The following is a 288,358-nucleotide window of genomic DNA, read 5'->3' as shown; positions in this document are numbered from 1 at the left end:
CATAATTGTTTTAGAATGCTCTTCCAAATACTTCCAAACAAGAAATATCACAACCTGAGGTTTCTCTCCTCAGCAATTTTCTAAATTTTTTTTTTTTTTTTTGCTTTTTTGTTTTTTCTCTAAACTAGAATTAATCTGTCCTAACCATAATGATATCAGGTGACACCATGTCAAATCCTTTCCCACTGTATCTGAGGTGACATGACAGTACCTTACACAGTGAAGTACAAGGTGCCAGCAATGTGACCTGATGAAACCTAAAAAGAGTATTTGGATAGTGTAGATAAAAGTAGAAAACTTTGATCCAGTATTTTCATTTGTTGCTATCCAGAGAATAATAGAGACAAAGTACTCTCTAGGACATTTGTATAATCCCAACAGACAAAGATATAAAAACATACTTTGTAGACATTGTAATGTACAAGACTATTATAGCAGGATTTAAATACCTACAATAGTAGAAGTATTTACAGTTGAATTTCTGAATAAATTGATCATAACTAGGACAAGAAGGGGCTTTGTTTTCAACCATAAACATATAACTATGTATTTTAATCTAATACAGATATTTTTTTTCTAAAACAGTTGAAACTCTTATCAGTTGAAGGCTGAGCCTCAGTGAGCAGTTTGGAACTAGCTTTAAGGTCCCTTCCAACCCAAGCCACCTTATGAGCCTAAAGACTTTAGTGGGCTGTTTGAATAAGGTGACTATTTCAAGGTGAACAGTGGTTAAAGAAAGGATCAGGCCTCATGTATACACAATAAAGCTGAGGTGCACAAACAGTAGAAAAGCTATAGAATAATTTTGCCTTCCTAAAATGCATGATTATAAAAACTGCTTATGTTACCTGAAAAAATAAATAAATAAATAAAAAACTAACTTTGCTTTTAACAACAGAGTTGCACCAGAAAATACATTTCAATCTTTTTTTTTTTTTTCTGACCTCATTCACACAGATTTCACACCACTCTAATTTCATATACTTTAATTGTATTGCTTTTGTTTTTCCTCACTGCAGACTTTCAAATGTAAACCCTTATTATCCTTCAAAATAAATTGTTCATTATTTTAACAGCTTCCTGCAGTCTGAGCCTCTCAGCATGTACCATTTCTGTTTCTTAAGTTAGAAATGTAAAGCAGTTGGGGGTATCGCTGTTTTAACGTCCAGATTTGCTTAGGGGAAGTAAAGATGATTTTACGTTTCTTTGTTCATTTATAATATGCAATCTTTTAGCTTGTTCAGCTATGTTTGGAAGGACTTATCAGGCACCATTAGTAAGAAGAATGGCAAAAACTAAGGCCAATACTCAAGCAAAATTCCAGTTTGGCTCCTTTGCAGAACTGAAGTCATCATTCCTCTAAGAAGCCAGATATCAGTCCTCTTCAATGAAGGCTTGGATCTTAGAGGAATGAGCACAGTCCTAATCCCTGAGAACATTTATGTGCATACTTAATTTCAGCACAAGTAATCTGGTTGAACTATCAAATGCTTGGAAAGATGTTAAAAAATTGTAATGCTTTAGAAAGTTGAAGGCTGAATGATTAACTGCTCAATAAATTTAGTATTTTATCCCCTTATTAGATAATTTCACCACTATCTTATTTCAAGTGTGAAGACAGATTCGTAAAGTAAAAAAGTACAGGGGAAAAAGCAGGCAAAGATATTTTGGGGAAAGCTGTAAAAGTTAGAAACCTCTGTTCCTAACTATTTTTCTGGGAAACCTGAAAATAAAAAGCAAATACTTATGCATAAAATTTCAAAATTTAAATTTATATTTTACACATTCTTTGCAAAACACAGCAATTTAGCTAATTAAATTTGGCATTTCTGTTGTATAGTAGCAAAGACTTCCTGAAGAAAAAAAAAATCAGAATGATTCTGAATTTCATAATAAATTCCTGTGTGAACACTTCTAGAAGATTACATTCATATTTCTAGGTCAACTAATTCTGGGATTAAATGAGACTGAAGGACTCCCTATCTACAATTAGAAGTCTATATTCCTCCCCTTGTTTAAAGTTACACCTTCACATGGGCTCAACTATCTTTCCAGTTTCCTATCAGCAGGGACTAAAGCAGAAGCCTTGTCATCCTAAATTCCCTCTAAGCCATTAGTGAAAGATAAGCAATTCCTCAGGGTGACCCAGGCGTTAAGTGATTACAGAAGGAATCTAAAGCAGTGAGATTTTTAATGTAGGTACCTGCAGCTGCGTAGGATTAATCTAGGCCAGATATCCCACAAGAGGATGTATTATGAAATAATGATGCTAGAACATATCCATAAATTCCAGCTACTACCAAACCTTTATGTAAAGCTCTTTCAGTAACAAATGAACTTTTAACAGAATAAATAATGAATAATGGTTTCAGGACTTGACTTTATGTAACATTGACTATTTGAAGCTAGAGAAAAGCATGTAACAACAACAAATAAAATTCTGCTCCTTGTCTGCCTCAGCAATTCAGTCAGTCTGAGCAGCTGCAGAGCTGACCTAAACACTGTAGCAAATGTTCCTAAAAGATCTCTAGATATTGAATAAATGTAAAAAATGAGAAAGTGTCTGTTGAAGTAATATAGCCTATTATATACACAGCTCTTGAAACATGTATATGACCTTTTTTTTGTACCACCTGCAGGTGCTCCACCAGAATTGGTATACAGTATGGAAGAGAATGTAATAAGGCTAACAAAGAAATAAGATTACTATGTCTTAATTGTTTTTAAGGGATGTTAAGAGCTCCTTCTTCTGAGCACTTAATACTTTAGATTTAGTCTCAGATGTATCTCCGTCAGCCAAAGGTAGGATGAGGAAGGGCCTCAGTGTTTAATTCCATTTGGGTTTCCTTGTTCCACCTGAGTGCAGGATAAGTGCTGTTTTGCTTTGTGTAAGCTGCATCTGTATCTTGGCAAAAGTGCCCAACAATGATGCTCCAGTAAATATGACCATGTGTATATAATGGATATACCCATAATAAAGAAAGTTAAGGGAGCAATCTCATATACTAGACTCAAAATCAACCCTACCGCCCAGTGGTTAGTTTGCTGCCTTCTGCTAGTATTCTGTAACTAGCTCTCACCAGAGAAGTTTGCTTTAGAGACTGCTAGAAAAGGTCTGTAGGAGTGTCACAGCATGAGTTTAGGCTCCCTCTGTAGTACACAGCAATTATCACAATTTCTACCTCATACAGCAGAATGTCTTAAACTCTAACAACCATACTCTTAAAAAGCCAAGACAAAGGCTTTTCTCAAAGTCACTTGAATCAGTGTAAAGTCTTAGATTTCAGTCATCTCTGAAACTGTCTACACAGAATACAAGCAAGCTTGTGTCTGTCAAATCCAAGCCTTCCCTAACTTCTGAAATGGATCTGCATGAGTGGCATAAACTAAAGGGTAAGTCATATATACTTGTGCAGACTATGGGAGGGTACTAGAATAAAATAGGAAACTGGTGGCTTTCCCAGAAGGCTTATCTATCTGCTGTTCTCCCAGTTGAGTGTGATGTATTTGATTCCAGCATTGAGCAGAGAGAATGGTTACTCTGAAGCCAAAATGAACTGGGCAGATATTCCCAATGGCCTGATCTTACACACAGATAGGTTTTGCCAGGCAAACCAAGTAAAGCAAACAAATGAACTCAAACTGACAACCCTCATGACAGTAACTACTAAGTTTTGAGAGTTAATCATGCTGTATTTTGACAGATCACTGATGAACCCTTTCAGATTTGGCTTGTCAGTCATTTATTAGGGACATTTAATGGATAGCATATGAAATAGACTTCTTAAGTATAGCTCCTGCTGACAGTTCCATTTAAAAGTGAAGCGTTTATCAAATTCACTCCAGAGCAAGTGTCAGCTTTTCCACAGGAAAAAGCCTGCTTTGTGTTAACAGTCTCCACGGGTCTTGTAGGGGAGTTCCCCATCTGTGTGACTGTGGCTGCCACAAGGATACCAGCACAGTTAACAAGAAAGAGGTTAAGCACTCAGGGGAGAGACAGGCAAATACCACCAGACTGATGACATTATCATATTAATTTCCTCACTTAGAAAAGATAATTGAAAGATACACCCAGAGGCATTTATATTTGAAGCTTCTTTTGCTGTGAGGGTTTATTTTATTTTATTTATGAATAAGATTGTTGATAGGAACTATTATCCCTATTAATTTATGGTTTTTCCCAACATAATATAGCATGCAAATCATAAAATTTAACATAAAAAATATAGCATGGAATGCCCTTATACAAAATGTTTACTAGTGTCTTTGGAAATGAGTCCTAACAAAACCCTTTCTAAATGGTCAAAATCTTAAGAGAAAAGATTAAAACAAATTCAGGAAAGTGTTCACTGTTATTTTATATAAGAATTTATATCTTTAGCACAGATAAAAATACAACATTTCTAAAAGAGAACAATAAACCAAAATAATTAAACTGCATGAAGAACCCGTATGAGAAACAGGTGACCAGGGATAACATATTACATTATATATATTCTGAAGCAAAAAAAAAAAAAAAAAAAAAAAAGAGAGAGAGAGAGAGAGAGAGAGAGAGGAAAGAGAGGAGGAAGAGGAAACTAGATTTTACAAATATACTGCTCAAAGAGAATTTGTCTTGAATGGAAATGTAACATTCAGGGACAGTTGTGGCTAAGACCAGACTGAGTGTTTGCTGATGAATTAACTACCACTAGGATCCCTTCATATAGTCTTTTCATACCTTTTGGTCACTTTTTATTTGAGAGATTTATTGTGGTTATGAATTCAGATTTATTGGTGTAGTTCATTATACCCTAAGACCATGGTGTGACAACAGATAGGTGATAGAAGACTGAAAATAGAATAAGAGCATTACATAAGAAATATGTAATAATGTAAATATATGTAAATATATGAAAAATACATTTCAGCACAGCTTCAGCTTTCCAGAAATGTAAGAAACCATACAGAGACACTCATAAAAAAAAAAAAAAACAGGTTATCATAAAAGCACAATGATGGTATCCACCATTTTATTTGTTTGTTTTTGAATATTCAGCTTTATAACTAGTTATATAGTCTATATATAACTATATATATAGTTATATATATATATAGTTATAGATATATCTATCTATCTATCTATCTATATCTCTCTCTCTCTTTATATATATATATACATATATATATACATATCTATAGTTATATATATAGATATATATGTATATATAGTTAAATAGTCTGAAGTGTTCTCCTAATAAGAGCTGCATAGTTTTCAGATTGTGATAGGTAGATTTGAAGAATACTACTCTCCCAAATTTATTTTATCTAAAGGAATCTATTTCATATGAAGAAGGAATAAAAATTCTGAAGCTTTAATGGATTTGAATTCAAATGTTGTGCTGGTGGGCTGAGTACGGGGAGAGAGTCCTTCATTCCAGCAGTGATTCTAATGGTAGTTAGAAATCAAATAACTTTTTTTGTTTCTTTTCTCTAATGTTAACCTTGATTTTTAAAAAGTTTAATGGTTTAATGAGTGTTAGAAGATTCAGTATTAAATAAAAGAGTCATCAGAGTCTGATGCTGTGCATATAGAGGTACTCAGATAAATGCAAATCCATATTTGGCAGATTTTCTCATATTAAAAACAGAAAAAGTATATATTTGATTCCACATTATTATTCCCATTGCCCAGAAATACCGTCATTAGAGGAGAACAGTTAATTCCATGTATGCAATCATTATTTCCCAGGGCATTTTTGTCAGGTGTCTCAAAATAATTTTATTTTTTTTATTATCATTCTTTGAGTGAAACCACTGGGATGACTCAGAAGCCTGAAAACCTTCCTAGTGGCCTAGTATCCATTCCTGAAGCATAGTATGCTTAGAAATACTATATTACTGGTTACACTCTGGTACAAGTAATATTTTCAATATTGCTAGAATTTTTGTATTTAACAAGTGTTAAAAGCAAGAGTGGGAAAAGATGTTTTATGTAAGCTTAGTTATAAAGTTATCATATCTGAAATTTTAATGAAGATTATTTCACTGCAGACAGAAGGATATCTCACCTGAAAAACAGACACTGAACAGTAGAGCAGTAAATACTATCCTACTATCCTGCTCCAAAGCAGTTTCAGCTGTTTCCATACCTACAGCAGAATAAAAATTATAGACATTAGTATTCCACAACTTTGCAACCTTTATAGTCATTCACACCATGTAGACTGCTGCCAAATTACACTTCCACATTAAAATTAAGGTTGGCATTTTACATCCATTAGGAAAGATATGACTGACCCCTAGGAGTGCAACATAATGGAAATTTCAAGCTCTTTGGATCTAAATATCTTTGTTATATCTCAGGCAGAATAAAATCATTGGAGAAGTGAGACTACAGTTATTTATTCGTAAAGGACTTACTGTGCTTCTGAGAATTAGCAACTAGTAATTCAGATCCTGAAGCTGATCTTTTTTATTTCCACTCAATCTTTACTCATATAAGGGGAAAAATGATCTTTCTTCTTAACTCTACAAGAAATAAATATGGATGAATTCATAATTGTGTCAAGACTTCAATAAATGTTCCTATGAAATATGAATTACATTTAGGAAGTAACTGAGCACAGAAACTCATTCATTTGATAAAGAAATTTGATGAGAAAAAAAAAAAAAAAAAAAAAAAAGGAATGTTACAAAAAACTCTCCTACAAAAGGAAGGAAGACATTGACTCTTACTCTCTCTTTGATTCAAAGGAATCCTAATACACAACAGCTGTGCCACAAAAAAATTCACAATGAATGTTGGCCATAGTAAGGCTTTCTGTGAAAAACAGCCAAAAGATTGTTCAGTGACATCTATTTGATGGTTGCACACATCTGTGTGCTCTGAAAAACTGCCACCTCTGCTTACTGTCAGAAAGGAAACAGGTGAAGCCCACTAAAGTCAGTTATTTCCTTAGAGTTAGATCTGCTTTGAAAAAATGTTCCAAAATCTAAGCTAAATGAAGTAAGTTTTCCTGCATTTCAACTGCGTGTGTGTATATATATATATACATATATACATGTATATATATATATATACACACACGTATATGTCTCCTATCCACATTAAGAGTTTATATAGAGGTAAATACTGTATTCTTTGGAAACCCTTAGATAAACAGAATATTGTAAAAAATAAGCATTTAGGAGGGACATGTTCTTGAGGGAAAAATGATTGATAAAGAAGAATTTATATCAACTTAGTTGTGCACAGAATTACTTGGATTGTTTTAGGAATTGCAATATTAAGCATTCACAGATAGCAAATGCTAGAATACCATCTACCTCCTGGATTTTTTCTTGTTAAAAATTAACATATCTTTACCATTGTTTCTTTTTTTTTTTTTTTTCTTTTTACAAAACTATATACAACAAATTACCCAAGAGGTGTATTTGCAATGTCTGATTTTGCTAGGTAGGACATAGCATTGTTTCAGGAGCTTTCATCAACATGGGATAGAATGAATGTGCTGAACTCATTTTCAACAATATTGGCTTGGTTGAATGCAAGACTAAGTGACATGAATGCGGTCTTCCACCCCCATATTCACAAGACAAATGTCAAATATTTCCAGAAAGAAGGTCATCTGAAGAGCTGTTGATCTTGAAATGGGTTGGAAGCATACAGAAACCCAAGCAATGGCTACATAATTTCCTCAAAAATGAGAAGAAAAAAAAAAAAAAGCCAAACAAAAAATTCAATAGAAATTACCATGCTCACAGAAAGATTAAAATAATAATAATAATAAAAATAATAAAAAAAGAATGGACATCAGCAACCAGTCTTGAAAGTATCCAAGTGGTAATTTAAAAATCTGCCAACTTCACTGCCTAAGGATGATGCCAAGGCACAAATTCATTTGTTAAAACAAATAAATACTTTAGACAGTTTGATAGCCAGATCTGTGACAGCTGTGACAGTCCGATGACTGAAACATGAAGGAATGAGAGAGATATTATATAGCACTTAAGCAAACTTACCAGGAGTAAAACATACTTCCCCCCTTTGTTATGTAAGAGGACTGCAAAACCCCCCAGATTTTTCTACAGCAAAGAGTGTGTTTCTTGTCCTGAATTTTATCATTCTGAGGGCCAGAACCTCTGCCAAAGCTTTTTGTCTGCAAATACATGTCACAATAGAAAGTAAGACCAGCCTGATAGTATTGGTTGCTGATGTGTTTCTGAAAAACTAACCACATGAAGTAGTTGGGGCGAGTTGGAGCTTTGGCCCATCTCATCTGAACCAACAGCAGATTTGAGATTTCTAGAGAGCCCAGACTGGTGGGATAATAACACTATTCACTGCTACTGAGACGTGGATACTTTGTTAGACACTCAGCTGCTGTACCTTGATCACAATGTTAGGAATGAAGGTGAATGCCAGATTTGGTATGAGAGAGTTTATTCTGCTTTTTCCCCCACCTCAGACATGTAGGAACCCTGGGACCAACAAAGGGGAGGGAGAGATCTTCTTCCTAACCTGTTTCCCAGGTCTCTGACACAGAAAGCACTGCAGTCTCCTGTACTGAGACTGCAGCACCCTTCAGTTTAGTCTTCTGCAGGCTGAATGTTTTAGGTCAGCTGAAGGTACTCACTTGTCTACAATGAAGATAAACCATATTTCACAAAGAGTGAGTGTGAAATGGCGTGATATGTATGAAAATGATGTCTATCACCCCAGCCTTCAGGAAATTCAGCAGTCCTGGCATTACTAACGTAGACAGATAAAGAAAAGAAGCATAAAACACACAACCTTAAGAGGGTTAAAAGACTCAGAGGATTGAAACTCTTACTCCTGGCTACTTTATGCACATTTTTATTTCCAGTTCTTAATGGAGAATAATTATTGACGTGAAAAAAAAAAAAAAAGTGCAGAGTGAAACTTGAAAAATACATATTCCGTTCCTCAGCTTCATTCTGGAAAGGACTTTATCATTGCTGTCACCACCAAGTGGGCTATAAACAGTAAATCCAGTTAACAGGAGAGTAGAAGAAGTCAGAACACTAAAAAAAATGTTTTGTTTTTATACTTACCTCCAAACTCAGACCCAGGAGTAATTTCAGGTTTAACATCTTATGATTATCATAGAAAAAAAGGCCAAATTAATATTTATAGTGTTTCAATTGTTCAAATAAATATTTAGATACAGATTTAGTGGACTGAGAGAAAAGTATTCTTTTCTTCCTTTCAGCATGCAATGCCCATTGTTCTCAATAATGGTGGTTACTGGGTATTTTTCAAGACTTGACCCAACAGTTTAAAATGCAGGTGCATCTGGCACTCAGAGACAACACTTCCCCTTCCATCTTTGTGCTCTGTAAATTCTCCTCTTTACAGCTCTATCCTACCCTGTCTTTAGTCACATTATTATAACACCAACTCTACCACATATCTGGATTATTTAAGGAAAAGCATACTATAGTGTGTACTTTTTTTGCTTAAATTTGTAATCCAGATTTATTTTTTTAGATTAAATATACCAGCATGTAATTCCCCATTCAACAGCTTCAGTCATTTACAGCCAACTGATTTGCATATGGATTACATCAAACCATTCAAATAAACACAGCTTTATAGTTTAAATGATTTTGTGCAAATGTTGCCAAGCAGATAGATAAACACAACACATTGTATCTGTTTCTAAACCTGTCCCTGTCACCTTTCTGGTGTATATGTTATCTTTTCAATAGCAAAGTCCAGCTACTTATTTACTATGCTAGGTGTCACTCATATGTGGTTAACCAAAATGACAAATATCACTATTCTATCTCTCTTTAAGTTTTCTAGGTTGGTTTTGTAACAACATCATCAACAACAAAAAAGTTTCTACAACTAGTGGAAGCTGGTCAGCCTTTGTCTGCAGAAAGATGAAAGAAAATACAGCTCTCTTTGAGTAACAAGTAAGAAGGGAAAGAATCTATCTCTTAGAAGTAAAATGTTACCTAAAATATGGATTAGCCTTGGACAAGAGCTTGAATAGGGATTTCAAGATGCTGTGTGGTAGGAATTTGATAGATTTCACATCATTGGCCAAACGATTTATTTTCTGCCAGCCAAAATAGTGTTTGTAAACTGTACTGCCTGGTGACTGATGATGCCAAGGACAAACAATGAACAGAGAATAAGAGAAGAGATGAAAAGAAGCTCTGCTGGCATAATGAGGGGAAATGGTCCTTTATCATCCTATCAGGGCTACTGCCCTGTGAGTTATAAATCACTGTCGTCTGCCTCACAGCCTGGGATAAACACCACACAATAAATTCATTAAAATAAATTATTCAGAGTGCTGTAAGTATTTTTATGTGGTAACAGGTTTGTTTTTCTGACAGTTTTACAGAAATGCCCATCTTTGTTTTGTTGAATGGAGTGTATCCATTCAGATATAAACTGAGCTGTGTTCATGATATACGTTAATATCTAAGCAACAATAAATGAGAAGCACACTTTATTTGATAGCATAAATCAGTTTCAAGACCATTTTAAACTAAACAGTGCTTTTTCATTGCCTTTATGCTAGACTCAGAAGACAGGTGCACTCTATTGGGTCTCATTTTCTTTTGAATAATTTAAACAAATGAAGATTGTTTTATGATTTGCTGCAGTTTGAACCTATGAAACTGAGTTTAATAAAAAAAAGTTAGTGACTTCAACTGTCTGTTTGGCAATCAGGAAACTATTATGTTATTTTTTTAATAACATAACAAAAATGTAAAAAAAATATGATTTTTTTTTTTTATTTAGGAAAGAATTAACCTTTGATGGGGTACATATTACACCATTACTTTTTTTTTTTTTTTATATATATATTTACACTTGCTAATGAATTGGATTCCTTAATGAAAATGACTGTCTGTTCATCAAATACAGTTACATACCTTTCTGTCTTTGTGTAAAGCCACAAGTATTACGGACCAGATCTTCTAATCTAGTAATCTTAATAGGTAAAATTTCTATAGATTTCAGCACTGAATGTGATTTACAGATTTGGACTTATGTTGTTATGAAGAAAACCACTTCACTAAATGTAAATGTTTAGAGTACAAAAGAAAACTCAGTTGGAGACTTTTAATTTTAGCAACAATTTTTAACCTAACCTACCTTTGTGGTAACCTGAACTTTTCAAAGATATTCTGTTGCACCAGTGTCACTCACTTGATCAGGAGAGCTGTCTTTAGTCAAACCAGAACACACATAATGAAGGCTTAACTGCTTTTGCATCCAATTTTAAAAATTAGTTTGCGCATATATTTTTTTTTCCTAAATCTTTCTGAAAAGTGAATACAACAGAAGGTAGACTGTAAAAGGTAGATTAATTTTGAACATTTATTTCATCCTCTTTCTAGTGTAAGGTATTCTAGATGCTGGGTTCTCACAACCCAAAGATTCATATTTTTCCTTTATTATTCTACATTATTCTTATATTTGTAGTGCTACATGCTTCAAATTTAATATCTCAGAGTTGCTTTAGATTTTCCCCTCACTAGAGAGCTACAAGAGACTCCTGATACTATTTTTTTTTCTTTCTGTTGTCTTGTAACTCTTCCTTTACAGAATACACAAATTTTGTTTTTGAATTTACAGAATACACAAATTTTTACTACACCCACAAATTGTTAGTTAATCCATTTGTTAACTATTGCAAAGGCCCTACCATTTTAAAACGTACAGTATGTCAATGTTACTACATGAAGGAAAATGATTATCTCTTCATACTTGTATGAATCCCTTAGGATTTTCTAAACCTGAAAAGCAAATCTGGCCTGTTAAGAAAATATCATGAGCAGACTACTTTTTGTATTGTACACATATGTTTTAAGGCAGAAGTCAATTATTTCACTGGTGATGTACTTTATGCATTCAGAATCCCAGTCTATAGATAAAAATGTATTTGAAGGAAAACTGTCTTGACATTAATTGATTTTTTTTTTTATTTATTTATTTTTTTTTTACAGTGTGATTTATATATCCCCCAAACAAACCTAAAATTAACATCTTTGGCAAAATTTTTCAGGCATTTACTCCTACCATGTTTGAATGTATGTATTATATTTACCATTTCTTATTTCATATATGCAGGAAAGAATTAAACACTATTCTAAGGATTTTTATTTTTTTTCATACTGTAACTTCCTGGTTATATTTGATTTAATTTGAAACACAAAACACAAGAAACTCAGTGGGCTGTGTCATAAATCATAAACATTAATTAATAAAACTCAGCATTTTCCTCTGCCATATTACCTCTGCCATGGTAATAATTCAGTTTAAATAAAAAAGTTTGACAATTTAATTAGTGCTTTCATAAGAAAATGAATAACTAAATTACTTATAAAGGAAGAATTGAGAGAAAGCTGAAATTAAGCTTAAAAAGTCTGTTACCATAGCCCCAAAGCAAATGGCAACTGTATTTTATTCTGTTTGGAATATGTTTCACCAATATTACCACTTTATACTGTGGACATCCTATAAAGTCCCATTCTAAAAATTTCTGCAATTCCACATTGAAACATTCAGTATCTTAGGCTCCAAGAGCACACTAGACAAATACTAATCTTTTAGAAAACTGCCAAATCATCTAAAGCTTTAGGAGAATATATGGAAAAAAATCAATCTCTCATAACAATGATTTTTTTTTTTTTTTACTGCCTACTTGTCCTTCAGGTAATTAATTTTTATTTAGTTACTTCCTTTTCATTTTCCTTTAATTGCTTTAATTGAAATGGAAACATTTTTGCTAATAAGCTACTAATTCTAGGCATCAGATTATCTATGGTCCCAGACTTAAAAGTTCAAACACAGTCACATGCACTGACTGCACAGGTTTGTGATATGAAATATGCATCAAGGTCCCGAGCCATGAGTCATACCTTTTCCCTCCAGGCCTGAGAACAGCTGAGGGCAAGCTTCCTTGTGTGAAACATCTGAGGCTTTTACAGTCATTGTACTCCGACTCCCAAGGGAAGCCAGAGCCACTGGTATCCTGTGCCTCGTTTGCCTCCCATGGCAGCTGATTTCTCAGCAAACCCTTCCCCTCCTCACAGCTCCACTTCCATGTTGGCCACACAACAGAGCCCAGCATTGAGATTGCCCTTACTTGCAGTGCAAGAGGTGCAGTCCATTTTCTGGGCAGGAGACTTCTGCTGTCACACACAATCAATAGGGCACAGAGATGTTTCAAGTATGGTCAACTGCAGTTTACTCCCTCTGCCATCCTCTTTCCATGGCTGGAAAATAAGGAAGTGGTCACATGGCAGAAAGAAAAGGGGCTGCTTTGCAGTCAGTGAATGCATTTATTTTTGATCATATTTCTGGTGTGCTTTCATAACAGGAGAAAAAGAACACTTTAAGCACCATTCTTATTTTATTAAGATGTTTACATAAGTATTGAAATAACCCACTAAAACCAATGGTCCTGTATCAGAATAAAACTAGTGTGAGCAAAAAATTATATTAATGGCATGGAGATGTCTGCTTAAAGAGTTGGCATTATAGAAATTATTTATTTATATAGCAAATACATGAGACTGGAGAATGTATTTGAAATACCTTGAAATTAGACAGACTGTTTTCTATTTGCATGAGTGGAATCTTAAACTAGTCAGCCATCTAGTTGGTCTTTAGGCTATTGTAAACATCAAGACAGAGTAATTCTATTGCTCTTTAGTAAAAGCAAAAATAGTAACAGTAGTAGCAGTAGTAAAATAAATCTAGTAGGCTAGGACTCCCATTACCTTGTCTGGATTGATTACAAACTTTGTATAGTATTGTCACTCTTCTCATCTGGAAAGCATGTAAGGGGAGTGAAATATAATACCTCATTATTCTACCAGGTCTGATACTTTGGAACATTCAAGTGTGTTTTCTTTAAGAATTACCCACATATTTCTTCTTCTTATAAACAAAAGTCTGTATGAAGAAAGCCATTTTCTGATTCTTATCACCATGGGTGAGTTCATTCAGAAAAATTACAGTTAATTTTCAGACTTATACCCTGCTTCCCAATTGTATTTCTGACCCTACCCAGAAAGGAATGACCTCTTTACTGTATGGAGAACACAGAATTGATGTGATATAAATACCTTAGTGTTGTCCGCACAGCAATCGCCTTTCTGTCCCCACAACACTATCCATCCCAGACCTAAATTCCACCTACTTAAAAGTTGAACATATCCATCTTTCTCATTTGATTATGAAATCAGAAGGGAAAAAAAGATGTATAGACCAAGCAGAAATCATAAAGAACACATTCTCAAGTGCAAGGAACACTCATTTTGCACATTCAGAAATAGTTGAAGATATTTGACTTTAGAGTACTTACAGCACATTCTCACCTGCATTTTATTCAACTTTCCTCACCTTTAAGTGCATTTTGTGAATATTTCTGACCTCACAAAGAGGATAATCACCAAATAAACTATAAGTACACCTTTGTTTGAAACATTTTCACTACATTTATTCAAGTAACAACTGGAATACTAAAAGAATAGAAATGGCCTTTCTCCCAATCTTTTGTGTATTTTAAATGTTTTAATGTTGAGTTCTGTCAGTGTAAAAAGTGCTATAAAAACTATGAAGACAGATTTCTAATTCCATCAGAAAGAAAACACCAAGGCTCAGGTTGGAATCCTGTATTCGGGGGTTTTCACAGTCATAAAGCTATATGACTGAAGTTAACAGCAATTATAGCATTATGAATCAATATTAATTACAGTGAAAATTAAACACCTATCACATAAGACAAGGCTGGTAGTACAACAAAAATTGGAAGGTAAGTTGTTATGCAACAGGAAAAGAAAGAAAATTACTTTTTTAAAAGGGCTTTAAATATATTTTAAAGTAAATTAATACAATTTGAAATCCCATCAAACTGTAGAGATTATTTTAAATTAATCTTTTAAAATCCACTTTTTGAAATCCTTCCAAATCTAATCTGTGGCTGAGATAAAACCCAATTCCATTTACTTTTTTTTATTTGTTTATTTTTCTGGTAAAACAAGCTATTGTATTTTAGATCACACAAGCTGCTATTAAAGTCAATGAATAATGATATTTCTTATGCAGTAGGGGCTTAGTCAGTCCCCATCATCCATGGTTTATCCAAGGGGATTAACCATTTCTAATCAAATCCAGGTGGATTAATTGTGCCCTGAATAGGAAGACTCAGAACTGGCTCAGTGCAGAACCAGTTCAGATCAGCTGGGCTTCTTATAGCAGGTGTGGTGCAAGAAATGTGCTCTGCTGTGAAATAGAAGTATTGAAAAATAGGATGCAGAGACTCAAGTGATGGTACACAGTTAGCTTGGTACAGTTGGATTTGCTAGTCCCCAGTTAGACATCTCTGCACAGTGCTTAGTCCAAGGCAACTGCACATGCCAGACAGAAGCCAACTCAGTTCTCACACTTGCTCACAAACCTGAGTAGCTCCCCAGGATTTGAAGCATGGGACACTAAAAAAGTTCGAGTGGACCAATGAGAGCAGACCCTGTCTGCACTGAGGGAACTGGCACAGAGCTGAAGCAAACTGCACACAAGCTGCCTGTGAGCAGTGCCACACTACAGTCATCTTTGCATTTAAGGTGTTTATGTAGCCTTTCTCTTCTTTGAATACTTCAGTCTCGGATCCTGTGTTTGAAGTGGACCATGTCTTAGAAAGTCAGCGTTAGTGGCTTCTCTTGTGAAGGGACACGGCCAGATTTGTGAACTACTATGCTCAGCCAAAACTTTGATGCTACATGAGCTGAGCACTGCAGGCTTTACAACTTCCTGTAGTGCAATGGTAGGGTTGTGTGCCTCTGTAACAGCACTGTGTTACAGATATAGACATAGCATGTATGGTGGAGAGAAAGACAGAAGTCTTCCCAAGTTGTTGTCTTTCCCTCAGAACAGGCTATTTACAAAATCTGCCTCCAAGACAGACCCCTGCTTTCATTTTCTGCACTAGTTTTCATATAATGGTTTGGAAAAGAAGGAAAAGGAGAACATGTGTTAAGACAGAAGTCAAGAGCAAAAGCTCATTTACCTGATTGCTTTGTGTAGAACAAGTCAATTTTCTTCTTGCCTTACAGCAAATATTTTTTCATCATTTTCTTTATGTGCAAAATCTCTTTTTTTGGCTACAATATCTAGACAGCAGCTGAAAAGGAAGCATGAGTTTTAAGATTAGGTTTTTAAAATCACTTGAACTCCACACAACAAAGATACACTGTTTGCTAACAGATCACAAACAGACATAGGAAATGTGTTTTAATTTCTTGTCAAGAGTAAGCCAATTACATGGCTGCATGTAGTAAGAATTAATTGTTCTTATAATTTCAATGTCATCCCCAACATAAGGTGTAACTCTGTGGGATACATAATGAAATAAAATGCCTAAATAATATTAATTGTTGATTGAGAAAATGTTACTACTCTGCCTTTTTTTTTTTTTTTCTACTTCTACTTCTTTGGAATTATTAATGATTTTTAAAAGTCTAACACTGAAAATAAAGTAAAATAAAGTAAAAATCAGTTAATATCAAGTATATCAAGTATCTCATACCCAGCTCTTTGTAATAAGTAATTTTTTTAAGTACATAGCTTTGAAGGCATTATTCATTATGAAAAATAAATTATAAAATGTAGATTTTTGGAAACCATATTACTCACTTATAAAGCTTTACTGACTATTCTGAAATCACTTATGATTCAGACATAAAAGTGTTCTTAGTAGCTGTAATTGCATATTTTACAACAGTCTAATTGTTAATTATAGAGCACATCTATTATATATATTGTCTTGTTGACAGTGAATAGACATAAATTAGCTTAAGGAAAAGAAGACATCTCTCCCTACCTGCTTATTCTTCAGCCAGCAGCCTGAGAAAAAGTCTCACAAGGCAGAGGAATGATAAATCATTTAACTTCTAATTTCTGCACTTTTAGGCTAGACCAATATTGTCTCAGAGGTCCATGTAGCTCTCCACAGAAGACTGCTATGTATACTAATAAGGGTTGCACTGACGTAATACATGGATATACATGCAATCATCTAGACTGGGTCCTGTGTAATCAACTGGTAATTAACAATTTGCTCTACAGACGAGAACAAGGAAGAGTTGGCTACTCAGAGCTTCATCTCTCTCATGTCTGGGAAAAAGAGACATCATATTACCTCTTTTTTGAAAGCAGTCTATTGCCTGTACTTTAATATTCCAGTTACCTGTGCACTGGATGAAAACAGTGGCTTGGCTGCTCATGGACAGACATATGGACATGATATATACCAGTATGTCTGGTTACTGAAAGTCAGCTCTGACCCTGGAGCTGCAAGAGAGCAAAGGGAGACCTGTGCCTGTGTTAATCCCTGACCACCTGACCAAAAAAAAAATTAAAAAAAAAATAAAGAGTTGGGCTCTGTCCAGACATCTAGGAGTCCAGGCAAAGACAATCACTCTGCTTGCTTAGAGCATCAGGAAAGAATCAGGAAAGATGCATTCACCTCTACCTGCTCTGCACCCAGTTATTTTTAGACACAAAGAAATTGTAGTAGTCCTCCTGCATGTTAACAAAAGTGTGCTGGAGCTCTGCCTCTGATTCTTCAAGCAACCTCAGTGCTACAAAATAAAAAGCATGATGTTCAATATCACAACCAGGCACATCACATAAAAAGAAAAAATATATATTTTTTTGATTATATAAACGGATACTTTCCAAGTATTGGCAGACCAAATTCACCAGGACCAAAGATGAAAAATTGCTCAAGCGTTGTTTTAGATCCCATGTGGCAAAATTGTAAGTGAAAGCAAGCTCTGACCCTTTTCTGAATACTAAGAATGTGCTATTACTCCAACTCTTGCTGGAGCTATGTGCAGAGGATATACTTAATATATCCATGTCTTTCTTTCCTTAACAGTATGTTAAATTGAATTAATGAGCTATGATATTCAATAACATACCTGCTTATTGACAGCCTAGGGAAGTATGGAAGCTGAAAAGATTACATTAAACATCATCTTAGCTTGCCACAAAGGGTAAGGATCAAAAAATTTGCTGCTAGAATATTCAATGAAATGATTTTGAAAAAATACAGAAGAGTTTGGAGAAAAATTACTGCATGGTGAAAGACAAGTGCATAGTCATGCTTTTGAAGGTCAGATGAGTTTATATAACTTGTTACCTCTGAATCACCTTTACCCTGTATGAAAAATTAAAGGTATTGAGTTTAAAAGGGGGTGGTGATTTAAAAATACGGTCATATAATTTGCTTTGTATATGAACTAAGTAATACTGAGACTTAACAAAATTATCTAAATTTGGAGGAAAGTGGCCACTGAGTGATTTTCATGTCTCAATTAAAATCATAACGGAATTTGAGAGCACATCCAAAAAAAGGTTTAGGACATTCTGCCATCATGTTTAATTCTTTTGTTTACATGCTCCTATCCATAGTGGAGTTTCATTCATGGTAAAAAAGTGATAGAAAATGAAAGAGAGAAAGAGAGACAGAGACAAAGGGAGAAAGAGACAAAGAGAGAAGGGAGAGGGAGAGAAAAGAAAAAGAAAAGTGAGAAAAGTGATAGAAAAAGAGACATAGAATGTCAAGGCAATTTTGTATAATTCTGAGCTACCTTAGGTGATGAAAAGAATATAAAAACAAGTTCTGTTCTTCTCTTCAAAGTTCCAGACAAATAATCTGACCTCATAGAAAGTAGTTAAATTGGCATGTATTAGTAAGAAAGTTAAAGAATGTAAATTAGGTCATTATCAGCAGAACTGTGAATATACAATGCTAAAAACAAAAACAAAACAAACAAACAAAAAAAAAAACAAACTGGCATTTCTTACCAAGTAAGAAATCACAAGGGGGAGTGGAGGGGCAAGCACTGGTTTCTTCTCTCTGGTAACCAATGACAGGACCTGAGGAAACGTCTTGAAGCTGTGACAGGGGTGGTTCAGGCTGTATAATCTTCACTGAGAGGGTGAAAAATGTAAGCAAACCCCATGTCATGCATACTTTTGTATACATCTGACTGTAGGAATAAAAGTATACATCATTAAATATTCACAGTTGAACAGTTCCCTTTTTGGGGGGTGAATGTCCTGGTGGTTTCTCTGTTCTCCCTGAGCTGTGTCAGATTTTATGGCACTGATAATTCCCTGCAATCACATGGGCACTTCTTGGTTCTCTGAAAACTCAGGGGAGAGATATGCACTACAATGCATATTTTTACATCTACAGAAAATGGAAGATCTTCCTTTTTTCATTCTCTGCTGACTTTATGAATTTAAAGAACACATATACATGTAGCTATAGAAATGTGTGATACCCAGCACAGGAAAGATTAGCTACATTAAACACCATTTAAATAGTTGTTAAAAGAATATACAGCTGACAACAAAGAGAGATGGTAAATCCCAAAGCATTCAAACACAGTTTGACCAGTGACAGCTCCCCAAACCCTTCATGCAACATTCACATTTCCAAAATGTGAATGTCTAAATAATGAAATATTTTGACAGCAATGAGAAGAAAAAGTAAATATGAAATATATTTATGTGGACATTTTAGAACTGATTAAGTAGTTAGGGATCAGTAAAAAGTTTTACTCTGTTCCATAAACAAGAAAATAGTATTCCTGAGGGTCATTTTATTTCACAAATTACCTTTCTTTACTGAAAATTGTATCTGAGGAATCTCTCTCACTGTCTGTCTGTTGCTGTTCTGAATTAGCTACCTGTATTTAGTCCACTGTATGATTGGGGGCTAAAAGTAGAAAGAAATAAAAATTAGGCTGTGGGATTTTTTTTATGTTTGATTTTGGAGTGTGGCATGCAGGGTTTTCCTGTTAGAAGCTGCAGTAGCACCAGCTAAGAACATCCTAGAATCAGAGGCACAGATTCATCTGGAACTGAGCATTATTACACCCTGCAACACTTCCAACAAATTCTCTTCCAGTCCTTTTTTTCTAGTGACATGAGGTATTTATTTGTATCAGAGAAATGTAGTTCAGGAAGATTCATCATCTTAGTCAAAATGACTATGATGATGGTCTCAATGGTCTTAACAATATATAAGGTTATCTCAAAAGAGAGAAAACAAAAACAACAACAAACAAATTATCAGTAATGCACTGCACTTTTCCTTTCCCATAAAATATCTGGCTCATGGCTTTCAGCTGCAACTAAATGTGGGCAAAGGAGTGGTATCTGAGTTTAAAGTGCCTTAAGAAAAAGAAAAATATCATTTCTTCTTGTCTTTTTTACAGCCTTAAATCACAGATAAAATGTTTGGTGGTGGGAAGGATGTTCGTATATTATAATAAATATAAATACCTTCTGACAAATAAGAACCCAAAGTACGAAATATGGACCCCAGGCTCCCAGAAAAGCTACTGGGGCTCCTCGCTGTCACCTGGATTGGACCCAGAGCAGCATTAGTAGCATTATTTTAGGTGGTCTGACTTGACCAATTGTGCAAAAAATTAGGTATCTTAAAAGAGAATCTGCAGAAAATAGCTGACTGAGAAGTGGATTGAACTAATTAGGAATTAACTGCAAAGTTAGGATAATTAAGGGATGTCTCTAAAGACCTTTCTGATCCAGCTGTTCAACTGATAATAACTTTGGTCATGTAAAGGTAAACAAACAAACAAAACACACACACACACACAAAGAAATTGATTCCAAGGACGCTGTGGACATAAGATTCAATGGGATATGGGAGCCCCTGATTCACTTCTCTACTTGGACAGAACATGGATAATTCTCATAATCTGTGTAAGTGCTTTCAATGTTAGAGTAACTGTCATAGAATAGTTTAGGCTGGTACAGACGCCTTAACATCATCCAGTCCAATAGTCTGCTTAGAAATACTAACTTCAAAGGTTGCTTCAGACAGTCAAGTTCTGAAAATTTTGAGATTGAGATTCTGCAGCCTCCCAGGGCAAGCTTAACCACTTCACCGTGAAGTATTTTTTCTTACGTCTAATCTGATTTTTCTTTTTTGCAAATTGCAAATATTGTATCTTCTTATTCTTTCATTGTTTACCAAGACATGGAAAGAACAAACAAACAAACAAAACTATCCTTTTTGTTCAGGTAAGCAGGGATCTGGTCTCCTTATGTTCATGATCAGACACACCATCAAGCTAAAGTCAATCTTAAGGTGTCCTATAATTAAAAATTTGCTTTTGAATTTCATTTTAGATGGCAACTTGTCAATATGAATTAGCTATTGAGTATAGATGGTGGAGTTTGCTATGCCTTTAATACATGACTTGTAATATTGTATGAATTGAAGCTTTAGACTATGATGTGTCAGATCTCTCTTTTATTTATCAGAAATCTTGCTTGTCACTGCATGAAAAGAAAGCAGTGAAAATTAAGACTTCTCTATTTCTGTACCTTCATTCTAAGATAGCATAGCACAGGTGTCACTATGTGGAAAATTTAAGGCATACTATACTCCACTGCTAAAAACAGTTCAAGGAAAGGAAACTTTCATGGTGATTTCAAAGTTAAAGTGCTCAATACACGAATATTATGTTAACACATCTATGAAAACTAAAATAAAATAAATAAATTTTGCAGTTCCAAAAAAAAAAAAAAAGAAATGTCATTCTCTTTTCTTCCATTTAAAGATTGTTCTTGACTTTTGAAGACACTTGAAGTTCATTGAAAAGGAACACTTACTAGTTGCAACTTGTACTAAGCTAAAGAAAAATAAAGCCACTCCAGTACAAGAAGTCTAATTCAATGTATGATCTTCAAGGATTTTTGGTGCCACTTGCCACATATTTGTATGTCTTATATTTAAAAAGTAATAAACAAAGTATTCTTTTCATAATAATAATTAAAAAAGTCTTATAGTCTTATACGCTGCAAACAAACCCAAGATACATAGTTGCAGCTGCAGTTCAGGATTAAAGAAAATGTGAAAAACTTGCCTTTGGTTCCTTGCAAAATTAAGACCGATTTCTGATATGAAAAAAAATTCAAATGGTGATGGTTTTCTGTAGTAACTGAGCAGTAATTGTGTAACATAAATAAGGGTGAATATAATACATGTTAATTTAACATTAACAAATTTAACATTAATTTAATTTAATGTTAATTTAACATTAACATTAACAAATTTAAAACATGTTTATTTAACTGTAGAAATGAGAAATTGGCTTATACTCTTACCTGTGCTACTTCATTTTGAAAAGTGGGTTGTCACATAATAGTTTTGTTGTCACTGACACTCAATAAAATCTGCCATCAGGAAATAACTGTTTCTCAGCTTAGACTGAAAGAAAACACCATTTCTGTGTGTGTTTTGTTTGTTTATTTTTTTTGTTTTCTTTTTGGTTTTGGTGGTAGAGAGCTTCTGGTGGTTTGTTTTCCATTTATAGTTTATGTATAGTCCAGTATCCAAAAATCCTTGATATTTATTAAGTAATGACTACTTTTGAACGGTATTTGGAAAACAACAATGAAGCTTTCCTGATCTCTTTTTGTATCTCTCAGACTTTTTGGTAAACTGTTAGTCTTTTGGGAATGTCTTTTTGGCCTCTGTTGTATGGGAATATATGAAATGTATGTCAATGACTCTAGTGTTCTTGATAAAATACCTACTGTTTGTGATTGCAGAAAATGTTCATTTCCATTGTTCCTAAAACTGAAAAAGAATTGACAGTAGTAACATTCAGCTGGATCTACACATAGAAAGCACTGGATGAAGTTGCTTAACTTTTCCTGGTATGCTAAACTAACACTAAAATGCCAGTACTCTTGAAGAACTCTCATCCTCTCCCACAAAGGTAAAAGAAGTTCGCAGAGCATCCTCAGCCTGGAGAAAGGGGAAACATATTCCTGGTACATCATGCGTGGATAACAGAAAATTAGTGTGAGATGTTTTAACTGAATAATGTGGAAATGAGGTGGAGAGAATATAAGAGGTACTAAATGCAGAGAAAATAGAGAAATAAAGGAGGAGAAGAAATATATGAGAGGAAATGAAGAATGCGAAAGAAGACTGAAAGAAATACATGAGCAGGAAAAATAGTGAAGAACAGAGTTAGAAGGTAAAGTGTAAAAGGCATGAAGAGGAAGAAGCAATAAGTAATAGGAAGACATATGTTATGAAATGAACTGAACAGAGAAATAAAAAGCAAAAATGGGAAGGTAAATTGGAGACAGATCAAGTGCTCAAATTTGAAGATGTTACTTGCCTACAAGCAAAATGGTAATTCTTGCTTCATGTTAAGAAGAGATTTGACTGTATCCTCAGTTAAATTTAGTACCAGAGTCTTTATTTTTCATGTAAAAATTCTGCAAACTCAAGAAAAAAATATTTAAATCAAATTGATTTTAAAATGATGTTCTGAGGCAGTCCAAAGACATTATCTATGCTCTTGCAGAACTTCAGCATTCAGGTTTTTATATTCTGGCATCCATCAAGTTCAGTCAAAAACCTTAATCAGTAGATAAGAGAAATCAAGCAAAATATATTAAAGCAACTGTTTTTGTTGTTGTTGTTGTCATTGTTTTTGTGCCTTTTTTTTTTTTTTTTTTTTTTTTTTCTTCTCCAACCTCAGACTTTCATGAGGTGTGTTTTGTAATATGGAAGAAACTTCAAGAATGAGAGAAAAAATAATATTTTAATATCAAGGACACAGATTAAGAAAATTACATTCATTACCATCTGATAAATTTGAGATTAACAGAAAAAGTCTTCAGTTCCTGTGGTTCCAAAAAGTACTTAAAGAGCAGTACTGAGAAAAGCTGGTGCCAATGGGTTATTCAGTGAGGTAATGAAGAATGTAAAGTAGGGAAACATAAACTGAGCTGAGAAACAACTAGGCATGAAAGGCATTGAGGAAATAAATTGGCACAGATGGTGATTAGTATGTGAAATGGACCGCCAAAGACAGCCACAAAAGCTGTAATAATAAACAAATTCCAAAACAATTATACAAGCACTTAGAAGAAAAAGAATATTACTGGGTACAAAGTCTAGATATTAACAGTGGGACATGGGTCACCTGCATGTCTTCTTACCATGGCGAGGTGTTACTTTGTTGTTGTCAGGATATACAGTGTGCCACCAAATGTATTTAATGTTCTGGGGGAAGGAGTTCTCCCCACTGCACACTGCTCACAGCCATTATTCTGCTGCCTGTTTCACAGACTTGTTGCACACACATTCAACAAATAGGTGTGAAAGTTAATTACTCCCTGGAGAATGAGACATTCTGAAAGATTTATGAAGAACGACATCTTAAAGGGAAATTCACAGTGCATGAAAGAGATTTATAACAAACAAATCAAACTAAAACCAAACAAGCAAGCAAACAAACAAAAAACTGATATAACCCATCTCCCAGTCTCTCCAGAAAAGCTGTGTCCTCCAAGGAGAAGAAAAATAAAAAAAGAAAAAAGAAAAGAAAAAAGGTATAACAATGAATTAATTAAAATACTTGAAATATTTCTTCCCTTATATTGATTGAGGAGATTGATTATATAGGCTGAACAGTTGTGTTTACTTGTTTCTAAATTAATCCTAATTCGCATTCCTATTAAATACAAAAGTGCATGTGTTTGCATATAGATATGTATACTAGAACTTTTAGTGAGTGCATATAAAAGGGTGCATGGAAATATATTTGCTTTAAAAAAAAATAAGTTACATAAGTTTATTCAGGCATATGTAATCTAATTCTGAGGTTTAACTGCACAATTTTCCTGTTATCCTCTGAAGCAGGTTGTTAGACAAAAAAGCTGTTGCTACCTGTGCTGCTCCAGGAAAAGGAAGTCAAGCTGCTACCTCCAAAATGATGCGCATCTTCTGGCCCCAGAGTACAGACTGAAAGGCAGAAATCCAAAGCCTACTGTCACAAGAGCAAAAGACTTGGAAAGAGCTGGAAAACTGTGAGGGATAAGGAAACCTGGAGTGGAAAGGGTTCTCGGTGTCTTGGCTAATTTGATGTCCTTAGAAACACACAAAATCTGACCTGCATGATCATTATTTCTCAATCAATCCTTTGGAACAATTGTCTGACCCATTTATTATTGTTATTGTTTATTTTATAAAAGCAGCAAGCAAGAATCAGCAGTGTTTAGTAGGTCACGATAATCTACACAAGCAGAGGTCACCAGGAAGAAATGGAAATGAGTGGCATTAAAGTACCAACCCACAGTCATTACACATTAGGAAAGGAAACCAGCCAGAAACAGTGCCAAATTATTTCATCCTGTTTTTTATGAGCTTTTTGAAATAAGGAGGATTATGCAATTACTATTTATCCAGCAATATTGATAATTATTATTATTATTATAATAATAATAATAATAATAATTATTATTATTATTCCTTCTATTAACATTGTTTCAACAGTCTACATAGAAACAGTAACTGTTTTCATAGTGTGTATGCAATCAGTGTGTTAGGTGCCTGGCAAGCTGGTAAGGAAAGAATAAGGTAACAAGGATTAAATAGAGGTATTCTGGCAAGAGCAAAATGTCATTTGTAAGCAAGAACAATTGGAGCCACTATAGAGATACTGACCTTCTTTTAAGCAAAACAAACAAACAAAAAAAAACAAAAACCCTGTAATGTTGTTGTTTGTGTACGCTAACCTCATCTTTAAAGACTTGAACATCTATACTTCATACAGACAATTTTTCTCACTACATATTGATCCGTTTTTACCACTATCTGTTTCCTGAAACCTTGTCAATTGATCCTTAGATTTGGAATGTCTTTTCATAGGCTAGATCTTTTACCGAATTTTTGGCAAACATCTAGGACAACATAGATGATGACAAATGAACAACAATGGCTATTCAAACAAAATACTTTCCTGCTTTTCACTCTACCTTTGTGGGAAAGGTGTGAAAGATGAAAACTTTCCTGTTTTAATGGCAACAATTCATGAAGTCAAGACTGAAAATAAAGAAGTAGAGGGAAAATATATTTGCTGTGCTTAAAGAAAATGTTTTCATGGAACTATTCATACTGATGAGCATGTACTTGCCTGGTTAGTTACAGCTAAAAGTTTTTACGTCCAGTGTGTATCTAATCTGCATGAAATTTACCGTCCTCTGTCAAGTTGACTGGGTTTGCTTTTCAAATTTTTTCAAATCTTTTCAAATTCCCTAAAAATCCTGTTCAATTTGAGTTCATTTTTAATAATTGGATGACATCTGAAAATAATTTATCATTTCCTTTTTCACTAAATGCATCAAGTTTTTTATTAAATACATGAAGCCATGGCCTAATATGAGTTTTGGAAGAATCTACTACACAGCTGTGAAGTCGAGGGTTTCATTTTACAATAAAACATACAAAAACATAAATTTTTACAATAACACTATCTTAATTTATAGTCAATGTGAAACAGGCCAACTGAAATCAAGTAACTGTGATAATTCCACACAACTAGTTGCACACAATCAAAAGAAATGAAATTGTATAGAACAGTTACTGCTTAGTAACAGTAATGTAGCAGTTTCTATCAGTTTCTAGATTGACTTATATTTTGAAGGTTATATTTCTGGAAAGGCAACTGAGAGTCACTTTTTTTTTTTTTCTTCTCTTCATGCATAGCTCTATTTTAGAGTGAAACAAGAACAAAACCTTGACACAGAAGTAAGATTAATACAATGTAGTCATTGTAGACCTTGAAGTATTAAGAACCACAGTTTTTAGTACTAAGAACAGATGGAAAAATAGAAGATTAGAGATGAAACTGCTTAAAGCTACAATCCTGTTGAACAATTTTGGACAGAAGTATTCTTCATGCACTACTTTCATGCACTGGAATTTCTTAGTATTTCTCTGTTGTCCTGCACTGATGAACAAATTCTTTCTGCATAAAATCTTCAAAATAATGGTGTAAAACATTTCAGCCTAAGTATATTTATCCTCATCTGTTTAGACCATGATAAGGAACAAATAAAGAAGGGAGAGAACAATTGACTCATAATGCGTTCTGGGGCTACAAATCCATCTAATTCATCCAACTTTTCAGAAGCAAAAAATATATCCCTAAAGCCAAATACAGATTTTCAGGTCCCTGTTCCAAAACATCCCAGCCTACAAAAGATTTAGGATATTTATTAGGCTAATACATTTAAGAAAAAGGTATCAAGAAATATTAATACCTATTTTTTGTGGTTGACCTCATTTATCAGCTAAGCCTTCACATATTCTCTTGCTTAATTCATAGACTGGGTGATAATTCATTGACTGGCTGACCAGAAGAGCCAAGTTCAAAACCCATTGGTTAGGATACATACAGTTTAATGGGTGAAGCAAACTGCATGTGCAAGCAAAGCAAATTAATGAATTCACTCACTATTTCTCATTAGCTGGTAGGTGTCCTGGAGAGCAGGACTTCAGTGCATGTAACTGTTACCTGGGAGGTCAAATGCCATAATCACAAATGTCTCCTCTTTCCTACTCCTTTCCCAGAGATTTTCTGGCTGAGCAAAAGGTCATATAGTAAAGCATATCCATTTGGTCAGTTTGTGTCTGCTGTCCTGGTCGGGTCCTTTCCCATGTTTTTGTGCACTCCAGTGTACTCACTGGAGCAAAAAGAGAGAGAGAAAGGGAGAGAGGGAGAGAGAGAGGGAGAGAGAAAAAGAACAAACAAATGAATCTCAAAAACCTCGAAGTTGTGCAAGCACTGCTCAGCGCCAGCCAAAACACTGATGAGTTAGTTATCAACACTATTTTAGGCACAACCCCAAAGCACAACTCTATATGGGCTGCTATGATAAAATTAACTCCATCCCAGCCAGACCCAGTACATGAGCTGCAGTCCAGATTCCAGTTTTCCTGTGCCTGAAAACAACCAGCTCCTTCATCCATGCAATGACCAGAATCAATGAGATGTGAGTAATTTATGTTTCAGCTTTTGCAGTGATTCAGTCAGCAGATGTTTTAAAGGCTTCTCCAGTTATTGGGTTGCTTCTGTACCAGAGTTTACAAAACACCAGCATTACGCTGGTTCAAAATAGCTAGAATCTGCTTAAGAGACATGATCTTCTAATAATATAAGACCCCTCTTACAGGGGCTCAGAAGAGCCCTCTTAAAGGCTCAGAAGAAAATATGTTCAGTGGATATGATTTGCATCTAGAAGCTTGAGCTCCAAGTGCAATGCACCACTTCAGTACAGTGGTAATTACAAGTAAGCTTGCTCAAAAAAATAAATAAATAAAAATAATCTAGTATCCTACTTAGTACATAAAGACAGTGTCACTGTGAACTGTTGCCATCTGTAGCTTCATTAAATCTACTGATGCAGTGTCATAGCTAAGATCATAAAAGAGGAAGCAGTTCTGTGAGTAATGAAATACTATTTATTACAGTGCGGTCTCATTTTGTAAGGAAGATTCATGGAAAAGATGAATGACTTAACTGTGACTCATAGTTAAAGAGATCATGGCTGGAATTACATGTAATTATCATTTCCGAGAAACAGAGGTTTCTCACCTCTAAGTTTGGACAAAGCGTCAAGGATTCTTGATTAGAAATCTGTCACCTTTACAATGCTGTGGAAAGCACAGGAAGTAAAGAGGGCAGTCAAATCAGCCTTCATTAATTTTGTATGCTTTAAGGTTACAGCTCTTATATAAATAGGATATTAAGATAAATTACTATGAGTCAGTGTTCTGCCAGAAAAACAGTCTCAAAGTCTTTTGCTGGCATACAGCTTTGCCTGTTTTAAGCCATATAAACGAACTGTGTTATATAGTAAGTTTATGTCCCTCAAGCAGATGGCACTCTGATTACTCATATTTGTAATAGACTTTTTCTACCCCCACCCCCACCCTTAAGAGAAAGCTAATGATGTGAGATAAATTTTAAGCATCAAAGCAATATTTTAAAATTGCCTTTGGCTGATGAACTAACTGTGGAGGGTTTCTTAGCCCCCACTAGTCCCATAAAATCTGGAAACTGAAAGAAGCTCTTTAGGTCCATTTTCATTGTATAGTATTTCCTCATTATATCATCAGCTGTGTTTTCATTAAGTCTGAGACAGATACATTCAGCTGCACAAATCACAGTCTCCCTCAAATACAATTAGATTTAGAGCAGAAGAAAAAGAAGGAAGATAATGTAATTCAAAATGTCTTTCCAGATTGGGATAAGTGTCTTAGAAAATATCCAGCCTTCAGAGTCTAAACTTGTTTAAAATGTATTTCTTTAGCATCCTAAATGCTTACAGAGAATAGTACCAGAAAATGTTTTAGATCCAGCATCATGCTGCATTTGAGGATAATTTGCATCTATAAATACTCTGAAGAAAGGGAAGTGTCGTTGACTTTTGAGGGAAAGGTATCCATATGGACCCTGTAATACTCTATATGTTGGTCTCTTGTGGACATCAACATATATTTGAATTGTATCAGGGCAGCTGAACCAAGGACAATAGTGTCCAATTCCAGTAACAGTTTCTGTTAGCTCTAAAAGTGAGCAAAAATAGTTTTGCGTTAGAAGTATTAAAACCCTATAGTCCTCTGTGATGAAGATGTTATATAAGGTATACTGAAACAACGTTTAGATTTAGGTCAATGAGATAGAGTCTCCATTACTCCAGGTAGAACTTATTTAGATCCAGGCAATTCTTCACCTATTCCACCTATTCTTCAGGTACAGGATATTGTCAAAAAAGTTTTGGTTTCCAAGTTTCTAGCCAATTTTTTTGACATTAAAAATAATGTCTAGCAAATGCACTTGATATTTGTGATTAAGAAGATTAACCCACCTGATGCATCAATTTGTGGAACTTCACCACAGAGACAGCCTTAACAAGAGGTAAGAAGGTTTGGTGGTGGGTTTAAAACTCTGTAGTAATCTGCTCACAGAGCAAAATTATAGCCAAGCAAAAGTCAGTGTTCAAATTTTGATTAAAAAATAAATAAATAAAATAATACAAAATATAAAAGGTATTTGATTAAATCTGAAAGGAAATGAAATCCTAAGGACCATAACCTTAGCAAATACAAATAAGGGTATGAAAGCATACACAATCAGACTCTTACTGCTAAATTTTGGCACCAGCACTGGAATTACTTAAGCAGTGTTTGTCATTGAAAATATTGCCACAGTATTACATTTATTAAGAATACCAAGAACAATCAATCATTCAATTAGTCACTTTTCTTTCTAACATAATAAGGAGTCCAATATGTTTAAGTGCAGAAAAAGTAATTTAACCAACTGCATGAAGTATATTCACTGAGTCAGACTGGATCCACCAGTCTTATCATGTATGTTTTTCATTGTCATTTCTTTGGTTGTTTTAATGTACATGTTCTTCTAATGTTTGTACTAAGATGCATACCAAATTAACTTGGTATCTATCTAAGCCTTTATAGTCTTACATACAACCTCAGTAGTTTAACATGTTATCTTTAACATGTTAATTTTATTTATTTATTTATTTACTTAGGCCATTTCATGAGAGTTTACAATTTCCTAAGAAATTGACTTTGGTTGATCAAGCACACACACTGGGAAAGACAGAGAACAACAACAAAAAGCAAACAAACAAGCAAACCAAAAAAAAAATAACTGTCCCAGTTTTCATTGCAACTATGAAACCATACTTTTCAGAATTCAAACCCTCCATGCAATGATCACTCAGAAAAACAAAACAAAACAAAACAAAGCTTAAAATTCCAGAGTATATCAGCTGGATAGTGTTTTGTTTTGTTTTCAAAACAGCAGAGATGCCATTTTGGATACAAAGTCTGTTCTCTTCCATTACTTACAGCAAGAAAACATGTTCTATATGTTTCCAGTAGGTTCAAATTTAGTATATGCTTCAGAATTGTTTCTTAATTTCCAAAATAAATTTTCCAGCTAGACAGGTTTTTTTGTTGTTTTGTTTTTTCCCAAATCAAAACATTTTGGAAATATTTTTCCCAAGGAGAACATATATATTATTACAGAATATAATATAAAATAAGTTATGGAACTATATCATGTTGCATTTTGTCTAATGGTAGAGAATAATTAAGCTATAAATACATGTTTAGATTATATTAAGTGGCTTATTTTCCAGTTGATGCACAGTAAATTAGCTGTGAAAGTTGTATTAGTGTTAAGTGGAAGCCACATTACTAAATCTGTTTGCATCACTCCAAGGTTTACCACTTAAGTTCGCAGTAGGCAGGAAATTCAATGAGAGGAATTGTACTTCTCCCTATATATACATTTCTGAGTTTAAAAAGAAACAAAACAAAACAAAACAAAAATCCCTCAGTATATGCCAATACTCATTATTTTCAAGCATGATGTTTAACACCTGTTACATATGTATTGTTCTGTCAAATATGACATAGCTCAAACTTTAAATTCAAGTTAGCAGGTAAACTGTAGATTGAAACATACCATCAGCTTCATAATGAAACTCCTGGAGGAGGCAGTTTCAGGACCCAAGTCTGCTTGTTATCCCAATTTCTTTTACAAGATAGATATGTGCAACCAGACACGACTTCTGTTTACCTATTACCCTGTCAGACGTTATCATAAGTTTTGCAAAAACAGCACCTGTGTAGAACAAAGATGATATAATTGCCCAAAGCAGAACTAAATCACAAGTTTGTGCCACTTCCACAAGTCTTAAAGAGTGTTTTTGCATTTCGTGTAAACCATGGTAAAAGTCTTCACTTCTAAGTCTGTAGGCAAGTCTCATCATCAAATCTGGTAGGAATCCAAGTTTTAAGAACTCTTGCAATAGGTACTTGGAAATAATATATCCATGTCAAGCTTCATACCAAACCTGAGAACAGTATGTACATGTGTAAAGTCAATGTGCATAGATAAAATAGCCAGCTGGAGAACTGGTAGCACTGTAACTACAGCTATAGTGAACTCAGTATCAGCAAATTTACATTGCTTCCATGACTACTGTACTGGGTGTTTTTCTAGGGGATTATTTTAAAGGAATAATCATCATGGTTCCATTAAAATAAGGAAGCTTAGTACAAAGACTTTGTCATCTTGGTGATTTACTCAAAAACAACAGATCCAGAATTTTTAAGTATTTTTAATAAGACTTTAAAATTTCAATGAGAATTTTTTCATTAGAAAATTCTGATTTAATTAGCTTTATCTAATATCTAATAGCACATCTGTTGGTTCAACCATAAAATTTTAGGAATCTCCATTCACTAGTCGTACCACAGAGACAATAAAGTCTTCAAAATTTTCAATGTATAGAACAGACTCTGCACTTAAATTAGAATCTATTATCAATTTCAGCCACATCAAGACTGACATCAGTAATTAACCATACTTTAAAAAGACACAACAACTCAAGTTCTTTTCCCTTTCTGCTTTTTTTTTTTTTTTTTTTTTTTTTTTTTTTTTTTAATGAGATATTAGCTAGGAAAACTTTAACACCCTTCCAAAATAGATGCAAATATCTTAATTGCCAAACAGCACGTCCAGTAAATTATTGTGACAGAAAAGCATTTTCATTATGTGCTTATGTTGTATAAAATATGTAAATACTTCATTTGTTAAGGAGGCTAAAGACTATGTCCCCAGTTCATTACTAGCCATGGAGTGTACTTGAATAAAAATACATAAATTATGTGTGACAAGAACTTGTTGAAGGAAATGCTTGTCATCTTTTTGATCTTGGTCCTGAACTCCATGGACATACCTTAAAAACTACAATAAGAATAATAAAAAAAAATAATAAAGAAAGTGTGAAGTAAAAGGAACAATGAACCAGGCTGCGTTACCATTGTTGTGGCACCACATAGGAACAGAAATGCTGAGAGTTATGACACCACAGCCAGGGTCTCGTACACATAGCAGTGCAGAATAAAAAGTAGTTGAAGCTTATGAACTTTCACAATTCTGGTCCTATTTCTTCATATGCAAAGCTCTGGACTTTGGTTGATCTTGTAGGAAAATACGGTTGTGTTTTAGTAGCATTGTGAGCAACTTCAACTTCTGAAATAACTTCGTAGATAGTAATCTCAGGTCATACATTTTCATCAAATTTGTATCCATACAGGCTGTGATATGATTCTGAGATTTCAAAAACAGAATTACTGGAAAATGGCAAAAGAATATGAGTATTTACATGCGTGCGCACAGAACTAAAGCAAATAAATATAATGTGAGGAAATGCACATCTATATCTTTCAAGCCCATAATTGCTTCATTATCTTAAAGCAGGACATCAAAGAAATATAGGTCCCAAACATGACAAGTCAAAAGCAATTATATTAATATATCACAACGTTCATGCGAATGAAGCAGAAAAGGTGTATTTTTTGTTTCCATTTAAATACTTATATAAATAACCCTTTTATAAAGTAATATCTAAAATGCAAAAATTAAAAACTAAAAGTCAGAGACACACAACATTATATACAACATTGATATAATGAAATAACCAGCCACGGCCATGTTATACTTTGCAAACCTAGTACAAAAAATAGTCTTATACTAGTGTCCAAAGTTTAGATTTTTATTTTTAGAAAGATTGAACTGACAGGTCTATAATAAATTCCTAACATGGAAGCTTGCTTTTAGTTCACTTAAGGGCAGTCTATTGTAAACTTGTAAGTCAACAGAAACACAAGTAGATGTCTGGGGAGGAAGATGCATTAATATTTTCTTTAAAGAATACTGGAGATTTGTCACAAGAAGATGTACAGAATCTATTTCAAATAATATTTATATTTCTCTTTGTCTATTCAGATTTTGTCTGGAAAATTTGAAGTCGCTAGCACTCCACAAGTCTGTGGAGTCTGCCTGAGAGACATTAAGTCTGAATTTCACCTTGTTATCTTTTTGTTCTTTTGAGAAATAATGATCAGGTTCTTCCAACCACTACATCATTTGCTATTCAAATACCTTGAAGTATTTTTCTGCAGACTAGCAACTGCAGTAATGAAGACACCTGGAACTGACTTTCATTTACTGGAACAGACAGGCAGGTCTTCCTCCCCAGACGTATCTATTCAGCTATATATGCTAACTAGAGGCATCTCCTGTGCCTCCCATGACACAACTACTCCAAGCTTCATACCAGAGCTGTAACCAAGTCCTTTTTGATACACATTGATTAGTGCTGCTTGTCAGCATCTTTGATGAATATACCCTTGGAGGGAAATGTAGACATATGGCAAGAGCATAGATGAGGATTGAAATCACCTGCAACATATCATTGCTAGGTTATGAACCAGTGAACATTAGACCACTAAAGAAACTGCCCTGACATACTGACTCAAAGCACAGTGCTCACAGGGATGTCACTCTGCATTCTTTAAAAATAAACAATGTTCACATATATGTAGTTATCAATTAAAAAGTACATGCAAAAAATATTATATACAGTGGGATAAACTTTTTCAGATGGGACTATCTTCTGAGAAAACAAGCAATGATAATTTTAGCCCTTTGTAGACAAGCATATATTTTTATTGCATGTAAATACAGAAGACTTAAACCTGATGATTAATACTGATATTTACTAATGAAAAATCACAATTTACATGGAGCATGCTTAAAACAGGCACGTTTCTTAGTTTGTTATCTTACCATAAAATTCATCCTTTCCAGGTTCTGCAACACAGGGGAATTTCAAGCTTCAAGCTATATGTGGTATACAGGAACTTTAAAATTCCATCTCCTAAAACACTCTGGAGAAGTGTTTCTAGTGATAAGCTGCACTCATTAATGTTTCTTATGATTGTCTTTAATAATGTAAATGTTTGTCTCCCTTTTAAGTAAAATGTTGTCCTGTGAAAAGGTATTTTACCATTTCCATTATAGCATTTCAGGGGTTCTACAGTCCAAGCTTTTAAAAATAAAACTTAGTTTTGTGTTTCCATTGCCAAATTTCCTAATGGACTGAAGAAAATATTTATTCTTGAATGATTATTCTGCTTACAAGCTTGCTGTACATTCTTCTATATGAAGAACTACTCAGACAAGGCAGGCATACAAACTGCCAGAATAAATGTCATGTACTTTTGTAAGAACAATAAGTTGAACAGTAAGTACACTTCACTCTTTTTAAAACTAAGGGGAACTTTACATTTAATGAGTAAATATGAAGTCTATAATACTTCAGATTAGAAAACAGATGGAGAACAGCATTTTTGGACTTTACACTGGGAGTTTAAACTTATCACATTGTTAAAAATGAGACTGTACACAGCAACAGGAACAATACTATTTTTCTTTTTCTCTTTCTGTAGCATCTAGTATCGCTTGTAGGTCAAGGGAGGTGATTGTCCCGCTCTACTCTGCGCTGGTACGGCCTCACCTCGAGTACTGTGTGCAGTTCTGGGCACCACAGTATAAAAAGGACATGAAACTGTTGGAGAGTGTCCAGAGGAGGGCTACGAAGATGGTGAAAGGCCTTGAGGGGAAGACGTACGAGGAACGGCTGAGGTCACTGGGCCTGTTCAGCCTGGAGAAGAGGAGGCTGAGGGGGGACCTCATCACAGTCTACAACTTCCTCGCAAGGGGTTGTCAAGAGGCAGGAGACCTTTTCTCCATTAACACTAGTGACAGGACCCGCGGGAACGGGGTTAAGCTGAGGCAGGGGAAATTTAGGCTGGACGTCAGGAGGGGGTTCTTCACAGAGAGGGTGGTTGCACACTGGAACAGGCTCCCCAGGGAAGTGGTCACTGCACCGAGCCTGTCTGAATTTAAGAAAAGATTGGACTGTGAACTTAGGCACATGGTCTGAACTTTTGGGTAGACCTGTGCGGTGTCAAGAGTTGGACTTGATGATCCTTAAGGGTCCCTTCCAACTCAGGATATTCTATGATTCTATGATTCTATGATTCTATGATCTGTAGTGTGTAATCGCATAAACAATGCTGCATTGCTGGTGATTTCTCATTCAAGAAAGCATTCCCTGTGCAAAGCTGACTGAGAAAGACTAAAACTCTTTGCACAATGGAAAAGTTATAGTTTGTATATTATACAGTGTTTTACCAATAGTGAATGTTTTTTGTTTTTTTTATTCCCCTGTGATTTTGGCAATTGAGAAATGCACCACAATCTAACATTTATCTACATCATGGATACATGGATACATCATACAGAGCACAAACTTTTTCATTCCGCCCTCTTTCATGTCTGCCTCACACTGCCTTCAATAAAAATGAATTTCAGCTGTAGAACAGCTCTCTCTGATGAGGTAGCTCCATCTCCAAGTTTTAACACTAAAAATGACAGAAAAAGCTATAATACCATTTTCATGTTTAAAGAAACCATTCACAAATGTTTGTAGATTGAAGGCAATTCTTCCACTGACAGCAAAGAACCATTCCTCTAAAAAAGATGTTGGTCAGACATCAGGTGGGAACAACTTCATAGCATTACCAATAGTCTGCATAGTTAAAGGGCTTTAAGAAAATTCTGATTTTTAGTGTCATTCAAGTACCTACTATTTCTGAGCCTTCAATATGTCTCCAAACCTCTACTCACTGAAAAAAAAAAAAAAGATTATGATTATTCATGATTATTTAAAAATATGTAAAAAATGATTATGATTATTCATGATTATTTACAGCAAATTTTTAATATAATTATTTTAAAGTAAGTTATACACATAGATTACATAAATTAGATATGCTATTAGATAAACTTTTTCTATTTGATTAAGACATTTGACACTTTCTCAGTAAATTTACTGGGATCGTTTTCTTAAGAATCTCACCCTTCACATGTTCTGAGTTGCCTAGATCTGAATTCTTTCTAATTTAATATGCATGAAGTTTTTCTGTTTGTTTGCGACATTTTTGCCTTCAAAGCTGTCCAAATAGCTTTTTGTTCCATGTTTCCATTTTATGACAAATTGAGAAGCATAGAAAGCTATATCTAGCCTTTGTCTGATCCCTGCTGCAAATAATGCATCTCAATTACATATCCACTGTGCATATTTCAGCAGTTTCCACGCTCAATACTATAAAGAAAGTCCAGTTCACATAGCTGTGACGGAAGAAGTGCTCGAGCTAATGCTTTATGTGCTGTATTTGTACTCAAAGAATCTGTTAAACTGTAGCAGGCAACAGAACATCAAAATACAAGCTAACTGAGGGAGCTACTTAATTCAGTCCCGTTATCACAGCTGACTGCATCATGCAGTCTTGACATAATCATTACTTCTCAGTTCTAAATACTATGAAACAATAGAGTGTCTAAAGATATACCCATAAACACCTAGCAGCCTGGCAATTCTGTGGGTAGTTAAAAAAAAAATAAAGGAATACATTTGGTTTCCTAATGAGGTATAACATACTCATTTCTTGGACTAGAAATGCTTTAAGGTTCATGAGAGTATTTTGATATTGTACAAGAATGATAATTTAAGAAGTGGTTTGTCACACTGATTAATTTTGTAAAATACTTGTAAGATAACTGGGATCATAATAACATTGCAAGTGCAACTGTAATTGATATTTAATCAGGAGTATAAAGCATAATGTCTTGGGAAATATTCATTAGCTGCTTTGGGTTACAAAAGGCAAATTTAAGAAAGAGTTTTATGCAGCTTTTTTTTTTTTTTTTTTTTTTCTGTATCAAGAAAGTTGTGAGTATTCAAGAGAGTACAGATAATTATCTGACTTTTGCTTCTTTGGTCTTAATGGGAAACTATGACACTTCAGTCCTGGTCTTTGCTTAAGTCAACCATAGGTCAACTGAACAAAGATATTAAATCTAAACTAATCTCAGTCTAATTTGATGGTCAACACTGTTATACATGAAGTCATTATACTTGCATATGCATCAGTTCTAAGAAAAGGATGGCAGCTTTAATTCTGCTGCATATTAATGATGGTAAAATGTAAGGACTGGGAATAAGAAGAGAATAAGCATAGTGGAGCTGCCTTTACAAACGCATTCAGCTCTGATACAGAATAAAACGTCTATTTGCATGAAATATCTATTGCTTCTGATATATGTTGAGAAGCAAAAGCTGTTACGTTGCTGTACTGCTTACCAAAACCGAAACATAAAACAAACAAACAAACAAAACAAAACAAAACAACAAAAAACCTGTCATCTGGCATATAGTGAGTAAGGAACTTCCTCTCACACAGTTACAGATATTTTTACTAAACTTAATTGATACTCCCTGACAGTTATACTGCTTCTCCCTTGTACCTGGCAATAGAATAATATTTTTGTAATGCATTGAGCACTTTGTCAATAATTAACTCTTGACTGAAATTGTCAACTAGTAAAAACCAAACCAAGCCATTTTTTAGATTTGCTAACATTTTTTTCCTACAATTTTCAGTAAAGTCACTTTTAATTAAGAATGTGCAGGTATTTTAGCTAGCTTTACAAATGAAAAGGAAGTGTCACAGCCTTTTTCAACATCCTCACCTCTGCAATAAAGAGAGAAACAGACCCTCGTACCAAAGTCCCAGGTTAATTCAGAGTAGCAGTTCAACAACACATTAATATGGTTGCTGGATTTAGATCTGTGATTCCCAAGCTATGACTCATAGCCAGTTGTTTGCTCACAGGACCCTCTGATGTTGCTTGCATCTTCTTCTTTTCAGATGTATGTGATCCCTTAGGCTGACTGGAAAAGCAACATGAAATGCTGCTCAGAGCATCCTATTAGCATGGAAAAGTTGGAGATCACTTCTTGAAGTATCAGAATTCATCCAAGCTAGGAAAGAAGAAAAAACATGATAATGCTAAGTCAAGATTTTTCCATTATCCAGTAAATCTTGCAGCAGCAGGTTAAATTATGTTGGCGAAGTATGTTTTTTAATGTCTTGGAGAATATATTGATGTCTGGCCTTTGTTACTATCACACCTGAAAATTTTGTTGCAAACAAAAATAGAAAGCAAAAAATCAAATTTCAGTTGATTCCTGTACATATGTATTTCCAGCAATTACTGTTACATTAGTAATGCATTAAAAATTCTCCACGAGTATTATCAGTTGCTGAACTGATTTTTGATATCCCCAAAATTCTCCCCAAAATTTTATGTCCTTCAGGTTGTTATAAAGACCTGTGCCATCTTATGCAATTGCTCACTTTCCTTCATGGCTTCCCTGGGACAAATGTCATGAGAAGTTAATATTTTTGTGTCCTCACCTTCTCCTCCTTGTGACCTCACCTCCATTTCCAAGAGCTGAAGCATGCTGCTATAAGAAATTTATCTTTACTCAACTGTCTGGTAAGAAAATCTCAGTGTTTTACAGTGTTAATCATTTAGTCAGTAAATGTTTGAATGAAGATTAATGATCCTGTATAAAGCTAAAACAATAAGTGCAAACGCTAACACTTCACTTCATTTCTTGTTGCACTGATGATTGAACCATAGATAGAACTATACAAAGTTTCAGATTAATGTCTTTTCAGAATTATTGTTTAACACTTTCTGCATTTTCTCCATTATCCAGCCAAGCCCAGGTGGTGGTGAGTCCTGCCTGCCAAGGTTGACACCAGCTGCCACTCCTACACTTGCAGGCTACCACTTGTGCAGCCTGGTGGCATAAGAGACCAGGTCAGTCTGGGGTTTGGACCACTCAATGAAGAGAACCCTCTACAACTGCTTTGTGATATGACATCACGCGTGCAGCTGCACTTGGGTAATCTACAAAAATAGTGGTTGTACAAAGTTGTGGTTCATTCAGAAACTGGGTGAAAACAGCAACATTTGTTGCTTCAGTTTAACTGTGAAGAATAATATCAAAACTTTATCATGACAAATGTCCTCTAAGTAACAGTGAATAGTTTTCTGAATATGCATTATTTTGGCTTACCTGGTTGACTTAGTAAAATAACTATTACTGGAATAATAAATCAGAACTTCTACTTCCCATATAAAGCTCTTTTTGATTTTGACATTTATGTTACTTGGAAATAGTTGAAATAAAGTTATTTAATTTCCTCCAACTTTTTTTTTTTTTTTTTTTTTTTAATGTCAAGCATTAAAAAGATATAAATATGCTTGCTTAATTTTGTAGAATGATCAGTAGAGAAGAAAGATCTGCCAGTTAAGCAAAATCTCATTCCCTATCAAGGCAAAACAAAATAACATGGTAAACGTAAATATATATGTTTCTTTTTCTAAGTGGAATTTAGGTATTATAGACAGACAGACTCTCTTTTGAAAGATTTCCAACAGAAAAATGCCCAGTCCTCAATATTGCATGGAAAACAAGGGATCCAAATATTGTAATTTTTTTTTTTTTTTTTTTTTTTTTGAGTAAAGACTTACTGTAGAAACTGGGAAACATATCAGAATTTTGTATCTGCACCTCATCTAATTTCTGCCATTTAGAAAGGATAATGATGTCTCAGCAGAAAAAAACTGAGGATCAAAATACTTTAATATATTAATTACTTTAAAAACCAGTTCAGCCAAATTATTTGTGTCTAAGCATATTATAAGCAAAGTGGCTATGAACACACACAATGGAATACATTATCATTATGACAAAAATTCCCCAGTGTTTCCCTGCTTATGTTATTAACAGTGAAAGCTTATCTCTGCTTTCCAACAATGAAGTCCCATCAGGGACCAATCTCTTCCTCATGTAACAGGCAATAAAATGATCAGGTAAAAAAATCTAGTAAAAAAAAAAAAAAAAGAGAGAGAGAGAGTTTTTGCAGCCACAAAAATAGGACGGAGGAAAAAAAAATCAATTATTGAGAATTAACTTTAATGTATTAAAAAATGTAAAGTTCTCCTGCTTTCCTGCATCAACGGAATCATAGTCTCCTGGAGTCAAAGCACATATCATGTAGAAATCTGTTAATATTTCAGGGCCAGAGGGAAGAAACACAGCATGTGTTCATCAGAACATCTGGAAAGTACAGAGCATGGAGAAACAGAGGTAGTTAGTAGCAAACAGGTATTAAGTATTACTGCTACTAGGGAGAGAGAATTTGAGGCTGTCAGCTTTTAATTTGCTTGATCTTAAACTCACTGAAGTCAGTGAAAACCTCTCCACTGGTTTCCTGTGGGATCTGGAGTAGCTTTCAATAACTTACAGCAAGACATGGTTGCCCAAACTATAATTTCATCATTCCTTCTAGACAGAATTTTCTGTATGATCTTTAGAGGCACTTAATGTTTCTTAAGTTTGAAAGTTATCACTGAAGAAACACATGCTTGCTAAATGTACTGCCTTGGAATATAGTCACTGAGCATCAAACAAAAATTAAAGGATTTGGAAAAAAAAAAAAAAAAAAAAAAAAGGAGAAGGAAAGCATACAGGTTATTTTTCCATTCTAATAACTGAAAGATATGTCATTACAATATTTATATTGTGTTATTTATGTAAAGTGTATACAGGGTTACATTAGTTAGAAAGACATGGGAATATCACTAGTTATAACCACAGCACTTTGCCTATCAGTATTAAACCCTTGCTCATGAATCAATACCTTTTTTACTTTTTTTATTATATGCTTTGTGTAGGTGTTGCACAGAAAATCTGTACAGAGATGTATCAAGCACATTCCTAGCCTCCAAACATTTCAAAGCCTCCAATACCTTCAAAGTATTTGTATCTGAGAATCAGTTCTCCTTTGAGAGATATTTTCTCCATCACTATTTTGAAGACGTGTTACTTAAATACTATAGAAGGAAGATATACTGGAGGGAGCACAGAGGAAGTGCCTAGAAAAATCTCTGTGGTGAGATCAAGAAAATGATTGCACAAGCTTAACAGTAATCCTTGTCATTCTTATTTTAATTAGGCATTTCTTCAACAATATGCATATACATGTAATATTTCTCTATTTTTGCCATCTGTCATTTTACACATGTAAAATCATGCTCAATATGCAAACCTGCGGTTTACTTGTTATTGTTGTTGCTTTTAAAGCTAATTTTTTAGAGCTCTGCAGAGCATCTGGGATCACTGTTTACATCTCACTTAACACAAGTCACACAAAGTTTGGCTATTTCCTTGGCTTAGGCTATTGTGTTTTACTAAGACAATAGAGAGCATCCTGTGTTTTATTCATTCTGGGGCAAATCTTCCTCTTTATTTAGCCAAAGCTAAAAACATCCTCAAACAACATACAAAGTTATATATGATAGTTCTCTTCTCCTGCCTGGATGCTTTTTCTATGGCCTTTGCAAAATTTAAAGTCTTCCTCTGCGTAGCACTTACTAATTTTTGTTAGTAGTATTTTTTACTACACAAGGAATCTTTTGCCCTCACCTGGCTACAACCTCATTTTAAATCTCTCCTTTCAGTATCAAGGTTTTCCTGACATTTATCTGTATAGTTCTTTATTGTGCAAGAGAAAGCACAGAAACTTCAGTAGAGGCCAATGTCATTTCAGCTGATAAATCCATTATTTCAGAGCTAAGCTTCCAAGTAATGACAAAGACATGCTGTAGAGAATAATTTGAAGGTGACAGATGTTCACATACAAAAATGAATGAGGTCTGCACCTGAAAACTAATAAATCTATTGGATGAAAAGTCTAACTATTTATATGCATAGGGCAGAAGCTCTGAGGACATAAAGAAGAGAGAAAATGTGTACAGATACATAAGGTGACTTGCTGGTATATACAGTAAAAGTCACTTGTGTTATTTAGAATTGCCTTTTCTTAAATATGCTTTGAGACTCTTAAAGAAAAATCTGCAGAGAGAAGTTCTGAACGGAAGATCTGTATTGTTTGCAGAAAGTGAGAAAAAGGATGGTCCAAACAACATGACGTTTCATAGAGAGCTTATAAAGAATTCATCTGAAATATCCTAATTCTTAAATCAGTATGGCAAAAACCTATTCCTTAACTTTGAAAAGAAGATATACAACAATGTGAATGTTATACATATATAAGTGGAATTTTTTCCTTTATCTTTAGCCTCAGTTATGACTCTGGTTCAGGCAATATCTCTGTGTCCCATATTATAATAACAAGATGTTTAAAGCCAGAAGCCCGCCCCATCTTTTTTCATGGTTTTTTACATTCACACGTATATGTGTGCACACATGCACATACACACTTACACAGAGTGTAATAAAATGGCACCATCAATTTCTTGGTCATGCTCCAAGTACAGAAGAAACTGCAGATTTCAAGACAGAAAGGCAATATCTGAAGAATATAATGACCAAGAGTGTTGACAGAGCTAACAGCAAGAAAATGCGTAAAAATGAATGACTGTAGATGTACATATGAAACTTAAGACCTTTCTTGGGCCTGAAAGGTTTAGAAGCTTTTTCATTCAGTAGTCTGGTAAGCAATTATTGATAAAAAAAAATAAAATAATAATTAAAATTCCTCTTTGGCATTTGAACCACAGAGAAAAGAGAATTCTGACATCTTGTACAAAGAGAAGATTGAGTCCAAGGCCTAGTTTTGCCAATTGTCCAAAGTAGTAACTACTTTTCCTATGTAAGAGACCTTTTTTCTTTCACTTTTCTTTCCTAAACTTTAAAAAATAAAGATTAAAAATAAAATAAAATGTTGACACAGCCCTACCAGAAATTAATGATGAAGAACAGAAAGACAAATTTTGTCATTAAGCATTGATGCTTAATGCTCAGATGAAGTTATTACTGACCTTTTGTTTTCTGTCTCGTGTTGGTTTACATGGTTTACAAGGGAAATAATCCCACATATCAGAAGACTGGTCTTCCATGTGCTACTTGTAACTTCTTGAAGGTTTTAACTTTTCCTCCAGTATAGTTAGAAATGAGAACTAATGCCAGGTCTCCTTTGCTCTGAAGAAGGCCGTTTTCCACTCATGCATATTTTAGTCATTAAGAAAATGGTGGGGTTCATTTAGCTGCTGAAAATGTCAGCAAAGCCATTTAAATGTTTTACAATTGTGCATTATTGAAGATGGCAGCAGGGCGAGACTACTGGATTGTCAGAAAATCTCCCACTTCTGCTCTTGGTCTAGCTCTTCTGATTAGCACAAGTATCTTTTTGCAGTTCAGTCAAGAACACCTCAAGAACTCTTGCAATCACAAAATAATTTTAAACACTCAATTCAACACATCATTCAACAGCTTTAAATTAAATATTTTTGGAATAAATTCTATTACAGAACTCAAAGAGGACCTGGTGCTGATTTTTAGATATATCAAGGGGTTTCAGATGTGTAAGGTAGTGGAACCATAAGGTATCAGGTAGCGTTTGAAGAACTACACTATTACTTTTTCCTGTCACTGTCTTGTCACCATTCAGGGAGATTACTGAATGCTGCAGTCACTGTCAAAGGCTATCTTTGACTACCTTCAAAATCATCTGAAGTAGGCATTAGTCTTCTAAGAGTCCTGACACAGCTTTACAGAAAAGTATTTTTTTCTTCAATAAAGACATGAGTTGTCCAGCATTAGTACAATCAATTGATGTATCAGATACTGTAGTTCAGTATTTTCAGCTTCTGAGATTTGATTCTACTGATCCAAAATTCTAACAATGATGGAGCAGACAATAACATCTTTTGATAAAGGCTCTATTTTCCCACCCGCAACAGACTGAAATGCTTTTAACTTTACAAATGTTTCTATGGTCAGAGACAATTAAGAGTATTTTTTTTTTCACTTTGTGTTTTGAACCCCATTATGTCATATCAAATAAGATGATGTCCCATGGGTGTTTATCACACTGAATAATCAGGTCTTGCTGATTTTTGGATGCTCTCTGTTGTCTTGGGAAAAAAAATCCTCAAGTTTGTCTTACAGTGACAGATGGTTTGGTTAATAAATGTGGCAACAACTCTAATGTTGTCACAGTCCTGACAGCTGGTACTTCAGGGCACACTGTATGTAACAACATTGAGTCAATCAGCACAGAATTATACATCTACCTGTAACCATCTTTTCTTCATTCTTTCTGAGTTGTCATAGGAACCAATTGCCATGCTCCATTTCACAATAGGTCTGTTTTCTGAAACCCCTTGGTCTGAAGAAATTTCCTTCTCTTCAGTGACACCACAGAACAAAATAATTAGTAACTTATTTAAAGGAGTTCTATTATAAGCTTGGAGGAAGAGTAAAGGATAGAAGCATTTCTTTCTCTCTCTCTCCCCTAGTATAATTACAGTGATCCTCCATGGTCTCTTCACTTGTTCTTTGCAAACGTCTTCCTCAGCCTTAATGTTAAGACATTTCCTCAGAGCAACAGCCTCTTCCTGAGATATTTCTACAAAATGAGGAAAGCACAACAATTGGATAAAGAGCAGAAAATAGAAACAAATGATTCACAAGTAGACTAGGCTTAACAGAAAGAGCCAGGAGAAAACTTCAGGAAGCAAATGGCTAAAAGAAGAAAGAAAAAAGGCTAAAGAAAAAAGAATGTGTCAAAGTCTGAGTTTGGGGATAAGCAGATGGGCAATTATAATGAATTAATTACCAAACATGGAGTTGGAAGACTTCAGATAACAGATCAGAGTTGCCCTTAGCCATTTCCAAAAAAAATTAAATACATTTTTCTTAATAGAAGGGAAAATGTGTCTGTAATGCAGAAGACAAGGTTTTTTAGTTTACATTTCTAAAGCCAGCTTTAGAAAAGCTCTGTTTCTTCCTCTGTCATTTTAAAGCAATAACAGTGGACTCTACTTTTCTACAAGTAAAATGGGACAAAATGTACACATGGTCTGATAGCATGTGGCAACAACCTAGACACTATATCCTTGAACAAATGCAGACAATTAATCTAAAGGATGCATTGTAAAGAATACTTTGCCAAATATGCTCCCAATTCTGTCAAGTTCAAAGAGAAAGTGAGCAGGAAAAGAATTTGGTAGATTAGGAGCTGGGTTCCACACCAGTAAAGAAAAATACCAGAAACTCAAGGAGGCTTTAAATATTTAAATACCAGTCTCTCAGAAACAACAAATCACTTCTAAAACTGAATGGATTAATCCTCTCCTTGCCTTGCCTCTTTTCATCATGTCTTTAATTTTGCTTTTTAAGCCATAGCCTCACCAACTGATAAATAAAAACCCTGAAGTAGCCCTTATATAAATAAAATTGTCACCATTTCTCTTCAGGATTCCAATGCCTGCCCACTGAGTCATGACTCCACACATTATACTACAACATAATCAGAAACTTGTATAAGGAAAAAAAACAACCAAACAAAAAACAACCAATGCTATCTACTGCCAGGGGATGGACCAGATGACTTCTAGAGGCCCCTTCCAACCTCAGCCATTATCTAAAGCTTTAAAAGAAGCTGTTACTCTTCTACCACTATTATCTCTTACATTACAAACATTAAATAAATTATATACCAACACTAAGAAACTCATGAAAAGAATACTTGCACTCATTCACATTTCATGTTCTCATTATATTTCCCAAATCCACAATGAGAAACTATTGCCATGGAAGATGAAAAAATAAATAAATAAAAAATAGGTGTTTGGATATGGAACTGCCTGCTGTTTTCTGAACTGTACCTGTCATTATACTATCTGTCTGAAGGAGGAGTGGTTACCTGATAATCCTTCCTGTAGTTGAAAGTGGTCAAAGTTCAAAATGTGCATTGCACCATCACAGGGAGAAATAGTTATCTCTGCTTATTGTACTTCATCTTTCCATTAAAAGTGAAAAATCTGCAAATGCTATAAATGAAAATTTGATACACTACGATACACTGAAGCCATTTGCTAAGATTAAACTGGAATCTAAATCTACCATTGTTCACGGAAAACTACAGGGAAATATCTCATAAACATAGTCCATATCTTACTTGTTCAAGTAATTGAGACACTCTGTAAACCAGCCTCTGTAGCTACTCTGACTCAAAGCAACAACAAATCAGAGGTGCAACACTTTTAGTAGGTTTACAGAGACTAAGTAAACCTGGTACATTAGTGGCTGATCCACCTCAATCAAGTTCTGTCAGCTCCCTCCCTCTTTTCCAAGCCTTGCTGTAGGATTCTTCACTTCCTTTTCCCCCTCCAAACAGTCTTCCTTTGCTCTTCAGGATACAAAAATCACTGAGATGAATCCTGAAATATGATTTTAAATTACAGGGAAGCATTTACAACAGATGAAATGGGAAGAGATAAGGGTTGAGCCTGAAATGAGACACTGGTTAATATAATCTATTGCTCACCTCACAGGAACTGCATATCTTGGCCAAAGACATAGCAGGCTCTGCTGCAATTGCTTTCATTCAATCATACTCAAGGAACAGGAAGTATCATAGCATATTTACAGCTCACTTCTTCATGCAGGGGATCACATAGTAAAATATGCAAGGAGATAGCCTGTATTATTTGTTAAAAGCTGCAGTTCAGAAAGTATTTTCTACTTTGATTCCTAAAACTAGTCTGTGTAACACTACCTACCTACCTAAAAGGACGCTGATTGTCCTCTTTGCTTTCCACTGTTAAGTCACATTAAAAGATGCTAAATAATGTAGAGGGTTTTCATAATATTATCCTTCAAATTGCTGTCATTGTTGCAGAAATTCATTTGGTGGTAAATAACAAAGGATCTCTCAGGAGAATGACATTTTAGTCTGTCTGGATGAATGTCTGTTGTTCCTCATCCCTCCTACCTGATACAACACTGAACTGTAAGTACTCAATTTACAAATGCACCTTCCAAAACATTCAGGTGTTAACTGTTTAAGTTTTTCTGAAATAAATTTGCATAAATTACTAGAAATACACTTCCCACTCTCCACTCTTCCACCCCCATCTCTTTCAGTGCTATTATTTGATTTAGGAACATTTTTTTTTTCAAAGATCTGTTAGTTTTAATACATATTTCATGTTGGAGAAAATGTGGTTTTGTTCTCTTAAAAAAAAAAAAAAAAAAAAAAAAAAAAAGAGAGAGAGCAGGGAAATCACATTTTGTCATTCATGAGTTAGGGGTCATGGAAGGGCTCTGAAAAGACCAGGCAAAAGTCTCCTTCTCGGAGATCTATGATTTTTTATTTTTTTTCTTGCATCCAGAAAAGCATGGAAAACTCCACTGCAGAGAAAAGCCAAAGCTTTATAACCACATATTGGCAGGTGAAAAGGCAGGGGCTTTTTCTTGCCTGTTAGTCTTGGCAAAGAAATGAAGTGGCTATCTAAGAAGGATCACAGCAGTGTATTGAACCTTTCACACTTAACAGAGCCATGAGTTTACTGACTGAAGCCACTTCTTTCTTTGCAATACACCTGACTTACTTTGACAAAGATAATGAAAGATTAGCAGCTGGAACAGGATTGAAAAAAATAACAGCTATACATTTTGCTTTATGTTTTTGTTTTGTAACATTCAACTCTAAGGAATGTATTCCTTTTGTGGTACACAGCTGGCAGATGGGTTCTCAGAAGATTTTTTTCTCACTAAATATCTGAATTAAATAGTAAATAATGTCATTACCATTATGCAAAGTCATGCAATGCGTTCAGGTACTTGAAAGTAAAACAACATAGCACTTTAAAAAACCTTTTAGAGAGTTCACTTTCATCTATACAACATGAAAACAAAATCAATTCTGCTTAGGAATAACATAAGTGATCTAGTAATTGAAGCAATCTTTACAATACAGCTTGTGCAGTGACAGGAGAAAATGCAAGATATTTTTTATGTTCGAGAAAACAGCTTAAAGTGAGCATAGCCCTTTGAGACCTGCAATAACCTACAACGAGGGCAATAGCCATCACACTGAAAATATAACAGATGGCAGCATGGTTGCCTTACTCTCAGATACAGGTTACTGAGCAGATGCCTTTAGGGCTTAATATTAGACTTTTTTCCCCCTTCTTGGGAAGCTATGGCATAGCTTTGTGCATATGCTGTTTATAAAACAAATGTAACACACTATAGGGAAATGAATAAAGTTACAAATGGCAAAACGTCAACAGAATTTCAAATTTATAGAGGATAATGTAATTATCAATGTTGCTAGTATAGATTGAAACATAACCTTACCCTTTGCAGTACACTGCATCTATCACACATTATTTTGAGCTATGGTACCATAGTTCAAAAAACAGACATAAAGTCTGTTACAAACCCTCCCTTTGCATTGCCAGAAAGGTCAGCTACCTGACAGGCAAAAAGTCACCTCTCTTGCTTACCACCTTTAAACACCCAAAAGCAGCAAGTGTAGAATAGGGAGGAAAAATGTCATACAGATTTAACAAATAGGGAAAAAAGTTGTGATACGCAGCTAATACAAGGATTTCTACAAATATTTGAAACATTAAATCAAACAGATAAATAGATCATCCATTAGTGGAAGAGAAAACAGCAGAGATAGATTATTTCCATCTTCTCAGGCACTACAGAATTCACAAATGAACCAAGAAATCAGAAGTATATGATCAATGTGTCAACTTGCTTATTCAGATCAGTCTCCTAGCATGGATTCAGTCTTGATGGATTGCTGTAATACAATATAGGGACCCTAAGGCCATATCAGGTTTTTCAGGTCCTGAGTCTTTTCTCCAGGTGTCAAGATAAAACTTCTGTCGTCTGTAAGACCAGAATTTCCTCCTATGTATGTATACAAAAACATATTTGAGCACAGACATACATTTTTCCTGAGCTTCTTTTGAGACAAATGGTAACCATGTACAGAACATAAAAGAATCACCTCAAGATAAAACCAATTTCACTTTCACAATGGGATGTTTCAATATTAAAAATAGTGCATTCTTCAGATAGGTCGTTTTAGTAAATGTTTCTTAACTAGAACTGCATTTCTTCTACCACAACTTCATTCCTTAACCAAGAAAGAACAATGTTTAACAAAGAAATGAGCTTCCTGGTTTTAGAATGAAGGCACATTGCTTGCAGTAAAGAAGTATTCAGGTGGAAAGCATAGTAAGATGTGGATATTGCTATCACTGTCACTGTGTTCCCTGTAGAAAAGGAAACTATGTTCTTATTGGCCTAATTAAACAAACTGAAGGAAAGACAAGGGGATAGTGAAATATCTGAAAGCAGATATTGTGTGTCAGAATACTTGCTGTAGCTTACACTGCTTTGTTGGAAAAGTGGTGTTAGAAAAAATCACAGGGAACTTTTCTTAAGTTTCACAGAAATTATGACATGATACACATTACTAGTGAAACTAGGAAGACCTTCAGCTGAGGCTGAACAGAAAATGTTTGCTTTTATTTTGCTTTGAAATCTTTTGACTTTATATAAACTATTTTCTCTGACTGGATTCTCCTTCAGCAGTATGGGTACTTTCCAGCACTTTATGAAGTGCTTGGACAGTGTGGTATTCAAGGTTGGTGGAAATCCATAAGAAAGACAGATTTCAAAGGCTGTCTGAAAAAAACCTTCAAGCTGTCTAGGGGTAAGGAAATACTATTAGCAACAGATCATAATAATTAGTATACGAATCAGCAAAAACAGAATTTTCTACTCCAGTAGAAACCACTCTAGTCAGTTGTTCATCAAGTTTGATTTACCAAAACATTAGCTGCTGCCAAAAGCTGATTTCTTTTCCTGGAAACAAATGATGGACACATCATTATCCTGGTCATCATAGTGGATTTATTAAAACAAAATATTACACGAATGAACTGTAATAACAGAAATTAACTGAATTAGAGAAAACCTATCCAACTGCAGGAAGAGTGTTACCTAGCTACAGATTATGCTTCCTTCTTCTTTTTCTCTTCCACCATCTCCAAATACTCTATTTCCATATTAAGCAGACTGAAAATAACAGACTGAGGTGTTAATAAAAGGCTTTGACTTTAACAAAAGTCTTTCAGATAGATACCCTAGCAGAAAGGCTGCATCATCAGTTGGTTAATATAGATAGGAAAAGAGGATAGTTCACAGAAATCAATATGGTTTTGTGTTCCTCTCCATCTTCATTAATCATTGCAATAATGTAATAAACAGCACACAGTGATATAGAAAGATTAAGTTGAAGTAGAAAGATACAAAACAAACAAACAAATAAAAATGAAACAAAAAAACTGATCTGTGGCCAATCACATATTAAAAACAAAACAAAACAAAACAAAAACAATCCACAACACATGCACACACAGCAGTAAATCAATTTGTGAAAAATGCAGGCTACTTAATCTTTAGATAAATCAGGAATACATATTCCAAGGAAATAGCTTAGAAGTAACTGAATGCAAACAATTAAAAATATCTGACAGCTGAAAGAATTTTAGTCTGAAGTTGGAAAAGTCCTGTTCAGATTGGCCAAAAGAAAGAAATTTTAATGGTAACAAAATACCATGTTTCATTTCCAGGCATAAAAATGCATTAAAAAACAAACAAAAAACCTAACTAACTAACTAACTAAAAACAACACAGTCATTGGAAGGTATTTAGAGAAGAGAGAGGAGTAACCTGCATGATTATTAAGAAAGAAGGAGAAGGACAAAAGTGGAAAAAGCTGACACTTAAGTTGCCAAGTTAGAACTTGATAATGCTCTCAAGAGTTCCAGTTGTGATACTGTAAATATTTGGAAGGTACAAATACTACAGCAGTGTAGCAGACCTAGTGGTATGAAGAAAAGCCTGTAAAGGGAGTTGAGTTTCCTATGCAGCTGGATTTACTTTGAATGAGTAGATCCATAACCAGATTGCTCACAATCCAGACACAGAAGACAGCTTCCTTCTGCCTCCTTTTGAGTCAGAGGTGTTTTTCATTTGCGCAGCAAATATTCCAAAAGATCTAAAGCTTCCTAAGCATCCCTGTTCTTTCTATGTTTGCTTACAGAGAGTTAAAAAAAAAAAGGTGCCAGCTACTGTAGAAAATTCCTTGATTTGACATTCAGACACTATCCTGCCTTGATTCAGCAATATAAATAAAATTTGGGGTGTATTCTCAAATGAACAAGTTCCATGGTTTGTGCTAAAACCCATCACCAATTACTTGCCTCATCTAGTTGAAGAAAGGTAGACTGAATTTTCTGGAGAAGTGCAGTAGTTGACTTCAGCCTGCAGGGACAACTGATTCTACATTTAAAGTATGACAGGAGGCACATCATAAACTGCAACACAAATTTAAGATGTTTACAAATGATTTTCTCCCACCTACTCACCATCTCCTATCCAAAGCATGTAGCAGATTGCAGATTGCAAATTACTGGAGGGGAGGAGGGGCACACAACATCTGGCTAAAAATTATTGCTTCTTTTCTGTTTCCATTTAAATCCACTCATTTATTTGTTACCAAACTGTTTTAGTGATCTGCTTCTAAAGGAAATAATCTAGTTGTCTTCTGAATCCATTTCAGCTTTTCAGTGTTAATTGCCTCTTTTCCATATGTTCATTATACTGTGTGTCACAGGCTTTAGTTTACTCTGTTTCTCTAGATTTAGGTTGTGTTTACTTAGTTTCTTCATTCATTACTAGCATATAGAAAGTAACATTTTCAACAGTCAGCCCTTCACATAATCAATGTAGGGGAGTATTGTTTTGAAAATCATAAGGTAAATAATAAATGTTTTATAAAACTACATATTGGACCAATCTTCTATTGGGAACAATAGTAAAGTGGAAAGGGCGTTGCATTTATCTTTGAATTTACAGCGTCCCCATAGTGAAAACTGCACTTGCTATTGCAGCCTGGGTCCTTATGCTTGCTCCTATCTGGCACTCCTTATCTACTGGGTAGGAGTCATGGCACAGAAACCCCCCAAATGAATTTTACAGGTATATTCCAGTAGTAACCATATGAATTTTACCTACTTCATCAAGATTATGCTCAATTGGTCTCATCACTACATATTTTGTAGGCCACACTACATTTTAGAGGCTATCACTTAAACTGAAAAGTGATGACTATACAAAAATATTTGTGCTTATATTGTGTAGGAAAGAATGTAGATTAAGACAATCCACATGCATTCATACAGTCTGGTTTTCTCAGTTTATTATTGCTTAAATGCATTGTTCCACCCCACCTATTATTATTATTGTTGTTATTGTTGTTATTATTATAAACTAACAGCATGAATAAAACAAAACTTCCTCAAACTTTTACCTCTAGTCTAAATCATCTAGTTGAACTGAGCTTCTCCTGAAGTGCAGCAGCTATGTAGAAGGACACTTACATGGCCCCTGGCTACTGGTTCCAACAGCTACATCTTTTCACTATTAAAATTCTACAACATTAAACAGGTTGGAGTTTGTATTGTTTTAGTCTCTCGTCATCAGTTCTTATAACTAAGTAGTTACAGAACTCAATACTAGTGTTCCCCTGGGTAAACTCGTGAACAGTAATCCTTCTTAATCTGTCATTTGCTGCAAGTGCTGATGGCACATATCCAGATTCCTTCATCCTACAGATCACAGTATACTCAGGCTGACAGAACACCAAGGCCTTAACAGTGTTCTGAAGCTTGTGGCTGAATGCACTACAGACATGTTATAATAGTCATCTTACTCAATACTTATTTGTACATCCATATTTGCATTTATGGGGTGTTTGGCCAAAATGTCACTCTGACTCATGAATAATTTGCAGACTTTCTGCACTCTTGGCAAAAGAATAACCAATTACACACACACACACACACAAAATCTTTATCGCACAAAGATTTGGTAAGAAGACTGCCTACAGTTTACAAGTCCATTCTTTTAAACTTCTGCATAAAGTGACTCATGTGTGTCATGTGTGGGGGAGTGCAGATAAATATTCTCCTTAGCTATTACTGTATTATCACCATTTGCATCATTGCTCCTTAAGAATAAAAACCCTGACTTTTCCCTAAAAATGCATAACAAAATAAAAGTGTTGAAGGAAGGTGTCTGACTTTTTGCAGTAACTGTGGACAGCTCTACTCTTTATGACAAAATCTGCACTATTGTAAGGGTTTAGGTTTCACCAAAAGTATTTTATGTAACCTTATTACATTTTCCATTCCATTCCATTTTTTTTTTTTTTATATATATACGTTTACATATAAAAAGTGTTTGATACAACAATTCCTTTCAATTCTCCTATAAGGCAGTGTATTTTTATTTTAATATGATACTGATTTTTTTAATGATACTGAGGCCTTGTATAGTTCATTATATACTATATATTAGGCCTTGTGTAGCTACATTTCCCTTTGACTCTTGAATCCTTTAAAAATGTACTTCTTGTCTCTCAGGGTTCAAGAAAACAGAATATTTAATATCTTTTGTACAAATAAATAAGTGAGCCACAGAGAACTGAATGACCAGATCCATACAGAGAACACTGTCTGGGAAAGAGGGAAGATTACTTACATTACTTATATGATTGCTTATATGATATGGCAACTTCAGAAACAAAACCCTCAGCTGACTTTACACCCTGTATGACCACAGGGACTACCTTCACTGATTTTCCTAAAGCTGTATTTATGCTGCTGAGAAAAACAAACAAACAAACAAAAACACACACACACACAAAAAAAAAAAAAAAAAAAAAAAAAAAAAAAACCACTTTCTGTAGTTTGATAAGATCCATCATTGAAACACATTTTCAGGGCAGCAACTAATCTGACAGAGGAGAATTTTGCTCATTGACTACAGTGGCTTAAGTTAATATTTGGTCCTAAAGCATTATCTTACATTCTTTAGATGAAAGCAGGAAAAGCTTTATGGTACACCAGTACGTAGAAACAAGTATCAGACAATTCACCTTTTTTGATACCCAAAAAAAAAAAAAAAAGGAGTGCTTTCAATAAATTAGAAATAACTAGAAATAACTCTTACTTTTGAGTATATCTCTGAGAGTCTACCTACAGGTATGAGCACAAATATATCTTTTTATTTATTTTTTTTTAATTTATTTATTCTGGGTTCTATGTAAACTCTAACCTTTTTCACTTCAGGCTGCACACAGATAAATCATTTTCTGCAGTGGAGGATTTTTCAGACTGGTCTTATTTAAGTGATGGTCTTAACTGAGAAAAGCCATAATTCAGACTACTACAGGTTATATTTTCTCACTACACCTGGAATTATATGTGCAAAATCAGCCACGCACTATACTCAGTGGTCCCAGAAACAAACAAACAAACTAAAACAAACAAACAAAAAGGAAACACGTCCCTGGACTTTGGTAAGAATCTACTTTTTTTCTTCATAGATAAACCCATAAACCTTTTACTTATTATCCTCTGTTGGAGACTAAGCACAAGTAGGGCTGCTATAATCTGGCACAAGTATGACAGTTTTTATTTTTTTGGTTTTACTGTTAGTGTTGGAGAAGGAGCAGGTCTGCCTGCCTTCTTGCTAGCTTGGTGTGTTTACAGGGAGGCTTATCAAGATCCCTTAGCAAGAGCTCATTGAGACGAGCACAGGTTAACATTATCAGTGGCTACACACAGGACTACAAACCAGTCTTGAAGGCTTCATGCACGTTTAATGTTATGGACAGATACCTTAATCATATCTATGTTTATTCTTCTTTCCTTTAATATGTTTAGACTAGAAGATTAGTAAAATAATCTGCTAGTGGCATCACAGGTGGACATTGTCTAAATGTGTTGTTGTTTTTTTTTTCTTCTTAAGTGAGACACTAAAGCTGTTGAAAAAAGATTTGTTAAAGGTTCATCATTCCCCCTTGAGTTGGCATCTGAAGCTTCTCACAAAGTTAACGTCAGCCTTGCAATTAGTCATATGTTATGTTTCTCTATAACAGTTTTAAAGAATTTACATCATCAGTACAGTAATCTGCAATGTTAGGTAGCATGGTAAGTGTGTTTTTCTTTATGCTGTCCAGGTAAGTACTTCTCACGTATACATCAGGAAAAAGTATAGTTTGAGCTAAGCCAAAGCCCCTGAGAATTGGGACAATCAATAGTAAATAATTCTGATAAGTAATAAATCAATTACTTAAAATATGGATCCAGGGAAAACAACTTCTGAATACTAGTACAGAATTCTCTTGGTGAAACTCATTTTTATCTCCGTCAGACCCATTCAGATTGATGCCATCTTTCCTGTTACTAAAAGGATCCATATATTCTTCTGACCACCAGCTCTGACAATTCTGCTGAGAGCTATTTTTCCCAGTACGTCATTATAAGTTTGCCTTTAAAATGAGTTATAAGTATCTAAGCCTGAAATATGCCAGAAGGGCAGTTAAGGAAGTTCAGAGGAAGAGAAAAAGGTGCTAAGCCTGTCAAACTGAGACAGCAGAGTATTATGAATGCAGCTACCTAGCAAATCAGTCACAGGAAGAAGCTAAGCAGAAAGCAGCACTCTTCTTGAATGCCACAGTAAATCTGAGTGGGGAGTATTGACTGTCCACTAGAAAAAAAGTTTAGAAACTTTTTACTGAGACCATCAAAGAAATTATTACATGGTAAGCCCAAAAATACCAAGGTCAGATAATTCTTTTTAAAAAGTTCCAGTAAAGTAGTCCCCACACATTTATAAATTTTCTGTAATAGCACAAAATTTAAAGCTGCACAGCGACTCCATTTTGAAAACTAACTGAGAAACAAGGGATTCAGGTACATACAAGTATTTAGTACCAAAGTTCAGGTCTGAGTAACTGAAAAAACAATGCATAAAACTGACATGATTTTTCTATCTTCAGAACATGTATATCTGAATACACAATCTCTTTTCAGATAATACATCACCTCTGGTTGGAAATGGAAGTCTGATTAACTAATAATTTTTTATTGTGGGCTTAACACTTGTATAAAATGGGTTGATGACTTCACACCAAGTTAATGTAAATAGATGACCATGGAAAATCTTTCAACAATTTCAAGCAATGCCTTTGCTTACGACCTCAGTAAACCTGCAAAAATCATCATAAAAATAAAAAATAGAAAACTCTTTTACTCTGATAGTGTTTTTCCAGATAAACACATTTATAAATAACAGCAAATTTGGGAAAGTAAGCCTTAGCCTTAGATTAATCTCTTCATCTCCTTAGACTTCCCCAATGGGGAAAGGTCTGGTAGATGTTCAGACATAACCCATTCCAGAGCTCCCATAGTCAGACTTTCTCATTAGATTACATAGTCAGATTTCCTCATTAGAGAAAGTCAGTTAACCAGTCTTCAGAGTTCAGCTATGCATCAAGATTGACCTGCTGAGGCTTTCTCCTTCATCTGTCTTAAAAGGGAAAACCAAAGTGGTCAGGACCATTGTAGCGCCCACAGCAATTTTAGGTTATGGGCAGGAAAAAAAAAAAAAAAAAAAAAAAAGTACAAAGCTACATGCTTTAGAAAGAGCAGCTAAGGAGATTTGGCTTGCCTACTGATTTTTGTCTACTGCTTCTGTAGCACTAGAAAAGCATAAGTAGAAAGCATACCCTGATTATTGCTATAACAGCAAGATGCTGGTGTTTTCTTTGTGGTTAAGTCCCCACTTCATACATCCAGATTGAAGAATTCTGAGTTTGAAATATACTGCCCTCCCACCTTTCTATAGACCTGAATGTGATAAAATGGTGCATTAGACCCTTTCAAAAATTTCAAATCAAAGTGCTCTAAATGAGAGATGAATTAGACCATCTGGCTTAGGGAATTTAAATGACTACCCGCTCACATTTGGTATTTAACTATAATTAGACCAATATATCTGAAACTTTTTACTAGATCAACAAACATGTCATTACCCTCTTCATCTGCATTTTTGTCCTTGTACATCAGTGTTCAGTCCCAGCTCTGCCATTCCCTTACAGTTGAAAGTATAGTTTCCCAGTAAGAATTTATAAATCTGAAAAGTATTTTCTAAACCTCCTTTTGGCTGCAAAGAGGAATAGGATCAAGCTTCCCATACAGTGCTACTCCATCATCCTGCAGCAGAGCAGCATGGGGGATAAAAAGACCACTGATTCCTGTTCACTATGGACAGCTGAGGACAACCGTGGTGTTGATTTATAGCTGAAGGGTCATGGGGTGCCCGTGGACTCCAGAAGTGGCATCTGATAGCAGATGTGGATCACATATATTAATGTCCATTTTTTATTTGATTTTACTGCACAGACACCTTGTCACAGTGGGAATGAATATAAACCTTCCTGTAATGGACACACATTGCTTCTCTGTTTATATTTCAGACCCCTTTGTCAGTAACTTATTAGATAGCATTTTCAAAATAACAGAAAGAAAAAAAAAAAAAAAAAGATGTAAAAATGTGAGAACTTCCTAATTCTTGTGTATTTAGGCTTAGCTACAATTCTCTTTCTTACAGTGAACTTGCAAATGAGCTCCTCAAGCCTGTGAAGTGTTTAGTGATAAAATGCTTGTGTTTTCATTAATTTGTTTTTTGTTTGTTTGGTTGGTTGGTTTGGTTTTGACTGCAAATCATATGAAAGTGCCTTAGACCCAGTAGGGGATTTTTTTTCAGGGTGGTAAAAGAATTAAGAAATTTGCTCTACTATCTGTCCAATGGCTACTCATCAAGCTCCTATGAAGGAGATTTAGGTTTTGACTATCATTAAAAAATCTCAAGGTGAAGGATTCTGAACTTGGAGCAAACATGAACTTGAGCACTTACCTTACAAGTAAAGTTATTGGAATTAAAGTTCCTGTAATACTGAGGCAATAAGTGAAGGCTACCTTTCACACAGGACGGATTCTTCAGCTCTTTCTCACAAAAGAATGCCATTTACCAGATGACTAAGAATTATTCACAAATTGTGTAAAGGCTTCTGCATTTCACTTCTGAATCACAACCAATTGTGGAAAATAGGTAATTAATAATAATAATAATAATAACAACAACAACAACAACAACATTATTATTATTATTAATAATAATAATAATAAATCTGTACGGTAGCCTGTAAATCATTCTTCATATTGGAAATAACACTGAAAGAGTTTCTTCTTTCATCCTTGAGCTACAACATCTCATTTTAACTATAGAAATAATCAGAGATCCCGGATGCTGCCAATACATTTCAGTCTCTGACATCACTATCAAACGTTTCTGTCAGACAAGTGAAGCTACTCAAATCCTGATTCCCTTTATTGCTTAGCCACAATTACTTTTTTTTGTTGACATTTAGCATACAATAAGTATTTGGGGTACTGCAAACAAGAATCATTCAAGAGTTTCGCTAATGCTTTCCTCAATACTAGTTAAGAAGCTGCTGTAAAGGGTCCAAGTCTAAGAACTGAACTGTAGAGAGGTTTGTTCTCTCTTGTCACTGCATTTCCCAGTGACATTTGCTTCAATATTTCTGGGTGAAATCGAAATTTCTTTTCTAAGTAGCACAACCCTACAATTGTCTGCTCCTGGGTAAATGAAATAAAATGAAGCTTTTCATCTCAGAATTATTTTAAGGTCAAATCTGTATTGAAATAATTCAAGTATAAGGAAAAAGAAGGTAATTACTAAAACCACTAGCAGGTGGGATGCAAAGGCAAAAAACACAGTGGCACAGAAGACTTAGCAGTAAACTCGTGTGTCACAAAGATGGAGATATATGTCTTCTAAAAGAGAAACAGCCACCTCAGCAGGAATTATCAATATAGGAACAATCACGATTTTAAGTAAAGTTCTGTTGGACAATAGTGATACATGAACTGTAGTAGCACTCTACAAATGTAGCAGTTTGCTTATATTTTTTGAGTTAAAATTCATAAATGGCATATGCTATATAGACCAGTAGTTAAAACCCAAGAAAGGGATAGAAATTCTGTTTTGTGGGGAGGGAAGTCCATAGGTCCATAACCTGAGTGTCCGCTGATGATGACTCCTCAAGCCGATATTATCTCCCCCATCGCTCTGTACTTTCTCTGATCCCATCTACCTACATGGTCCATCCTCACTGACATGACCCTTTCCTCACCTCCGAGGCATCTTACACCATGTCTTGCCATGTCTTGTTCCCACCTCCCTGACCTCCAGCACCCACTCTGGCTGGAGGCTCACTACCTACCACTTGGCCATCATTACTAGGTACCCTCAGTTTTGAGGGTGACTCAAAGTACAACCACTAAAATAGATGTATGATCTTACATACACCCTCAGCTGCACTAAATGCCATTCAAATAGTTTGTCTGGAATTAATACAACCAATATTCCTCATAAACATAGATGGATGCAGGAACGGGTCTTATGCATTTCTCAGGAGCACAGTAACTGTATTCTCATAGCATATAAAATGTGTCTTCTCTTAATACCACTTATGTAAAAGTGACAACACAGTACTGAGCTTATGATCCCATCCAAATTAAATAGTTTTTAAGCTAATTAGACAACTTTTATTTTTTGCTGGGACACCACTGTTCTTTTCAAAAATGCAAAACCATTAAATTATAATTTACAGCTCAGCTTTCAAAAATCTATGTCTGAATAATGCATATCATTTTCTAATACTCTCATGATATAGATGGGGAAGAAGGGTTGGCATGTGATAAAATCTATCTAACAGATCAATGCCAAAGCAGTGAATAGAAAATAGCATTCTCATTACGGTGTCACAGACTCACAGAATGGTGGAGGTAGAAGGGGACCTCTGGAGGCCTCTTGGTCCAACCCTCTTGCTCATGGAAGGCCACCTAAAGCAGCTTTCCCTGGACCATGTCCAGATGGCTTTGAATGTCTCCAAGGAAGGAGATGCTGCCACCTCTGGGAATCATATCAGAGCTCTGCTGTCCAGACACATTACAAACCTCGTTAAAAAAAAAAAAAAAAAGTAAAATATTAACAAATTCTAAAATGTTTCCCAAATAATTTAACTATTACTATTTAACTATTACTATTATTGGTAAACATAACTATTTACCAAACTATCTGATAACTTATTTTGCTATGTTTATTGTTGTCATTTTTTTTGTTTGTTTGTTTTCAATGCATTCACTAACTTGTTTCTCAGGCTCAAGATTTTAACAAGATCATTGGTCAATACAATCAGGAGTAGAACCCACATAAAAGAGACTACTGACAGGTTTTTCCAAGCTATCAGACAGTGCATATTATACATTAATAAGCTTACACTTATACAGTATTTTGTTAAAAGCAAAATGAGCAGTTATGCAACTACTTAATTTCACCAAAATCTAGAACTTATGCTATAAAATAAAAGCTTTTTTTTACCAAAATATCACTTATTATTTCTTTGTGTATAAACAGGGCCTCTTTATTCATGCACTAAAAAGGAGAAATCATCTCTTTCTTAAGGAAAAGAATCTAAAACTCATCTTCTGACCAGCAAACACATGCAACATTCTATTTGTTTTGTCATCTAGTGTTTTGTTGAGAGTAGTCACTACCACAGCCATTCTAGAATCACCTCTTCATAGAATTATTTACCTTCTGAAGTCATGGCATTTTCTTGCTCTATTGAAAATGTTCATTACTCACTGTCTTCACAGATAATTTTAATTAGCTGAGAAAGAATAAAACAATGCAAAACATCACTGTCACTATGTAAAATGTCTATGGTCATTCCTCTCAAAGAAAGCAAGCAGATCAGAAACGGGAACTTAATTTGAAGTGCAGACAGATGTGAAGACTTTGAGGTTTGCCTCGAAGAAGTAAAGAAGTTTGGCTGCTACTGAAAACTTTTAGATCTGGAAATTATACGAGAAGGATTCCCAGATGAAATTTGCAGTACTTCCTACTGTTGGCAAGGTAAACAATAAACTGAAGATATTTCTAACATTGCCAGCAGAGTCACTGTAGCATTATACTACTTCCATTATGGGAAAGTATAATGCATCTGGCAGATGATGGTAAGTATGGTTACTCACAGACATTTCAAAAATAATAAAGTATTAAAGATACATTTTTGGATGTATGTATTTTACCCTGTGGAAAAAAAAAAAAAATGGCAAAAAGAAAAAGTCATAAATTTTTTTTAAATTAGTTAAAAAGACTTTTTTTTTTTTTTTTTTTTCCCCCAGAAATAAAAAAGTCAAATAATGAGTTTCAAAGAAACTTGTAAAATTTAACTGAGACTGTAATAAAAATCCATGCTTTAAAAGGAGTGGGATATTAAATGATTTCTCATGAAAAAAATAATATTACATTAGAACAACTATAAAGGTCTTTTTCTTCACAAGCATGGTAGAGTAAATTATCAGTGACCCCTTTATGCCTGTCAAATGCTATTAATGTCATATAGCTTGGTGAGAGGAAAACTTACTTTTTTTTACATCTGTTTTTTAATACCACTGTATGCAATCCAGTAAGATGTAATATGTAACATGTAGCATGTAACATCTGTGTAAGATGTTATACAGAATACAAATTCCAGCCAATAGGTCTTTTTTTTTTTTTTTTCTTGATTCAGTTGTCTTTGTCAGTTCTAATATTCAGCCAATAAAAGGGCACTAAGTCTTCCAAGAGATCTTGCCTAACTCTAGGTTTAACTTCCAAGAATTTGTAATGAAGGTCAACAATGGCAAGACCTGATTAATTTGGACTTTATAAAGAATCTGACAAAGTTCCACTCAACAAGACTTCTTTCAAGAAATAAGCCAGAGGACTAAGTATGAGAGCAAAGAAAATGTGATGTAAGAGGGAAAAAAATATCGTGTGAAGTACTTGTAAGAACATTTACTTTCTGAGTTAACTGCAAGTTTCTAGGGAGTATGAAGATGGCCATCTGCTTCTGTGAAGGATCATATGGAAAGGATCTTATGGAAACTGCAGAAAAAGATCTGTTGAGCTTATGATACTGGAAATAAGGAGCTTTCTGACTTCTTGACAGTAATCCTTCAAAAACAGAAAGTATTTAGTGGAAAAATAGATGTAATATGGGTGATGAATAGATCCAAATATATGGAAAATTCACTTGTGCAGTAGACAGTTATTAGATATGAGGGTTTTCAATAGATAATACCAAAGAGAGCAGAAGCACTATGTCTTCCCAATGAAAAAGAAGTCTCCCCAGTAAAGTCACATTCAGAAGAGGGAACAACTTGTTACAGTTTCATGTAGTAAGAAGAGGCATAACTGAAAATCATGCTTGCTCCCTCTGTAATCAAGACTATTTGTTCAGAGGACGTGTTCATCACTTCCTAAGTCTGCTGAGAAGATGCCACTTGAAGGGTGACTCTTAGAAATGGTGTATAGGGGCTCTCTTTTGGTTCTTTCAGACAGCTTCTAGGGGGACAGTCAGGATCTGCTATATGCTTGCATAGCTCGGTATAGATTGGGAGCCATTTACTGGTGCAGGACACATGACTGATGGCTAGAAGCATTTCTGCATAAAAGCAGAAATGTTAATGTCATTAATGGACTTTTTTTTAATTTATTTTGGTTTGGTTTTTGTGTGTGGTGGTGGTGTTTTTTTGTTTTGTTTTTTTTTAATGTGTACATTTTGTACAACTCTATTCTGATTATCCATTTCTGAACCACTAATATTTAATGTAGACCTTGCCATGTATGTGAAATTAGAGTCTTAAAAAAAAAATAATTGTATATTTTAGAGATGGAAAAAAATTCAGGTCACACTTTCCAAGCATGCATTTTTTAGTGAAAATTTTTAAAGTTACAAGCAGTCTATGAGGTGGATTATTAAAACCTGGAGAGGACTTGGGCCCTTAAGAATAACTAAGGCCCACCTGGAATCACACAGATTCACATATCTCTGTGTAACTGTAGCTGATGTTTTTTTTTTACTAAACACCACTTAAATTTCAGTTGGGATGATTTCAAATTTAAATTTGCCTTGAAACTACATCTTAGCTCATTTCTTAGCAACATAGCTATGAAGAAATTCGGAGCGCTCTGGAAGGTTCACTGCAGCAATCATTTCAAGATCAATATTTTAGCTGCTGGAACCAAGTAAAAGATGTTACTGGAAGTCGTAGCTTTCTAAGGGAAGTACCTGACAAGCTCTAATATCAGCATTCTTAATGAGAAAAAAAAAAATACTAAGTTTAAGATGGTGATTAGACATGTGATGTTTTATTTATTTATTTATTTATTTTAGTGCTTTTATCACAAGAAGGTGTTCTGAAGAAGCAAAGCAACATTTTTTGACATTTTTGTGTAAACACGCTGCGGTATTGTTTCTTCCATCCCAAGAGATGGTGACTGGAACCTCTTCCTATGTGAAAAATGCAGCTTTGGCAATTGACACAGATCATAGGTGGTTTGCTCCCTGAGCAAAATGTAGTCCCAGAAATACGGGATAAAGTGATGGCTGTTGACTGATGCAGAAACAGATCAGAAGACTAACAGAGCCTTTAGAAATCTTGTGGAGGTTTCTTACCCTCAGTAGATGACAAGGCTTCTGCCTTATTTTTTCTTCCTTTTGCTGTCATTTCTATATTTTTTCTAACAGCTGGGCCAAGAATATTTGAAAAGTGAAGAAGCAAAATTAGAAGTAAACCTCACAAGCAAAACATTTATTTCTTTTTGAGACAGACAAAGTGAAAATATGTCTATTCTGTGTTTACAGTCCAGCCAGCAGAAATTTTAAGTTGGCATGCCTGACATAGCAAATGCTTTTTATGAAGATAAAGTAGAGAACCCACAGAGGCCACAGTTGTGGGACTATCCAGTTTGACTATGCAAAATGAGAAAAAATCTCTTCCTTTTTCTCATAAGATCCAGGGAAGCAGCAGCAGCATTACCATAAAGCCCTTAGGCTTGTGCAATTCCCCTTAAGCAAATCTTTACTCTGTGACAGAACTGATCCCTTCATAGTCAGGTGTCAACACAGCTAAGTCAGTTGCAGGGACATGCTGTGGAGGATGGCACAGAGATGGGACGTGCTGCTCAGCAGAGGCTTCTGAAAGTCTGCACTGCTCGCGATACTGGCATTTGCATTGCTGTGTCCTGCATGCCAGAGGAGATGTGGGATGCATGGCAAGGCTTCTGTCTGCACATAAAAAGAGAAAAGGCCTATCCCTGTAGAGCAGCAAATAATAGGAATTTTATGCAATTTTGTTCCTGCTGCTGAAGATTAATAGGCCTTTTTTTCCCCATTGTTATGTAGTGGTATTCAAAGAGCAGTGGAGTGGGAGAGAACTTAAGATAAAGACCTCTAATTAACAGGAAAAGGCATGTATTACAGACATGAACAGGGTTGGGGGGAGAGAAGGGGAAAGAGCTTCTTTCACTCACTTTCTCATAATAACTGAAATCTAAATATGGGCAGAGAACAGTTAACCAGGCAGCTAGTGCTTGTGGTGTAAGTCAGATTTGTGAATCACAGGAGTGAACTGTAAATTGCAGTCTACTTATTAGCTGCTTGGTCTTAAGACATACCTTGTACCACCACTGACACTTCTTTTATCTTTTCAAAACTGATACAGGAAACTTACTTAGATGGCAATGCTTTTTCTGCTATTGGTGATTGAAATGAAAATTACTATGCAAAGAGATAAAGTCCTAATGTAATTTCAACTACATAATAATCAAGCTATCTTAATGGACAAGATATACAATTTTCAATGACATTATTCCAGTTTTACTTCAGAATTTAAGTAAACTACCATTTACATGAACAACAGCTCTGGACCATTTCCTGCACTCAAGCAAGTATTTGTAATGAATGTACCAGAATACATCTGGGCAAATATCTGCTATAATTTTTTTCTTCTAAGGAACCCTTTAAAGTGTAACATTCTCAGCTTCTAGGCTGCTCAATGGTGTTATTGTCCACAGATGCTTTCTGCTATGATGCTACAATAGGAGCTGCACAGCTCTCAGCACACAGAAGTAATTTCCGCTGTGAATGATATGCTACAGAGCCTAACAAAAATGTGCAAGGGCACTTAGTGGAAAGAGCAGCACAAGCAATGAACTTAGAATTCTCAGTGCCTTGTTTTGTTCTCAGTGATAGAATCAGTCAGCTGCTCAGATACATAGATGTTGCCAACACCATCTTATTCTAGTTTTCTCTTGAGCTTCTTTCTGCCTCATTCCTTTGAATTTGCCTTACTTACAGCATTACTTCTCACCAACTCCCTCCCTTCGTTTTTTTGTTTGTTTGTTCATGTGTTTGCTTGCTTACTTTTAACTAATAAAATAAATTTCCCATGAGCAAAGTTTATATTCAGGTACATTTTAAACAAATAAATTAAAACTGTAGGTAGCTTTTATTTGCAAAATATTCCAAGATGATCAGTCTTATTTAAACAGTGCATTTAAAGCTGCTGTGCTTTAAAGGAGTCTCCTTTCTTTATGCTAGCAAGATTTCTATGAGCAGACCCTAGAGCTCTTACTAATGAAGGAAGCAGCCTTACTCAACACTTAATTCCCTCTTTTCATTGGAAACTAGTCTACACTTCTGAGTGTTTTGGGAAATTGTGGGAAACACGGCTAACTAGATTGAATGACTCAGGTGTTTTGGCCTGTATTCATGATGGTAGCATAGGTAGCATAGGTAGAAATTGGTACTAAATAAAATGCTGATCATAAGCTATGGCTTCACGTTTGAATAGAAAGGATGAAAAGACCAATCCATGAATGTTTTTTGGGACACAGCCTTAGCAAAACACCAAAACACGCAAATCCACATTTGATGAGAGCCTTCAGAGACACAGGCTCTTCAGAGAGAAAGAAAACAAACCTTGCCACAAACCCCAGTTGGATCCCCAAGTTTTCTATTCCTGATTAGTACACACAGTGCAAAGTGAGGCTAAGCTAGACAGATCAACCTCCAGCAACTCTTAAGCTGTCGTCTTTCCACATTTCGGAGGCCATGCATCCACACAAGTCCTTATCTGGTTATGTGAGATAGGCCATGTGTAATGTTTTCAAGCTGTATGCTTAACAGTCATGAACTTATTTTTTCAGTACAGAATAATACCATTTGAACCCCCATACCTACTCACTTGGCTTTTTAGTGCTTTTTCACTTGAGTTCACCTGCACATCAGGAAACTAGTATTATCAGTGTCACTTTGCATAGTCCATCGTCTCATTTGAATTTACACTAACATATAAACTTGTAGCATCCATTTGGTCAATTAATTGCAATGAAGGCAAAGCCCAGTGCCATTAACTTTGTACAAATTTTTTCATCATGCTGAACAAACATGAAAACTGCCCAACCCAAAACAAATACATACACTTACATATATGTACAACTCTACTTGCCAAGTAGTTGCCACAGAACAATAAGTATTCTTAGTTTTTAACTATTTCATCCTTGGTGACTGGAAAAAAAAAAAAGCATACCTCATATGATCCAACAGTGTTTTTATAATCATGTTTTGCTTTGGGAGATTTGGCTTGAATTTATATTTGTGACAACTTCAACATCATCTGTGGGTTTTGTTCTCATCAAGAATTAATATTTACACTAGCAAACAGATAAAGAACTTCAACAAAATACAGATTTTTTTCTTAAAGCTTGTTTCAGTTGCTTATCACCAGGGCAGCACTAAGGAACATAGAGAAGTGAAGTAAAACTAACTGAACCCCAAAGATGTTTTGTATGCTATTCCAAAACAATCAATTATTAATTATCACATGCTGTTAGATAACTGCATTATTCTCTACCAATAACAAAAAAAAATGTAGCATCATGGCTGCAAAAATAGACTCTTACTAAAGAGCTATTTTTTTATTTTTTTATTTTTTTTGAAAGAAAGCATCAGTAATCTTTGCTACCTTTGAAAAAAAATATGTCAATTATTCTTTTAATCAGTACTTCACCACCTCAAACCACATAAATTTTAGCATGGCCCTCCAGCCCCCTCAGGCACATGGACACACAGTAACAGAAGTGTTACTGTACAGTAGAAGAGATCCAGTTTCCTCTGCTTCATCAGGACTAAGTCCAACAGGCAATGCAACCTCACCAAAAACTGTCATCAGATAAGTGTGTTATGTAAACAAACTATGAAATGGGAAAGGAATTTGAGGGTACTGATCTGATGCTAATCTGATGCTAAAAAGACCTATGGAACACCTTCAATGACAAATCTTTTTAAAAATGTTTAGACAGATCTTTTAAACTGCATTTGCCTCATGAACAGTATTCTGTTCATAACAATAACAATAGCAAATTAGCAATGTGCTTTTGTTTGTTTGATTGTTTGTTTTAATTCAGGAGACTGCAGTTTGCTGGCAAGAATGTCGGTAGTTCACAAAGCAGCTGTGAATGGTACTAAATGCTATCTCTGTCCATCTGTATTTTAACTGATTGATTTCAACTAACTTGAGAAAAAATAAACTACCCTATTTACGGGCATGACAGATTTGTAGATACCATTCTCTGAAATTTTAATCAAAATTTTCTGTGGGTTGATATGGAAAGCTGGTGAAGAGATATAAAGCACACTGCTTTATCCAATATAAATCTTTATCAAAATAGGCACACACATTTTGTAAAACTCACCTTCAGGATGACAGACAGATGTTGTATGGTAGTCTCCTTTCCAGGATATAGTTCAATTAGCATCTGGAACACAACAAAAAATTCAAGGCGAGGTGTTACCTTTTAGTGTAGGCAAAACTCTTTCCCGTTCTCACCCCAGTTCCTTAAGTACAAAGTCATTTCTACTGCCATCACATCAGTTGAATTAAAAAGTTAACAAAATGCACTCATCCTGTGCAACAAGCACAACCACATCGTGTCAGTGGAGTTCTACTATTAACAAAGGGATACACTATTACTTCAGCATGTACAGTATGGTAATTACCTTCAGGAATGGGATTTTTTATTTTTTAATTTCTGATTTATCATAAATTATAAAATAGTAAACTACTTAAGCTGGAGATTCTTCATTACCAATTCCAATTGTTCTTGATGTTTATTTGGATCTGTTTCTTCAAATGAAAATTTGGTGACAAAGTGCTTAGTGAACCAGATGAAATAAATTGTGGACACTTGTGGACAATTTGCAACTTCTATATTTAGATTGGTAGAAAAACACTAAAAATTATTACTTTATTTCAAGTAAGCTTGTGCTGCAACAGATCTAAATCCAATTTAAAAAAAAAAATAGTAATTATATATATATATACTTCTAATGAAGAAACCCTGTAAAAACAAACATTTTTAAACTTTCCTATAAAACATAAAAATAATCCACTTTCTGTTATAATTTCATTATTCCACCTGGGCACTTGACTCTTTCATACTTATAAAAATACAGTTCTTGTCCATGTGTAAAAAGCAAGTAAAATTTTTTCTACTGTCATTTTATTCCAACTTCCTCAGTGTTGTACAATAACCTAGTTTTTACAGATGTAAGCTAATGATACTAATTCCTTTGGTTCTAAACTAAGTACATCTATATGGCTTGACCTGAAAAAAATAATATTTCCTTCAGAGATTATATAATAACTAATTTAACGGAATGCAGTATTCCTTATTTTTCATTGAATATGGGAATTACATTTTCATATATTCTCAGTTAAGTACAAAGATTAATCAGTCTGTAAAATCTCCAAATTTATATCCATATCTTTGCATATTTATAATATATTTGTGCACAGCTGTAAGATCAAGAAAATGACAGTGACACCATAAAAATGAGGAAGTTTTAAAATCAAGGATTCTGTATTGCCTTCTGCCTGATTGTACCCGTGGGGATACGCAGTGCAAATTCTTGGATATGATGGAAAGAAGCTTTTGAATGGCATATTAATGTCATTATTTTATATTTTTATTTTATATTTTTAAATGAAGGCATTGCCTTCATTTGTTCTATTTGCTCCTGATTTCATGCATTTCTTTAATGCTGCAGTGCAGTAGCTCCCAATTCATTTGGTACCATGAAAGCAAATCCATCTCCAAAATATCGATCCACACTTACCTACATTTTCAAAGGAAGTCTCACATTACTAACCTCTTCTCTAGCTTTTCCTCACAAATGAGAAACAATTTCAAATGACCCTGAATCTTCACTGTCACTGTTCTCTAATAAGTTTAGCTATCTAGACTTATTTCTGACTTCTGTGATAGGTAGCTGTCATACTCAAGGACTAAAATCCAAGCCTGTCCTCCTCTTCCCGTTCAATGAGGAATTTTCAGGAAAGAAAGAATACAAACCTCTTTCAGGCTCTTCTGCATGACAGTTCACTTCAAAAGGTCTTTGTATTGTAATCCCAATAGGCTAAATAAATTATGAGTTCTCTTTTCATACCTTAATTCCCTAAGTCACAGGTTTTAATGAAATGCATTTTAACTTTGTCAGCTACTGACCATTTGTCACAACAGGAAAGGAAAAAAAAAAAGTATTTGTTACATCAGCCAATAATGACAACATTTTATCTTTAGGTTCTTTATTTAAAATCAATTTATATATCAGTTAATTTCAGCCATAAGAAACTGTCCCATTGTATCAGAATGGTAAACTCTTAACTACTTTTATTTAAGAAAATAATACAACTATGCCCCACAAATTATGAATTAGTTTGAAAGGAAGTATGTCTCCCTTCACTATGTAATGAAGACAATGTCACAGAAGTACATAACAAATGTACAGGAAAATACAGAAAAATAAATTTTCCTTATGGGTTTTGCCTTAATCCAAAATTACTTACTGGAAATAAAATATTGATAAATGGCTTTAATACAAACAAATACACATTTTTGTAGGTGAAATGTAACTGAAGCATGAATTCTTCCTGTTTCAAAATTTCAGACCTTGTAAAAAGTCAAAATGATGGGCTATGCTGGCAGAAAGTTGGTTACAAGAGTCTTTATTTTGCAAACTATACAGAAACAGTAAAAAAGAAAATGCATTATACTTTTCAATATTACATAGAATAAACATTAAATTTAGTATTTAATGTGTAGAAATTAATTCAAATAAACTGATTTTCCCTCTAATTAATGATGGGAAACCAATGATCCAGTTTTGAAATTATACAACCTGTAGTATTACATTATACAGGTCATGTCAACTTTATTGTGGAAATGTCCTGGTTTCAGTTAGAACAGAAAAGCAATAGATATGATATGAATGAAGATGGTGGAATCCCAGAATGTCTACACAGTTAATTAACATGCTAACATAAATACAGTGATTAAAGAAATTTTCTCTACAGTCAAATCTTAAGTGCTACTCTACACAATAATTATAATCTAGTCCACGTGGTATAACAATATAACATAACAATAGAAAAAAAAAAATCCATTTTCTTCATTCCAGCAGCAGTACCTATACTGGTATTAATTTGGTAACTGGGTGTGCTTAGCTATTTGCCTAACATCCTATACTGGTATGCATGCTAAAACCTCTCTATCTCTATTTTGCAAGGCACCTTTACAATACGTTCTCTAAGTTTCTGCACTAGTAACAGAAAACAACATGAATTTAGATAAAGATGCAAAACTATTTCCTGAATTAAGAAAATAAAAAGTATAGTTATACACTTCTTAAAAACTATGCTGGGGGCAAGTGTCAGTACTCTGACTTACAGTCATGTGTAAAGGTGATACAATTTTAAGCATTTTTTCCCCATGTAAAATACTTTATAGTAATCTGATTAGAGAGAAATACAGAGAAACAACAGTGGGCGAAGTGATGTTTGAGTAAATAACAATAAAGTCTACATGACTTTGACATGAAAGAAAGAAAAAAAAAAATGAAGGAAGGATAAGAAAATGTTAGATTTACAGAGTTGGTGCTTGTCCATGCTACTGCTTTAGAAAAACCCTTTCAATAACCTAGCCACTTCATATAAAAAACAAACAAACAAACAAACAAACAAAAAAACAAACCTACAAATGCAAACACAAACAAGGACTTTGCTTCATTTTTCCCTTCTGTTAATTTTTCTCCATACCTTTGGTTGATTAAAGGCTGGTAAGACGCTACTTGTGCACCGGAGTTTTTCTACAATAATACATTTTGATGTATTAAACAGGCAATTTGCAAAGCCTGCAGGACCTGACGAAAGTAAAGTTAAGTTACATTATTTGTCCTGAAGAGGACACACAATTCCAAGTACGGGCAAATAACTTTTCACATAAGTTTTAAAAAGACTGGTTGTTTTTATAGCATGTTTTGCACATTTATATGTTCAGTAGCACAGAACATTTCCTTCTTCTGACTACATTTCCATTGCATTTTCTTCAGCGCAAAGGCATTTAAAAACTCAAAAGCACAAAATATTTCTTATTTAAACAAAAAAAAAATCTATGACTCCAGCTGCAATGTTTGAAATAATCATACAAAATATACACATTTGTTAGAATCCTTTTGATCTTGAAGAGCAAAGGGCTTTTATGAAATGTAATCTTGTGAATTTTAGAAAGGAACAATTCATTGACCCTCCTAATATAATCAAATATATCCATCATGATCATCGTCATCATCTACATCATCATCTCCTTCGTCTTCATCATCATCTTCAATTTCATCTTCATCATTCATTATTTCGTCTTCATCATCTTCACCATCTGTCCAGTCATGGAAATCACCAGAGGCAAAATCACCTGAAGTCTCTAAATCAATGGCTAAAAAGGTATGATAGTTATACAAAAGACACAAAATACACTAAATTATTGCTAATACAATATATATCATATTTATAGTGTAATATGTAAAAGATACAGAAGAAAATTTAATTTCAAGAAAATTACTTATTTTAAACTAAACATTGAACTTAAACAACATCAATAATCTTTTGTCTTAAAAGAAACCCACTTCAGTAGGGATGAATTTTTCAATGTTAAGAAAAGGAGATGAATTTTATGGGTTTGTGGAACTATAATTAGTGCCAGGAAACACTGAAAGAGATTTAAGACCAACTTACAGTTCACAATAAGGACTAGTACACCATTCAGTTTCTACATATTATCTTTAAGTATCTAGAACTGTACATTTATTCAGAAAGTATCCTGGATTAGATGGAAAATTGGCCTGAAAGGTACGCCAAATACTGCGTTAAATCTACCCTATGTTTCAGGCTATGTTCTTCTGTTGCAAAAGAAAGGAAAACGAGTAATGCAAAGAAAAATATTTTATTGCCATTTTTGATGTCTGGGACATAAAATAATGGTGACATGGGAGTTCCTGGAAGTTATAGGGCATTGGAAGGGAAAAGCAAGGGAAGACTTGGTGTGCTAGGAACTTTTGGCAATTCCTTCAAACAAACTGAAAAAAATGTCAAATTGAATTAACTAGCATACTGATTACCCAAAGGGATTTCATCAAGCATTCTTGGACTTGTATAATGCTACTCTAGATAATTAGTTTTCCCTAGGTTTATATACACTATGCCAAGCCCATATATGAGGTCTATTAATAGCTGACACAGTAATATGAGTTGCAAAAAATAATGAAGTAATAAAAATCACAGATTATATTTACATAAAATTAATGTAGTTGCATCCCATGCTTGTTCTTACTGAAGAAATGTAGCTTGGTTGGAAATCAAAGTAATACCTTTAAACCAAAGTCCATGCGAAGTTCATAACTTACCACATTCTGCTGCACCATTCGTTCTGGATCCTGTTACCTCATTGCCATATCTGTCAACACACCAACACTGCCCTACACTTCCATGGCACTGACTTGGTTTGTAATACCCATCTTCATCACATACAGGGATATATTGCCCTGCGATATATAAATATTGAATAAGAATATTAATAACTGCCCCTTGACCAATGTAACAATCATAACAGAAAATAACTACCTTTTGCTATTTCCTCATTCCAGATTCTGCCCTGACTGGTTTACAAGTGACAGATAGAAGCCTTGGACTACCTTCAAGAAAAAGAGTGGACAATCTTCCTTAAAATTTTTCATTGATCCTCTGATACACCTTCCTTACTCCTTGAATGTCTTAGTTGAGATCTTTGCCGCATGCTGGGGAAAGGGACGTAGCTCACAACTCTGAATGGGATATTCTATAATCAGTGGAGTGCAAAGAACTCTGAATAACAAGGATTAGGCTTCCCAGACTAACAAACTAACTGCTACTAGGCTTAGTAGCTTTTTTTTTTTTTTAATTTTATATATATATATATATATATATATATATGTAATAACCAGTTAAGTTACCCACTAATATTTATTCCACCACAGAAGATAAATGTAGTGTAACACAGCAATTTTCTCAACAATAAATGTGAAAAAAAAAAAAGTAAATTTGCATTTTATAGACACAATACCTACGCAAATTAGACTCCAAGCTAAAATGGCACCAACAGTACTAGAGACACAATCATGAACTTATTTAGTGAGGCAGTGACTTTCCTAAGGCTGAGTCCATGGTTCCTCATTTGAAAGGAACAGAAACTTTTTGAAAGAAACAAAATTTAGACAAACGACAATGTACAAAACATAAATCTGAAAATATTTTGAAGTGCACAGTTATTGTTTGAAACCATCCTTAGCAGAAATACAGTTTTGATTACTTTGGGACAAGCATTTTATTGCAGCTTTCATACAGTTGAAAAGGCTAAAATGAAGATTTACCCTACATTTTAGTAATATTAATACAGCATAAACTGATTCACAACAAAGATTTAAATTACTTAAAGAATATTACAGGTAAAGATCAGTAGACATACTAATTTAGGAGTGCCTTAGACTGTCCCCTCTGTAACTGTAAAAACGTACCTTCTATTAGGATAATAGAACAGACATAATATCTTTTGGTAGGTAAGGTAATAAAACCAAGTTTAATAGCTTTCAAAAACTTCATAAATTTTGTTGCTAGAATTTACTGCGGTCTATCTTTGTTGGATTAATATTGATTTTACGTTGCTGTTTCACTAGGGTTATTTATGTAAGCAATAAAACCTTCAAAAGAATGATCTATGGCTCACCTAGGATCTTCTTTCCTCCTTGCTGCTTCTGAATGTTGCTGAGTTCTGTCTGGCAAGGTGGGTCTAAAATGACATAAAAAATGTTGATCAGATTACACTGTATCTAGGAAGGAAAACACATGATGAGGTTTTCATGGTTTGCTATGTTCTAAGGTCTGTTAACTGCTGATCTTAAGAGAGGTACAGATCCTGCACTAGTAGTCACAACCTAAACTCTGAAAGAAAAGAATTATTCCAGCTTGTTACAACTCCAAAATTATGAAACAGATCACCATCGTGGATTTGTGCAGAAGGCCACTCCCAGTTAACTCATCTGTAATTGTAATCTGGTTACTAGTCTGGAGGACTAGTCTGCTAGACTGAAATAGTAACTCTATCATCCCCTGCTTGATCAGTCTACAGAGATCTAAGCATGACTTTGAAGCTTGCCTCAAGTATTGGTTTGAAGTGGGATGGCTCTTTCAATTCTTTCCCTTTTGTCTTTGTTAGAAGTTATGTTCAAGTTTTGTACTTCACATATTATACTAATAAAATAAGAATTTCTCCACTTAAATTTACAAGACTGTGGTTTTATTGCAGTAATTAAAGACAGAACCCCTGAGGTCCAAAGCCCTACGTTCTGCAAAGTTTAAAACTGACCAGACTTCAGATGTCTGTAAGATGTAGAAGTTATTAAAATTCAGTTTTCCATTGTTCAGAGCTATAGCTTATTTAAATTCTGAATAATTTAATTTTCTACTCTGCATAAAAGCAAGTCTGACTATATCTCATGAATGGGAAAGAAATATATACATCTTTGAACACTAATACAGTGTACTACATTAGAATGAGAGATGCTTTTGTGGTAACAGTCTGAATCAAAAGTAATACTATTCACATGTGTCTTTAACTTACACTGTTCCCAGACAACATTCTGATAACAACTCACTAAAAACTCACATGCTATGAATATTGAATTCATTTTTCCATTTTAGCAGACCAGTTCTTTAGAATACATCTTTGCTATGCAAGTAACTCAAGGTTGCCTTCTGAAACTACTTTTGTCCATGTACACAGGAAAAAACTACGTTACTTTACGTTACTAGGGATCAATAAGATTGGCGTAGCTTATTGACTAAGCACACACTTAGACCAGAAATCAGTCACTATGTAGTGTAATGCAAAAAACTCACTTGAGAGGTAAAAGTTCAAATCAGCCTTTCCTGAATTCTTCTAAAGGAAAACATCATTTAGTCAAATGAGAAAGAATTTAGGATGTAGCTGGGACAAGCACAGGATGCACAAAGAAGTTCAGGAATGGCAAGAATACATTATAAAACCTGAGGATATTTTTCTTGTGGGAATGCTCAAACACTACAAATAAGTAGAGTAACTATGGATCAAAATATATTTCTAGTGAACACAGAGCCTCTTGGTTGGCATAGCCTAGATATACCAATAGGCCTTTGGTTTTATTCATGAGCTCTTATCTAACTAGATAAACAGAAATTGGAACACAGTAATAACACCTCACTGAAAACAGGCTGTTAATTTCTTTTGGCTTTATGTTTTAAATGCTACAGCTCATACATTTAAAGACATAAAAGTTTAGAGTGCCCTCAACACTAGTAGACTTGCTTTTCACATTAAATCTATAATTATTGTTTTTAGAGCTAAGGCAAAATATTGTTCACAGGAGCCTTAGTGCCAGAATAAAATTAAAGGAATGTCTTTCCAGATAATAAGGAAATTTTCTGTGCATCCCCTTCAAAACAACTAGTACCTGGCATTGTTAGGTGGGTATTGTGTTTTCACTCTTTGAGTATCTGCTGGAGTTATATAAAGTTATACGTTTCTTAGCGTAAGAAGTACTTTGATGATGACCACACTCACTATTATGACAGAAATGTTCAGCACCTTTCAAAACAAAGGGTTCTGTCTTTCCTGATATTTAAAGAGTTAAGATTTTGATTGTGTTTAGTAATGTATTAGTTTTCCACACAGCTGTATTTACAATATTCTAACGACCAATTATTTCTCAAACAAAAAGTATTTCCAATTACTCTAAAATCAAATAATGGCAGTCATTCATGCACAGAAGTACCACAGGCTAGAAGGATCGAAGGATCTATCGAAGAAAATATGCTGAAGGAGAAGAACTGGTCTAGCAAGAAAAATACATGTATTTTGTTCTATGAAAAAAAAATAATCTTGATTTAGAAACAGAGTTGCATTTATGAGCACTATTATTTACATGAAAAAATGATGGTCTATGCCTAAACAAAATCCTGTATTTTCAGCTATAAATCTTTGTTGCTATAATTAGAAACAGGAACACCACTAATCAAATGGTATCAATGCAACATGAGAAAGTTACTTAACTAAAATTCTTCACAGAGTCTTTGAGATTCACATTTAAGTTTTGCTTCTCACAATAAAAGCGGCAAAAAATTCTTAACAATGCTTAATGAGAAAGTGGCATGATGAAAGCTCAACCAATTCCTTTTGATCCATAGCATATAATTTTTCATCTCTCCCCAAATGATAATTTGTATTTTCCAGTCAGTTCCTGATTTTCCAAAAAAAAAAAAATAAAAATAAAGATGTGATTTTCCAAAATCAGGAACTGATTGGGATTTTTTTTTTTGAACTTCAATACAAAGGCAGCATCACTGGATAACCTTTAAAGGAGGTAAGGAGACTTATTCTGTACAAAAATGATTGTTATTGTCTCCCTTGAGACTGAAACGATCCTGACATCAGAAAAATCTTTCTGATAATCTGAATAAGAGACCCAATCATCTCCATCTTTAATTCTACTTAAACAAATCTGGCAGGAGTTATATTTCTGACATTATCACTGCATTGTTATGAGTGATTCATGAACCATTTAACAGCCATCCGCAGTTCTTCAGTGCTTGAAGCACTGATGCACACCAGAGCATCCCACGTTATTAATACTGGCCCTTAAGAAATCAATATTCAGTTGTGTCAAGAGGTGATGCAAGGCTTGTATGATTAAGCTTTGGTTTACCAAAAAGAGGCACATTAAGAGAGCAACGGGAGTAAAACTGGTAGATTTGACAAAGAGTATCTGGAATTTTTAAGAGAAATGCCTCAAGGAATTGGTACTCACAATGTGGGTCTGCAGCTTTCACAGATGCACCATCTTATTAAATTACAAAACAGTGATTTTCCATCTATCAAGTAGATAATATTTGGCAGATCCCCTAGTTTTTGACGTATGTTCTACTGCAGATAAGGCTGCCATGTTATGTCTTGCCTCTGCTCAGTGTCAAGTATTTATAATTGTTCTAGGACAATGGAGGTTCTAGTTATAGGGATTTAAAGCAGTCAATACTGCACTTCAGTAAATCTTCCTGGGAACTTCAGTTATGTAGCAAGACACATTACACCTTTAGAACCATCTATAATCATATTTAATGCCCTGTGGTCTCAAGAGACTGATGTAACAAATACAAATCACAATAATTATCATTATTCTGCAAGAATAAAAAACTAGAAAAACTAGTTTCAAAGTCATTAAGTTGTCTTTCATCCCTGATAGACAGAAAAACCTATAGGAAAAAGGTATCCAGAGAAATGCTAGATTAACAGATACATGCAGAGGCCTGCAGTAAAGAGATGCTTATGTTCTAAGCATTAATATTCCTGGTAAAATTGGGTACTCTCCTACTATATTTTCAAGCAGTGAGGCAAGAAAAACAAGGCTGTAATAATGATTAAGTACTGACAGAAAGAAATTCAACCTACAAAAAGGCCAACAGAGAAAGTGCCTCAGCATTTAGATAAGCACTGAAGTGTTAAGCTAGCATCGAAGACCTAAGAAAATAAGTTCTGAAGCACTTGCACAATTTGTAGGTGGAACTAGAGGGCAACACGGACCAAATCATACAGGAAGACAGCAGAGCACTGGCAAAGTGCAAATTCTGAAGTATTGCAGAAATGCATTATAGTGTCTTGGATATACCTCAGAAATGCTAAACTACACTTAGAGAAGAAGGCCAAGAAAAAATGCAATGAGCACCACTGAGACCTAAGTAAGAATTTAAGCATCAGTCAAGGTGCAACTGTTGCTACTGGGAGATTTTTTGAGCAAGACAGATGTGATTTTACTATTTTAAGAAATTGCTTGTATTGACGAGAAGTTGGGAGTAATGTGCAGTAAGGGTCTAGTATACTCTTAACTCATTACAAGAAACCTAAAGCAAAAAGAAAGAATGAAGAGATCAAATAATTGTCTGGTACTGACAGTATTGATCTGGTAAGCTAAAACTAAAGAGTAAGAGGTCTTTTCAGATGACGACTTCAGCAAATAAAAAACGTATTTTAAAAATAGCATAATAGAATTTATATCCCCCTATTATATATATTGTTGATTAAAACTTTGTATTCACTTTGAACCTGGTTAATTAACAGCATTTCTAGTAAAACTGTGTATCTGCTGAGAAAACACCTACAAAGTTTGATGAATACAGATAGCTGTCTACATGACCAGAAGCTTTTTTTTAATATCAACTTATTTTAGTATACATCAGAAAGAATTTCTATAATTTCTATACCTAGCCACTTTGTGATTTACAGCAAAGGTCTTGTTAAAGACCTTATTTAGATTATTCAATTAAGTAAAAGCCAAATATGAAGATATTAAAAGATTTAGCAGAATGCTACAATTATGATTAGAGAATTCAGTGGGTCACACATACTAGGAAGTTTGACAGTTGTGCAAGAAGTTTGACAGTTATGCAAGAAAACAAGAAATAACAAAAGAAGACTATAAGCATTTTCTCTCTTTACACCTTCAAAAATAAAAATAAAATAAAATAAAATAAAATAAAATAAAATAAAATAAAATAAAATAAAATAAAATAAAATTAAATTAAATTAAAAGATTTTGTTGACAGTGTTCATTCAGAGGGATGGAGGCTCATGTTTAATGTGCAAAGACTACCAGGACTTGGCAACGAATAAGATTTCACTTTATTTACAACATTGATGATACTTTTTCACTACACACCCAGCCACGCTGTGGTTTCAAAAGTTATCTAATCTGTTTTATATCAGCACCATATTACAATATGATGGGCAAGATGGAGGAAACAAGAGAGAAGCAAGGAAAAGCTTGACAATTTTGGATTCTGCAATGTGGAGAGTTGGTGTCACTCGTAGCATTGTTCCTTTTTTTTTTAGCTGCTGGAGTACCATTAACATAATCCAGTAGTGTTTAGATCAGGCTTTATACCATCATCAGATTGCAGCAGTACACTTGAGAAGGTATTTTAGACAAGAAAAGAATGTAAAATTAGTTGAAGCTAATTTATGGAAGTGTTTTCTTAAAATCCTGGATATACTACACACATTGCAGAGATCAGGTAGAACAGCCAACTGGTATTAGAACCCTGGTCTGTATTAAACATTTTATGTGCTGTACTTTCTTTGACTATTGACAAGAGCTATGTTGTCCTCCAAAGAAAAAGGGTGTTTATAAGGCTGAAATGATTGTGGGCTGTTTTTGTTTGTTTGTTTTAAAAAGACAACCAAACAAAACACATTATGTTCTTTACTTTAAAAACAAATTTGCTTGGATAATGTTTTATTGACTAATTCTGGTAGCTGTACACTGCTTATAAAAATGAAAGCCAAAATATTGTGCTACTATAAAACAATGGAGGTGCGTTGAAAGATTAAATGTTAACTTTTTAAAAGCAAAATTACCACATAAAAGAAGGCAGTTAGTATATACCTAGGGAAGTACAGATTTATTTTTGTTCAGATTTACAGATGGTGTAGCATGATAAAAATCTTTATTTCCACAGAAATCAGAGACAAACCATAAATATTGAGTGATAACGGGGATTTATTGTGAAAGTTTTAATGTCACAAGTGAGATTCAAAAAATTAGATTAAAATTTTCAAATAGACTGAGCTGATTTTGAAACTTACTACCAAATCAGTCTTATCACCTCTACTGAGTATCAGAAGAACTTTGGTCCTGATTTATTCCTTTGAAAATCTCTCTCATGTTAGTAAGAAAAATTGACAATTCTGTCTAGTTTCAGCCAACATTTGATGAGGAAATTCTTTAATTCATTACTACTAGTTTGAATATATAATTAATGGTATGACTCACCTAGATCTAAAATTGGTATATGATCCTCAGAAAAATAATGCTTATATGTTTTGTTAATTTGTTTAACTGAATCATGTCAGGACATTTGCTGGAGATTCATCCAGGCAGAAAAACTCAAGTAGTTTTAGGTCTAAATGACCAATTTTTTTTATCATAATGTTAATTCAGTTATTTTAATAGGTTTACAAAATAGAACATTAAGATGCCCTATTTTAGGGATAAAAAGGCTTATTTTACAACATAAGCAAAGTAGATAGGCAAAAAAATAACATAAAAGTAATGTTGTTCTTTATTTTGATCTCCTTCCTCTGCATACTTACTGAAAGTTGGCATGAAAAACAATATTGCTGTAAAAGCTTTAGCCACTGTTTTACACTTTATTTAGAATCTCTGATTTTCGAGGTAGCTTTTCATTTAACTTGTGTTTTTTGTTTGTTTGTTTTTTACTTCTTGTTAGGTATTCAAAGTAGATCATAAACCTTTACAAAGATTCATTATACATCATTTAAAAGCTTGTAGTTCACTGTAATAATCTTACTGTGTTAAGAAAAAGATAGAGCACTATTAAAAGATCAGTCACATACATATGCAGGTTGTTCCCATCTTTTACCTTGCTGTCTTTGGAAGCAGTAGCACCACTCATTGTTAGATATCAAAGTGTCCTTGTATGTGTCACAAGAATTGAAGAATGCCCTTGTGCATGGTTCATTCTTGTCAAGGTAAATACTTCCAAGTTCTGACTGGTCCAACAACAGGTCATAGTTTGTATCAAGCCTATTAAACATCCAGCCAAGGGAGTCTTTGCAAATTGGCAAAATGCTGGTATCAAATCCTAGGAGGCAAAAAAATAAAAAAAATTAAAAAGCAGATAACAGGAAAGACAAAGCATGTGCTGAGCTCAGCCACCATAGAAGAATGCTGTATCATGGAAATTGCTTCAGTGGTACATAGTTAGAGTACATAGGCAGTGCACGCTATTGAAATACTGTGTATAAATTATATGTCAGCTTTATTAAAAAAAAATCATTAAATTAACCTGCTTAAAATTAATTTTACTATCAGTCTCCAAGCATTTAGAAATACGAGTCTTCTTGTCAAACATTATGCCTATAGCACACATATTATGTACAGTACTAAATGATCCACTATGATTTTCTGGAAAATAATTATGTTGAGGAAATTTAGTGATATTATAAATCAGGAGAGTGGAGCGACACTTAAGTGGCTTGCAATGTATACAGAACTAAGAAAAGAATGAATCCCAAGTAACTCACTGGACTCCACCTTTTTCTTCCTTTTATCTTTACCTGATGTACTGCACATCTCAGGAGACCATGGACAAGGTGACCAATAAGAGCTGCCTCCTGCCAGTATCAGATCTACTGAAACAGCTTGCATTTTCCTTAAATTGTTCCTTGGTAAATGGACCAAGAGGAACAGGCTGAATTAATTATCCCTGTAGGCAGATCTCAGATCTCATGTCCTGCACCAACTGTAAAGTACAAGCAGACTTGTATATGGACATGGAAGGGAAATTCATAAACTGCCAGGTCTCTCACACATGCAGATAAAACCGTATGTAAAACACACATTTTTTTCCTGTTCATGTGCCACAGATCCTACGATGGGCTTATGGTGCATGTGGACAAGCAGTTGAATATATATCCTAATACAGAACAAGATTTAGCGCTTACTGAATACTACTAATACAACTAAAATACTGAATATTACTCTACTAGAATAGGTTTCCAGCTAAAATGAGCAGTTAAAAAATGAGACACATGATTATGGCTGTAGAAAAGTTGACATGAGAGTTCCAATTAGTACATATGAATTCCCAGCTTCTACTACTGTTAAAATCAAGCCTGCTTTTCTTAGTCTTAGTTCTAAGACAACCACATAAACTCCCTGTCCCCAGGAATCCTAAATTAACGATGCCTTTTGCTTAAGTTAATCTTGCTCCCTGTTGCATATATTATTTATGCTTGACAGGAGGAAAAAAAAAAATCCCTTAAAGAATCCCTTCAGTATTGATCTTTTTGATGTGTTTACCACAATGTAAAAACACTGTCAAGCATTCAACCAAAGCTCACTAAACAAAACAAATTATTTTCGTGTGGATTATGAAGAGCAGAGACAGATGGGACCAGGATGAATGGATATGGTCATAATAGCACATGTGTTTTTCACCTTTATCTGTAAAAGACATTGAAATTATTTAACAAGTGTTTCTGATTTGAAAAATCCTGGAAGGTTCCTCCACCTTAAAACATTTTTTCTAAGGATGAATGTTCAGTATAACATCAATTACCTCTAAGGCTCTGTTCCTGAAGGCCTCTTAACACTTCTCAGGTACTTTGCTTTCCTCTGCTAGTCATGCTTTCAGCTACAGATCATCCACCATTCAGAAAGGGTTTGATATCAAACATACTCTTTTCTATCCTGGCTTTTGTGTACCTGTATGAAGGGAGGAATTATTGTTGTGCTCACAAAATTTTTCAGATTTTGGAATTCTAGCCAGCTCACCAAACTTTAAGACAAGTTGCAGAAAAAGAGCAACCATGAGGAGAAGACAGATTTTTTTGAATAAATGGAAGCTAGAATGGAAGGTAAGACAAAAGCCACTTCAAACATGCATTCAGGGATGGATCTTGTGGATGAAAGTAGATAATTGCACAGAAGAGCATATCAGCATGTGGAATTTTAAGTGTGGGTTTACTGAAAGAGGTAGCACTTTCTAGCTTGAGACGCAGTATTTGTGGTCCTTGTTGGAAGTGCTCAAATCCTTGAGTATGTTGTCTTCTATGATACTAGAAGCTGGTGTTATATGTTTAATAAATTCTTCCAAGGAAAACAACAACAAGTGAACACTCTGCTTATTTTATCTATATTTGTCTGGTTCAAATTTTGCCCTAAGAAGAATACATTGATCAGAAGCACAGTGAAGGACCACTGAACATTTCAAAGGTTTCATGCAACACTAAATTATAGTTGGAATGATACTGTATGTCTGCATAATAGTTTATTCATGACTTTTTTCTTGATTTTATAAATTAGCATTATCTATTGATTGAAATTCATTTTCTATTCTCATTCCACAAGATTTTATCTTTTCTACATAGGTTTTAGACTTTAACAAAGTGTCTTGTAGAGATGTCTCACTGGATTTACAACAAAATTTCATATAATAACCTTCTTGTGTTAGTTACAACTCTGAAAAATAAAGTTTACTCATATTAAAGCTGTGATAACCTATCCATTAAATAGTATCATGTACTGGAAGCATTGTGGTTTACAGGGTCTAGCTTTCTACCAAATAACTGTATCATGTAATCACTTAAAAAACTGATCATGCTTTACCTTGAAAGTAGTGTTTTGTTTTGTTTAATTGAAAGTTGTTGTTTTTAAATTGTTTATCTTCTGTGGTATTTACAAACATTTAGTGTTTTAAATAGAGAAAATAGCATCTCTGCTTTTATTTTGCGAAGTGAAACAAGACAAACTTTCTTGACCGTCAATCACTGCAGCGTAGTGAAGGAAGTCAGAAATCTAGGTCGAATATTATATTAGGTGAAATAAGTAAAAATTGGTAAAGTACTACAGAGGTAGGCCTGTCACATGTTCACAGAGACAAAAATGACCCTTGTTTGACTTAAAACGGCATTGTCCACCTACTCCAGAATGGTGAAAACACACGAAGGTCATTATCCTGAGTTCCATGTTCATAGTACCCACTGTTAAGAGATTACTGTGTTGAAGTCAAGTTTTTGGTTCAGCCTTTGAGAACCTTTAAGTAATTGGCCAAACTTAGGATAATCATAATGACTTTCTTCCTCAACTATAATATTGAGAAATTAACACACCTCTCACTCTTGAAGGTGATATACTTGAGAAAAAGAGTTAGCAGAGCCCTTAAATACATATCTAGAGCTAAACATCTGCTGACATGTTTTGACACCATTTCCTTCCAGTACCTAAACAGGGACTACAAGAAAGCAGAAGAGGGACTCTTTGTCAGGGACTGTACTATCAGGACAAGGAGTGATGGTTTTAAACTAAAAGAGAATAGATTTAGATTAGATACTAGGAAGACATTATTTACTCTGAGGGTGGTAAGGCACTAGAACAGGTTGCCCAGAGAAGCTGTGGACGCCCCACCCTTGGAGATGCTCAAGGCCAGGTTGGATAGGGCTTTGAGCAATCTGGTCTGGTGGGAGATGTCCCTGCCCTTGGCAGTGGGGGTGGAATTAGATGATCTTTAAGGTCCCTTCCAACCCAAACCATTCTATGATTCTATGACATGAGAGACATTATCACCGGGTGACCCAGAACTCAGAAATTAATTGCCCCAAATCATAGACAACATGTATTATCACTTGAGAGCCAACTAGAATACTGTTCTTATGCATTTTTCACAGTTGTGACACAAAGCAAAATGAAAGTGAAGGGGAAGAGTTAATACAATAAAAGGATAACAGTTAATTCCTGTTGATGTTAAGTACCACGACATCACACTGAGGAGAGCAAAATTGCTGCTCAGATATCTGAATTAGGGGAAATATTTTTTTCTCTCTCATTTTATCTGCTTATGTGAAATCTATTTCCATATATGCTAATGAAGTGGGCTTTTATGCAGCTATTTCTGAACGTTGTCGAAACTCGGTGAAAGTGAACAGAAGTATTAAGGGTTTAGCTGAATTTCACCTAATGCATATACTGCAAGAGAACTTGATTTAGAAAATGTGAAGTATCAGCATAAGCTTCCTTCATCAGCCAAAACAGTCCAAGGGAAATATTATTGAGAAACCCACTCCTCATCCATGGCTTCCATATTAGCATTCAAAACATTACATCAAAAGCAATCGAGAGAAGTGTTCCTATGCTTCTGATTATTTTTCAGGGGAGAATTTCAACTCTTAGTAAACATAATATGCTTTTCAAGGTAAAAATATTGTTTGCCTGGTTATTACACTCATAATTAATACATCTTTGTGTACATTGAGGAAAATAGATTTTGTCATTGTTTACGTGGAAATTGAAATAGCATATATACATATGGGTCACACACTGTATTATGTAAAAATTATTTATACAATATACAAGAGAAGTAAATAGTGTGAGCCTTTCTGCTATCAGCTCACTGTAGAGCATAATGAAAGGCACTGACAAATCACATGTGAATAAACACACGTGCACTCTATGCTAGAGTACAAACTGCCATCTAGATCATGGCCTTTCCTTGTTCAGCTTGCAAGTTGCATAGAAAAAAGGTGTTGCACTTGTGATGGATTTGTCTACCATCTTGGTTATTGGAAAACTTTCAGCTAACAAAATCTCACAGCTGAGGCCTACAATGCAAAAGCTGGGAAAAAATTTTCTTTCCCAATGTAGTTTTATCAGGACAGACTAGAGCTAGAAGGACTAAGCTTTGGGGATGATTAAACAGATGTGAATGCTTTCTGTCACATTTGCTGCTCATTGAAATGCTGATCTAGCTGAGAGTCATCCAGCTCCATATTAGCCCAAGAGATAGCATGAGGCATAGTACTCTGTCACCTCACTGTGATTACACAGATAGGAGTAGAGCAAGTAATGCAAAACATGGGGAAAGTACCAAAAGTCTTATGATATACATAGGAAAACTGACTCTCATTTTGCATCAAATTGTGGATGGGAAAGAAATAGAGCACAGCTGCAAAGTCCGTTAAACATTTGTGAAAGGTTGCATCCTGAAGTCTCTCCTTCTCCAGGGGGAAAAACAAACAAACAAACAAAAAAACGACGTTACTAGTTTGGTAACAGGTTGACATCATGGATTAAATGTATTCTGTGGAACCTCATATCAGGCGGGCCATTTTATTAATGAAGTGATTGTTAAGGAAAAGACATTTGAGAAGGGAGAATTAAAATAAAATGCTACAAATAAGCATCTATGGATGTTTCATTGTGTACAAAAGACAGAGTTGAAACAAATGTCAGCCAACAATACAAGTTTAGTTCATTCAAATTCTTAATTTAGGTGAAGGTGGATGAATTTAAAAATCCTGCTCATATGTACTTCTGAGTATGCTAACCTGAAAATTCAGATAGTCATTAGAAGAACCTATTCCTTCCAGAAAAGGTGACTGCAGCTCAGATAGTATGATTCAGTCTGCCAGCCTCTAAAACTTTCCAGTAGAGGATATTGGACACTGTCTGAGATATTCTCTGAAAGAAGCCAAATTCTCAGTAAGTCAGGATTTTCAAGACATTAAAAATGATGTTTAAAACTACACCTTTTTATCTCTTAATTCAGTGACTGTATGGGAGACTACAGAGAGCAGTAAGCAATGTTTTACTGTTCTGTTTACCAGTTCAGTCTGTACATTGGGGTTTCTATATATGCTTCAGTAAAGACAACCAGGGAAATGTAATTTATCTCTGTATAATGTCAGCTATATCATGTCTCTTCTTAAATCAGGAACTTCAGATCATCAGAACGAAGTAAAAACCTCCAAGTAATATCTGAAATTATTGATTTTATTTACACTTTTCTATACAGAATTAGTCTTTTCTTGCTTTGATCTTATATGGATATTTGACAATTCCAGTGTAATAGTATCTCTCCATACTAATTTTAGACAAGCCATTTGCAAGTAATGTTCTTTCACACTTATATTTTTTCTATTATTTACAAAATTATTAGTGTATTTGAATCCAAATAATCATACTATTACCAAGCCATAAGAAGATTTTTTATTATCAGTAGCCTCTGGTCCTTCATCTCTTAACACAAGGAACACAAGTATTCTTCAGAAATAGACTGCCTGTTAACAGAAATACTTATGGGACTTATGGTATTTTTGTGCTTTGCATTTGATGAATTAATTCCCTAGAGTTTTATCACACAAAATTAGTAGAGAAATAGAGTAATTATTTTAAATCTTTAAATAGATGAGTAAAATCTCACCTATTTTTTCAACTCTTTATTTTCTCATCCACAAGGGAATAATAATGGGGGTACTATTGTAGAATGGGGGTGAAGTATTATTTCCCTTTTGTGTCATCTAGATAGGCCATAAATGGGTTGAAGACAAGATTTAAGGTTTTATATAGCATTTGTAATAATGATCTTTCTAGAGACATATACTCTGAATTCACCTGAGCACAAAAGGGATCTTGGAAATAAAGTGTTATTAATTATTAGAAATATAATAGTTTCCATAACTAGTAAGATTCAGACAAAAAAAAAACGTGTCAGTTAAAAAACCTGTGTAACTTGGTAAAAACACAATATAGGCACCTTATATTTTTAACTTGATATCAGAATATTGATGCCTCTAACAGAACATCAACTTAAATACTATTGTTTGGGCTGTTTAGAAATACCAGTCATGATTGTAACCATAAATGAGGAGCATTTAATAGGTGAAACAACTCTGAACTGTACTAGCAAGGCACAACCAACTTCCACTGTATCTACCTAGGGCAGAAGGACTGAGTCTTTTAATAAATACCGTTCCAAGTGCCACCAGAGAGACTGAAACAGGAAGAAAAATAAATGCAAACAGACAACCAGAAAGGATGTCACAAATTGCTTTTTAAAATGCAGAATGGTTTGTCAGCAAGGAAGAAACTACGACAAGAATAAAAGGTAGCCTGGGAGAAAGGGTGCTATGACAGATTTTTAAATCCCCATCGGGAATGAATAAGTCCAGGGTTCTGCTGGAATGATTAGGACTCTGAAATCATTAGGAAGTTGCATTCATGTATCTTTTCGTTGTAGTTATTCTGCTGTATAGATCTTTAAGATTCATATGCTAATACATAATTAAGAAGTTCTTTGCAGTTGTTTCTAGTCCAAGCTGTCACACAACCCTAAAAGAGGGGGTGGACTCCGTTTAATCTTGATACACTTAAAAATTAAGATACCTGCTGTTATGGACCCACTAAGACTTTGGAGACCGACTTTTGCGGGACTTTATTAGGGATACTCCTTCAGAGTTAGCTCTTGACAAACAACTGTAAGAATTTATTAATGGTATTAGAAATGATATTACCATGCTGAATGATTATCATTCTTTTTTCATCTTTCTTTGTGATTTTACAGGGACATAGAGATCCAGTATTTTCTTCTAAACCACAGAAATGTAGTTAATTATAGTATCTTTTGCTGCCTCAAAATGAGGACCTTTCAAGTTCAGAAATGTACAGAAAACAGAAAAAATACAAAGTTGCATTAGCCAAACCAGTTTTTAAACATTTTTATATCACTAAATCAAAAAATGTAATACCAATTGAAGTACCAATATTTTACCACGAAATTCAAACCCTTTCTGCCTACTGAAGGACTGTCAGTTTGCAGTAGACTGTCAAATTAATTAGATCAAGTAAGTATGGGCCAACTATAAAATTGAGTAAATATCAAGCAAATAGGATCCTTTATATTTGAAAATATTTGTTTCAGAATTAGATATTAGCAATTTGAGTAACTGATCATAGTACTGAAAAACTACACTCTGAATTGTCATTGTTCAGATATCTTTGTGAAACTCTGCAATTTTGTCCAAAAGAAGAAAATATAAGGCAATCTGAACACCTAACATGAAAACATTTTCTTAAATTTGATTTGGCTCATTTTAGTAAAAAGAAAATAAACATGCCGAAGACTATCATCACAACTCCACATTTCCAACCTAGCATTCCTATAACAATTACCAAACTTTTCAACGTTCTTATAACAATGCTATCTCTGTTTTAAGGTTGATGAGGTATAATTCCTTGAAACAGAAAGCCAAATTTAAAACCAGCTTTGTCTTGAATTAATATTTTGTACTACATTCTAGATACTTGTGATTGAGTTCTGGTATGATGTTACAAGTGTTAGTCAAATATTTCTGACAGTACCATGTTCACAGGGAGTTTAAATACTGTAGTGCAACACAAACAGACTTTTCCACACCTTTTATTTCCTTACCTGTCAAATAAAAAGAGCCCTGAAAAGACTATTCTTAGCCATCCAAATCAATCATTTTTGCCTCTCAAAAAATCGGAAGGGTGGGATCCAGTTTAAATTGTTGCTAAATTTCAGTTACCTCCTAAACCATGTGTGAATTCTTTACAATGTCAAGGGAGAAAAAATCACAACTATGAAGGCTTCCCAAAAGGAAATTCGAAAAACTGGGCCAGAAACTTTTTTTTCCCTCAATTGCAATAATTGTATTTGAAGATAAGATCCTCTTCTAAAGGGTTTTAAAGGCAAATAAATCTCTCTAATTGCCTTAGAAAGATTCCATTATAAGATCAAGTCAGGTACAAAAGATCCCCACAGACACTAACATTTTGAATTGGATCATGATGTTTGCTACAGAAGTGAATAGTCAAAGACTTCCCAGACCAAAGTTTTATGCAATTGATCAACCTGTTTTAAACACATCCAGGTATCTTACAACTGCTTTGATCTACATAATCTAAGCACATGGTTATTATTTTCTGCATTGAAGATAATGTTCTTTGTTCATAAACATGAACATTTAGGATGTACTAGACAAAATCTACATTAGGTAAAAAACATTCAATCTTACCACTTAACTTCGAAAACAAACCAACCAGTCTGAACATGCAACAGATTCCTAGGTCAAAAACTTCACAAGGTCCAAAAATGTAAAGGGCTCATACTTTTAGAGTCACACCTATTAAAAGTCTTAGATCTTCAGTCTAAATACAGTCCATAATTTCTATTATAAAATAAAAATTAGCAGACAAATCATAAAACAAATGTAAGTACAAAATGTACAGGTACATAAAAGTACTTGATGCTAAAGCTGAGTTTTAATTGAGTGATGAGATAACATTAGCTATATTATTAGATACTTTTTTTTTTTATTACTACACTGTAAAAGCTTATTTAATGAGCTTTACAGTTTGTATTTCTGTTGATTTCATTACTGCATGAGAAGAACAACACATGGCACACAAGTTATGTGCACCAACCAGAACATAAACTGGAAATATATTTTCTTAATGTTTTTCTCAAGATCAAGAAAAAGTATCATACCTATATTACTACCTAACATTCTTGCATTAGCACCATACTTCAGAAAGAGTTTTTTCTCAGTGGTAAGAGAAGTAATTCCCAGATAAGACAGAATCATCTTTAATTCATTGTGTTTTAAAGAATTATAATTTTATCATGAAAAAAATCACAAAAAGAAATGATGATTCCAATTAAAACAACTAAATGAACATGGTGGGGTGTGGGGGGGGGGAAGGAGGGTGCTAGCTACGAATATCAATCAGGCAAAAGCTAAAATGTCTCAAACACTGAAAAGGTTAATAATGAAGGTATTAAAGTAATCAGCCAGTGTTGGCCATATTCTGTGAAATTTGTTCTCTGCAGGAATTCATAGTTTGCTCTTCATGTGAATGTAAGGTAGAGTTTTAAGACTTACAAAATCTAACTTGACTCTCCTCCAGTAGGTTGTCACTCTTTAAACTAATATTGCACATTTTAAATAAATTTGCTATTTTAAATTGTGGTGGTTTTACTCAGGTGGGCAGCCGAGCTCCACCACAACCGCTCTCTCACTCCCCCCTCTCCTCAAAGAGGAAGGGGGAGAAAATACAACACAGAGAACTCGAGGTTTGAGGTGAGAAAGGTTTAATTAAAGGGAAATGGAATGGGGAGAAAAAAAAAAGAAACAAAAACAATAAATCCATGCAGAAGTACAGAGAGAGGGAAAAAAAAAAATATTCTCTACTTCCCATCAACGAGCGATGTTCGGCCACGTCCCGGGAAGCAGGGCCTCAAAACACGTAGTGGTTGTTCAGAAGGAACAGCCCCCTCCCCCACGAGAGCCCCCCCTTTTATTGCTGAGTGTGACATCAGGTGTTATGGAATATCACTTTGGTTGGTTTAGGTCAGCTGCCCTGGCAATGTCCCCTCCCCAACACTTGCCCACCCCCAGCCTGCTGGCTCCTGGGGGCTTGGAAGGAGTCCTGATGCTGTGCCAGCACTATGCAGCAATAGACGCAACACTGAAGTGATATCAGTGCTGTTCTAGCTACAAGTGCAGAGCACAGCACTGTGTGGGCTGCTGCAGGGAAAAGGTGACTCCAGCTCAGACAGACCCAACACATAAATAAATTTGATAATTGTATTTTAAAACTTTAGAAAACGTTTTTACAAACTTTACTGATTTCTACAATAAAATGTCTTTTACATTTTTTAATGTAAAAGACATTTTACATTATTTTACAATATGTAAAATGTATTTTACATATTTGTGATGTTTAAAAATAAATTATTGCCCCTACTGTTTCAAATTCATTAGCACTCCTTAGTCTTTTCCAATTCGAAGTACATCTTTGAAAATTGCTTTTTACATACAAGCTTCTTTTTTGTGTGTTTTTCAGTACGAGTACTTACAGTGACATCAACTAGCAATCATGGGTCACACATAATTAGAGCTCCTGTACATTATTTCTTATTGCTAGCTATTCTGCAACTCACTTTTCTCTATGAAAAAGTTGCTCAAAACCCCTACTTGTTTCTTTTCCTTTTTCTCCTCATACAGCAGCTAATTACCAAGTACATGTCCACTGTCACTTTTCACAGAATCATCTAGGTTGGAAGAAACCTCCAAGATCACCGAGTCCAACCTCTGATCTAACACTAACAAGTCCTCCACTAAACCATATCACTAAGCTTTAGCCCATTCCCCCTTGTTTTCTCACATACATAAAGGTTTAAATGATAGCTTTGTGACTGGTAGCTGCCACATATTTTCTATGAGTCTTGCCAAACAGCTTTGAAAGTTTAAAGTTAACATCATATATCCTTACTAAGCCACATGGGTTGGCTTCATAAATACAAAATTAACCTTAGGAAAGCACAAAGGTATGGCCTCTTTAAAACATACATAGGTAAGGCAAGTATTAGCAACAGTATGGAAAAGTTTCAAAGGGATCACCAAATAACATAAGTAGAAATCACTTACTTGTTCTTTCAGGCCTCTGAATAATCCTAACCTTCTTATTCTGAATTCCACTTTCATGAAGCGCCTTAAACCAGTCTCTCAACCTGTTTGCAACCTCCCTGAATTCGATGTCACTGCATACTGGAAAACAAAATGCAAAATGTTAAATGTTTTTCCCCTGAGTGCCAAATACAACTTTACAAATTATGCTTCAAAAATGTAGCACATGTAAAATAATATAAACATGCTTGATCCACAGTTTGCTTTTCTTCATAAAATTTACTTTCATTACTTAGGTAGGCCTTCAAAGCCCATCGGGGATCCTCAGAAATAAAATTATGATGTATAATGCAATTAAGGTATATATAAATTAACAAAATCCCTTTTAAACTACTGCAAACAACAAGTTCTAGTACAGATATTTTCACATCCTGCTGTAGAAGAGGTTGCATGACAGAGAGTCCCAGGACAGTCTTTTAGAGGTTCATTGTTATGTTTATTGAGGCAACAGTACAGTCAGCCCTACCAAAACACACTGGAGATTTAGACAGATAATGCAGGAACACCCTACTTGATTCCCTACACTGGAATGTGAAAAGAGTAAACAGGGTAGACAGATAAAGTCCAGATAAAGTACTTCAAAAACATACTGAAAGGTTATTTGATTGAATGCAGTTTTGCAAGCCAAGGATCACGAGCACATAACTGTAAAAGGCAACAGTGTGACACATTGGTGATCAAAAGGATGGCTTTGACCAGAAACAGCAAAAGTAGAAAAAGCACACAAAATTGAAGAGACTATCTGTAGCATCAAGAGCTACAGATAGGTAACAGACTGGCTGAAGTGTTGTACAGTACTGTTAGTTAGTACTGAGGCCAGCAGAAGAGACATGTAGTAGAGCTGTGCAGAGACAAAGCGTACTAAGCTGCTGGAGAAGATGGGAAAGAGAAGGTATGTTTGGAAATATCCATTCCAGAAATCTGTTTTCCCATATCAGGTGTTTGAGAGAAGCTGGGAGAAGATGAGAGAAGTCATAGGACCTGGAAGACTGCAAAAGCAGCAGGAAGGCAACTAGCAAAAAGGCACTGGATGAATTGCTTCCCTAGGTAACAAAATACCTCCACCGGCTCTTGGCAACAGGTGCAATTTCCAAATGATATCAGCATAAAAGTGCCCCAGGGGAGGTTCAGACTAGGACACTGGGAAAAATATTTTTACTGTGAGTGTGCTAAAACAGTGGAACAGGCTTCCCAGTGAGGTGGTTGATGCCCCATGCCTGTCAGTGTTCAGAGGCATTTGGATAATGCCCTTAGTAACATGTCTTAATCTTTGCTTAGCCCTTAAGTAGTCAGGCAGTTGGACTAGACAATCTTTGAAGGTCCCTTCTAACTTAACTGTTCTATTCTATAGTCTATATTCTAAAACAGGATCATTTTCCGAGTCTGCTAGTAACTGACTAAGCTACAACCTGAGTAGCTTGTAACCTCACAGAATCACAGAATTTCTAGGTTGGAAGAGACCTCAAGATCATCGAGTCCAACCTCCGACCTAACGCTAGCAGTCCCCACTAAACCATATCCCTAAGCTCTACATCTAAACGTCTTTTGAAGACTTCCAGGGATGGTGACTCCACCACTTCCCTGGGCAGCCTGTTCCAATGCCTCACAACCCTTTCAGTAAAGAAGTTCTTCCTAACATCTAACCTAAAACTCCCCTGGCTCAACTTAAGCCCATTCCCCCTCGTCCTGTCACCAGGCACGTGGAAGAACAGACCAACCCCCACCTCGCTACAGCCTCCCTTGAGGTACCTATAGAGAGCGATAAGGTCGCCCCTGAGCCTCCTCTTCTCCAGGCTGAACAAGCCCAGCTCCCTCAGCCGCTCCTCGTAGGACTTGTTCTCCAAGCCCCTCACCAGCTTTGTCGCCCTTCTCTGCACCCGCTCAAGCACCTCGATGTCCTTCTTGTAGTGAGGGGCCCGAAACTGAACACAGTACTCGAGGTGCGGCCTCACCAGAGCTGAGTACAGGGGGACGATCACCTCCCTAGCCCTGCTGGTCACACTGTTCCTGATACAAGCCAGGATGCCGTTGGCCTTCTTGGCCACCTGAGCACACTGCTGGCTCATATTCAGCCGACTATCCACCATCACTAAGGCAGCACAAGTTCACAGCAGTGCTCTTGGAAATAAATCTCTAGTTCAACTTGCTTTACCTTTATTATATAGCAATCTATAATGTTTGGTGATACTGCCTTCAGCACACTTTATTAAACTGAACACTGTGAAACACCTATTTTTATTTGAGTAAGATTGAAACATGTCATTATGTCAACAACTGTCAATGCCTTTAAAACAGCAGGCATCCCTGCACTTGTTTATTCATCCTTTGCTTAAAACATCTCTCTTAGGACTTCAATTCTCTCCATGAAAGACTTAGATGGAATATATACATACATTTGCATATATTGCAAATATATGAACAAACTGACATTTTATTTAAACCCGTATTGTGCTTTTTTCTTGTGTGCTGGAACCATTTTTTTTTCTTCAGATAATTCAATCGAGAACTGAGAAAAAAATTGTTAACGACCCACAGGCATACATATTCAAAATTGTCATTTGAACTGTGACAACCAGATGAAAGTGGTCTCCTGAGCCAAGACTCCACATCATAATTCAAACTCGTGGGACTTCTACACTTGCTACAACAACGACACCTTCCCTTACCACTCTTGCACCAGCTGATAGGCTAACATAAAGAATCTGACATTAACTTGGAACACCCTGCCCCTTTTTAATTTCCCCTCTCATGACAGGAGAAGTGACATAATGTTGTTTTCTTCTCTAACTACCCTCCCTGGATTTAACAGAAAGACTTTTACAATTGAATCAAAGGGTTTGGAATAAAGCATAATCATTAGGAGTATCTAGCCTGCTATTTAACAACTTCCATTTATCTACTCTGCACAATGCTGTGTAACAATACCACAAATCCCAGAAACAGGACAGCTACATTAGTGTGGTGCACCGACCTGGCTTTTTTCATCTTCGTCTAACTTGTCCATGTGCAGTGCTGTGTTGATTAACCTCTGATTCTGAGTTGTCCTACTCAGAGGCAGCATATGAGCATGTTTTTCACAACTCTCTCTCACACACGCACACACATATATGCATATATACACATGAGAGAGTGCCAGGTATAAGTAAAAGCCCAGATTGAACAATATTAAAAGAAAATAGCACATGACAATTGCATGATGGAGAGAATGTATGAATCCTCCATTTTGTAGAAGCAGATAAATGACACGCTGAAGATAACCATCTCCTAAACTCATTAAGCAGTAATAAAAGCAAATAGTGTTTCTTTAATGACTATGCATAAGAATATGATGTATCCATCATCTGTTACTAGCCACTGCCATGTACAATATGACCTAAAATGTAATTTTCTGTGTTTTTGTGAATTATATTCCTTTCAAACTGGAATGTGCATACAGCACATTTTGGGCATCACAAACATCCCATATCAGATCTCAGATTAGGGGCATTCTTCCAACTTCAACTTCTAATAACCTTTTTCCCAAACTTTGGTTGATGCTTTAAATTATGGTTTCTAGATCAAAACAAAGATCGAGAAAACTATCGCATTTTTTGGTTAATTTTAATTATTTTGATAACTTTACTATGGGAATAGATCATCTTCAAAAATCAAGGCAATGCAAAACATGTTGATTATAACTGTCATTTGCCTATTTTACACCCCATAGCTACTCAAGTGCTGGAGTCAGCTCTCAAACACGGCAGGTAATTACATTTACTGTATTACCAATTTAAATGCACAGTGAATTTTCAGCTCATGACACTTCTAATATGTCAAGTAAAAGCAGATGTCTTCTGTATGTGAAATATACATGAGAAATGCAGCAGAATTACACTGATCTGCACACTTAATAATTTACATGGACAAACAGTGTTCTCATCAAGGATTTAAAGCATGGTTTTAGAACAACAGCTGATATTTCAATATTTGAGTATCACATTTTTTTTTAATCAAAGAACTTTCATTTCATTTGCTAACATCCCAGAAGAAGATTTAAACAGTAGAACCAGCTAGCAAATTAGAATTTTTGCCATGAAAATTTCTATCAATTCCAAAGGATGCTTAAAATATGTTAAAATTTTAAGTAAGTTAAATAACCACTAATCAATCATGACATTTTACTTTGACTCAAGAGTCAAAGTAATCCATTGGATTTATTTTTTTTTCTCATTTTCCCTCCTTTCCCTCTCCCCCTTTCTCTATTTTGGAATTTTCCATTGAGAAATTAAATTTCAGGTTTCAGTATACTTCCTGTTTTTCAGAACACTTTTCAAGATCTAGCTATGCTAACACTAAAATAGCAGCAGAAGAAAATTAAGAATGTATTTCTCATTTTATGATGCCTGTTAGGTGGTTTTGGTGGAATTACTTAAGGTTAATTCACTATATTTGCCAGTATTCATTCACTTTCATGGTTACTCCTGCATATGATCCTCTCTAAATATTCTATTATGTTATATTTATTATGCTTCAATATTTTTTATATATATATATATATATATATATATATATATATATATATATTATTTTCATAAGATGTATATATGTAGTGCTTACAGGGAAAAAAGGCCAATACTATCCTATAATGAGAATTAAAAGATTAAAAAAAAAAAAAAAAAGAGAGAGACCTTATCAGAACATGATATTTTATACTGGAAAATGATGGAACAGAAAACAAATTTACATGAGTACGTAAGGAACACATAGAATTGATGCAATCAGAACAGATGAGGTTGGAGGGGATAGCAAAAGATCATTGGGTTCAGCACAGGGTATTAGTGGGGGGGGGAATATCCTTAAAGTAGTACAGAAATTTCTATAGTTCGAGGTTATCATATCTGTTTGGGAGACAGGATATCAGCCATACATACACACACAAAATGAAGATTCTTAATAATTTCTAAAATGACTTAATCACATTTCAAGTTTTTGTTCCTGTTTTGACATTCTTTAATTCTATGATTCTATGACATGTAAGAACCTTTCTATGATACAGGCATGTAAAATGAAAGTAGCAGCAAAATAATCTTTAAAATAGTAAAATAAAGAATTACCACTGAGAAACAGATCAGTAAGGTTTTTTCAGCTTTCTACAAACATTCAGATGAATGGACTTAAAAAAAAAAAAAACAAAAACAAAAAAAAACCTTCAGTCTAAGAAGTAGCTTTCTGAAAGTCATGAGAAGTGGTAAATAACACTGAGACGTTATCAGAGATACAAACAAATTATTTTTTTTCAGAGAAGCTGGGCTGCAGAAAGTAACCCTGGGCTGAACAAACTAATTCTAAGCTATGCTTAGGTAAAATCTTTAGGTCACAAAAAAAAAAAATAAATCAGGTATAATTACTGAAAATATCTAAATTGGTTTTGATTTAGCTTGTCTCAGTAGCACCAGCCACAAGGATGCTTGTGAATAAACCAAGCATCTCTAACCAAGGAGATCAGCCTAATGCTCTGTTCACTAGAACACTATTCGCCAATGAAATGTGCTTGCTCAAGGTTATGCTATATTATGAAAAACTGTATTAATTAATGCACTCTAGAATATGTTTAGGGACTTTTCTTCCCAGTGACCAACTTGAAAAGATACATGCTGCTGAAAACATTGTATGCATTGATCTGTGCTGATTTAAAATAGGTCATGATGAAGTAATTCAGATCTATTCAGACTATTATTTCACCTGATAGACTAGGAGATGAATCTTTAATGGTGAAAGACAGACAGTAAAGGTCATAAAAGGTTGGACAGTAATCAAAAAATGCATATTAAATCACATGAATCCACTCAGGAACCTGCCAAGAAGTACTTCTGTTTTTGTCTAATGCCAATGTAAGGGATTCCTGCTATTACAATCAATTCTAGCAGCCATTAAGAGAATTAGTATGGGGTAAAATGAAGTCACCAGCTCAAAGGTTACTGGAGTCTCCTATCATGTGAAGTAATAAAAACTGACTGTCTTTTAAAAACAACTTACATGGCTATGCAAAAACATGAACAGATCTGAAAACTTGTAGGTACCCAAGCCAGAAATGTCTTTCTTTATAATAAATATTATTTAAATGTTAGGTGGAACCAACTGTTCAATTTGTTTTCTCATACAGTAAATGTTACAATTTGTGTTGGCATTTGAATATAATTTACTGATTGGAAACAGAATATGTGAAAATGCTAATCAGTATATGTTCTTTCAGTGCCTTCAACTCAAGCTAATTGATGAAGAAGTAAAAATAGTGCTACTGAAAGCTATAAACACATGCAGAACATATTTTGGGACTAATGTAGTGAATTGAATACTCTTACATATTTAAACCAATTTTAAGCTTTCTGACATAACAGAAAATAAAGTAATTTAACAGTAGACTTTTTATATAGGTACATACACACATAATAAAATTATCTGTAATTCAACAAGTGTAAATCATTACCATGTTGAGAAAAGCACATTAAAATACTGTTGCATTACGGAGTAATTTTTTGTTAAGTGAAGGTTCAAAATGTGATTTGGAAAAAAAAATATGTGATAACACACCCACACTATGTAGCATCATTCACAGTAATGCAGGGCACCGTAAGATTGGAGACAGAACCTGTGTCTACTTTTAGAAGAGATACTTTCACCTACATTTTCAGCAGCAGACTTCAGTTCAAAATTAAAATCTAAGTACAGAAGGCCTGAAAATTATGAAGGAAGCTATAAAAACCTGAAGATATTATTAAAATACAATTTAATGCTATTTTGAGTGTAAAACTGATCCACTCATCTATCTTCTGTGTCCCACAACCAGAATTTTTCTTAAGTCTTTACATAACGGATCATACTATAACTCTCTTCTGCTCCCGAATCTGCTAATGGCCAGTTAGCCTGAAAGCTATGATTTACTGTCTGTAAAGTCTTAGCGGCCAATGGGATTAAGCTGTGGGAGCAAGATTAACCTTTGTTTCAGAGTGACATATGAAGAACCTTGAAAGAAGGCAGACTTCCAAGACATACTTGGCATGATGTGTTTGTACTTACCACGACTTCATCAGGTGTTTCAAGGTACACCCTCCTATAATTGCAAAAAAAGCATTCCCAGCACATACAATCTCATGCATTCAGGCAGAACTATATTTAGAGATTCATGTGCATAATAAAATAACAAAAAGTAAACTTAGAGAGAACACATGGACAATCTGAAAAACAGGATAACATCAACTCCCTCCTACAGCAAACTAGGAATTACTCCTACCTGAGATGGGTAATTTAACAATCAGTGTGTACTAAAGCAAGACTTCTGATCGTCTCAGCTTTCTCTGTTTCTTGGGATCATTACAGATGATCACAGAATAATTTAGGCTGGAATTGAACTCCAGAAGTCGTTTAGCCATGCTAAAAGCAGGTCTAATTACACCAGGTTGCTTAGGGCAGTGTCCAGTCATGAGTGTCCTGTGATTATCATGCCATTTACATGAAGGTTCCTCACTACACAAAAGACTATCCCTCTTTAAAATCAACAATATACTACAATCTCATAACTCCAAACTGTTTTCTCCCAAAAGTAAAAGAGCATTTTTTCCATGCTGTAACTTGGAGATTGCATCCAGCTGTCCAGAATTACTAGACATCCAGATACTGGTTACAGCAGCAATTCCAATACAGTGGTAAGAATGCTTATTTAGAGCACTTCACAGCTGATGCTTAGAGAGCCTGATGCTCTTTCAATGCATTACCTACCATTCATGTACTACTATATAGCTGAACAGTAAATCTAATGCCCCTGAGATGCACTGATAAACTGCACATCCAGTAGTGCATATAAATGTATTTCTTTTCCAGAGAGCCCAGTGTGAAAATATGGTAACCCTAATACTGGCATTAGAATTCAGTGCTGCCTTTAAACACATCATCTATTAAAGTAAACTGGAACATTATATAAAAGATACCTACCCAGAATTAGTGCTCTGTAAGGTTTCCATTCTGCACACGTTTGTGAATTTAACCCTAAGTAACTGATTCTTCAAACTGAAAATGCCAGGCTCCAGACTAAGGTTAGTCCCCATCTGGGGACTCTGAACATCTAAGAATACCAGAACTAAAATTGTAGGCCAATGGTCTAACAATTCCTGCAATAAATAGCAGCTTTCTAGCTCAGTATCATCTGTCACAAATGCAAAGCATAATGTATGGTAAAGATAAATGCATTTGCCAAAAAAATGTAATATTTGTCTGAAGGACAAAAAGCCCTTCAAGCTTATAACTAAAGGATGGGACAATCATTTAAGTTATCTTTCCACAGTCTCATGTGTATAATCTGAACTTAAAACAAATAAATAAATAAATAAAATTAAAAAAAAAAAATGTAAATTGAAAAGCTTTATATATATATATATTTCCATTTCTATAAAATGATGGAGTTTATTAGCCATCTGTTACCTCTAGGGCCTATGATTTTAGGAAGATACCTTGAAATTAACGAATAAAAGCATTCTGATTTCCTTACTATTTAACTAAACATAATGAATTTTCTACTTCAGTTAGTCTGTGTTATGAGATAATTAATATAAATGCTGTAGATACCATATCAGGGAACTGCAGCTGCTTATTCCTACTGCCTCAAATTAATGTTCCATACAGACATTCCGCGCATGATTAATGTTTCATAAAATTTAAAATGATTTCAATTAAATTATATTTTCAAAAAATAAAACTGATTTTCTTGCGTCCTCACAATTTTAAAGAATCCAGATTTAAGTATAATGACCACTTCTGATTGCAGGAAAAATAGTAGTAACTACAAAATACAGAATTTATGCACTGAAATACTATTTTCAACTTGAAATACGTAAACTTCCTAAAGCATTGTAATTATATAAGAAGATAGTAATTCCTTAATCTGTCAGAAGTATCCCAACTCTACTGTGTAGTTAATTTATTTTCTAGAGGGCAGTCAACATATATGGCTTCCTTTGCTAACTACTACTAACCTTAAGTGTTGGTTATAATTTCTCATCATGCTCTGCTTTTTTGAGCAATTAATTTCTGAGGATTATATTCTTAATTTGTAAATTGCACACTTAGGAAGCTAGATAGCAAAAACAAAATAGCAAGGGGGCAGTCTACTATAATATGTTATCTTCCAAGATTTTTTCATGCCCATAACTTTTTTTGTATTCCTTTGAATCTAGTATTTCACATAATATAAGATACCAAAAGTATCAAATAGGGATAGAAAAGCAATAATTTTAGTGGTGAAAGCTTCCCAGCCATTCCCAAAGATGAGGTAGTTTTCCAAATTCATTTTCAAGGCTTCCTGAAAGTATTATACGGCATTGATATAAAGTCAGGACATTTTCTTCCTTTCAAGATCAAGATTGACAGGGACAAGTTTTATGGGACAAGTTTTTTCCAACCTTGTAGACAACAACAATAACAACAAGACAATGCTCTATGTAAAGAAAACAAAACTAAATATGAATTATTCGTATTATTCCTGTACTTCAAATCAGAAATCAGAAACATTCTATATTGATTAGAGGCTTCAAAGGTCTACCACACTGGGTGGAAGGAACTGATGGCCTTCCTATTGTAAGAGAAAATTACCACTGTGCCTTGATAGGACTGCCCACTGGTTTACACCCTTTTGTCTGCAAGAAAGGATAGCAGAAGTGAACACTAGATTAAAACACAGAGTAATAGAAGTTAAGTAAAATGTGTTCTGTGAGAGTCTGGCATACTGGAATTTTGCATCACCTTGGATCCTGGTAATGTCTGACAAATTTAAGGTTGGCATTGAAGCAATTTTCTTTTTGTGTTTAGATTGTGATTTAATGCTTTAAATCACTTTGTATGTGTTGTTTTCTTGTATGCTCTTCTTGAATGCTTAACCACTAACATTATCCATAATTACTTAAGATTGTGCATTACAGTTTTCTGTGGACCTGTCAGTGAGGTCTGAGAATAGAATCTCTCCGATTTACTGAATTATTTGTGCCTTTAAAAGCCATCAGAGGTAGACAAGACAAGCTCTTTCTGTACTACTGAAGAAAACTATGGCAGTCTATCCATTACATTGATAATATAATGGCAGGACCTACTTCCCTGGCACAGGAATCACATGCACTGTGAGATGCAAACACTACTACAGTGTGCCAACGATTCACTGAAAACAGAACTCTACTTAACTAAATGTAATCTGCTGCTGTGTATTCACATGAATTTAGTAATCAGAAGTTGAAGGATCAATGAAGAAAGTAATGGTTTTAAAAATATATGATTAGGGTACAAATAACCGAAATGTTTACACATGCATACATGAAAATATGTTAGGTAAGTGCAATTATATTTTGCTAGTCTATGTACTGAACACTAAATGGATTGTTCGTGAATGTCTGATGCAGTTCAGAGAATTTTTATAAGCTATCTATGAATATTCAGAAAGATAGAAATTTGTTTAGCTTTGGTGTGTTCGCGCCTATACATCTTTTTAAAACCAAAACTCCTGCACTACAAAAAATATTTTTGGAAAGGAAAGGAAAATTTTTTGAAAGTGCTGTTTTATAACTACGTAAGAAGGATATGAGAAGCACATACTGGTGTGGCACATAGATGTGTTAAAATGTTAGAGGGTGCCTTATACCAGTGCACTGGGAAACTTTGCAAGATAAAAAACTATACTGCTTTTTCATTCAGTCTACAGCAAGCACTTAATGGAGAAAACTATTCTCAGAGGCATACCTGAAAGGGGAATGGATACTTCATGCCAACAGAGAGTCTGTTGATTCTTTAAACACAATCAGTTAAATGCCAGAACCCAAGGCAAACCAAGGACAAGAACCAAGAAGCAAACCAATGAGCTACAATATTTGACAATTCAAACATACCCTTTATGTGATGTCCAACATTCATTCACTCCAAGCCTGTAAGTCCAGAAATAGAGACTACAGCTTGTTCAGCATAAGAAGAAATAGCTCCAGAGCAAGCTAATAATGGCCAGTGAATTATTCTGCAAAGCATGACAACATTCAGAAAAGAAATACACTTTGGTTGTTCTCTTAGTTTAAGGGATAGATTTAATATCCTTCTTCAGGGGAGATATAGAACTGCAATGCTGAAGATGAACTGGCTATCATAATAAAATGCTTCTTTATAAAGCAGTTATTAAGTAAACATGCAGAAGTTTACCATTAGTAAAACTTCCAACTTTCTACAGAAAAGAAAATGAGACTTCCAGAGGTTGGCATCCTTCTTTCAAGACAAAAGTTTCAAGATATAATTAATGAAAAAATGGAAAAAAATCCACCAAAAAAAGGTTTCCCTTTTTCATCATTTCTTTTAACCTATTCTGACTGATGTGCTAAGATAATACAGGTTTTCTCTGAGCAGACTGGATTCTAACCTCAGTGTTGCCTTTTTCCCATTTCAGATCAGAGTCCATGCATGTAGATACAATCCAGTTGAACCTAGCAACTGAATTTCCCTTTTGGAAAGTTCAAACTATGTTTCTCTGATGTAAAATACCCTGTCAGTAAGCACCAAAATACAAAGTTCCTCATCTATACGGCCCTTCCAGTTAAACTGAACAAAGTCTAAAAGGGGAGAAACATAAGATACTTGTTATTTGACCCACTGCATTGAATAACTCTCCTGAACTCTTTTAAAGTGCTCTTCCTTAAGCATTCACAGAGGTAATAAAAATTTGACAGCTAAGTCACTGAAAAAGCGAAACTAACTTACTTGGCTTGGCAACAGAAGATCCTGTATAAGTTAAAAAAAAAATAAAAATAAATAAATCAAAGAGAACAATGAAGTTAATGTGCAAGGCCAGTAGAGAACTTGTAGCTTTCACCATTTGCTGTAAGACCAAATATAATTTCAAGGGATTCTATATTTATAATGTTGACACTGAAGATTTCATAAGTCTATGAACTTTCTCCAGCAGAATGTATGGCATTTCTTCTGTTAAGATGAATACCTGGTCTCCAAACAGCTCTGTGCTTTCTTCTGCTACCTGTACACATTCTGTGGCATCTAGGAAGTGTACAGCATTCCTTTGGAATGCTTTAGTAGCTGTCAGAACTATAGTATACATTACAATTTGAGCCCATCAGAAATGAAAAACAGGCTTCAATCTGATGAAAACCTGAAAAATGAAGAAAAAATAAAGAAAGGACTGAATTAACTTCCTCTTGCAGAGAGAACAAGCTTAGTAGAGACAGAAACAGGCAGAAGAAAAATTTGACTACAACAAATGCAGCAAAACAGTAACTTCCCATCATTAACAATGCCAATTCTATGGCTGCAGAGTCATGCATAAGAATGGCAGCTTTGGGTCAGAGCAAACTCTATCAAGCCTAACGTCTCATTTCCACAAGAAAATTATCACAGATGCTGTGGAAATAAGACAGCGATATTTTTGTGGTATACTTTCTCCCCGTTTGATCCATGAGATGCTTTGGGTTCACTGAATTTAAGTGGGTATTGAGAAATCTGACCACTTCTAACTGCACATTCCATGTTTAAGGAAATACTTTATTTTTATGAAAGGACAGGGAAATAAAATATGCATGATAAAGATCTTCCTGAAATCTATTAATCATCTATTCACATCCCATAAGGGTAAACTTACAATGCACAAGTTGTGAATCCTATTAAGAAGTTGCTTTGTCACCTACATAATAGCATAGTAATATTATTTTATGAGACTATTTATGAGACTCCACTGTTTAATTGAGCCAGGTAAACTGTTGTTTTCTTTTTGTGTAACGGATATGGCCTATAAATACTGGAACCAACTTCTTTACAACCTCTGACAAGATATGGTCTGTGTGGGTTATGAAAAAAAACTAACAGTGACAACAGTACGTCAGACTTATGTAGCTCAGTACTCAGCCTCCAAGAATGGGCAAAGTGGATGTGTGGTGAAGCACACATGAACATTTGCTTGATCTTTAAACACATGTGCATGAGGCTTTTTAAAGCCAGATATGAACTTCTGTAGAGAGAATAAGTAAGAAAAAGTAATCTGGTTTCTCTTTTGGTGGCCTCAGCCCAAGGCAAATGTAATTTAAAAAATCCTTATTTTTTTAAATAAAATCTGAGGTAATGCTTTTAGCTATAAAGCAAAAGATTCAGATTACACTGAAATGCTAGTTTAATGTTAACCAGCTGTTAAGTTCCTAAGACACGGGATCCAGATATATTTTCTGATGTTCAGAAAAAATTCCTATCATACTGAAATCATCAGTAAAATTCTTGCTCATTTCAGTACAGAATTTCGTCACTACTTATCTGTTGTCTGCTCTAACTACTTGGTCCTCTGAAGAGGAAGGAATTGCTAATGTGATCAACAGACATTGTGGTGGCATTGTTTATACAATTTTGTTGGCATTATTCACAATCAAAATTCATTTTTTCTTTTTGGTTTCAAAAGTGAATGAATGCAGTACTACCTGAGTCCATTCAATCAGGACACTTCATAAACTACAACCCATAGAAATAAAAAATATAATCTTCCTGCTTAAAGAAATATAATATTTTTTAGAAAAACAAACAAACAAATGAACAATAAAATGTGTTGCATTGCATACAAAATCTATAAAACAAGAATGTGCATTGTTTTCTGTATTGTGGTTGAGGACGTTTCAAGAAAAGAAGCTCATGGACAATGAGAGACGCTAAGCAATAATCTATTCAGTTATAATTTTGCTTGTTAATCATAAAACAGGAAAGATCTTTGAAGTAAATAGATGCGCTGTCAGCACCTTTGCCTACAGCTGAAAAGAACTGTCAAATATCACCAGCTGTGAACCTTTTCTCCACTGCATCTGAGACTTTGAAATAACTGTTACCCTAATAATGGCATCACTGTTCTATACTGTTTGCAAAATTTATGGAACAGTTTACACTGTCAGTAGCATCAGTACTTGGTTAGAAAGAGTCTGAAAATAATGCATCAGTTGTCTTAACATAAATAATAATAAAAAAAATATTCAAATGTTCACTAATAATGGTTTTAAGGATATTCTAGTAAAAGCAGTGATAAATATTTATAGTGTGAAATTATGTCAATGTTTTATATATTCTTTTGTCAAAATTATTTTAATAATTTTCTAGTTATCATTCACATACATGTAGTTCTTTATTTTATGTTAACGAACTGCAATTCAATAATGAACTGCATGTTTCCCTTCTGCCCTTTGTTGGCAGTACTCTTAAAAGTATTTTTTATTCCTGAAATAACATCATTAACTACAGATAAATGTGCATAAATATATCACAGTGATATATAAATTTTGGTGGTCACAAAAAGAAAAAGAAAATAGTAAAAGAAACTAGAACTCTCAATTCTTCAACAGTGATTACCACCAAGATTAGCATGGTATGGTGGAATTGTTAGAAACTTTTGTATTCTGTTTGGAATAGCTGGACCACTAGGCTGTTCAGGTAGTTTTTAAACATACTGGTAACTGACAGCCATATGTAACCCAACCATGGTCAAAAAAATGTGGCTTTGTTATCATAGTGCTGAGCTGACATTGCTTTCCTGCCTGCACAGCTCATTGCCTTGGTTTCAAGATGCAGATACCTCAATGACCTGCAGACTACAGCAGAGTCCTGTTCAGCAAGGTAAAACTAAGGCACAGCAAATATGTCCAGAAAGAGATTACTAGATTCAGTAACTGGTACCACCACACAGAAAATTTGCTTGGAGATGAATGGACTTTTTACCACTGTTCATCTTTCATTAAATGAACAGCATTTCAGGTTCCAATTCTGGGGGAAATCACTGACTTCACTATGGCCAGTTTTTCCTTCAATGAATATGAAAAATCTCACTACTCCACTGTGCAAAGCCCACTCTTCCTCCCAGTTTGAGGCCTGTAATTTGAAGAGTATCATTTGCCTATCAGTTGAATACTTGAGTTGACTTGGCATTTATTCAGTTGCTGCTGCCTAGATCTATTACAAATGGACATCATCACATATGTTGAGAATTAAGAGCCAAGATTGCTATTATTTCTCAAGATGTAAGCTACTTATAAATTGCTGGGTTAGTCTCGATTGATATTGAATATCTCTGTTAGAAACAATAAAAAAATTTCCATGGCTGCCCATGGAATAGTAAGAGTTGGTAACTAAGACAAAGAATAAATATAAGATATTGTACACAGCACAGGATACCTTTGTTGCAATTTAAAGTCAATCATGAAAGACTGATTTATATTTGTATTGTTTTAAGCAGGCCTGCATATAGTAAGCACTTTGAAAAGATCATTAAGTATAAAGAATAATTTTATTTAAAATATAACTATACAGCAATTACAGAATTACAATACTAGATCAGCAGGCAATTGCTTTAAGCTGTATCTGACAACCAAAATGTGACTATTCCGGAGCTTTTTTGATTTAACTTGATTTAATGTGCTCAAACTTGACTTATGAGCTTGGTTGTTTCCTGTAATGTTAAGACACATGCAGGCTTTATTTATTGATATAACTTTTTTTTTTTTTTTTTTTTTTTTTTTTTACTGTATCCCCTAGAATAAAAATCCAAAATGGATGAATTATTTGATTTTAATTACTGATTGGGATAGAAACAGGTTCTTTCAGTGCCCCTTTGCCACAGACAACACTACAGCACGTGCAGCAGAACAAGGCTATGGGTGTTACTGCTCCTTTTTGACAGAAAACTTGGTTTACATTTATTGACGCTTTAGTTTAAATCTATCTGACCTTGTACAGAACCAGTTAAAGAGTATAGCATTCATTCTCTTGGCTCACCTCTGACAGCAGTAATGGAAGGCAGACATATTCAGAGTATCACCACTATTTCTGTGGTGAGTTTAGGACTGCAGTGTATGCAAAGCAAGCAAAAAATAAATAAATGAATAAATAAAAATAAAAATAAATTTTCTGCAGGACATTAGGTAGCATGGCCAACATTTGCCATTAGCATGATCTAGTTTAACATTCTGTGCGGGAAAATAAAAGTTCAACTCGTAATTTCTGAAACCAGACAGCAACGAGTTATGCTTGATTTCTTTAAGATATATACATATATATTGAACCCTAATAGCTCCAAGTTGAAATGAGAAATTATAATAAGAACAAAGGCAAACCACCAAACCCAGAGACATTTCACTTGCAATTTCAAATGGTATTGTAACATAAAGATAAAATATAAAAAAATACATTAAAGCATTAAAGGTTACAATAAATTGGTTTTATTTTACAGGTTAATAAGGAAAAAAAGTATTTAAAAATCATAGAAATTAACTTATTTTTATAACCTTCCAGATAATACAATTACAGGGTGGCCTTTTATTCAGTTCATCCAACAACTTTATGAGTTGTGAACTCTCAATTTTGAAAGAAAATGGGAATTGGAAAAAATGGGAAAAAAGTTCAAATCTTTAAATAGAGATGGATGTAGAAAGATAAAGTCTACCAAAATTAAAACTTTTAACAACTTGGTGATCAAAATAATCAGCAAATTAACCAACTATGAATAAAGACTCCCTTGTTTAACAAATTGATGTGTTTTAAGAACATGTATTTTTGAAGATTTTTTTTCTTTGGTATCTAGAGCAGGTAAGTTGCTGAGAAAACTGGAAGATTCTGTTCATTAAAAAAACCAGCACCACCAACAACAAAAACCTACTTACAAATTAAGAAAGCTGCGTAGGAGAATATTTGTTAAATTCAGTGTATTTTCACTGAACAGCTCAAGATAAATTTTCAGTTATTATTAACTATGAAAAGCAATTTACTATTTTTATTGTTATTAATAGGGAATGTCAACATTGCGATATATACAAGCAATCAGAGCTAGATCATTTATTCTGGTTAGCAAAAATCAGTACTGAAATAATGCTAAAGTTGACTACCAGTGGCTGATCGTAACTAAAAGCCTGTATCTGCTTGGGAAAATAAGAAACAACAACAAATATCAAGATTCATACTGATTACTTAAACTGAAGTTTTCTAAACATTTAAAATAATAATCATAATAAAATATGTATAATAGATTGTTTGAATCATAAGAAATATCGTCAAAATATTCCCATTAATTTTTATAAGCCTAAGTGTCTTCTGAAAATTTGTCCTGGTAAATTAAAAATAAAAAAAGCAATAAGCAAAATAGTCAGACTGTACATCACCAGGTGCCAAGGCCATGAATCGCATATAGCAGCTATCTGCATTAATATTCTCATTATTCTAAGAAGACATTAAAACTTCAAGAGAAGACACCTGAGAGAGATATCTTTTAGTCTAAGTGTATCTATTTTTAGTATTTTAGTACTAAGTGTATCTATTGAGATACACTGGTAGTTTCACTTTTAATGTAAACATCTCTTTTGATGCAAGATAGTACATATCACATGTCAGAGGCTTAGAGCAATCATTCACAAATCTACACTACTGAAGGAAGGAGGATGAAACTTGCTTTGGTTGAAGTAGATTGATTGTTTTCTAAATGGAACATGTCATGCATTGTCTATAGTTATAATCCACAAACAAACAAACAAACAACTAATAAGGTACGTGTTGTTAAAATCTCTAAAGTTAACTGACTTTGAAGTTCTGATCTAGTGTCTCTCCTTTTGCAGTTGCATAGATGCAAATGAGTTATTTCACACAATTTAAACCTTGATCAAAACAGTTAATATTTAAACTATTTGATCAAAATTACACAGTCAGGAACATTAAAATTTGATCAACTATTCTTAGAAAAAGTGAACAATCTAGATATACAGAGTCAAAGTCACTTGCAATGTTTTATGGGAAATGTATACTAAAATCTTTACAACACTAATGAACCACTGTGGACTTTAGACATGTTACGTTTTTTGCTTGTTTTCAGAAGGATCTAATGATTAACATACATAGCCATATGAAAGAAGACCATGAAGAGCAGCAGCTGCTTCACCACATGATGGACTGTTGCACTGAAGGGTTCAATTATAACATATATACCATACAGAAAGGATTTTTACATCCTCAGTTCTTCACTAATAGTGAATACCCATCATGAAAATAATGTGTATTTTTGTTGTTGTTGTTTGTTTGTTTGTTTTCTATATAGAAAAATGATGCTGTTGTCTAAACTAGAGTGTTCTTTTGCTTTTTGTTTTGTTTTGACAAGGTCTAGAGAAAAACAAGCTGTTGTTTTTTTTGTTTGTTTGTTTTCAACAAAATAGTGAGTAAAAATCAAAATTAGAGAAAAAAAAGACTAATACGTCAATGTCTCCTCTGTTCCAACTACAGAAAAGATATTTGAAGGGGGGGAAGCTTCAGAGTAAATTTGTAAATTTTGCTGTGGATGCCTCAAGACATGTTATGCCATATTTGAGCAGATCTATTAAAAAGGAAAGCAAGTTGACAGATCCATAAAACAGAATCACAATGTAGCAATCAGATTAAAATAATGCCTATTGACTTAGTAGTATGTTTCTTTCAATATGCGTTAGCATCAGGGATCTGCATCCAAATACAACACCTGGTACATTAAACTTCAAAATGCTCCCCTTCCCACCAAGATATTGTTGCATTAAATATCTAACACAAGTCAACAGCCCACCAGAATTACATACAGATTACTGAATGTTTAGTCACTACTTTCAGCTCAGATATGTCAGAGAAGTAGTCAGGTATCTTAGGAATTATTAAACAAGGAAACATAAAATATGACATTTTCAAAAAGTGATCATTGGTGAAGAGGATCTGAGCAACAGCTCCTCTGATTATTCAGTTACAGATCACAGAATTTCTAGGTTGGAAGAGACCTCAAGATCATCGAGTCCAACCTCTGACCTAATGCTAACAGTCCCCACTAAACCATATCCCTAAGCTCTACATCTAAACGTCTTTTAAAGACTTCCAGGGATGGTGACTCCACCACTTCCCTGGGCAGCCTGTTCCAATGTCTAACAACCCTTTCAGTAAAGAAGTTCTTCCTAAGATCCAACCTAAAACTCCCCTGGTGCAACTTAAGCCCATTCCCCCTCGTCCTGTCACCAGGCACGTGGGAGAACAGGCCAACCCCCACCTCGCTACAGCCTCCCTTGAGGTACCTATAGAGAGCGATAAGGTCGCCCCTGAGCCTCCTCTTCTCCAGGCTGAACAAGCCCAGCTCCCTAAGCCACTCCTCGTAGGACTTGTTCTCCAGGCCCCTCACCAGCTTCGTCGCCCTTCTCTGGACCCACTCAAGCACCTCGATGTCCTTCTTGTAGCAAGGGGCCCAAAGCTGAACACAGTACTCGAGGTGCGGCCTCACCAGAGCCGAGTACAGGGGGACGATCACCTCCCTAGCCCTGCTGGCCAAACTGTTTCTTATGCAAGCCAGGATGCTGTTGGCCTTCTTGGCCACCTGAGCACACTGCTGGCTCATATTCAGCCGACTATCCACCAATACTCCCAGGTCCTTCTCTGCCTGGCAGCTCTCCAACCACTCATCTCCCAGCCTGTAGCTCTGCTTGGGGTTATTGCGCCCCAGGTGGAGGACCCGGCACTTGGCCTTGTTGAACTTCATACAGTTGACCTCAGCCCATCGGTGCAGCCTATCCAGATCCTCCTGCAGAGCCTTCCTACCCTCGAGCAGATCGACACACGTACCTAGCTTGGTGTCATCTGCAAACTTACTGAGGGTGCACTCAATGCCCTCGTCCAGATCATCAATGAAGATATTAAAGAGGACCAGCACCAGCACCGAGCCCTGGGGAATGCCACTAGTGACTGGCCTCCAACTGGACTTGACTCAGCAGTGATGATAATCAGAAGAAGTTTTTCTGTGGATACAAGCAGTGGTAACAACCTGCAATTCACACAAACTCTCCAAAACCTCTCTGAGAGTTGGTCAACTAGGTATCTTAGGTATTGAGATTATATTTGTTTCTAATCTACCATCCACAAAAAACACATAGGTAAGCTCTTCAGCAGAACTTTAGAACATAAACGTATGACTGAATCTAGCCATAAAAAAATAAAAAATAAAAAAGAGTCCTGGTCTCTTCCCCTTTCTGCACTAGGCAGCCAAGCACCTGCTCGGCGGACAAAGAACTGGACACATGATTCAAAAGTACAATTAAAGAAACATTTTCTTCCTGATAATATTTTTTTTTCTCCCTCTTCCAAAGTGTTTGCTTCTTTAATCCCTCTCATTTTAAAGTGTTGAGAGCTAATGAGCCAGGCATTTTTGTCTGCACCTTTTCTTCTACAACACAGCTGTCCTCTTTAAGCATTTTGGCCTTAAAAAGTTTTCTGTGAAATAAAATATTTTTCAGTTTGCTTGTAATTCTATACCAAAGTACCTCTTACATTTATCATAATATACTCTTACTGAGTGAGTTGTGTTCTGGAGCAAAATAACATGTATTCTATTATGGAAAAAATATTAAAATAATTTTTTTTTTTCCCATTGGCAATTGTACAAGAAAAATAAAGTGAAGGAAACTGTAGCAGAGAACAAGCTTTCCCTGAAATATGAGGATACCTGTAACACCAAAAGACAAAAAAAACTTACTATCACAATCGAACATTAAAATGTTCTTTGGCAATTATATTTTCAAAAATATATTAATTGGTTTTGCTCCACCACTCCTTTGTCAAATTAATTAAAAGACTAATTAAATAGTTGCAGGAAATGTCTAAGGAAAATACCTATATTCAAAATTCTATCATGTATACAGTAAGTTGTAAGGTCGTAATATAGATAATTCTTCCTCTAAAAATTTTTATTAATAACCAAACCATTTATGCAATCAGTACAAATAAAACATGTAGATATGCATAATTTTTAGTTCATGTCTAACTGTTTTTCCTTAGAGCACTGGAAGAAGCAATTAAACAGTCTTTACAAAAACATTCATTTTGGATGACCTGCTATTTCATGAATTAAACATATTACAAAATAAATAAAAGCTGCAGTTTAACACTGAGAAACTGATAGTAGAAAATAAGATATCAGTGATATCACTAATCTTGAAATTAAACTTTATTATGGATTCTCATTTGTCTTAATTAGAGTATTCATTTCTAGGTTAGACGGTCCCTCCAAAACCTTAAACTGTATTTTGTTTGCTATGCTACTGAGAACACATTAGGCATTTGTACTTTGTCTTCATCATTACTCTTTGTTTTCCAATTCTAAAGAAACTTTACGTCATTTAGAATAATGCTGATTAGTATTCATAATGTTTGATAACAGTTTTTCATTAATTTTTTGTTTATGTAATGGAATGACTCCTATCTCCATATGATATAATAGAATAAACCACTCAACTATATAGGACATGGGTTACCCCATTTCAATTTCTCAGGCATGTGTTTTTTTATCTACCCTAAAACTCTGGGAATAAAAGAGGAATTTCATAGGACTGGAAGAAAAGAGGTATTTTTATAGGATTTCTGAAGATTCAAGCATATCAGAGCAAGAGTAGTAGTTCTGACCAGGCCATTTCATGCTTAGAAAATGCAATCCAACTCCATCAGTGTCTTTGGAAATGTCTTCTTAATAGACATATAATAATTAATATTTCCCTCAGTTATGTCCTAAATGGCAAAGGGGGCATTCTTTTCAGTATGAAGAAGTCTTGTGTAAAGGTAAATTAAAAAGGAATGGCAGATTCAGCGAGTATTATTCTATGACGTCTGTAGTAATGAAATTCAGTCTAATCTTATTCATATGCTGTTTGTAGTCACCATTCTTCTACGTATAAAATCATATGGTTAGCAATTTAATAATTACTTCCAAGGCTCCTTGTGTCCTTGGTCCAAACGTCAAGAATAAATCATTATTAACAAGCTTACACCAGATTAATTGAATTTTACATCACAGAGGCTAAAACAGCTTGCAGAACAGCCTTTTCTTTCCATCTTCATTATTTGCAAATGCTTTTTATGAGCTAATGTTCTGGAAAATATCTTATATATCTTGGGTTTCTTGTCCACTACTAATGATTATACTTTTCAGTATATCTTGTATGTGGCTAAGTTACCTCCCAGAATAAAACACAATTCTTAGTTCCACAGAATAGTTTCAATGTTCCAGTTTCTACAGGAAAATGAATACTTGTGTTTGTAAGGTAAAGCTGAGTTTTGTATTTTTAACATATATATAAGCATTATAGACCTTTGCATTGTGTGCTTGTATGCAAACTTTTTTTTTCCAAGACTTTCTTGGAACTCTGACCTAGCTAATATATAAGGCTAGAAGGACTGAAACTCCATAAATACCAAGCTTTCTGGGAAATGCATGAATTTACTTCACCATTTTAAAGATGACGAGCAATTTTTTATTTTTATTTTTTGTGATAAATATATTTTGAGCTTTAAATCACATTTTCATGATTATATTTTATGTTATGTGGCTTATGCTAAGCCACAGATTTCTCAATTTGTACCTTACAAATGTGAGGTCAGAATGTATTTTTCTGTGTTTTGGCTAAAGGAAGAACATATACATCTGCACACAGAACTGCAGTGAACTAAGTTCACTAAGTCATTTCACTAATTCACTAGTTCACTAAGTCAATTCATTAAGTCTCTATATAAATTACATATATATGATATGTAATGCTAACCATTTTGATAAGGATTATTATTCTATATGTAGCAATACAGGATTTCTTCTGACTTGCATTGCAATCCTCTAAATGGTAAATACAACATTGTTTTTTCTTAAAAAAAAAAAAAGTCAGTACTAATAAATTCCAATATAAATCTGATTTTCAAAGATTTTAGTGGGTAGCTATTTTTTAAAGCTGAGTGCTTCTCATTTACTATTCAGACTATCATAAAGGTGTCACATGCTAATGAGACAGAGCTTACAGTTTGATACAACTGAGCAACTGCTGATGCTTGCATACAAGGTGGCTTTCACACTTGATCTTGCAGTATCAGCAGGAACAATGGTTAAAACAGATACCATACTTAATTTCATGGATCTTGGTGCCTTCAGGGAAGAAGTTGCGTTTTCCATTTTCTGTGAAAGCTTTAATGTTTTATTTAGTGGATTTCTGACTTTTGAAGTAGCCTACTTCATGAAGCAGAAAAAAAGAAACACAATTGGGTAATTGCGATAATTGAGCCACAAAATATCTATCTAATCATTTTATTAATGTATACTTTCATAATGCTGATTCATCAAAGTACACTTTTTTTTTTCTTTCCAAAAATAAAATCTGCTTTCATGGTAGTGAAAGTCCTGGAGATACAAAAATACATCCCTTACAGTATATTTAGATTGAAATATATTTAGATGATGCTGATAATAGTGCATATTTGTGTACATTTTCTTACTAAAATTTTGAGTAAATCTGCAGTAACCTACAAAAAGAGTCAAAGTTGGCAAGATTTGTGGAATACTGTAAAATGGCAACTGGGCATTAACAACAAGGCTGTTTTTTATTATTATTTTTGGAAGCAAGAGGGAAGAGGAAGACGCATCCTCAAAAACAAACACTCTGTTGCATGTAAGATTTGCCCTGGCGAGGAGGTATGTTGTTAAATCTTCTTTTAATGTTGCATCACCTTTTCACACTTTAAGAAATTACCACAGCTTGACAGTTAGTAGGATAATCAGATGACATAAATGTGGCCTAAGTGTCATTGAACTTTCCCTGCACAACTAAACGTTTTCAGTGCATCACTAAAAAAACACTAGCCATATAAACTTTTCCATTAGTGCCTCAAAATATGAGGCCAACCAAAAGAACATGTGGCAGTTCTGAAAATGAGTTAAAATACATAGGATATAAAAATAACCATATGAGCTACATATGCCTTGGTAGAGCCATTAATTATGTTTCGATGAGAGAACAAGCTAGGATCAACATAATTTCAGCAGATATTTAAGCAGTATTATATTTCTCAGATATTTAAACTCTTCCCTATCTTAAATGCCATTTGTGACTAGGACAACTCTCAAGTTACTTTTTTTGGTTTTTAGGTCTGAAGTTAGCTGCATTTTCACAATAGCAAAACAAAATACAGGATGTTGTATGTTCAAATCACTAGCATTGAAAGATCAACTTCTTTGGAAACAAATATACAAGCTTTCCATTAAGATATGTGACATAGTTTTGTGGACATTTTACCTGAAGCAAATATCACTATCAAAAGCTGGGGACGTAAATGCTTAATTACCACATTCACTTGAAATTTATCAGAACAAAATCTACCAGAAAATCTGTGGTGTTTTCCACTAATCTATTTACACACTAAAAGTTCACAAAACACTTGAGGAAGAGAGGATACATGTAGCATTTTCTCTGATGCATACTCAAAGTCTTTTTTTGGCATTCTGTTCTCCTTTTAATAACAAAATATTCATTTTTAACCATTTCAGCTACAATAACTTTAAAATGAAAAATAATTAAAAAAAATAAAAAAAGAAATAGTAAGTCTACTTCTCTCCTGTTCACATGCTCAGGAAATGTTCTTTTTTAGTGAAAACATTTTTTTCTTTTCTTGTCTTTTTTTTTTTTTTTTTTCCAGAAGATCTGATTATATTTTAATTATTGGAAGAAAGATGAAATTAAGTAAGGGAGACTAAATTAGGTAAATAAGAACAAGTTGACACCAGGTGAAATTCCTTTCTTGCATAATAAGTTATTGGCATATTTGCTTAGACTTACCTTAAGTAGAAATTATTTTTCATAACAGAGGTCTGCTTAAAAAATAAATGTTTACATTTTTTCCTGAGATCTAATATGAATCATAAAAATGTAATAAAAATAATACTTCAGGAAGTGTTATCATATTCCATTTTATTTCTGTCATTTCAGTATAGTAACTACAGAAGCATTGACAAAAACAGCCAAAGACATAATTTTTAATCCCTGGGTTTTAAAGGATTTCAAAAAGAAAATGTCAAAGTTTTCCCAAATTTCAAAAATTATCATTTCATATTAGAGATACTACAACTATTTAACAAAAAGCATACACAGTCCAATTGAAGTTGTAAAATAAATAGGAAATGAAACTACTAAAAATCCAATTACTGTTACTGAGAACTGGTTGCAAATGGCACATTCTTTAAATACCAGTTGGTTTACTTTTGACTTGAAGACAACTCAGTGAAACTCACTGACCCAACACTCCTTCAGAATGCTACTGAACCATCACTCCATTCCTGAGTTTCCTAATGATCTCTTATAGCTTCAGCATCCAATAAGCTGACATGATTACAGCACAAAATAGATTGGCAGCAGGTTATGATTGCCACCATAAGTTTCATCTTCCAAAAATAAGCAGGAGGGGTAAATAACCTAGTTTAAAATTATCATCTGATAAGTAAAGTATTTTTCTAGCACTTATTTCCCATTGATGAGCAATGAATCACTTTTAAATGGAACTGCATATTGATGGTATAAAAATAGTATCAGTGAAAAAAAAACATTACAATCATGCCAGTAATAGAGACTCAAACACAGCAGCATGTTGTTGGCTTATTCAGACACTGCACAAACAGAAAGATAATGTAAATCCAGATACTTAGCATATGATCTACGTCTCTTTGGTTATTTACTCTGAATAGAACTACTGTGACACACTTCTAAAGCCTTTAATGTATCATAAAACTGGCAAGGCCCCTTCATTTACATAATTAAGGCAATTATGGCCATTATAATGAAATGCAACATAATATTAATGGTCTGAACCGTATTTAAGCTTCCAACTTTATAATCCATAAGTACTGGTTGGCATAGAGCAAAGAAGTCAAAGAATATATCCAAAACAAAACAAACAAACAAAAAACCATTCTCTTATGACTATCTAAAATAGTTTAATAGAGTTTATTGTGCTGCACAGGCTAAACTTTAACAATTTGCTTGTTTTGGAGACTCTAATACTGAAATTGTTCATGGATTGTTTAATGACCTACATTAAACTTAATGATTATCAAACACAAAATTAAACAGCTTTAATTATCTTCTTTCATCATGATGACTTGTCTAATTCTCCTCTCTTAAAATTGCAGCAGCACACACAGAGAATATTCTTGGCTAGAAAACCACAGGACAATGCTGCGATATCATCTACTGTGAAGATAAATCTTGCCTTCTTCAAACACATAACAATCATGAACTTTCCTTTTTTATTTTACAATAGAAAACAAGGGGTAAGGAAATTTAAAAAATCAACCAGGCTAATGAAAACTTCCATAGTAAATCAATTAAAAGCAATATCCTAAAGAGTTTGTTTTCGCTTGTGAAAACTATATGAATAGAGCATAGTTTATTTCAAAAAGGAAGAAAGCAACTCTGAATGAAACTCAGTCTTGTCATTGTAAAGTTTTACATTAAAACCGCCAGAATGTCTAAATGGTTCTGCCTGAACAGTCCATAAAAATTAAGGATTAAAAAAAAAAAAAAAGAAAAGCCAATAAATCCTAAGCCTCAAGTGCATCGTCCACTACATGTATGATAGTTCACTCTCATATACTTATTTAAACTGAACCAAATAGTTTTACCTGAGACAAAGTTTGGAAAGTTCACTCCAAAAGTGTTCCCTATGGACAGTATGGACAAGGCCAAAGAAATCCCACCTGTGCTTCTGCCCTCAAACATAACACTTTCATTTTCAAAGGCTCAGCTGGTGCAGGACATACAGTGGTGTCTGAGGATGAAAATACCCACACAGTGTGCAAAAATGTAGCACTCACACTATCTTAGGTACTTAGAAATGAGAACAACATATTATTCCAATGCTTTTAACAGAGGGACAGATCTACAATTACATGTCTATTTGCTGGTAACAGAAGAAATATCTCAAAGCACAGAACATGGGAGGCTAGGACTGCTTTTCACAGCCTTGACATCTGAAGAGTTTTCCATATAAATGTAAATTTGGGGACCTGATATACCTGGGTTTGACAATCTGTAGATTTGAGTATCCAAAATTCCAAAAGCAGTCATTACAAATGGAAGGACTTGGAAATAACAAAGCAGCCCTACAAAAAGGCAAAGAGGAAGCTGTTCTGGAGAAGGCTGATGTTGCAAAGATGGAGCTGTAAGCAAAGAATTATTTCCAGCAATAGGTATGTAATATCCCAGGTTTCCATTTAGTGTTAGCTTGTTGAAATGTAGACAACACTCAGCAAAAAATCTCTTCTAAGGATTTCACTTAATCCTGAAAACAATAAAAAGTTCTTTTTCACAGAACCAGGCTTGGGTTGGAAGGAACTTTAAAGGTCATCCAGTTCCAACCTCCCTGCCATGGGCTGGAATGCCACCCACTAGATCACGTTTCCCAGGGCACTGAACACCTCCAGGGATGGGGCAACCACAGCCTCTCTGGGCAACCTGTTCCAGTGCCTCACCACACGCTCAGTGAAGATCTTCCTCCTAATGTCTAATCTAAATCTCCCCTCTTTTAGTTTAAAACCATTACCCCTTGTTCCATCATTATCTGCCCAAGCAAAAAGTTGCTCTCCAGCATTTTTATAAGACTCCTTTAAATATTGAAAAACTGCAATAAGATCACCCTGGAGCTCTTCTACAGGCTGAACAGCCCCAGCTCTCTCAGCCTGTTTTCACAGGAGAAGTGCTCCAGCCCTCTCATCATCTTTGTATCCCTCCTCTGTACTACCCTAACAGGTCCACATCTTTCAGGGCCCTAAACATGGATGCAGCACTCTGGGTGGGGCCTCACAAAGGCTGAGCATAGGGGTACAATTCCCTCCCTTGAACTGCTGGCCACTCCTCTGTTGATTTAGTTACTGTGGATCCTTTTATTTATATTCCTTATTCCCAAATACTCTAATGCCTGTAAGAATGGAAAGGAAGATTTTTTTTTTATATTTCCTTTTTAGCTTAAAGGTCGTTTGTTAATGACCTAACCAATCTGACCTTTCTTTTTTTAATCATAAAGGCATTCAAAACAAAATGAATATACCCTTGTTCTTGTCCTATTCCATGTAAAAGGTCTGAAATCCTACTCATACCAAAAATGGAGTATGAAATTACAGGAGAAACTCAAACACTTGAAGCAAAAATAATATATGGAGTAATCTCTTCAACCTAACAACAGGTCACACAGCTACATCTCCATTTCCCCAGCTCTTCAAACACAGCCACAGGCCCTCAGTATTTCTTACATTTTACCTCCTGGTCTCATTAATCTGACTAAACTATTAGATCCTCGAGCTTCCCATCTGCCAAGTCCAGGTGTGCTTTGCTACATCACACACAGACAAGACCTGGCAAGCATCCTGTACCCCTCTCATTACCAGCCCTTCCCTGGGTTACAGGGGAAGGAACACTGCACACATGGTTTGCTCAGGCACAAGCTAGATAGGGGAGTCAGGGGATTGTGAGCATACAGGCCATAAACACCTTTTCATTCCAAATAAATTCTCTCTTATTTCACACCACACTGCATTAGACTACTACCAATTTGGGTGAAGAAGCCCTTTTTTTTTTTTTTTTTTTTTTAAGTTTTAATACAACAGTACTTTTCTCAGTGTCACTCAAGTGAAAGCAAATTCTATTTATGAATCAACAAAAGGTTCATAAAGAAAATCTATCTTAACATTGAAGGAATACAATTTGTTCCATTAAGCTTCTGATATTACACAAACACATTAATGAATATGAAATAACAGTCTTTTACAGATAGACTAATATAATATTATTGTGCTAACAAATTCCCTTTATATTATATCAGATATGAAAATAATTTCTCAATACAAATGAATCCTCGCTAAGATTATTACTCTCCTATCTTAGGGAAAAAAAAAATTCCTAAAATATAATAATACTAAAGCAATAGAATCTGATTAAACAATAGCGCTTCCTATTACAGATCAAGTAAAAATGGTCTACAAGGCAGCTTATATACATCTTACAGAGAAAAGAAAAGACTTTCTCAATGGCCTGACCCAATATCAAAGCATAAAAATCTACAATGCATCAATTTTCTCTTTACTTTCAAATGGCTTTGTTGTACATATAATGTATACTTACAGCTCACAATTACTGTAAAAGTACATGATGAATTAAGCAAAGTGAAAAATAGCGTTTCAGCTTGCATGCCTGGACAAATATAGGTCTAAGATGAACTGTTTTGAGATTTAAAAGTGAATACTATGCATTATAGTATAAAAAGCAATAAAAGCAAAGTGGACATTTACTGCTAAGTCAATATCCTATAAAGAACTAAAATAGATATACAATAATACATGTACATGTTACTTCTGTAGTTTCTTTAAAATCACAAAAGTTTTCAAAAACAACAGCAGAGTAAGAATGCTCTCCTACATATAATGTCTTTTCCTCTAAAACTAACTGAGTCACAGCGTGAGAGTCTATCTATATTTAAATAAATGGCAACATTCACACTGACCGTAGTAGTAAAGGCAAGAAAGAAAATAATAGCCCAGACCTGATTTTTGTGGTTAGACCAGAAAGTAACATCACTCTCAGACAATACATACCCAAATGAATGAAACAAATTTCTGGTTTTGAAGCTTCCACTGATAGTTGTACACATGCATTTCTGGCTTCATTAAAAACTATTTTGAGGGAAATTATCAAAAATTTCTAATGAAATTTAAGCAACTAAAGAAGTATAGAGAATTTCATTCATTTAATATTGCATTCCATAGAATTGCACTAGCAATTATATAACAAAGTATTTTATTGAATTACAAATACATGGTTGTGAAAAACAGTCGACTGGAAAGCTCACTATTACCTAAGGCAAATTTAACTAACATGTATTAAATGTTCCTCTGTCTATGCCTCCAAACTACTAAGTAAGACTCTTTTTCCATTTATTGTGCATATTCATCTGAGACAGTTAACAAGAGACTAATTTCTCCATGATGAAAAACAGCACACTTCTCTTAGTACTTCTTTTTATAGGGGAATCGCATATTTTCTGAAAAAAAGTATGGCTTTGTAAAATTAGATGCTATGATTAGATATTTTGTGAAATATTTTAAAACATACTAGTATATTTCTAAATACCTCAAACATCACAGTGCATTAGTAAAAAGCACTACAAAGCACTACATCCTAGCATATATTTCATTTGAAGGGTCACTTTATTTGAGGTTTGATAGTTAAATTTTAACCTTGACCACACAGCATGAATTTCTTCATCTTTGAGATGGGAATTTTGGCTTATTGTCTCTTATAATGGCTCTTCCTATTTCCTTCTCTATATCACAAATGCTGGTTTTGGCCCTAAATCTCTGCATTTGTGAACTCTGGAAAACATTCAACATTCTCTTTTCATGCAAAGGGAGCAAAAGCTCTTCTTTGGCATCTACACCTGTACTATATGAAGCATGGATGCAGTCATGCATTGAGAGGATGCTGGTATGTAAATAAAGTAAGAGGATTTGGGGGAATGCTGCTTTGCTCTTTGTCAAAAAATAAAAATAAAAAAAAGTTCCTATATTTGTTTTTCAAGCATCAATGCACATAGAATGTAACAGATTCCACAATGTCTTTAATCCTACCGTTACTTATCATCTCCTCACAGCAATTAACAATTCGTCAGTATTCAGTGTAAAATAGGATGCAGCTGAGAGAGCACTTATGTTCTATGATTAGTCTTTCAAATACGCTAACTGAAAATATTTTCAGCATGCAGTGTTGCCTTTTGACTTCCTTCTACCAAAAGTTCAGACTTAAAGAGCATAAACTTTATAGCAGCTTCCTATGTTATCTATATTGTGCTCCCTAAATGATCAGATATAGAGAAGCCCATTCTTTCACAAATATGCCTACCTCTGATACTTTATTGAAAATACCAAGTGATCTCTTACTATAGAATTAATTAGAAATTCACTCAACATTTTTTTTGTGAGCAAATTTTTCTATTTTGGTAGCTAATGAAAATTAATATTTAATATATTACCCACAGTATTACACCTTTTTCAGTCTAAATTGCACGACCTTCAACCAGTTCTGAGTGTATGTTTCAGCTGGACCTTGACTGTATATTGGGACAGAATCCCAACCTTGCTTCCATGAAGAAAACATCCAAAGACATGAACCAGGAGGGAGCTATAGCACACATCAGTCAAATCCATAATATAGACTATAGTAAGGTTCTGGGAAACCAGGAATCTGGGGATGTCGTGACACATTTATCAGTGTTACTGCAGCCCTAGAAGATAGACATAGATCACTGGTTTCCAAGCTTTTTGGATTTAAGGAAAAATTTTTTTCCAACATCAGTATAGCAAATTCCTGCACAGTAAATTCTATCCAGCTGACTACTGATTGTTTTTCTCAGATACCCCTAAAAGCAATTTGTCCGGAGTTAAAGTTGTCAGCCATACACTCATCTGCCACCCTGGCATTCAAAACATGTTTATTGAGAACATTCCTGTAAATATAGAAATGCCAAGTGTATCTTTATGGGGACTACGTCTTTAGACGTACTGGAATTTTGTCATTTGCATTAGCAAATTTAATATCATATTATGGTGCTGTGAGATAGAAAGACGTGCACTAGGAATTTGGTCCAGACAAGAAAAAAAGACAGACCAGCAAGAAAATCTTACCTCCTGTTTGTTTTTCATATTATTTGCATTATATATACATATATATATATAAAATTTATTTAGTAAGTAGGCCTCCATATAATCTACTTAACACGTAAAGGAGAAACAGAAGGAAATGTCTTGGCTAAGTAAGGAAATCTTACTGATGCAAGGAGTGCAGTGAATAATCTATCTCAATTTCTGAATGGATGAGGGACAATTTCTTTCAAGGACTGACATATTCATTTCTCTGCATCTTTCTGCAGCTTTTGAGAAATTTTAACTGCTACAGCTGACTCCAGAGGGCTATTGTCTGGATCCTCCTTTTTTATTTTCTGGAGGTTGGGGTGTGATTTAAAACTCAGTCCACCTCAGGGGTGGGGCATCTTCAACCTCTCTGAGAAACCTGTTTCAGAGCCTCACCACCCTCAGAGTGAAAAAAGTTAATGCAGCACAAGACAGTACAGTGGGCCAAGATACATTTTCAGAGTAATGCCATTAAAATTAGAACTGACAAAGTCACTGAATAAAGCTGGACTAACATCAAAGTAGAGAAGTTTGTGCAAATTTTACAATAGCTTTTTTGCCTTTGTGTTTTACTTATGCTGTATAAGAGAGTAAAAAATGAAACTTTCCATTATGCATCTAGAAGTTTTTGTTAAGGAACATATTGATAAGAGTATCTTTATTCATTACAATGTCTCAGTTTTTGAATTACATCACATATAATGAAAAGTATGAAGTAACACCAGCTGTCTCCTGAATGAGGGCCATTTCAATAAATATTCAAAAATTGAAAATATAAAATGTAACAGGCTTCAATTTGTGGTTGTGTTCACTGAATAGATTGTACATACTTATGTGAGAATATGAGTATATTGCTCTGAAGAGATACATTTTACATTTCACCAAAAATTCAAAATAACAAAAGCAACATTAAATAAACTAGAAAGAAAGCCTTAATGCTTCTGGGATCATGCCAAGGTATCTCTGATTTAGTTATGCAACTGCAATGATCATTAATGGTGTTCATTAACATCAAAGGAAATTCACACATCTGAGAAAAGCATTTTGAATATATTAACGTGCATTATAGAATATTATTGCTAAGCATGAAGTTCATTTGTGACTAAATACAGTTTGTTCAACTTCTTGTTCTTGCAGTTTTCCATGCCTTTATTAACAACTTATTATTACAAAATGGAATATTTATTTTTTAAGAAGATAGTAGAATTCCTGTACCAAAGCCATGAAATGAATTCAGAACTTCTGAGAACACTCTCTCATCCCACCTCTTGTAATCATATGTTAAAACTTTTTTTTTTCCTTAAGAATGCGATGTTGGCAATATGTACTTTTGTTATACTGTATTTTCTGCTTGAGCATCTAGTCATAGGCTTCAAATCAAATTGATACAAATCAAACATGAATCAGTGCTGGACTAGACAATCAGGAAGAATCCAATTAAGAATTTACTGCTACTTAATACTGGCTGGGAAAATACATGGCTAAAAAAAAATAAAAAATAAATAAAAATTAGTAAAAAGTACTTAATGACAAAAGAGCAATCAGTAAAACTATTTTTGTTCTAAAAAAATCAAAACTTTTTTTTAAGGAAACACTCTAAGTAAAAGGAAAATCTGTTAATGAGACAAGAAAACATTCTAATACAAAAGCCCTTTTTCCTATGCCTCTACTTCCTTATTATTAACTAACTACATTTTTCCCGAGGAAATTTTTCTGTTATTATTTTAACTTTAACTTGGCTGAAAGAAAATGAAGACTTAAGTGAAGTCAAAATAGCCAACTGCCAAGAGGTTCATAATACACTGTAATTTAGTGAAAGAGTAGATGAAGGCTGGTGAATTGTAAAGTACTACATGAAACCAAAACCTCAAATAAATGTGCTGTTATGGTAGCTGCAAAAAGAGTTTAAACTGTGAACACTAACATGGAAGAAGGTAAATCTGTGTGTGTGTCTGTGAATGCCTAAAAATCAAACTTTTGAACCCTCAAGCATAAAGCTAGATGCAATCAGTATGGACTGGCATAAATACTGATAAAACCTGTACTAAACAAAAGTGGCATGTCACTTATTCTCCATTAAATAAAGAGACATGGGACAGAAATAACAATTAGGAGGATGATCACATGTGCCTTTGCACTATTTAGGCTGGGAAAACAGTGTGGTAGGGACTGATGGATCCTGATAAGAATAATAAGTTTCCAGAAAGAAGTGGTCCATGAAAGATCCTGGGTGGTGGAAAGATCCTGGAAATGAGTAAAGATCCTGGAGGTCAAAGAGGTGTGTTGAGAAGAACGCTGGGGGATTCCCAAACACCATGGCCAAACCACTTGAGACAGGTAACTGCAAGCAGCTGCACAGCAGGACTTTCTACATAGCTGTCCTAAGTCAGCAGTGATCTCTCAGCTTGGAAGGCACATTGAGATCTAGTGAAAGTAGCACTGTGTGTGCACATGAGTGAGTGAGATGAAATCAAATATGGTAAAAGCTCTAATCTTGATGGTTCGTGAACAATCCTGCTATCCAGATGCACTGCAGGTTTTCATTTACTCTATCTCATTCATGGCAGTTACAGAACAGGTTGAACATAATTGCAGATGCTATGTAGCACAGATGCTAGTGTACAATCTCCTCCTCGTTTTAGATAGTGGAGTATGGAGGATAATCATGCTTTATACCCAAGAGAAAAGCAGAAAAAGGATTGACTTGGTGTTTGTTTTCTAGATAGTTGAGGATGGGTGGGAGGATGGACAATGGACTTGCTAGAAGGTAATGCAGACAAGCTGTGCAGAATTAACAGTATCAAAGACTTTGATACTGTTAATTCTGCACAGCTTGAGTGATTTTGTACATCTTAAAAAACAAGTGCAACATTACATTTACCCCATTGAATGTTTTAATCTCCTCATCCTAGTGATAGTTGGTAAGCCTACACTGTGCATCGTGCATATTTGCTAGTATGATCATCAGACTGAAGATCAGGACTAGCAAAAAACATCCTTTATGACAGGTGAAAGACAGGGCTTAGACTGCCTCAGCACAAAAGGATCATACGTAATGTCTAGAGCAAAAAATGGTGCCCAGGTACTGCCAAGGGGATAGAAGTCTCCCCAGTCTTAAAAAATGCAGACAGTGTCACAGAAGCCTTCCTTGTTTCTAGTCCCACTTAACCAATAGAAAACAAACAAAACCAACAAATAGAAGAGCTTAGGAAAATGAAAACTAACTCTGTGAAATCCCTTCATGCACAAATGTACAAGCCAGTTTGACCTGGATGCACCAAATCCCACAGGAGTATAGACTTTCATACCGAGAGTATTTTGTGGAAGTTCATAGATATGTTTGCTTCCTAGATACACCAAAAAATAAAAAAGGGCAGAATTCATCAACCTTAACAAATGAAAAAAATGTTTTGGATCAGGGATATATTTTAGGAAACCCTCACTTAAGTTATCCTTGAAACTGAAGCACTAATCTTACTTTGCCTCTTTGATTTTGTCAAATTTCTAAGCAATTCACAGGTGCATACACAGCCAAGAACACTTAACAGACTTCAATTTAAAGAAAATAATTGGATTCTTAAGCAGAAAATTTGTATTCAGTTACAATAATGGCTGAAATTTCAGTAATGACAGTCAGCTCACTTTCATTTTTCTCATGTCACCTGTCCTTCAGCTTTGTAAAGTAATGATATTCAAATTTCAATATTCCAGTAAAACGTAGCAGCTGGAAAAGCCCTGATTTTTGCTTGCCCCAACAATCTGTTAGCACAGGATTAGTGTTAATTCCTATACTAATATAGGCTTTTTCTTCTTTCTCTTTTGCATAACTAAGCATAAGCAATCTTGATCCTTTGGCAAAATAAATCTTCAAGAGTTCATTCCTACCAGTACTAATTAAAAACAATTCCATTTTGCTGAAGCCAATAAAGTTTATTTATAGGTTGTTTTCAATGTTAACAGGAATACCAAAAATAGTCTGCTTAAGAACACACACACCAGGATAAAAAATATCACCTGTAACAGGTGAAACAGCTTAACATAGAGAAAATGATAATTTGATATTAGTAAAAAGTGAGGATAATTATATCATGTGCAAAAGCTAAAAGAATGACAGGTCTACTATTCACAGAGAGATACTTTTCATCTGATAATCTTAATTTCAGTTCATGCCCATTTTTAAGCAAATATCCCTCGATCACTGCTGGAAAGGAAGAAATTGTTGCTAGTGCAAACCACAACCTCATTAATACTATATACTCTATGTCTTATCAAAGGGGCCACATTAACTGCATATGACTGTCTCTTCCACAATGTTTTAAATTCAGGAAGGCAATAAGAGTAAACAACAGGTTAATCTTTATTTATTTACACGAAATTGTAAATTAATGTTTTAAAAACTATCAAGGCTATATAGCTTTGCAGAGAGTTTTCAGCATACTTACACAAATTTAATTATTTTTTATACACAATCAATAATGTTACAGAATACCAAGACTGACCTAAAGGGATGTTTCGGAGAAGTTTATTAACTGGCTTGTGTGCACGCAGCTCAATGTTCGCAGTGCTCACCTTTATTCCTTGTTCAAAGAATATTCATTCATTTTTTAAACTAGGAGAAAAAATCATTTTGGCAGCAGCTATAATAGAAGTGATAATGATTCTCTGGCACGAAAAATTAAGAATAGTACATCAAGCTTAATAGATTAGCATAATAAAATACTAATGTTAACATAAGCCGGGAATGCAGTCCTGGTTTCTTTTGTTCTTAAAAGGTTGCTATAGGGAAAGAAAATGTTCAAAAACTACATTTAGTATATCTCCAATGAAGATACATTGGAAATGTATGAGGATACAAATTTGTGCATCACAGGTGTGACTAGCCAGGAAGGAGAAAAAAATACACCTAGAAAAGAAATTTAAAGAAATACAAAATGCTGACCTCCAATCATGCATTCAGGTCCATGGTGGCCTAAAACCTCATGCTATGATGGATTTATTTATGAGCACCAAAGATTGTATCTTGTTTTGTTTAACAACAACCTTTCAAAGTCACCTGAAAATCACTGAAATATAAATGTGCTTAGCCACTTTTTTTTTTTTTTTTTTTCTCCAGCTGCACCAGTGGCTAAGAAGCAGTAGTGCTAAGCAACTGTGTTTTTCTGCAGCCTAATCTCATGCATGGTCCAAAAGGAAGCTGATTTATTCCTGTTTACTTTTCAAAGAACTCACTATTATATGACAGCCTTTACCAATATTTCTGTAGTTTAAGTGCAACTGCTTGCTCCTATAAGCTTTAATAAGGACTTTAAGTGGCCTTTTTTTCCCTCTATTACTTCATTTTATTGAAAATTCAGTTGAAAGCAGTAAGGAGCAAGGAATGATTTTTTCTGTCTTAAGTGCAGCTACAGGTATCTTGAGGAGTACTAAAGAGTAATAAAAGAACAATAAGTTGTACTAAAATAGCTTCACTGAAAATCACAGTTGTGTATTATTGTAGGTACAATTTCAAAAGCCACTGCAAAGACCCTTTAATAAAACTTTTTTTTTTTTTTTAATAATCGTTTGTGATCACTGTGCTGTTCTATGAACCAAATCTTATTTCCTTCTAGAAATGAGATGTTAAAAATATCATACAAATTATCATCACTCACCTCTCCTATCATTTCTCCCTGTACTTGTGGATTTGTCAGAAGGGCAAGGGCAACGTCCTTCACATTTCACTGAGATTTGTTTTCCTGAGACACAAGCTTGATAGTCTAATTTGCACTGTAAGGAAAGAAAATCACTATCATTAATATAAACATCTTTTATAATATAAATTAATCCTTAAGTATTTTGAAGGAATCTTTAATAAGGTGCTTAAATGTCACTAGACATAGATGCTAGGAAAAATTCTGCTGTATGTGCTACCTTTGTACTAAGAATCTGATTAAAGGTATAAAGTTCTACTCCCTAATTTGGTTGGAATTTCAGGCTCAATTCAAGTATGAATGCACTTTTGTCATTAGACTGATTTGGTTACATATACCAAACAGAATTAGACTGTACTGGTTTCATTTTCATTATATGAGCAAATATATAAGGCATCAATATTCATTATTGATAGGAAGCAATTAAAGGAGTCGCTACTGGATTTTTGAATTAATATCTACCTTCAAAATGACAGTATTTTAATGAAAAGCAATAACAAATAAAATAGAAATCTGTGGCTGATGCTATTCTAGACAGTGTCAGTCTTCTCCAATATGGAAACAGATTCATTTTGTGTGGTTCTGATCTGTATATTTATAGCTCTGATTCAAAAACAATACACAAATTAACTATATCTAACCAGGAAATGGTATTGTTGTTTCAAGCACATAAAGCCACTATAGTTATTGTTCATATAAACATTATTAAAAATAACATTATTATAAATATGGACATTCATATTGAAAAACTGCACTGTTATTCCAAAAGAAGTTCTTGATATACAGATATATCCGTAGGATCGTTTACCAACATGCAATCAGGAAAAACACAAACAAAAATAAAGGAAAAAAGGAGAATTAAGAATCTGTAGAAGGGAAGGAGAAAGTGAAAAAGGGGAAAGAGGAGATGGTAAAGGAGGATGGTTATAGAGAACATTTCATCTTTGAACAAAGGATTGAAGATGCCTCATTAGTCAGATAAAGGACATAAAATAAAAAAAGTATAGGAGTCAAAACCATTTCAAGTGATGAATAAAAACATGACAGTGTTTTCTATGCATGACACAACTTCAGAAAAACAGTTTCAAAAGAATTTTTGCCTTACATTCCCTGACTCATCTGCTGTTTTGGTATCCAGTGTCAGTTTAATTAACACAATTCTATTATACAATTATGAGGATTTCTGGTAAACCCTAAAGCTTAAGTTTCTCTCTCACTTAAAAATGAGTAACAGGTTGGGGCACACATTACAGTTACATAAAAGAGCCTGCTGAAATATCGCACGTTTTCACTAGCATACAGATGTAATTGCCTAAACTCAGCTCCTCCCTGGGATTCTACAGAACTTTATCAACCTTTAATACTCCTAACCTTGTCACACCTAACTCCTAACCTTGTCACAACATTGTCACACTGTCATGCAGTTCTCCACCCAGCACCAGCTGAACTTCACCACCATGTTGAAAGAATACCTTTTTGAACCACTTACAATACAAAAAAGAAGAGATATTATGAGTGAGAAAAGAATACCTGAAATTTTGTGCATTTGCATAAAATAATCATCTCAGCTCAGTTCTGAACATGTAACCTTTTCCCCCAAAAGGCATAGATAAAAGGGAGCGAGGCTAAAACAATCTTTAATTCTAATAATAATAATAAAAAAAGCAGAATAGATCTGTTCCAATTGAAATCTGTACAAATATGACTTATGTCTCATAAAGGACAAGAAAATTAAAGCAAAGAAACCAGCTTTGCCTTCTCTACAGTAGTTGACTATGAAAAAAATGGCTACGTACAGTATGCCTAACTGTACAGGAAAGTGCTTGACTAGCCATGATGTCCACCAGACCTCCTTCCAGACAGCACATGACCTAATTCATATTTTAATACCTGAGACAATCTTCAGCATTGGTAGAATAGATCATACCCTGAACTTAATAAATATTTTTGTGGAAAAGAGATATCTTCCCTTTTTTAAAATATGAAGATTTTATTGTTCAATCTTAAAGAGTCAAACCTACAAATACTTTGCATTTAGGCTACTTACAAAAAGAGCTTTAGGCACTGAATAATACTCCCATTGGTGACTGAACTTAATGAGACCACCATTTGAAACTGGAATTATAAAATTATCATTATTATTGTTATTAATAATAATAATATACTGAGAATCAGAACATGAGGAACTCAAAACAAAGGTGTACATTTTTGAGATGCAAGATTTTTATTATTTTTTTTAAGACTCTGGTGCTTCTTTTCTGTTTCACTCAAATGTTGAAACTAGTAAACACTTCGAAGTTGCTCCAGCTAACAAGGTAAGTATGATATGCGCATTCAGTCATTCTGATTTATTTTTCTTTAAAGTATATCCTTGGTTCTATTTGAAAGTAACATAGCCCTCTTAAATGTTAACAAAAACAATGCCTGGCACCTGTCACAGGACCTGATGTCCCAGCTAGGGAGTGCAAGGTCAGTACATAACATTTCTAACTCAGCATTCCCATTCACAGCTCTGCTACAATTATATATTCACTGAACACGTTCTGTTGACAAGCAGGCAGCAGAGTTACATTCCCCATCTCCAGTAACAAAGCAAAATTACAGTGCTTGCAAAAGTCAGAAAAAAATCAACAGGTTTTTCTGACAATTTAGTATCAGCAGCTAATGACAGCTAATTATATAAGGAATATAATTATGGTTTAAACCTCTTGCCTTTGTTCCATGAATCGACAATACACTGGGATATTGCAAAGGCAGCTCAATTAAACCAAGGCAAGTTAAGATATCCCTCATCATTAGTCTCAATGAACTGGCAGCAAAGTAACATAAAAAAAAATTCATTAAAAAAAAAAAAAATAAAAAACTGTGGCATATAGTATATGAGGGCACAAGGAAAAGTAGTATTACACTATTACACTACTAGTAGAGGAAGTGTTGGGAACATGACGAAATCATTAATTTTGTGGGAAAAAATATCTGACTGCTTGAAACAGCAGAAAAATACATGAATATAAAACTAGTAAGTATAATGTTATATATAGCAATAAAATAATTGCAATTTATTTGGCTTTATTATTTACATGGGGAGAATACGTCATCACAATTTTCAATGAACTCATCTGTTGGATTTTATAATATTCCTTATTTAACTTTGATTTTATAAACCGTTAACTACTTGCGCTATTTTCACCACAATGCCTTATATGTATGAAAAAAATCCATTTTACTTATGAATATATATAATTTTTCTCTTTCCTGATTTCCTTTTTCCTCTTAGCATATCAGTTTTCTACATTGGAGTTATAGCATGTCTCATTTTTATGTTTAATTCTACGGACATTTCAACTGTGAATTTTCACATTTTGTTTCAAGACAGAAGAATAGGTATTTCTGACTTTAAAGAAATATGCTACACAGTGATTAAAAAAATGTTTCAATACAGACAAAGAATATGTACCACGTCAGGGTCTCTTGGCAATGTATTTCAGGATGAAAAGCTCCTCACTTCAGCACTGTCAAGGTTCCCATAGAAAGATGCAATTTGTTTACTTATATTCTGCCTGTTTGAAAACCTGCTCAGTTTTAAATAGATCCAACATTCTCCAACATTTGCCCAAAGTAGATATTTAGTGAACTAGAGACAAGCAATTAAAATATGCGGGAAGAACATCAAAGAATGTATGTCATCTTTAGACATGACTCATGCAGCTTTACTGTTATTACAGTAAAGATGAGAATAGTTATATTTCTGGAACAATTATATATACATATACATAAACCCTGTTCTTCTAACTACTCTTACAGAGTTGAAAAGATTAAATGACAGTAATATATTTCATTAAGCTCTGCTACCTTCCATTCCAACGTAGCTACCCTTCAACAGCTGCCAAACTGATCTCTCTGTACTGCATGTACCAAGAACCTTGTTTCACCCCAAAATGGAAAAAAATATATAGTATTTTCTTTCCCATGGCAAAATAATGAAAAAAAACAAAACTCAAGGGAAAAATAAAATAAAATAAAATAAAATAAAATAAAATAAAATAAAATAAAATAAAATAAAATTTGTGTGCATTTGATTAGCATGAATAAAAGGGCAGAATACATTTTATTTTTTACAGTAAGTTCCAAAACAATCTCAACTTTCATTGTATTTGTAAACTGAGGTCCAAGTAAATATCATGCACTTCTATACATATATATTCATCTTTAAGAAATCCCCAGACATGTTCTTGTGACCAATTTATCTAATTTTAAGTGTGAATGACAGTATGTGTGTGTATATACAGGAGGGACACTGAGAAAACCTGTGACTTGGGAAAACTTTTTGACTGAAAATACACAAGAAACCGCTACAAAAAAGGAGTAGTATGTCAGCATGAGTATCACATATACAGAGGTAAAGCCTCTATGTGGAGCAAAAAAAAAAGAATATTCAGAGAATATTTATATAGTCTAGAAGTTTTCAACTTAGAAATTTTCAAATTTCAGATTTTATATTTACACCCTTGTACACATGAAGAACTGTCTGAGCAAACCTGTAGCCACTGAAAAATATTAATGGACAGAAAATGTATGGTTAGACTGGAAATGAATGAGAAAGGAAGAAAATTAATAAAAAAGAAGACCTCAGGAATTGTAGGAAAAACAACTTTTAAATTTGATTTATGGGAAATCACACAGAAAAAAAATAATCAACTTGTGGGCATCTAGAAGAAAGAAGATGAACCATGCCACAAGGTTTTATCAGGCAAATTGTAACAGATCTAGCTTTATCTATTCTATTGGGGCAGTTTTTAGAAAACAAAGATATAACAGATTGCAAGTACCTCTATTTTACCAAGGCTTTTCATGCTCTCTTACACTGCAACTTTGTAAGCCATAGTGGTAAGTCTGCTATTTGTATAATCATACTGTAAGTTGATTATAATGGCTTACAGTTAGAATAGAAGGTTGCACTGGAAGTAGATTTTAGCAAGGGTGTATCAAAATCCAAAACTATTTTGTCCTTTCATTAATGTCTTAGAAGATGAAATGAAAGCTATCCTTGACATATCCAGACACGTAAGAGTCTAGAATAACTTTAGAATACACAAATAGAATAAAATACTCTTATTATCGCAGGTTAAAGAAATATATATAATTAAATACAGAGAACTGCTGTTCCACTCTCAGGTACACGTAATAATAACCTTTAAAATACAAGCTGTGGAACAACTGGCTAGAATTCTGTTGCAAATGAAAAATATATATATATAGAGAGAGAGAGAATTGTCAATAATGATGACACTGTGATAGTGATAGGACAAGGGGGGAAGAGTTTTAAACTAAAAGAAGGAAGATTTAGATTAGATATTAGGAAGAAATTCTTTACTCAGAGGATGGTGAGGCACTGGAACAGGTTGTCCAGAGAAGTCGTGGATGCCCCATCCCTGGAAGTGTTTACGGCCAGGCTGGATGAGGCCCTGAGCAACCTGATCTAGTGGGTGGTGTCCCTGCCTATGGCAATGGGTTGGAGTTAGATTACCTTTAAGGTCCTTTCCAACCCCAGCCATTCTACAATTCTATAAACTTTATGATCTTTAAGAAAAATGCCATATCAGGATACATAAACAGGACTGCACCCTGCAAAACATGTAAAATGCACACAGCTCTGGCAAGCACTAAAATAGTGCACCTTGTCCAGCTTCAGGACAAGTTTTCCAGTAAGACAGGAAGTAACTGGAAAAAGTCCAGAAAAGGGGGGAGGGGGAGGGAGGGTAACAGATTAGAGGCCTAGAAAATGGCATCGGTGAAAAACATGCTTGAGGAGTGGGAATGTTCAGGCTTGAGAAAAGAGGATTCTCACAACAGCTGTCAAAGAAAAGGCATCTGAAATATTTTTGAAGAGAGTACCATGATGAAAGTTACAAGAAATAATTAGCTTAAATTGCTGCAGAAGAGTTTCAGATTAGATATTAGGAAGACTTTCTAATAATAAGGGTAGTGAGGTATTAAAATAAATTGCTGGAAATGTTTATTGAATCTTAATCATTGGGATCTTTACAAACAGGATCAGATAAGAGTGTCAGGAATGACACCTGTGTAGTTTGTCTTGCTTTGAGAAAATGGGTCAACCAGATGAGATGAAACTTATTGAATGAGAATGTACAGCATAAACTTGCTCAGTATCAAGAGACTACTGCTTGCATGATGTGTAATGAATTAAGTAGGGAGACCACATGAAAGAGAAGGAAATTAATGCTTATGCTGGCCCAAGAATGTTAGATAACTTACTCCAGCAAAATTCTTCTGTTTGGCACTAAGTCTGTATTTTTGCTTCCCTGAGCTCTTGAAAACCTGAGATGTGACTTGAGAACATGCTAAATATTTTAGATCCAACTAAAATTAATAGGAATTGAATACATAAATGCTTTTCTATGTGAAACATGAAAAGATGATCCTTTAATTGGACATCAAATTCTCACAAATAATTTCATCTTTCATTTATCTGCAACAGTCTTCTATCTGTAAAGCAACACTCCCATATCACACAGAATGATTGTGATGAGACAGTGTAAATTAGTTACTATTTGCAGACCTCTCAGAAACTACAGGAAATAAAGATTTTAAAACAGATGAGGAATTTAGTTTATTATACAGTAGCCACACAGATCAAAGACTTAAGACTGCACTGAACAGTGCAGAGAAAACAAATGACTGATTAGAGAGATGTATGGCCATTCTGTGTTTTAAGTGAGGAAAGAGAAATGGGAAAGAAACAGTGAGTAACAAATTAAGATAAGATTACATTATTTGTCCACCTAAGAAGAATAACAAACAGTGCTTCTGTAACATTAGCTTTGGCATTTCACAGTCTGTAACCAATTGGATTTTTCTCATACACTTAATTCTATCCCTTTTTAAGAGTGCTACTTCAGTGACAAAGTATTCTTCCACAAAGTATTCTTCTGTTTTGTCAGGAATATCTATCTATCTATCAGCTTTTAAATAAACGAATTAAATACAAGTATTAAGGATACATGCAATTTTCCTGGCAAGTAAGGAACAGCAGCTCATGCACTAGAGCACTCTTCAGATACTCCCTACAACTTCTCCTTTCCTTCACATAGTGAGCAGCTAAAGGCAAATCTGGTACACCCTGACAGTACACAAGACACTGAAGATACCTGCCAGAGCATTCACCTCAGTCTCGTATACATATTGCATACATTATGTGCTTCAATATTGCTTTTAGTCCTTGGCATTGAAAGCTTGAAGTTAGGTCAGATACGTCAATGTACCCTTTTCTATGATATAAACATAAATCTGCAGTGCAAAATGGACTGTAAATTAAAGTCTTCTAGAATTTTTAATGGGATGAAGTATGTCACTTACAAAAAGGCTTTCCAGAACACTTGTCCCATTTAATGCTGAGCATTTAGTAAACTACCTGTTAGACAATCAATAACTCACATGCAACTGTAAAAAATATTTCAGCTTTGAAAGAGAACTGTCACATTTAATTGTACCTAATCTGAATAATGAGAGCTCTTTAGAGGTCCATGACTTCTCTGTACATTTAAAATTAAACAGGTCATGCCTAAGAAAAAATACATTGATGAATAATTAAATTCAGACAGCTCATAATCATTAGTTCATATGCTACAAACTCTTAGCTATATACATCCATAAAGTGAAAACAGTTAATAACCTGTTTTAACCTGTTAAATCACGTTACTTACCCAAACAATAGGAGTTTGGGTAAAACCCCTTTCAGCAAATAAATTACTGTTTAAAATGAAAATAACATTAAGAAATATTAACCATAAAGACATGCAACTAGCATTTTCACCAGAGAACAAAAGTACACATGCCAATGAACCAAGATCCTGAGCAAAGGAAATCTTTTGTGGTTGAAAGAACTGATGATAGACTGTTTCTAAAGCTATGAACTAGAGAAAATAATTTAAATGAAAAAATAAAAATCTGTATTCTGTCTAAAATCTGTCTAGAACAATGTAATATGTTACCTCATTTCCAAATTAGTATTTCAATATCCCTTGAAGACAATAACTCTGTAGAAGACAAGATATTTTAAATATATAAAATAATAATAATATTTAGAGAGTTGTGAGTTTTTCTTAAAAAAAAAAAAATAGCAAAAGGGGTAAAAATATAAAGCCATATTACTTCCATCTATATTGTACTTTGTGTTATTGGCTTATTCTCAAATTATAAACACTGATGCAGTTTAAAAATAGACTAATAACTTACTATAAACATGTTCAATATTAACAATTGCTCTTTCTGACATATATGCACAGGTATATTTAAGGCTATACTCTTAATATCATCTCTTATTAAGAGCCCTCACTCATACAGCCCAAATTCCAGCACTTCAAGCTTCTTATCACAAAATTCTGCATCATTTTTATCAGAGACAAGATACAGATGCACAGAACATCACTCAAATCTGTACATGAGACCCTTGATCTACCTTGTTTCTGGCACTCAGTTTTGTAATTTGGAGAAAATTTCTTGAGAGGCAGAGGAAGGAATAATGCTCAGACAAAACTCAGTTTACATTTCCAAGTTCCCACCTCAAAGTTGAAAATGAATATTCAAAAAGAAGTTAAAAACGTGAAAACATTTAATTCTCCTAAATCATCTTAGAAACAGCAGACTATTTTGGTTGAAAATCTGTCAAGAACTTCAATGCTTTTCAGCTGACATGAAAATTTCTGAGTAATGGCAATGGTAAAATAAGAGTAGAGAGAAAGCTATAAAACCTTATAGCAAGACATAAATGGCTTGTAAAAGCATGGAATTTTTTATTACAAAAAAAAAGATCTGCTTACAGGTTATTAGCATGCATTATCACCACATTTTTAATATGATATAGTTTCCTAAACCATGCTGGCTGATTGTAGTACTAATTAACCAAGTTCAATTTATCTAATTATATCTAAGTTGAAATATTTATAAAATTATATGTGAGCTGAAATATCATCCAAAGGGTGTGCTCATTAGTCTTTAATTATGGGAAAAATAATTAAATTAATGTGCACAGACTTGGTTGGTCCATGATAGGTTATACTGTCCAAGTCTACGATATTTAAACTATACCATGTCAACCAGGAAAAAAACAAATAAATCTGTATAATTATATTCAGGTGAAACCCAGATCAATGCACTGCATTGCTCCTTTTTATCAGTAGTTAGAGACACCTCAGCATTCTCAGATTTCTTTCCATCACATTGCCTCTACAGATCTCTACTTTTTTTTGCCTACCTAAAAAAGTATGCTAGGATTCATTTAAATTCAAAATACTAGAATTTAATTATTAAAAAGCCTGAAATAGTAGGCTACACGGTGCTATTACTGTAGGACATTCATGAAATTCCATGTTCATAATGGTTTTCATCCTGCCAGGTAAGGAACACCCTATTTATTGTACAGGTGGGTGTTAATAGTCCAAAAATATGGCAGCTTTTCTCTACATACATCTCTTTTTGAACTCAAAGAGATATTTCTTATGTAGAGACACACAGAATTGTGCCCAAATCTTTCTACTAATACCTTTATAAGATGTGTGAAGTGTTCCATATTCTAACTTTGTCAAACATGCGGATTAAAAGTAGGTCAACACAAAGCCAATTCTTCATACTTCACATTCCAAGGGACAGAGGGGCAGATTTTGCTAAGCAAACTTATTTTTCTGTTCCAGTAAGTCCATGGTGGCCTATGATGTTCTGTTTTTTCCCGGAACTTTGCTATAATACGAAGATACACCTTTGATGCTCAATCATATTTTTCAGATCCTTTTCTCTCAGCTCTCATCTGTTTTACATCAATGTCCAGATCTGTTCTTTATATTATTTTACTTTCATATTCTTCTTCCAGTTTACTCAATATCTCATCCAAAAGTACATCTGTTTGTACTCATTTGAAAAACAAGCAAGCAAGTCAAGCAGGCAAGGAATGTTTTAACCTGGCATTTGTGGAAGAAAAGTGATCTATTATTTGCTGCTTGTAAATGTAGCATAAAACAGCTTAGAAGGCATTGGATATGTAAGTAAACAGGCTGGTCAGTTCTTGTCTTGCTATAAATGAACTGAAATTAGGTTAGAACACAACCACTTCTTGAAGGTAGAAAGAAGGCAGGTTTCCTGAGGGACTCCATATTACCATGAAAACCTACGGATTTTGTCTGAGAGCTGGCTAAAATGTTCAGAAAGTTTCTGAACATTGTAGCATAAAACAGCTTAGGAGGCATTGGATATGTAAGTAAACAGGCTGGTCAGTTCTTGTCTTGCTATAAATGAACTGAAATTAGGTTAGAACACAACCACTTCTTGAAGGTAGAAAGAAGGCAGGTTTCCTGAGGGACTCCATATTACCATGAAAACCTACGGATTTTGTCTGAGAGCTGGCTAAAATGTTCAGAAAGTTTCTGAACATTGTCTGTTCCTTACTTATTTTATTTTTATTTTATTTTTATTTTTTAGCTTTTTTATGAGGGAGGGTAGAGGGTGTTAACTAGTGCTTCATCCAAAGAATCCTGAAGTAAAGAGGAACTTCACAGTCACACTCAGTATTGTAAAATTCACACGAGCAAAAAAAATCTTCTGGATTCATGTTTCCATATGTGGCTTTGGATAACTTAATCTGAAATTTATTTGTGAGGAATGTGAATGTGGTTACTGGGGATTGCAACATCCATACATTAGAAAACCTGAATCTAATACAGTTTTATGTGGTTTGATTGTGGTTTGATTACTTTAATGCTATACATTCAATGTGCCTGAGCTGGAATAAAATGTTAGTTTCACAATGCTGAATGTTAAATGTGTCATATTAAAAACAAATAAGGTCAGTACACACGAAAATGGAATACTACACACACATCCTCCTGCTTTCAAAAATAATTTTAAAATTCTGAATTACAGAGTAATTTTGATCAGATAATCTTCTGTATATAAAAACATCATTCTCATACTAAAGCATCAGCAATATTGAAAATGTGAAGGAATATTTGAATCACGCTAATAGGACTGAATGTAGTTTCACTAGAGTTGTAGCTATATGATTATTGGTTCATGTCCACAATATCTCAATGTGAGCTTTTCAAAATCGCAAATGCCAAATAGTGAGCCTTGTACAATGACTCTTAAATGTTACAGACATTATACCTCATTGAGAGGTATGCCAGGACTGAGGCTTTTTGCTTTCTCTGGGACACTGTGACTAGTTCTTTGCAATGCTGGTCTAATGATGTTACTACTTGAAGTTTAAGTCATTTCAGTTTTGTGCTAAGTGCTAATGTGACCTACATGAACAGTGTGTAAAAATATTTTTGTTAGAAGCTGAACACTTTGTTCTGTTTGATTACTAAATTTAATCGCAAGTTCTAATAAATTTTAATTTGAATAATTACACTTTCTCTAGTCATCTTCACTTCATTTGCAGTTCTGTAGCTTTTCAAATGCTTACTGTTCTGATAATTGTCAGTGAAAAACAAAATGGCTAAGTAATGTTAAGTACATTTTCTTTCATGCTTGCTGCATATATGTTGCTTAAAAACCCTTCTTAGAAGGAAAAATAGAATTAATTTTTAAGAAAATTAAAGATTTTTCAGAAAAGGGAAATAAATTACAGCCAACCAACACTTATTAGAGCTCTTCGTAAGACTTTTTTTTTTAATGATACTGTTGTGTAGCTACATATTTTATCCTACAAGATAATTTTAGGAAAACGACCCATTTTAATCTTAAACTTACTTATTTCTGTGATACAATCTACAGGAAAATTAAAAATGTATTTGTTGATACATTCTCTTCCATTTTGTCCTATATTTGGAGCACCTGCCTTGTGTAGCAGACAATTTAGGTAGTCATGTCTCTCCTCCATGGCTACTCCATGTACCATTGGACTTCTTTCTAGAAAGTGCTTAGATTTATTTTCCATACCATCTACTACTACACTAGCACACTCCTTGGGGTTTTCTTTCAGAGAATTATTACTATAATATTTAAATGCTTTTACTGGGCCAAGACCTGACACAGTTTTATTTTTTGTCATTTGACACTTTCAATCTCATTTTCTTTAATACCATTCTTACTGTCTGCTATTAACACTCAAAATTCATTCCCTAGCTTGACACCATCTTGTTTCATGGTCAGTGCCTTTAGCTGCTCCCTCTTTTCCCTTTTTTTTTTTTTTTTTTTTGACAAAAAAATGACCAAAAGTTCCCACGATCACAGAAAAAAAATCCTCTAATCCCACCTAATTACTTCTCCAATTACTACCTTCTTTATCTTTCTTTCCACTGAAACCAGGCTTACTAATGAACTTCTGCATGGTAAATCTTAAGATAACCTTTTGATTCCCTCCTTGCAACTGATGCAATTCATCATCATCTTCTCCACTGCCTTCTCAGGTACCTTAATCTTTCAAATGGCTATGCAAATTTAAGAACATTATTTATTGTCTCTTAATGCTCCAGACCCATCTTTCTGTCGGTTTCTTTTCAGAACTATTATCTGCTCACCACCACCACTCCACCAGAATATCTACACCAGTGGCAACTCCTGTGTTCAGCCTCTATCCATTTCTGTCTGCAGATGATGTATGATGTGTATATGCGGCTGAAATTAAGCCTTGTGGCAAAATGATTCTGATTATTTCAGCTGTAAGTCCAATAAGAACATTTTGAATACTATTTTCAAAAGATTAACTGCTGCTGGTTAAAAGCCACTCAGAGGAAAACTGTTATTTCATCTCCAGATAACTATTGATATCTTCAATGAAACTTAACACTTTAAGAAATCCAAAATCTGAACTGTCATCTGAACTTTACTTTAAGCTATTTTATTTTTCTTGTTTTACTGGCTGACTCTTGACAGTTAATATGCAAACTTAGATTTTCATGAATAGATTCTGAATCTGAGTTCTTTCTACATTATTTTTAATAGTATACTGCTACTGTGATATGAAAAATATTAAACGCTGACAGTAGTTTCACTCTCCCCTGTCAATTTGTCCTATTATTTTATTAGTTTGTCCTTCCAGCCTAGTTCTGTTGTAGAGAAAACGTAATGTGTTAAAAACAATGTAAAAACATTACATAAATCAAGGCTTAAGAAAACATTTTACAGTCCATAAAGTAGCTTTTTTAAAAAATATATTTTTATTGAAGTATTAAAGTTTATGTATATTTTAATGTAAATCCAATATATAGTTTTAGACTAAACAAACATAGTATTCTGGAAGTGAAGAAAGGGAGCCAAATTCCATTCTTGGTAGTATAAACATGTCATCCTATTCTGAGAAATACTGACCTGCTCAGAATTTCAAAATATTGAACATTCTATAAAGTAATTTGTCATCTAAGCTGATTTCCATTCCCTAAAGCTTTCACAGCTATTTATTGAATGCACTTGATAAGGAGAGATCAGTTAATATATAATTTTCTATATTAATTATATAATAATTATATATATTATAATTATATATATTATATGTATATATTATATATTATATGATTATATATATTATATATTATACATGTATTATATATTATATATAATTATATATAAAATATATAATTTTAGCAGTAGAAAAATGGATTAAATAAAGTGAGTCACCCTTCTGACACTTCTGTCTGATTTTAGTATTTTTTTGAATATCCTATTCTACCCCATAAATTTAAAGATTCCAGATAAAATTTCAAGCATTACTGGTAAAACACATTGCTAGCAGAAGCTGGAAAACCAGACAGCCTCACACCTGATTTTTTAGTATTAGATTTTAAACATTTAAACAATTACCAAAAAGAGTTTCCATTACTTCTGTAAAGATTCATTTAACCTGATAAAGTATACTCCATGGATCAATGAAAACACATTTTTATCTCACTAAAAACAATCTCATCTGATGTATGACCATTTTTTTTTTTCTTCTTGCACCATTTTCTGAAGTTCTGGTTGCAATATAGCACAATGTGAATTGTTCCAAGCATCCCAGCCATCACTTCATCCACAGATACACTAGCTTCACTGAATGCATGTTGGACAGCACTGAATGCTGTCCAACACTGCTCGCTAAAACAGTATGACAGAAGGTAGGCTGCTACCACAAAACACTCCATCTGAGGTGTTTTGCACCCCATCTGCACTCCAAATCCTTTTTATTCCTGGAAGGATGAAGCCAGAAACAGGCTGCGTGAGTTATTCTGGCAGTGGTGACCCTATTTCCCATGGAGTATGGATCCCCATGCCAAATTTATGCAGGTAACAAAGCCCCAAATACACAGGGGTAGCTACAGCACTGTTTGAAAATTCCTGGAGTTAAAATGAATAATGCACTTTCAAATGCCAAAGTTTAGAGAAATACAGAAGGTAAAACTGGACTATGAAACGTAAAACACGTGCAGTATTATTTAAGGGCTACTAACTGAAAGGTGTATGATGCCACCCTGTTAAGGAAACTGCAGGATCTCCCTTTACAGTGAATTTCTTCTTACATAACAATTAACATTCACTTTGAGTACTCAACATTTCAGCAAGTAATTTTTTTTATTTCAATATTCTTGTACTGCTAATAATACTTGCTACTTGCCTTTACGCTGACTGTATGTGAATAACAGTGGGCTGAAAGCACAGTAAATTTTAACCTGGACTGCTAAAAATCAATGGAAAACAACCTTACCTGATCTTGGATAAGCTCAGCTTAGAAGTTAGACTTTCTACAATGTAAAATTCTTTCTACTATGTACCATTATAAATTTCTGTGTGTGTGTGTGTGTTTGTTTTTTCCAAAACAAAACAAAAAAAAAAGTATGAAATACATGTATCTATAGTTATATAATTAAATAAACACCTGCATGCACTTGGCCTGAAAAGGGAGGTCTGTACTCCTAAAGAAGTGTCCATCAGCATCAGAAAACTGCCAGCCACCTAGCTGTGTTCCAAGGCACTATTACAATTTACTGACTTCTTTTCAGAAAATGTACTGTATACTTTGCCATAGTCATTGACAAATGCATTCTAAATAAAAGAAAATTGCTATATAAACTGCTACTGGAGCTTCATGCCACAATGAAACTAAACTTTGCCTGGAGTAAAGGAACACAAACATTCATATTTATGTCAATTTTAAAAATGACTGCTCTTGAAATAACCTTGCAAGGACCTTTATTTTGATGCAAATGCAGCATGGAATTTTAAATCATAACACCACTGAAAAAAATATATATATATATATTTATAGTAGTACAGATCTTCTGTTGTCATTAACTTTTTTTTTTTTCTTTTTAAGCATTTTGCTACCATAAACTTACATTTAAACTTACATTTACCATTACAAGGTAGTGAAAGACAAAAATGGAAAAGCTCTGCAAATGCGCTCTGCTGTGCTGCATTACCTCTGCATTATGTTCATGCAACAGGTATAGAGGTTGAATAATATGTACTACTGTACCGATTGTAGCTCTAATAATGCACTGGAAAGGAAGCAGAGTGTATCTATTCATTGCACTCATTTCTCATCATCCTGTTTGAGCAGCACACGTGAACTGATGTAAAAATACCTGCATCTCATCATTATTTACAGACTTCTGAACATTTGCTTCAGACCAGACCCAGAGCAGCCATAAGCCACTATAGGACTATGGTGACTGAAGTCATTTGATTCTAAATGGATCATCTATTTCTGATCAATTATTCCCACATTTCCACAAAATGTGAATCAATTCTGAGAGTTTCTGCTAGTATATCAGAGTCCAACCACATATGGTTTACCAATATTGCATAAATCAGAATAATTCATTATGGACAACAGATTGATTCTAAAAATGAATGAAAAATTGCTTCACAGCTATAGAAACAATCTCTGCGCAAATACAGAGCTACCAGCTTTCTCTCTTCCCCCCTTCCCTCCCCAGTGCAATTAGAAGTTCAATCTTCAATCAGTCTTCAATTAAAAGAAGTAGAAGCACCCAGGCTTGTCTTGGCATGTATTCGTGGGTTTCTTTTTTTTTTTTCTTCCCCATTTTGCAGTGTTATAGTTTGAGCTTAATTTGAGAGAAAACACTCCTTCTTTACCTTTCCACCCATTTCACTTCTCCCTATGATTCTTTTTTTATGAGAGGGAACTGCTTCTACCCCAACATGTTGGTCAGAGAGAGGTTACAAATAATTTACTTGTTCCTTCCTTCAGACACTTCCTTGCACACTTCCTTAACTGTTGCATTTTTTTTTTTTAAGAAAAATATTTTCTAACATGAAAAGGATAAAAGCGTAAGAATTGTCAAAGTTGAGGAAACAGTAGTTTCATTCTATTTTTATTTATTTATTTATTTATTTATTTATCTATTTGTTCTACTCAAAGTTTTAAGAGAGGATGCTAAACAAAACAAGTGTTTTCAGCATTACAGTCTGTCTCTCCACCTCTTAGTGAGATGTCCCAAGTCTGAGCTGAGTACTGTACTAATGCAGGCTCATGGGTTTTGGACTTCAGTGTAACCCAAATTTTTTCCCTACAAAGACTGGGTAAACTGACAGTACTGTTTTTGAATTATTATTCTATCTCTAAATAAGTATGACAGAAAAGAAAGGAGGGTTGAGGAATATAGAAGGAAGATTTGATTATGGTCTTAAAATACGCAAAATGCTGTTGCAAGAAGTAAAGACACACAACAATTATTTATGTTATTACATTTTTTATCTGGACATTTTACATCTATGCCTAAGTTCTTGGAATGTGAAGCATCCCCTCAGTGGTCAACAGGAATTTCATGTTTTCCTGACCACAGACTGGGGACACCAACACTCTGCTTCCTATTCAAAAACCTGCACTGATATCTGGAGCTCTGCTGCACAGTAGCACCATGGTTTTTCAGGTACTATTGTTTCATGTTGCTTGGCATTTGCTACCACTTCACCTTTTAGTCTTAAGATACACTACTGTGGCTGTAGGTTGCAGTCTGGAACGTATTTTAGTCAAAAGAAATAAAAGTTGATTTGTGTAAAAACAGAGGATTTTATTTCCCAAGAGCTGAAATTCAAGTGAAAAACAAAAGAATAATTCAGTTCTTTATTTAATTCTTACCTGAGAAGAATATGTGTGACCATCTGATCCACAAACAGGATTGGTATAAACTACTGGACACTGCTTGCAGTTTGATGAAATGGGACCACCCCTCCACTGTTTATGGCCTAAACCAGCCTCTTTCATACTGTAAGTAAACAAAAAGTATGTAATTCTGATAAGCAGTAGTAAAAACAGAACATATTCAGGGTATTTAATGTGCCTTTACAAACAGTAAGCCATACATAATTTCAGCCATTAAATTTTATATTAAGTAAAGCACTGTCAGTCTATGCTCACTCACTATCATATCATATGTTTGATACACCTGCAAGTTACTTCAATTTTTAAGACATGTTTGTTGAAAAGATGATTAAGATGTTGCTTTGGTGACTGTTACATTTATTGATCAGTGAAAGATGTCTGACTTGTGTGGTATTTGCTCATTCATGTTCTTATGAAGTAGTATGAACGGAGTTATTATTAATATTCATGTTTAAAGAAACAACATTTAAGCATCATAAAATATATAATATAAATTATATCATAAATACTTGAATAGAAACAGCTGGTCCTTCAGAGTGCTGTTATACTTTGATCACTGTCAAAGAATAATAGATTATATTTCTTAAAATTCAGACTCCACAACCAAAGGTAAAGTTCAAAGGTAAATAAAGGCAGTCCAATGGAACACAGGGTTCATCTGAACGTGTATGCCCGCATGCATCTACCTTAATTATCTATCTCTGAATCATCTAGCTCTGAATTAACTTTTATTTATCTTTCCAATTGTTTTTTGCACCTATGAAAGCATTTAATAATCACTGCATCCTTAAAGATCTGTTTTATGAGTTGCCTAATTAATAGGCTAGCCTACAACATGCTTTATATATTAATGGCTTCCATATAAATAAGAAATGGAACAATAATGGATAATCACAGAATCACAGAATATCTAGGTTGGAAGAGACCTCAAGATCATCGAGTCCAACCTCTGACCTAACACTAGCAGTCCCCACTAAACCATATCCCTAAGCTCTACATCTAAACGTCTTTTGAAGACTTCCAGGGATGGTGACTCCACCACTTCCCTGGGCAGCCTGTTCCAATGCCTCACAACCCTTTCAGTAAAGAAGTTCTTCCTAACATCTAACCTAAAACTCCCCTGGCTCAACTTAAGCCCATTCCCCCTCGTCCTGTCACCAGGCACGTGGGAGAACAGAACAACCCCCACCTCGCTACAGCCTCCCTTGAGGTACCTATAGAGAGCGATAAGGTCGCCCCTGAGCCTCCTCTTCTCCAGGCTGAACAAGCCCAGCTCCCTCAGCCTCTCCTCGTAGGACTTGTTCTCCAGGCCCCTCACCAGCTTCGTCGCCCTTCTCTGCACCCGCTCAAGCACCTCGATGTCCTTCTTGTAGCGAGGGGCCCAAAACTGAACACAGTATTCAAGGTGCGGCCTCACCAGAGCTGAGTACAGGGGGACGATCACTTCCCTAGCCCTGCTGGCCACACTGTTTCTGATACAAGCCAGGATGCCGTTGGCCTTCTTGGCCACCTGAGCACACTGCTGGCTCATATTCAGCCGACTATCCACCATCACTCCCAGGTCCTTCTCTTCTAGGCAGCTCTCCAACCATTCCTCTCCCAGCCTGTAGCTCTGCTTGAGGTTATTGCGCCCCAGGTGGAGGACCCTGCACTTGGCCTTGTTGAACTTCATGCAGTTGACCTCAGCCCATCGGTGCAGCCTATCCAGATCCTCCTGCAGAGCTTTCCTACCCTCAAGCAGATCGACACACGCACCTAACTTGGTGTCATCTGCAAACTTACTGAGGGTGCACTCGATGCCTTCGTCCAGATCATCAATGAAGATATTAAAGAGGACCAGCCCCAGCACCGAGCCCTGGGGGACTCCACTAGTGACTGGCCTCCAACTGGACTTGGCTCCATTCACCACGACTCTTTGGGCCCAGCTATCCAGCCAGTTTCTAACCCAACGAAGCGTGCGCCAGTCCAAGCCAAGAGCAGACAGTTTCTTGAGGAGAATGCTGTGGCAGACAGTGTCAAAAGCCTTGCTGAAGTCAAGGTAGACCACATCCACAGCCTTGCCCTCATCCACCCAGCGCGTCACTTTGTCATAGAAGGAGATCAGGTTCGTCAAGCAGGATCTGCCTTTCATAAACCCATGCTGACTAGGCCTAATCGCCTGCTTGCCCTGCAAGTGCTGCGTGATGACTCTCAGGAGGATCTGCTCCATGAGCTTCCCTGGCACTGAGGTCAAACTGACAGGCCTGTAGTTTCCCGGGTCTGCCCCCCGGCCCTTCTTGTAGATGGGCATCACATTTGCTAGCCGCCAGTCAACTGGGACCTCCCCTGATCGCCAGGACTGCTGATAAATGATGGAAAGCGGCTTGGCCAGCTCCTCTGCCAGTTAAGTTTTATAAGTTTTTTTCTGCTTTGAATCTTAACCAAGAATCTATCAATGATTATGTTTAGAATACAGCGATGACATGACACAACAAAGAAGTAAATGTTCACACTCAAAAAGCTCAAATCAAATCTTTAATGGAGCACAACTGTTTCGGCTTGGTTCAGCTAAAAATCAAGAACTGTTCTGCTACTTAATCATGAATCACTGCTTGAGAAGAACTTGTCTGGAGTAATAAAAAAAGATATGAACTTGAAAAAAGTAAATCTCTGATTACTGCTTTTCTTCTCACTTGACGGAGAACTTTCCAAGCATCTACAGCCTAATGAGACTGTGTTTGGATGGCTGCATCTTTCTCTTACTTCTTGTTTCTGCTATAGCTCATGATTCCCAGAAGTGTCCCAGTAGCCTGAAATTATTAACAGGACCAGACAGTCCCAGCTATCAAGCTACCTGATGGAACTTCTGTTCATTTGAGTCACGGTAACTCTAGAATATCACATAAAACAATTGCAAAAGTTCCAGACATCAGTAGGAAGAATTCCACTGATATCAGCAAAAACTAGAAATTACAAACAGGATTTGCGGGATACACAGAGGCCACTTTTTATAGTTTCTCAAAACATATCAATATATGGTACTAGAAGAAATTGAGATTTTTAGCTTATCTGCCCCCACTATTCTAATCCTTGTATATGCCATAAATTAAGTATACACCTCAGAAAAGATGAGAGAGGGAATGCACACATCCAGACAGAGGAAAAAAGGATTATTAAAATCATCTGAAGGAAGGGAAGAGAATGATGTCTAAAGAAGAATCACAAGACTGGACACTAGAACAAGCTGAGGACAAAGAAATCACAGGTCTGTGATGACCACTGGAGACGTATGAAGAACAATGTAGCCTGATCACCTTCACTCAACCAGCCTCAGCTTCATTAGGCTTTTAAATGCAGGCTATCCCAGGCCACTCATTTAGGGTGAAGAGAGTCAAATTTTCCATTCTACACAGAACTTTGTTGAAACCTTCAGCAAATCACTTTTAAGATCTTAGTTTCCATATAACTAATAAGATTTTTCTATAAAACAAAAGTATCTGTGTTTTCCTAACTCAGAAGGTAAATGAAAAATAAATTATAAATAATGGTATCAGTCCAGAGGTACTGGGTCATACAAATGCTTTAGATGGACGTATGATCAGAAGGTTTAGTACAATAAAGCAGAAAAAAAGATTTTGTATAATTATAGCTGACCAACAGCTATTTTCTGATGGATCAGTCAATGAGATGACAGGAAAAAAGTAAAATCAATAAAAAACATTTTGAATACCAGTTATGGTATTCACACACATGCACTTCAGAAAATCTATTAATAGTACCTTAAACTTATATACTCTAACATTTCCTTTCACCATTATTTAATTATATCAAATTTGCTTCTCTTGACTATTTCTATGTTGTCATTATATTGGCATTTTGTTTTGTGTTTTTGTTTGTTTGTTTTTCCAACTAGGCAATGAACTTACAAATGATTAGCATGAAAATAACTAAGAAGCCATTATTATTACGGTATAAATCATCTTGAATTAAAATCATTGTTGTATGCCCATGATGTCATTAAACAAGACCCAGAAGGACAGTTTAATGAAAATGTAAGTAATTTAAGTTACAATTTACTTAAGATATGCACATAAAGCAATACATTTTACATTCTACATATAAGAGGAAAATAATTAGTAAACAGACAACAAAAAAAAGCTACTCCACTGTAAAATTTCACTTTTTTTCTTCCCTCTATTCATTTTTTTCCATTTGATAAGAAAACAAAAACAAAAACAAAACAAAAAAAAAAAAAACACCCAGATCACTGCAACTTGCAGTGCAGTTACTAAAACTGTGGCGTTTAATTTTCTAATTCCATTACAGCCAGTATAAATGTTCATGTCCATTACTGTTTTGCCACAGCAAATGTATCAAGCCACATAAAAGTTAGCCTCTTTCACTGACAAATCTTGTACTTCTTGATTTCCTAAAAAGGGTTTTGGGATCTCTCTAGTAATAAAGTAAATGAAGTACTGAATATACAAGCTCCACATTATCTGACATTGCTGACACCCAAATAGTAGAATTAAATCTATGGATTTAATTTACCAGCAACACCTGTGATTGCATTAATTTGCGTTCACCCAATTGTGCATATGCTTTTAGACTGCACATGCAAATGCAGGTCTGGAAACATAAATAGACAATCTGCACAATTAGTGTAGCCTAGGTACCTGTTTGCATACATAAACTTACCTTTCTGTATACACTATGATTGTGCCTGCAAATACTTTAAGAATGCTTAATATAATGCCTTGAAAATTCAACTACAATCTACTGACTCTTTGGAAACGTGACTTATTTGATGATATATAAAATGCATGAGTGTCCAACTCACTTGAAGGAACGTGATGGTTAATAGCTAGATCTGAGAATCCTCAAATACAGGTCTTCAAATGCAGACTGACAGAAACAAAATTGACTTACTAAAGAACTAATGTTTCAAAAAACTCCTGCATTTTTTCTCTGATAACTATATTTGCATTTCTTACATAGTTTAGAATTATTCTGATTTAGAGACTGTCTGATTATATTTTGCTGTGGTCTTTGGGGGACACAATCAGGCTGTGTCAGATTAACATAATTAGAAAAAGCACTTGTATTGCAAAATCTAATTTGGTTTTGTTAGAGTTGACTACATTTCTTTCAAATTTTCTTTTTCACGTGAAAGCATCCTGGAACAAAACTACAGTTGTCAGTACGTTTTTGAGATGTTCCTTTCAAATACCAAAAGAAACCCGGCAGGCAGCTCAGCACAACACAGCCATTCACTCACTCCCCATCAGGGGGATAGAGGAGAGATTCAGAAAAAAAAAAAAAAAAAAAAAAAAAAGGCAAAATTAATGGGTTGAGATAAAGACAGTTTAATAGGACAGAAAAGGAAGGGAAAATAATAACAACAATATTATTAAGAATAACAACAACAACAACAGAACACGAATCAAGTGATGCACAACGCAATTATGTACCACCTGCCAACCAATCCCTGAGCAGCAGCCCCACCAACCTGACCAACTCCCCCCATATTTATTGTTCAGCATGATGCCATGTGGTATGGGACATCCCTTTGGTCAGTCTAGGTCAGTTGTCCCATGTCCCCTCCCAGCTCCTTGTGCACCCCCCTATCCTCCTCGCTGGCAGGGCAACATGAGAAACACAGAAGTTGTTGGCTCTCTGTAAGTACTGCTCTGCAACAACTATAACACGTTACCAGCATTATTCTCATACTAAATCCAAAACACAGCACCATACCAGCTACTAGAAAGAAATTAACTCTATCCCAGCCAAAACTAGGCCACATGGCCAGCTCTTGTATGTGTTTCTATGTTGTTTTCACTTGTTTCATTATTTTACATTATTTCCATAGAATATAAGAAAAAAATGTCTTGAGAAACTAATAATAGTTGAATAAGTCTGAGACGAATGAAGCACAGGTTAAGAAAGTTTCTCAAAAAAAAAAATAAAATACATTTTTAGCAATTTAAATTAACAGTGTTGTCAAGATATTTGTATTTATTGATGGACCAGGATAACATTTAGCAGGTGCATGTGAGATTATATAAATTCAGCTATTATTTTTCCCCAGCACGTACACCCAAGAGGTCAGACCAGAAAATTGCATGTGATCTATCATTTTTGTCAGGATCACTAAACATACATACTCAGTATTATTTTAGAATTCAGAGGTTGTTTTTTTTTTTCTGTGCATATAAAATCAAAATGCTATTTACCAATTTGCACATGAAAAGGCAAACAAGCAGATATTTTGAAGACACAAATTCTTACTCCTTTCATCTACACATAATATTAACAAAATACTTTATACTTTTAGATTGTTTCTTGCCCTTTTGTCATATAGCCCCATTATTTTCTGTAGTATTCTGCCTACTTTTGTAAAGCAAAGAAACCAGTATTTTTTCTAGACGTACATGTAAAAAAATAAAACCTAAAAAAAATAGCCCTATATATTTTTAAAAAACAGTTGTAAGTAATACTGCTGAAATTTTCTGGAACTTTTCAGCAGTAATACTACTGAAATTTTCTGAGTGTTTACCTCGCTTTGACTGAAGTTAGGTCATACAGCATTTTAATGGGACAGAAAAGCAAAGAATGCACAGCAACCCAGAAATGAGTTCTCATTATTTAACTTACCTGTAGTTACCTGAGAGGTGAAAGGGATTTTAATATATAAACCACTGAATGCAGAACTCACACCAACCTCCTTTGTGTTGGCAAAGTTTACAGGAGTAAACACATTTCTAGGAGTAATGTGTTATATGTGACTATGCAAATTACCAGAAGCTTACAAGCTTTTTGTTTTGTTTTGGATTTTTTTTTTTTTTTGAGGGGAAAGAGGGGAATATTTCAGAAGCTGAAGCATGCAAAGCTTTTCACCAAAGCCCCTAATTTCCAGATGGCAGGCTATACGTACATGTTGCATTAAAGAATAGCTACTACTTTGTGAGAACTTTATTGCAAACTGAAGGAAAAAATGACCTCTGTAGAGAAGGCTCTAAATACTCTTTCCAAACTATAAGAGATGGTAGCTCTTCTGAACCTAACATGTCAGTCCTCCCTCCCAGCTGTAGCTTGTCTTTAAAAAGTTCTGATTAAAATTCTTTTTAGTTGAAGATCAAAGACAGAAAAAGGATGTTCAAATATTACCTAGAGACAGTAACAGAATATACACTTGTTAAAGGATTAAGATGACTGTGTGACAAGGTCTTCTATACTATACAAAACAACAACACCTCAGAGGACAGTTAAACCATGAATCGGTTGATCACTAGTATATTTATGTATTTTTCAGTTCTTTTGATTTTTTTTTTTTTGTTACACCCATAATTTCTTTCAACTTCCCTCTTAAGTATTGTAAATACTGTAATAACAGTATTGATGCCAAACAGAGACTTCACACACAGTTAAGAGAATGTAAAGCAATAACCTTATTTCTCATTTCAGGTGGTAAAATATGCAGGATGCATATTTAAACTACAAAGAGAATGTCTTCCTGAAAGCCAGTTCCTTAGGTTTTAAAGGTTCTCTCCTTGTTTACTAAATGTAGTAACTTGTATATACAGAACACCGCTGAATGTACGGCGAGAAGGTATATGTATATATATATGTATATATACACACTATACACTACATATATTTATACACACACTAGTCATAAATAGTAGTCGCACTAATACTCCCACTGCTGCAGATTCTGTATAGCTGAGCAAAGCACAAAGAACAACTACATTACAGCAGCTTGTAATCCTGAGAAGCCTGCTTGGAAAGAGCATACAATTTAAACATACTGCACTACACAATTTAAACATGATTACATAGCTCTGTAAATGTCCATTCTAAATTGCTTAAGGCTACTCCTTACACTTTGGAAAATGGAAACAAAACCAAAAAAAATAAACTAAACTTTCGGGAACAAAACAACTAGTCATTGATGGAAGACTATTAACTTTTTTTTCTATGAAACTGTAGGAAACATCTGGTTTTTCTTTTATTTTTTTACAGTAAGGGTTCTAATTTCTCTAGAAGCTATTTTCTACACAAATACCCGTTTGGCAGCCCATGAATTTCCAGCATACTCAAATCACTCTGCCATCTAGAGGCCAGACAGAGAAATCTTATCACAGATCATTACTTAGCAGAAAAATACAACATAAGGAGACCAAAAAATCATGTCAGCAGATCAGCTGATTTCCAAGATGACATGATTAAAAGCAGTGTGGCCAGCAGGTCGAGGGAGGTGATTCTTCCCATCTTCTCTGTTGTCATGAGACCCCATGTGTAGCACTGATTCAGTTCTGGGGCCCCCAGCACAACAAGGACATGGATATGAGCAAGCTGTTCCAGATAATGGCTGCCAGGATGATCCTGCAATACCCACACAGTTAGAGGCATTTTTTTTTTCTTTATTTCTGATATCTTAGGGAGATGGCCTTCTCCATTTTTCTTACAACATTTCCTTATTCAGGCTGGATGTGGCTCTGGGCAGCCTGCTCTAGAGGTTGGCAATCCTTCCCAGAGCGGGTGGGGGGGTTGAAACTAGATGATCTTTAAGGTCCTTTTCAACCCAGTCCATTCTATGATTCTATGATAAATTGTTAGCTTATTGCAGAGCAAAACCAAAATCTATACAATGATCTAGGTTGATACCTGGTTTAGTAATCATGACAAGTCTTCTAGGTTTGGTAGACAAGAATTACCACAGCAAATAATAATTTTTCACAAAATACATCACAATATGATAGAGCAAAGCTAAGCCCAAAAGGAGGACTTTTTAATGATTCACATGATAGTAGGAACAACCACTACTAGAAGTGTTCAAGGAGTTATGTTTTCAGAAACTGTACAAAACATAAACAGACCCTAGTACATTAAGTAAGTTTATTATGATCATGGTTTTCTGCATATCCACTATGCAAAGCAAAATGCATTTGATAATCCAATTACAGATACAGTTCTCATGAGCATCTTAATGCCTAATTCATAAATGAGTGAAGAAAAATTATAAACATAACAGGATCAAATAACTAATAAACACTTCTAGAGCCCAAATAAAAAATATATATTTTTTAATTAATACTACCATTTGAATGGCCACTCCTTCCAAATCTACTTATTTTATGTTGAACAGAAAAACATAATTTTTTAACTAGAAATAGCTAATTTCTGTACAGGCCCAGAACACTGACTACCATAAACTGTTCTTTTACCACTACAGTAGTAAATTCATATTCCACTCCTAACATCCAGAACCCTACAGACAGTGATTCTCATGCAATCTGTCTTCCTCATTGCCTTCTAAGTGCAAGTTTCACTCCAGCTGCCTGTGTTCCCAACTCTTTCCTACCTCACATGGATCACTCACAGTGTCTGCTTGAAAATGAATATAGGAAAGAAGGAAGAAAAGTCTATTTATAATAATCACATTAATATTTGAAAGGAGTTCCATTTTCTCTGTTATCATCATCATATATGCCTCCTGTGTCAATCACTTGAATTCTAGTGCCAACAGGCAGCTGAAAACTTTTGTTTCTTTAAGTACTTAAAAAGTTTGTCTGCATACTTAAAAACTATATATTCAACTCTTCTGGTAGGCTTGTTGGTAGAAAATACTGAGCTAATAATCAGTTTCAGAAGAACATGCCTTTTTTATTCCTGAATAGTAAATAAAGATAACTAAAGAAACATCACTTCTACAAAGTGACTGATGTGACCCGAGTTTAAATAATGTGCAGCTTTAAAATTTAAATTCTTACTTTTTTATGTACCTGTTCATTTTCTTTAAAAAACTTATCCATTCATCTTGTTTTTTAAATAAAGATTCATTCCTCCTAGTAAACTAATCTGTTATTTAATGGAAGGCATTCTCATATTCATATATGAATGCTAAAATAATTTCAAGATGATGCTACATTTTCAGGAAAAGCATTTGCAACCTTCTGGAACACACAATACTTCCCAGCAGTGACATAGCATAAATCCTAAGGCAATGCAATTCCAGAAGATGCAATTCCAATGCAACTCAAAAAATAAAAAACAACAAACTATTATATACTTATATATGATAAATTGTTGATAATATGATAATATTTGATCAAATGATCTGATCATTTTTTTTAAAAGTTAAGAACATGGAAACAAGCTGAAGATCTCCTTAGCTTCTGAACTTTTGGAAAAATAAATTTTATTCAGGAGACCAGTGCCACTTTAAACATTAGTAAGACAGAACATTTTGCAGTTTTTGTCTACTGAGATTACATTCTCAACATCAAAGGGAGTGAAAGCTGACTAATGCTAGATATACTGAAAAGAAATCCAGACAACTGCTACAGAGGCCATTTTACAGCTATAGATTTTATAAAGGTTCTTAATGATACTTCAGCAATTACACTTTATTTAAAATGGAAGCAGAAACAAAGTACTGAAAGTTATAGTTAATGCTCTATTAAGAATAAAGGTGTTGGTAAACTAGACCATTTGTAAAGCTGATAGTAAAACAAAACAAAACAGATATGAACTCGTGCGTGTTAAATCTAAATGGATTACTCAGCTTGTCAAGTGTTGCCATACAGGTATGCCACGTGCATTTCATTTGACTTCTAGGTGATTGATTTCAGCACGATACCATACCAAAGTCCCAATAACTAGTCCTGCACAATCTGTTCAAATCTGAGGACAAGTGACACTCTCTAAAAATCCAGGATATACGATTTTTGGATTTTATGGATTATTATTTTTTTTTTAATACATTTTCCTCCAAAGACTTTAACACCACTTTGCAGCTGTAATATATTCTTGGTTTTATTATAGGTCAAATACAGTGATTTTTTTCCTTCTCCCAGAAAGTTCTTGTTGTTGTTGTTCCAAGATAACTTCTTTGGATTTTGTTCACTCAATATTGTTATCTTAAGGCAGATGTTTCAGAATCTTTGTTCTCTTCTATATGACAACTCAGAATACGCAATACAACTGCAAGAGCCAGCTTTACATTTAAGTAGTGACAAATAGAGGTAAAATTTGTACAAGTTCTTCCACATAATTTAAGATTCCTTTTTTTTCAGCAGTTTATGTACACTTAACACAAACTATATATTCAAAATCAGTAACTATATTAGAATTTAAGAATATATTCCTATCAATCTTCACCAATTTTTATAGAATTGATATTAAAACAAAGTTTCAATTTTTTTCTGATATACAACAAAGATTAGTAGATTGAAAAGCTCTCCACTAGCTTTAAAATAGTTACAAATATTGATGTGCTTTTATCATATATTACATCTTAAAACACTAATCGCATTGCTAACTTAAACTTTAAAATAAGATTTCATAACCAGAGCAGGTAATATTTGAAACTGCCAACTGACAGCAGGAAGTTCTCAGATCTGCTTTATTTTCAAGTCTCGGACTAAGGAAAAATCTATAAGCTTCTTAATTAAAAAGACCATAGTAAAATTCAGATTTTTAGAAAGATAAGGCAGAATACTAAGTGTTGGGTGCTATACATTATTCTGATAGGGTAGCTGGTAAATAAAAAGGTAAACACAGAACAGAGGTAAACTCCTAAGGAAAGAATATTTAGCCTTCTCTGAGAATTTCTATTTCATCTCTTAGACAAGTGTATTTGCCATTCCTGGTTTTATAACATCAGCCCTACCAGTTTATAAAAGTCCTATTTCATTAAATCCAGATTCATTTGCAACACAGGATGAAGTCAAATGCATTCTGATATGGCCCAGGACACTTGTCACTGAAGATATGTAAAGCAGTACAACTCCCTAGAAAAGCAAACTGACGTTTTTCAGCCTGAAGTGGACCTAGTGCAGGAAAATACATAATAAGCAAGGTGTTTTGTTGTTGTTGCTGGTGTTTGATTTTTATTTTAAAAAGAGCAAATACAGTTCAGGAATAGCGTCATTATGTGTCAGACTGGTTAGCCATACTTTCCTACGCTGTTGTTATTGATAGCAAGGAATATGTAACTATAACAAGATCACCTTGTGTTCTTTTGATTAACATTGATAATCTTGGTATCCTCACTGGTTGTCAGGAATGTATAATGTACATTCTAATATTGTCTCAGTCCTCTGATGTCTCTTCCCACACACAAATAAATTGCAAGGCTGCTGGAAGGGAACATGAACATACACTTTCCATTTACAAAGAACTTATATGAGCCTGTCTTCACAACACCACATAATTCAGCAATTAATTTATTATTCCACTTGTTTGCAAACTGTATACTTTAAAAAAAAAAAAAAAAAAAAAAAAAAGCCTATACAGCCTTTGCAAGAGCTGACATACAATAGCTACAAAACAACAAAGGACACTTTTTCCCACCTTCAGATTCATAAAAATATTGGTAAATGCAATTCTTGTAAACAAGATTTAATAAACAACTTTTTTTTGTTTGTTTAATTTGATTACTTCTAGACTGCTAGAGGAATTGAAATTATCTTTCTTCACTTTTTATCCTGTCTGTTTTAAGGAAGATTAAAAACAACAATGGAGGCTTATGGACTTATCATCATTTCTGATAAACTTATGTATATGCTATTTTCACAACATTGTTGTGAAAAGAATTTCAACAGTAACAAAACCATAAGAAACAGCACCACATCAGGGGCAAAAACCCATTTCTTAGAATGAGAAACGCTACAGTTAATTATATATACAAATAAATCATAACAATGCATTATCATTAAGAGCTTGACCACAATCAAGAAGTTCCACTGACTCTTTTCCTCTACTGCAGACTTCACAATCATGAATTTGTTGTAAACTTCAGAGAACATTTGGACACTTTTCAAACATATTTGGACTTGAGAGATCACCACCAATAATGTAAGCCATCAGTAAATGGCTGAATGTAATACATTATCAGTACACCTGGTGATATGGAATTAGGCCCACAAATATTTTTTTATGATTTTGATTTTCATTTTACAGGGTTCTTTCACCAAACAAACAAACAAACAAAAACAAACAATAATTCTGGTTACAGAAATTACTTTTTAAGTAGTTTCTAATTACAAGGCTTTTCAGAAGGGCTAGGCAATAATTTGCAGTTGTGTTCAGTTCTATTAAAAATTTTAAATTTAAATTTTAAAACCAACCCTATAGGTTTTAGCACAACTTGCATATTAAACATTTCTTCTAAATTTGCTTTTATCAAGATGTGCTGTCCATATGGTATTTGAACTACATGCACATATATCTGTCTGAAAGAAAACCTGAAGTGAATACATACTGAATTGGTAGCTGGAAAAACAATCATATGGTAATACTTATTTCAGAATTCATGATTAATGCACGTACAGGTCACGTCATGTGTAAAAACTAGTTGATAAAACTGGCAACATGCCTTGTTCAAAGCAAGTATAGAAAAAACAGTATGACATTATTTACAGAAGATTACTTTCATGTCTGACTAAACTGATACCCATTCGATTGTCATCACCTGCTTTATAACAAGGAAAGGTTTTGCATAACACATTAGGCAACTTGCATACTGCAAAGCTGGAAGAAGGTACCCTTAGACCATCCAATCTGGATTCCTCTGCTAAATCTTAATGCTACTTTGGCAAGCCTGTTGAAAAGTTTGCCTCCAAATAAATTTTCAAACAGTAAGTGCAAAGACTTATTCCTTTTTTCCATGTCAAACAAATATGCATGCTATCTTTCATGATAAGGTACATTTTCTGACCTTTGGCTATTCTTGTAGCTTGTTTCTGAATCCCCTCTAATTCCCAATATTTTTCCTGAATTGCAGGCATTCAAATGGCACAGTGTTGTGGTAGTAGTTCCACTAGAACAACTACAGATAGTACAACTAGCTCTACACTTCATTCAGATCAGTGCATTCCCCCACTAACTAGCAATCTTTAAATTTAGAGACCTCTACACTTCATTCAGATCAGTGCATTCCCCCACTAACTAGCAATCTTTAAATTTAGAGACAACTCAAGACTGACAGTAGTATATGTAATACCAGTCCTATGATTCTACAATCTTCACTGTGGGGAGGGGGGGGGAAGAGGGTGAAGGAGAAGGATTAGGAGGATAACACATTTAACAGCTTTCTTTCAAGTGGGAGCTCTAAAACACCCAGGCACTGCATCACTACAACATGCCTACATTAGTGTAATAACTCTGAACTTTTCACTATTTTTACCAGTACTCATAAATTCCTAATTTGTTCAAATTACATAGCTGGCATTAGCATTTCAGATCCAAATGTCGTACTACAGGCCTATTTAAATAGTTTTTCAGCACTTTCAAATGTGGTGGTTTGTTACAGCATGCTTCTTTCTTATCTTTACAATTTGACACATATACAACATTTATATTAATATGCATTGAGATATACACACACGGACACAAATACATTCAAAACCTGCCCAAGTTCTGTGGCCTTGATTCATTAGTTCCCAGCTTGTGACAATTTCTGAGATTAACAGCAGAACACTATCTCTATTAGTCGTACAAGTCACTGATTTATGGTGAGCCAAGTAGAAGTTGGCTATTTTCCATCACATCCCATCTTTAACCGACAAAATCATGAGACTAAAGGGAAAACTAACACTGAATGGCTGATACCAATGGATGCTGTTTGTGCTTTCCCTTTCTATTCTGCTGCCCGAAACCACCACAAAAAATCCTTAGTTGCCTTTTTCCCCCCCCCCGTGAAGAGACAATCAAACATGTATTTTAATAATTGACTGGCAAACTGACTCACTGCACTTCTAATCTTTGGATGTTTTCCTGCATTGACATATTTTGATATGCCTTGATTGTTAACTATATCAGCTTTAGTTTTAGCACTTCAACTGAAAAAGGGTACTGCACAAAAATAACTTGTGGAAGTATCCTGAAGTCAGCATGTTCTATTTGAGTCTCTTAGCCCTGAATTTAAAACAAATATATACTGCATTCACTACAGTTGCTGTTTGTGTATCTTTCCCCCTTGTTAATTCATACTGATGGCATTTACAAAGTTGTCATGTCTTTTCTCACACCAACTGAGACACAGTCTCAGATAATCCATTTTTAGAGAGTAGAATTTACCTGAAATATTTTTCTGGAAACATCAGTGAAAACATCTTTTTTTTTTTTTTTTTCCTGGAATATGGCAGTGTATTTCATGCTCAGTAGCTTATTTTCTTATGATGTGTATGTAACAGAAGTATTTTGAGCCAATTCCAGAATGAAAGGAGAGGCTTTACGATCTCTGTCTTTCTCTAGATTATATTTAGCAATTCCCAATTCCTTGTGACACCTTTGAAGAGTAAAAAGCCACTTTTCCAAATAATACATTCAAAATACTCATGTTCAGGGATCTGAGTACCCCTTAATTACCTGAGTGGATCAGGGTTCCTTTAGAGTTTCTTTACGGCACAAACCATTGCAGCCATTCATTTTAATGAATGTTCCTTGCTCTGTAACACAGCTTTAAAGTGAGCCTTACACTTTTTTATTTTTATTTTTAAACCCACTTTGTTTTTCTTTCTCTGGTACTTAACTCCATTCATCATTGTGTTCCTTTGCCTGGCTGATGTTGCTCCCACCACCTGACAGTTCAACTTGTTACATCTGCCAGTTTTAGTTAATCGTTCTCCCCACCTCCAGAAATATCACACCTGTTTCACTTCAACAATAATAATAATTTGTGTTTTTGTTTTTTGTTTTTGTTTTTTTTTTTTCTTACATTAATATGCTATATTACACATACCGTGTAAAATAAATGTACCTACCCTGGACACTTGTTTTAATTAAACACCGTTGTACAGTACTCAGCTCTTACTAGTCTAAATCAGGAGTACTTCTGCTGAACAAGAAAAATATGTAACAAACAGAACCAAGCCTCTCTATATACTATGTACTGCCTGGTGCTGAGGAGCAATAAGGCTTGAAATGAGCCAGCTGTCTCAGTAATTCCAGTGCTAGCATTACTTGTCCTTTATTCTACTGCCAAAATGCATCTTCCTCTAATCATTTCAAAAGCATCAAAATATTGTGCCTGTAGTTATAGATTCTAGGACAGCACACAGACAGAAAACTGACTTATGTGTTGGTCATCAGGATTACACGTAATCTCTGTATGGAATTTAAATAAAAAATGAAATAGTACCACCTTGAACTGGTTTTCCTAGTGTGATTACATTAACTCACTTTTTGCAAAATGATGTTTTCGGATGATGCTGTTAATACAGTGTTAGAAGATCCCTTGCAAGCTGCAAACAAAAACTGTTTTACAGCTCATAAATTTTTATGAGTAAAATCTATGTCTGCATATCAGTGCTTTATGAAACTAAACTTCTATTTTCTGGCACTGGTTAACAGCTATGGCATTTCTATGACAAAGAGAATTCCCTTAGATGATCTAGCTAGCTGTCAGTTTGCTACAGTGCAATATTCCAAGTACTGTCTAGATAGATGGGAGAGTCATATATCAGTCACATATGTATACCTCTTTTCTCACACCCCTGGTGGGAGAGAGAGAGAAGGAGGAAGGGAAGGGAAGGAGAGGGAAGGGAGAGAGAAAGAAATTATTTCATCTTGGAATTATCTTTATGTTAGTATGGTATTTTGGGGATTCATGAATAGTGTGTAATAACATCAAAAAAATCAGAAGATAAAGATGGCCCAGAGGTCTGCTCAGAACAAGTATACAGTAACAAGTAAGATGATAGCACAGCAAAATTTATGGTCAAACTCAAACACAGAGAATCATCTGATGGGTTATACTGAGTTACCATAATGATGTTCTAAAAAAATAAAATAAAATAAAATAAAATAAAATAAAATAAAATAAAATAAAATAAAATAAAATAAAATAAAATAAAATAAAATAAAATAAAATAAAATAAAATAAAATAAAATAAAATAAAATAAAATAAAATAAAATAAAATAAAATAAAATACCTCTAAGAATATTTTCTGGCCTATTACTGAAGACAGGCTAGATTTCTTGTAGGTCAAGAGTGCTTCTCCCCAGATGTCAGATACACTAATTCATCTCTGAGTTGACTACACAGTGAAATTCATGCATATTCATGGCAAGCCCAAAGCACCAAAGAGCACCATCTCTATCACACATTCACTGTGCAACTTGTCTGTGGTCACCCATAATGCCAAATACGTAGAAATTTCCTGAGCAAGTACTAAAATTGTCTTGACAACATCTATGAGCACAAAAAGTCAACTTAGATATGTGTAAAATCTAATTCAACAAAGCACTGTGCCAGCTAAACATACAAAAATAAATAAAAGAGACGGTAACGCATAGACTCCATTTTGACTCATTGAGTCAATTTTTGACACATTGCTTGCAATTCCCCTTTTCTTTAAAATATAATCCTTATATGAAGTTTGAAAGAGTTCCAATAGCTGGTTTTACTTACTAGCATGGTATTGTCATAGATACCCTTTCTATCTCTGGGTATCAGGTAGATACCCAGAAATATAGTATAGTATACTGCTGTATTTAGGGGAAGAAAAAAAAAAGTTTAAAACAAAACCCTATTATTTTCACAGGCTTCTATAAATGAAGCTCTTTTTAAAATAAAATATTATTAATGCTGTTGCTTGAAGCAAGAAAATCAAAGACCTTAGATGTGTTTTCTTGTCTGCTAACTCGCACATAGATTTTAAAGATGAAATTTAATACAAAAAAAAAAATAGAGAGATCCATAATGAAATTTCTGTGCCAGGATATGAAAGAGAAACTAGTAAGACTGCCAAAATAAGTTTTTACAAACTACTGGAATTTTGTCTCACATTATTTAGTCTAACATGAAAGAAGTTCACTTATGTATGTTGACACTGTATCTCCTATTATATCTTTTTAAAAAATCTTTATTATACAAAGTAAGTTGGTAGCCAATTCTTCTATTGTTGAGAAAGTTAAGGTTCCTATTTTTCTTGATTTTTTTTTTCATTAGTGTGCAAACACATTCTCAGTCTACCTTCTTTCTTCCCTTTTCCTTCCCTAAAATTTTAACGTTGCTTCAAAAAAATGGTATCTACAGGATAATACATAATCTACCTATTCTCCATTCAAGCCTGCATAAAGCATTTCCAACCAGGTCTTATTTCAGGTTTGTAAGTGTGACTGCATGAACATTAATCCATGCTGAAAGTGGAAACAAAGTACTGTGAAAGGGCAAAGTAATACATAAAAATGAAGCAGTTATTTTCCAAGAGATGAGAATATTAAGGAAAACTACAAGGAAAATGTCAAGGGATCAAACCCTAAAGAAACAAAAACATGATCTCAAAGATGAAATAGCAATAATAAATATTTATATTATAATAACAGGAAGAGGATTGTACTCTAGACATAAGGATTTTGTTTAAACTTTGACTTTAGTTCAATACTTCATTCTGCATCATGCAGAATTTGAAAAATTGCCCTAAATATTTTAAAAATTATTTAAGGTCTTCAGAAAAACTGAAGAATAAGGTACCTCAGGCCTCAACTATTTCTCCATTTTGTTGCTTCTATAGGGACTCCCTCTCCATGCAACTGGGGTCCTTGCTGGTGCCCCAACTGGGCAACTCTGGTATTATGCTTGCCAAAACACAACATGTATCCTAAGTTAGCTGCCTAATTTCATCTTCAAAGACATGACTGTAGAAAATAATAAATTCACCACTCCCAGCCTCAGAGCTGAATGCATTTGCAAATACTGTGTTTTAAAAATAAGACAATAAATCCAGATTTTAAGTGTGAAAACTGCAATGTAGCAAGACTGAGAAAGAGGCCATGGTTAAATGAGAAAGTAAACCAGTGATCTACTGAGAGATGACAGAAGTTGAGAGTGCAGTGGGACACAGAAAGCATTTCATAATTTGCTTAGGAAAACAACTGTTGAGTAAAAACAAACAAAAAAAATCACATGATTCTCTGCTTTTAAAACTCTTGAGATCAGACAGTGGTACTTTTTCCTTCTCTATTTCAATTTCTTTTTATTGCTGTTTTTATTGCTTCAAGTATATATAAATAACTGTATCTTTTGGTATCTGAGTAGCTTTGGAAAAAAAAAATATATTGCAGTATCTAATTGGACTACTGTCAAGTGCAGTCTGCTGATCAAATGTAGCACCTCTTTTCAGATAGCAGCCTTACAAAACAACAACAAAAAATTGACCATAAGAAACAGGAAAATCCTACACCTCTTTATTGCCAAGAAGAGGTTGCTGCATGTCAGAAAAATGAGTCGTTGCATCTGTATGCTAGCTAAAAGGCCTGTGCCAGCTATCTACACTAATATCTAAACATTTCTTTTAACCTCAGTGCTGACCAAGAACTCTGCAGGAGTAACATCATGTCAGAATTAAATAGGTCCCTGAAATTTGTTTTGAATCTACCACCTCATGCATGGTTCTTTCATTATGAGAGGGTAAATGAAAACAACTGAGCAATAATTCCAGAAATAAAATCCTATCAGTCGTTCTCATTAATTTACCTTTTTTCTTAGTGCCCATTTTTCAGTGCCTTTTCATCTAGAAGCCTCTCTAGCTCTTTGACCATATTTTTAACAGCTTTGCCTGTTTCTGCTATGTGTATCAAGGTGACCAGAGATAACCAGGACTTAACACAAATAAACTGTGAGACTGCAATCAGAAAATGATTTTGTAACAGATGATTCTCTTTACTGTTCTTAACATTTTGTTTGCTTTTATAACTACTGCATCTACATACCTTTTCCCTGAGTTAGTCATAATGACACTTTGGGCTTGGTTCTCAGTAGAACACAGAGACACTAGTCACTGTAACTTGCATTACCTCATTTTACAATTTGAAGATAGGAGAGGTGAACTAGGGAGCATGAAGGATGCACTGCAGCATAGTTTAAAAACCTCTAGCATTTGTACTTTGAAGGAAATGGTTATATGGTATTGGCCTACTTCTAGAATATGAAAGGGAAGTCAGTTTTCAGGAGATGACTCTAATGTGTGAGATAGGCTCAAGTCACCTCACAAGTGCTGATACCGGCAAAAGTTGTAAGAACAAATAAGGAGGACAGAAAGCCCCTATGTCCTATTTTGTAGCTCAGAAGTTTATGACCACCATGACCAAGAGATTGTGATCTAGACCATCTTGCTTGTACATTTGTAACTTTTATAGACTCCAATAGCATGCCCAAAAGATTAAAAATCAATTGTTCATATCCTCAGGTTATCTATTTCCTGTAGTGGTATGCTTATTGCTCTACTCTGCAGCTTAATTAACTCTCATCTAAGATCAGCTTTCATCTTATTTGCTTCGTCTTTGCATCAACAAGTTTTGGCTTAGAGGGGAAACGTTGTTTGGGGTTTACCTGCCTTGGATGTTCAAACATATCACTAAAGGCCTGTCTTTGAAAGTTTTCCTCAGAGGAACTAAACCAGAGAACACTGGGGTCATGGCTACCATGACTGCTGGTTTCCCCAGATACAACTTATTTCCCCTCATCCAGAAACTTTGTCTAGACAGAATTTGAGCATTATTCTGAGGTTCCTGGACATAGATTCTATGGTGCATGCACTATGCAGATGGTCTGCACATGTGCAATAAACCCAAAGCTTCAATGAAATAACCATACAGATGAATTACACATGTAACCACACCATCTCAATTAAGAGAGTAGATCCCAAAGACTAAGGAAGCTTTAGATCAAGTCTTAAATGTACTGTGACTGTAAGAATTTATTATCACTACTACTATACACTTTGCATAACAGTACTTGTATGTATAAAGATAAATACATAAAAGTTCCTATTTGTATGGGTTAAACCTCAAAATGACAAATATTTTTTAGGCAATAAGGATCTGATATAGTATGCATAGTAGCCAGTAGAAGGAAACTTACATCTCAGTTTAATGCTACTCTTTTCTACTAGGAGATTACAACATATTATAAAGAGAACATACTTTTGAAAATTTGGACACATTAAATGGTTCTTGATGCTTGTTTTAAATGAAAGAGAAATACAAAAACTGACCATGCAAAACAAAGCCAGATATTTAGCAACTCCTGATATGTCTTTATTATCACGAAGCACACTGAATTATTTGGTTTCCAAAAGCAGTAGTATGCTTTAATGTAAAGCATCCATACATGCACATACATGCTATGATGACAAACATTTCCAGCTGAAATGTATTTTTTGCCATTGGAAACCTTGAAGGTATTGTTTCTCACAAATGAAAATTAGTGGAATGATTTCTGTTCTCTGAACAGTTTTCCCTACTCAATTTCAAACACCAGTTTGAACACCACTGGTATATAAGCAAAACAACAGATGTATTCTGAGTTTCTAAATACATGTCGTGAAGCAAGACCTTCACATGAAATGAAATGCATTAGTATTGATGTAAGTTGGTAATAAGAACCTAATTATAATCAGAGCTAAATCCACATGAAGATTTTTAAACTTATAGAAGAAACCCTCACAAAAAATCATCCGGGAGTTTTATTCTTTCCCATTACAGCTGGGTATTTCAGTAACACTGAAGCACAGAAAAACAAACAAACAAACAAAAATCTCAAATTAGGCACTAATTGATTGTAAAATATTAGTATCAGACATTTTACAATTGATTACTAAAGAACACTGAAAATTGATAGTGACAACTACTTTATAAAGCACTACAAAAACACAAAAACAGTGCAAGCTTTCTTTTAGGTACGTAATTGTAAGAAGGGATACTGAACAGTTACTGAATTCATTTTGCATGCATTTTCTGATAAAGGAGCATTCCATTACCTTTATTACTTTGTAATATTTCAGGTGTTGACATAAAAGTCCACAGTGAATCTTACTGCTATGGACTACAATTACAACTTGATAGCTAAGGACAGAAAAATCATCTATAAGCACCACCTATAAGCAACCCTCCTAATTTTGTCAAAAGGCAATCTTTTTAAGTATCGGATTTGCAGGAATATTGTGAAGGAAAAGGCCAAAGAAAAATAAAATAAATGCTCATAAACCATTTCTCATTAATGCGACACCACATTGTTTCAGTCACAAGTTGTACACTCTAACAGCAATGCTTTTCTAGATCAGACTTCACATTCATAATTTCTTTCTATGCCCTACTTTTTGAAGAAAAACTTACTGCCATTTAGGAGGTGGTACAGCTGAGTGTGCCTTCAATGACTAGCAAGATGGAAAAAAATACAGAAAGCTAGAGCCCGTTTTCTTGCCTATATACATATATATCCTAACTGATAATCTCATTGCAGAAGTGGAAAGTAGGACATTCCAGATCACTGAAAAACTCATCATGCTGCCTGATTATCCAGTGCATCCTCTTGCCCCCACAGGCCACTGAGAATCTGAACAAGATTAAGGGAGCAGGTACAACACGCGTAGGCTTAGGACTTACTAAATTAACTGAAGTCCATCTGCATCATTCTAGAGTTTGACTCCATATTTACATTAAAAAAGACATATCACAGATTTTGAATGGGAATAAATGTTTTGAGATATGTTCTACTAATAAATTAAAAAGTTCTGTTTAGGCTTCCTTTATTTCAAGTTTGTTTTGATCTCCTACAAAACATATATTATGTACCAAGAAAAAAATGAAAAAAAAAATCTTTCAGACTTTTATAGACTGTTTTATTCTGTTTTGTTTTTCCTTAAGCACAGCAAATTTCAAGTCTAGAAGTTTGGCTTCACAAAATTTAAATACTTTACAGGTATCTAAAAACCTTAATAAGCGATAATGCTAACATGGCAAATGTTGGTACTGCAGCATACATTCTTGCCATCTGCATCCATATCTTCCCTTCACATTACCAGAAGCTACTTATAAACTGAGAAAGAATACAATTAGAGGATACTGTTTTCCTCTAGCTGTGTATCCATAACTTCCACCAAAATTTATGGAAGAAACACATTAAAACCAAGGAAAGAGATGTCCTTCACAACACATGTAAAACATGATGCATAGTGTTTTTCCTTCCCAATGTAATGAAACAGCTAGCAACAAAGAAGTTTCACTTTTTTCCTTTAACGTATTAAATTGTGGAGCATATGAAAATCTCAGAAACATTCATATTTTCACCTCGTTTTTTAAGCACATGAAAGTCCAAATTATTTTCTCAACAAGTTCAATTAAGCTATGACTAAGCAATTTCCTTTTTTAGTACCTTGTAGAGTGTAAGTGGGATCACAATGGCATAGCTGTACAATAATTGGACTAATCAAAGGTATATAATGTTAGCATTGTGAATGAAGTAGTGTTGCTCATTAACCTATTACAAAAGAATTACTGTAAATTCAGCCTACGTGCAGCATCACTTCCTGTGCAAACAAACACAGATAATGCAACAAGCTTGAAACACTGCCAAGCTGGCAGACTGGCAGCACAAATTATGCAAAGAAACAGAAAACCTTCAGTAGATTCAATAGTGCTTGGAGCATAAGAATGATTAAGTGTTTCTGTATACAACTACAAATCACAGTAATGAATCAGACCAAGATTTCCATTAAGAGACTTAACTGCACCAGCTGGCCTTTTTCAGCAGCGTTATAATGTAAAATGATGACATCCTAAAAAGCGTTTGCAACTTTCACACAATGTGCCCAAAGCAAATCCTTTGTTTTACTTCAGTTCTTTTGGGAGACCTTTTTTGTAATCATCATAAAAATATGCTGCAGCACCTAAAGATACAGAAAGCCACAAAGCTGTACTGTTTCTTATTCTCTTTTTTTTTTTTTTTTTTCTTTTCCCTATTTAAAAGACAGTAAGACTGTTCCAGGTTGTAATTTAAAAATCAAAACAAAGCAAAAAGAAACAAACAAAAAAACACCAGAGTTTCTTCCCCACCAGTTCTGAGACTCTTTCAAAACTGTTCAGTTCAGTTCAGGCAACTACAGACTTGCAATTTCAGCTTTTTCATTTTTTTTATTTTTAAATCAGAAACTTAATAGGCCTAAACTCAAACCCCCCTATTTTTAATTTTATATATTAATGGAAGAGTAAGGTGCTAACAAACAAATCAGTACATATGAATGAAATAGGAAAAATATTACTTCTTCATAGAAAAGTCTGAAAGTCTCTAACAAACATTCTCTTCATCACTCAATGCATATATGGTTCCACAAGGGGCACAGAGAAAGCCTCCAGCGAGAGTATTTACTGAAAAAGTACTATTGTCACTATACACTGCTCAAACACAGTAGATTTTATTTAAATCATGGTGTACTAATCTACAAGACCTCTTAGTATTTTCAGAAGATTGATTCTCATCTAACAAACTGAACCTTTAAACAATTCTTAAACTTTTTTTTTTTTTTTTTTTTTTTTTTTGCAAATGGAACAATGCCATTCTGTGTGTTGCAACTACCTCTCAAGCCTAAATGGCATTTTCAGCTTTTTGTACTTTTTCACTTACCATATACTCAGACATATGGGAAACATTTGTGAGCAACCTCAAAATATAAATTTTATTTCTAACCAAGAAGATTATTCCTGAGAATAAGACCTAGATCCTTTGAGATCCTAGAGCCTAAGTATTTTTGAGAATGACTTAAAAAGATCTAGATATTACTGTGGATTAACTCCGATTTTCAAAAGTGATAAAAGCCTCACTGAAACCTAATAACATGTTCCTATCCTGAAAATCTGGCACTCACTAATTGTTATCTCCATATCTGAAAAAAAAAAAAAAGTCATAGTAAAACATCTGAAATCCCAAAGTCTGATGTTCTGGAAATCAGAACATACACAATACATATGATATGAACAGAACATACATATGATATGAACAGAAAAACAGAAGCAGATATGTGAGTACAGATATATTTCCATTTACATGTGCATGTGTGTGTATGTGCATAACATATGCATATGCATGCCTCTATGCATGTGCATTCTTACCGAATAGGCATCTCTCATATTTGGAATTACTCACTTTTTATGCCTGGGGACACAATCGCCTCAGCCACGCAGTAGCACAGCATGGAATCAGAAGAGGTTCTGCTTTCATTTTCGCAGTAGAATCAGTGTTACAGTTCTGTAACATTTGAAATTTACTCTGGGCTTCTGCCACATCATCCATCACAGGGAAAGGTTAACCAATCTCATGCTTCAGGGCCCAACACTCATCACTTCAAAACTGAGACAGAACATTTTCTTCATGTTACAACATTAAGGTGAACACAGCTAGGGAAGATGAACTTCATATAAAGAAGCGTTTAGATCAAATTTTCATCTTCCCCATTTCCCATATTCTTCTAAAATACTGTAAGAGGGCAGGAATCCAAGGCAAGATAATGGACTAGATGACCAATGCTTTGAACCAAATCAGAACTTGGAAATGTCATTTAACTCAAAAGCCTAAAGGAAGTTGTAATAAGATTAAGTGTTGGCACAAAAACTATGAGACTACGCAACTAGCTTGCCTTAGTAAATTAGATTAAGTGCTAAAACATTTTTTATTTTTACCATTATTAGCTTCTGTGTTATAATAAAGTGATGTTCTTTCATGTGTTGGTAGTAAAGTCATGTGGTAACTTAAAGACTACACCAACAGGCAGGAATATCAGAAACTTCTGCTAATCACTGAATGCAGGTCCTACTCCACACAAACCTGGGGGCTAGGGAGTAGTTATTCCTAAAACTAACTTCACTCTTTAGAACAAAGTAACAAGTAACAACAGAGGTAGCATTTTACCCAAATGGCACTCATCACGCTCTCCTTAATTTTTAAAATAATAAATTTTATATCACTGGGCCCTCTATACTGCTCATTACCTACCAAGCTCCACATTTTATAGAGGTTCAGTCCACACACTTCTCTGAAACATGCCTTGTAAAGCTCTATTTAAAGAAGAGCAGTTATAGTTTTTTGGTTTAACTTAACTTTAACTGAATGCTTGCTTTTTATGACTCTGTCTATGACTAGTGAATTGTCAGGACTCTTGACTTTAAACTGACTAAGCTTCAAGAACAACTTGGATCAAATGCAAAATTTCCATTTTGGTACTTTGCAGGTAGGACAGAGGTCACTTTGGGAAGAAAATATTGCATAGAAAACCTACTAAAACAGCTGTGTACTGTGGTTGTCCTTTCAACCTTTAGGAAGATCCTTAAGTTTTATATTCAATAGCCATCTACTCTTCTCTTATAAGCTAATACGTAATTCTTATCCCTTTACACACTCTTCAAGGTTTCCATTTCTTGTCAATTTTGTTCCAAAGATCCAAAAAGCTGCACACCTCTATGGCAGGACAATCCTAGTCATCTTATACACATCTTCCCTAAGTTATTAAAACGATGTTTGCATAGGCTGCTATCATAAAGAAAGAAAAAGAAAAAAAAAAAAAAAAAAAAAACAAACATATAAAAACAAGATAAAGAAGGAACTGTAAATGAGTGCAATGCATAATATGCAAAGAGAAAGGAAATAAATAATAAAAAAAGTGCTACTCAAGGAATGAGGCAAGTATTTCCATAGAGATTCCCTATACATAAAGATGTTAAAAAAAAGTACTGGAACTAGAATACCTGAATTGTGTTACAGTTGTTTCCTGCTCTTGAAATTAAGAAGTGTTTGGTAAGAAATTGAATAGAAAGACAAAATGTACACAAGTAATAACTGTGGGTCTTTCTGCATTTTAGTTCCATCTTAACAAGTCATGGATGTAACATGGTAGAGAACTGCAATCAATTTATCCTATTGCGTGGAACTGTCATGCTGATCTGCATTTTACAAACAAATCCATAAAAAGTACTGAAGCACTGCAGAACCTTCATAATTGAGGGTGGAAGGGAATGCATAATGTATGGTTGGGAATTCACAAAACAAAGATCTACATTTCCCTAGCAAAATGGCACATTCATTTAATGCACTGATAAATTTAATGCATCCAAGCATTGATGAAGTTAAATTATCCAGTCAAATTTATGCAGCATATTTCTTTAACTTACAGAGGAAGAGAAAGAGATTCTGTTTGATCAGATTCTACTAGGATCAATCAGTGCAAGAATAGTCAATAGGTTAGGTATAACACATCAAGACACTGGTATTTACTAGGAAAATAGTTTTGGTTGAAAACTGTCTTCCAATTTTCTCTATTTCCAGAGCTATACACAAAATGTATTTCTAAATGTTATTGAACAAGTCATCATTTCACCAGTTTCTTCTAGCAAACAGTCAATTCTTGGAATGGACTGTGTAATGACTCATTCTCAACTGAATTAACCTCTCTTGGAAATTGTCTCCTGCAGCTGATTTAAGATAAAAGCAAGAAGGAACATCTGAAGCAAATAGATGTTTTTTTTCCATGTATAAGCATTAGACGTAAATATTTTTGTTTTCATAAATATGCAGTACCAAAAAAAGAATTTCAGTGAAAGAAATTTAGTTGAATACAAGCTAAAACCGCAGGCACTATCCCATATATATTGTTATATTTAAATTTGCTGCTGAGAGGCAACTGTCCCATTTTTCAAGTTTTCTAGAGTCCTGCTTTTTACCTGTAGCTAACTTGCTTGCTTAGAACTTCACCAAGACACTGCATAGTTTAACACAATGGCCTGTGATTCACGGGATATTATTCTTAAGAGAAATGATGTCCTGTCATATTTCAATTGTCCATTTAAAATCTATTTAACAGACTATTTATCAGGATCTGCAAAGTTACAATAGTTTGCTGCTAGACTAACTCTTCCACTTTCCCAAACCCAGTTAGCTATCAGCTTTTCATGGTCTTAAGAGTTCCTAAGTGTTGCAGTATCACTTTCTTTGTTCAAATGAGCAACCACACGTACATGAAGATTTAAGGGTTTACCTTTACTACTCACTGCTCTGAGTATATAGAGAGCACATACTCCATTGTAGGTATTCAATAATATCCATTACCATCTACTGCCCTCTATTTTCACTCACGCCTTTTTATTTCCTGTCCAACTCTCTTCTGGTTTAATATTAAAGTAACTTGTTTCCCCTTCCCCAAGATCACATTTGTGAACTCATTGTTCCCAGCTGTTCTCAGTATAGCAGAATCAAATAATTATCTCTCTTGAAAGTGAAGCAATTGAAAGCTAAAACAAGTAGGCAAATTTCTATTACTATGATGAATATCCCACTTGTAACCATAACATTCACACCACTGTATTCACCATATTGGTAATATTGCATTCTGATATTCTATAAGCTGTGTTTGTAACTGAACCAAAGCATTTCATTATTGCATGTACAGAGACTTTATAGATTCTTTCCCCATAAAGCCAACCATTTAAACAATAAAGATGAATGTGAAAGCATAAAGGGATGGTAAAGGCATCATTTAGGCAAAGAAGAAAAGTTAACACCAATCTCCAGCATTTCAAAGAATCAATGAAAAATTCTATTTCACATCAGACTTGATTTGCTTCTTACACTTTCTAACACAGGCAGCTACTCTTTTCCCACAGCAATCCACATGGAAGCATTTGGATGAATAATATTAACATGTATCCTGCGTGTTTTCCCCTTTAAAACACTTTTTTTTTTTTTCTCCACAGGACACAGCTAAGAACACAACACATACAGAGCACAGCTTCCAACAAAGTTATGTCCAGCAGATATGCAAATGCAATTACCTGCTGCCAACAAACACTTGGCATCTATAATCATGCCTCAATGATTTCTAAAGCTGTGATACTGCAAACTACACTCACAACCAATGACATACAACACATTTTGACCCTTTTGTCAAAGTTGTTCAGTGTTTACAATACAGGAAGATCTTGCATCAGGATTATGTGGCTTTGTAGAAGCTCGCTAGAAGAGGACTTGCCATCTCAGCAGAAAAGGAAACAAGCCCTGTGTGCAACACCTCAGGACTGAGGGGAAACATTATCTCTGCTGCCATAGAAATTGAAGAAATAGCAAACCATAGGCTTGCCTGACCCCCACGCCATGAAAAGAACAGCGAGATAGAGTGGCTGGTTTTGAAACCCTGCAAAGGCAAGCATACTGCAGCAAACATCATCTCCCACTCATGTAAGTTAAGGAAAGTGATTCTGCAGGGCCATACTGAAGCTTTCTGTCACATGTTCAAATGCATAATCAAGAGAGGGAGAATGCCTGTAGAAAAACATTGCGGTGAGCTGCAAAGTCAGAACTGCAATTTGAGAACTAGCAAATATTGAGAAGACTAATAATTTCCAGTTTGTGTATTAAGGTTTCACTATTTTTAATATTTTCCATTCAAATATTTGCCTTTCTGCTAAGTTTACAAGCAAAATTGCTTCTGTTGTCAGCCTTACTAAAAATATCATATTTTACATCTTGATTTGTTGTTAAGAATGATTAAAGTTCAATTACAAAAAAGTTAAAACATGAAATTGTAATTCTTGCACTTGATTTGTGACATTTCATTAAAATAATCATGAAATATTTAAGAACTTACTTTAAGTAATCTCCCCCATTTGAATAAAATATAAATGAAGATTATATAAAGCAATTACAAGCAATTTTTAAAGTAAAATATAGGCATTTGATTTTAAAATAGTTCCCCCTCTGCATATTATCATGAAACTGTTTGTGTGATTAAATACTCTTAACAACAAGAAGGAAAGTATATGTATCTATTCTACTAACATAATCAGGAACCAAGGAATCTAAATGCACCCTTTATATATATATAAAAAAAAAAAAAAAAGTAAAAGAAGTAAGCCTTACCTAAGTGCATAAGCTTCTCAGTATTTTTATGTCTGCCTCTTTCCTTCAGAGATACTGTAGCAACAAAAGCACTGTTACTAGGTCACACCAGGTGATGTTCAACAGTCTCTGCCTTTATCAGGAACCAGCCTTTAAGCATCCCATACAGACATCATTTCAACCCAAAACTGCTCAGGCAGTTTAAACTGTTTAAGGAAGATCATGGCAGAAGTTGAATATTCTGATATACTGGAAGGAAAAATGTCTCACCTTAGACATCTTCAAGTAAATAGACTTTTCTTTATTAAAAATACTCTTTAGAAATTATTTTGTAAATGTTGTGACTATTCTATTTAATACAGCAAATCTGATAAAAGTGTTGAACTACAGCTAGAGAAATACTCTTTGACAAACTTTGAAACTGAAGCAAAGCAGCACAATGCAGAATGCCATGATAACCTCCTGAGCTCACCAAAACTGGTCACCTCAAAAGGGATTTTCTGAATGGTTGCAGTTTTCTGCATCAACACCACTTCAGTCAGTGACAACAGCTATCTATTCACAGAAAAATAACTTACCGCTACCCTATAAAAGAGAGGGGAGCAGTAAGTTTCTACATGTTCAGACCTGTCTTGATGGGGTGAGGGAAGAGGTATCCTGAAAGATAACCTGGAAGTCCCATTGAGATCTATAGAAAAACACTCACTGTCATCCCCAAATTCTACAAGCATTTCCAAGCTATAGTGCCAAATTTAGCGCACCAACTGATGCGCACATCCAATGTCCAGAACTACTAACTGTACAAACTGTTTCAAGAAAACTTACTTCCTGAGCAACCAGCAAGAGGTCTTCTCATTCTCTTCCTCACACAGCTTCAGGTCTCCACAGCTCTCCAAAACATGCTTCCTAGAACTGGGGTGCAACTTACAGATCAAAGCTAATCACCAGCAGACACCAGTTTCTCAAGCTGCCACTTACATGCACTGACATCCTTCCTCCTCTTCCCATCACACTGCAGAACAAGCATACCTGAATCATGCAAGAGAGCACAGTCTAATACCAACTGAAATACTTCTGAAACCACAGGCTGAGTCAGTACTAAGTATCGCCACATTAATTAAACCAGTTGGACCATGCCACATCATATCGCTAACACCCTTCCAAAACGCTGGGATATCTACTACTCATCACATGCTTCACTGCAATACTTTAAGCAAGCTATACATGGTTACAATCACTTGGAAATTGTGCTGTAGAGACTTAAAAAAACAACCAAACAAAAAAAATGGGACAGCACAGTCAGATAAATGTATTCAATAGTAGAATATCCAAGCATAAGCATATTTACTGCAAGTCATTTTTTTAATAAAACAACAAGAAAAATTATTACAGTGAATTTGCTATTGGATACAATTATCAACCTCCCCTGATTATCAACCTCTCTGCCTATGATATTACCTTAAAGAGTGACAAAATTATTTTACAGAAATTTCTGAACGAAGAAATACTGCTGCTTTGAAACAGTGCTTTTAATAATGGAAAATTTAACTTTTAACTAAGTCAGAGAGTTTCAACTCAATGACTCTTCAGAATAATCTATTCAGTTATATCAGTATATCTCAGGTTTCTATCCCAGAGGTAGCCCAAAGGTGCTCATCAACCTTTCACTTGTCTTGGAGGTATGCAGTCTCCTCTTCCCTGACTTTCTCTTGAGCATAACCTTTGCCACTTTATCAGTTCACATGTTTAAAACTAATTTTCCAGTGTAGGTTTCTTTAGAATAATTTCAGGAACATCTACATAGCAAATATGACCAAATGGAAAACTATTGGCATACTGCCTATAAAGAGTTCTCACTAATCCATTAAAAAAGCCTCAACTATTTTCCAGGAGACACCCCCCAATTGCTTAGAAAAATAATTAAATCAGATATTATTTAAATTATCAGATCTTTGAAGAACACCACATGCACACATACAGAGGAAGTGAAGTGGTGAAAGAAAATTATTTGCATGAAATTTTGTGAAGATTTAATCCCATTATATCATATACACACAGTGGATATATTAGAAATGGACAAAGGTAGGTAATACAACCTGGTGGCTGATAATCTAACAATCCTTTGGGAAATTAAAAAAAAAAAAAAAGCAAACACAGTTGGCTATGTTGACAATCAATATGCAAATTGTAGGTATTAGTTAAGGGATAAAACAAAAGTTAAGGACAAAGAAGTTAACAGAGGAAAAAAGATTAGTAGACAACACTGCTTGTGAATATGCTACCCATATTCTTGTGCCACCACATTACAAAAAAAGTCAAAGACTGCATTAGAAAGAAGGCACAAAGCAATTGATTTCTCCTTGAGGCTAATACCCTGGGGGAACAGGGATATCTACATTTGGAAATCCTTGGCCTGGTTTGCCTACTTGATAAGTAGGCAGAGAATTGCTTAACCTAGCTTACAAGACTAGACTTGGAGTGCTTATTACAAGGGTTAATCATCAAGTTGTCATTTCAAAGTTTTCCATTATGAGATTGTGCTATATTCAGAGAGGCTTTGCCCCGTAAAATATTACCTTTCAAAAAGAGTGCCAGGGACTGTGGGAGGAATAATACAGGTATGAAGGCAGATGTCAATACATTTATTAATTCAACCACTATATGCAGTTTCATCTAGACTAAAAAGTTTTCAGTCTTTACCTGCTGCACATATACTTAAAGTAGAGGTGTCATTTTTTCCACTGTTTTCAATGATCTGTCTAATATCTCCTCAGAAATTTTGAACAATTGTGTTGTCTTTTCACAGTCTACACTGACATATTCCCAGCAGTTCACATGCAGCTGAAATTAGACTACCTGGCTTTGTCTGATAATAATTGTTTCGACTTATTATACATAATACCTTATCAAACCAAAATGACTAGCTCTACCCTGAGATTATTTGATAGAAACAGCATAACTCTACAAATAAGTTTTTGTTAATTATCTGCAGCTACAGATCTAGGATAATTTAAGCTTTTAATTTCACTATGTACTATCTTGCTCATTTGAAAAAGACAGGTGTATTTAAACATAACTAGCCACAAGGAAGAACATTCCTTATATCATTGCAGTACTGGCTCTCTAAAAAGTTCAAAATTATCTTTTTACATTACACAAGAAAGACGCTGTTTTCCTTAGCTCTTTTCAGCCCCTACTGAGCAAGAAACTATCAAATATTTAGTTCAATCATAATACTGAAGTTTAGTGATACTGAGGCTCTATCCTTTCTACTGTGCTCTGTTTCCCACAATGAGGCATGAAAAAATGTACAATTTGAAGTCAAAAATGCAACTTGACTTTACCCCCGAGCAAACAATAATCTCATGATTCAACTAAGGGTAGCGTTCAGGCCTCCTACCTATGCATTATCTGCCCCAGATAAAACCAGAGGAGTGCAAAAAATTTGCCACACTAAGACTTATATAAATAGAGGATCTGGAACTGTTCTTTCCCTTCACCACCACCACCACCACCACCTCCACGTCCACCCACCCTCCACCAAAAAAAAAAAAAAAAAAGTAAGAAAATGGTAAGAATGAAAATCTGCATTCTGATTCTGGAATAACTATCATATGTTCCTTATATTTAGTCCAATGCAAAACAAGAAGGCATAGAAGAAAAAAAGGCACACTATATAAAAGTTTAACAGTTTTGAATTCTCTAGCCTCATATAAGAAGTGAAAAAGTCAAAGCAATGCATAGCAGCAGGACATTACCACAATCACAACATTTATTTGGTACTGCACAGTATTTCCTTAAGTATATTTGCATCAGCAGTTTGTGATATTTACATATGTACGCCCTCTAGCTTACCAGCCTATTAAAAAAAAATCAAATATTAAACAATCTAATCAAATTATGCATACATAATTACTTATAAAAATCCACTGCTTTCATGTTGTTAAATAACTAAACTAATTATAGTATACTTATGGTTTACAGTCAGTCATGAACACTGTTAAAAATGTCTATAGGATTAACTTTTAAAAGTATTTACCTGTGTGTAAGCCTTCGGTGACTAATGCAAACAGCAGTTTGTTGATCCTGTGCAACACAGACCTTATGGCGACTACATTTCATCTTTAAACATGGATCTTTAGCCGGATCTAAAGCTAAAAATAATTTTAGAAAATTGTTAACAATTATCTAGAAGCATGCAATTAAAAAAAGAAATACAGCACACACAAAACCCACCAAGTACATGGAGGAGGGCTGGCCTGATGTTTGTACAGGATGCCGAAAGGAAAGGCTCTGATCTTCATCAGGATAAAATGCAGCATATTCAATAATGCAAAATGAAACTGTACAAAATTCCTTAACAAGGAAAACAGATCTTCAGGAATCATGCATATTCCTGTATGCTCTCATACAATACCACTGCTATTTATTTATAAAAATACTAAGTATCCTACGCAACTCTCTCCTTATCAGGGTTTGTAACAAAGCCAAAGGCTGGTGGTTTTCACTGTAGTTAAAAACACTCTTGATATTAAAATTTGCTGAAGACTTTTAGGAATCCTGCACATCCGTTTTGTCATTCAAAGCACTAATTTCTAAACAAAAATGCTTTGAATTGGATTCTGTTGCCTTCAGTTCTCCATTTCAGTGACATCACTTCTAAACAGAATTAGGTTTGTAGTTGATATAGTTCTAAAGCTGTAACGCATCTGAAATGACAACAAAACAATATGACAAAAGGACCGGCAAATGGCATTTATCAGCAGTTTGGAACATTTGTTCATTCAGATGTTGGCTGCCACATCTCCCACATACAAAATCTTTGTAAAAGCTGTAAACCAGAATGCTAGTTAAAAAAAACGTACTTCTTAATCCTTTTCATGTCATTTCTACCATGAAGTAACATGTACAAAGCAACATTGTATAATAATAATTTAGTGAGACACAAATAGTAATATGCTGGTCCATTGCAAATTAACACAGAGAAGAGGAAAAGCATCCATTGGCTAAATTTAGCTGCTGTGTAGCTAATAAAATTACTCACCACCATGTTCTTTGTAACAATTGCCACTTTCTCACTGTAATCCCCAAATACTGGTATTTCTACCGTAAAAGTAGTTTCTCTTTCCTGCTAAGATACAGCTGAGTTTTTACAACTGAGCATTCTTAATAGGTAAATAATGACAATGTCTGAATTTACTCGGAAATTATAACTCAGATGAGATTCAAATAAAAGAAAAAGTATATTAAAATATGCAGATGAGTGATTTGTATGAGTACCCCAAGTCATGCTCCTGACACTGATCAACTCAAAGTCTGAATCAGCATTTTCTAACTTCTGAAGAGGTCTTACACTCAATCTAAAAAGCACTGTTAGAAGAAGGGAGGAAAGTTAACCAAGAAGGATGGAAAACCAAAAGCCTGAAAGCAACAGAGAATGAGACACATGTAATAGAGAAGAAATAGTAAAGCCAAGGCAATAAGAAAATAAAATTAGAAAGAAAATAAAGATAGGGTAGGAATACAAATATGGCAACAACATCAGAGTTCTCAAGATGTAGCCTTCTGTAAAAATAAATTCTGCCTGCAATATTCTAGCTTCCTTATTTCTGTTTCTTTTGTAGCTCAGTCTTTCCTCTTTAATACACCCTCAGCTTTGAACTACACTTTAAACTACAAATACTAATTTCTGGGTATAAAACTAAAAAAGCCAGACACTCCTTTTCATTACTTCGGATTAAATTTGTGTAGCTTATTTCCTGACTAATCATGTCTACATGACAATACAGTAGATTCTAAAATTTCAGCCAATATTCACTCTCACCAGAAAAAATAAACTTTTCCCTTCTCTGATCTCCACAGTGTTTTTCAGGTAGATCTAAATATTCCCAAACTATTTTTTTATTTTTTTTTATTCCTATGGACATTCTTCTCTTACATGGAAGGCCTTCCCCATCTTACCCCATTTTTTTACTTTTTTTTTTAATTTGCATTAAACACAAAACCAAAACAAACAAACAAAAACCTAAGAAACTATATACCAAACCCTAGCTTAAAGAAAGAGTACTGAAAATCCTAAAGGGCAAATTTCAAAATCAAGTAAAAAAATCTATAAACAATTAATATTCAGTTATCCTGTGTTCACCTTCACTTAAGCAGATTACTGTCCAGCGTTCAGTTATATTTCAGAAATGCTTTCCCCTTGTTTTTCACATTTGTTTATAAAATGTGTATTTGCATACATATTTTCTGAAAGGAAGGTTATATTCCTGTGTTCTTTGTGATCAAAAGTAAACTTTTAACCACAACTTCATTTAAACTGCTAAGTGATATTAATATATGGCTGACAAAGCATGCACCCAGAAAACAAGACCAGGCTGACAGTTACAGTTTTAATATGTAATTTTTGGGGGGCTAAGCAGGATTAAATACAGTTTAAATGGTGACTTTTTCAGTTTTATTTCCTTCTTAACAGTATATTCAGCTGTACAAAATATATACATTATATTATTAACAAAGGAGAAAAGTGATGGAATCATTAATATAACAGTAATTCAGTGCAGATTGAAAAGAAAGATTTCTTTAATTACAGCTTAATACATACAGGCAGATGCATTCCTATTCCAGGTATTTTATTTCTGCTGCAAAACAGACAGAAATTCACAATGAGCCATCCAGCTGTAGTTAATAACTCTGATTACAACAACTCTTAAACCAGTGGTAAGGAAATGCAGCGACAAATGACTAGAATGACTGAATTAGAATACTAGAATTGGAGTTCAAATTAACAAAAGCATACTCAGTATCCTTCAATGTACTTTGGGTTTTAACATCCATGGAAAATACTTTCTCTCCTTTAAGTCAAGCAGAATGTAATGTCACTCCCTAATGAACATGAACAGATTATCATTTAATGTACTGCTCAAGCACCTCTTCCTAGAAAGTTCTCTGATGGAGACACTACAGTAGCAATACCTGAATATGACTCTGACATAGTTTCAGGTAAATGTTTTGTAAAACTGCATAGGTTTTTGAAATAAAAACACATTAGCAAGAAGAAATATCTGGAATCATACAAGGATGCTGAGTCCCAGTATCAAGTAGAAAACGTGTTTCAGGAAAAGGGATGAATGGGGGAGATCACACAAGTGTTCTTTAAATCAAACATGATTTAAATGGTTATTTATTTTCCTGAGTTCTTGGGACTCTGAAGATGTATTTTGATAATTCTATCAAAATTTATCAAGCTGTAACATGTCTTTCTACAGGCAGGACCCAACTTTATAACCAAGAGATGGTACTATCACTTGGCCTTTATGACAACATAAAGATGGATATCAAACTAGGGGAGAAGACCTCTAATTTATTGTTGAAATCAAAATGTTTTTATTCCTAGGGGGGAAAAACAAACAAACAAACAAACAAACCACCATTTTAAGGTTTTAATATCCAGTGGAAGTCCTAAAGATCTAACCAGGAGATCAAATGAAAACGGCCTAGAAAATGGCCTTGACCAGGTAAGTGACAACAGATGAATAAGATGAATATGATAGATTTTGAAAAAGAAAAAAAAAAACCTGCTTGGAAGCAGTACTGCTGAGTACTGATACTCCGTTAGTTTCCTTATGTATTTAACAGTTTCCACCAAAGATAAACCAGATTGTTCAGAATTCTGTGTTTAAAAGAAAAACATTTCTGAGGATCACTCAATCACAAACTGCACCTTGTAAATTAAAGATAGCAACGGGTATAAATTGCTGAGAACCTAGTATTAGAAATCAGTTCTGCAGAGGCAAAAGACTGGCCTGACATCTTTGTATGGCTTCAGAGAAATGAAGAATGATAAGGAACTTCAGACACCATATCTACCAATTAGGCATTGAGGAATACACCATTAACTTCTCAAAGGCAGGTCTTTGTCACTAAGAGTTGACTGAAGAGTCTGATGGAGAGAACTATATTGGGCATCTCCAAAGCGAACCACTCCCTGGGCTAGACTGGGCACTCTCCTACCAAAGGCTATCATGTACCAAAAGGAATGGAAGGCAGGGGATATAACCTGTTCCAAGGCCCATCCAAGCCTTACAGTAACAATTTGACCTTTGAGTATTTACTGACTCTGTGTTTATGATGCCCTGGATGAAAATCTTGAGCAATTCCAAGTGCACATTTTGCACAATCACACATTTTTAGTTTATAACGTGCTTTATAAAAATGAAAAAGTAAAATAAACACAAATTACATTAGTAATTTGCACAACTGTGAAAGGACTAAAATAAATTAGATGTTTATAAAAACAGACATTTCTTTCTGTAAAAACACACATGAAACAAAATAATTACAAAAAAAATGTTTTATGTCATATTTGAAGTAGACAAAGCACACACATGGACATTTTTCATGCAAAATGATAAACCACAAGAAAAACAGTTACTAAAAACATGGTCTTAAGTTTTTCATGCTGAGTAAGAACTGGACTACCATTACACTGCAGGGACATACCTAAGACCTGTCTCCACATGGAGTCATCCTAAATATCTTAAACTACTATGAAAATACATAAATTTATTCCAGGGATTCTAGGGAAAGTATCACTGATGTAATGTAAGCTTATAAATCAGTCAAGTTAACTTAGAAAATATATGGCATTAAGTCTTTAATTCTTCACTGAATCTTTTAGTATTTGCTGACAAAATGTGCCTGCATTACCCCACCTCACTCCAAGTATGCAGTCTTGCACTAGCAACAAAACACGCTGCTTTTAACTTCTGCTAAAATAGGCAGCTATAAAGCTGCCTAATGCTCACACTAGAAACATCATAAGTGTCAAAATCCCACTGTGGAACAATTTTTGCATCCCTCAGTTATTTTCTTCAGCATGAAACAGACATCAATCTGAGTCACTTTCACTAAATTATCATCATAATCATGAAGACTAGACACCCTTTTTTCATAACTGAAATGAAAACTTAGATCGTACAGCATATTTATACTGTCACTAAAAATAGGTGATGGCTCCTGTATGATGAAGAGCCTCTAGAACTTAGCAATATGTTTGTTTATGGCTTGCCAGAAATCGTTTCTTTATTTGTGGCTATAGTGTATCAGCTGACATCCTAGAAGATCAGATATGAACAGCTTCTAAAAATATAGGTCTGATCTTAGTTTCTTAACTTGGTAATATTCAGCTTTATTTAGCTCCTAATATTCAGGAAAAAAATAGGTTATTTGCCTATATGCATATTTAACATTTGTCCTTATATTTTCCTAAATTAATACCAAACGCAGTGGTATTTCAGTAAATACCACTAAATTTCAGTAAGTAGAAAAATTTCATTGCCACAAAAACAATTACAAAAGTATAAAATGCTTGTAATGTATAATTTTTCTCCAAGAAATTATATTGTTAATTAAAAATAATTTGTGCTTTGCTGAAAAGCTGTGGAACAGAATTAGGTTTGCTTGGTGACTTTCATAGATGGATATGGATTTGTTATCCTCACATCCTAAGGAAGTAATTAATATTCTGAAAAAAATGATTCAATTATTACTAATGGATCTATTTATTTATCATTCAGATTTGGAAGAGCAGTGCAGGAAAGCTTCTCTCCATCTCTTCTCTAAGTTAATTTCCAGCTAGTGCTCCTGGAAACTGACATTATCCAGATCATGTTTATTGGGAATATAATAGGAAATCAAGATTAGCAATACATAAGATAGGAATCCTCTTGATAAGAGCTCCATGTTAAAAGCCACGGTAAAGTACTAGTATCTTACAATCAGACATATTGCCAATTTTCCATAACCAGCAAAAAGAAATGGGAGGGGAAAAAAAAAAAAAAAAAAAAAAGGTTAAAGGGCGAAGTTTTCAGACCTAATGTCTATTCCCCTCCTCTGAAGTTCAAGATTTGTTTCAGGCATGCAGAAAAAGAACTAGATGGACTTTTTGGTTTAGTAAAATCACCAAAACCTATGTTATGTTTTGAGCAACCAATGAATGGTTCGATTCCTTTACTTTAAGAGGCAAGGGACAGAAATATAAATTAGTTAAATAAAATATTAATAATTAGTCATATGCCTAAGCTACAACCCATGGCAGACAGACATCTAGAACAGATTGATTCATATTACCTGCTTTCATAAGCTACTTATTTCCTGAAGAAACCTAAAGACGTATGGTTTTCCACTTTGAAATATGATGATTCCTCAACTCCTAAGCAGAATTTCTCACTCAGAATTGTGTTGGGTCTAGAGAGGTGAGAAAGATCCTGGCACCACAATTTCCATAAACAGCAGGGGGGAAAGCAGGATAGAGCATATAAACACTCAGCTGATATTGTCAGCTAAAACAGAATAGAGATATTTAATTGCAGTAACAGTGGTCCTTTTTTTGCCCTAATTGTATGGTGATCTGCATCCAGAATTTGCAGACATACATGCATACAGGCTCTCCTCAGACACAGATGGTTTGAATCCATACTGCTTTTCATTTCAAGAGTTTCCAGTCTTGCTATGCAACACACCTGAAACTTTTTTTTTTTTTTTTTTAATCTTTACATGAAAACGAACCATTGTACAGCTAACAATCTCAGATACGTGAATAATGAGAGAATAAACAAGAAACAGCCTACCTCCGTAACCTGATGGGGATGTTCTGAGAAGAAGAATCTTGAATTTTTACTTCTTCTCCAAGGGACTGCATTTGCCATTTAAGATTCACTAGATAACATGAAAAGGAGAATGGGTCGCTACAGCTGAACCTTCACAAAAGGAATCTTCCCATGAATCTACAACTCCAGTAAGAAGAGTAGAAAATGTTTCTGTTGGTGGCCAAGCAAGTAATTAGGAGTTTAGATTCAAACCCCTGAAGGTTACAGGCAGTCTAGAAGATTGGTTTTCAACTTGTGAGCAAATGTTTCAACAAGTACGTGTCTGTGTGCATGGAGGTTGTATCCAGCCACGAAGTGCCTGGTTTTAAGAATGCTCAGGAAATCTCCATCCTGATGAACCAGGGACAATTGTGTAAAACCTTTTATCAGGCTTATTCTCAGATGCTTTGCTGTTCCTAGCATTTTATTCTAATAAGTTCTGATACATTAGTACTGCGTGTGTCTTGCAATACCTAGAGTTAAGCTAGATGAAATTCTGATAAGCAAAGAAAACATTGAATGATGAGTTAGAACCATCTGACATAAAATAAGTACCGGCATATTTCCTTTTTGCTCACCTCTTTTGCTGCAGTAAAGTTTCAAAGAACAAGTACCAAAAAATGCATTTATTCCAACTCATAATATCGTACCTGGCAGTCTGTTGTCTTCCTCTGGAACAAGCTCACTAAATTTTAATCTTTTTTTTTTTTTTTTTCACAATTTCAAAATACTTTCCTCATTCTTTCCCACTCTCTTCAAAACAGTTGTCTTCATTGGGCCACACTTTTTTTTTTTTTTTTTTGGTCATTCAAGAAGAAGCTTAAAACTTATTTGTAGATCCTAGTCCACAATCCCATGGTAACTCACAGGGGCATGGGTATGAGTGAGGAAGGAAAGTGTGTTTTTCTATTGCAGAAGCCTTGCACAAACTTCAGAAACTTCAGAAACTTTGCTCATAGAAACCTCAACATGAAATAAGGGGCAGGCAAGTTTTTAAAGAGGGTATATCCCAAGATAAACTGCTATGACATATAATTTATAGCATAAAAATGTGTCTGTTAATGAATGTGCACAAAATAGCTAATAGTAATCGTATTCTTCCTCCTCTTTTCTTTATAAAACTGTTTCAATAATCAGACTTGAAGAATATTGTACTGATTGCCAAATGGCTTGTAAACCATTACAGACCCAAAGCAACTCCTCATCATCTCATCATACATACTCAACTCAAAATACCAAAACTAATTGCAAAGCAATGAACCAATAAGAAGAAAACACTGGAGTTCTGGTTCTGAAAATTGCTTTTCACTATAACAAATTACATATGTTGTTGATAACAATGTATCAACAAAAATGTTGATACACTAAGTCTCATGTCAAAATTTTGCACTGCCACGTTATTTTCAAAGGTACCATCATTAAAAACGCAATCCCTTGGGAAAATCTTTGCCCAAGTTCCACATTTCTGTCCTGCATGCTTCATCCCAAATTCAAACTGTGCGCTTAGCAACAACCACTGGTGCCCTCCAATGGCTTTTGACATTGCGGTAGCATTTATGTACCTTCTAAATTATAAGAAATTCTCCTCCTTACAAATATTTGTGTTTCAATAACATTATCATAATATGTGTTCTCAGTAGTAGGTATTCCTTAAACACTTACAACAGAATATTCTACCCACAGCTCAAAAGTTGATATAAATGAGAAAGTCCACAAAGCAAAAGTCAAATGTTGCCCTTAGTTACACCTACACAAATTCAGAAAAGATCCTATTAATTTAAATTGCCAAAGAACAGAGTTATTTTGGACTCAGACTGATGTATTTGACAGCAGGCTAAATAAATATTCTGCTAAATTATCCAAAACAGGTATGACTAATAGAAATGCGTGTGCATACTTGGCTGGCATCATTTAAGGTTTCAGCAGTTTTAGTGAGGCACTCTTATTTTTAAATTGCAATATCCATTTCCTTGATTTGGCAGAAAGTAACTGTTTAAAGACTACATGAAAGTTCACAATAGTAATGTAGCGCTACCAAGCATTGTACTAGTTTTCCTAAGAATATTAAATCATGATTTAGAGACATTCTGTTTGCATAATAACTGACTTGTGTGTTCAATCAGGAGAAAGAAATGTCTGTATTCCTCTAAGAGTGGAAAAGAAACATCTTGAAAATTCTCCCAACTATTATCTTTAAATGGTAAAATGCTTATTCTTGCAAAGCAATGTGAAATAAAATGTGTCTTGATTATTTCACTCTCTTGTACAACTGGTCAATTTCTGTATTTATTTCCATCATTTTTATGCTAAAATAATATTAAAACTTAAATCAGAATGTTTTGACTGTGATCCACTTAATTTTTAATTTAGTTTAATTTTAATTTTTTTAAAAAAGAAAAACAGCTAAAACAGAATCTAGTATATTATTCACATACAGTATCCAATACATCAGTAATACACATATATGTGTATTATAGAGAAGTTTAGCATAACAAAAATAATCAGGAAGTGTACTTGTTATAAAATTCAATGATGATCTAGACATAAAATATGTTCTCTAACAAGCCACAAAAATTGAAATCACATCCTGCAGCACAATATACAGAATACATTTTTTTTTTTCTTTTTGAGTCAGTGAAGCTTTTGCATAAATCCTGGCTTAGCCAGACCATTTATGGAAAGTCCTTTGAGCTTTAAATTACTGAAGTTAAAGGAAAATTCCAACAGGTTCAGCTTTCAGTATTTAACTACTGAAATTTAGTATTTAAGTACTGAAAATCAGTATTTAAATACTGTAGTAAATATTACAGTAAGCAGTAAATACTGCTTTTAGTATTTAAAAATATTTCACTACTAACAAGCTAATAACCACAAACATACCAAACCTGCAAGAGTTCCAGATAGAATTAAGCTGCCATTTGGAAAGAGGGTGGGGATTATGAATGTAAAAAAAAAAAAAAAAAAAAAAAAAAAAAAAAAAAAAAAAAAAAAAGGGACCTACTCCACTAGAAATTCACTTTGCGATGTTTCTTTGCAAGGTTTCTCTTGGATTCCTGGACTCATGTTTGCATGAAACATTTCTGGTCTCCAGAGTAAGTGATCCTTGTAGTTTGGAAATACAGACACCAGTACAGGTGCTCTGCAGTTACTAGCTTGCAGTAAAGAAATCTGTAACTTAGTCAGTTATGAGTATGCATCCGTGTCCTAACTCATAACTATCAATACATGACATAGCACGGAAGATGAAGAAGCTGTGTATTCCCTGTACATGGATAGGATGGAGTGGACAGTAGCTGGCAAGAACAATTCAAGCTGGGTAGCCTCAGGGAGGCACAGCGTGCAGTGCTTCAGGCAGAACATCCCACAGGGAAAGCTGGTATTTCTCTCCAAAATTAATCTTGACTCAATATAGCAATTTGAAAGTTAAGTCCCATTTCTGTATTAACAGACAAGTACAGAAAAGTGTCTAATGAATACCAGTGATAACTTTACTAATGACCTGGGTTTATTACCACAAAAAATACTTTTGGTAGTAATATTACTCATCTTTTATTTGAAATACTGATAAATTTTGCAGTTTCAGCTAAGTCCTATTTTGAAATTTTTACAGTTGTGTTTATCTATCTCACAACATATGTTCAATACACAAAGCAGTCTGCTTGTTTCCATCCATGAACACAATTTTTGTTTTTAATGTCAGTTTAAAACTCATGACTTGGAGTTGACTGTCTTGGAAAAAGTCTCAGTAATTTACAAGACCTAGCTGAATAAATTATTTGTTCACAGATGCACAGTTAAATAAAAGTATGGACATACATGCTCCTTTCCTTTTCCATTGTTGTTTAAAATGCTTAATATATTCTTATTAAAAAAAAAAAAAGTAAAAAAAAAAAAAAAAAGCGGGAGATCATAAAAACTGGAGAGGTTTCTGACAACTGGAAGCTAGCCAATGTCATACCTACCTACAAAAGGGCATATGAGAAGACCCATGAAGCTACAGACCTATTAGTTTTACCTCAGTCCCTGGGAAAGGTTCTAGATAAGACTGTCCTGGGGGATACCAAAAGGCATTTAAATACCAAAGCTCTTATCAGACATAGTTAATGTGGGCTCATCAAGGGAAAGTCGAAAGTCCTGCCTTAGGAATTCAATCTTCTTCTTTGACAAGGTCACCAACTTGGTGGATGAAGACAGTGGAGATAATCTTTCTGGATTTCAGTAAGAGATTTGATACTGTCCTTCATGGCATTGTTCTGGACAAATTGTCCAACTGGGAAAGGAACAGGTTTGGGCTATACTGGGTGATGATATGGCTCAACAGTAGAGCTCAAAGGGTTGTACTGAATGGGATAACATCTGGCTGGCAGACAGTTACTGGTGGTGTTCCTCAGGGCTCAATTCTAGCGCCAATTCTGTTCAACATTTTTATCAATGATCTGGATGCAGGAATGGAATGCACCCTCAGCAAGTTTGCTGGTGATACTGGTGATTCCCTGGAGGGATGAGAGGCCTTGCAGAGGGATCTAGATACCTTAGAGAATTAGATGACTAGCAACAACATGAAGTTCAACAAAGGAAAATGTCAGGTCCTGCACCTGGGATGGAATAATGCCATACAATGGTAAAGACTGGGAGACAAGAGAGCAGCTCTGCAGAAAGGCATCCCAGGGTGCAGGCTCATCATGTGAGCCAGCAGTTTGCCCTGGCTGCCAAGAGGGCAAACCACATTTGGGGATTCATTAAAAACAGCACAGCCAGCCAGTCAAAAGAGGAGATTCTCCCACTACATTTAGTGCTGGTGTTGTTCTGGTCTCTACAATATAAAAAGAATGTTAAGGTACTTGAAAGCATCCAGAGGAGGGCAGTAAAGCTGGGGAAAGGGCTGAAGGATATGTCCTGTGAAGACAGGCTGAGGACACTTGGGTTTTCTGGTTTGGTGAAAAGAAGGCTCAGAGGCAACCTCACTGCTCTCTAAAATTTCCTGAGGAGCAAAAAAAGGAGAGATGGAGGTGTCAGTCTCTTTTCCCTAGTAACTGAAATGAGGACACATGGGAAGGGCACAAAACTGCACCAGGGGAAGTTTAGACCAGAGGAAAAAAAAAAAAAAAAAAAACCTTTACTGAAATTCTTCACTGTGAGAGTGGTCGAACACTGGAACATGCTTCCTAGAGCAGTGGTTGATGCCCCATGCCTGTCAGTGTTGAAGAGGCATTTGGAAAATGCCCTCAAAAACATGCTTTTAACTTTTGGATAGCCCTGAGGTCGTCAGGTAGTTGCCCAACTCAGCTATTTGATAATTTTTGGATCTGTCCATTAGTCCATTCCACTGATTCTCAAATCAAATCCACTCGAAGTCCACTTAATAAAATTGTTTTTATTTACTGCTTCACGTGCAGATTTTTAGAAGAGAAGTCAAGTTGGGTTCTCACAGTTGCATGGATGATAAATAATAGCATGATTCCAATTAGTTCCCAAGATCTTCAGGAGCAATCCTGAAATCTTACACTTCTCTCGCAATCTTGTCCAGCAAAACGCAAGAAAAATGCAGGGGTTACTAAAAGGACTTTTTCATGCCGATGTCTTAGAGTACGTAACTTACTTTGTCTTCGGGTATATGTTATTTACCACATTGTAAATTGAAAATCAGTAAAAAGTTATGGATATTTCAACCAAAGACAAACAACACTGCAGAAACACACAAGAAGCAAGAATAGAACTTAAACAGAAAACATTTCTTTAATGAGGTGGCTAAATACAAATGGGTAAAAAGGGCAAATTTTAACATTGAAATGTGCTTTAAGAAGTATAATGCTTCTATTTACTTTCAAGAAAAACACATATAGCCATTTTCTTTTGTCAAACATCATTTACTAGACTTTCTTTTTCCCTCACCACTGAGCAATAATTTCAGATTTCATATTCTTGATAACTGTTAGACATTTTACATGCTTTCTTATTAAATCCCTGTTGCAAACATAAATCCACTAGACCACTAAGTAAAACTGTAAAAAATGAGCAGTCCTAATACATACCAAAACATTTTCAGGCACACAGTCCTCGGGAAATGATGGCACCTGTGACTTCAATACTCTTAGCTGGACATCACAGCCCAGTGACAGGAGTAGAAGGATTTTAAGGATGAGTCCTTCTCAGAAGAATTTTGAAGGACTAAAAGTTTATCAAGTTTGTGAAATGTGAGGAAACAATTCCAGATACCCTTTGCTCAGCATACTGCCAGTTTAAGATCTCTGCTTCTACTCAGTCACTGCAGCCCTGTGTCACATTTCCACTTTGCTGCCTTAACTATTTTGTGGATCTGAATGGTTACCTGAATCTATGATCTAGCTGGATTATTATTAAAATAAATAAATAAATAAATCACTTTTTAACTTATTTTATGATTTTCAAGATTTGATGGCACTACGGACCTTGCATCAAGAAGATGGGCTGTCAAGGGAGCAGTAATGAAGAGTTCAACTGGCATTGCTACTGAAGGCAAGATCATCTCACGAGTAGGGTTCAACCTTACTAAAAATCCTTCATATAGCCTTTGTTAAAACAGATGTAAGAATTTAGAATCCATTCAGTGATTCTTTGGAAATAAATACTGAAATAATTTGAGATCCACAACTAGAAAAATATTATCCAGTGAACCTGAGTTAAGAGCTCAGACTGCGAACCATATAGGAGAAGCTGCTTTGGCAGTGTTATCACAGTAGAGAAATTTATAAAAGAGAACTAAAGAACTACTGAAGCACAGCATTACATAACAAAGAAAACCACCATTAAAAGTGTTCTCCACATATCTGCGTAAGATCTTTTCAGCCAAAGGCTGGCTGAAAGTAATAAAAAGCAGCAAGAATTTATAACAATTCTGTGCATTTTCCAGATGATCAGAATTCCCAAACATACGTAATACCTGAAACTGAATACTGCTTACCAGATTAAAATATTAGCTCAAATAAAGGAATAGTGTCTTTTTAAGAGGACATTATGAATTTCAAAAAAACAAAACCGAGAAGCTAAGAAATTTTAATTGTAAAGAACTGCAATTTCTCTTGAAAGAGATTAATATATACCTCTAGTTTTAAAACATCAATGAGTGCATGCAGCAAGGCTAAGTTCTAGTTTTTGTAGCAAATGTAGCAAAGTTTACATCTAAATCTGATTGTTTTCAGTGTTCAACTAATGGATCTTCATTAAACTCCTTTACAATTTACCACGGCTTACAAATGAGTGAAATCAAATGGTTTTATTGAACATGATTCTAAACGTTTTCAGTTCATAATACAGAAATGTACTCACAAATTAAAGAGATGCGAATGCATGTATTTGAATATCCTTGGTTATCCAAATTGTTACAGAACTAGGTAGATGAAACATAAATAGCTAAAAGACAAAGAGAATTAAAATTTGTTTGAAACTGTTTAAAAATTTTACTGCTTTAAAATGGTATCTACAATACTTCTACTGTAAACAGATATTTAATATAACCTGATATAAGCCAAAAATAACTCAGTGGAACGGTCTACAAGAAATTTTATAAATATATCTACAAACCAACTACACCTTCAGGGTGTTCATCCTCCATGGAAACGTCATTTCATATTTTTTCCATTACATGAAAATTCTCCACTGTTCCTCCAAGGTATTTCTGTTGAGCAAAGGAAAACATCCTCCACACTAAAAAAAATTACACCAATGTCTTTGTGTATGCAACTTTATTCAATAGCTACACCCCCTAAGCTCTACTTCTATCTGCCATCTAAAAATAAAATGTACTAAAAATACCTTGTATATTTTTATCTGATATAAAGGCGGTATATGAAGAAAATGTACTAATATTTTTTTGCTTTTTTATTATTTTGATAAAACATTAAAGCTACAAAATTGAACTTTGAATAGTCCAAAAAAACCCTGAAAACTTCATAATTGTTTCTAAAACCACTGAAATGACAAAAGCCACCTTTTAGCAGCAATTAAATATAAAAGAATTTCAGATTTATTCCACAAATAATACCTGTTCCATATTATTTTCTATATCCATTTCTATATTGATATAAGTAAAAGTGTATATAAATATATATGAATGTTTTTACTGTGTATCATTTAAATACATCTGTCTACCTGTATATGTCTATAATCAAAAGCAAGTTCAATGGAATCAAGTACTCTTTGGACAAATTATGTTTTAAGAAATATCACTGTTGGATTGAAACGGAGGTAATAATGTATTTTTCCTTCTTCTACAGTAACTTAAATTTTGCAGCACAACTGAATAATCAGCACTATACATTTTCAAAGCAAGGGCTAACTTCCAGGAATGCTTGTCTACTTCCATATAATAACTACTATTAATACCCATAGAACTACACAGATCTGTCTTCCTGAGCAATTTTGACATCTTAGTTATATTAACATAAGAATACATTTCAAAACATACCACACTACAGAAGAGTGAATTCAGACATTATTAAGACCCTCATTTATTACAGAACTGTATTAATTCCTTGAACCACATCCTTAAAAATATTATAACATACTATTGAGATTTGGATTCAAATTAAGGATTTGGTTTTTTTGTTGGGGGGGGAGGGTGGGGGGGGTGGAAGTAAAGACATATTATCCATACATAGGAAATCTATGACAATCTTAGAAACAGCCACAGAAATCTTGGAAAAATAATAACTAGGTACAGATCACAAATATACACATATATGGAAAGCACTGGTTTCTTAAAAATACTACCTGTAAATTAACATGGGCATTGGCTAAATATAATTTGTAAAGAGTCCAAGTATATTGTTGATTTTAATATGAAAATGGATATACAACATAATACATGAATATGTATAATGAGAACCCATAGATATGACTCTTGATGATATTGACAAGGAAGTACATGAGTACCAACTACCCACACCACAGACTAAAAGACAACGGCAGGGAATATAGATCAAGTGTCTGCTTAAAAGACAGCTAACAATTTGAAAACCCAGATACAAAGCTAAATATTACACCACCACCCATATTATATATAGGCAGCCTGGGGTTTATGAAGTTTAGTGGTCTTCATATTTGGCCATATATAGACTTCAAAATTTCCAAACATTTATATTTTAATTGTGTAAAGTTGCTATAACAAACCAACAAAGAAGTATTTCTGCAAAAGCGCAAATAATTCCTATAATCTACTTTTTTCATAGAAAAACAAAACAAACAAAAAACACAACTGAGCAGAACTGGCATTCAAAACTTTAATTTCAAAAAGATTTCTTGCTTATTCCATACTTTCACAGGTTTATAGGTAACTTTCTGTAAAGCCAAATACTGATACAACAAGTATAATGGAAAGATGGGAGAAAAAAAAAAAAAGTTTAGAAAATTATGCATTTCTCTCCTCAAACAACTTGGCTGCCCAGTTCATGTTGACAGACTACCTGCACCTCCATCAGTACTATTACAAACAGTAACACAATAGACTTGGGAAGTTGTTACTGCTCCTGTTTAGAGTTCAAACATTGTCTTTTAGTGAACAATTTTAGCTTCTTACCACAAGTTTACCTCTACATTTTAAAAACTTGTCTTTCACTTTGGAACTTTATAATCCATTCACTTGGTAAAACAGATTTTTATGGAATGCTCCAACTTGAGCGAGTAGCTGCTGCACAAAACTGAACTGCTGCACAGTAACAGAAGATCAAGAGGGAAGCCCTCGTGAAGATTCTCTACACACAGAGCTTGCCTTGCAGTCAGAATGTAAATCTAAGACTTAAGCTTACATTTGTAGTCTACTAACACTCACTTCCTCTTATCTCATTAAATACTAGGATAAAATTGTGCCGAGATTGTCACTGTTCTCTCTCTTTTATTGGTAAACACAGGGAATCCTAAGAGACCTGATTTCTTTAGAGAGCCATGAACAGTACATTCATTCCTCTTTGCATTTAATCCTAAGGAACTAACTCCTAAGGCTGCCTTACGTTGCAAGTATGAATGGTTCCTCCCACAAAACACCACACAATCACTTTTTCCATCTGAAGACACTGGTCTTGAAGTAAAAACAAGTACATAGTACTTGCACAGTTGTATTTTATTTTAATATTTTGCTATGTCTCAAGAAGTCATTTCCCATTATAACCAAAAGTACTTCTTCCAACTGTACTAAGTAATGTTATTTACTTACTTTCAAAACAACAATAAAATAACAGCGTGCATACCTCTTCTTAACAAAGAGTATCTGCATGACAATCAGAGTTTAGAATACATTTAATTCTTGGGAAACTGTAAATCTTTTGACATGCAGCTCAATTCAGTATCATTACTAAATTCAGACTAGGTGTTTCCAGCTGAGGTTAATCCACTGACAAAGACTGTAGTGGAACTTACATTGTTAAAACTGAACAGCAGTATAGTGGCAGGTAAACACCTGATGATCTTTACATGTATATAACATTTTGACAAATTAAGACAAAATTGCTTACATATCAAAAAAAAAAGTTTTGGTGTCCCTTTCATTTAAAAAAAAAAAAAAACCAACCCCAGTTAGCATTACTTTTTCTTCAGTTGCAATTAACACAGTAAAATGTGGATAAAAGATCTACTCAGCAGAGTAGTCACTCTTCAATGTTAATTTTCAGTTAACAAACATACAAAAATAGAAATGTGAACTCTGTAGGCATTCTTTTAAAATATTCACTACCCAATACACAATGCATTTCTGGTAACAAGATATGAAAAATAACCCAACATATTTTCTTCGATGGCTTGTTTGTAAATTCAGAGAAGTATTCTACAAGCATTAGCATCAGGATCCCCAAAGAGCTCAGAGTAACATAATGATCTTGAGTATTTAAAAATTTAGATCTGGTAGAAAAATCCTATTATAAAATATCTTCTGCAAAACAAACAAACAAACAAACAAACAAACAAAGAGTTAAAAAAAAAAAAACACATAACGCTTCAATTATGTGATAACATGAATCATAAGCAAAACCCCCAGCACATTCAACACAATGTCTTCTGATGAAAGATTTTGCCACCAGTAAGTCATTAATCAAATTAGAACCTATTCCTATTCTCATACCAAACACATACTTGCACACCATGCCCTTCTATCAAAAGTCAAAGAAGAAAAGGCATAAACTAAAGGTATCTTGTACTGAAGTGATAAGACTGCTTCTGAGATGAGGGTCCTTCAATGAAAAGAGGTCCTTCACTAAAAGAAGGAAACCTTTTTCATTGAGAAGTCAGAGGACCAAAGTCAAGTACTCTTTCCTAATGTATTAGTATAGAATAAGAAGACAGGTATGGTCTGTGAAACTGGCAGGTTCAAAAACATTTGGCCTGCCATGGATATAAACTAACATTTACAAATTGCCACCAAAAAGGAAGAAAATCACCACAGTTCGCAGAGCAGTGATAATGTAAACGTGTCTTTCTTCCCTTGCTCTCTTTCCTCTCCCTCAACACACTAGCAAAACGAGCCTGGTGCATTCATACAGTAATCCTGAATTAAAGCAACAAAGGCATAGAACATGGTGGAAAGTCTGTCTCTAAGAGGTGTGGTTGCAATTTACCAGACAGGTGAAAGAACCAATTTGAAATCTACTAGCAAATAATTTATTTTCACTTTATCAGTATTTATTAAAAATAAAACTTTCCATGATGGTATGCCAACCTTCAAGCTTCTCTAGCAGCTCCATGGTGGAATCTTCAGTAAGATATTCAGAACAATATTCAACCACAATAAAGAAGTACACAGTCAAACAGTATATTTTCTGGGTTTTATTTTCCTACATCATACTGGCATTAGCTAAGACAATCTCTACAGAAGAATACTGTCATTCCAATTAAAACCTAACAAGCAAAGTCTCAGTCTAGTAATGACATTTTCCCATTATTCACACACAAGTTCATTTTCTTTTCATAGGTTATTCTGTGCAAACTGAACTTTGAGCCTCAACTCCTTACTACGATAGTCAGCTGCTGGGCAATGTAACAATCATTTGTACTAGACGGACCCAGAATACTACTGTTCAGTTTCTTTGCAGTATCTGCTATTATATATCACAATTACTCTCCATACTCTGTGTTGTCTTCTCATATTACAAAGCCTTCCAATTTTTTCAGTTGTTTACGTTTTCTTCTTGGTCTCTTAGTTCTAACTCTTGTTATAAAATATAATTCTTCATAAATCTCCCCTAAAAGTATCCATCATGGCAAAAATTGTTTAAATTATTTAAACATTATTTTTGCAACATACTTTTATCTCAGTCTCTTGTGTGCCCCTACACTGTTTCTTCACATTTTTGCCATCGACACTACCAGAAAAGAAGACCAAGTCTCTGACGTGGCTCCTTGCAGCAATTTTTATTAGCATGATTCTTACTAGTTTCACACCATTAGTCACATACTTTGAAACAACATGCAGGAATTAGATTTCTGTGACAGTAAATATTAACTTCTAATGCCTGAGAAGGTGATATTTAATGTCAAAATTGCCTGCATTTGCTCGTATCTCTAAGGTTGAAGTTGTGCTGTAGCACTGTCTACATTCTGTATTTTGCCTCAAGAAAGGGCACAGGAACATGATAGAGATTTCCAAAGCTATCCTATAACTTCTTTTATGAGACAGATTTTCACCATTTTAATTTTTTTTTTTTTTTTTTTTTTTGCTGTTGTTTGTGGTTGTTGTCTTTTTTTTTGCCTTTTTTTGTGTTTATTTTTTATTTTTTTTTTCCAACTGGCAAAGACATATCAGATTGTACGTCTGCTTTTCGTTAAAAAATGAAATGCCATTTGTCTTATTGAAAATGGCATTGAACTTTAAGTATATATGTCAAACAAAACAAAACCTTAAGAACACCATGAACTTGCTTAGACAAGGGAAACTAAGTTACTTTGAATGTTTCTACTGCCCCGTCTGTCTCTAATCACTAAAAGTTTGCAAAAATTACAGATATAAGATAATGATAGGCTGTAAACGTCCTCTTTTCATCAATCATCTGAAGAGTGAGAAGACAACACAAATTCAGGGAGATCTGTGATTACTCCAAAACAGGAGTACATTTACAAATACTGAAATCTTAAACCACACAAATAACTAGTAGCAGAATCTTACCTTGATCAAATGGTTTACCCGGACTCCATGTACGAAAATAATCATCCTGGAGAGGGAGAAACAACCTACATTTAGTAAAATGTGAGAAATCAATGTATTCATGCAAAATTGACAGAATCATGAAAGACAGAAATGTATACCAACCTCTACTTCCTAGAAAAGGCAAGCAGTAAAAAACAAATGAGAAAAAGATTACAGTCACCATAATGGGACAAATTACACATAGAGAATAAAACTGTAATTCAGAGACTATTTGCACGTTACTCAATATTACTAGCATTTAAATATAAAAATGGTATTTCTCAAAGTACTTATGGAGACAATGTTTCTAATGCTGATTTTAAAACAGTACAGCAGTTTTCTTGTACTTTAAATTCTAAGATATTGAAAAAAATTATTAAATTTTCCCTTAATAATTTTTCAAGCCCAAAGCTACAAAGTCACAATCAATAAAATAACAAAATTTTAAAGAACAGCAAATGAATTTTAGAAAATTCTTATGCAGTTTCCAATTGTATCGGTAAAATTTGCCATTAAAAAATTATTTAGCTCAATTTTCTACAAAATCATCTTCCTAAAAATAAAATATCCTCCTAATTATGTCATCAGCTGCGTTAGGCTACAAGAAGAGAAGACTTGAATTAAATAAACTTCTCTCAATATTTTTTTTTTAAAATGGTAATAAATGACAAATTCATAGCTAAGATGTAAATAAATTAATTTCAAATTAATAATTAACCTCAGATAATAGGTGGAACAGAAAGATGATTAAAGAGAATAAAAGTATCTCTTAAATTAAGTAATAATTATTTAGAACAAAACATTGAAGAAATTGTACTCATCATTTTAATTTATGAATAAATTTGGTTCACTAACTGGGTGTTTTATCATATCCAGCAGTTCTAACTCACTCGCTAAAATATCACCAAGAAGAGCATAGGAAAACCTCAATTTATAAAATAATTGAACTATTGGAAAAATTTGAGACTCATACAATTGCCAAAGCCACATAATCACAACTAAAAGAATAATCAGACATCAAGCAGATATATACAGGAACAAAGTAGTTTTAACAGTTCAATAGTTTTACCTCAAAAGGGGGGGGGAAAAAAAAAAAGTGGTTGCATCGTAATCTGTCTTTCACTGATGATGTTTTATCAGTAAAAGGTGCTTTTATGGGAATTTCTTCTTTGAAAGAGAAAGACAGAAATAAGAATCTGGAAGTACAGGATAAAATCACAGTTATGTACCATACTTACGCTTTCATTTATTCTGATGCTGCACAGATTAACAATATTTGCCTTTTTAATTACTATTTCTGAAAGTAAATAAATCCATATGGCACATCAAATGAGTTTAAAACGATGCAAGACATGAATAGAAATGACAATTATGGAAGTGTTTTCCAATTATATTCCTCCTAATAGAAAATGTGGAGATGTTACTCCTACAGTAGTGGTCTGAATAGGTTTGAGATCGATTTAATGCCATGCTACTCCATGAATCACATGCCATGTTTCTAAAACTTTCAGTTGCTGAAAAAGCATGATATATAAATACCTTAACAGGATAACGTTTATTCATTCATTTAATTTTAAAATATGTATTATGTGATGTTATGTTTTACAAATAAGCATCACATACTTTATCCACGTTATGTAGGGTAACAGAGTGTAAACAGAAAATCCTCTATTTTCTGTTAGTTTCTTTTGTGTTGAAAAATTTATGACCAAAGCAGCTGGTCATAAGTTTTACTTTATCTTTAGTTTCTGTAACTTCTACTGTTCTCAGAATGACCATATATAGTATCTCCTTTAAGTTCTACCAACTGCTTATTGCTAAAATATATCAAGATCTTCTATGAATAGAAGGTTTTCTTAATTTTTATGTTACATGCAATTCAGCTGAATTTGGGGATAATAGAGAGTAAAGAAATGAAGAATATTAAAATAATTTTATCGTAGTTAATATTATAGTAAGAATAAAGAAATAGAGATTAAATAATAAATAATAAATAAAAAAGTTCTGATGGAAGTGATATTAGAACAGTAAAATACACAATTTACATCATTTTTCTTTTCATTTTCTCTAGACTGAAGACCACTGTTAGATTTATTCAAAAAGCGCTAGATTGTCTTCAAATTTTTAGTAAAGCAGTAATGTTCACCCAGAATGAACTTATTCAGAGATATTGTTTGTCATTAAAATGCTGAAAAATTAGAATAACTAACTAAATAATAAGTCTATGAGAAAAGAGGTTTCACATGGGACAACTGGTATAAGAGCTCTTCTAGGCGAAGCATTATGCCTAGGGAAAAATGCAGAGCTTGGACTTGTACACATTATTATACTTTCCCAAGTTGGCCTCAAACCATTTGCAGCTAAATTACTTCCTAAACAAGATGTGGTTCCTTTGTATTTAATAGTTCTCTCTGCTAGTCCATGAGCTTGTCCAATTTCACCTTGAGACTAAACAAACTTTCAGAATTTAGAGCAGCCCAAGGGAAGGTGTTCAAAAACTTAAACGCACATTGCATGAAAACTCTCTTCATTGTTCTGCTTCAAACCTGGAATACACTCAGCTCATTTTATCAACCCTCATTTTATATTGGAAAAGACAAAAAATCAATTCTTGTTCACCTTCTCTATAACTGCATGCAACTTCATACATCCCAAATATATCTCATGGAGATTTCTAGAACTTAAAGTCCTAGCTGACTGATTTCCATTTATAAAGGTACTCTGTGTTTCTTGTTACACTTCTCTGAATCTTTTCCTAGTCTTTTTGTTTATTTTATTGACTTGTTCCCTGCTACAGAATCTTCATCAACAACATAATACAGAGTATGAACAGCAATAAAGAAAATTTGACAAATCCAATTCATAATGAATATCCAGCCACTTTTTAGTTTACAAGTGAATGAAGCATGTCATTTAAGCACTTTACTCTGTAATCAATAGAGAGAAATCAAGCCATTAAAAATTATTTGAATTTATTTATTTATTTTTTATATAGTGAATTAAACATCATTCCAAACCTATTTCAATACACTACAAAAATATCATATACCTACACCAATCTTCCCAAGCAGGTAAATTTTCAAATCACCTGCTATTTAAAGAAAATCAATTACTGGATATTTAAAACAAAAACTTTACGTGCCTCTGTAAACTAGATAGAATAGTTAATATAAGTCTCCTGAAGTATTTGGTTCAATAAAATTGAACTAAAAAAAAACAATAAAATTGGTTCAATAAATCAAAAAAGTTTGACACCTTTGGAAATACTTCTAAGACTATTTAACGTATCAGCTGCACAAAAAAAAATATATAAAAAAATGGCTCCATGTTATATTCAGACCTTTCCTAAACTTCAGTAAATATGATGTTGATTATTGAAACATTCAATATCCTGTTCAGGGTATCATCATGAGGATAACAAATTTATAAAGCCTCATTTTTCATTATTTTAAAGTAAGATTTAAAAAAAGAACGAACAAATACACAGTTGACAGTGAAGACTAAGTTGTGTTACAGCATCTCTAGCCAAAGTATCCTTGGATCTACCAATGCAAAAGGCAATGTCTCAGGAAAGAGACTGTAACTTATGATTTTCTTCAGGAGCTTTCTTGCCTTTGTCCTGGGCATGTAAAAAGGCAAGTCATGAAGGTATACGGAATAAAGTCATTAATTTGTCACAGTAACCATACTGCTTTTTAAACATTACCTACGTAAAGGTAACCAGGGATTTTAAATAGAAAATTCATCCTTACTGATCTTTTTGGAAACTATATGAAGTTGAAGTAACTTTTCAAAATCTGTCTACAGAATGTACGTAGCACTTCTAAGAGCAATATATGATGAATTGCAATTGAGCTAATATCCATGTCTAAAAATTATGCACATTTAAGTATTATGCTCACTCAGGTTCATAATGATACAGCATTTCTAAGAATTAAAGTTCATACTACAATTGCCTATGTTCTTTGAGGCTAATATACATGTCTATTTTTTCATGAAAATGGCCCACTTTAAGAAAAAAATATATAAGTATATATATATAATTTATATATATGAAAAAATCCGACAGAAAACTGTATTTTTTCCAAGTGTAAATTTGCTTCTACAGTGCAGTTTCTACACTTGGGATATTACTATGTGATTTTAAAACTAGCATTTCAAGGAGAAGTCTAGCAGTCTCAGTGTGATCGTGTTGCTTCATATACAATGCCTTTTCAACAAAGGAAACTTTTAACAGTTACTGGGACTTTATTCAAGGTCAAACTAAATTCCACCCATACAAAATTTCACTCGAACTTTATACAAGTTATTGTAATGGAAAATAAAATACATGTTACTGCCACCCTCCTTATTCCTTAGGAGTTTGTTTTTGAAATCATATTTTGATGATGTCAGAAACTGAAGTGTCTCAGGCTGCAAATGATAATGTAACTTAAAACCTACAATATTAGATTCAGTTGGACAGATCATTTTTTCCTTGCTGCCACTAGCTATGAGACCATTTTGCTGTTTTTAATTTCATGGAGTTGCTAATGGGTTCTCTATTCCATTTCTTATATCTGCATCTCAAGTACATACATCCCTTTCTCAGCCAATCTCAAAGGGTTTTTTGTTGTTGTTGTTTTGGTTTGGTTTCTGTTTGTTTTTTTTTTTGGTTTTTTTGTGTTTTTTTTTTTTTAAGTCCTAGGCTAGGTAATTGTTACTATAATTCAAGATTCCAGTTCAGCAAACCAGATGAATAGAGCCAAGTCCACCACTACAGGTCTTTGCTTGCCTCAAACTCAGCTCTGCAGCAGACTTGATTTCACCAAGTACTTCCTCCTTCATGTCTTCTCACCTCTCCAACAGCAGATTTTATGAACATGCATTTATATTCTTGAGTGTTTATATTATTGAGTGTTCTTGAGTGTTATTCTTGAGCAGGCTAAGCAAGCACAGCTCTTTTCAGCCTCCTAGCAACATACAAAATGTCCCAAAGAAGCATCTTTCTTCTTTGTTTCAAGATCTAGTGAAGGGATTTTTATTTGTTCACATCACTGAAAACTCTGCAGTAGGGTGAGTATGAGTGATGTTTCTGTGCTATGAAATTCTGTAACCTGAAATTTGAGTCAGTCTGGAATCCTCATCCAAGAGGCAGACAAACTCTTTATCAGCATGTGGATACCTGTCTATCAGATGCTGCTTTTCATCTCTGCTGCCCTGCATAGCCATCCAATCTATCATAGCCAATGTGAGCACTCTGTTGTATGGCTGTGGAGCTGATGTTTAGCCAGCTCAAGAGCACTCAAGGGAACATGACCAACACCTACCACACTGTATTTATTATTCCACATCTTACCTCCATCAGCACATCTGAGAGGGCAAGAAGCCTGAGCACACACAGCAGACCATGTGCTTCTAAGCACCACTTATTTGTTGTTGTTGTTTTGTTTTAAATTGTCCTGGATGTATTCAGTGGGTTGCACAACCTTTGGGACAATACATGCGTACGTTACATGATGTCACACAGCTAAGGACCTGCAGCAGAACAAGGAGAACTAGCTCCAGGGACTGTTTAATAAGTATTTGGCACCATACTTTCTTCTCAACAGGATCCATCTCTCCTCACCAGTTGAAACACCTGTTATGTGTCCCATGAAGCCACCTTTGAGGTTTCTTTTCCAACTCTCCAAAGGAGAAAGAGCGGGAACCCTTCTTCAGTGAATAAAGGAGGAGAGGGAGAGAGAGAAAAAAAAAGAATAGGGAAAAAAAAAAAAAAAAAAACAGATCTATTACCTAGACTTAAGAAATAAAACCACAGTCTTTAAGATTTTTACAGGTTAGTAGAGAAAGCTGACTATTTCCAGATTTGACTCTTTTTCCGCAGCTTAAGTCTCCTATTAGAAATACAGGTAGTTTAGATAAAACCACTACAGGCAGTTCAGTGCAGAAAATACCTCAAACGCATATAAAAGTAGTGGCAATTCACATCCAATATTCCTTGGAATCTGGTAATATTAAAGATCAGTACAGTAAGGCAAACAGTCAGCATGAAAAAACAACCTCCAAAATAATGAACCACCATAGAGGTAATACCAACATTACTCCTCTGGTACTGAAGGAGTTGAATGCCAATAGGTGAGACTGGGTCTTGCTACAAAACTCCTTTCCTATTTGTTTGGCATTTAACCTCTAGTGGAGCACTAGAGTGACAAGTGAAAGGATGTTAGTTTGTTGTTCTGTGCCAGCCTCCGGGGAGGATGCTGTCAGCTTCCTTTGCTGCTCCAAACTTGAGGGCCATGCCACCCCAAAGGCCTGTATTCATGGGGCTGGCACAGCACAATCAGAATCCAAAGCTGCTTCTAGCAACTCTGGCACCAAATTCCCCATGCTCAATGTGCACCTCGCTCCCTTTTCTTTGCTTCACGCTTCTAGCACTGTTGATGAGGCTGGGCTAAGAGCCACGACTCTTCAGCCCTCTCTGTTTCACAGATCTCATTCAGTAAGATTTCTGTGGAGGATGTCTATTTGATACTAGCGGCATAACTAACAGCAGGTTTCAACAGAACAGCATTGAAATCATTTGCCAGGAAACACCAAATGCTCGTTAAAGCTTATATTCACAAATACTGAAAGAATGCTATTTATTTTGAATTTGAATGGATTAATATTAAAGCATGAACCCTCTAGATCCCCATAAAAATTTCAATGCATGTTTCTTTAAAAGAGCACCTTCTATAGATCACTACGAATAAAATAAGAAGAACCATCTCTCTACCACAAATAAATACAAAAGATTTTGGCCATGCTTCGCCTGTTATGTTGTGAAGATTCAATTTGTAAGGAGGGCCTTACATTTGATTAGCTGTACTGCAAGAGTAGAAGCCCAGAGTTGAACAAAAAGTTGAAAACAGATGATATGCATGGTAGCAGGCCACCCATGGGACTTTAATGTGCCGATTCAGGAAGTCTTCCTCAGGTGCCTGCTCACTAATGCACAAACCTTTGGTAACAAAGGCAGAACTTATTTTCTGACCTCTGCATACAATTGCACAATCTGGAAAAGAGAAGTGCAGCCAACAGTGACATAACAATAAATTATGGAGAGATCACATCCCATCTATGAGGCTGGAAAGACCAACTGTGCTGAAAGCGATGGCCAGTATGATTGTGAGGCTATTGTCTCTACCTATGAAAAATGGTGACCCATACAAAAAAAGTAAGGAGGAAGATCCAGGGAACTACAAGCCAAACAGCCTCACCACAGTCCCTGTACAGATCAATGAAGTGTCCTCTTTAAGTTCATTTCCAGGCACATGAAAGACAAGAATAAATATTCAGTGTAGACCTAACAAGATTTACAGCACTGACCAACCAGACTGCATTCTAGAGTGAAATAATAGTTATGTCCAAATGAGGTAAATGGTCAATGTAGCACACCTTAACTTGAACCTAGTATCTGTGAAGACAATCTGCACTTCAGAATCTGTAATTAAACCAGTGATAGAAGATTCAACTTTTTTTGTGAATATCAATACTGGATAGTTATTTTTATATATATTTATTATAGTCAAACTTATATAACTTGTATTAGAAGAAAACCATTTCTACTGTGAACTGGGTAGATCCACAGACAGTAAATTCAGGGGAAAAAGAAGGATATTGTTAAAATATATTACAAATTGATATGCACATATATAAATTTGTTCCAAAATTCAATTATTCTGCAACTGCACCCTGGTAGGTGTTATTTTTGTTAGAGCTTAAAGCTATTCATAATGTGGGACTATTATCTGATTCAAGATGGGGACTCTTTCTCAAGAGTTATCACCTTAATTTATCAACAAAACATAACCAAAAAGTTCAATGCCTTTTTATGCCCTCTTGTTCCTAGTGGTCCTCTTGCAATTATGTTATTTACAGATGTGGTCAATAATACAGAAAGAAATACTTAAAAATATCATATGAACCAGCAAGCCTCATGAATATATAATGCTGAGTTACATAAAAAACAAAAATTGCAGAAAAAGCAGTCATTACAAGTGGCTATGAAAAAAAGTATGAACACTTAACACACTTTGTCTGTTACTAAGTTCTGAGGACTTTACAAATCTAACAGCAAAGTGTACAAAATACTTCACATACCTGGATGAATGACCTGTGTTACTACAAAAATGTTACTATATTTTTGCCTTTGGTCAGCCTTTCATAGAAATAGGAGTAGATGTCCAAGTTTTCCTTACCACTGGCCACAGCACAGACATAACAAAGTATTAGTTCATGTGAAATCACGAGATACTTTAAATGCAGAATACTAATAATACATGGAATTGTTCAAAATTTCACCATAAGACTGAACAAAGATATTACGAATGACCTTTTACACTGTCAGCATACATGGCATTTCTCAACATACACAGTTATTTAGCTACAAAATCTGTAACTGCAAAAAACATCCTGTCGACTTCCTCAGGACATGGTGGGAAAGACTTAAACCAATTGGCTCTATTTTCTGTGACTCCCTTCTACAGCCAATTTCATATCTTACTAAAAGCTGAGTTTGTGCCAGATTGGTGTAGCACCGTAAGACAGTATCAGATAACAGGACAGGAAATGTACATTACTTTCCTTGACTCAGAATTGTAATTATGTATACATGTTTACATAGGAGATACATTGAGAGAGGTTTTTTTTATGTTTGTTTGTTTGTTTTACTATATTAAACATAAGCATTTAACTATACAACAGTCATGCATACATACTTTGCTCAAGTTAGATCTAATAGCTGTATGGGTACTTACTTTTTTGAAACAGGCTATTTTCTCATCCCATGTCTATTCACAGATCAGTATTATTAATATTTTTACCTCTTTTTTTTTTTTTTTGCTGTTTCTATAAACAGTCCATAACTGTATCTGCATGTACACTAGGCTATAATACATAAACATATGCTTATTTTAGAAGTGCTATCTCAATTTCAAGTAAAGCTACCACTATGACAACAGACTGCTATTTTTACAACAGCGCAAGAATGATTATAAGACAATCTCTGTTCTAAAGCTTTAACTAAAACTTTAGTTTGTATTTCCTGGTTAGATAAAATAAGAATACTGAACTGGAACTTTTTTAAAATTGAAGTGCTTTAGCTACAAAATCAAGCATGCATTCCTATCTCTTTAAAAATATTAATGAAAATTTAAAAGCTCCTTCTAAACTGTTCTGTCAGTATCTGTTCATGAGGAAGAACATGTATTCTTTGATGAAACCTAATCTGTTTCCTGTTAGTTGCATTTATTGGTGGAATTATCTGAAATAAAGAATTTCCAATGACAAGAACCTGTGCTCTTTGGTCTCACTTTTTAATAATAATAAAAAAAAAAAAAAAAAAAAGCAAAGTTCTGCAATAGAAACATTTTTTTTTTTCAAAAAAGTTATTTATACAGACTGAACATAGTGATACAGTAAATAACCATAGAACAGAATTGAAAAGACCATTTCCAACCACCATACGCATTAAGTAACAGTTACTGTTCCCAGGTGTTCCAGAAGATGAAATACATCAAGGGGAAGAATGCCCTAAAAAGGATGAAAAATGGACTATAGTCTGTATCTATGCCAATAATCAGTCAGCGTTAAGATCTCCCTAAAGCCTATTCCCTTCAAGCATTTATACTGTTAAGTCCACTGGCTCAAACTTGTTCTTTCGAACTCTCCATGCCGCCAAGGCGCACAACTCTGCGCTGTACTTAGGAACTGACCTTGACACCTGGAACTTGAGCATAAACCTCCTGGGTTAACATTTGTTTGTCTTTACTGCAAAGCAGTAAACACAAGCAGACAGCAAAAATAAATAAATAGATAAAACAGCAACAACAAAAACCTACTATTTTGCTTCCTTCTGCCAGCAAACTCTCCAACACACCTCTGAAAACCAATTCAACAGACTGCTTTTCCAATGCTCAGAGCACTCAGTGTTGGGAGTAGAAGCTTGAGCCAGCATTACATCTTCAACATTCTGGATTAGACATATCACCACTAAGACTGTATCATAGGAAAGGATTTCAGACTCAAGGATATTGTTTATTGCTATTTAAATGCATCTGAAAAACTAAGCAAACTTATATGCTTATGACAAAGTGAAAAAGCATTGCATAAACAACTTAATAGTGAAAAAGTTGACAATCATTTTTAAGTCCATAAAAGCTGAAAAAAATAATTTCCCTTTTTTGTTATGCAATTTTGATAACCTACCAGTAGTATTACCATAACAACAACAACAAAGTAGTTACCAAAGCATTAAATTTGTAACATCTCTAAGTATCTATACACCATTATAAACACATCTTCTAATAGATCACTACGTCTTAGAGTGAACTATCTAGTGACTAAAACAAGGCCACACATGTGCCTTAATTGAATTAAAAAGCATTAGGTCCACTATCAGAAAACCACAACTTGATGACTGTTGAATAAAAACAAGAGATTGCAACAGGACCCCCAGATGGACATGCAGAAAGGTAACATAAAAAAGCATTTAAAAGCACAGAATGATTATCAAATAGTATAAAATAATGATAAATGATCAGTTATTGATCAATAAAAACAAAAAACAAAAACAAACAAACAGAGCAAGAACTGAGAAGAACCAGTTTTAGAAGCTGAGTTGCACGTTCATAGAATTCCCCATGATTGACTCAGGCTGAGATGCCTTTTGACAGCAAGTAACAACTAGTTGCCCAGACATCGGACTTCAGAATGAGGAACCCCACATTGAACACAGGCATGTAGCGGTATACTGTAGTATATTATCATTAAAGTGAAATATGTACCCCAACTGCTTCTAGCAGCATCCCATCAATGAGGCATTTGTAATTTGGATGCAATAAATTAAAATGTTACCCTATTTCTCCTACATTTTGAATTGCAGCCTTTACATGATCTCAGCATTGTGCATCCTAACTACTCAGACATCATGTGTTCTTATAATTTCTCTCTAAATTATGCATATTAAACTAAGAACTTGAATAAAGCTTTCAAAACAATGTACACCCATAACACACAAAAGTACACCACTTTATCAAAAACAATAGCCTGCAGAAATCAAATGCTATCTCGATGTAAAACCCTATTTAACACGAATGAACTCTATACCACTGAAACAGCAGCAGTTATGGCCATATCAAAAGAAAAAACATCCAACTCCTAACCAGACCTGATACTGTGATACAAAACTGTGTAGGTATCCCAGTACCTGTAAAAAAAGCAAAGAAAAGGTCTCATCAAGCTTATATAAAGTAAGTGTCAAATATGTCTAAGAAATATAACAACTGCAAAATGGGAAAAAAATGAGATAATACATACATGATTCCAAAACTCTACACTAAGTGCGCACACATACACATTCCTGAATTATTACTACCTGCTCTTTATACAAAACCAACTGTGGAGAGCAGGTTATTGTCACAGTTCACTATTCATATCTCTTACTATAGAAGCCTGGGAAAACATTGAGTCTTGATGATAGGAGAACCTTCTCTGCAGCTCAGGCTTAGTAAAAAATACTAAGTGTGGCAGGGGAATAAAACATTTTTACCAGGAAAAAAAAATATGTCAGAAGAAAAAGGAACATGCTTTCTGTGTCTAAAAACAGTTATCAGGCCAGTATCTCCTTGCACAGTTTGTTTCTAAACTGATGCTCAGAAAGTGGGGTTGGTTGGTTACAAGTAAGGGTGGGGGGTGGAACAGACTTGTGATTTTTCTTCATAGGCTTTACCACTTTTAGATCATTAGTAAGTAGCACTTGTTGATGATTAGCTAAAGGGTGTAGAGTTGTGAGTACAGTTAGTTGTCATTCACTACCACTTCGATATCGATGTCATTGCCTAGTGGGCTATCTGATTCTGATGCAGTTACCACCCTATTCCTTGAATGCGTTGATAACCTATGTGACTTTTTTTATTCCCCTGCTTTCCAAGGCTATAATTTGCTCATATTCCCAAAATTTACTGCTGTGATATGTGATTCAAAACATTGATTTTTTCTGAATTAGAACATATGCATTGTGAAGTCTAAGAGTAGTTAAGCATCACTATTCATTTCAGTGTGTTATTGACAGGATCCTAACATAATCAAACCTATTTGCAAGGGATGATATAACTAGTTCCAAATATATTGCTTATGGTCTGTTGTTTGCATTTTGCTTGGTTTTTAATATATATTTCGCATTATATTAATTACTTGTTAAATTATTTCTGTACTTGCACTATAAATATTTTGCTGGTTGAGGTATTAGAGTTGTCTTCATTTCTAAAAACAGTAACAGTCTCATCAGTAGATTTCAGACACAGAGAGTGAAATTAATGTTGGTAAGAAGAAGAATGCTGGTAAAAAGCTATGTTATAAATAAGTCAGTTATCCCTTTTGATTTGTGGGCTGCAAAAACAGTTTTCTCATACATCTTGCCAACATTAGAGAAGAACAAATTTAGCCATTTGGAAAACATAACACAACATAATGTACATCCCTGTAAAATCTGTATGAGTTGCATCTTATTCAGTACAATAAATGCAACGTACCCTGTGGGTTAAGAAAATTAAGAGTATTTCATCAAGTAATACACATTCTATAGCAGTAGTCTAACCTCGCTTGACACTATTGGAATTGAGTTCCATTATTTAGATGGATAAACTTGGAAAAAATAAGCTGCCTCGTGGAAAAGAAATAGTTACTCTGCAAATGAAAGAGGAGTTTCACAACTACATATTTGTTTGTTTGTTTAAAGAAAACTCAGTCAGACTTCATTTCTTAGAAAAATATTTGCAAGCTTAACTATGTCCTCTGTCTAAACAAGAAATTTACACTTTTTTTTTTTTTTTTTTATCTCCACAGGAAATATACTTCACAGCTTCAGCCTTACTTTAAGAATGTGCCTTTTTTTTTTTTTTTCAAACAAATATCAGTAAGTTTTGGACTCCTTCTTTCAACTCGTATTTAAAGTCACAGAATATCCTGAGTTGGAAAGACCCACAAGGATCAATGAGTCCAGCTCCTGGCTCCATACAAGATCACCCAAAAATCAGACCCTGTGTCTGAGAGCTTTGTCCAAACACTTCTTGAACTACGGCAGGCTCTGTGCTGTGATCACTTCACTGGGGAGCCAGTCCCAGTGCCCGACCACCCTCTGGGTGCAGAACCTTTTCCTAACCCCCAGCCTGACCCTCCCCTGTCCCAGCTCCATGCTGTTCCCTCGGGTCCTGTCACTGTCCCCAGAGAGCAGAGCTCAGCACCTGCCCCTCCGCTCCCCTCGTGAGGAACATGCAGGCCGCCATGAGGCTTCCCCTCAGCCTGCTCTGGGCTAAAGAAACCAAGGGACTTCATCCACTCCTCATACATCTTGCCCTCTAGACCCTTCACCATCTTTGTAGCCCTCCTTTAGATGCTCTGTTATTGTTTTACGTCCTTCTTAGACTGTGGCACCCAGAACTGCACACAGTACTCCAGGTGAGGCAGCAACAGAGCACAGCGGGACAATCCCTTCCCTTGATGACTAGCAGCACCATGCCTGATGCACTCCAGGGTACAATTGGCCCTCCTGGCTGTCAGGGCACACTGCTGGCTCATGTTCAACTTGCCATCAAGAAGAACCCCTAGATCCCTTTCTGCAGGGCTGCTCTTCAGCCCCTCATCCCTCAGTCTGTACTTATAGCCAGGGCTGTCCCTTCCCAAATACAGATCCAGCACTTGCTCTTGTTAAACTTCATATAGTTGATTTCCCAGCTCTCTGATTTGTCAAGATCTCTCTGCAAGACCTCTCTACTCTTGAAGAGCTCAACAGCTCCTCCCAATTTAGTGTCACCTGCAAACTTGCTAGGTATACCTTCAGGTTCTGCCTCCAAAACACTCATGAAAACAGAGAATTGGCCCTAAAATGGAGCCCTGGGGAAGAGATAATGAAGCCTAAGTGAAAATGAAGCCCAAAATTCATACTACCAGTAATTACTTCACCTACTCTGAACTTTGCCTAACGAGAAGTAATTTTATTTGCAATAAAAGTTCTGTATTAGCTAACAAAATTACTGTAGCATTATGGTGCTTCTGAGACAATAAGCACATTTCTCCATCTCAAAAAGCTTTCTGACTTTCCAATTTCTCAAAGGCTAGTTCTAGTATGAACTACATTTAAATGCTTTTACTCATCCCTTAAGAAAGGCCTGTCTTGTGACATTTTCCTTTATCCTACTTTGCAGATGTTAAATAAATAACTAGAATGTACAGTGTTGTCAATGTTATTTTTTACCTTAACAAAAACTTTTTTAAAATGGACTAAACAAAAGAGTTTCAAAATTTTCAGATAAAATGCATTACAGTGATACCACATCTACAAACATGAGAAAGACAAATGAGATCCACCCCCGCCCCCCCCAAAAAAAAAAAAGTTTCAAAGAAATTGCAGGTGTTTTCTTCTCTAACACACCATGACTTTTTTTTTTTTTTTTCCCAGAATTAAGGTGCCTGGATATCCTAACCATGTGTAGAAATTTCTTATTTATATATGACAAAGAATACTAAAAAAAAAAATTATCACAAGAAGTAAACATTGCCTATGATATCTTGTATTCTAAACTTCTAAGACTTCCCAGATTATTTTATTAAAAAATAACTTCCATGAAGTTACTTACTAAGAAAATCTGAAACAAGGAGGCAAGGTGGGGGTTGGTTTATTCTCCCACGTGCCTGGTGACAGGACAAGGGGGAATGGGCTAAAGTTGCACCAGGGGAGATTTAGGTTGGATATTAGGAAGAACTTTACTGAAAGGGTTGTTAGGCATTGGAATGGGCTGCCCAGGGAATTGGTTGAGTCACCATCCCTGGAGGTCTTTAAAAGACGCTTAGATGTAGAGCTTAGTGATATGGTTTGGTGGAGGACTTGTTAGTGCTAGGTCAGAGGTTGGACTAGATGATCTTGGAGGTCTCTTCCAAGATCTAGATGATTCTGTGATTCTGTGATAGAGTCAAAGCACCCTACATGTATCACCTAACATGTCAGCAGAAGCTACAGAATAACTTCCGTGGTCCTCCTCTGTCTTTTGAATGGCAGGCATAGATTTACTAACAGCAGAGGAGGCATCAGAGAACAGGGCTCAGAAGGGTCTCGCTCACTTTTTTCTCTGTTAGTAATTCCAGGTATAGCATACAAACTTTTTTTTACGTGACACATGTAGTTTTCCCTCTTGCTCATTAATTTACATAGCAGCTGATCTAGCCCAAATTCTAGCTCAAATGCTTTGGAATAGCCCTAAAGAAGTTTCTATAAGTCAGGCGCTACAGTGTTCTTTTAGGCATGTAAATGTGCCAGATATCTTTTCTGGCACCTACATTTTTCTGCTTTATACACATCTTTTCATTTTCCTTTCCCTGCTTGTTCAGCTGTCTCTTTCTCCTGCATGTAATACAGATCCTACCCTTAACTTTGTCCTTAACCTCTTTATTGAGCAGCAGTGATAGTATATATAAAACCATACTTTGGTGCTGTATACTTTTTACCACTGTCTTTCATCATTAAATGTTAACTGTCAAAGCTGCTACATAAGAATAGCCTTCTTCAGGGAAATTAATGGCTCCAAAATGGCTGTCTTCCATTGTTTCTAAAGAAAATAGAGCTATCAGTCATTTTTGTTAAGAGCAAAAACTGTGGCCTCAGCCTCACTGAGAGGTACAGAAGCTATTCAGAAAAAGAGCAATTCAACGTACAGCTCTTCATAAGAGAACATTATTTGTCAGCCTCTAAAGAAGTAACTTTCACTGATGAGGCCTAAAGAAAGGCAGCTCAGCAAAGGAATCTGAATTTTAAGCACAAAATTAAGTTTGAAGTATCTAAACAATCCTTTCATTAGATTCATCAAGGATAATGAATCAGTACGTTACCAAGTGCTAAATTTCTTAAATGAATTACTCTTACATGCAATTTAAGTATTCGACCCATTTCTTTTAGATCATTAGTAACTGCATTATTCAGATACAAAATATAAGACATCTTCATATACAGTATAGTACGAAGTTCCTGCTTCATATGGGAAACTCCAAACAACTTTGACTGTTGTCACTGTAAGATGATTGACAACGCATCCACTGTTGAACAGCAAGACAAAGAGCAAGAAACAGCCCATTCCTAAATGGTTCCTTGAAAGTCGCAACAAATTCTCTCATATTACAAACATTCTGAATATATAAAAGAACAAAATTCTGCAGTGAGAAATTTCAGCAAAGACTGAGCATGAGTGAAGAAAGTCTCCTTCCTTTTGTTGAGATAAACCTGGTAGTGGAAAATCTACCATAAATTTGAGACTGGAATCCAATCTTCTGAAAGAAAAAAAAGTCTATGATCTAGTAACACCGCATCAGCAGCACCTTGCCACTAATGGACACCATCACATTCTCAGAATTTCCTTTACTAATCATCTACTCTCTCTTTCATAGCTTATTCTTAATCTAATGATTTTTCCTGGATATTTTTCAGCTTTATTTTAAAAGTACATTTTCCTTAGTTCAGTCTTTTGACATACTAGCCCATTCTGCAGCTTTGATAATTTTCCTTGTTTCCTGGTAACTATGCTGTCTGCCCAAACAGTTCACCAATCAGGACCATCACAGATGCAAAAATCCCCCAGTTTACTGGAATCGGGAAATTTTCTGAAACACTACTTTTTTTTTTTTTGCATTATTTTTAGTCAGTTTAGCACAGCACGATCACCTAGCAAATTTTATTCCCATGGAATGGAATGATTTCTACTTTCTGTTTTTAACAGACAAGTAAAAAGTGTTGCCTAAATTATCTTCAGTCTCACTTAGTGCAGATTCTTTTCCAAAAATCCTATTTCCTTAATGTTTAAGTGTTCGTCACTGTCTGTGTAGGTCATGAGGGGGACCCAGTCTGGCCTCATCAATAAAAAAAAAATCTCCTGCTCATTACTGTGTCAAAATCATTATGAAGTAAAACTGTAAAACTTATTGGTCTAATCCCTGAGCCTTCAGGGTTTCTTTAAACATCAAGGACATCAGCAGTTATATTTTCACTGACAGAGACACATGGTAAATTTTCAAATGCATAACCCCCCCTTCATTGATTCTACTGAATGATTATTCACATGAAATTATTCAAATGAAAACCTAGCATTTCATTTATTAATAAGCTTGTTTCTTTCCTGTAAACCAGTATTCCCGTAACCAGTATCAAATTACTGGTAACACCTTACATCTATTACTAAAAAATGCCAGACTTAACATAAATGGTTATTTAACAGTTAAAGAAATTATGTTGTCCTACTTTCACAACCTTATTGCACCCTATCATCTCCTTTCCCATCCACAAGACCACTCTGTTATCTCAGTCCCTCAGGTCCTATGGCAGGTTATTATTGCCTTTAATCTCAAACCGAGTAGGTTCGCACCTTGCCGGGATGACTGACATAGGATAATCCCAGTTGCTGCAGAAAGCTCTGCTGATGCTTCAGTACATGACACACAAAGTGAGTGTTGAATTCATATAGGAGCACTGTATTAGAAAGGACTGTGCAGCTAGAAGACTTATTTCTTCTATGGGATTTTATGTTGAAGACCTGACTATTTCACTCTGGCTAAATTCTTGGCAGCTATAATTACAACTGACATGACTCTTTGCATACAAAAAATGGAAGATTAGCTTTTTTTGATTTTTTTTTTTATGCCCAATTAGGAAATTACATTCTGTATTCTTGAGATTTCCCTATGCTTCAAGTACAGTGAGTGCCTTCAATTTGCCTTAAAATAGAATTATACTGCTGAGCACTACAATCTGCCATATCCTGTCCCAGAATGGAACCGATTTCAGTGTTACCAAATGTTAACCATTTGTACAGCATAAAGTGCAATGTATTTTGGGATCTTTCCAAATAGAAAACAATTTGTGAACTTCAGCCTTTTCCTGCACTTTCTTCACTGTATTAGTTTCAGAATTAAGCCCTGTTAAATTTCTCTACACTAAGAATTAAAGAAAGAAAGAAAGAAAGAAAGAAAGAAAGAAAGAAAGAAAGAAAGAAAGAAAGAAAGAAAGAAGCCATCATCCACTCTTGCTCTCCAAACAGTGCTGTCTATTCTCTGTTCAGAAGTCATCAGTAGTATTTTACTGAACTTTATCTTTAATGCCTAAATTGAGCTAAAAAGAAATAAGACCAAATAAAATGTACTTTTTAAGTATCTATAAACCAGTCTATATACTTATCTCTTCTCTATTACTTTAAGTACCTGTAGAGCATTATGCTGAAAAATTCTGTTGAATTCCGCATTTTTCATTTTACTACACCTACTTTCACACCCTTACTTTCAGGAACACTTCCCTATAGACTTGACCCAAAATCCACATAAGCCAATAAAAGTTTTTCTGAAGAGTTTCTTCACCTTGGGACTAGACTTCATTAGTTTCATTACTGGCTATTAGAAAAAAAAAAAAAAGTTGTACTTAATGTATGCAAGAAAAGAGATTTTGAAAGTACAACTAATTATATCAATTTGCTGAAACGGTAGTTTTCACACATCCAGCTCATATTTAGTTATATTTTCCATACCATTCCAAGTTGTAACACAAAAAATGACTTATCTTTTACTACCAGAAATAGGGTGGATACTATTTACCACTACTTTTGATTCAACACAGACTGACTGTATCTAGAGTTTGATTCATTAGCAAAATCTGTCTTTTTAAAAGAAGACTGGTCTTAGGTTATACTTATATCATTAATAAAATGCATTCCCTGCTTCCCATTGTACAGTGCTGTCACTATTGAAATTAAGCATTTTTCTAACCAGCTTTTATTAAAGATGGCACATCAAATTCAACATTGACCGCCAGTAGAAACCTTGAATCCCTGCCCAAGCAAACTTCAGCACTGAGGAGACTGCTCTAGTAGAAACCAGCTACAGCCTACCTGTTCCAAATACAGAAACCAAAGATTACAGAGAAAAAAAATATTTCAGATAACTCATTATCTATGTTTAATTCTGCTTTGATTCTAAAAGCTATATAATATATGTAGAAGGAGACTCAGGCTTTCTCGGTCTGTGCCCTCTTTGTATGACCTTTACCTGGAAATGTCGACGTTAATATTTGTTCGATTTATCTTACAAATAGCAGTTTTCACAGCTATCAATTAAACTGAAATAACATAAAAACAAAAGGAAAAAAGTAGTAAAAATATTGTAAAGAATGAAAGCTCATTGCAGTAGATGCAATGTTGATTTTATTTTTATTTTTTTTTAGTAAATCTTGACCTACCATGAAGCTAACCTCTAAAATACTCTAAACCTCTAAAACTGCACGTTACTTCCTTTCTCTGTCACTTAAATTATGCAATAAACCAGTTACACATGAGGACTAGATATTTAAACTCTTAGTCCCTTTACCATGGGTCTACCTCGAAGCACTGCATTGTGAGGTCATCTTAGTTATGGTGACAAACAAGCAGGAACAGAATGTCATAGCTGTCAATATGATAGCTAGAAAATGAAAACAAAGCAATATACCAAATCTTTACAGTCAATTCAATGCTAACAAGAACTAAAGGCAAGACTGCAACTCCCTTGTTTAGTCTACTGGAAATGTTCAGTAATATTGTACTTCATATATAAATGGCGATCACAGCTGAAGATCGTCAGTCATTATCTCTAATACAGTAAAGATTTCTTTGTGCCACCTTCCCTCTGCTGAAATCAAAACCAACAACCTTAAATGGCACTTGTGTGAACTAACATTTAGGTTAATTTCTTGTTGGTGATACCTTAAAGAGGGACTGAGTCTCCATTTTTGCTACTTATAATTTTGTCAGAATTGGTTGTAAAACACTACAGTGATAAATGATTAAAAATATATATTTTTTATCTTTCCTGGTCAACAGCTACCAACTACTGCATTGAGACTACTGCATATGGTGACCTCCTCCACGAAATACTTCAGAGAACTTGTTTTGGAGTACAAGGTCAGTGCCAAAATGCTGAGAATAAAAAAAAATAAAAATAAAAATAAAAATAATAAAAAAAAGCAATTAATATGTGATTTTTTTTTCAATGCATGTTTGCTGATAATCATTAAAAAACAAAAGGAAACTGTAATTTAATGATGTTATAGTTTTGCCACAGAAAAATTAACAAAAATACTTACTGTTGACAAATGGCACGAACAGAAAGCTACCTTTGTAGACTTCTGGAAGTATAAACTGATGCTACTCAGACAACAGAAATCATATCAGAAATAAACGTTGTGCCTGCCACAATTTGATTTGTATTTTAATGTAACATATACGTCGCATACTTTCCAACTATAGAAAAAATTCTATTAAACGCACAAATAGAGCAGGAGGAATATGAAGATGAAACAACAAGGAACACAACGTTCAAGTCTTACTCCAATCCTGCTGAGACAAAGGAACAAACTATCACGGGAACCAAAACATCTGAATATAATACTGATTATAAACTGAGGATGATTTTACTTCATCTTGAATAATGTATGTCTGCAAAAAAGAAACACTGGACAGAACCCATAAGTATATTTTCCTATTCTTTGCAAGTAAAAGCACTTGCAGGATGCTACAAGGCAGTCAATTGTAAGATTACTATCATTTCACTACGTGGAAAGCAGTGCAAGGCTTTTGTCAGTTTTGGAATTTAAAGCAAATAGCTTACAAGTTCTTTTGTGTTTTTTTTTTTTTTTCATAAGTATGTAACACTTACACTGCTGTCATTGGACTAGCAGTAAAACATTTATAGAACATTTCTAAACCAAAACAAGAAATGCATTTTATCCCTGTAGCCAAAACATGTTAGCATGTCTTTGTTCAAAAAACAACACACACAATTGAGAACAGAAGACATTTAAGTATTTATCAACAGCCTACTTTAAGATATACACTTGAAAATAATAATAGATAGTTTTGACTGCTCATTCAGGGAACTAACAAACCAGAGAAAGAGAAGTTCACTTCAGAAGGACCTCTGAATATTGTCTAGTTCAAACCCCGTTCAAAGCAGGGTCAAGTAAAGCAGGTCACTCAGGCCATGTCCAATGGGGTTTTTAGCATCTCTGTTCTTCAACAGGTTACACACAGCTCCTGCAACATTAGTCAAACAAATCTCTGTTAAATAGAGTAGATTTTTTTTCTACTTTTTCTATTTCTTTTATGTCAACGTACCCACTATATGGAACAACATGCTGTTGTGCTACCTAAGAACTTCTGATTTTCAGAACCTTCCCCTGTCAATTCATCAGCTTTTTTCTAACCATGGCACTTTATAAACCACATGATGGCACAATGCAAGTTCACAAGAAAATAACACCATAAAAATGATGCTATTCATTCATGCTGTGTTTAAGGGACATCATCTTTGTGCGTATCATTAAAATGCATGTTTGAAATCCCACTGGCCTGATTCAGAACTGCTTTATTGAAGCTGTACCAGAGAAGGATCAGAATAATGCAAGTGTAATACTTCATAAAGGAAACTAAGAAAAAAGGGGAAAAATAAATCACCCAACACAGGCTTCAATACTCCCACTCCATCTCCATTAAGAGGCAACATCAGCTCTCCTACGTATGCCATCAAGCAGATATGAATCAAAATGCCAGAAACATTGCAGATTTTCAGCCTATTATTTCTGAAAAATCCTCTAAGGGCATTTAAGAAGGAAAGGAGAAATTATGGTAACATATGGCCCAACCTCATTTAAAGCACAAGGAACAAAACTACTTTTAAAATATCTACATAAGTATGTATGTAATACCCATATATGTTCCAGAAAGCAATATATATGAGGAGCAGCTGAGAGAACTGGTTTGTTTAATCTTGAGAAAAGAAGGCTGAGGGAAGACCTCATAGCTCTCCACAACCACCGGAAAGGAGACTGCAGCAAAAAGGGCATTGGTCTCTTTTCTCAGGTGACAGGACACAAGGAAACTGCCTCAAGTTGCACTAGGGGAAGTTTACATTAAATGTCAGGATGAATTTCTTCACAGAAAGAGTAGTTAGGCATTGGATCAAGCTGCCCAGGGAAGAGGTGGAGTCACCATCCCTGAAGGTATTTAAGAGACACACAGATATGACGGCTAGAAATATGGTTTAGAAGTCTATTTGGTAGCATTACGTAATGGTTGGACTTAATCTCATGGTTTTTTTTCCAACTTAATTGTTTGCATGGCTCTATGATATGCAGCTGAATTTCTGTAAGCAATCATTTATTTATTTAAAATAAAAAAATAAGACACCACTCACTTATTGCAGAATTGTTATAGCCACAACAAAGATTAAGTTGTATATGGTACCACTGAAATGACTGCTAAATGAAACAGTCATACATTTCACATGCTCAGTTCTTCTATGCCAGCCAACTTCTATTTTGTGAATTCAACTTACTGTCATATCTGAAAGTTTCAGGCATTTGTGGGGCTTGGGTCAAACATCCTCTGATTCTGGCTGTGTAATTCCTGTAAGGGCAAAATGTGAATTCTCTGACTGACAAAATTATTCATTCAATTCTTGTCTCTATTTCAGGCAAGTGTACTTGCAAGAAATAAATAATTTGGGCAACTTCTATAATTTGTGTGAAGTACCAGTCCTTCTATTCCACAGCAATGAGCTTCAGTGCTCATTGTTTAGACCCAGTTTTTGAAAGTGCACTCAAACATAGCTCTGCCATAATGAAATACCTGCCAGGTATGATGATTCCTGGAAGACTTTCTCCAGGATATTTCTGTATTTCCCTTTCTCGGGTACCTTCTAAAAATCTTTGACAGCAACAAGATTAAAAGGATTGTATTTCAAAACACATTGCCTTTCTAAATGCCTTTCCAAAATGCAACACCCCCTCCTCTAGCAATACCTTCCCAAAATAATCATCATGAACTAAGACAAGTAAGACAAGAAACAAAGTAATTACAATAATAAAAAATATCAAGTGAAAACAAAGAGTCACATCAAATCCTACCCATATCATATCAAAGTCCTGAAAAATACTGATACCTCAATAAGGACAAACCGATGTGAAATCTCAAGTCTTCCTTAGCAGTATGAGTCACAAGAAGCTGGTAGGGTTTTTTTAATCAGTCACAGAATCACAGAATTTCTAGGTTGGAAGAGACCTCAAGATCATCGAGTCCAACCTCTGACCTAACACTAGCAGTCCCCACTAAACCATATCCCTAAGCTCTACATCTAAACGTCTTTTGAAGACTTCCAGGGATGGTGACTCCACCACTTCCCTGGGCAGCCTGTTCCAATGCCTAACAACTCTTTCAGTAAAGAAGTTCTTCCTAACATCTAACCTAAAACTCCCCTGGCTCAACTTAAGCCCATTCCCCCTCGTCCTGTCACCAGGCACGTGGGAGAACAAACCAACCCCCACCTCACTACAGCCTCCCTTGAGGTACCTATAGAGAGCAATAAGGTCGCCCCTGAGCCTCCTCTTCTCCAGGCTGAACAAGCCCAGCTCCCTCAGCCGCTCCTCGTAGGACTTGTTCTCCAGGCCCCTCACCAGGTTCGTCACCCTTCTCTGCACCCGCTCAAGCACCTCCATGTCCTTCTTGTAGCGAGGGGCCCAAAACTGAACACAGTACTCGAGGTGCGGCCTCACCAGAGCTGAGTACAGGGGGATGATCACCTCCCTAGCCCTGCTGGTCACACTGTTCCTGATACAAGCCAGGATGCCGTTGGCCTTCTTGGCCACCTGAGCACACTGCTGGCTCATATTCAGCCAACTATCCACCATCACTCCCAGGTCCTTCTCTTCTAGGCAGCTCTCCAACCATTCCTCTCCCAGCCTATAGCTCTGCTTGGGGTTATTGCGCCCCAGGTGCAGGACCCGGCACTTGGCCTTGTTAAACTTCATGCAGTTGACCTCAGCCCATCGGTGCAGCCTATCCAGATCCTCCTGCAGAGCTTTCCTAACCTCAAGCAGATCGACACATGCGCAGTCATTCCACAAATAAAAGAGAGTTCAATGTTACAGCAGTGATATTCTATAGTAAAGATTATTCCGATCTTTTTTCTCAATAACTGAAACCTACAACAGTTCTATTCATAGAAAGTACAGTGATAAAGACAAGAGACATGAATTTCCCTAGGTGAGAGAGCTGTGCTGACAGCACTTTTTGTTTTGTTTGTTGTTTTAAACTTGAACAAAAAAAATAAATAAATAAAAAGAGAACAGATTACTATAAAAACTGAAGGAAAAGTGACAGTTGTTTTCTGTTAGCTTGGTTTGCTGGGATTTTTGTTTGGTTGTTTGTTATCTTTTAAATTGCCATCTTGACTTTCAGCAAGTATCAAGAAAAATTACATTATGAACTACTTTTTAGTTTTCTTTTGAATGCACCAGAAACTGATTGTGTTTCTACAGAGGATGATTATTATTATGAAGTAATAAGTATAGTAATCGACTTCATAAATACATCAAAAATATCACCACATATTTTTCAGTATTCTTTTTGATCACTAGTAGTAGTATTGTCTTTGGTGTTAGATTAAACAAAAAAAAAAATCATGATTGTATATTTGCTAGGCCTGGCCTAAGTCATGAAAAATAAATTTTTCAGTGCCCTTGTGACCCTATGGGTTTTTCCAATGAAGCAGAGTTCAGATTCAATTAAAAGTCCTCTGTTCTCAAAATGTATGGTCCCTGTTAAGAGTGAAAACCCACTAGTGTGTGCAGAAGCGTCCCATGACTTATGCCACATACACCTTTCATATTTTGTCAAAAATATTCTGTCTTCTATTTTACAGTTCAAATGATTCTGACTCCTATTCAATTAGATTTCCCATGTGTTTAAAATAAAATAAAGGTCCCCTCCTATACCCTGTGCAGTAAAGAGTGTTAAAAACCGACAGTACATGTGGTACCTTAACTTTCCAGAAAGTCATGAAGGAAAACAAAAACTCATGAAAAATCTTCATGCTCACCTTAACCAACAGCATAATTCCAAAACCTCTTGAAGAGTTTAGACAACCATTCTCAATTCAACACCTGCAAGAATTCAGGAAGTTTCCATACACAAATAATGTATTTCATAGTGTTTCTTTATTTTGGCTCATCAGGACTCAAAACATGACACAGACACTTTAATTTCATCAGTTTGCCAAATCAAAGTGCTTATTTTGCATTAGGGAAAATAATAATTTTTAAAAGATGAAACTTTTCAAAAACAAATTTTATGGATTTATTTAAGCACATACAAAATGAATAAGCCTTGACTCCATCTCTCTTGGTCAAGAAAGACTGAGAATATTCAGTGAAAGAACAAAAAAAAAAAAACAGTAATCCAAACTGAATAGGTCAGAGGACTGGAAGCACTCACCTCAGAAAACACTGATGAAGTGAGTAATTGTCCTTTTAAGACAGGAATAGATGTGGGGGAGCAATTCTGAAGTAATTCATCACCTAATGCTTCTAAATTAGAAGCTAAATTGGCATCTGGAAGAAGCAGCAATCTTTGGCTTCAGCCATTTATGAGCAACATATGATTACAGCAGAAAATCAAAATTTGGGAAGTGCTCTTATAGACAGAATGAAGGAAAATTATGTGATAAGTCTTGTCTCTCATAGCAGGTTTTATATCAGAATGGCAGTGGAAGCAAATATGGAGGAGATAGAACTCTTGTCAGTCCATTCTTACAAGATAGACTCAAAGCTTCAAAAATTCTATTTAGTTTTGAGGGAAGCCATTTAAGTTATGAACCAGTAACATGGTATATTGAGTTTGGATGGGATGGAATTAATTTTCTTTAAAGTAGCCCACATGGTGTTGTGCTATAGATTCATGATTGAAACAGCACTGATAACACACCAATGTTTTAGCTATTGCTGAACACTGCTCGCTGAGCATGTTAGTCCCAGAACCCTGCCATGTGCCTACACATTCTATTTTGTCATCACCATTTCCCAAATGATATTTCCTACTTGATTTTTTACTCAGTATCAATGAGACAGCTCTGTAACATCTGTTTCAACTACCTCTGTAGCAAACCTAAATGTGGTATAAACTCAAATTTTTTTGGAATGTGGCCTTCAAAGAATATGCTTCATTTACTTACCCTCTGGATACCTCCAGAATTACTGAAAAAATACATATTTCTTTTTGCTTTATTTATTTCCTAGAACGGCTTGGGTTGGAAGAGACCTTAAAGATCTAGTTCTAACCCCTCCCACCATAGGCTACCTTACCTGAATTGCTGCGTATGTCTCTACTGATTGTTGTAACAGTAATATACCAATTAAAAAGTTTGATTCCAAAAGAAAGTACAGAAGAATCTACCTTATAAATATGGGAGCAAATTGTTAATTCAGTCCTGACTACTAGAATACACTTTAAAAACAAAGCTTTCAGAAATGCAGCAATATCACATTACATAAACATAGAAAGATACCAGAACAGTACAGATTTTCATAAATTAGTATTTTTAAGGAATTTTTTTTTTAATGAACTGGAGCACGGAAAAGCTATTTAAGGATCTTTACCTACTCCTCTGCAGTTATTTACTGTTCTACATGTCAATATTGCCAACCAAGTTAGTTACTGGGCTAGAAGAACATTTAGCTCAATTTGTGTATTTTTCCCACATATGTTTAATATGGATAAGTTATTACCATGTATGTGATATGAGACAGACTTAACTGAGGTATTGCAGTAGTACAAAAACAACACAGCAAACAATAGTAGTATACCAACAGCAAATTACCAAAACAGAAATGCAACTACATACAGGAAGCCATCAGGTTTATTTCTTGTAGGATGTTATGGACATTATGGTCCTGGTCATAAACATTTTTTTATTTTCTCAATATTTATAAACAAAAAAAAAGTTAAAAACAACTGAAACAAGAGCAAGAGAGAAATAACAGAGAAGGCAAGCCCATGACACGCAACTACAGAGATAGAAGCTGGGTGCAAGGAGACAGCATACACTTCAATCAAATTACATACAAAGCCATGAATCTACGAAGTACAGTTCTATTCACATAGGATAGCTATCTATGAATATAACAAAAAAAAAAAAAAAAAAAAAAAGGGAAATTAAGTTGTAGGATAGGGATCTCAACTTGCTCATCTGTAATGCAGACAACAGAACAATGCAAAATATTCTAACAGCTGTCTTGACAAGCAAGAGTTGATTGATAACACAGGAAAATTTCCACAGACAAAGCAAAGCAGTAACACAAGATTTATAATTTGCTTTATACCACGCATATTGGAAGCTTATTTTGGTGACTGTGGTATGAGGGAAAGCTAGACTGCTGGCTATTAAGTGCTTATGTAAACTTAGTGACTGACCAATGAAGGTTACAGGCTAGGCCAAATATGAACAAATACTATTAATAAATGAATAGTATCCTAAATTACAAAAAGCCTCAAAGCAGTCAGAATGTTTTAAGGAAAAGGTACTAAAGACACTGAAGTGTTAATTCAATCTCTCCATTTGGCAGTAGTTTCAGAAGCACAAATGATATTCAGATTTCCCATTTACAAATTCAAATTTGCTTTTCAAACTTCTTATGTGTTGCTTATCTTAAGAAGTTCACATTAGGACTTGAGGTGGGATGTAGCTGCCTAAACACTGTGTTACCTAGGAGATTCTACACATTTGCACAGGGCTGTCGTACATGACAGAGCATCTAAGGGAAATCTCTACTCTGGAATTGGCAGGTGAAAAGCAGACAGAATAATTTACAGCAACTGAACTGAAACTAGATACCTGTGCTTAGGTAACTGAGTTGTACTCTAAATATCTTAACTGCAGTCATCCATCATTTGCCTAATATACTTTTCCCTTTAAATATACATATGTAAACATCTTTACAACATGAATGTCATAGCCATTTTCCAACATTGATATGTTGTGCTGCTGTTGTTTCAGAGCCCTTCAATACCACATATTTAAGTCATACACTTTAAAGTCTGTTATCTGATTCCTCTTATAATTCAAATAACTTGTTTATAGAAAGAAAATACTGAAAGAAAGAACTGAAGTACAGAAATTTGCATGCAATCTGATAAGGATCTAAATGTTTATATATAACATCATATGAAAACATTATTTTTATATATATATATATATATATATAATGTTTGATAAATTGATTGAATATCTTGGTTCCAAACTCTTTCCTGATAAAGAATAATTAATCTTATTTCTCCTCTCAACTCTGCTACATTTGTATAAAATATTCCAAAGACATCACTTTAGTTACTTTAGATAGTATTCTGCAGAAGGACTAGGTGCAATTATGTTTTATTAGAAGATCAGATGGCTGCTAAGTGACCCTTGAACATCTCCAGATTCAATTCAAATGTGGAAGAATTACAAAACAACCTGCTAATAGCAAAGTTGCCTGTTACTTTTATGATGCTGGCATGTGAGGGTTTGTCTATCTATGAAGGGATTTTCTTTTTTCTTCTAGAAGACCTTAATCTTTAAATCTCCATCATATTTACAAGATCAAATAGTCCAAATAGTTTATATATAAAATGATCCTATTTGAAGACTGTAAAAAAGAGAGACAATAGCTGAATGGTTATAACTACAGATTTGACTACATTAAGAAGCAAAAGGCAATTATGAAGTGGATGCATTCTTCTTCCCATAATAATTACTCATTAAGGTGCAGTCTATAATTCACTAACTGTACATTACCAAAACAAAAACCTTGCACGTAAGACAGCTTGTTAAACAAACAAAATTACCTTCAGAAGAAATGCTGTGTCACATAAACATATGTTCACAATGACAGAAGAATAAATAGCCCAGGATTATCTGAAAATATCAGGTTTTTAAAAGATTTCTACCACAGAGAGAAAACATGCACCCTAAAACATTAAGGTTCAAGTTGTCAACATCATACTCAAGGCAGATTTGATTATAAACTACAGTAGTTTATGGAATAAGATTATTGAAAAGACTTTCTCCTCCTCCCTGTCCCTACCCTTTCCCTCCCTCCCCCAATTCCATCCTTGAACTGTCACTCATCTCATCCAGTGGCAGTGAGCATTCCTTCTACTTGGAACAGAAAAGGCAGAGAAAGACACCTATGTCAGTTCTTCTGATGCATCTGGAAATCCTGCCGTTGGTATGTGAACAGAACATTTGGGGGGATTTAATTTGTCTCAGTACTTTAGTTGATAGTCAAGTTATTAATCATCTCCCTTGAAACTAGAAGTCATTCACTATATTCTGTTTCTGAAGCACAAGAAATATACTATCAAATACAGCAAGTTCTCATTTTTGTGGTTACCTTCCAAGATACTTTTCTTCTCTAGGAGCAATTTCTTTTGGAGACGTAGGAGACATTCCTACATCTGTTCAAGAATAAAATGAACAAGTAGACCAAGACAATTTCAGGGAAAAGATGGCATGCGGAAAAGAAATGAGTATCATTAATGCAGACTGCAGTTCAAACCAGAGATGGCATTAATGCCATGAAAATAACAATTTCTAAGTTAATTCTAAATTAGATTTCAATATTCTTTTAGAAAAGAATCTTGAGTGATACCATAGATATAACACTTTAATTGGTACTTACCAAAACCACCCTTTCAGTTTTAAGCAACTGAAATAGTAATATAAGCAACTTTTTCTTTCCTAATACTGCTGAATTTTTAGTAGGCATTATACAATTATCACCCCCATGAACATTATAAACTTATTAAAAACTTATGCAGATTATTGTTCCACTTTGTAATGTAGGATTGCATTACAGGAAGGAATTGACTACATGCTGTGGTGGACTTCATGGCAATTCATTAAAAATTCTTCAAGATCTCAAAAATTCATATTAAATAAGGTGGTTTGTTTTGTTTTTAAATAAGCATATATCTTTAATACACAGAATATTTTCATGTGTTCACCTACTTTGAAAAAAAGGAAAAGAAACAATGTACTGAGTTGTAAATATATCATAACTTATCTTTATAGCAATTTCAAAAGTAATGCACAGTTGTTTGACTCATGCTTACTCTGTTTTAATTCAAAAGGTTAAAGGGAAGGTATAGATTATCTTCAGCTGAATCTTCTTCAAATCCTATTGAAATTTCTTATGAGTGTATTGGGTTTAAATGGCAACATTTTTGTATCAAAATGCTATTGGATTTGAAGGGAAAAAAAAACCTACTGCACAACAGCAGCTGGGAGAGCAAGGATTGAGAACCGGCTCTGCAGAGATTGGATGGGGGGGGGGGGGGGGGAGTGTGTTTAGTTTGCTTTTAGTTTCTCAGTGCTCTAGTCTGTTAGCAATAGGCAATAAATTACATTAACCTCCCTGTACTGAGTGTGTTTTGCCTGTGATAATGATTGTTAAGTGATCTCCCTGTCCTTATCTCAGCCTTTGAGTCCTTTTTAATAGTATTTTCTCCTCTTGTTTTTTTTTTCTTTTTGTTTGTTTGCTTGTTTGAGTCAGAGAGTGGTGTGGTGGAATTTAGCTGCCCACCCAAGTGAAACAACCACGCTGAGATAACTTAATCCTCCGTAAGATTACACCTTCTCACTTGCATGCAGTTGAACAGACTGACTTTAAGAGTTAAGTGGAAAGTAGGTGAATAATCAGTTGTGTTTTTTTTTTTTTTTAACAGTTAACTAAATCTTGACTAATAACAGTTTTGCCTTACAAGCTGCTATGCATCATCTAAAAAAGTTACACAATTCAGATCACTTTTTCTCTGCCTACTGACTTCAGGTGCCTCCTTCTCCTCTACAGACTTATGAGAGATTACTCCTTCCCTCAACATTAAATTGTGCTGCTCCAGAACATCAACCAACCTCTTGAGTCACACAATAAAAGAAATGCAAAATACTGTTTCTGAAATAGCCTTAGAGTCAATTCTGAACACATAAGAAAGTGAATGTACATCTTTTCTTTGTGAAACAAGTGCTTGAAGCTTGCATTTTTTTCTGTTGTAAAAGATTCTAGTCTTTTGTTTTGTTGCATTTTTAAATGACTTGGGGACACACCTCCAACACAGTAACATGTTCATCTAGCCCACTCACCCTTTCAAAAGAAAAGCATCGTGAAGTGTAATGGAAATGGTCAAGATGTTATGAAAAAGTATCAAGATCCCATGGAAGAAACAAACTATAATAAATGTGTTATATATAATTTTCCAAACTTGCATTCATTCTGCTTTAAATTATCAAACATTCCATGCCTAAGTATCATGCCAATCCTAATATACAAAATAATTGGTCAAAGAATGGTTCTATACTGTAACACCTGTTAATATGTACATATATATACTGTTCCAAATAAAATTCTTAGCCTCTAATGTAAAAGTTCAAAGTGTCCCTCTACCAGAACAAACCAAATACCTAACTATGTTACAACTTACTATCTATAAAACACACTTACTCAAAGCTGTCAAATACTTAGTTCACTCTGTCAGGATCACTTTCCAACTGTTAAGTGGTCTCACTATAAAATGAGCAATTCTAAGTGAACCAAGTCCCAATTTTCTAGAAGATCATTTGAATACCAAACAACAAGAGATATAATAATTTCAGAAGTGTTGACAAAGAATGACATGTAAATTGTATAATAAGTGTATTACCTACATTAATCATTGTTTTGCAGAGAGAAATGAAATTCAAGACAGGTTTAGAAAATCCAAAATTTCTGCAAGTTAAAGTTACTCAATACAAAACCTGCCACAGCATTTTTATTCTATCCTGCAATATCTCATCTATTTACAGTGGTTTGATCCAGGCCATACTGGTTTTCATGAAATAAAACTGACCATGTTCAAGAATCCTGAATTCAAAACAGAAATATGCCAAGTCGTTCCTTGATATTGATAAACACTGGGAAGAATGTACACTTGCCTATTCTAAAACTGGGGCATAAATCGACACCTAATTCCTACTGTAAATAATATGTAAATAATAAAATTCCATTCCAACAAGAAAGGCATTACATATATCATTTGATATAATAGCTTTAGATTATGTCAAATAGGAAAGATATTCTTTAAAAGAGAATGAAATGAAAATTAAAATACATCTATTAGTAGACAGTAACAGAAGACAATTTAAGCTGCTATATATAGTGACTATACAGAATTGCCTTCTTGGTTAAATAGTTAAAACATTCTTTCAGGCTAGATTTGGTTGCATATGTCACCAAAACCCAGTCAGCAGTGAAGTTGTACATGTTTTATATTATTCCTAGAGAACAGTTATACTTGCTATTTCAGAATGGTTCTTTCATATTACTGTGGTCATATAATGAATCAAAACAACAAAGCCTCCTGAAAAATAAATAAATAAATAGATAAATAAAATAAAATCTCGAGCAATTATCTGCAATTACTATATGGGAGAAGCAAATGTCATTGACATGAGCAATTGCAGCCGATTTTCAAGAACATGTAGAGAAGAGCGTGTGTGTTTGGTTTGCCCCCTGGTGGCCAACTCCAGCCTTGGCTACTTTTAGAGGACAACAACAACACACCTTGGTTTCAGTGCAATTAAAACACAGTAGGTATATGTCACAATAATTTCTTCAGTTCTTCATTTCACCCCTCATTTACGTTTTACAGAACGCTTATGTACACAGCTGTAGCTGTTCTCTCGGTATTCCTTATACAGTTTCTGGTTACATACCTTAGAATATCTTCCAGACCACTGGTAGAGATGCAGACATTGGCCAGATAAAAGGCATTTAAAAAAAAAAAAAAAATCAAGATTGTAACGTGTTTAATCTTCTGGAAAGAGAAAAAAATGTACAGAATGAGGATGGACAACTTTGGAAGACAGAAATAACAGGCTGGCTTTTGCCATTAGACTTCAGCAAATCAGAGGAGAACAAAATGGAGCTCAAAGAAAATTACTGGAATTTCACAAAAGCACTTGTCAGATTGTGTGTCATCACCAATAAGTGATAACTGCAAAGCAGATTGTTGTTACTACACCTCTAAGCATATGAAATTTGATTTAGTATGCTGTTTGGGAAGATTTTTCAGTAGACTTCAATGAATAAAGTCACAACAGGACAGAATAAAAATGAGGTAAAAAACGGCTACTGAAATATCATATGAGGAAAAAAGCCTTTTGCACCTTGAATCAGGCCTTACTGTGCTGCATGGAAATACCGTATTTTCAAAATTTCATCATTTTCAGTTCTAGGTAGATACTGGTCAGCCAAGCATTATTTGAGAATGTGATTCTCAGATTCTGATGAGCAAAACATCAAGCTGACCAGCAAGCATCAGGACACCAAGTTATAATAAATAAATAAATAAATAAATAATTTCCATTTTCTCTCTCCCCAAAAGGCTGAAACAAGTATTTACAACAACTGGATGCTTTCTTCATCAAACCCAGGAGTACTGCCACCCTTTTTTTTTTTTTTTTGAAACTAATTAGCTTGGCAGAGTCTCAAATGAGCTTTCTTTAGCACAGCTCCAAGTGTAGCAAAATTAAAAAGGGCTTAAGACTTCAAGGGTTAGCAAATAAAGCTTGTATTTTCAGCAAATGACGTTGACACTAACAATATGTCACAACGAAGATTCTAGCAGTCCCACAGTCCCATTACTGCCATGTTCAACAAAAAGTATTCTGATAGCAAACACTCAATAAGCTGCCAGTTCTGCCTGACACAATAAACACATGCATTGAGGAAGCTGCTTGAACTTTAGGAAAGATGAGAATGTCTGTTATGCTCTAATGATCACCTACCTACCAACTAAAGCAACAGTTTTAAATATTTGCTTGTTGTATTCTGTATAATACAGCCAAGAAAAGGGACTGCAACTAAGTGAAAAAATAAGACTTGCAGTGACTTTTGCATAACAAGACATTATTGCACCTGAGCCAACTACTTAGTGCAATACAGCCTGCAATGTGCGTGCTGCCAAAATTAAGTCTTTCTGAATAATAAGTCTATTCTGAATAGATTATTTGGAGAATTATCGATAGAGCAATGAACTAATTATCTTCTTTAGTTGCAGTCATTCTAACCATATCATAGATAAATAGCATCTTTACCCTATATCATTTTGTCAAATATCCAGTTATTTTGATTTGTATAGTAGAGAAGTTTAAGGAGGAAAGAATTGATGAAATGCTAAGAAAGTCTGCAACATTATCTGCTGTACTTCAGTGCCTTTGTAATATTTTTAAAATGATCTGAAGGCATAATGGCCTTTGTGACTTTTGCATTTCTATCTTAAGCAGTTTTGATACCTGAATATATGGTGGAATAAATGGACAGCATTCTGTCATTAAAAAAAAATAAAAAATATTTTGGATACTCAAGTTTCACAGTCCCGTTTTCCATGTATATTTTTACTACATGCAAACAAGATTATATATATACATTACTGTGTCTGTTTATCTTTGTCTGTGTGCGTGTGTGTGTGTGTGTGTGTGTATATATATATATATAAAGTTACTGGGAGGAAAATTAAAAAAAAAAAAAGCACAACCAAAAATACATCAAGTTTCTCTTCAGACAAATAGACAAATCCATACTATGAAGACCTAAACAGTCCTGAATTCAAGGTTTCTTTGTAACTGTCATGAATTCTGGCATCAAAATAGTTTTGTTTTTTTTTAAACTACATGCTGAAATTATGAATTTCTCTCATTTCAGAAGAAATTCAGCATCATTTTCCTTCCTTTGTATACAAGTTTGCGATGTTCTTTCAGAAATCACATCTTCTTCTTGAATATATTCATACCTTTAAAGAAAAGCATACCTCCTCATACTGCTTTAAATTCATATTCATCTACAATACTCTAGAATAATAAATAGGCCAGTGACATGAGACACAAACGTAGTACTGAAATTTATCTTAGCAACGATGATTATCTGGATATATTTTTAAAACAGTGCAAAGTCAAAATTACCTGTAAATTTGGTCAAAACAGACAGAAGATGATACACATGCTGTGTGTTCATTTCATAACTTTCAAAACATTTTTTTCCCCCAGAAAATTTATCTGTGGTGTTGTGGGAGCATATAATGAAATCATACAGTCATGGCCAGAGCATTCTCAATTCTGTTATCTAAAAATAAATAGTCCAATTTACAAGTAATACTAGCAAGCTCTTACTTCAGCTGTTAAGCCACTTCACATGCACCAGGATTAATTTCTTATGAAAAATTTCAATATAATGAAACACAATTGTAAACAAGAAAGATGTGTTGTGTCTCCTGAATTATTAAATTTCTCATTTTTGTCAGTAAAACTGAAGATATTCCTTGTTTCTAGATTTCAGAATGCTGTTGTCCTTTACAAGAAACAACTGGAACATTTACTGAAAAGAGAAATAATTTAGCTCTGTATTACAAGGGAGTAATTATGTCTAAAATAATTAGGAATTGGTCCTGTTTATGATCTCTTAGAAATTTTAGATTGTCCTATAATAGTTTTATACCAGACCAGTTATTAGCGTACTTTCGGTATAATTATATTGTCTTAAGAGGAGGCTTCCTAGAAAGGAAAAAAAAAAAAAAAAAAGCAGACTGTTACTAAGTGGCTTAATTTGAACAAAACTATCATGTGCAGAAAAGTAACCATACTAGACTGCTGGCTTTACGAACACACTGAGTTCTAATGAGGCTGCAAGATAAACTTTTTTCCTCCAAACTAGTGAAGACAAAATGCACAAAGGCAGTTACTTACTGGTCAGTATACAGAGAAAAATGAAGACTTCCTGTCTGTATTGGGTCTGGCTGGGATGTTAACTTTCCCTGCAGCAGCCCATACAGTGCTGTGCTCTGCACTTGTAGATGGAACCGCAGTGGTATCACACCAGTGTCGTGTCTCACAGCATCGGGACTCTCTCTAACCCTCCTAGGGGGTGGGCAAAAAGTGAGAAGAGAAACATCACCAGGGCAGCTGACCTAAACCAACCAAAGGGATATTCCTTACCATATGATGTCTCACTCAGCAATAAAAGGTGGAAACAGGAAGAAGAGGGGAGGCGTGGGCTCTCGCAGTGAAAACATCAGTCCTCCTCCCGAACACCTGCTATGTGTGTTGAGGCCCTGCTTCAAGGATGTGGTCAAGCATCGCTCATTTGTGGGAAGTAGAGAGTAATTTCTTTCCTCTGAACTTCCACATAGCCTTCATTTGTTTTATTTGTTTGTTTTCCTCCCTTTTTTTCCCTTCCCCCCCTCCCCTTTTCCCCCTTCCCTTTTTTTTTCCCCTTTAGTTAAATTGTTTAGTTCATAATAATCTTTCTTTAATTATTATTGTTTCCCTTTAATTAAATTATCCTTATCTCAACCTGTGAGTTGATCTTTGCTTCACTTCTTCCCCTCCTCATCTAAGGAGGGGGAGTGAGAGAGTAGTTTTGGTGTTTAGCTGCCCAGCATGGTAAAACCACCACACTGTCTTAAGAAAATAAACATTTGCAGATTACTGTTAGAGGAAAGGAACGTTCTAGATAAAAGGCACTTCTAGAAGTCTTCAGAACAAAGTTAATTACTTCCAAAAGGATTAGAAAGTATTTAGACTTAGTGGACAAAATATACTTCCAGAAGGAAGAGAAAAAAAGAAAAAAATACCACAGATGCCTGAACTCTGGTGACAAAATGAACTCTGCAAAAAAGAGCCCAGAGCTTGTCAAAAAATACAGAACCTGTCATTAGACTACACTAATATAAATGAATTCACAACTCTAAGGCCTGAATTCATTCAACTTGATTAAAAAGAAGTCAGACTTGAGAGTAAAACTACTTTGCAGCAGGACACTAGAACATAGCAAATGCGCAGAACTGTTTTCTTATTAGAGTACATTAACTATTCTATGTAAAGACAGTGACTGCATTTTCAATTGTTTTTATCATGAAATATTGCCCCCCCCCCCTTTTTTTTTTTTTTTTTAGCCTCACTGAAGAGAATAGGAAATGGAACTAACCCTATTGAGAACCTCCTCTAAACTTGTTCTCAACAACTGATGTTCCAACCAAATCAAAAAGCAAATGACACCAACTTCTAAGTATCAACTGTAACTAAACCTCATATACATTGAGGGATCAGGTTCTGGAATTAACACTTCCTATTCCAGTAGGATTTTCTTAAAAGGTTGCTGGAACATCCAAAAAAAATGAAAGCTATCTGGCTTATCCAATTGAACACTAAAGAAAAAATAACAATAAAAAATAAAAATTCAAACTTTAAGGCTTTCTTCCAGTGTACAGTAACAGCTATTCTTTGCTTTGAAATTCAAATGCAGTGATGATTGCATCATCATCATCTTAATTCCTCTGCATAAAACAGACAAACATTTCAAATTCTCAGGAATTTTTATAGGCATTATTCTGTGTTCCAGACCAGCACTTAGTTATTCCCAACTGTTCAAAATTTCTTCTTTTTTTTTTTTTTTTTTTGCTTTACTTCATTAAATAGAGCTTCCATTAAAAGCATTCAAGTGACTTTAAAAAGGTATTTTATGTATCTCATTTATATAGAAATAAGAGTCAAAACTAGACTTTTATAAAGTTTTCTTCAGCCTATCCTGTAGCCTGAAAGTGAAGACAAAAGTTTTTACACATTGTAATAAAATCATTTTTAACTAGCTAGAAAAAATAAATAAATAAAACAGATTTGATCATTATATATTTCTAGTAGAAATGCTTGCAATCATCTATTGACAGAGAGCTGCGTCTTCATTTTTTGGCTCTAAGATAAAGAATGCCTTTAGTCAGGAAGTTTCAGGTGTTTATGAGCCACCAGAATCCTTTCAAGCCTTATGCCCCATTCCACAACAAAGTCCCTTAGGTAGGATCTTACAGTCTGAGTATTTTGTCTTTGAACAAAATAGGATAAGTAGGACCAAAAAAAAAAAAAAAAAAAAAAAAAAAAGCTTAGCATGAAGGTGTTTCATTTCAGAAAACATGATAAAAATAGTGACCATACCTGTCTTCTCAATGTTTTGAGGCATTTGGGGGTAAGTCCCAACCTTTGTCTCTGCACAAATAACTGCATGTACTGTGCCATGCTGTTTTTCTTTGGACTAAAAAATAAACCAGTTGCAATACAAAGATCACAGGTTTTGAAAATTTTTCTTTGTATGCAGAATAGCAACATTATAAAAACATGCAATGTATTCTTAGATAAAGTATGACATCTTGTACGTGAAAACCTGCTTTGTTTGCTTCATTTCTTGTTCTCAGATTTTTCCTTGTTGCTGAGCAGGTTTACCTACACATGGATACACATGCATCTTACCACTCATGTTTGTATCGTTTTATAAAGCTTTTGTTTTTAACATCAACCTCATCTGCTTTCATTACTATATTTTCTACAGAATTTACTACTGATCCCTCTATCTGTTACTCTGATCAGCAGTTTTTGAAGGTTCTCCCTGAAACCACAGAAAATGATTGGATATGTGTTAGCTGAGTGATACAAAAGCAATTCACGGTTCTACTACTACACTTTCTTAACAAACTGTATCACTTCTGAGAATGTTCTTTGTATATCTCCCTGAAGTGAATAGTTCTTTGCCTTCGAGGTCCACTGAAGTACTCCACAGATTTCCAAGAATTTCAGGCCATACCCTTTACCAGTTTTGCACCATACAGAAAAAAAGGCTGCAACAATTTGCATTCAAACAAGCTTATCTGTAAAGCAGTCACTTCTGTGAAAAATCTGAGAAATAATTACTTAGAAGTATGCAATATACCTTCTCTAACACAAATGTGGTCATAAAGGGGTACCTATTCACCAACAATCTTATCAAAATTAAAAGATAGAAAAGAACAAATCCTGAAGTTTCCCTGCAGGGAATAACTCTGGAAGTCCGCCTTATTCTTGGGGAATAACCTTACATCTGTTTGAAGTGGAAGAATGTTAGAACAGAATATTTATTTTCACCTTTCAGTAGATGTTTAGAATAATAGGTTTTAGAGAAAGGTCAACTAACTACACAATAACCATCATACGTATCAAGTGTTCTTTTTTTCCAAAGTAAAATAATCATTTAAAAAATGATTCATTAAAAAAAATAGTCTACACATAACTCTTTAACATGCAGGGTTTGTACTTTATTCTATTACAGATTTAATTCAGAGAAAAAAAAATAGCTCCTACATGTACAGAACACCTATAATTTGGGTCTCAGTCTATTCCATAGATTAATCTAATGCAGAATAACTACATCTAATTTCAGTCATTCAAAAATAAACTGTTTCATCTACACAGAATCTAGGGCAAGTAGCTTTCTTGAGAGAAAGAGGTGTTGCCATCTTGAAAGGGTGACTCGATCATACACAACATTACAACAAACTGTTTAAAGGAGATATCTGTCTCAACGTACTATGAAGGAATTCTACAGAAACATCAGCTTATGCTAAGCATATAACTTAAACTATTACTGGTTAAGATAGATGAGTCTTAGCTTTAACTTCTGAATATGTTTCACTTTCCATTTTTCAGTGAAGCGAGGAAGCCCTGATCACTCCCAAGACACACAAACCCAGTAGTTCTTGATCTAGGGTAATGAACAGGTTTTCTTTTACTTATGTTTTACAAAATTTAAGCAGACAGAATTGAACTTCTCCAAATGACCTATTTCAGGGGAGAGGATGAGGAGGGTGGGTCCTTGACACTTTTTTTTTCCCCTAGATATGGCTTATGGTATTTCTAATCTAGACTGCAACATTAAGGAACTCCAAACACAAATGAAGCAATACACTGCTAGCACAGTTAATTCAACCTCCATCCAAATTAGATTTTTGCAAGCTAGTAGAAATAGCTTGTTGTTCTAAACAAGACTAATTTACATTTGTTTCTTTTCCCCTAAAACAAAATTACTGAAGTATTTTTGATGCTGATATTTTTCTAGGCAAAAGGAATCAATATTTTCACTTGTAATATAGAAATATCTAGTTTACATTATTCACTATTCCAATAGAGAGACAATTTACATGTCTAGCCTCAAGTCTTACATTAGAGTTTTATTTTTGGCTATTTAGTCTGGTGAAAATAGCATTCATAACTTGGAAGACTTGGAGAAGAGAAATATCAGAAATGTAAGGAAGGATATTAGGTGAGAGAAATAACAGGAAAGAAATTTCTGATGGTCAAAGGAACCAGGATAAGTGCTCTAGCACTGAAAGGCCTTCCCAGACTAGCATAAGCCATGGAAGTCATATCCTAGTTGTTTGTTTTTTTGTTTTTTTTTTTTTCTCACCCAGATATAGTTTTAACATAAAAATGAATACATAAAGATATATGAACTGTACAAGGCAGGTCTTTCCTCATAGGTTGTCCCCTAATACCTGATTTTCAGGGTGACAGATTTAAAAGGCCATGAGGAACCACATGGCATCTTTCCTGACATTGTTGAGAAACAGTATTTACTTTTCATTACCTGATTGTTTTTTTCATGTTCTCAGAATTTGTATCCCAATGGCAAAGAAAAATTATGACAAAAGTATTTTTTATTTTTTTTTTTTTTAGAGTGAGGGATGATGGAATGCAGAAACTGAAATATCAGCTTTTTTCTTCACTTATTATTTCCTCCAACAAAACTATTCAGAAATAAAAATAAAAATCTCCTCTTGCCCTATCATAGGACACTTCCTAACACAGAGAAATGCGATGAAGTTTTCAGGTACTTAACTTTTGGATCAAAGCAAAATTCATCCATAAAAACTAGGATTGCAGCAACGAAGAAAAGCAACACTAGTACTACAATAACAATATGCACTGGAAGTGATCCTGATAAACCCTACCTAGAATTATTCAGTGCTGGAAAATTTCACACACATTGTATTTCTGCTAAATGACTGTTACCATATGTAATAAAGCAAATAAAATAAATAAATAAATGAACTCAACACCATTCCCCAGCACATTTCCTATCCTATTAAAGCAGAAGCAAGACAAGCATTTACTGTTTGCAGCTCAAACAATGCACACAATTATCAGATCAAGCTACTGAGGTTAGCAGTGAACCAGGGGACAGACCTGGTACACACCGCAGCTTCTGGATTAAGACAGGTTAACAGATGGTCAGCAAAACCATAACGCTCATCTACGCAGCCGGAAGGCTTTTCGTTCCTCTGATGATCACATTACCAACTTACCTCTGCCTGGACTGTATTCTCAATCTTTAGGACAGAGGGAAAAAGCATCCTACGTGATATTCTAAAAGGCTCACATGCAGGGAAAAAGGTCTCCTGAAAAGGAAGCCCAGGCACTTGGGAAGTAGAATTTGTACTGATAGCGTATTTGCCCTTTTAATCAAGCATTGTATCCATTAAGCTCACTCCCCTTTTAAACAACTCTTGCTTCTAATTACAAATCAAATTATGAGGAAAAGGTATGACCTTTCAGTAGATGGAAACTTCTGCAAAGATTTCTCCCTTTTCAACTGTCATGTTAATCAAAGATGAAAGGCTTAAAAGATAAAATGTCTTACTTAATTCCTCCATTTATAGTTAGTCTTATAATGGGAAAAAAAAAAAAATAGAGACAGGAAATAGAGTCTAAGGTACAGGAACACATCTAGCAGTAGAAAGGTTACTGTAATATTAATTGGTAACTCCTATTATAATATCAATTCTACAACGCGTATTCTAAACACACTTGAAGAGTCTAAAACTTGTCTTAAACATTTTCATAATCATAAAGCTGACATGCAACAGTGATAGCAGTATCCAGTATCAATCACATGCTTTCCTGCATTAGTATCATCTTATTCCAGTATTTAAGGGTCAAGCTCCTAATCCATCCTTACAGGAAAACAGAAGATGCAGTAGTCTAAAATAAATTAAATTATACTTTTAAAAGGAATTTGAACTCATGTCTTTATTTCCCAGAGGCTGTTTTATCGTTAAGAACCTTGAAACAGCACGTTGATAGAAAGAGGTTTCTCTCATTTGGCTGCTAAACAGGCAAATTACCTAAATATTATGTGCATACATAGCAGAGGACATAAACAACAACTCAAACATTGCTTTCACTCTGTTTGTTTGAATTTTTCTCTTTTCTCCGGTCACTGTCTGAAATGGATATACAGGAAAAAAACATCTTTCCCTTCTATTCTAACATTTACAATGTGCATATTCTCTTATTTTCCTCAGTCTAATTCTTTTTATTGCTCTTTCTCCTTTGGTTAACAGATCAGGTTAACCATAACTGGAGGAACCCTATACATCAGGACTCTCACCTTCTCATACCCAATTCAGTCGCTACAACAAAAGAAATTCAAGAAAGCATGGACTCTTAAAAAAATAATAATAAAATAAAATCTTCAAGGGGGTCCTGAACTCAGCTGAAACATCAGAAATGCTATAGCAGTACAGCTGATTTATGATCAGTAACTGTAAACAGAGCCACTGATCTCCATGGGATCTTTCTCTGGTACTCTGGTAAGTGTCTGGACAGCTCTCAAGTATTCTTGAAAGAGAAAGCAAAATTCATGAAACATGCCAATTATGCTTGAAAAAACTATTACTTTGTCTTCTTCTCTTGATTTAAAATGTAGTTACCAACTCAAGAAAAACAGGTACACAAACAACTGAAATAATATTTCAAGTTTCAGGTTTAAAAAGTCATGAGCAAATATCTTAATATCTTAATGATAAGAACAGTGATTTGCAGTTGACTCAGGTCACTCAACAGCAGTAATCTGCTTTTATATAAAATTGTCATTGAACTTTTGTTGAAGAAAGGAATGTTAATAAATATCCTGCTAGCCACAACAGGTACCTTTTTTATTTTTTTTTTTTAATTCCCATCATTCAAAAATAAGTTTAATGAACTAACTGATGCATATGGGAAAGCATACTGTTCTGCAAAAAAAAATCTCAACTGCAGTTAATGAAAATTACTTTTACATTATATTACCCCATATAAAGGTACTCTATTGTGTAACCATGTAAATCAAGCAATGTAGAGATGCCCACATCATTTCTGCATATGGAGTTCCAATACCACACTCAATAAAAGTGTGAGCATACAGTGCTTTTTGTAGACTTTACTCAACAAAAACAGGATTAAATGGCTTGCTTACAGCTCTGCATTACTAGAGCTATACTATTTCCATATTTTCATTATTACTTTATCTTTTCATCCATTACACATTTCTTGAGAACACTTTGCAGTGCAGACACACCTTAAGTCCCTCCACAGGAAGACAGAGAAGGAATAGCTAATACATTTGCTTTAAAGCAAAGGAATGGGATGTTCCCCATCCCTACTTATTCTACACCGAAGTTCATACACATGTATCAGTTGTTGATAGCAATTTTGTAATCATGACTGATTCAGCAGACAGTTCATGACTCCAGCAAAACATTATCTGAATCTGTAGCTTATTTTACTTTTAAAGGTAAAACTACAAGACACTTCCACCACTGATAGAAAAAGTGCTCAGTAGAAATTAATACCCAAAGGCATAACTCATGCTCTGCTTGCATTCTGAGCAAATGACAAAGACTTGCAGTAAGATCTTCCATTTAATTCAGGGATAAAAGTAATTCCGAGCTTCTCTCTACTAAATATGAGCTAGCAAGGATGGCATATTGTCCATTTATCACAAACTGATTTAAGTCTTACTAACCTTCCCAACTTTAAATGAATAACTTATATATGGAAACCAGGGTTTAATTGTATACACAGCAAATCTAACAAATATGTATTTTTGCAAGAGTCCTCTCAGAACTGTAACAACATAATGGAAATTTTATCTTCAAAATTGGGAAAAAAAAAAAAGCTTTTAATTTTCCTACAGGCTTAATCTATGCTATGCCATATATGGCAAGGAATCCAATAAAGAGAATCCAGAATATCCCTTCCTCAAGCTTAGCTCCGTAATCAGAATTAAAGGAAAAGTAAAATGAACATCTGGTCTCATCTTCTTTCCTTCTATTTTCCTGTAGACTACAAAATCCTACAGTTACCAGTCACAGGATTTCTATGCTGGAAAAAATCTACCATTTTCATACACATATGTGATGTACGCTATACATACACATATATACATATATATACACACATATATAGTATATATATGTGATATACACTACAAATGTGCATAGTATTAAGATGTGTACACACAAAACATGCTCCTGCTGCAAACAGCCACATACTTAACCTCTTGTTTTACTCCTGAATGAATCTAAGACACAGCACTGTCTGTAAAAATCCAGTTGTGAAGAAACTACCATACTGCTGCTACAGTTCTCAAGATCAGCAAGAAATACCCTTTGACAGCTTATGTTGTATATTTATCAACATTTTGTTTTACTGTTTCCCCTAGAAAACCTGTTAGATTCCTTTGTTCCATTCATTACCTAATAAAGCAACAGGAAAGCAGTCACAAGACAAGTATATATGAAACACCTGATAGAGCAACAAAAGCAAAACAGGAAAAGTATACAGAAATGCCAAGCACATAAGTTACTCCTTAAGAATGGGCAGAAAATATTAAGCACGCTTTGTTCTTCTAATTGGACTACATATGCTAAAGATAAATAATTATTCATGAATCAAATCCATTAATACTAACCAGGAAAAAAAAATGTACATATTAAGTTGCTTTGTTGTTTTTTTAATACAAATGTAAGAACTATGCTATATACACACACATAAAGAATACCAAAATGTAACAAGAAATATAATCCCTATCCTGAAACCATACTCTAACATGATGTTCTATACTTTCATACTAAATCAGTAATACTTGAAGGGAAAAATATAGAAAGCACACTGACGGAAACAATTAAGAAATGCATCAACTACAAATAAATTCTAGAATGGCCACAAAACTGTAAGAATTGGGAGCGTATAACACCAGTGCAGCATAAAAAGCCATATATCATACACCTGGTTTTCATTCAAGTTCTCATCATGTATGTTTCAGTATTTTTTGATAGTTTGATAACTACATAACCTGTGAGTACTTTTCATGTACAAACAATGTGTCTGGTGACACGCTTCCAGATGCTGCTATGTAACACGCAACTTTTCCTACCAAGTTTATCAACTGATCTTACTTTGCTTCCTACAGCAAGTATATTAACTAACATAGTTTCCTACAGAAAATTTCTTAATGAAGATTGATTGTTTACAATTTTAAATATTTCAGTCCAGATCACATGATTTGATGAAAATAATCAATTTTACATACAAAAAAAATATTTTAACTTAAAAAAGCAAGACAAACTCATCCCACTGGATGAGTTTATTTTCTAAATAAAAAAAAAAAAACTGTCTTCTACATGCACTCAGCTTAGCTATTTTCAATGAATTCATCAATAATCCTGTGGAACATGGAACATGTAAATGAGTCAATTATTTAGTAACACAAAATCAAAACAATCATGCTATTTAACCAATGGTGAATGTATTGTTGCAAAAATGCATGTAGCTAGTTTTCTGGTTAAAAAAGAAAATTCAAATTTCAATTCTTGACCTTTGTGTTAGATGTACCTGCACGCACAAAAAAAAAAAAAAAAAAAAGGCTGAGCTGCCTTTATTAAATTAATGACTAGCATTACGAGGCATTATATTTGCATTTTTCTGTTATTGGAAATAACAGTTTTGAAGTGTCAGATTTGTATTTGCATTATATTTTTCATCTCTCTCCATCTACTTTGGGGGAAAATGAAGAGGGGGACTGAAAACATTCAAGTAATCACAGTCACAGTGTCTAGCAGGACTGCATTCAGAACACAGCTTCCTTGCCGTTGGGTAGTTATACAAAAACATCGTACCTTCAATGAAAGTGCAGTTTTTGGATGGTGATTGTCCCAGGTGCAGTCTGCATTCTATGCAGGTGAATATTATTCTTCTGAAGCAGTCTCCTCTGATTAATTTGACTACTTCACTCTTCTGTGTCTTGTTCGTTATACATTTCTGGGCAGAGTTAGTTTAGAGACTACAATTCTACAATTACCGTGCTGCTCAGCCCTCCCTTCACATCTTGCAAATAGGAGTCAGGAACCATGTCTCCAAGAATGGTTCCTTGATGTCATAGAATAGAATAGAATCATAGAATCATTAACGTTGGAAAAGACCTCCAAGACCATCTTGTCCAACCATCCACCTTCCACCAATGTCACCCACTAAACCATGTCCCCAAGCACCAGGTCCAACCTTTCCCTGAACACCCCCAGGGACGGTGATGCCACCACTTCCCTGGGCAACTCGTCCCAATGCCTGACCACTCTTTCAGAGAAAAAATGGGATGGAGGAGAGTAGGAAGGGATCTGAATGTACCCTGTGCCACTGGCCGTGTTACAAAAGGCCAGCACTGCCTTTATATGGCCTACCAAGGGAGGAGGAGAGGCTGTCACTGTCCTTGTGGAGCATGTTCAAGGAGGGACATCTGTCATTTTGCTTCATCTTTCTCTCTATAATGCTGAAAGCTACGCAGAGGAGTATAATTTTATGAAAACAATTTATGATCTCAAATATTTTTCTGTGCACCTCTAATTCTGTCCTTTCATAACCTTCTCAGCAGAGAACTTTCTTCTAAACACTCCTCTTGCAAATATGACCCATACCACTATATGTCCTCAAAATGGCTGATCTTACACGTTATTTTTGTACCCACAGCATGCTCTGCAACAGTCAAGGGGAGCCTGTCCTCTGCGTATGCCAACTGACAGCTGATGCATGTCTAAAGAAATTCCTCAACAAGACAGGAGTGCAGAATCCACCTTCCAGTACTCACCGCGCTGATACTTTTGTGATAGCACATGACCAGTGCTCATTGGTATGTACTTAAATTAGTTTTGCTGCACAGCTATCAGCTCCAGAAATCATCAATGACCTTTTTTTTTTTGGGTAAGAGAATGAGGAAGAAAGATTTCTCAGAGAAGTCAAATATCCAGAAAACAAAATGAAAGCATACAAAATATGGGAATTGTCTGCTAAAGTAAAACTGACCCACAGACTTTTTCATGATATTCATATTACAATCTATACAGTAAGTGCTCCCCAGGGACAGGAAAATTGAGGTCATGCCCTTGATTTCTGCTGCGCTTGATTAGCTACTGCTTACTCTTCAGCTCAGTAAGTTATTGTAAGAGATCCATAACATAAAAACATTTACAGAAGAAAACTTCTTAAAGAGGTTCATAAATACAGAAAGTTAATAAAACCTATGTCTTGGAAGCCAACATGCAAAATCAAGTTAAATGTTTCTGTAAATACACAAACTGACATTTAGTTTTAAATATGTAAGGGGGGGGAGGGGGAAGGAAGGGTAAAAACTTTGAATGTAATCTCCCTTTCAGGCTTATTTTTAAACATAATCTCAAAGCTGTCCCAAGTAAAATGACCCATGTAAACTACTGAAAAGACATTTACTTTGTGTATATTAACTGAACAGCAGATCCCTCCACAGATTCTACATTTTGGGTAGTTATACCACGCATATAAGTGAATTTCAAAGAAATTAGCAAGTTTCATTAGTCCCCAAGAGCAGTGATATTAACATTTTTCAGTAAAAGAACCAGAAGATGGAATTCAGTCAGTGTATTTTAAGTTGTTTTACAGTTTATAGTGTGTCATTTTTGTATCAGACTGAAATGTGAACTTGACTGTCAAAAACATTGGCACTACAATTAATCTTTCCGAAGTAGCAGAGTTTTACTTTCTGAAGTGTCAGAGTAATCTTCTTGTATCGAGTGTTCTACACAGCAAACAATACTACACACACCAAACAATGCAGAAAAATCTTAAGTCAGAATCAGAAGAAAAACTTAATTTTGAGTATTTCTGTTGGTTACATTAAATTTAACACCTGATTTCCCATGCAACGAAAATCTATGGCTAAAAATGTTTGTTCTTCAGTAGAGCAAAAATCCTTTAGAAGTCAAAAGAAGAAATGCAAACATTTATTTTAAACGCCAATTAAAAGCTGATCTCTGAAAAGTGGTTTCAGAAGCATGTGGATTACATCACAGTAGTACCATAATTGGATACATACTGCAATACATCAGTCTTTTCTCCCACCAAAATATAATGACTTAGCTTGTTTGACTACCTCAGAATTAATGCCTCCAACTTTTGTTTTCTTTCTGCTCTACAATTAACAGAGACTGTCATTTCTCATTTGCCACTTAAGTAGTTTATGGAACAAAACATGAATAAACCAATTAAATTACTATTTTTTTTTTTTTATATATTTCAAGGAAACTAAGGCATAGAATGTTTTACTCTCCACATTATTTCCTTTTAATTGTAATTTACTTATTACACATTCCACAAAGCTGTACTAACCATTAACCAAACTAAGGAGTACACTTTTAACCTAAATGGAAAAAGAAAATATTTTAGTCAACATAGAAAACCAGTTTAAAGGTTTTGCGTATCTTACTCTAAATATTAGTACCAACTAAACACATATTTTGGAGTTACTGAATTACATAATAAATGAACTTTTGGCTGCAAGGGGAAAGAAAATATCTTCTGAACTCAAGAAAAAAAATACCAACAGGAAAATTAAAAGTTTCATCCACTGTGGCCAATGCAGTATTATCTTCACTCCAGCTTCTATGATGGGCATTCACAACCAAGGTGTTAGGAAGAGTGTTTAATAAAGGAACAAAGCACTAATAAAGGAACAATAACACTGTAGCACATCTTTCTTCAATAATGTGTGCAAGAATTCACAGAAATATTCTTAATAATTTTGGCATTTGAAGAAAATACATATTTTTCATTAAATGTTATCTATTTTAAACAAAATTGACTTAAAAAAATACAATAAATAATTACAAATACCTTTCAAGCCCACCAACAGCCGACTTATCTATACTAAAAGCAAACAAACTCAACAACTACCTCTGTAAATAACTATTTAAATGAACAGTAGGGAAAAAAAAGTGGCCAGATAGTAACAGTCTTAACAAAAAGAAGAGCCTCACCTGAATCATAGCAACTGATTTCAAATTAAGCCTACTTATGTTAACCATCAGCCTAATCTTTTTGCTAGATAGGGCATATGTGCACTTAGGACATGAGAAATTCAAATTTGTCATGTGGAAACATCTATAAGCTCAGTAGAAAGTAACTAAGTATGACTGCGCTGTCTTACTCAGGTTCACCTCAGAAACATTGTGCCAGAACCCCTCTAGGACTGATGTCTACCACACAAACCAATTGCACTGGACTACAAATTAATCTATGTTTAAATGCTGTATTAACAGAGCAGCCTGCCAGACCACCTGCTCCTTCATAGCGAAGGATGAAACAAACTCATGTGTTCAAACATTAATGATCATTGTGACAACTAAGACTTGGAGTATATAAATAGCTCAGTCTGATTTTCATTATATTACTCAAAGCTTTTAAGGAAATAAATGAGTCTCTTTTTCTAGTGTATTAGAAGATGGACTCCTAGAAATAAACCTGGAATCTGACAGATACAAGACAGATAAACTTCATATCCCCAAATAAGCACACATAAGTAAGTAGGTTTTCTAGCTAGGAAAGCCAGACATCACTGAGATAAGAACTCTGGATAACCTGGTGCCTTTGGGTAAATGTTCTATAAATGTTCTATGTTCTGACAAGCTGGGCTGTTGCACATTCACGACAAATCATCAAACACCATATTCTGTTCTTTTCATACAAACATAAATCATGTTTGTTTGTTTTTTTCCTTTAAGAGACCCCAATTCTCAACCTTTCTCCCTAGGGTTCTGATTTAACTGCTGTAAGAAAAAAAAAAAAAAAAAAGAAAACTGAGCAAGCAAACTGAATATGTACATCAAAGTAGGAGAGAAACAGTAAATCAAAGGACAATTACTTCATATTTGTATTATCTATTTTTAACTTTAAAGCCAAGGTTATTGGGGTGGTTATTAAGTTATTATTATACTATTTTATATCCAACAAATAAAACATTTACTTTGTTGATCCATAAGACTCTGTGTATTTGCTCGTAATATTCTTAGAAAACTAAAACAGAGTTTGCAGATCGTCTCAGGATTCTCCTTGGCCCTAGAAATCTATTGGCAGCAGAACTACCAGCCAGTCATTACAACTATTCCTAACAGCCCAAGCCAAAATCACTCAGAGCAACACTACACAGCTAAATCAAACTATCTGTTCCTAAACTAATTTTATGCCACTGGAGTGAAGCCCTTAACCTCCCCTTAATCACATATAACTGAAACATTTCTTAAATCCTTTTTCCAGTGATCAACCTACAGTGTCTTCAGGATGTCTTCCCTGTCATATTGTGATGGCTTGTAAAAGAAACACCAGAACTCCTAAACATAAAATAAAAAATAAAAAATAATAATAGTAAAAAAAAAGGAACTGAAACTATATTTTGAAAAGCAGTAAGTGTTAAATTTTCTGTTAAAGTCATAAATTCTACAAAAAACACACACACAAAAAGAATAATTTTCTATTACAGACATTTCACTTAAACAAGCTCAACATTTCAACATTCATTCAAATCCTTATTTAAGATTAAACTTAAATTTGCAGAAGGCAAGGAAAAAGTCCTCTGGATTTATACTTTCTACTGTCAAAAAGGACAAAATATTCCAGTTCTGAACTCCAGTTCCAATGAAGTTAAATCTTGAACAGAATGATAGAAAACTCTTCCAAACTCATGGTAAGTGATGATAAGATCTGTAATTCTGGTCTGAATTGATGCAATTTTGTCACGCTAGATAAATGTTCTACTTCCGATGATGTAACTACACTGAGCAGCTTTCTACTAATGTATGTTTACAGAGGAAAAGAAGTTACATGTTTAGTAACTCTGTCATAAAGTTTTATATGGTTGGTGCTGCTGACCTTCAACTGCAAAGTTTATAGTCTCATGCGTTTCTATTGTAACTCTTAACACTTAAGAGATCACGAACATCTAGATCCAGGGTGAAAGAGAAACGAGTTACTTCTTCACCCATGTTTTTTCAATTCCTTTATACCACATAAAAATAATTTCACCTGGTTTAAAGCTGCACTAACAGTCATTGGCCATTGCCTGGAGCCTCTGAGCAAAAATACTGTCACTGAAATTAATAAAACAATTTCAGATTTAACTTCATGAAAAAACATCACCTCACCTGTGCTTTCCTAGTCAGGAAAATATCTATGTATCTTAACAAAGTCCCCTCAGGGCTGAACTGAGCTATATCTGACTGCTGCACACCCCATTAGATGAAGAGCATACTGATCACAGACCAAAGACCAAATGGTACCACAGTTACCAGAACTCCGAGCTGTAAAACCTCACGTGCCTTTTTGGGCTCGTTATGTTTGCAGAAGATCATAAGAAACAAACTATATTAAAAAAGTTTATGAAAATGATGAGGGACATGAACCTGGTGTAAAAGGACATCTATGAGAGTAACCTGTTTCAAAGACGCTTCAATATGAAGAACGTACATGCTGTAAATCCCTATAGTTAACAAAATGGCAATACAATTTTGACTTTCATTTTATTTTATCCCCATTTCTCATTTTCTGATGAATCTCATAAAAGGAAAGTAGTATAAAATGTTCTGGCTTTAGAGGAAATATTTAAAGATAAAACAACATTCTCTCTGTGTTTGTTTGCCTACATAGAGGAGGTTTGCGGGGACTGGCGTAATAGCTTTCTGAGTAAAGATGAGGAAAAATATAAACACTGGAAACATCTGGTGACACAGCTACCTTGTAAGAAAATAAAGCTGAGACAGGTGTAACAGAGCTTCAGAACTCATAACACTAGTAAGTACTATGCACCATAATACTGATTTCCAAAAAATTAATTTCTTGAATTATAGTGTGGTATTTCATACTTAATTCAGGTTCCAATTTTACTCTAGATCACTGATTTCTCTGTACTTTCCAGTTTGCTCAAGAAAGATTTCTGACACAAAAAGAAACACCATATGTTTGTCAAAACAAGTTAAAGCAATGCCTACAAATTTGTACCATACTTCTGACATCTAAGAATTACTACTTTAAATAATCAATCTAGTCCATCATCAGATCTCAAAAAAATAAACAAAAAATCCAATTTCAGATAAAAGAAACAAATAGTAAGTAAATCCATCCCACTGCTTAGCTTTACCATAAACTCTAATAACTTCCCAGAGAATTAAGCTGTGTACCAGATGCTTTAATACCTCTCACAAATAGGTTATTCAGCTTTAGTTTTAATAATATTATCTATATAAATGGCCTTTCTAATACAGCCTGAAAATCTAGCCTCAGTAATTTTATCTTGCTATGCATTCCAGAGCTTTTTTATGCTTGTCTGATTTTCTTTTTTCTACTTAATAATTGCCACCCTCCCATTTAATTGAATCTCTGCACTGTTTTGCACACTGCAACATGGGATTCATCTGGAAGGGAAAGCAGAGGGCATCACACAGTATGTAATTCACCGTAGAAGCCCGGCATGTAGGGCAGCACAGAGGTGCCTACCTAGAACTCCAGGAAGCAATGCAGCAAACGAAACAGACAGAGGCTATAAATACACATGCAGAGATAATCTCAGATGAATTAGCCAAAACAAAGTATTTTGATTCAGGTCAGTGAAAGTGAAAGTTTTTTTTTTACCCTCCCCTCAGAAATGGAGGGAGAAGAATAAAAACCAAGTGAACAACTTACTCAAGAATACAATTTGTTTAAAAACAGAACTAAAATCTCAATCAAACCCATTGGCTTAAGAAAATAATGGCACTGTGCTCCAAGACACAGCAACAAATTAAGAATTCCCTTATACACAATAAAGCAAAAAATTGATTATTTTTTTTTTTAATCCCATTGATATGTATTCTAATTTAGACCACCAGGTAGGATTTCTTAATGAAATGGATGACTTAGTTTGTTCTCTAGCTCATGTTCATCTTCCATTTTTCCAAGCTGCAAAATACATTCCAAAGTCTATTTTTATAGACTTATTTAAAATCATTATTTGAACAGTAAGTAAACAGGCATAATTAAAGATAGAGACCACCTCTCACAAACGTCAGTGAACATGTTCTCATTGACCTCAATTGAACATGAGAGGGCTCCACACAAACTGTAGTCCAGTTTAATAAGACATTATCCTTTTAAAATCCTAGTAGAATGAAGGCTCAAAAAAGGTGGGAAAAAATTACTTCATTCACTTTCTGCAAAAATCCTTAAAAATACACTGTTTGTAAAAATTTATACAACAATTCAGGAAGTATAGGGTTAGCTGCCTGCACATCAGTGAGGTTTTCAAATTTTATGATAGTAATTATTTCAGCATTATGAAGATTTTTTTTTTCCATTTTTCCTTTTTTCTTCCCTTCAATCAAGCACTTCTCTTGATAAATGCCAAGCATAAAACAGTAAATCACAATGTCTTTTGTTTCATCCCTATGCTTGATTACTCTTGGCAGGTTTTTTGGTCTAATGAGCAAGCTGTTTGGCTAAAGCTACCTAAGTAAAGCAACTGAAAAATTCAGTTGTCCAAACTGAAAATAACTAAGCTTGAAAATCAAGTAGATGTATGTTTTGAAACCAGTACAAGTAAAAGCTGAACACTGATACATTTTAAACCTGTTGTATAAACAATGTGCATAATTTTACAACTACAGGAATTTTAGCTGCCACTAGTATATTTATTTAGTGAAATGTTCTTTCAGATAATCAACAGTAGGATCTGTAAATGTATACAAATTACTATCCTTCATCTGCATTAAACTAGAATTTTAAAAGCAGAAGAGAAACTTTATTATTGCTTGAGAGTAACTTGCAATGTGTTAAAATAAAGGTTTCCTAACATTCATGCTGTCAAATAGTCCAGCTACACCCGAATCAGGCTCTAATGTCACAGTCCAACTCTTTCTAACTCTAAAGATTCACTCACTTTCAAACTAAAATCTGTTTGACAAGCAAGATTGTTTTAAAACATCAACTATGGAAAATACTATCACATTTTAAGAAGAGATAAGCACTGCTAAAATCTAACTACAGTTTTGCTTCATGGAATAATGAATTTAATTAAAATATTTTTGATGCCTTCCACCTTTCCTAGGAAAAAATGGAGTTTGACACAAACATTTTCTTGCAAATCTCTAGATATCTGTAGTCATACTTGTCACGTTCTGATGTGATACATAATGGCACGTAACAATAATTGGTACCTCTTCCAGCCAGTTAACTGAAACTACTGTAGACAACTGCCTCGCATATCTGAAATATGAATTCATAGTTATAATTTTATTCTGCACTCCACAAACATAGTTAAATCCATGTCACTCAGTATATACCAAAAACATGCTCTACAGTGGATGGGACATCAAAATCTGAAAGTAAGACAGGACCAGCAGACATGATGAAGTTGGACCTATGAAATACTTAGAATGTTCTGAGTCCTTTACTCCCCAACAGGAAACTGAATAAAAATTCTTTCAGTTCTAACCAATATGTTGGTAACCAGTTCCGTATGCCTACGTGGAATACATGTGCGCACACACATGCACATAGCATGTATTCATATTTATTCTAAAAAACAGAAGAGCTGAACTATTAAATGTGCTGAATTTCACATGTTCCATAACATTAGTATTTTCAAGTCTCCTGGGGAAAAACATTACTCATGTCTTAAAGTTCAAGAAGCTATACTGCTATACACATCTAGAAAACTTGGAGGAAAAGAAGCAAGAGTTACACTAATAAACTATCATCTTTATGTAGGAACAGAAAGAATAGGAACTGTAAACATTTAGTGTATGAGAAAAAGAAAGGAAAGAAAGATATAGTAGCTTTTGACTAAACGCAACATGGAGGTCCCTGAAGACCAGCTACCTAGTTCTTACTACGTTTACATACTTACACTCTGGATTAAGACAACAAATACAATCTGATTTTTATACCACAGTGAATATCCAAATGGAAATTCGGAAGCCGTTTCTCCATCTTTCTTAGGATTTAAATTGGCTTCTATTCCAACACTGTTATTTTTTCATTAAAGTAATGGGCCACAATTACTGGCAATATACACAAGACAACACCTTGAAAATGGTTGAAGAGATTTCTTTTTAAAAATGAAGTGTAACAAAGATTGATCAAGTCCTACTCATTGTCATATCGGGGCCAAAGAAGTATTTACCTCCAAATCATGTTCACATGAGCTTAAACATCATTCTTCCTTATTCTGCTGCAAAACAGCATAGATTTTCTGCCTACATCATCTGGGAATATTGCAGAGAATTACTTTCCTGACACCAAAGGCCTTAGAAATCAAGTATTTCTTGATCTATGCCACTGTCACACAGCACAACCTCCTGAAGCCTGCAGTGCTTTTGCCCAACTAGAATTTTCCGGTTTAAAACAACCTGTATCAGGCAAGCGTATCATCAAATCCAATGGTCCCTTTGGGCCGTAAATAAAGAGTTCCTTGAGTTTCACATGTGCTTCCTAAATCTGACCAAACTGGTTAACGTATTCCTCTGCTTAAGTCTGGAAGGGCCTTATACAATGGATTACTGGCTTTGATGCTCTGCATACCAACGGATTGATTCTGTTTACAAGCATCATTGTTTAGGTTTTCTGCAAGAGTAATCACTTAGTCATGAACACAACCACCAAATCCTTACAGATACATGCATCAATAAATATATATCCCACATTCTTCACGCTAATAACTTTCCCCAGTTTTACTAAATAGCTGTTAAAACACAGGGCATTGTCTGTCCTCGGAAGCATACACTGAGGTGTAGGCTCTGCTATTATCGCTGCTAGACAGATCTAGCGATAGAATGAACTTCATCATTAATGCAAACTCAACAAATGTCAAAGGAGTGTATTTTCAGCTGGAGCCAGGCCCGATTACAAATGCAATACATAAAGTTACTTAATAACTTGCAGACTTTTTTAGAGAGATGCTGAACAAGCTGAGAACTGACAGTCTACTTTGACCCAATGATTGCACATCACACGAGAAAATAAGAAACTAGTTCATGAGGATTTTCTGCAGAAAAACAGCAAGCACTGGATAACCAATAGTAGCAACATATTAAGATAATAGCTTCCATAAAAGAAAAGGCAAATCATCCAAACTTTTTGGCATCTCTTTAATGTACTATCTTACCTTGTGAAGATATCAACAGAGTAATGAAAATATCCTCACTGAAATGTGAAAACTTTGTCCTGGGTTAGAATTTCATGCCAGCCATCTTTGTGTCCTATCCAAGACTCCTACCTCACTCTGCACAACCTTAGATAAATCAATAATTCAACTGATAATTTTTGCTACTGTAATGTATCAGTGTGAAATGGGGTGAATTGGGAAAGCAAGAGTGAAAAATCATCAGAAGAAATATCTATCACGTAACTAAAGATCATTCACGTTAAGTAAGGATGATGCCCAATGGAGCTTTGAACACTATTACTAACCACAAGACTCTTTTAGAAATTTAAGACATATGAAAATAACATTTAATACCATATAGTATGTTAGAATTTACCATTGTTGCCTTCATACTTGTGTCTACAGCAAACAAGGCAGATTTTAGCATTAAGCACAGTCAAAGTGAGACTGGTAAGTCCACATTCAGAAAAAGAAGCTGTTCATCTGTGGTTACTAATGCATTCAGATATCAGAGAACCCCAGCATGGCTGAGGCTGGCAGGGACCTCTGGGTCCATCTGGTCCAACACCTGCTCAAGCAGGGCCACCCAGAGCAGACTGCCCAGGACCATGTCCAGGTGGCTTCTGAAGATCTCCAAGGAAGGTGATTATGTGCGATTAAAACATATATACAATAGTAAAAACATGACTGTACACATATTTTTTTAAAAAGGTCTACATTAGAAATATACCCATAAAGAGAAATTGAAGCTATATTACTAAAAAGTATCTTTCATGTACTGGTAGGAAAGAGAAAGAAATACATTGGTTAGAACAACCTTCCTTATACTTGAAAATATAGGAGTTGCTCTAAAGCTATGTATGAAAATAAATAAACAAATAAATAGCTGTTCGTAGAAGGGAATTTCCTTCCTTATTTCCTGAATCGAACTGTAGGCACCCAGCACCTCTCGGTGGGCATTAGTGGGAGGGAAACTATTTAAACCTAAGCGCCTATTTAAAGGAAAGAGTTAAGCCTGACAACTGGCCAAGAACTGCAAAGAAATTAAACCAAACTATTACTTCTTCTTTCCATAGCTAGTTATTACAAATGCTTCAAAGATTATCAAGTAACAGAGATGGAAGACATGGGGGGGAAAAAAGAACTGATGTTGTCTAAAAATAACCTATTCTAATTGCACTCGTATTCTGCTTTTTTCTACATTCAACTTCTCCTGATAATACACCTCTTGCTCCAGACATCTTTCCATTCTGATTATAAATCCAAGACAGACTATGCAGTTTCTGTTACTGTTACCACCTATTAGTGTATTACAAATCTATTTACACTACACTATAATAAGCACAGATGTCTAGAGTCAATCCCAATAAGATTTAACGGTAAGACAAGAGAATACTGGGTATCCATATCCACTAAACAACCCACAGCAAATAAAATAAAGATTATTCTTCACAGAAAGGAGATAAAGATAAGATGAAACGATGTTATCAGCTTTCCTTTAGATTATGAGGCCAATCTAAGGGAAAGCACATTACCGTTTACTTAACTCCTCAGCGTTAGCTATATAAAGAGCTTCCAAGCTAATGCCTTCCAAGAGACAGTTAAGAGTTCAGTATTAACAATTGTTTGAGGTTAGCAGACTGTCTCTGCAGACAAAAAAAGTATTTGTTACAAGAAACATCAAGCAAAAACAGACTGGAGGAAAACTAACCAGGTGAAAGAATATTTGAGAAGAAATTAGAAGTATATATACAAATCAGAAGCCTTTACCCAAAATGCAAGAGAAATGAAAAGTTAAGATTTCCAATACAATTTACCGGGTTCAGTTAAAAAGTGATGGACAACTAAACAGGTTTTTTAATTTCATTAATTTTAATACAAATTCCTAATATTTTCCTATATTTCAAGGTTTAAAACACAGTGGTCAAGCCTTAATGTAGTTATTATAACTGTAAGTATAAAATACTCGTTCTTCTTGTCAGATATTCCGGGTTGCAAAGTTCTTCCTCCTTCACTATATTAATAAAACTAAGATGATACAAACTAAAAGTCACAATGGAAAAAAAAAAAAAAAAAGAGAGAAACACTGACAACAGTTCAGAATAGCTGATAACCATTGTCAAATAACCAGTTGGCATGTGTAAAACTGAGATTCAGTGCCTCTATCCAGAAAGAAACTTGAAGTTTTTTTCTTGCTCATCCTTTTCTTCTTGCTCTAACTTAAGCCTAGGACAACTTAATGAAGAATTTTATCATTCCTCTTCTGCAATTCCATTTTTTCCATAATTATAATTTTCTATCATGTATGTAGTAGAAGAGCTGTCCCACCCACTAATAGGGAAAGAAGTATATTTATTTACCCTGAATGGTAAGAAGTATGAGACAAATAAGCCTAATGAACCAATTTTGACAGCTAATGACTTAACCTTATCAATGAAAGACTGGTGAGTGCTGTGCTTTCCAATCCTAAAGACTTCAGAGAAAGTATTTTCATGATCCTTTTTCCATTCCCTTTCCTTCTATCATGTGCATATTAGTGACCTACTTACTATATACAATCCTTTTCTTTTTAAGCAAAAGCTCACTTTAAGATCACAACTGGCTGCTGGCTGTATTTTAGTCCAAGATGATTTTGAAGCAGCAAAACTACTTTTCAAGATCTACAATAAATTGAAAAAGAAAAAAAGCCTACATCCTAGTCTGTCATTAAACAGACTGCAGAGCAGCTAGTTTCACAACAAAGTTCAGCAGTATGTACCTTTAAAGAAACTACATTTTTTGTATAATGACATAACCACATTTTACATTAATTGTATACGGACATTATGAAAAGAGAATGATCTGTCAGTTCAGGGACAGATTGGAAAATATCAAGAAAACAAGTAAAGAAAAGAAAGAAAACAGACCTGGACCAAAGAACAAGCCACAAAAAAGCCTACACTCACAAGTAATATATACATAGCCACTAAGTAATATATAAATAACATTAATCCACATTGAAAGAAAAGTGAGTGCCAGCATTCAGCCAAACTGTAGTCTTTTGGACCACATGGGAGGAATACATTTTACTATTGCCACAGGATTCCAGTAAAAGTTTCTTAGGAAGTTTTTTACTATTATTATTAACAGAAAAGAAACTTCTTTAGGGGGTAAACCTAAGTCAACTCTCAGTTTTCACTGGTCAACTAAATAGCACTGCATGTACCAGTCACCCTGTGTAACAGCATTTATTTAGAATCATGGAATATCCTGAGTTGGAAGGGAGCCACATGGATCATTGAGTCCAACTCCTGGCTCCACACTGGACCACCCAAAAATCAGACCATATGTCTGAGAAGTGAAAATATTTAAGTCCTATTGTAACAATATTTAAGTGATATTGTAATAGCAATATAAAGTTTTGATCCACATAGTCTAAAGTAAATACTATACTGCTATAACTAGAATGAAGACCCTCCAGATGATTATCACTTCACAGTTTTAAATCGGGTATTTGATGCCAATCCCATTATCATTAATTCAACAAAAATGTAACTGCAAAAACATAACTGCTCTTCTGAATTTAGACTGTCAACCTTCTTAGCCTTAATACAAAAAAAATCATTCATTTAGACTAAACATAGCTATCTGCAAAATCCTGTTAAAAAAAAAAATCTAAGAAATATATAAAATAAGAGGGATTCAAGCCAAATTAAAAAAAAAAAAAAAAAAAACTTGTTTAGAAGAAGCCCTTCTTCTCATTAAATCAGGTTATCAGAACTCCACTCCAGAAACACAAAAACCTTCCAAATACTTGCACAGTGATCACACAGCAAAGTGAAAAAAAAAAACTTGTGATTAATCCCTTTTAAAACAGCCCTCAGCCTTTTTGGTTGCAGAGAAGTGCAGTCACATGGCCAAATAGTCATGCAGAGATGTTCTGCTCACAACACTAAAGAAACATCAGGTGTAGAGGTGGTGAGGTGCTTTGGTTGGGGGGGGGGGGAGTAGGGTAAAGAGAGGGGGCATTTGTTTTTAAGAAACCTTAAGCCTAAAAACAGACAAAAGAGTAATGAACACAAACAATTACACAATCTGTATTGAGACTTAGTATTTGTTTCACTTCTTTTCCAAACACCAAGGCTTAGATTTCACCAAGGAAGAAAAACATTCTTCCACTTATCTCCAAAGGAAGCATCTGGGAAGCCAACATGAGTTGCCCAAACTTGCCAAGTGTTTTTACATTTGGAGGTGAAGGCACAATGAAGCGGAATAGAAGCTAGCATTAGCAGTGCAAACTTCCCATTCATATCCGATAGAAGGTTTTAAGGTCTGTTACTTGAATTTTGTCCTACATTTTTTACCTTTGATAATTGTATCAATGCAGCAGGATGACAGTAACACTGTAGGATGATGCAATTGATCATATTGATCAACAGATCATACCATTTCAAAACAATGCTATGCCATAGTTGAGTTGATTGGAGTTCATTTATATACAACAAGCATGTTTCCTTACAAAGTTCCTAACACGTCTTAGATTTACAAGTACAAGAATTGTTTAAATTATCACCTTGTTGAAGTGAAAAAGTAAAAATCACTAATAAGCAAACCAGATCATCAGTAATGCTCTACTTAAGCACCAAATCAAATTTAGCACATAAAACATTTAATATATGACCTTTTTCATTAACACACATGGACATGTTGCAAATACCAATACTTAAAATCAGGTATGCTAAAGAATGCTGTTTCATGGAATTTTGAAAAAAAAAAATAAAAAAGTTTCTGAAAGGCTTTCAGATAGCAATATAAAAGACAGTTGTGTGAAATTTTGTCAGACTGGTTGTAAAGATCACAAAAAAAAAAAAAAAAAAAAAAAAAAAAAAACAAAGTGATTATAAATGGCAAAGACACTACATTTGGTTTTAACTTTAAAATTAATATTATTATTTGGAATCGCATCATAGAGAAAATAAACTCTTCCTATATTTTGTTTTCCTCCACAGATTCAGAGCATTATAGGTAGTGAATGTTTAATGTGTAAGATTTAGGATGTGAAAAGTTAATAAGTTTAAGTGTAACGCCATTATTCAATTACATTTTTAAAAAGGAATAATCTTCATTCTAGACGAAGTACTTATATTTTTAATATATTTTATAAAAATAAGTCCAACTATCATGTATGAGACCGTTAGCACAGAACACCATAAATATAGCAAAATATGAAATAAAAAGATGACTCCAACTTAGTGCCTACTAAAGAACCTCAATTCCCAGCCATGAGATAAACAAGGGATATGAACGCATGGGCTAGGACACCCCAGCATCATGGCTGCTGAAGCAGCCTAACCAGGCAGCTTGAAGAAATATAAGAAACATTAACTCCAAGACTTAGTTAGTGACAAAAGATCTGCTGCTACTCAGCAACTGGACCACAGGAGGAAGCAGAGTGAGTTAAAATCTCTTCCTCTCCAGCAAACAAACAGAGCCTTGTACATAATCATACGTATAAGGTGGGGGAGCTGATCTCTGCCTTATGAAGAATACGTTTCCCCTATCCCCATCCCACCGAGTCTCACCTCTAAGAGCCTATTCTCAATTTTTGCACAAGAAAAGATGTGAAAAGAGCATCTGATGTGCACTCATCTTCCCACTGTTCCACATTTAAGCAAAGTAAAGCAAAGTTCTTTCCTAGATTTATTTCATCAATTTCAACAGATTTGTTGGAATGGTCAAGATCTTTCAGAAGAACTGAAGAGTCATTACAGTTCCGACTGTACAAAGTACTGAAACGATGTCAGCTAATATTAGTATCATGTTAACAACAAACTTTACTGACAAGCCTGACATTTTAGAGGTTGATAAGATTGGTTTTTATTTATTTATTTATTTATTTAAAACAGAACAAAATCTCAAAGTTATATTCTGGCTTAGTCATTGAGGAAGGGAACACTTACAAAGCTTATGTTCTTTCTCACTGTGACCTAAAACTCTTAAGAAACTGAGTCAATGACCAGAGTCAGGGTCATTATCTTCCACATTAATCAGTCTTGTCAGTTAAGTCTAAAGTTAAGCCTTTAAATACTTCTTTTCACACCAGAATTCAATCTCACCCATATATCTGTAGGGTATTTAAAGCCTACAACAAATGTGTTGCTTTGTTCAGAAAACACAGAATTAAATTACAGATGTATACAAGGCAAGGCCCATGTTTATTTTAACTCTTCAAGACAGTTACCCCTCCATATTTTTAAGGTGTATTTGCATCATTCTGTAACAGGGGGGAAACATTTGAATCACTGATCAAATTGCTAATCACAAATTCAAGACCTACAAATTCATTCAAGTAAATTTGCTAATCATATAAAACTGGAGGATGTTAATAAAACTTCTCCACCATGTTATATAATTGATCAGCTGATCAGTGCATTTTACAAAATGTTTTTCTATAACTCATGATTGTTCAGGTAGATTAACTCCTAATTTATTTTTTTCCAGCTATGAATTACTGAAAGCCATCCACACTTTAAAAGGAGAGCCTTGTGAAGTATAAGGCTCATCCATAAACATTCCAGATCAAGTAACAATCAATAGGACATAAGCATTCTGCACAAGAAGTAAAAGCAGACTCCTCTCTGAAGATCCAGTCTTATAAAACTTAAACAGTGTAAAAATAAATAAGCTAGAGTATTTGTAAGCTGCTTCAGGTGAATCAGTATGCAGTACTTTCTCAGAGCAGTCACTTCTAAAACCCTTGGGGACATCTACTTGTCACAGAATAAATTATCTGGCTAATATCCAATATTACAGTATATGTCAGTGGGCACCCAGGAGACAGGCATTAGGCAGCACTTAGCTTCTTCAGCCTCGCAGGGTAGTCCTTACATAGATGACTTTGCCCCATTATAGAACATAACTGATGTACTTATTTTGGTGCTTTCCAGCAGCAGCCTTTCATCCTAAAACATTTATATGGCACTGCACATTTTTTTCTAAAAACGCAAGTCCCGAGGTACAGCACATTTTTTTCTAAAAACGCAAGTCCCGAGGTACAGCACACTGAACATTTTTCATGTGACTATTACATTTTAAGCTGTTCCAAGTAAACAAAAATGTCTGAACACTAACATGAGTGTTGTCACACGCTAAATCTGTTTAATAGAAGCTATTGTGGAATTAAGTTCTCCCACAACTCTAACAGTAATTCTTCCTCCCTAGTTACTTAACATAAATAGCCAAGTTCGCATCCCACATGCGGCATATATATAAAGCTGAAAACCACATACATGGCAAGTACACTATAACTCTCATAAAAATACGAGACTCCTTATAAATAAACGAGACTTCTTATAAAAATAAGAGACTTTTTGGAGCCCTCGACCTCAGTTTGCGATGGCAAACCAGTCACCGGCAAGCTGCAGCACGAGGAACCTGTTGACACCGAAGTTGCGAACCAAAGCAAAGAAACCCAGCAAGCAATGCAGAGAGACTAAGGAGAGATTGATTTTGCCCGTGTGGAATTGAGGTTATTAGAAGCGACATCAAAGAACGCAGGACGGCCTCGTGAAGACGCGCTGGGCTTTGCCAAACTTACAACAAACTCCTCAGGAACGCGAGGCGCTCCCACGGGGGGGACAGCCACCGGCGGGTTTCGTAACGGGAGGGATTGGGGCCGGGGCGGCTCGGGGGCTCAGGCACTGCCTGCCAGGCGCTCCAAGCCCCGCCGAGGTGAGGGCGACAAGGTGAGGAGCCTCCTTGCCCTGCCCTGCCCTGCCCTGCCCGGCCCTGCCCTGCCCGCCGCCATCCCACAGCGGGGCGCCCCCTCCGCAGCCCGCCCCGCCGCTGCCGCCACCGCTGCCGCAGGGCCCCGGAGGTGCGAGCAGGGCGCGGGGCGCACCCCGGGGCACAGCGGGCCCGGGCTGGCCGCTCAGCGGCGGCATCGCGCCGGGAACTGCCCGGCGACACCTCCCTCCTCCTCCTCCTCCTCCTCCTGCTCTCGCAGCGCCCGGGCACCGCCGGGGATTTAACGAACCGGAATGAAATCGGGGGCGAAAATAAAGTTGCGGTTGCCCCCGTGAGGGGCGCTCCCGGGGAAGGGCTGAACTTACGTCTCGGAATTTGTTCCACTGCCCGACCTCCTTGTCGTACTGCGAGATGGTGGTGAGCCACTGCTTATCGTCCAGAAAATTGCCGCTGTCCGGTCTGCCCCCGGCCGCCGCCGCCGCCGCCGCCAGCGCCGGGCTGCACCAGGCTGCCGCGCACACGCACACCAAGGCTGCTGCTACCTTCAGCATCTGGGCGAGAGGAGACACGGCAGGGTGGGGAGGGCGGGTTACCCACGCCGCGCCCGCCCGCAACGGGCAGGGGTGCGGAAGGGGCAGGGGGAAAGGGAGCCCGGCGCGCCGCATTGAGGGGGAAGGGAGGCGAGGCGAGAGGAAGGAGAGGAAGAGGAGGCTGCCCAGCCCGTCACCTTGCCGCGAGCCCCGCAACCGCGCTCCTCGCCGCGGCCGGAAAGGCTGCCTGCTGCCTGCCCGCTGCCTCCTGCCTGCTGCCTGCCCGCTGCCTGCTGCCCGCTGCCCGCCCGCGCCGCCGCCCGCAGCCCCCCGCCCCGCTCCCCCCCCCCCCCCCCCCCGGCCCCGCCCCGCCCCGCCCCGCGCCGGGGCTAACGGTCTGAGGTGGGGGGGGGGGTGGCTGCCGGCCCTGAGGGGCCCGAGCCCGGCGCTCGTCACCCCGGTGGTCGGGCTGGGAGCCGCGGCGGCCGTGCGGCAGCCCAGCCCTGGGTGGCAGCCGCCCTCCTTCCTGCGCTGGATAAATGTGATTTGGAAACGGGCGAGGTGCGGAGCTGGTTCGGTTTCCTCCCTGGTGGTGCGGCTTGCTCCATATTTGATTTGGAGCTCTGTCAGCCAGCCTGCTGACCCAGTTCACCGAGCGCTGCGATGCGCGCCTTATTCCCCAGACTCGCGCTGCTTTTCGGGCGTGCGTCGGGTGGGTGCCCATGGCACAGTGGCTGGGGGAGGCAGTGGGGGAAGACGAGGGGCTGCCCCATGCCAGCCCTGCAATGTGGGCACGGCACACAGGCTGCAGCCAAGCCCAGCAGCCAGGCTGGTGATGCCTCCAAAAAAGCACAGTTGGGGCAAAAAGTGCTGTGAGGAGCTGGGGAGGGAAAGAGCAGCAAAGAGAGCCAACGCCAAAGTTGGGGGAAGCAGGAGGTGCATTGCCATATCCACTGCAGCCCACCACACCAGAGCCAATGGATATACCCAGGGGAACGGTGGCGTGTGGAGAATCCACACCACAGCACATCTTCCTGAAGGCCTTCAGCCCGTGGAGAATTCATGCCAGAGCAGAGGAAACATGAGAGAAAGAAGGAGCAACAAAGAGAAACCCTTACTCAATGACTGGACCCCTGTTACCCTCTCAAACCCATCATGCTGCCTGGGGCATGGGGAGAAGTTGAGCCTGGGTACAGGGGGAGGAAAGGTTGTTTTAATGTTCATCTTCTTGTTTCCCACTATCCAAATGAGCAGTTACATTAATTTACATTACGTTGGCAATAAAGTAATTTTCATCTCAATCCACAAGCTTTCTCATTCCTGGTCTTCCTACTCCGTCTCCTTGCCCAGCCTGTGAAGCAGGCAGTCAGGCTTTCAGTTCAGCCTAACCCACCAGAAGGCTGCTAGGAGGTGTGTTAAGAGAACACAACACTCCTGGTGCATTACCTGGAACTGTACTCCACGATAAAACAGTTACCTTTGGAGCTGAAACTAGGCTCAACTCCGCCAGACATTCCCAGATTCAGTAAGGAGAAAAATGCCACTTTATGCAAAAAGAGGTGTGAATATGAGATTGTGAGCGATCCTAGCAAGTTTTGAGTTTGGTCATATACTGTAACTATAGAGAGATACCAAAGTATGAATTAAGTCCCCTAGCCTGCATCTTACACCACATAATACATATCATTCTGTTCCTAAACCTGTATCACGAAAATCAATGAGAATCTTGTCACCAGTCTGATAGATACAGAGGATGACTGCAAGATTAAGATTTATGTCCTGACTGAAAATGCAGCCTACCCAGAATAATATTATATTCTCTAATAAATGAATCAAAAAACTCAAGGCAAAGGGATGGAAGGACTGTACAGAGGCTAAACAAGAATCAATATCACAGCCATGTTATTCTCAGTGGGGTTATAGAGTCAGTCCCTTATACAATCACTTTCTGACAATCCAGTTTGTGTTTGTCAATCTTCATGTTAATTTCCTACAAGCCTCTTTGCCCTTTGGCAAAGAAGAAATTTCTCTATAAAACTAATGATCTTTCCTTTTTTTTTTTTTTTTTTTTCCCCTTGGTATAAAACACTTATTTAAACTTTTAAAAAACACCCCAATCCCCAATTTTGTGGCTTCATTTACCTAGCAATCCAGGTAATTTGTTTTGGTTTTGCTTCATCTGTATTGCACTTTTTCAGCTATGATAATATTATTCACTACTTTAAGTTATGGTGCATCTTTCCATAATTGGAGAATAGCAATAAAAGTGGCTGGGATTTGTTTTCAGTAAAAATTCTTAGAAAAGTGAGCTCTGATGTGGTTTGGGTTTTACAAAAGTTTCACTGCGATTTGTCTAAAAAGTGATCTTCCACACCTATGACTACAGTTTCTACTGACAACACATACTAAATGATCAATTATATGTAATTTTGCCTGAACCAAGCTATTTGAAGCCTTTAATAATTCTAAATGTATTCCTCATAACTTTAAGCACTCTGATCTCCACATAATTGGTTTAAGAGCCTCATTCTGATCAAGGACTTTACACAAGTTGGTAATTCCATTTCTTCAAGCACACAAAAAATGATGCTTGATTGAAATGGCATTTTGAAGACAAAACTAAGTTTTTTTTTCTTTTTATTTCTTTTTTTTTTTTTTTTTCTCAATAATTTCACCACTCTTCAAAGATCTAATTTTTGTATCTTGAGAATTATTCTTTATTTTAAATGTACGTACATTTCTCACAGAAAGTATATCTGCATTCTTACATACTTATGTGCCTAAAAATGGTATCTTTAAGATATGTCAGGGAATCCAGTACCACTGTAGTGGTAAGAGAATCAAATTAATGGTAGCAAGTACATAATTTTAAACTGAGATCATAGTAACTGAGCTATAGCTCTTTTCATTATTGTCCTGTTAAGAAATACTGATATTATTATTAAAAATGTCTTTCTTCTCAATTTCAAAATACAAAATATGATGTTTTCCAAGCTTTCAGTAAGATAGATCTTTCAAATATTAAAGCTGATTAGCTGATGGAGTCAGGGGGATAGCAGAGAAGATGGTGTAGCTGGTAATATACACATACAACGGTAGTAGATTGTCATGAACAATATGGATGTTGCTTATGGAAAAGGATGGAGAGAGGGAAAAAAAGGGAGTGTGTACGTAATTATGTATGTTGTATGAAAGGGTGCTGTAATCTGTAATAGAGATGCCTAGAGCTGCACTGGAAGAAAAGTTTATATGCATAAGTTGATAATGAAACAGAGGGGACATACTGAGAAATTATTAAGAAATACAAAGAAATTTATGCCCTGAAAACAGTGTCTTAAAAGTGCTTAACCCCCTTTGTGCAAATGAAGAATATATTCATTTAAGGCACTAAAGCATGAAGTTTATGCAAATACAATAATATAGTCCTTACAGTTAAAAATCATTTTATTTTTTTTTTTTCTTGAAGAAACTCCCAAAGGAACATGTAGCCATTCCATTGCCCACAAGCAAAACCAGCTATATTTTGTCAATCCTGGCAGATGTCAATCTCAGTCTATTCTTAGACCACCATTGAGTCCCAGTCAGTGATGGAAACTGCACACTTAATCTATGTCAGTGACTTCTGGAAGTCTGGCTCTGGAAGATATTTCCAATACTTTAGCTTTTCTTCTTTCAGTTTAAGCTTACATCTGATGGTCAATCAGCTTCACCATAAAAATGAAAAACAAATTACTATCTTCCTCTGTTCTGTAGTCTTTTCTGTATTATCAGATTCCCATTCCATATTTCCTGTCTGTGCTGTTTTTTATCATATTTTTACCCTATTCTTTCAAGCTTGCACCATGGCTTTGAGACCTCTGATCATTTTCTCTACTATCCTGTTGAATTTCTCAAGTTGGTCTCCCTGTTTTTTCATCATCAGTGCTTTGAACACTGGAACACTTTGTTTATGCCTACCCAGTGTTGATCAGAGCAGAAGGATTGCTTCATAAAAATAAATTAGTTTAACTTGATATGATTTCTTGTGTCAAATCTATGCTGTCTGCTATGCATCTTCTTGTTACCATCCAGATGCTTAGAACTAGTGTACTGAATTACCTGTTCCTATGTTTTCTTGAAATTGAGAGTTGGACAACAGGAATTTAATTTTCTGTTCCCTTTTCAATACAGTCATTTTGAAGGTACTTTTCTTAAAACTCTTTCCATTTACTTTTCCTACAGTCATCTGTTACCCTACTTGTTCTCCACAGTTTCTCAAAAGCAACTGCTAGCAAATCTAACACTTTTTTTCAAGGATTGTATAACTATTCGGGGGGAAGAGTTCATAATATGATGAAAACAATCACATTTTTCACAAAAATTATAAAACAGAGTTGTTACAAATTATTACCTAAGCTGCTTCCTTGTCACTGCTTTGATAGCTGAGTTAACCAGCTACATGACCTTGACCTTTGGTACACAGGTTTTAAATACTTGTTCCTTCCGTTTCCCTGCTTTCACCTTTTCTCTACATTCCACCTGCACAAAGGCCATTTCCCTTTCTTCTGCCCTCTTTACTACTACAATGTTCATAATGATTTCTCATTAACCTTGAAGTCTTTTGCCAGCTGCATCTCAGATTCACCTTGGTTTTTGATACTTGTGTCTTGAACTGTGCTTTGAAATATTCATCTCCAGTAATCTTCTTTGACTTTCATCTTCGATTTCAGGCTGATGCAGACCTCAAGATTTAATAAATTTGGTCTTCTATGACTTTCCGTATTCTTCTGCTGTTATTGCAATTTAATCCTTAATATTTACCCTGTTGGGTAAATGCTCTGAGATGCTCATAGAGCCCATTCTTCAGGAATGTAATTGGATTGCTAAACATCTGTGGATCTCTGCTGATACAACTACTGTCAGAAAGCCAGAAAGCACAAGCAAGGATCCAGACAGCACAGAAGCTCAGGTGATCAGCATAAAGCACACATCTATCCATGCTTACTGACAGTTTATACACCCATCAGAATAACGCATGATGAATGGGCTTGTCCAGGATCAGGGGCAGACAACCATCTCAATGCAGGGCTGAGCCAAGTCCTCACAAGTTTAGAACTGAAAAACAGAACGGCTTCCTACTGGTGCGACATCTCTGCCTGACATCTCACCTAATCTTTCTGCCATTCTATACAGCCGTGGCTACCTCAGCAGATGAAACGGGAGCTCACATAGATAAATCCTGGAACTCAGGCCTGCACAGATAGGAGAATTTCATGGGTTTTGAGTTCTTTATTCAGAGCTTTTAAACACAGAGGAATCTGACTTTTCATAAAATACATGCTGCAGAAATGTATCCTTTAACTTCCACCCCAACCTCAGCAGCTGTTTGACCAGAGTCTATTCAAGATAAGCCTCTTCTCTGAATATGAAATCTTTATTTTTCACTTTCAGTACTGAATAATTTCAGCTATTGACATTGTTAAAATTACGTTTGTATCTACAGGAAAGCATGTAATAACACTTTGTATTTCCTGATGTTCAAAAATGTAAAACTCTCTTCATATCCAGTGAACAATTCTAACTAGATTTTAAAATTTAGAACACAGTGTCTTGACGCCAAGAGCAATCTTGTATGTCTGCATGTCAGTTTTCTTTCAATTATGTTTATTCATTATAATCTGAAAACTCTCCTCACCTAACTGTTTTCAGTAGTTCTGTAAAAAAAAAAATCTTTTCCTAATCAGCGGTAGGAAACAATAATCTGAGTTATGTTCAGAAAAAGGTACTGTGGGTGAAACTATGAGGTGTAATGTTTCTGGGTTCATTAAAAAAATAATAATTATTATTATTATGTATTTGGGGGTCTGAAATAAGCTATAAATTGCTTGGAAAAGGGGTCTGGAGAAGAAGTCACTGGAAATCCACTTGTATAACTTATCTGGACAAGTGTTTCTAGTACAGACAAAACTAGAGGATGAAGTACATAAAAATGAAACTCTATTTCACAGATCCCAAGCTAGACTGGTACTATGCAGGCTAAGTCTTCATTCTTTTGAAGAAGAATGAAAATAAAATAAAAAATGAAAAAATGCATGTGACATATCTACAGATTTTTTTTTTTTCTCTCTTCTGAACTACTCTAAAGCAAGCTCTCCTGTTTTTCCTTCCTATGGAGCACACCAGCATGTCAAGAAATGGTTGTTCATTGTACAATTTGAAAAATCCATGAATTATTCTAATCATTGTGGTTGATTAAACAGGTAGGGGTCCTTTTTGATTCTGCAGTTACCACTTTTTCCTCCTTCCTGATAGTTCTGCACAGCTGGAGATTTTCAGCCCCATTGTAGCCTCCTCATTTTAGCAAAGTTCTTTTGGCATGCTAATTAATCTCCTTTCTAATGTTTACTCTCCCTGACCACAAGCCATTGTCTCCTTTTACATCTTATTTTGAAGAGACAGGGTTCTTAAAATTCTTAAACGTCTCTCTTAACAATGGCTCTATCCTATACATAATGCAACAAGCAAAACAATGATTTGATGGCAAATAAAATTCCAATATTAAGACATTTTTCATTTTTCAACATTCTAAATGATTCTTTCTACTTTTTTTCTGCAAAACTGAGTTTATTTTTTTTTCTATTTTCCCAAAACACTAATTCAAATGACAATGTTTAATCAAATTGATTAAACAATTTTTTCATCAAATTTATGAAATTGAGAAATATTCTACTTTATGTCAGTTCATGTTTTAAGTTTTTTTTTTTGAAATCCCTCTTATTGAGAAAATAATGTTTTTCCTATGAAACATTTGATGCATGCTATTCAAAGCACCAGATACAGTACAATATCTGGATATTGTTTGTTGGATCCAGCCATTTATCAAGGCCTATCTTCTGAATATAACACATATTATGACACATCTAATGTAGATATTGACATATTACCAAGACTGTTACAGAGGATTTCACTAAATCCAGAGCATTTTAACCATGTTTTAAAATGTTCATATAAAGTTTAATTTATGGGAAAAAAAAAAAAAAAAAGTTTAACTTTTTTTTTTCTTAATAAAAGAAACTAGGACTATATATATAATTTAGAGTAATGGGTAGCTACAAAAATACTTACTAATTTGCCCTAGCTTTGTGGTTTTGAAAGATGGAAATCTTTCCAAATTCAGAAAGCATAAAGATATAAGGGAAAGATTTAAAATCTTGAGAAAAGTAAAAGCTTAGCTGATCAAACATAATCACCTTTTCTTTTGCCAGGAACTGGTCAAAGGCTTTCCCCAAGTATATATCTTGTAGTGATGATGGGTTGATTTGGAATACTTTCTTGAGTAGGCTGATGAAGTAAGCTATGGAATTAGATAGCCACAGTGATGCAATTTTCAGCCTGGTTGAACCCACCATCCACTTAAAACAGCTTTACCTTGATGTAAAGTGGTTGGACCTCAATTTAAATTGTAATGATTTAACTTGATAATCTTAAAGGTCTTTTCCAACATAAATGATTCTGATTCTAAATCTAGAGGACTACATGTATTCAAGAGAATTTTGCTCTGTAATTTACTGGGATTTAGGAAGTATCAATAAGAAGATTTATTGACACAGCCATAATTAAAAAGCAAATGAAGACATTCAGTTATTGTGTTAGATTTAGGAGAAAGTGTAAATATTAAAGGAATCTGTACAGGATTCCTTTAGGAGAAAATGAATCTTATTTACTTTACAGTCAGATCACAAACCACATCTATTTTTTGGCTCTGTTTCTATACCTGCAGAAGATATTACATAATTATATGGTTTTACTTTACTGGCATATTTTTCTTCTTCAAAATCACATCTTCAATTGGAGCCAAATCCATTTTTAATCAAACACCTAATTTGATGAAAGTACACATTTGAGCCCATTACATTAATTTGTTTCGGGCCTGTAGGCACTATTACACATGCTGTATGTCTTACCTTGTTACCAAATCATTTAGAGACAATAAGGGGCAATTATGTGCAATTCCTTTACAAATAGCCTTGATATGCAGTCTAAGTCTTTGAAACTATTTTATTTTTTTTATAATCATGTGCTGTAATCATTTAACGTACTGTATAATTTAAAATTAAATAAAGTGCATCATAAATCTTGCAAAGAATAAGGCAGGATTTTCAGGATATAACTCAGAAGAGGTTCTGCACATTTGTGTCTGAGTTTGAAACTACAAAGTTTGGTGTGGGACACCTTTCAATGGCACATTGCCTACTTAGAGAAATGTCATTTATTAAGACTACCTTTCTTGTCTTTGTCACTCACTGCCTTTCAGAATCACTGTCTTCCAATTCACTGTCTTCCTTTTCTGTGATTTCCAGAATACAAATGTCCAGTTTCTCTTTTACTCATTTTTTTCAATCTTTTTCTTCTCCTTCTCTCACTTTCTTCAGTTGGCTGTTTTGTCTGTATTATTAACTTAAAAAATAATCATATATTTGGTCTATTTCAGAGGTGGAAAATTGATGCAAAACAAGAAGGACACAACACAATCAAGACTGCTGTTGACTACAGCCCCCCTTCCAGATTACTGGCATTGATAAAGCTATTGGGAAGCTTGGTACAAATTTGTAAATTATAGCAATGTCCAATCAAATTTCTCTATATTGAGCTGTTAATTTTTTTATTTTGAATGGGCAGCAGTGTTTCACGATTGGCATTTTTTCTTAATCAGGATATGAAGGAACTAAATATTTTGCTTTATGATCATTCTTGTTACTATTTTAATCTTTTTGGTACCTTTGATACATGAAAAATCAGAAGAAAGATGGTTGGAAGGAAGGAAGGAAGGAAATCTAAGGAATTAAGAAAAGGAAGACTGAGCTGCAGAACATGGTACTCCAATTAACAGATAATCCTGTTAAATGGTAAAGGAAAAAAATCTGCAAAATCATTGTTCCCCCTATTGGATGATGCTTCTACTTATACAGTGTGGATTTTCACATAGCAAGGTAAAAAATAATCACTTTATTTAACCAAATTGAAAGATTCCATTTTGTCAAAAAGTAACCGAATGGTAAATTTGTGTGTTCATCATAATTAATTAGCTGCAATGTGTAGTTGCTGTATTTCAAAGACTAAGTTCCTCATATTCCCAATCTCTGTAGGCCAGATGTATGTCTAAACCTCAAAGGAGACCATGATGGATTGTAGAAGCTGTAGTTCAGCCACAGAGCCTGCTCAGAGACCTGGAAATTTCTTACCATCTGGCTTCTTAGGTAGACCATAGGCGAGGAAAGTAACCCAAAGTGTTTAGACAATAAAGAATTAATTTAGTCAAATTGCTTCTACTGTTATCTTAGACTCAAATTCTGAATATTCAGATTAAATTAAATTCAAATTTACATTTCATTTCAATGCTATCAAAGCGTGCACACATACACAATATTTTAAAAGTTTTGATTCTAAAGAAAGATTTAAGACAATGATTTTCCTTGTAGATTTGACATGAAAGAAGATGTGAAAGGCATGAAATTTTTTACACATGAGGAGGAGTCTGGAAAACAACTTACAAATCTGCTGGAAACTTGCATGCCCTTTAAATAATGATTATTTTCCTTTAGGATGATCTGCCTCAAAGGGCACAAGATACTGTTGGGAGAATTGCCATTAATCCAATCTCAAAGCTAAATTTCCCTAAGATAGCAATTTTCCCACATGCTTAGCAAACCATGGTTTCCTAATATAGATCCATGCATTTTTGATAATCCAACCCCCAAAATATCAACACCTTTGAAGGAGGGATAACATTCATTAAATTATACAAATTACAATCATTAAATTATACAAATCCAGCCAAATTCTAAGAAATCACTGTCCCAGTTTTTCCAAAATATTACATAGCATTTTGCTTTGTGTTTATCAGAGCTCTATCGAAGAACCATATGTTCCTAATAACAGGGCCTCTCAATTTTCAGAATTACATAATAGGAACAGTTTTAGTCACGGGATAGAAGACATCAAGGATGAGGAACAGCCCCATTCTTTGTTACTCCCCATCATTTTACATTGCTGACCATCTACAGTGCTAGTTCACATCGGAGTTATGATGCTGAGATGACTCAATCCTTTCTTTTTTGAGAGACTCACAGTAAGCAATTGCATTGTCATCTGAAGTGCTCCTGGCAGAGGGAGGAAATCATGCACCAAGAGAAGCTTGAAAACCAGCAGTGAGAGAATGACATGGAACTTTCTAATTTTTGACATCAAACTTGTAACTATCTTAGTAGCATGAGAATAAGTTCAATGGTTTTTGAATATATATTAGTTCTCAGACTAAAATGGAAGCTATGCTGATAAGAAATATTTTGATGGACATAGCAAAGACATTTTTAGACAGTGCCATAGAACTTCTGAATATGAAATTTTCATCTTGACATCTGCTGTCCAGAAATTGTTCTGAAAATGGTACATAGAAACAGAATGACAGAAGCAAATTAAAACTGCCATGTAAAACACTAAATGAATAGACTACATTGATCATTACATACCAGGTCATGTTAAGTATGCCAGAAGTCCACCCTAATCACTAAAGACTTAGAATTATGTTTGAATCTGATTATCCCTGATCCTAGGCCATGTATACAGAGGGTATAAAGAGACAAGCAGTTACAGAGCATGCAATTAATGCTTTTCTCTTAACAACAAACTTGGAATTTAAAACATAACTCTCCTTTCTATAACTTGTTCACTGCACTTTTCCCAGCCTGAAAAAGCATATGTGTATGTTGACTAACGTGACCGTTGTTCTAACCCTATATTGCATTTTGGGCTGAGTTTTGCTAATAGGTTATAGCAAACTAAACTGAAGAAATATAAGTACTGAAATCAACTAGTTCTGACTTGTAATATTGTTTCATGTTTTATAGTGCTGCTACTCTTTTTTTTTTTTTTTCTTCTTCTTCATTCTTGAGACCAGTACTATTTAATATCTTTATCAATGACAGAGACAAGAGGATTGAGTGCACCCTCAGCAAGTTTGCAGATGACACCAAGCTGGTTGGTGCAGTTGATACAACAGAATGAGGGGATGCCATCCAAAGGGACCTGGACAAGCTGGAGAAGCACGCTCACATGAACCGCATAAGGTTCAAGTCCAAGTACAAGTACAAGGTGCTGCACCTAAGTTTGGGCAATCCAAGACATGAGCACAGACTGGGAGAAGAACTCATTGAAAGCAGCCCTGCAGATAAAGACTTGTGGGTTCTGGTGGATGAAAGGCTCAACATTAGCCTACAGTGTGTGCTTGCAGCCCAGAAGGCCAACTGCATCCTGGACTGCATCAACTGAGGAGTGGCCAGCATGTCAAGCAGGTCTGCTCTGCCCTTGTGAGGCCCCACCTGGAGTGCTGCATCCAGGTCTGAGGCCCCCAGCACAATATGTGGACCTGTTAGAGCAATTCCAGGGGAGGGCCACAGAGATGGTAAGAGTGCTGGAGCGCCTCTCCTATGAAGAAAGGCTGAGCTCCAGATGTCCAGCCTAGAGAAGAGAAAGCTCCAGGGTGACCTCATTGCAGCTTTTCAATACTTAAAGGGGTCCTATAAAAAAAGATGGAGAGCAACTTTTTGCTTGGGCAGACAATGACAGAACCAGGGGGGAACAGTTTTAAACTGAAGGTGGGGAGATTTAGGTTAGAATTTAGGAGGAAATTCTTCACTGAGAGAGTGGTGAGGCACTGAAACACGTTGCTCAGAGAGGCTGTGGTTGCCCCATCCCTGGAAGTGTTCAAGGCCAGGCTGGACCGGGCCTTGGTCAACCTGATCTAGTGGGAGGTGTCCCTGCCCATGGCAGGGAGGTTGGAACTGGACAACATTTAAAGCTCCTTACAACCCAAGCCGTCCTATGATTTCTCCCTTTCCCTGATCCTACGTTGATTGACTTACTTACTAACTGTCCTATGCACTGTGTGTTTTTTTTGTTGTTGTTTTGTTTTGTATTGCCCTACATACAGTGCCAAGGTACTTGCAGGGAATCAAAATACACTTCTGGCTTAAAGGTCTGAAGAGTTCTAGTTAGCAATGATCACACACCGAATATTCATAAAGCTTTCATATTTTGTTCTTTTAAGTCAAAGAATATTACATCATAAATTTCTTCAAAAGCAAATGGATAACGAATAAGGGAAGGATTAACTAATATTAAGTTAATGATTACAAACTAACAATGAAGATTAAGAACATGACAGTCTTATGCAAGCATTGTTGAGTTCTAAGCAGGAATAAGATATTTAATAATAATCTTCATAAACAGACAAGAAATCAAGAAGAATACATTAAAAGTACTAGTTCCTCAAGAAACATTCCTCTTTTTAAAAAAAGAAACCAACATTTCTAAATTCCATTTTAAATTGAAGTTAGTTAGATTCATAAATTTGAGGAATGTGACACAAGGGCAATTACCAACATATTTTTACCTTTTAGCATTTACTCTGAGAAACAGAAAACTTTTAGCAGACCCACGTTTATATTCCTATCACTGAGAAATGTACTGTCTGGTCCTTTTTGCTAATGTATTTAGGATAGGAGTGCCCCCTAGTGATTACTGAAAATCACATTTTCTTTTCTTTTTTTATCATCAGTCAAGATGTGGTAACTCATTTTGCATCTCTTAAACACAATTCCTATACTTGCATCATGTCCTAGCAATAATTTTTCCATTCCTTTTCTACTTAAACTATTAATAGTAAAAGTGGATATCACTTGACAATGGGTGTGTTTCTCTGTTTCTTACACTAACTAATCATAAAAACTCTTGATCTTGGAAACTTTGCAGACACTAGAGCTTACATCCTTAGTCATACTGAGCTTTTCTGGCACTCCAGTGTGACTGTTCACATGGTTTAGGACTGCTGTTCTTTGATAAACATCCAGAAGAGTGTCAGTAAGAGCCATGCACCCTTTTGATTCTACAAGCAGCTAGCATTTTAATGTCGGTAGAAGTTTTTTGTGCCTGTCTTTAGAATCATTTTTATTTCCTTTTAGCATCTCATTTCCCTCCTACAGTAGTGCAGTAAGAAGACAAGTAGTGCCATCACACTGCACTAACACTGTGCTAGATGTGCAAGTCCCAGAGCCTTCCTTGCAAACACGTGCTTCCTTAGAAGACAACAGAAGCTGGAATTCAAGTGAGCCACATGAGCCACTCATCATCTTCTCAGGGCACCTGAAAAACATCTGCAGTTTTTCCATGGATACTGAGGAAATCAGACAATTTCTCACACTGTAAGCCTAAATTAATAGATATGTGTTTGTGCCTTGTAAACCAGATTATCTGTCAAAGGAAAGGTCTTCTCTTGTTAATGGAGAGCATATGTGGCCCATATAATCAGACATTGCTACTGCTGTTTTTAGTAAATTTCATGCAGAATGGCTGAAATTGTCCTAGAGGTAACAGTTTGTGAAAAAATAATAAAATAAAAAAAATAATAATAAAATTATGTTCATCATAAACTCACTTTCAGAAAAGCAAAAGGAAAATTCATGCATGGGTCATAATTCTGAAATAGCAAAGGAGACAAGATCAAAATAAACAGTTCCTGGAGAAAACAGCCCAGCCCAGAGTTGTAATGAGAAGTGCAAGGGGATAATACATCCCTTTCAGGCAGCAAAATACTGCCTTTTCAGGCAGCAAGCTACAAAAAGACCCACAAAACCTCCACATGTGTGGAACTGTTTATACTTCCTAGGCAGCTCAGTGTATTGCCAAGCACCAAAACACTGGTGTGTTCAGTTTGTGTTAAGGTGCTTTAACATAGTTCTAACAAAATGCTGCATCACAGCCCTAATTTAAAATGGGCCTTTGCAGATCCTTTAAATCTGGTGTTTGAGCCAACTACAGCAAACAATTGTAATAATTATCCACTGTTGACTGCGCTAGCGCTGCACCACTATTTACGATGGACAAATAGCACTCTAAGACATTCTTTTAAGTCTTCCTCAGCCAAGCACACTGGACTTCTGTAACTCATCTAGCTGTGGAAGAGCCAGCTTGCTTTCAACTTTTTTTCCCCCCATTTCATATTTATTCTTTTCACCTAATGCTTTCAATTTCTTTTCATCATTATTATTTTTAAATAGTGCCATACTCCAGGACTGGGAAGCATTATTTTCCATAAAACCAGTAATAATATCACAGAATTCTTCCAGTGATTCACTGGTACTCCCAAAGGTACTTTGTTTACAGACCCACAACATATCAAGGAATGACATATTGAGGCTATTGATGTTGAGGCCCTGTTGTCTCTTTTCTCTGCATTGTTTAGAATCTGTAAGCTTCATTATCATCAGTGTACATAACTGACTGCAATCCCTGTTGTAAACCACTTTTGCACTGACATACATCAGTAGGGAGGTAGATGTTTCCCTTGTACTTTCAAGGAAGCCCTCATAATTTTGTGTTTCCTTACCAGTTGCCAAGCTGCAGAACTAGTTGGCAAGTGGACAAGACATCCTAAAACAATTGTGTGTTTTCATTACCTTCATATTTCTCATTTTCAAGTTAACATAGTAGTAGCTATAATTCTATAGAAATTATGCCTACTGTTTCTAAAATAGTGATGGGGACACTATTGACTGTACAGGATCAACCTTTGAGAAAATAATAAGAGTATAGAGCAATGTTGTAGGACCATTGGATTGAGGGGGAAATATAAGATCATGACAAGGAAAGGAACAATGGTTTCTGGAGTACGAGCACACTGATTACCCTATGTGAAGTGCTTCTACTCTACAAGTTAGGTCAAAGTATAGCACACACAGGAGTATCCACCCACCTGTTGATAGTTTGTCTCAAAAAGGACGTTTATAACAAGAAATGAAACCAAGTATAACATTTAGATCAGCACATGCTGTTGTTACTTGTCTACTGGCAGAAGTCCCCGGTTACAAAGCTGCAAATAGAGGATATTTATAACCAGGGAGATCTTTTCACATTCCCTGTTTGGTGTGTCCTGACTGAAGGACACAGATTTTGACATAAATAGCAAGCCTGTATGTACTATGTTCTGTAGTTCTGCGTGTTTGGTTTGGTTTAAAACAGCTATCGATTTTTCATCACAATAAACCAATAGTATAGCAGATTTTGCTTAAACATGAAATAGCAGTCTAAAGCAATTTCTCTTCCATCTCATACTAGCATTTTATTCTGTCCTTCAAGCTGCCAGAAGAATATGAGACTTTTAAAAGTGTATTTTAATGGCAGAAAGAATGCTGTTATCTAACAGTTTCCTTGTCCATCAGTTTCCTTGCATAAGAAAAAGTAGTACCACTTACACCTATTTGGTAAGCTTATTATGTGCACATACTTTTCCCAAGGGCCATTGGACATGAGTACAGTAAAAAGTGTCCTTTCCTTCCTCCACCTTCTTTTTGCCTCAACAATAGCGTGCTTCACAGAATCCATAAGATTGTAATAAAACATTCAAACTGGCCCTCAATAAACTACTCTTTCTTCAAAGCATTCACAAAATGCAAAACATTTACTACAAATGTACAATTTATCTTTTACTACAAAGTGTTCCAAATTTCATCTTTGCAGTTATATATATTTTCAAGAAGCTTCACTAGATTTCACCAGAAAAAAAAAAAAAAAAAAAAAAAAAAAAAAAAAAAAAAAAAAAAAAAAAAAAAAGATCAACTGGAAAGTGCTAAATTTAGATTTTGTGTATTCTGGATGCAGTGTTAAGCACACAAGTAACAGGCCCCATCCTCACAGAACAAACATAGTACAGCTATTGGAAACAGAGTCTGTAATAGACGGAGTTCATCCTATAGAAAAACACTTGTAATGCAAGGAGATTGAGTGCACCATTGTTTTTCCACTGAGGCACAGCAAAGTACTGGCCTTCTGTTGAACTTCTTTCTGGAGGTATAGGTCTCAAACAGCTTTTGGATAGCAAAAAATAATACATTGGCAGTACTAAACTGCTTTTCCATCTCACAGACCAGCTGCACTCTACATATTCTTCTCTGTTTCCCTAATTCCTTCAGCGTCCCACCAAAAGGAGTCATCATGGATTGAACTTTGTGAACAGGCCTTGCAAATGAACACCAACAAAACTATGCAGGGCATAGTTATCTGTGAGCAATAATATCTTATCTCAATCAGCTTTCTTGAAGCAAATTAGGTGAATTAAGAACTTTTGCAAAAAACTCATTAAAATATGCTTGTGCCAAAGTACCAGACCTTCAAGTTCTCCCGTTAATCAAGACTTACAGTCTAACAGATCTTTCCAAATTTGACCTAATAGAGCTGAAAAACAGCATATCTCCAGAAGTGCTCATCCACAGCAAAAAGGTTTAGCTTTCCATTAGCCTTCTTATAAGATCAATTTCAGCAGCTGCAGACTTGCCATTCAGTAGTTTCGTGCCTGGACAGTTAGACAGTTCATAAAGCATGCTGCATCAAGATCAAAAAAGAGAGAAAAAAAGCAGTAACAACTTAAAGAAAGACCACCGTATTTTATTTTTAATGTTTACTTACTTCACCTTTCATCATTTTCTCTCTTTGATATAGGATTGCTTATGTTTTCCTTCCTCTGAGAAATTGTCTTTTTAAGATGAAGATATTCCAGTCTTACCATGCAATCCAGGTGGAGTGATCTTTACTTTTCAAGGGCAGTCCCATGCATGTCATTACTTGAGATAACGGAGTTATTTGTAAAGCAAGGACAATGTAAGTTAACTTCTTTAACAAGCAGTAGGCAGAGATAGAAAAAAGGAAGCCTAAAACTTGTCACAGAAATAAGGCATCTGATTCCTTCTGTCATAACTGGGGACAAAAAAAAAAAAAAAAAAGTACTCAAATGGTGAGAAAGATTGAAAGAGCATTACTCTCTACAATGACTATTATTTACATTTTATGGCAATTTTCAGTATCTGTGTTTTTCTAGTTTGATTTTCTAGTTTGGTTAAATTTTCTCCTTCAATTTCACTATTTTATTTCAAAACATTGTGTGTCATCTGTATTAATAGTATGTGAACTAGTCTGATAGTCAAGGTATGGATTTAGATGATTTGTAACTCACTATGAGGTCAATAATGTACATATGTAAAATATGCTTATTACTGTTAAACAGGTGCTCAGCTTTTGCAGCTAATAAGAATACTGCTAAAATCTATGCTGCATGTGTTTTCCTATCAAAATAGACTTCAAAAAGACAGTTTTCAGTGTAGAGTTGGTGGGATTTTACTACACACAATCTTTTTCACTTTTTTCATGATAACATTCCACAATATTTTGTTGATTTTTTTTTTTTTTAATCTAACATTTGCATATCTGTTTTAAAGAGAATTTTATCACATCAGATAGAACCCAGTTAGAACCAAAAAGTCTAACTTCCAAGTGAGACCTAGGGATGTGCTTTTTTATTCAGACCCTGGTAAGCACAATACATGATAAAAACTGGGAGAGGTAATTACATTGCTTTGCCATTCATCTGACCAGTTGTATGATTAAAGTTAAATTAAAATTAAATGATTTCATGAACATTGCTTGGTCAGTTACAGTCTTTAAAACTTTTTGTTTTTCCACTTCTGGTGCCTGCTTATACAAGTAGCTACTTTTATAAGTACAGCAGCTAGAAAACTTGGAATTGATTTCCATGGTTACAACCACCTTTTCACTGGAAATATCAGTTACTTTGAAAAGTCACATACCTATTTTCTCCTCCGCCAATTTTCCATATATGTGCAATTAAAATGGCAGTATGAAAGCATTTAATGTTGTTTTATTAGAATTAATATAGGGTGATTTTACAGTGATACAAAATTAATATACAATAATATTTTGAAAGACAATCAAATTGTAGGCAAGAGTAGGAGTAATTCAGGTCTAAATCCTATGACTAAGGCTATTTAATTTCTGACTACGATAATTATTGCTAAAGGATGCATTCATGGCTATAGTCTTCTGTTATTATTTCTTTTGGAAAGACTAGGTCATTACCCTATTCTAGCACTGGAAAAATGAATCAGATCTTTCACTAATTAGTGGGCATATATTGATAGACAATTCATACAGAAACCTTCAGAATTATATATTTTGTTTGCTCTTTAGTAAAGTGAACCTAATAATTCAAATTAAAAGTTCCCTTATAAACAGTTCTATAGACTATCTTCATCTCCAAATATGTATTGAAACTACTGTAAGGCTTCTAGTTCTAATAGAACAGGATCTAATTGAATAGCTTATCTTTTTTAAAATTTTATTTATAATTAGTATTATTTAATTTTTTATGCCATATTTTCCTATTAGCCACGGTATTTCACTCCTGTGTATTTTTCTTTAAAGTTTTATATAGGCAGGAGTTGCCAATGGGCAACACAGCATCCCTTCCTGAATAGATAGCCCAAGTGAAATTAAGTTATGAGTTTCAGTGCTCTATTCACTATGTACACACCAGTACTCCCTTTATAGTTAATAATCTCCATTGTCAGTTTAGAGTTTATTTACTCAAAACAGTTTGTTTAGGTCACTCTTTAAATTACATTCAATACATTTATTTTGTATTGTATTTATGTCTTGCAATATTTCAGTAATCCTGCAATAGGTTCAAGTTGTCAAGTAACTTCCAATACCTAATATACTTTGTAAATGCTATAATTTTTAAAAGTAGTCTTGCGAAAATCCAAACAGTTTTGATTTTCAATGTCTGATAGACTGGTTTTTGTAAGAATATGGTCATGTTAACAAATCTTAATTTTTCTTTAAAAAACAAACAAACAAACAAACAAAAAAACAGAAAACTATTATTGGTCTCTAAATTACAATTTATTCCATTGACTTCAATCATCTTTAGATATGACCTTTAATTCCTATAAAAGATTTATAAAGCTAAGGTCAATTCCAAGCAAACTAGAAAGTTTGTTTAACATTATTTCACCTGTACTTATTAACAAGGCATGTCTTTTGACAGTCTGTGTATGGCCCAGCCATATGTACACATAATGAAAGGAAATCATGAAAGATGTGGGATGCCAAAATATGAATTATTCTAGGATTATATGTTGACTCAAAAGAGATCATGAAGGAGCAAGGCAGGACATAAGTTTTAACTCTGGATTATTATAGTCATTATAATGAAAACAAAAACAAAACAAAACAACAACAACAAAAAAATAGGAACTGCCATCCCCAAAAGACCAGCTGAAAGAACTTCAAGGAATTACAAGAACTGCCACAGGAAAGTGAATAATTTGTTGGTCTTAAAAAAATCGCTTGTTAGCAGAAGTAAGTCTATGAGATACTAGTGCAAGAGTCACCAAAATAAGTGAGAATTATTCAGAATTCTAAAAGAAATAAACAGAAGTTTAATTAATAACTTTTTCTTCTACCATAGGCTGCTTGAAAAAGTTTCCTACGTGTCGAGCATTTCAAGTACCTCATGGAACATTCAAAATACGCACAGCAAAAGATGTAGCTTTCCTAACAACAAAGCCAAAACTGAAAAAGAAACAAAAAGCATTGTTGTGTAAAATAACCCTTAAGATGAAAAATGGGACAGATGCATGAAGAAATAGGACTATTTTGGAGAAATATATTTCAGAATATTCTGAAAGCTGGGGCACCTATCCTATGAAGAGAGGCTGAGTGAATTGGGATTATTCAGCCTGGAGAAGGGAAGGCTCAGGGGAAACCTTAGAGCAGCCTTCCTGTACCTAAATGAGGCCTACAGGAAAGCTGGGGAGGGACTCTTGGTCCCTTGGTGTGTAGTGACAGGACAATGAATAATGGCTTTAAACTAAAAGAGGGTAGGTTTAGATGAGGTATTTGGAAGAAATTTTTTGCTCTGAGGTTGGTGAGGCAATGGAACAGGTTGCCCAGAGAAGCTGTGGATGCCCCATCCCTGGAGGTGTTCAAGGCCAGGCTGGATGGGGCTTTGGGAAGCCTGGTCTGATGGGTGGCATCCCTGCCCATGGCAGGGAGGTTGGAACTGGGTGGTCTTTAAGATCTCTTCCAACCCAAACCATTCTATGATTCTGAGAAAGCATATAAGAACTTCAGCATATAGTCTCACACAGAGTATATGCTCTCAAACTTTCCCCAAATTATGCAGGATTTAAGTCAGATTTTAATTCATACTGCTAATTAACTGCTTTGTTTGATAGTTGTCGAGGTCATAATAATATCCCACAGAATAGTCAGTTCTAGAAGTGCTCTATGCTGTATTTCTTTCTGCAAATGAATGGCCAATAGCTCAATACGAAGTGGATTTTTCAGAGCAGAGGCTGTGTATGGCAAACAATGAATACTGTTAACTGGTGCACGACTGGAATACTCATTTTGAAATAGTTTTTGGGATACATGGTGAGTAGATTATGGTCCCTAAAAGCCTGAAGGAGAAAGCATGTGGAATTTCTCACCAAGGCAAACAAGCATGGAGTTTAGCCAAACAGAACACGCTAGCAGTGAGATCAGTAAATCATTCTGAATTGGTCCACTCAAGATGTGGAGGCAGGCTAGATCCAAAGCAATTTACTTTCCTTCAAGGAACTAGAAGGCAGCTAGGGAAATAACTATGATTTGCAGAGTAAATAGTCCCATCTTTCTCCATTCATAACAGAATTTAAACTAACAATTTGATCCTAAATGTTTTGTTTAATAAATAGTTATAAGATGACGTTCTATACAAGGATGTTTATGAGACGGTTTGGAAGCACTGTACTGAAAAGAGGCATCATGTAACACTTTCCAATATGGACAGCTACCTGGGTATGTGTACCATCTCTTTATCGTATTCTGATTTTGATTTCTTTCTCCATTTTTACAGCTTTTCTGTGCTTTAGTTCCTTTCTTACAACAGAGCAATAGGAAGATAATAGAGCATAGAATGTTTAATATGATTTTAGCTTTTACTTTTTTTTTTTTTTTTAACCTTGCTTTGCTCTACATGTGAATTTTCATTTTCTTCAGTTAAAAAATAAAAAACTCCCATGAGTGTAAAAGACAACATTTGACTCTAGTGTAATTTCCATATACTACTGTATATCTAAGCAGAAGTAACTCCAATTAAATCAGGGAATCTACACATGCATTAGACTGATCTATTTGAGAGATAAATCACATCTGTTCCATCTCATGCTGGTTCTAGCTGTCTATTTTAAGTGGCTAATTTTAAGTTAGCTAATTTAAATTAGCAAATCCCTCTCTTAGTCCATTTTCTAACAGCATCTAAAACACAGCCCTGATGATGAAGGTTTACAGTCATAATTTACACATGCAGATTAATATCCATGTTTTAAGCCCATTAAACTTTTTCTTTTTTTAATCTTTAATGGAAAGCTATGATCTTGGGGAGGGAGGGGGAAAGGGGGAGAAAAAATTTGCCTTCACTTTCAGAAGGCAAAAAATCTATAATGAATATTGTGAAAGTAAACTTATAAATGACTACACATAAGCTCAAAGTAACCAATTGGATACAATCAAATTTACTGTTCCTCCCTTGCAAAACAACCCGGTATAAAAATACTACAGCAAAGATCTATCTGTGAAAGCTAAAAGCTTTTAAAAATACAAAATGCATTAAGAAACTGATATTCCTAAAATTCCTATAGATTTTAATCTCAAGACCAGTGGCCATTCACTAAATTTATTACATAACTGTTTACAAATGTAAAGTTCATGTTATATGCTCACCAGTGAATCAGCTCTGAATGAGAAAATCCAAAATTCAAGGTAAAAGAAAATTGTAAGTCACTAGGCTTGTGCAGTTTGTTTTACCCTTTTGAATGGGGCATTATTTTCATATTTTTTTAGTGTAATTGTCATTTTTTGCCTTTTCCTACTTGAAGGAAATTCATAATCTCGATTTAACAGTTGAAACACTCATTTTTTTATTATTTTTATTTTTTTTCAGAAACCTGACAGAGCCCTTATAAATGAAAGAAAAATGACGTTGACATTTGTTGTAAGAAGAATCAATACAGGTGTCCAAATCAAGTCTTCATGTTTAGGGTATGCTAGAATGATGAAGAAAAAAGGTTTAAAAAACAACGTTTAAGAATGCCAAAACACATACCAATTATATCAATTGTACCATTGTACTAATTATTCCAACACTAACAATTGTACCAATTATACATACAAGAGTTCACTTATACAAACTACGTGTAAATGTAGTTCTAACTACTCCAACAATGTGACTGAATAGAAAGGGAGTGGGCAAGAAAATAAACAAACCTAGAATAATAGAATCATTAAGGTTGGAAGAGACCTTCAAGATCATCTGGTCCAACATAACTTCTTTATGTCATCTAGCATGTGCGACAGCTGCTGGAGCCCAGTGGTATGGACTGTGATGGCAAGCATGTGTGGAAGCAAGCATGACTAAAGGACCCACAGGCAGAACAGATGTATTGGCAAAAGCATCACAGGCAGGTCCTTCAAACTCCAGGAGCAGTTCCTATGATGTGCTAACATCTCCCTGTTCTGGTGACTGACCTGAGTCTTTTGTATTTGCTTTAGAGAGGCTTCTGTGGAGCAGAGAGATTCCTGGCGTGCGTGCACTGTTGTGCACTGCTTTTAGCCTGCTTGGAAACAAATGAAACAAATCCATAAACCTAAGAGATTTACATCAACCATAAAGAAGTGACCACATGGTAATGAAGAAAAACTGAAAAATCTGACAAGTTAAGGATGAGTTCAGAATAATAAGGTTACATTCCCATTTGAGTTCTTTGAAGTAGTAGCTGTTAATATAGATAAGGGAAAAAAAAAGTTATTTGAACTATTCAGATAGCCTTTCACCACTTCCTCCTACATCCGAATGAAAAATAGTTGAAGCAGAGTTACTCTGATTGATATGTAACAGCCATTGGAAAAAAAAAAAGCCAAAGTAGCAAGTTTAAATTTCTGATAGTTCCACACTTAAGGTTGAACCCTGAAATACTTCTGTACCTATCTGAGCATCATTGTTTTTCCCTGCCCCTTCCGTTTCTTCACCTCCGCCCAATTTAAAAAATAAAAAATAATTTAACAAAAAAATCAGACACATGAGTTAGAATCAACATCTAGCTTGAAGTTTGTTAACCAGATGTTCCCTTGAAACAGCAGACATGGTAGAGAGCAATCTTGTTGCCCTGTGTCCCAAAAAGGTTTGCATGCCACTAGAATATATCCCATTAGCAAATGGGCTATGAGAATAGGACAAGTCACCATTTTCATCACGAAGAAGCAAGCCTTGCTTGCCCTAGGTCAGTGCTAATTTACAAGCTCTGCTCTTTTTTTCAAATGTGAGAAGCATTTCACATGGCTCTGGTAGCAAAATTTCACACAGATATACTCAAAAGATCACATTCGCAGTCAGTATCTGATACTGCTAGCCATGTATCATCATAGTAGATGAATAATACTGTTCTAGAGAATGTACTGCTCCTGTCACTGCATTGAGGTATGTGACTTATCACCCCCATCTAATACTTAAAAGGCACTGATGCATTTGTTTAATTAAAATTAAAAGAATTTATCCCAGATGAAGTTACCATAAAATTTGCTTTATCTTGCTTATTCCATCAATAAAAAGAAAGGTTTTGAGCCATAGTCCTGAAATAATTCCCTCATTTCCTCAGGGGTTTTGTTTGTTAT

The 288,358-nt window shown here is 34.9% G+C and overlaps 1 protein-coding gene across 2 annotated transcripts; it reads right to left on the bottom strand.

Moving 5' to 3' along the window:
- Nucleotides 1–71,841: 71,841 nt before the first annotated feature.
- On the bottom strand, nt 71,842–265,027 carry SPOCK3 (SPARC (osteonectin), cwcv and kazal like domains proteoglycan 3). Of its 2 annotated transcripts, XM_032186078.1 has the most exons (12): nt 264,958–265,027; nt 264,596–264,781; nt 200,597–200,605; nt 200,453–200,498; nt 180,720–180,834; nt 147,009–147,135; nt 129,878–129,992; nt 92,639–92,758; nt 81,271–81,492; nt 74,531–74,593; nt 73,176–73,313; nt 71,842–72,208 (listed from the first exon to the last, which is right to left on the bottom strand). In XM_032186078.1, the coding sequence occupies exons 2-12, from the start codon at nt 264,779–264,781 to the stop codon at nt 72,036–72,038; spliced, it is 1,314 nt and encodes a 437-aa protein (XP_032041969.1). In that variant the 5' UTR covers nt 264,958–265,027; the 3' UTR covers nt 71,842–72,035. The 2 variants fall into 2 exon arrangements, with proteins under 2 accessions (XP_032041969.1, XP_032041970.1); XM_032186079.1 differs by lacking the exon at nt 200,597–200,605.
- Between the last annotated feature and the right edge of the window lie 23,331 nt (nt 265,028–288,358).

Source organism: Aythya fuligula, chromosome 4 (assembly GCF_009819795.1).
Source record: "Aythya fuligula isolate bAytFul2 chromosome 4, bAytFul2.pri, whole genome shotgun sequence".
Classification (NCBI taxonomy): Eukaryota; Metazoa; Chordata; class Aves; order Anseriformes; family Anatidae; genus Aythya; species Aythya fuligula.
Note: the sequence above shows the minus strand (reverse complement) of the source record. Positions and strands in the feature narration are given on the sequence as shown.

Bases quoted from the DNA above. Each gene is read 5' to 3' on its own strand.
- SPOCK3 (XM_032186078.1), bottom strand. From the start codon at position 264,781: ATGCTGAAGGTAGCAGCAGCCTTGGTGTGCGTGTGCGCGGCAGCCTGG. The intron at 129,993-147,008 runs GTAAGAATTAAA...CTTTCCTTACAG, and splicing joins GTCACACATATTCTTCTCAG to TGCAAATTAGACTATCAAGC. The intron at 81,493-92,638 runs GTAAGTGATTTC...TTTGCCTCCTAG, and splicing joins TCAGAGGCCTGAAAGAACAA to GATTTGATACCAGCATTTTG.